Source organism: Sylvia atricapilla, chromosome 6, assembly GCF_009819655.1.
Source record: "Sylvia atricapilla isolate bSylAtr1 chromosome 6, bSylAtr1.pri, whole genome shotgun sequence".
Taxonomy (NCBI): domain Eukaryota; kingdom Metazoa; phylum Chordata; class Aves; order Passeriformes; family Sylviidae; genus Sylvia; species Sylvia atricapilla.
Window position 1 is genome coordinate 23,129,792 of NC_089145.1, and position 245,448 is coordinate 23,375,239.

Sequence of the window (245,448 nt, forward strand, 5' to 3'; positions counted from 1 at the left end):
GCTTTGGGAAGCTAAGAGCTTTAAAAAGCTTTTTAAAAATATATCTTATATCTAGGCAAAATGTAGTTTTGAGAAAGCAACGGAAGAAGAAAGTGTAGAGTAGAGAGTTTTGACATTTCACAGTGTCAAAGGAAGGAAATTAAACATGTATATAAGGGTTTTGGGGAGGATCTGTAGCATAAAAAGGCCTGTTTGGGGAACACTGTATTTGCCTTACAATCAATCACACCACAAGAGTGCTTGGTTCAGTTCAGGAAACAGAAGGGTTTGAAATACCTATTTGCTTGATATAGTTGCATAAAATAGTAAAACTGGGATAACAGTACCCAGTCTGTAATTATTAGAAAGCATCCGACAACTGGCACGAAGCCTACAAATAGTTAGCATCTGGTCAGGCCAAAGTGGGCTGGCTTCTGCCTGTGAGAGCAAATAGCCCTTTGGATCACATATATCCCAGCACATGCTGAAGGGCTTACAAACAGCAGTTATACACAATGGTTGGGATGAGATGTTCACTTCCAGCGTTCCTCGTGGAATCATAGAATGGTTTGGGTTGGAAGGGACCTTAAAGATCCCTTAGTTCTCACCTTTTCAGGTGTCTCACCAGCCTCACAGTAAAGAATTTCTCTCTAATATCTAATCTAAACCTACTCCCTTTCAGTTCGATACAATTATCTGTTATGCCATCCCTAGGCTCCCCAATAAGCAGTCTCTCCCTCCCTATCCTTGTAGACCCACTTTGAGTACTGCAAGGCTTCTGTATGGCTTTCCTGAAGTCTTCTCTTCTTCAGGATGAACAATCCCAACTCTCAGCTGGTCTTCATAGCAGAGATGCTTCAGCTCTCTGTTCATTTTTGGGACCCCCCCTTTGAACCCAGCCCAACAGGTCCATATCATTTTTATGCTGGGGACCATAGAGCTGGGCATAGTACACAGGTGTATCTCATGAGGTGGCATCTCATGAGAGCAGAGATGAGGGAAAGAATTCTCTCCCTTACCCTGCTGGCCACACTACTTATGGTGCAGCTCAGGACATGGTTGGCTTTCTGGACTGCAAGTGCTCATTGCTGGCTCATGTGGAGCTTCTCAACCACCAAGCTCCCTGGTTTTTCTCCTCAGGACTGTTCTCGATCCATTCTTTTCCCTTTGGACAAACCTGTGTTTGTAATTGGGATTGCCCCAACCCATGTGCAGGACCTTGCATGTGGCCATGGTGGACTTCATGAGGTTCACACAGACCCATCTCTCAAGCCTTCCAAGGTCCCTCTGGATATCATCCCTTCCCTCCAGAGTGTAAGTCACAGCCCACAGCCTGGTGCTGTCAGCAGCCTTGCTGAGGGTGTGCCCAGTGCCACTGTCCATGTCAGTGACAGAGGTGTTCAACAGTGCCAGTCCCAATACAACCCCTGGGGAACACATCAAACAGCTCTCAATCCAGACTATCTTAATCTTGGAAAATAAGAATCAAGGCAGTGGCCCCCAAGCCAAAATGGCATTGGATTCACAGTCTGAAGACTTATCTAACAAGTTTGATATGTGCTTGGACTTTAGCTGTCTGCAGGTGAACAGCCTAGTTGGAGTTCTGAGACTTTGCAATGTCTCAGTTCCACAGGTGCTCCCATCATATTGCCCTCAGTTACACGGCTGCTCTTGCAGTAGATCAAATGTGAGCAATAGTGAGGTTTTTATGGAGATGGATCCCATGTTTGAACAGACTACAAGGGATATATACATAGGTATATATTTGCTTGACTTTGAGGGATAAGCTCTACAGTTTGAAAGTACTATAGCCAGAGACATGTACAGTCTCATTAGAATAGAGAAACTGAAGAGCTGAGAGAAGTCACTTCTAACCAGTGCCTGCCTGTACAACTCAGTGTACCAGGCAGTGGTCAGTAGCTTCCTGAGCTGGCGAGTCATTCAAAAATTAATTGAAGTTTAATAGAACAGTAAAGATGACTGTCACTGATTACATGTCCCAGAAGAAATACCATCACTATGTACCACAGTCTTTTGAGGCCTGCCTTCAGTTCTACTCCACTGTATCATGTTCCTCAAATCTCTTTATCATGTTCCTCAACTCTTCCTCAAATGACTCTCTCCTCTTCCAAATTTGCCTATATTCTCTTGCTAAAGCTAATTCCACAAATAATACATAGCAGAAGTAATAAATATATCATAAGGGATTTAAATAAAAGGCCTCTTTCCACACCCTGAAATGTTAGAAGAGTAGTAATCATGACTTCAAATATTCATATTTTGTTGCCCTTTGCCTTGACAAAATATATTGCCTCTTTATAAGATATGAATGAGAACAGGTACCTTCATATGCCAAAGAGAGTGTTAATGAACTATACTTCTGCCTTCAGCAGCTGAAAAATAACCACAACAGTACTAGGATTCTGGTTGGAAAACAACACAGTCCAGAGTTTTTCAGTTTATCATGGGGATTTAGCAGACTCGGCCTAAGATGAGCACTGTTAGCTTCTCAAGTGTTTTACTAACGGATTTGCTCTGGTGCATTGCTGAAAATATGCCAGCTATTAGATATAACTAACTACATTTTCTTTAAGGGTCTGGGATCATATTAGCATTTCATTAGCTCACTAGAAAAGATCCTTGCTTAAGAAGTGGCTCCAGTGTGTGGTGTGAGGGAGCAGAGGAGAGCTGCTCTGCAAGGCAAGGGGAGCTGGAAGCCAAGGGTCACCGCAGGGCAGCAGGGCAATGCCCCCACCAACAAGGGTGAAGCCCCACCCTACCTGAGCAGGTCTGGTGACACTACACAGGGTCAGAAGACAATCCAGTGCTTGCCAGACAAGTCTTCAGGGATGTAGCAGATCAAAGGCAACCCAGACACTAAGATCAGGGGATCTGGCTCAGGAAGGAACGTGGCCAGACTACAAAACATCAACATAGCTCAGGCAGGACTGTGGAAGGGCTAGAGCCCAAGAGGATGCCTCCAGGGAGGCTTCTCAAAGCCCCCAGTCACACAGAGCTCCTTGCACAGCAGCCTCACTCCTGGTTACAGGGACAAGAATCAGTGCTGGCCATGGCACAGGCAGCCAAAGTCTTCACAGCAGGGAAAGACTGTGTCCAGGGTTCTGACAACTGAAGCTCAAGGAGGGCTGATAGAGAGGGTTTGCTTATCTACAAGGATTGCAAATACATTTAATAGAGATTGAAATTGTTTCATGTGCCTCATTCACATTAAACCAGATTTATCAGTCAGACTTGTAAATTGACAAATTTACAGTAGCAGTCTATCCCCAAGTGATTCACTTTGATGAGAACATTTTTATACCACAGAAAAAAAGCTGTGGTGCTAGCTCTTCCTTTTAGCCAGATGTTTACAAGTCATACCTGAGATAATTGATAATCCAGATAGTGATAGCTGGCAACAGTGGAGCTACAGGACTTCCAGATTCAGTTAAAGTAACAATACTTGCCTAGTTCCACATTTGCACAATTAACTGTCTGTTCTCTGATATCTTAAAGCCATATGCTTCATTTCCTCCAGCTACACAGGACAGGCAGCAGTTACGTACAGGGGTTGTAAGTGCCAAAACACGCTCCTATAGGAGAGGAGGCATGGCTGCAGCCCATCTCTCTTCTCACATGGAAATTCACTATTAAAACCCCTGACTTCTGCAAGCTCAAGCTGAGATGTTCAGCTGATTGGACAAAGAGCACACACTATCAAAGAGATATGATACTTGTCTCCTCTCAGGAAGCAGAGATGGGCTGGACCATGCTGAATTCAAAGAAGAAATTCTCATAATGCTTGCTTATCTTTGTCTGCTAGGTCCCTTTGGATTGTAAGATCTAGCGAGCAACTAATTCTGACAACAGAATGTTATGTTACTCATAGTTACAATTTAGCTCAGCACTTTTTAAAAAAGCTATTAAATATTTCATAAGGAATCTTGATTGATAGTCAAAGTAAAATATTTTCTTTTTATTAAACTTGGGAGGAGTAATTTAGAAAGGAGGGGTCATCCTTGCAACTGAATATTTGAACCTATGCTTGTTTTGATTAATTCTGATATGGGTTTTATTTCCTTTTTTATTTTAATGCCTAAAGCATGTTCCTTTTCTGTTGTTTGTAGTATGACTGATGTATTCAAATGCAAATAACATGGAAGTAAATATTTCACGTCACAGAAACAGAACCTAAAGTGTAATTTAAGAAACTCATGAAAGTTGTCTAGTAAATCTCAGAGCTCATAAAAAAACCCTGAAATATCAACACAATTTTGAAAGACTAATCACTTAATAATACAAGTTACATTATAAAGAAATAAACCTTACAACAGGAGAAATATTATGTGCGTTAATATTGTCCATAAAAGTAAAAAGGCTGCTCTTAAATTCTTTTAAATTAAACATGAGAATCTAACAAAGATAAGTCTGATCAACTTAGTTACTTCTACGAAAATTGCACTGAAATTTTTTTATTGGCTCCTGCCATCTACTGCATGGTGCAGGGAATGCAGCATAGAAATGTGAAAACCTTGCAAAGTGTGCTTGCTCACAGTTCCGTGCAACAGATATAGTCCCAAATTTCTAACACTTTGAAAGCTTAAATATCCTACATGACATGTTTTCCTCACCTCTTTATATTCAGAAAATCGTTTTCCAGCGTATCCTTCATTCAGTGCATCAGAGTCACTCTGGTACTCTGATGCGAAACCGTGGAAGGGCTCACAAAGGGTAAAAAACTGTCCACAGCCTGTAAGGCTGCACAAGTCCTGGGGAGAACAGCAGTCACCTTGGATTATGCTCATGGATCAAAGCTATGCAGACTGATTGCACCTGATCTGCACCTCACTGTGATTAGTGGTGAAGTCTGGACAAAGATGTCCTGAAGGCAGAACATAGAGAGCCTTTGGTGCAGTAAGATTGCTTACAGCCATGTCTCTTCTTTTTGACACTGAAGGCAGAGAGCACACAGGTGGAGTCTGCTTCTTTTGTATAGAAAGCTGATGAAGTTTAATTTCAGAAATATTGCTCAAACCAAGATTCATGTTGCATGCTATCGGTCTTAGAAATGCGTCAGCTACTAAGGGAAGCACCTGTAAGATCACTTAGCAGCGTTTAGTTCAGAAACCATTGCCCCAGTGAATTTTATTTTTAGTAAAGAAGGCAACAGCTGTGTACTATTTAGAACCACACTATTAAAAAAAAAAAAAAAAAAAAAAAAAAAAAAAAAAAAAAAAAAAAAAAGTTTGTCTTAGGCAACCAGGATTCATTTTAACAACTTTTTGTAATCTGGTTAATGAGGCATCCAGCCTAAATATGCTACCTCTCAGGAGATTTTCATATCCTTATGGGCAGCCTTTCTATAACTGTCCTTACGAGACCCTTGCTCATCTTCAACCACCTTTTATTGATGGTTATTGTGAAAGTCAGAGGGTGGTTTCAAGGCTGGTAGGCTGACAACCACCCAAACGGGCAGAAAGACACTAGAACCTCTCTTGCCGGTATGCAAGGTGCAGACAGCAGGACACTTGTGTCGAGGGAAATACACACTGTGATCCGGGTGTGTCCTGTGTCGAGGAGGGCTGGAGCAATGCTGGGGGTAGCACCGATAGCCCTGATGGCCCTGACCGGCTTCACCGGGGCCTGCAGCTCCGCCGGGGCCGGGCTCTGCACTTAAACTCCGCCCTGGCCCGGGCTGTGCCGTGGCCGTTCGCCTGTCCTGTGTGTATGGCCGCTGTGCCGCAGCTGTGCCTGCGGGCACTGTGGTGCCGTGCCCAGCCGGGCCGGGTTTCCAGCCCCGCTTCGGGCCCGCCTTGGCGGAGAGCTCTCCCGGCGCCCGGGGCCGCAGCTGGGCCTGAGGCTCGCAGCTGGGCCTGCCGCTCTCCCCGGCTGCCCAGCCCAGCCCTGCCCTGCCCTGCCCAGCCCTGCCCAGCCCTGCCCTGCCCAGCCCTGCCCAGCCCAGCCCAGCCCTGCCCTGCCCAGCCCTGCCCAGCCCAGCCCTGCCCAGCCCTGCCCAGCCCAGCCCAGCCCAGCCCAGCCCAGCCCTGCCCAGCCCAGCCCTGCCCAGCCCTGCCCAGCCCTGCCCGGCCCTGCCCTGCGCATCCCAGCCCATCCCAGCCCTGCCCAGCCCTGCCCAGCCCTGCCCTGCGCATCCCAGCCCATCCCAGCCCTGCCCAGCCCTGCCCAGCCCAGCCCTGCCCAGCCCTGCCCAGCCCAGCCCGGCCCTGCCCTGCCCAGCCCAGCCCGGCCCTGCCCTGCCCTGCCCTGCCCTGCCCTGCCCTGCCCAGCCCAGCCCTGCCCTGCCCAGCCCTGCCTGGCCATGCCCTGCCCTGCCCAGCCCAGCCCAGCCCTGCCCTGCCCAGCCCGGCCCAGCCCTGCCCTGCCCAGCCCTGCCCTGCCCGGCCCTGCCCTGCCCTGCCCGGCCCTGCCCTGCCCTGCCCTGCCCAGCCCTGCCCTGCCCGGCCCTGCCCTGCCCTGCCCTGCCCGGCCCTGCCCTGCCCAGCCCAGCCCAGCCCTGCCCTGCCCAGCCCGGCCCAGCCCTGCCCTGCCCAGCCCTGCCCTGCCCGGCCCGGCCCTGCCCTGCCCGGCCCTGCCCTGCCCTGCCCTGCCCAGCCCTGCCCTGCCCGGCCCTGCCCTGCCCTGCCCTGCCCGGCCCTGCCCTGCCCAGCCCAGCCCAGCCCTGCCCTGCCCAGCCCGGCCCAGCCCTGCCCTGCCCAGCCCTGCCCTGCCCGGCCCGGCCCTGCCCTGCCCGGCCCTGCCCTGCCCTGCCCTGCCCAGCCCTGCCCTGCCCGGCCCTGCCCTGCCCTGCCCTGCCCGGCCCTGCCCTGCCCTGCCCTGCCCAGCCCTGCCCAGCCCGGCCCGGCCCGGCCCTGCCCGGCCCGGCCCTGCCCAGCCCTGCCCGGCCCTGCCCAGCCCAGCCCTGCCCAGCCCAGCCCTGCCCGGCCCTGCCCATCCCAGCCCAGCCCAGCCCTGCCCAGCCCTGCCCAGCCCTGCCCTGCCCAGCCCTGCCCTCCCCAGCTGGCCGGGCCCTGGGCTGCCTGTGCCCCACAGCCTTGTCCCTGGGGCCCAGCAGCTCTGGCCACCCTCTGGGTCATGCACGGGGTGCACGAGTCCTCTGAAACCGCTGTGCCAAATCCCCACTGCCCCTTCCAGGCAGGTAATGAGGGAAATCAACACTTCCCTTTTGAAGTTCAAAGAAAGAAATAAAGCCTGAGGTGCCTCCTAATCCAAACCATTCTATGATTCTTCCTTCAATTTACAGCTTGATTTCTTCAACTCGGAGATCAGAAAATTCTCCCCTCGCCTTTTGTTAAATTACATTGCACTAAATATGATGGAAATATTCAGTGATGCCTATTGGCATCAGTTGTTCTGCTGCAAGTGCCTCCTCTAAAAATTTGCTCTAAGTCTGTGGGTGAATTTTAATATATTTTGACTGACTATATCCCCTAAAGAACCAATTCCGTGAAAAAGTGGCTACAGCTACAGATGTGGTTCTCCCTGGGTCGAGACTAGACTCTGTTGAAGGCTCCATTTTTTGCTCTGGCAAAATGAGATTCCTATGTGCATAGGACACAAAAAGACCAAGGTCCAGCAAGTCTTTGCTATTGCTCATGGCCTTGTCAGAAAATCCTAAAAACCAACTACAGTTCTCTCAAGAGTAAGAAAGATGAAAAAATTAGACTTTCTTATGTCCCAGTTTCCTCTCTACTTTGAATACTTATTGCCATGAAATGGCATTTCAGAATAAATTTTAGATAGTAGGTTAACAACAGACTTTTGCTAATTAAATGAGTTACTATGTGAGAAATTGAATTCTGAATAATTTCTAACATCCAAACTTGCAAGACCTTTTCCAGGTTAAAGTTTCTTATATTAAATTTTAGTAATTATAGGCTTCCTTTTCCATACTGTTCTTAAAATGTCAGTATTTCAAGCATTTAATCAGACTATAAATCCTGTAAATTCTGTATGTGCTTAAAACTAATAGCAATTCAAGAAGCATTGTTGAAACTTGTCTTAAGAACTGTTGACTAACTTTATTTAATTGGGAAGCGGTCACAACTAGGAAAACCTATTTAAAACCCACCAGCATGATAAAAATTGTAATATAGCTCAGAGGTCAGCTGCTGCTTCGTTTTGGTGGATGAAATTCAAACATGAGTAGTGTTTGTTAATCACTATTAAAATAGTAAATATTTGTTAATGCTGCAGTAGAGTATGTATATCTGTGCAGATCTGTCTGTATAAAAGTAGTGTTGTCCTCTAATGATGTAGCATTTTGAAACTGGTCAAGTCTCATATATTTGCAACCCAAGGAACTGGAGGACTGAAAAAGAAAAAGCACAAGTTGCAAGTCAGAGGTAGTTCATGGTAATTGTCCTGCAGTTCAAGAGGTAATCTGGTTGCTTTGGGATTTCTACATGGTTTTGGATGGCAGTAAAGGCCATCAATTAAGCACAGAACATGCTTTGCAATTCTAGTCTTTCCTCTGCAACAAAGAACTCTAAAATGTGAGAGGAGCGCCAAGAAAATCCCTTGGCTTGCTATCTTTTTAGTAAATTGGCTGTTTAACCAGTAGCAGAAATAATGGGCCCTAGTGACCTACAGAACTGTGTCCCTAGATTTTCCTCCTTTCTTCCTCTGTGTCAGTAGCTCCAGATCAATTGCTTCCCCAGTTTTTACTTGCTTGGCTGCACAAAGGGCAGCATGGTTTGCTGAGTTACTAGTTTGCAATTACATTTGTGCCCACTTTCTGCTCAGGACCTCCAGGCTCTCTCCCCGATCAGCTAACACCTCTTAAATGTGTCTCTTCTCACAACCACATGATCTTTGTTGCATAAGAAAACCAGATTAAAAAACCCAAAGAAGTCACTAAGTTGGAGGCTTCTATTTGAAATTCTCCACTTTGGGATTTGGCCCTGTTGTGTCAAATGCAGAAACATTACTGCTCCTCTATTTTATCCCTTTCCAGTAACGTGTAGGGAAAATTACCACACTGTTTTAGATTTGGGCTATGTTGGGGATAATTCCAATAAGGTAAGCCCTCATATCTGTCCTTCATAACACTCACAATGTGTGATTTGAGAAATGTTATTACGTTATCATTTACATAAATAGGATTTCCCCCTCAAAGTCACCACGGTTCTAAAAGACAAAGGAGCAGTGTTAATCTATCAGACCGATAATTCTCTTGAAAACATTCCTTTTCTTTTACAGCACACCATGTGTCACCTGGCCACATAGTTTGAGGATAAATATTTATTAATATGTGTGAGAGATTTCAAGAATTTTATGTGTCTGCACAGGGTAGGAAGAAGGCACAGACTATCAGAATGTCTTTCCCTTCTAATAGGATATGAAATATTAGCATCTGACATGTTTCTCCAATTTCCTTATATGAAGTAAAGATGACTCATTTCAGATTTCTGTGTTAAGGTGTTTCTTAGGCTTTATTCCTAGGAGAGAACCAGTGTGTAGGCACTGGAACAATAAACCAATGCATATCGACTGCTCAAGGTACTTGAACTTTCTTTGAGAAATTTGAGATAGCTCATCCCAAACCGACTTGTGTATGTTTAGGCAGAGATTTGTAAAAATAGAAGATGGGAAATATTTTTCCTCACCCAGTACTGGCTATTAATTTAGTGATTCAGAGCTGACCTACTTGTGTCTGTACCACGCTTTCCCCTCAAAAGAGCTCACTTGAATATGCGTTTTGCTTACAACTTTTGACTTATTTTTTTTAATCTTTTCAGTATTTTATTAATTTCCCAGAGCTCTGTCAGTCTCCAATCACACTCCTACTCTCTATTGTTTCTCTCAGTCTACAATTGTACACCTGCATGGTGATAACAATTCTCTCACCAAAAGAAGCACTGTATAGAGAATATTTCAAGGGACACTACACATTTATTTTGTACAACTGCTCTACCCTCCTGTTTGATTCTGACAGTCTTCCCTGATACTCATTTCTTGTACAGGTCAGTGTGTTTTGTTAAAAAGAAAATACATCTCTGTTATCAGAGAACTTACTGAGTTCATCTTTACCATCCAGAAGGAGGGAGCAGCAACAAAAGGAAATTACTGACCTGTTTTGTAGATGAAACACAGTAGTTTATAACTTAACCACAGGGTCTTCTAAGGACTGATATAGCAGCAAGAATTAAATTTGTATTGCCCAAGATAAGTTTATGTAGATGACTGAATCATATTTTAAGAGGTTAAGGGCTTTGACTCTAAAAGCTTTTTGTACCAGAAGTATTGCCTTAAGCTTTATTTTTAACTTAGTATTCTTTTTGTCTCAAAGCAAAAGAGGTTGCATGTCCCTTGTGCATCCTTCTTACTTTTCTGTGTTTGGTGATGGCAAGCATGAAAGTTTCTTTCTGCAGCTGATGACTCATAAAGTTGCTTCTTTGACTAGTCAGCCTTTGGCTTGAAATGCTCAAGAATCAAGACGAACAGGAACTTCCTGTTTACACACCAAAAGTTTTTTCCCCTTGTCTCTAACATGCTGGTATTTCAATTGTCACAAGATTTTTTCCCTAACTGGTTTTATTCCTCCAGGAGTACATAATTCGTCCTCCTAGATGTCCACAATTATACTATTTTTCCTCTTGAAAGAAGGAAGTTTTTACATTCTAATGAGCTATGTTAGATGGAGAAAACAATCATCTGTGTGCTTCCAAAATCTAAAATGTGATCTGTTCTGCCCATCATGCTTTCATGACTCATTGGCCAAAGAATGGCAGTTATAGGACACCACATGCTCATGATCCTTTACATCTGCCAGAAGGATTCCATTCTTTTGGACATGTTTCCACTTCTGCATGGAAAAGGCCAACAGCATTGTTCTGAAAGAATGACACTGTGTTTTTCATTGTGCATTACCAAGTAGTTATCAAAAGCAATGATGATCTTAATTCATAGTGCTTTCCCAACAATTTTAGTCAGCTCATCTTCTATTGTGGCATTGCACATCACTTATCCTAGTTTTCTGAAACCTACACCAGAGAGAAAAAGGAGACTAGCTATACATACCTGGAGGCAGAATACAAAGCTCTGTTTCTCAAAGCACACATGAAATGCAGCTCTGCAATATCTGAGAAAGAAACTCTTACCGAATAAATCCATTGGTTGAGTTGCCTTCTTTCTTTGTATTCCCTACCCTTGTCTCAGGTTGGGGATTGTTATCACAGTTGGAAATGGTTAGTTTCAGAAAGTAGAACAAAGAGGTAAAGTCCCTTTTCATGTTTTCCTCTCAAGCTCTTTTTTACACTCTTGTTTTGTGATATATGGTGCTGTATCACTGATCAGCTGGACTTTGCTGTTAGATGGAATGAGAAAAACAACCAAGAAAGCAGCAATAAGTAATACTTCATTTTCCAACAAAAAGTTACATTTCAATGAATTGGAAATCAAAAACCAGACACATAACATACTGCACAAATCCTACCATAAGTCCATTTACAACTTTGGTAAAAGATGCCTTTGAAAACTCTTCCCTAAAGAACTTATTCCTTACAAAGAGGAATAAAAGGGGAAGATGGCAAAAGAGAAATAAAAGGAGACAATGTGAGGTCTCAGAGTTACTCTTTATTAAACTTCATGTTAAAAACAAACTGAGAATTGGCAAAGCTTCCAGGAAAATTTAGCAGAGAAGCAGCTTGCAGTAATCTACCAACCAGCGTTACTATGGCAATTGCAGTACACTGTGAAATTTAGTAGATATAATTTTCCATGATTCACTGTATATTTTTAGCTATTTTTCTTTTTGTTGTCTCAGGCTGATTTCCTTTCTGAAGAAAAGGAAAGGCTGGATGGTTAGGTCACGCCCTCAGAAAAGATAGAAAGGTGTTAGTTGATGCTTAAGTGAAGCTCTTGTGTTCTAGCCTCAAATGATCAGCTGTCCTAAGTAAAACTTGGAGTCTCAACTCCTACCCCATTCTTCTTATCTTGAATCTTTAAGACTCCTGTTCCCTGCTTCTTGAAATACTGCCATCCCTTCTTCACCTTATTTTACTTCTCTAATGATTCTTCCTGCTAGTTCACAGTCTGAATCATATGAGTAATTTTTCTCCTTTCCTTTTTTTCAGCTATTATCCAAAACTATTCTCTTCTAGAATACTGCCTCTTTTCATTGTTTCATGTTTTCATCTCAGGGTCTCAAAAATCTCCCATGTCCTCACAATACAATTGCACATCACCTGCTGACTGATGCCCAGCCTATCACTGAGCATCAATCTGCAGGGCCCCAGACAATTCCCCTCAGTTTATATACTGAGTATGACATTCCATGGTGTGGGATTTTCCTTACTTGCAGGTCAGCTGCTCTCTCCCAGCTACTCGTGCAGCTCCTTACCAACAGAGCCTGGGAAACCAAAAAGTCCTTGCCTTAGGGTAAGCACTACTCAACAACAACTAAAGCATCGGTGTCTTATCAACATTATTCTCATACAAAATTCAAAACACAGCATTGCACCACCTACCAGGAAGAAAATTATCTCTACCCCAACTGAAACCATGACACAGCTTATATGTCAGCATCCAAGTACATTTAGGCAAATAGAAAACTACACAGAATCCCAGGCAATCACCAGAATGTGCTCATGCTGTTTTTACTTGACCCTCCTTACTCTTCACCTCTGACCAATTTTAGTTGAATACATTTTTGTATTGTCAAAAGGGCTGCATTGTCAAAAGGGCTCTGCAGAATCCCAGAAGACAGTATGTATTTCTCAAACACTGATGGGGGAGCCAATGAAGGATCACTGGCAAAATTGACAAGGATTGTTGGCAATAACCAGGGGTGGTTGGTAGCAACATGCTGTGATTGGAGAAGGTGGCCATGCAGAAGTAGGGCAGCAATTTCTGCGACAAAAGTCCTTGTTCTTGCTACTGGAGATAAGCACAGCACAGTACAACACAAGCACAGGAATGAGGCTGAGAAATTAGAATGGACTGTGCAGGGAGGGTCAAGACCACCAAAGATTTTTGAAGCCCTCTGACCCATTTCCAAAAAGGTCTGAAAGAATGGTCTGTGCATGATAATTAATTTGAAGAGAAAGCAAGAAACTTGTCTTCAGGGTGGGAAAAACTTATCCATAAAATGGTAACCTCACCAAGCCTGAGTGCACACTCCAGCATGCTGGACATCCCATCAGCTGGACTGATACTGGAACCAGGACTGGTGATCTTTCTTTCTTTCTCCCTTCTTTCTTTCCTTCTCTCTTCCCTTCTTTCCTTCTCTCTTCCCTTTCATCCTACCCTTATGCAAAACCCACTGCCATGTGCTTATGTAGCAGGTCAGGGACTAACATTAGGATTAGAGTTTGTGTCAGGTTAGACCCTCTAACTTTTGTTGCTCCTTTTCACTGTGAGCAACTACAAATCTTGGGTGCTCCCTGCCCTTAAGGGTGGAACAGCCTCTAAGCAGCTTCTAAGTTTTTCAAGACTGGGACTGCGTGCCTGCTATACTGCTGTATATAAACAGCTCTGTGAATTTTGCAAGGAAGGTATAAATAGAAAGAGCAGCAAAAATGCTGAAAAAGAGCAACTCTTTAAGCCAGTCAAGACTGGAGAGGCTTACAAGGATCTCTGTTGGACTTTAATAAAGGACCAGAACCTGGATACCCACCATTCTCAGCTCCTATATATTACAGTTTTAGCTGCTAGTAACAGCATACACAAATACAAATAAACATCAAAGACAAGAAAACATTACTAGAAATAAAAGTTAAAACCATATCAAAAATCATTTACTACAGCAGAGTATATTCGTATATCCAAACTTCCTGCTGCAAGATGCAGAAAAAGGCAGTGCATTTGTTTATGTATATTCATGAGCATTTAAAAGGACCACCGTACTTTTTCTCAAGACACAGCTGATCAGTAGCTGGGGCTGTGGTGCAGTGTTATATAATTCAACTTTATGACTTTGTAAGACGTCATTTTCCTTTCCAGTATTTATGGGTTTCTTTAATTTATTTTTTTTCCTGTTTAGAAAGCAGAGTATTTCAAAGAAATACTGGCTTTGTAGCAGTTTTTTTACACCTTGTAGGACATACTAGATGCAATCCCAGTATAAAATATAGCAATTCTGATTGTCTTCTGTCACAGAGGTTAGTAGACTAAAAATATCCTAATCTGTTCCGTGGCAACAACCCTGGGTTCCTGAAATGATGTATTTCTTTCTCTGAACATCCATGAGCCCTCGCAATATGGGCACGAGGAGAAGTCAAAGGAAAAGCTTCTCAGTTCTAAGCAGCTCTTGGGAAATGCTGCATCCTTCAGAATTTCCTGATTTTAGACAGGTAGTTAATGCAAAGACTGAGCAGTCCTGGGGCTCTTCTGTAGTATCAGCAGACCCTCGTGGTGCAGCAGGCCCAGCTCATGCAGTGTCTGCAGAGCTCTTGTGGGACAGGTGACACCCAGGCTGGGAGCTCCTGTCCAGCCCCCAGCACGGCTGCCCTGCTGCAGGCACTGGGCCTCTGCTTAGAGCCCAGCACCACCCTGGGAAAAAAATGGAGCCAGGAGTAAATTAACAGTAACTCATCTGTGTCATTATAGCTGTTCATGATTCTCAACGTCTGTTCAGTTTTGGAGAGATTTAGAACAATCACTGTAGAGTACTGCTGATGTTATTTTTGAACAGCCTTTTCCATGCATCCCATTCTGCCAAATTAATGTCTGGCATCTCTTACAGCCAAGACGTTCAAGACTTTGATTTCCCACCGTGCTATATGTTTTTCTGGCACAACCCTAATTCATATTTCCTCTTTAAGGTAATTTGGACTGCTGCCTGTGGACTGTAAGTTCTTTTTTGGGTTTCATTGTAAAGATGTTCAAATTGTTCTATAGCTAAAATAATTAAGCCCCTTTTTGTAAATGTTACATTTGTAATTAAATACCAATATTCTATACCGATATCCTGTTCCTACGGTTATCACACAGCCCTTTCTGCTATGAAGCTAGGACTTTTTAAGCAGAAATACCCAGGTTTTACCAGAGGAAAATGCTCCAGAAACAAAAGAAAATGTGAAATGTTCTAAAAAGGAAGGAGTCTGAACTGTTCTGCCTATTCTGCATGGCTTGTCAAATACAATAATGGTGTGTATCATACTTAGTATTGCAGTTTCCAAACTGTATTCCCTGCACTATCCAGCAGATGGTGTTAATGTATTGCAAACTGTTCTCTGTTCAATTTTAGTCAGAGGAAAGATGTCCATGGGCAAGATGTAGCCCTGTCACATGCCAAGAATTTTTAAAAAATTCCAATTGTCTGATTTAATTCTTCTCTTTTCTAAAATATGTGAGTCTCTCTGTCAGGTTGAGTTGGGTTTTTTTGGGTGTTTTTTTTAATTTTTGTTACTAAAGGCTGACCTTTTCAAGTAGCAACCTACCAATCTTTCATAACCCTCTGACATTCAAGTGTGTTTGATGTGCGTTTGATATATGTTTGACCATTTTCAGAAGTCCCTTGGCTATATTTGCCATCTTTTTACTCATTTTTTGTGACATACAGCATAAGGCTTTCTGCTGTGTCAAGCATTTAGTCCTGGTTTCAGACTGCAGTAAACAAGTGAAGTCAAATCCTTGCACTAAAGAGACAAAAACTAGAAGGGGAAATATACCATTTGTATACATGAATGAGAAAGGCAAAACTGAGCTTCCATGAATCTTCCAGGATACTCAGCTTTCTAACCTAAAACCATACTTTAATTATAGACTATGAAAGGAATCTTTATAATCACTTCTACTTTATGATGTATTCTGATTTTCTTACTCAGTGAGACGTGCTCCTAATTTCACAAGAAGCCTCCACAGATGCATTTGCAATTACTTGCAGAATGAAAATGCTACTAATCATACATATCAGAGCCCAAGATTTTTCAGAGTGACAGTGCCTGCATAGCATTTACAGATATTGTTTACATTTTGCTGCTAAAAGGAACATAGGGTATAAAGAACAGGTTTTCCAAGGTGGTTGCAGGAGAAAAAAAAAATGAATTTTCTCTGCATGCTCAGTCTTGACTTCATCCTCTGAAGTGATGGGATTATAGCCAGCCCTCTCCAGAAGCTATGTGCTAGTGACTAGCAGACCAGCACCTGTGGTCCTTCCAGCTATTGTATCCTGTTACTTGCCTGCTGAATTGCTACACTACTAGGAGATGGGGTAAGAGGACCACATCTCAACTTCTGAGGAGAAAATGAAAACTAGAAAAGAGGAAATTGAGCTGTCTTTTTTTGGCCTTTACTTCTTTTTCCGTCTCTTTCTTTTTTAACCCTGCTCCTTTGGGAAAAGTATGGGCCCCTGAGGAGAAGGGAAAAGAATCATCTTGCTTCCTGCAGTGCAGAGGGCTGATGTCAGTCCTTTTCTGACTGTGAGTCTGAGACTAATTAGGACCATTTGGCTTTTCTTATACTTTTTCCCCCCCAGGAGGGCTGAGTTATATGAGAAAGTTGAAGCTTCTAGTGTCACTCTGCAGCAGGCTCAAGGACAGGCAAAACCCATTACTGATAATTGTATTGCAGGAGTTTGGCAGCATAGAGGAGATCTAAGAATAGGCTGCCCAATAATCATCTGGGGCATGAAGCAGACAGGATATTCAAGCTGTAGACCTTAGGGCTTGTGTGTCTTAGGCTACCGACTGGGGGAAAAGTTGTTACAAGTAAATCAGCACAAAACCCTTCATCAGAAGCCTATTTAGTCTTGTAAATCATAGGGGCATAATTGTGTGGTTGGTTGTTGTGTAGTCATTAAAGCGAAGGAAAACATGAAATCAGTGGGCAGGCAAATAGAACAAAGACCACACAGGAGTCACACAAGCTTTTTCAGTTTCCCTGCCATCAGTCACCAATAAACACACTTTCAGCACCAAGTGTAAGGAAAAGAGGAGGAAGTGAGAGGGGAAAAGAGAAAGAGTAACATTTTGTTTCCCCTGAAGAAGAACCATTTGCTTGGCCAGAAATCTGGTTTTGTGATGTGCGAGTCCTGAACTTCATGCAAGCATAGCAAAGATATTATACTAATGCTAGAGGTAAATCACTGAAGTACAGAATAAGTGTTGAACACTTATCTCTAACCATCTAAGTACGGTCCTACCACAATGTCCTGTTAGGCAGAGAGCTGGAGGGCTTAATAGAAGTATTTGGGTTCTGTGGTTCAGTGATAGCCTCTGTGAAGCAGGAGATGTAAAAAACATTTTATTGAAATCTGAAAGAAAGGGGAATGAGAAAACACAGAGGGAGGCTGCCTTCAGCCATAGAACTGGGGAGACAAATATTAACTAACTGGATGTGTTTTCCTTTAATTTGAATTTTGATACACCTACACCCTGGAGAGGGGCAGATATTTTTGTGTAAATGACAGGGATTTTTACATAGAAGTTACAGCTGGATGATGAGAAAGAAGCTGCTGGTTGCTGTAGCTTAGCTTGATAGAATTCATCAAGGATGACTTTGCTTCCTGTGATGAGTAGGCACAGGAGACCTTTGATTGCTACTGTGGGGACTGTTTTTAATTCACTGAATACATTTAGGTTAAGAGGATGAGCTTTATGGGCCATCATATTAAAGTAATTTGGAACAATAATTTGAAGTATTACAGGGGAAGCTAGGTTTAGATTGTGTTGATCATCAGGAAGAAATGTTGTAGTCAGCATCCATAAAGTTGTGGTCAAAGTAATATGCATAGCTTTGCATGTGCACTGCATTGTATGCATTAAACTGGGTGGTTTTTAGTTTAGTAGAACAATTTTGCCTTAAAATGCTTTAGCTTTAGGGTATACAAAACCTATATGAATTTTTGGGCTGAATGCCTAGGTCTGGAAAAACCTTCAAGTATAAAATAGATGCAACCAAAAAAGGTAGATAGTGGGAAATGAATTTAATTTCCAAATTAGCTGGAGTGGAGATATCCAAGAGGTGTTATCTAGAATAGCCATAATGTGGAAGGATTTTCTTCCAAGGTATTAGTTATTTCTTTAGGAGAAACTGAATTTTTACTGTGAAAAATGTTTGCAAGGCTTACATTCAATATTAAGTACTTAGCATTCCAAAGGAATACCGGGTTCCTTGTCACTTTGAAGAGTGCACAATAAAAGAACAAAAACTTTAATTTCTATCACTTGCTTTTGTATGCAATCCCTGCATGCCTAAATTTCTTAGCAAATTGTACAGCTAGCAATCCAAGACTGCATGATTCACTCATGAGATTTCAGGGGGATTGGAGCATACTGGATAAGAAATTACACATTAGAATGTGAACACTTGGGATCTCAAGAAGAACTGTAAATTTTCTAAACAGCTTAATGTAAGGAAAGAGTATTTACAGAGTTAGAAACTACCAAATAGTAGAAATCTGATCAAATTTACTTTTCCTATAGAGAAGCAGGGAATGGGGGCAGAGCTGCAGAGAAAGTAGGGCATGATGAGAGTTTCTGTCCAGGTATGTATGGTATTTTGAAGAAGATGGGATACAGTTTTGTACATCAATATTTCTGCTTTAAGGAGTAACAAGAAAAGAAAATTACTCATATTATAATGAATTGAATGAATGTGCATTAGATTCAAACCATAATTTTAATTAGGGAACTGAATATCAGGACAATATTTTTATTCAAACAGCAAAGCTCATTGTTTGCAGACAAAGGACCTGGCACAGATGGAACGACAAAAGTACCTTCTTCTGTCTGTTGAGTTATATACGTAAAACTTCACACAGATAGCAGTTGGGTAGGAAAATTTTTGAAGAAAAAATACTTTTAGATGATAAAACCAACTTGGAGCCATCTTCCATAGCACCTGTCTCAAGAGTGACAAGGAAGGTGGTTTCCAAATGTAGAAGTTGTCTTCAAAATATATGCTGTTCTTTTTTTTAATGAGTTGAGGACACTGCTGCTCTCTGATCACTGATTCTTTTCAGAAACATACATGTAGTAAACAGCTTGGACTTTGTTATGAAGATCTGGGCTTCAATCAAAGTTGGCTTTAACAGGGAATGAAAATAGGAAGCTGCTATTTTCCAGCACTGTTTGAAATAAAAAATAGTGAAGAAATCATCACTCAAGAAATGAGAATTTATGGCTGTGTTCTGTTGAGTGGGCAGGGTAGTGTAGATGGGTGATTTACTGCAGACACTTCTGTTGTGTCATAATTCACTCAAAATAATGTGACTTATCACACATGCAGACTGGTAGCTTATTTCAACAGACACAGTTAAGTGCTAAATTGAGAACCGTGGAAGTGAAAAAGGCTATCTTGAAGAGCTGGGTTGTTTATATAGGATTATTGGCCTGTGCTTAGATTTAGAGAAAGGGGGATTTTACTGACATTTAAGACAGTTGAAGGAACTACCTAAGCACAGCCAGGTTTGTATAGGCCCTGTGAAGAGACTTAACATGGTGTTTGCAGCAGGCTGTGTATGTGCTTGAGGATGCTGGTTGACAAATATTTCTTCAACTGCCTTAGGCTGTCCTTGCCCATGTCTAATTTCTGACAGATGCCAGGGCAATAGTTTGTGGAAGTGTGCAATGAACAGGACCAGGAACCTCATCCAGGTAATGAATTGCATTTTCTTTTCTTCTTTGACTATTTTTCGGACATATCCATTTCTTAATGTGCATTACCACATGGCAGTCTATGTACTCAGAAACATTTAAGAACACAATTAAGGGGCAAGAAAACAATGCAGAAGGTTAGAGGTTACTGCTCAGACCAGTGCTGATTACATTTATTCAGTTTTATTCATAGAGGTTCAGAATTTCCAAGAATGTTATTGGTAAAAATAGCTTGGCAATGTGTTTGTTCTATAATTTCAACTAATAAGGAGAGTTCTTAAATCTAAAGGGTCCCTAAAGGTGAGCTGATAGTAGTAAAAATGTGTGAATTTACAGAATTTGAAAAATGTGAAAACTCAAATGCATATAGAAATGAGGAATATGTTGGAATTCTGAGAATATGCACATTTTCAAATAGAAACATTGAAGAACTTAGTTACTGAAAAGACTGATCAACCTTGTAAAGATTTTTCTCAGCTTCTTTGACACATGTTCTGATTAGTCTCTTAGAGTGAAGATGAGGGTTTAATATTCAGATTTTTAGGAACAAAGCTCAGAGATGAAAAGTAATTTTAGCTGTTGTGGATAAATGCCCACATAATTCAGAATTTAATTCAAGGGACATGCAGGAAAAACAGAGATATATAGATATAGATACACACAGTGGAAAGGAAGATGTCAAAATAGTTTTATTATGAGCCTAAAACAGAGAGCTATACTGTCTTCATTTGGATATGAAAAACAGTTTTATTAAAAAAATCAGTGAGTTTTAATAGGCAAATTTTATTATCACTAAAAAAACTTTGAACTTAGACGTCAGTGGATATCATTTTCGTTAAAATATTTATGCATTAAGGAAATAATTGCTTCTCTGCTTATGTAGCTGCCATCTACAAATTTTAGGGTTTTATTTGGCATTCCAAATGGATCCAATTACAATGGTACTGTTAAGGTTTCCTGCTTGCATATGATACCTGATCTTCATCTTTAGAAGCTGATACTGGGTCAATATTACTGAATATAGGCATTAAAGTCTTAGTTATGATATTTAATTTGTATCCTATTGATATGTGATGGAATGGAATAAACAGAATAAATTTTCCAGAATATTTATAAGGAAAAAGGACAAAGACTGTAAGAGAAAGGGGAAGCCTATAGCTGTAAAGATGGTTTTCTTCCTTGGTAGTTGGACAGGAACTAATTTCTTGTTAGGCAAACTGTTTTAAAGTGCTTGTTGTTTGTAAAGTGGTTTTGTTGGTTTGCTTGCTTGCTTGCTTGTTTCTCCTAACCGGGTGAGATAGATTTGACTGTGGTGTCAGGCAATCTCTTGTTGAGTTTATACTAGACCTATAGATGTGTCTGCAGGTGTCCCAGCGGAATTCAGAGTTGTACATCTCTCTGACATATGTCAACTTCTTCAAATACAAGGGAAAATACTTCATTTCTTCCAGGAGAATTTTGACATTCTTTTCATGTCTGGTCATTGTGCAATGCTTGTCAGAACTTCAAGTTTCAGGGAATTATACCACACCTTCCTTCCCACACAGGTTATGTGAACCCTCAACATTCTAGACAGAGAATCATTCTGACAGCCCTGTGTTGTCAGTTATATCAAAATTCTCTTTATCATCAAGAATTGTATTTTATTATTTTTCTTCTCAGGCTCTAGGAGACAAACAAGTGAAATATTTCTCTAAATTCTTTCACACCTTATTGTGTCCCATACACTGAGTTCAAAATACATTTTTCTACATTCTTCCATTGTCAATTTTTTTGTGTTCCTGGCTGCTTCTCTGGTGGAAAGATCAGCATTTGTGTCTGTCAAGTGCATTAAAATTGCAGCATTCTGTCCTGTTATCTCTGTGCTGTTGGCTTCACCTGTTCTTTTTTTTCATGGAGTCACCAGCAGCTATTGCTCACCTTCTTGCAAGAACTGCCATCAGCTATCCCCTGAAATTTTCTGTTACATACTGACAGACAAGTTCTTCAGTAGGTGTCTTGCTGGGAGTCTAATACCTATTCAACAAGTTGAGTGTTTACCAGATTATTTTTGCCTATCAGTCACAAAGATTTCAGCCTCTCTATGCTTTCCTGGTGCTATTTTCTCTGTGGCCCCTGCCAGCAATTCCCAATGTAGCCTTTCAAGAAATATTCTCTCTCTGTACAAGAAATATGCTCTCACTGTATGCAGAATTGCACTTCAATCACGTGAACGTAACTTACACTGCATTTCTGCTGGCAAGCACCACATGCACCCAGCATCTCTCTCAACTGGCAAGAAAAGGAAAACAGCATGTCCAGTAGTGATCACAGTTGTTGTTCCCTGCTCATTCAAGCACGTGGCACAGAATTGCTCCTCCAGAGATGTGATCATAGTTGCCCTCTGATCTACCTTTCTAGATGGAGATACTCCAAATTTCAACACAAAATTTCTCTACACTTGGTTTTCTGCCATTACAACACACTCCAGACACCTGGTATGATCAATGACCCTCAAGGCTCAAGCTTTAAATTCTTCTAAGGGAAATGGTACACATATCTCTCTTAAGTAAGCTATTCAGAATCATAGAAACCCAGACCATGAAAAGAAACAAACCAAAACAAAGCTCACCAAATCCCTTCATTTCCAAGAACAGTATTTGCAAGTGGGGTCTCAAAAAAATTTTTAAGGGGTCTCAAAAAAACCATTTAAGTTACTCACTCATGATAGTCATTAATGATGTCCTTTGCTGTTGAGAGACTTCACTGTAAGTCAAGTGATAACATCTGCTAAGAGCTGATCATTCCATTTCCAGGTTCGTTATAAATCAGTAAGCAGCAGCAGCCTAATGCAATTTTTTTGACATGTGCACCACAGAGGTTTATTTCTTTTAGTCTTACACTGTCCCACTGTAAGTTGGTTTACGTATTAGTGAGTCTATATATTCTTGAAGTATTCTGTATTCTTTTTAATCCTTTTTAGGCTTGTTTGAATCACTACTTACTTTGTCATTTTTTATCTTTACAGTGATACAATAAAAATCAAGGCTTAAAAATATGGCACATATTTTTTAACAAGGATACAAGCAACAGCAATAAAGCAGGTAATAAGGAATATGCATACATCAAGACCAGAAGGTATGGGCTCTGACACAGTCACAGCAAAGATGGCCCATTTTCTCTCAACAGGAAGGCAGCAATACAGAATGAGAAAATAAAGATGATGGGCAGCAGCCTTGCACAAGAATTAGGGAGGATGAAAAACGCAAAACTGAGTTCATAGTCATGCCATGATATCTTGACCCCCAGGGGTCATAAAATAGCTTGTCAAAATTGTGGTTTGTTGTGCCTGATCAAGACAAACCTAAGGAGCATCCCAAGGACTCAGGAGCTACTGTCCCCTGTCCTCTGTGTCACACACATACATGCACACAGAGTCCTGGGCAGACCACATACACACACATCTTGGTGCTTGTGACTGTAAGTGAATGTGTGAAAAAGGAGTGAATAACTGCAAATAACTGCAATTCAACAGCTTCATTTAGAATAAATATAAGCATTCTCTTTCACAGTCTTGAACTTTATAACACTGATTCTTATACTTCCAAAGCTGCCATTTATTAATGAGATATGCCATGAGAATTTTCAAAATACTAACACAAAAAAGCATTCCAATGCACCCATGGGGCTTCATGTCCTTGTGGGGAGGACTATCAACTGCAATGAAGGCAACAGTATGTGGTGGGACTAGAAGGTCTTTTTCCACTCCCCTTTTTCGGGAAATGTGTTCCTTTCCCCCCACAAAACCTCTACCTTCTGCCTCTTTCCTGGGAACCCACAGATAAGGCAGCTCTGCTCTGTTTTAGCACTTTTCCAAGGAGATATAGCAAATCCACTAGCTGCTACTGGGTGGAAGTACAGTTCTCTTCACAGCCCTCTGCCTTTCCTCAGCTGGGGCAGAGGAGGCATGTACTAGCACTGCCCCATGGAGAAAGAAAAACTGGCAGAGTCAGCAGCACTGGCAGAGCACAGCTCATCTGGACTGGCAGAGGACAATGCAAACTACACATCTATTTTTTATACTTATAATATATATAATATCATAATATCCCAGTACACAATCACTTTGATCCCGATGCAACATAGGTATTTAGAAGGACAGTTTATCATACTGTTGATAATTACTCATCACCACGATCATTGCTAGATGATTAAAAGGAATACATTTGTCTAGTTTATGTCCAAGATGAGCATTCTCATATCCTGGGAGTCAGTGGTCCATTCATCCCTCCAGAAGCAGTGAACTGAGTGTTGAGTAATCTGTCCTTTGAAATGTGTAAAGAAGCTGTTAAGAGAGCACAAAATATGTTTAGCCAGCAGTATCAGCTGGATGTGAGCCCATCCAGGATACACTCTGCTCAGCTGACAGACCCCCAGGAGGGTTAGTCTCTAACTCTCTCATGTCTCATTCTGCCTGTCACCGACGCCTTTGTTTCGCCCTGTAGGAGGGAAGGAGAAGATATAACATAGGAACAATGCAGCGTTTGGTGGGTACAGAGCTAGGGAGGATTGGCAGGATGGCAGGTATTTAATATGATATGCACACCACATTGACAAGCTATTGAGCAGTAGGAAGTTCTTGTTATGCCATAAATTGCATCCTCGCACCAAAGAGTAAATTACTTTATGGTCATCTCATCTGTCAGTCCTCTTCCTCTAAGAAGAAAGCTTTTTGGTTTCTTTTCTTTTTCCATTTTCTGTCTACTGTAAGAATCAGCCTTGTGACTGGTACATGTCTTATGTGAAAACTGATTCAAATGTGTCTTGCGGCTGTAACAGGAGAAAGTCCTGGTGTCTCCCACAAGAGGGTAACTGGATATGGAGATTGGATAGCAGAGCATGCCAACACAGGGCAACAATGGCTGGACAATCCACAAGGGGAAACATTGCTAGGTGCCCCATCTGTACTCTGAGTGAGTACACTAGCATTTAAATTCCTCCTATAGCAAGTGGGTGTTGAAAGGTAAAAGACCTTTACTGTTGGGGAGCCAGAACACTTTTTAAACATCCACATCTTTAAATCTTCTTTTTGGAAGTCAACAACAGGGTTAACAATAAACATCTTTACAAAACCCCAAATTTCCTCTTCAACTCAGATCAGGAATGTGAAAAGCCTACTATTTTGCTGTCAGCAAAAATCAATGTCAGCCTTCAAAGGAATAAGCAGTAGCCTTGTTGTTGTTAGGTGATGATCTAAGGCAAGGCAAGCTTTCTAGAAAGAGATACAAGCTTTTGATAAACCAAATAACACAGTTAGTCTGCAGACATGCTTTGGGACTCACAAATCTCCAGAGCAGAAGATCAGACATGAACATGATCTTGGGTAGCCAAAAGCCTGTCGCTTACCGCAGTCACATCCTTTGGTCTAGCTAAGGCTGTTTGCGCTCCCTCATCGGCCTGACCGGGGGCGGGAGCCCCGTCCCGGCTGCCTCAGCCCGGGACCGGAGGGCGCTGCCGCCGCACGGCGGTGCGGGCGCTCCCACCCCGCTGCCCCGTGCCCCGGGCGGGGAGCGGCACCGGCAGCTCTGCCGCCTCGCTCAGCCGCCGCTGTGCCGCATGAAGGGCATCATCCCGCGGCACCCGTCCCCAGCGCCCTCTCCTCCCGGGAAGGAGCGGGGAGCTCGGCCCGGCTGTCTCACAGCGCCGCATCTCTCGGTCACCCCTGCCCTTGTGGGCGCCCACACGCCCCCCCGGCCCGCAGCGCCCGCGGGCGCCGGCGCCTCCCGGAGGCGGCCCGGGCTGCGGCGGTGACGGGGGCTCCAAGCCCCTCGCCCCGCCGCCCCCTCCCCTTCCCCGCTCCCGCCCGCCCCCGGGCCCTCCTCCCGTCACTGATTCGGCGCCGGAGCCCCGGGTGCCCGAGGCCCCCTCCCAGCCCCGGCCCCCTCCGCCGCCGCGGCTCCCGAGCTGTCAGTGCGCAGGCAGCGCCGCGGCCCCGCTCCGCACCGCGCTCCGCACCTCAGACCCCGCCGCCGCGGAGCCGCCGCCGCGGGGCGCAGCAGGTACCGTGCCGGGGGAGCCGCCGCCGCTGGGGCCGGGCTGCACCCGCAGGGCCGGGCTTTGAGATGGGATCCCCCGCTCGGACAGGGGCGATGGGAGCGGGGCCGCGGGCGGGCCTGGCCCCGGCGGCTCCTGAGGGGCGGCCGCCGGTGCGGAGCGGAGGGACCGTCGGGGCTCTGGAGAAGGGGGGCTCGCTCGGGGCTCCCTGCGGTGTCCCGGCCCGTGGCCCTCGGGGCGGTGGGCAGGGCGTGGGCGGCCGCCCGGGCGGGCTGCGCTCCCTCCGTTCCCACCGAGCGGCTGGACAACAGCAGGAATGCCCGAGTTATCCTCCCTCACACCTATCATTCCCAATATTAAATGGCTGTAGAGTTTATGTGGGAAAGGGTATAAAATTTTGGCCCCACTTTGTCATGGAGACGAGGTAGGAAAACCTCCCAAGGACTCGCCATGGTGAAGAGCATCCTGGCAAATTCCCACAGGGACAGTTTCTCAGGGGGGAAATAACATTAATTTTGCACGAATCTCTGGTTTCTCAGTGGAACAAAGTCCCGAGGGTTTTTCCAAGAGTAGCGTATGCAACTGATTCTGTTATGTGCGATTTTCTGTTAGATAATATGATTTAATCCTCTGTGTACTTGGCCATCCCACTGTCATCTCCTCAACCCACTCTGTAAAAGCTCCCAGAGAAGTAGGTCGGTATCTCCAGATGATGTTTCTATTAGACACTGGTGAGTTTCTGCGCTGCCAGCTGACTAGAAGGCAGCATTGTGACCCTTCAGTTTATGCACATACTGAATGAGCCGAGCTTCAATTATTCATTCTGATGCTATTGCAACCTTCTGCAGTTTCTCTTCTCCAGGGACATGATGTGTAACAAGAGTTTGAAACACTTCGCCAGTGAGGCTGCAATCCTATCTTGGCATATGGCAGCTGTTTGCTTGCCTAGACATTTTTAAGGGTTAATTTGTAGCACTAGGAGGTATGTCAAGGAAGAATGCGGATTCCCAGTAGAGCAGCATTAACCTGTGCATTCCTTCTGTTTCTCTCTAAAAAGCTATAATTCAAAGTGCTGAATGGTTTATGGAGTAGACTCTATAGATGAGTTTTGTATTTTCTGTCTGGAAGAAGCAATGCCTTCAGAGGGCATTTGGTTACCATGAGGGAGAGCCCATAGCTCCAATATAGAATTGGTTTAAATCCGAAAATTGGTTGGTGTTATAGACATTTGCTGTTTTGTAGGTGAAGAAAGAGATGCAGAAATAAAATACATTGGAACCAGAGATTTGGCGCCAAAACTCAGAACCCTTTGTTGTTATTTATGTTTTAGTTGTGTTGTCGTTGTTTATATTTTACTTGTGTAATCATCTTTCTTTTGTGCTGTGCTCTCCATTCGTGAACTGTGAACCATTCGTATTTTTCAAGTACAGAAGACTGGGTGGGCCCACAATGGCAGCAGCTATACTTGTGAAAAAACAGGATAACTGTCTTGTGACCTGTAGTCATGTAGTGTATGATAGCTTTTATAGTCTCCATTTTAATAAAAGGTGTATTTTGGAAGAGCAGCAAGGCTGCCTGTTCATCACCAGCTCTTGGAAGACTTACTCTTGTATCAAGTAGTAACCTAGATGAACACAGGCAGACAAAGAAAAATAATATGTCAAAGGTGTAAACAGACAAGATAGTTTTAACCTTCTGTGCAGAGAACCCTGTAATGCAAAGAGCAAAACAAAAAGAGGCCAGTGCTAGCAGAAAGTGGACAGGCAGTAAGCCTCTGAGTGATCACCCCAGTGTCACTGTGCCAGAATTTCACCTATTCTTATGGTGAAGGCAGAAAGCAATGAAATGAACTGGTACTGGTGGTGATAGCAGATTTCCAAGGAGGTGATACCTCTGAAAATATAGTATTTTCAGCTGAGAAATGTCTCCCTCCAAGAGATACTCATCTCTGCATTGAATTTTAGGCAAAAGAATAGAGAGAAAAATAAGGTTTAAAATTGCTATAGTCATACAGGTGCTGAAGTCTAGGGCTTTGTTATCCGCATCTAAGGTCAGATGTTAGGATTTGGTGGGTTTTACTCCTGAACTCTTCATGCAGCCACCAAAGTATTTTTAAATTTTAAGTATTTTTAAATCACCAAAGAATGAAGTATGAATTGTACTCCAAGGTGCACAGTTAAGGAAAATTATGTTCCACTGAATTACAGTTTACTGACTAGTCTATAGGGGTGAGGTTCTTTGTACTATCTTGGAAGACACATTAAGGCTTAGCAATTTGATTGTTCATCTTACAGTATTTGAAATACCCTGGCTCTAATTTTCACCCAGTAGAAATTAAAAGCCTCTTACTTCTCATCTGGCACTCAGAAATTTACTGTAGATCCCATTGGCCAACCAAACCAAGCGGAAGTGAAGTCAGGACTTTTTTGGTTTTCCTGTCTTTTTGTTTCTTCTTTCAACTTTTCTGCACCTTTTGCTTTGACCCTCTCATGGATAAGGAAATCTGTGTGATGTTCAAATGAGATAAGCCAGTACTACACAACTGCTGTGCTGCTGGTGCTCTGTGAATACCAAGTCTATCCCTGGGTTCTTTCTTGTCCCTGTAAAGCTTCTCTCTAGTTCCATGCTTCCTCCAGACAGGTTAGAGAACAAAGGAGGAATTCCTGCTGCATCTAATCAAAGGTCTGAGGTTTCCAGCAGAGGTAACACTGCCAGAATCAGATGATCACAGAGCAAGCAGTAAGTGACTACTCCAGGGGCTAATAACTGATTACTAGGGCCCCATTGGGAAACAAGGAAAATTTGTAATTTCTCCTTCTTTACCCTCCAGCTGGTTAATTTGCACCATGCATGTTTTCTGCTGTGCCAGGGCCTCAGTCACAGTGCCAGGAAAACTGTCTATATTGGGTTAAAGAATCTGGGGGCCCTGTGGTAATGACTACTGGAATAACAGTCAGGGCTAGATGAGAGAGTTAAGTCTTTGTTGTCAGGGGGAATACCAGATCATCTTTATTCCAATGTACACAAAGACTTACTGTCTGTGGTGTGCCTGCTTGTGACTGTCATGGCTGGCATTTATGCTCCAAGGAAAAGATCCTGCAGTCATTGGTCAAGAGTAGAGGAGATGTTCAGTCCATTGAAATCAACCAGCTACCTTGGTGCTGCCCTTGAAGCCTATGCTGCTGATGTAACTACAGTGAATGTAATAAATTAGGACATTTCTATCATATCCCTACATTTATGAAGAGATTATTCCCAATTATTTTTTCAGTATTCCAGCAGGTTCTAACAAAATGGGCTTCTGTTCAGTTTACATATTAAAGGCTACCTGTAGAATAAGAATGAGAGATTTCATTTAGGTTATGGGTTTTTTAATGAAAAAATTGAGATTCTTGATTATGGTTGCACATTAATAGCAAATATTTGTTTTGGTGAGGCATGGGGCATAGCAGGTGAAGGAGGCTATAAACTGGGTAAACATGATTGTCTGAACAGGCAGATATTCTTTAAATATCAGAAGATTCAGAGCTCATATGCTTATATGCCCATATGCTTTTAGTATGTGCCAGTCCTTCCAAGAAGCCACAAGTTGCTTAACACTGACAGTAGCTGCATTGGGGTGTCCTGGATCTGCTTTTATTCAGTGTTTTCTTAGAGGACCTGAATGTTAATATAAGAAGTGGGTATATCCCATTTTCCAGGCACATAAAACTGTGACACTAGAAATATGCTGAGGGAAAATACTAGAATTCAGATTTTTTTCCAATTAATTGGAAGACCTTCTAGGAAAAGAGGTGAATGAAATTCAGTAGGGATAAATACAAGGTATTACTGTTATAAGGCAGAAATTACAAACCAGATAAGCACAAGCCAGAAGTAAATGACTAGGTTGCGACTCCACAGAAAAGAATCTGTAATGATAGATCATAAGCTGAGCATGAGTCAATGTCGTGCTGCTGCAAATAAAGGCAAACATCTTGCTCGGATATGTAAAAGACATGGAAGCCTGGAAGACACAAAGCAATCCTTTTGCTCTGAGGCCAAAGCCTCAGCTTGGGGGCTGTGCTAAGTTTTGGTTGTTGCACTTTGAGACGGTGCAATTCAATCAGAGGGAGTCCAGAGGAGGGTGGCAGGACTTGTCAAAGGTCAGAAAAATGTGACCTGCAAGATTATTTGAGGTAACTGTAATTTTTAGACCAGGAGTTTACAGGTGAATATAACAGTCTTCAGACAAAGAATAGAGAGGGGAGTGGTCTTTTCTTTGGGCTCATGGTGGATGGAGCAGAAAGCAAGGAGCAACACAAAGGATGACTATTTTAAATGACAAAAATAATTTTCTAGGACCAAGGATAATAAAAACAGTTGAATATTTGATATAGGGAGGTTCTGAAGATACTTTGAGAACAGGTTACACAATTTTCTGTGAGGAATCAAGTAAGGCTAGTGATCCTACAATGGGAAAGCACTTTGGACTGTTTAATGTCTTAAGTTCTCCTCTAGACCATTCTTCTATCATTTTATGAAGGTGATCATTTCATGTGAATGAAATAAAAGAAGTCTACTGGTCCTGTTCTGATGTTTGCCTGATATCCAGGGATAGAACAGCACCAAGACAACAGACCAGCTCTTCTTGAAAAGACCCTGAAAGAAGAGTAAGAGCTTACTAGAAGACAGTGAGAAAAGGTCTCTCTTTTTGAAAGAAAAGGGAAGGAATGGGACATTCTGATTTCCTGGGAGCAGATGCTTGATTGAGTCTATGAATTCTGAAAACAATACTATGGAATAAGAAAATTTAATTTGGATTAGCAATTAGTAAAATTATCTGAACTGAAAATACAAACTTTTCTAGTATTTTATTCCTCGAATGAAGAGTATAGTCCAAAAATGGTTTTTAGAGGTAAAATGAAATAATATAGTGGAATTCAGAATAGGAATAAAACAAATCATAGTCCTATGATTTTTATTTTTAGGCATTTATCCAGGGAGAGAAAATCTAGGTCCTGTAGTATTCATGGTTTAACATATATTGTTTAATATAAATGGAACAGACAGTCCCCTGTGCATGGTGAAAAATCCTGGATCTCTGTGAGGAGACGGGTAGAAAGAAGAAAGAGAGCAATGATCAACACTTTCGGATGCTGAAGTGGTGGGCTGCTCATAAGATCCTGAATAGAACACATTCTGAGTCCAACCAAATAATTTTTTAATCCTCTAAGGGAGAGGGATTTTTCTCTCTCCTCAGGCTTTAGACCTTTTCACTCAGACAAAAAGAAAAACTCTTAAAGAAGTTAAAGACACACTGGGAGGAGTGGAAGTGTTTTCATACCAAGCAGGCAATAGGGAATTTTTTTCTGTGAAAACAGGTACTCCCTAGGACTAAAACGCTGCAAAGCAACTGCTGGAAAGAATCTGTGTTGAATGAACAAGACAAGGAGAAAATGAAGAGTTCAGCTGCACTTTTTAGTGGCCTGTTTTCATGGGGCTGTTGCTCAGTGAACATATTAGCATAATAATCTCATGTAATTTAAACACTCTTACACTGGAATTATCCATAAATTGATGGTAATTCTCATTTTTTATTTACTCTGGGACACATGAGCACAAACTGTGGCACTATATAAGCAGTGATGGATTTTTCCCCTCCTCCCATCTTCCATTACTGCTGGAACACCTTGGCAAAAATAATTATATGCTTAGAAAGCCAGCCACTTAATGCCCCAGATATTTCAAAGTGAATTCACATCCCTTCCACCCAAGGACTGAGCAGTGCTTGACATCAGCTTGTACTGCTTTGCCTGAGTTTATTTCATCATTCCTCTTCCCATCCTTGCTGTCTTTACTTCTCTGATGAGTGTATGAAACAGTTTTTATTTGAGAGGCACAAAGGGTATCCAAAAGAAGACTTGCTCTGATCCAGTGCTAAAGGCAATTTAGCTTTGGAACAAAGTGATTCTGGAAGGAGATAAAGCAAATATAGCTAATGTAAAAAAATCCCAATTTTTACTATTAGGAGGAGACAACAAGGTGAGAGAGTTATTCTCCAGGAAATTTGTGAGGAAATCTGAGACAGGCTGTGCAGAAAAACAGTGAACATGCTGGAGGGGGTTCTGCAGATGGTGAATGTTTCTCCTGGTGGAAAATGTTGGTAATTATCTTGAAAAGGAGAGGTGTTAGACGGAAGTAGCTACAAGGAAGGTAGGGGACTGAAAGAATTTGAATAGAGGAAGCACTGTCTTGAAATACGAACTGAATACGAATGTTTGGGTTTAGGGTGCATGACTGGAATTTCTCGGTGTGGCTGTGAGGAAATTGTGTAGGCTGTTGCAAATGGCTCTTCTTTCAGTATGAGCTGCGTACTTAATGCAAAGTAATGCTATCCAAGCCTGCTTTAAATGGAGCATCTGCATAGCAGGGTTCAGAGCAGCCATATCCTTTATGTTCTTTATATTATGTCCGACTAGAATCTAGAAGTCAGGTAAAACCTGCCAATGCATTGCTGCAGTTGTTATTTCAGTATTTTAACAAATTTTTTTTCCTATAAGCAAAATCAGAGGCATCGGCTTCAAGCTGTCAAAGGCAATTTTGCCTGGGAGAAAACTGGCTGGTCACAGAGATAAGCCGGGAATCTGTGAGCACTTGACAGGCACTGAGCGCTTCCTCTCTGTGAATGAGGAGCTGATGAGTGAACAGCAGTGCCCAGCAGCGCTTTTTGATGGCAGTGCCAAAGCCTTTTACCAACAGCTCCCTGGTGCAGATGGAATTTTACAGAAATGGTCACGCAAGTATTTCTGCTGCCATTAGGAGGAGAGCGACATTTTTTTTAATACTGGAAGCAATATAAAGCAAGAAAACAGATCTTGGAAAAGCCTTGTAAAGGTATGTGTGTATTGAGAGCGTTGTTCAGGAATGCGTCTCTCTGTCCTTCCATCCAGGGCCTTAGATTCTGCCTTGTAGGCAGCGGCACCTCTGTGTCAGATTGTCACAGAAAAATCCAGGTTCAAAAACTTGTGAAGTGAAAACTTGATTTATGCAGGGTGTTGGGGAGGAACTTGACAGTTCTCTGTTGGAAGAGATGACAAGCTGATTAAATCAATGGACCAAAATATACTGAATGTTTTAAAAGTGGGAGCAGAAGCTGTGGTCTTCCTGAAGATATAAAATATCAATTCACAGCCTTGGGTTGCCTCATTTGCAACAGCTATAGTCTTCTGAAAAATAATTGCTAGTAAAACGGCTAAAAAATTGAAAGAACTCAGGTTCCAGATGTCTATAGATCTTCCTCAGAGAGGTCTGGTCACAAGGGATTTGGCAGGTAAGACCACTGAAAATGGGGAAGTACACATTGCTGATTGTGAAGTGTCAGTATTAATAAACATGAAAACTACTAACCCTGCTGGTTTACTTTGCTGCTTTTAATTGTGTATATGTAGATATAAAAGAAAGAGTGCTAGTCGGTCAACTATCGGATAAATCTGATTCATTAAAAACAATTGATATTGAAGGTCAGTATGTGTATTGAAGAATTTCAATGTTCATCAAGAACTTCAGTTCCATACCAGGGGAACTCTCTATCTCAAGGTATCTCAACTTTCTGGTAACAAAAATGAGGGTAGTCCCAGGCAGTAATTATTCTTTCAGTGATTGTTTCTTGATCTGTCTACCAATTCACTGGGTACAAAAGCAACAGGATTATCATGGATAATCAGAAGAAATTCTTTCCTGTGAGGGTGATGAAGCACTGGAACAGGTTTCCCAGTGAGGTTGTGAATGTCTGTCCTTGGAAGTGCTCAAGGCCAGGTTGATTGGACCCTGAGCAACCTGGTCTAATGGAAGGTGTCCCTCCCATGGCAGAGATTTGGAACTAGGTGATTTTTAAGGTCTCTTCCAACCCAAATCATTTCATGATTCTATGATCCAGTTGGACAGTTGGAGAACAGGACCAGAAAAAAAATTATTAGCATATGTGGAGTTTGACTGACACCCCTTTTTTCCCACACAGAGTTTTCATTCTGGAATAATGCTGACCTCTGCTGAGTGCATGATGCTTGTTCTCTGGCTCCAGGTCTGTGTCCTGACCCAGCAGGAGGAGGGGCAGAAATGAAAGTGCCAGAGCAGAGATGAAAGATACATGGATCTTAATGCCTTTAATCATCTTCTTCACTAAACTAGAGCTCAGTGAATTTCCAAATTGAGATGTTGTCGTATGCTGACAGTGTAGACCAGCACTGCAGTGCAGTTCAGTATTCTCTGAGTTTCTTTACAGTAATGAAACAGCAGGGCAAAAAAAGAAATGAGGGTTTTGGCTGAGTGTGATGGCAGATGTTAAAAGACAGCATGTTTTCCTGACTTACCTGTCAAGACACGCTAAAAAAACTCACAAGGAAAGCAGCATTCCTGTAAGAAAATGCCCCAGTACATGGAGAGGTTTTTTCAGATAGATTTGCAAAGTCTGCTGTCAGAAAACAGTAGTCAGTAGCATGTGATGTTTTCTCAGAGTATATTTAGTGTAGCCTTTGATGGATAAAATGACCAAAGCAATGTTTTCATTGGTAAAACATAGTGTTAGAAGTTGATTTATCAAGCAAAGTAAAACTAATCTTATCCTTTCTGGAAATTTTCTGTTAACTGCAGGTAGTCAAGATGGAGACCAGATTTACCCAACTTGTAAAAATTTTTGGATTGCTAAATCAGCTCATACCAGACAGTGAGTTCAGACATAACAATGATAGAAAAATGGTTTTTGTTGTCATGACATGTAATCCCAGCTGGTACTCAGCTATCTATTAGTTCCCATAGGAGACCACTGCTGGACTCCACAGGTTTATCCTAACTTGAGATTTGATGATTAACCAGAAAGAACCAGTATATTTCCTCTGTCTTTTACTCAGGTGGGTGATGTGGCAGGTCTTAGAGAAATGACTGGAGGGCAGCATTCCAGTAAGAGGGGGAGGGGTTTGAAAACAACTTCTGCAGGTGCAGAATTCCAGGAAAAAATGATGATTATTTGCCCACTGAAGTGAGAAAGAGAGAGCAGATGTGGCTATGCAACTATAAAAGACAACAGAAAAGAAAAATCTAAAACTTGTTCTTTGTTTGATTAGGACCTCACATTGCAGTTAAATTAAAATCATATATTGGGTGATACAAAGTGCAGGAGCACAAACTCACCGGAGGAAGATTGAGGATACAAAACCATTACAGAGAGGACAATGAACAAGCCTTGAGAGCACAGCACAAGGTTCCAGTATCTCTTGTAACGTCATCACAATTTCCAGGACAACAGTCTTCAACAGGAAGGTGTAATACAAAAGTTGCAACTCCTGTCATGTATAGACAGTCAAAATTGCTTCCCTATTTGCTACATCATTTTGGGGCTCAGGTACCACAGGTTCCTATTAGTTCCTGGACAAATAAACCTACTATTAACTGTTGTTTTCATTCTTACTGAGGAAATGAGAGAAGAACATGCAAGAATCACTGCAAGATTTTGCCCAACTGGTGGTGCCAGAGTGTGCTGCTGGATGACTGGGAATGTGAATGAAAGTGGAAGGCAGCAGGGAACAAGAGGGAGAGCCTGTGCAGCCTGTGTTTAACTGGAATATTTACTCTCATCTTGATGACCTTTAATGTCTCTAAGTATTTGTTACAACTAAGCATTAAAAGAAAATTGACAAATACAGCATCAACTCTGAGAATAGTCCAGGAACCTCATCTTCTTGTGAGCATGACGGGAGAATGAAAATATTAATTCAGCTGCACTGAAGCAAACTATTGCATAGGTCCACAGAGGTCCCTAAATTTAAGTATCTTAAGCCAGGTGAGAAGTTTAAAATAAAAACCCTGTAAATAAGTCTTGTTCATTTTTAAAGAATAATTTCACATTAGAATAGCCTGAATTGCACTGCTTGTACTCAGCATTCTTTCTCATAAGTGTCTATCACCCCAATAGGTCTGTTGCTGGTACAGTCTCTCTGCCAGTGTCCTTTTGCTTCATATGGTTTTACCTTCACGGGCACAAGAACCCCAGGACTTTTGTGGGTAAGTCCTCCTGCTACAGGAGGAAGAGGAGCCTTCCTCTCTCACTCTCTTAACTGAGATCCTTATGGTATTTGCTGCCAAAGTGTCAGATACTTTCTTTTGCCTATCAAAATACCTCCTGGTATTCCAGGCCAGACTCTTTGTTAATCCTTTATGCCAGTGTGATCTGCCTTCTGGTGCTGCAGCAATATGATTCCTGCTTGGAGATATGAAATACTACAATAAACCCTTATTCTACAGTCTCAGCATCTCTTATGCACACCAGGAAAAAGAAATGCACACATAAACCAGGTTAAAAAAGGAAATTATGTTTGGGGGTGAGAAAAGAGAAGGTTTAACTTTGTCATTACTGTAACTGTAATGGGATCCATGTGAAATTCCAACTGTTTAAATAGTCTCAGTTTTATATGTCTAAAGGTAACAATGTTAAATAAACACTGCACAGCAAGAGACTTTTAGTTTTCTCAGGATGTGGTTTCCAGTCTCCTCTGGCTTTTGCTTTCACAGAAGCTGTTTGTCACTGAACTCCTTCCCACCAAGGGCTGGTTTTTTTCACTGTTTATTGCTGGTGTGATTTCAGTGATTGCTGATCAACAGTTGATTTAACTGCATGTACAAAACAACTTCACAGTATTCAACACATTTTATGAACTACAGTTTAAACTCAAATGTTCTAGCACTGTTTTCTTCCACTTCTGGCCTGTGTTAGAGTATGTTTCTTTACTTTGAAGTTTTAGTCCTGTTTTCTTGAGCAGTGTGTACATGGTGGAGAGTTGGACTTGTGTAATGTGTTCATTTAGAAAAGGATGTAAAAAATTATTACATCTTAAAGCATCAGTTTTTTGGAATAAGTTCTTGCTCCCACCTATGGCTGAATATTATTCAGCCATATTCTCTACTAAAACACCATTTTGTCTAAATTAATATATTTTTAAATATAATGGTAGTCAAAAAGGCAAATGCCATTGCCACCCTGGCACATCAAATGTGTATGAGAAATTTTCTTACATGATGTTAAAGAAGAAAAATCATAATGTCAGAACTGTCATGTTTTTATTTTGGTCAGTGAATTTACATCATTTCACATAACATAATTTTAGCTTAAATAGAGTCATTAGGGCTTTGTTTGAAACAGCAGGTTTAATCATATTCTGAAATGCAAAGTAACGGTAGTTGCTTCTACCAAAAAAGTCTCTCCAAAAAGTCTTCCTTTTCCTGAGTATGGCTGGAGTTGAGGCACTTGTAAACAATTTTTGCCTTTCCACAGATCTTTGAGTACATAGAAGCTGGTTTATTATGTTAAAGGACTCTCCCTTGACTCAGGGAAACATTCAAAATTAAGCACTTTCTATATTAATGCCATAATATATGTCTGTCATTCAAGGTGTGACATACAGTTTCCAAAGGCATCCTGAATGCTTCAGACAATGTTTTACCTCCCAGGATTGTGCCAGAGTTAATAAAAATAACCATGTTCATCAAAAGCAGAGAAAGGCCAGAGCCATAAGTGAATCACTGATTTTGTTACTCATGTACTCTTACACAGATTTTGCTTTTGAGGATGTGCTACAATTAATTTCTCTTTGATGTTGGAAGAACTGATGCATTTGCATCATTATCTGATGCTCTTAATCTGTATTGGATGAGTGGAACAGACAGTATGTGGTATCTTGGGAGAAGAAATCTTGCTAACTATAGTCCAAGAAGGATGTTCATTACACAGACTTTCACTGATTCAAATAATTGAAACATTTGCAGCTGTCCTTAAATATTAGGGTGAGAGCTAGGGAGAACAAGGCTTTGCTCTTGCAGCTTACAGGATTTAAAAAACCTTTTAGTAACAGCTGATCCAACTGTACTGCTTCAGTTTTGTTTCATATCTCATTCTTCAGCAATATTCCTGGCAAAACTCCCACTGAAATTAAAGAACTCTTGCATAAGGTAGGACTAGGGAATCTGGATAATTAATATTTTGGAATGAAAAGAAAACCCTTGTGGGTATCAGAAGTAGGTCTGTCCTGCAAGTGTAGAAATGGGGTGACCTTTCTATTGTTGAATGTCCTTTTGTAAATCCATGTGTCTCAATAGAAGAATAAAACTAATCATCTTTTCACTGGTGGATTGATTCTGTTCCAGGACAGAAAAATCACCTCCAGCAAACTCAAAGCTATTAAAATTTCCTGGGTCATGCAAATGGTGAGTTCTGACTTTCTTTTCAAGAAAGTTTTGCAGCTCTTATTCTCCTATGTGAGTCAGTACCACCAGTTCAGTCCCTTTTTTTTTCAGGTCACTAATTTAATGCCAGTGTCTCTGAGAATTGTTTAGCTGCGTCATGTGTTTTGTGCCTCCTATTCCAAAATTAGTTTCTTGACTTCTCTGTGGGCTGCTGTCCCTGCTGGTACTGCCTGAAGTAAAAGCAGTAGCCTACCTAATTTATCCCTTGGATCTGCTTAGCTTCATTTCATGCTTCTGTGGTGTTGGGACAATAAGGAATGGCAGGGTACAGGAGAAAGGGCCCTGATTTGTGCGTAAATGTAATGAGAATAACACAGCTGCCACATGCTGAAGACCCACTTTTCATCTCTAGCCTGGGTCTTTCACTTCACTCTTCAGTTTTAAAACTTTGATCATAGCATTAATCCAAGGCTGATGCCACAGTGTCCATGGCCAGCTTCACATCTCCGGTGCTGTATCTTCCCTGCCAGAAGAAAACTAAACCAGTAAAAGAGACTTGGGCACCAGAAACAATTTTTTGGCCAGGAACAGGGCATTTTGGCAGCTTTATCTTTCAGAATTACTATGACAATACTCAAGTCCAAAAGCTGTCACGAGTGGCCTCTGTTTATGGCACCCCTGTAGCTGGATGTGTCTTCCTAATGATTGGCAAATTATTCTTAGACTGGTTTAGTGTGAGAGGCAGTTAGTAGATACTTTGTAAATTATTTTTAAAAGAACCTAAATAGTGCTGGAAGTGGTGAGTGGGAGCTGTCAAGGAAACAACTTGCTAATGGAAGTGTAGCATAATTAACTGCCTTATTTAAATTACTTGCTTTTGGAAAGAGCTAATAAATAAGAGACAGCAGCAGCAGAGGGTCTTTGCAACTGAGTGATCCAATGTTTAATAAGTGACCTTATTGTAGAGAAATTAGCTTTCAAACAGAAACAAGGATAATGGACATTTGAAGGATCATAAGGTCAGATTCACTGCACACTTTATTAAGCTTTGTCTGTTTGGTCTTTCTGTGCTTTTTGGCCAGCAGTGATGTGCTTTCAGTATCCCCCCTGACTCCTGGATATGCTGAACAACGTCTGTAGTACAGGCAACATTTCAGAGAAACAGGCTTGTTGCTAAAAATGCAAATGCCAAATCCTTTCCTGTCATTTGTTATCTCAAGAGCATGCAGCCATGTCACAGTCATCCTGGTTCTCCATGCAGCCACACCATGGTGATCACTAGAATAACAATGAATGAGTATGAATTAGGAACATCTAATAGCCCCTTTAAGTTTGCCTTTAGGGCTTGGTTTTCTAAGCTGGAAGCTGGAATGGGCCTGCCAAGCTGTATGTAGCACTCTGCAAAGATATTACTGCTGAACTAAAGGCTGAGCTCACGAGTGTGACAGTTTGGTATTTAGTTCTTGGTGGATATTAGGGTCTATTAGTATTGTTTAAATGGCAGCAGTAGCTAAATGCTGTACTGACAAGAGAAGAGAGACAGCCATTGCCCTGAGGAACACATAAACTACAAAGTCAGGAAAAACAAAGACAGCATGGAAGCAGATGCATGACACTTAGCTATGGATTAACAATTTCATTGAAAATGCTTCAATTTGCTAGGTGGAAAGTAATCTGTCTGTTAGACTTACTGTTAGCTGGTTAATTCCATGTAAGTGCCATGGCTAGGTTTACTAGGAAGTGAATTTTAACAGCAAGAAGACAGTAGCTATGAGATTCAGTTACAGAATCAGGAATCATGACATAGGAAGTCTCTAGGCCAAGTTCCTGCTGAAAGCAAAGCCAACACAGTGCAGACCAGGTTGCACACAGCTTAATCTAGTCTTGTTGGTAAACTTCAAAGGATGGAGATCTGGCAGTCTCTTTGGGCAAACTCTTACATTCTTAGTTGCCTCATCATGGACTTATTTTGCTTAGATCCGGTCTGACTCTTCCACTTTGGATTTTATGATCATTGTCTGTTGTTCTTCCACCATGCTCATCAGTGCAGTACCTCGCACTGTCAGGAACCACTATAGGCACTGGAAGGCTGCTACTAGATCCCCCCCAAAGTTTTCTCTTTTCCATGCTGAACAAGCCCAGGTCAATCAGCTTTTCCTCATCAGGCAGGTACATCAGACCTCAGCCTCAAGCATCAGACCTTGACCTCTCCTGGAGTCACTCAAGTGCCATCAAGTGCCAGCTGAAGAGGAATAATTACAGTCTGCGGTTCCTAGCTGTGTTCTGTTCTGCACACCAGAGTGCTGTAAGCCTTCAGTACCTGCAGGGCACAGCACTATCTCAGGTACAAATTACTGTTCTCCTGGACCCCTAGATCCTTTTCAGATCCTTTTCAGACAGACTCTCAACCAGTCAGACAGCATTCTGTACCAACACACAGGTTAGTCCATTCAGGTACAGTGTTTTGCATTTATCGTCACTGAATTTCTTTTCAGTCCATTCCACCAGTCTGTCTGGGTCCCTCTGAACAGCAGCTGTGCCTCCAAGTATGTTGATCAACTATCTGTTTTGGTGTCATCTGCAGTCTTGATCAGTGGACATTCTGGTTTTCAGGACATTGATAAATAATACTGAAGAGGACATCTGAAATTAAACATTAAACACTAGTTCTCAAGCCTGGTAATCCAGTCAGTTTTTCACTTTTCTAGTAGTCCACTTATCGAACATCACAGTTTGGATAGAGGAATGTTCTGGGAGACTGAAGCAAAAGCCTTGCTAAAATGCATGTGACATCCACTGATCTCTTCCCACAAGACAATCAGTTTGATTAGTCTATGCTCAATTAAAAAATGTGTGCTAAATTACATGTCCTTTGACTAAAAATACGTCCTAAGAAGAACACCCCATGATTTTCCCAGGGACCAAAGTGAGGGGCTAACTGGTCAACCACCCTGTAATTTCTCAGGTAATATCACTTATCCTTTTTAAAGATGGATGCCACATTTGCTTTTTTCCAGTTACCAGAGACCTCCTCTGATCTCAATCACCTTTCAAAGATGATAGAGAGTGGCAGCAAAATGACATCAGTCAGCTCTCTCAGCAACCTTCAGTGTTGCCCATGTTGGCCTGGAGGAGCAGGCTAGATCAAGAAAAACATTCTGAATTCAGGGGCATGGAGGAAAATACTGAGATGTTGCAGGCAGAATGAGAACTTCAGACAAGGTTTATTAGAGAAGCTCTCCCTTCAAAAACAAAAGCCACAAGGTACAGGAAGGACTCCCTTACTTTTTAAATTCCTTCTGAGAGAGGAGCCGAGGTACAGCTGGATACAATCCTAGCCCCAGACCTAGTCAATGGTTTATCTCTATAGAGTTACACGGGTGTAATTGAGGTTTTATACAAATTCATCCTGCAGAATTAAGGATGGCAAACCAGATATATTTATATAAATAGCATTTATTTATTTAAATTTATTTATAATAATAATGATTAGGGGGGAAAGCTTAATCAGAAATATTTACTACACAGTATGGATCGCTGTTACTACTGATTTAGTGCACTGTTTTTGAAGCAATTATATTAAAGCAATTATATTCAAGATAGCAGAATAATTGCTAAGGAGAGATTGATGTTACTTACCCACACCAACAACTGGGAAAATCTCTTTTGTTCAGCCTCAAGGAATAACCTTGAGGAGTGTCCTCACTGAAGGGAAGGATCTTCACACACCTTAGGGAGGTATGCTAGAAGTCTTTGCTATGCAAAAGTGACACTGGCCTTTTATAGTATAAAGTGGTTGACTTTAATATGCATTCAAAATAGGCATTTTTAAAATGATGTGTGCTCAGCCTTACTTAGCAAAACATGCTTTCTGCTGAAAAATGTGTTGACAGCTTTTTAGTTTCTTCTCTTCAACACTTCTGACCCTCGCTTCCAAATCAGGACCTGCACATCCTTGCTGCTTCCAGCCTCAGTCAGAGACCCTCAGTCTTGCATGTCCTTGTGGGTGGGGGTGAGAGTTTGGTCAAGCTGGTCTCAGCATTCTTCAGCACTAAGAAGACCAGTGTTATCCTTGCTCAGTGTTATCACTGATCAGCAGCCTGTCCTTGCTCCACTGAACAGCAAACTCTCCTTGCTCAGCCCTTCACCAACAAATTTATAAGCCTGCTTAAGCTGAGAGCGCTGCTACAGATGTCTGTGAGAGAAGTGATCTAAGGTAAAATTGGGACATGGATGGATATTTCTTTTGAGCTTTGCCAGTGTGGCATTTTCATGTAATTCAGAATCTAATTTATTCTTGAGTTCTTATATATTAAATCCTCAGATTTCAGTTTTTTTTCTCAAGTGTGAAAGAGCAGAGATCAAGCTGAATTGCTCCTGGTGAGTGATTCTAGGTATTATGTCTCACCAAAGTAGGATCCCATTGCCACCTCACAGTCTATGTGCATTCTGTTTGCCTTACTAGGCCATCTCAGATGATTCAAATATTTACCCCTTTATCTTTTTTAATGCAGGATTTGTCTTCAGCCCTCCCCCCCACAATGAGTTGCATGTTTTGCTTCTGTTCTGCCGGTCTGTGAATTCATTGTTTGCAGGCTGGCAAGGCACCAGTTTTGGGGTGACAGATGGAGCAGACTGTAAACCAGGCAGTTGCCTCCTAGCCTGAATGATATTTTAATAAGCACAGAGAGGTGACAGAAAGAGAAGCTTCTCACTGGAATGACTGGCAGTTTTGTTTCTAGCCTGAAAGCACTAATAGATAATTTTTGGCCTCAGTCCAAAAAAAAGAAATTCACAGAAAATAGAAGCAGAAAATCCTATTAGCTCCCAACTTTTTTATGGGTCAAAGAAGTTTTTATGTCTGGTCTGTTATCCATTTAGGGAGTTGTTTCCCCATTTTTGGTATTTTAGTTCTCTCTCAGGAATTGTACACTTTAGGAGACTTTCCTTTTTCTTACCATTTTGTTTTCCTTCTATTTTTTTTATTATTTCAGTAATTTTCTCAATTGTATTCCTTCCCTATACATTCCTTCTTCTTTATATTTCTACATACTTTTCGCAGATTCATGTTGGAATAATGGGATCTAACAACTTACTTGGCTTCCATCTTCCATATCCTGTGAAACAGCTACTGCACTGCGAGGCAATGGCATCTGCATGGGAATCTCTAGAGCATATGTCCTCTTCTCCCTGCCCCTCAGCTGTGTCTCAGTTGTATAATACAGGGTTTGTGTAAGGCTTTGTTTCATCCTTGGTCTTATGAATAAAAAAAGGCACAACAAAAGGGAGCTCTGGCAAAGCCCCAGCAGGCTCTGAGATCCCTCTGCAGTGTGAGCAACATGGTGTTTTGCAGACAAGCTGTAGGATAGTTGGGCTTTCAAAGGAGAAGATTCTTTTTCTTCCCGTGAGTACAGGTTAAAAAAGGTCCAGCTCTCACTACAAAAATATAGAAATGGTGCTGGGATCTGAACTGTGGTGTGGTGCTATACACGGCCCAGAGAACACACTGGAAATTTCTCAGTATTTGGACATAGCTCATCGTGTTTATTTAGCAATATTCAGGTCTGGATTTCAGCTGGTGTGTGAGCTGTAAATTCCTGCTAAAATATGCTTCTTTTTTCTTCCAGATACAATGATGACACTGAACATTCAGATTATCTTTGGCCTCCTTTGCTGGATGATTTTTCTTCCTACAGATGGCTTCCCAGCAGACACCAGTGCTGAATTTCGCTCTGCTTTCTCTGTGGCCAGAACCAGCAGCATGGAAGGGAGCTCTGAGATGGTGATTACCTTTGACAAAGTGTATGTGAATATTGGCAATGATTTTGACCCCAAGACTGGATTGTTCCGCTGCCGGATCCCAGGAGCCTACTACTTCTCCTTCACTGTTGGGAAATACCCAAAGAAAAACCTGTCTGTCATGCTGATGAGAAACAAGAATGAGGTGCAGGTAATTGTGTATGACGAACATCACCGCAAGGAACGGAAGGTGGCCAGCCAGAGTGCCATGCTGCAGCTTGACTACGGGGACACAGTTTGGCTGCGTTTACATGGAGATCCCAAGTACGCTCTTTACAGCAATGTGGGCCCCTATACAACTTTCAATGGCTACCTGATCTATCCAGACACCTCTGCCTTCTTCCAGAATGCTCTTAGCTCTCAAGAGCTCGGGCCACACCCTCACACAATTCAGCAACTTCCCAGAGAGCAAAACGAAGCTTCCCAGCGGCACGTGTTGTCTGACCAACCAAGCAGGGTACAAGACCCTCGCTCTGCATTTTCTGTTGCCCGCTCACAAAGTCTCCTGGGGACAGATGAGAAGCAAACCCAGCACGAGCCAATCACATTTGATACAGAGTTTGTGAATATTGGAAAAGATTTCAATTCCTCCACTGGCATCTTCACATGCCGCATACCTGGTGCATACTATTTCTCCTTCACCATTGGCAAAATGCCCTTTAAGACCATGTCAGTGAAACTGATGAAGAACCACAATGAGGTGCAGGCCATGATCTATGATGACAACCACTCCAAGAGGCGTGAAATGCAGAGCCAGAGCATCATGCTGCCTCTGCAATACGGGGACACCGTTTGGCTCTACAGCCACCAGCATGATGGCTATGGTGCCTACAGCAACCACGGCAAGTACATCACCTTCACAGGCTTCCTCATCTATTCAGAGGCTCAGCCAAAGTGGCTTCCAGGTGCCAGCCCACCTCAAGGGTCAAACGATTAAATGCAGATGTGAAAGGAGGGTAAGAAGAGCCAAGATGCCATGAACTGGGGTATAGCTTCTCTGAACGTCATCCTCTACTTTGAGCATGCTGTCATGTGTCCAGTGCTTTCCTCATGCTGCACGCTTGTGCCCCGTCTGCGGGGCTACTGCTGTGTGTGCCATTCATCCCTAGAGAGCCCTTTCAGGCTGTAGCTGTGTGTCCTGTGTTGGTGTTTGAGTTAACATAAAGCATGAGGTAGTTTTGGGGCAGGGGGTGGGGCAGTGTAGTGGAATGCTGAGGATCAGAGAACTACTGCAGTCATTTTACTGCAGATCTCCAGCATCCAGAGGAGCAAAGGGTGTGGTGACTTTTCCTTGTTTATTCGGGGAGGGAATAAATGTAATGAAAATGAATGTAATAAAAATACAAAAGATGTGAATGTTCTCAGTTTGGAATTTATGCTACTTTCTGAGACTTGTGTGCTTGTCGGTGGCTGTGGTACCAGCTCAGGTGAGAGAGAAGCATGGTAAGTGAGCTGAGGATGTGTTACTGAGCCAATCTGTCTGTGTACACTCTTTTTAATCACTTGTGTGTGAAGGGTTGGTACCTCTTATGATTTTATTGCAAGTTTCACAGTGGTTTGTGCTTTTCTTTATCTGATGTGGATGAAGTCAAGAAGCTGTAGTTGAGAATCTTAGCTTCCATTTAATGTAAAGAATACATTTAGAAACAAACAAAAGAGCTGGCTTCTTGTAGTGAAAGATAAGGGCCCAAATCTGTGAATAGACCGTGCTCTGAAGCCCAGAAGCAAGGGAAGTAAGAAGAATAAGATATGCATTTTTAAATCTCTAAAGATTTGGATCAGGAGCAGGCACATGATGCTAAGTGTGTGAGTAGTACCACGCCACGCAGTGGCGCTGCTGACGGCAGGGGCGTTACCTTCTCCAGAGGTGACCCCTTGAGCGCAAGGGTGCTGCCAGCCCGCCGTGTGCTGCGCTGACAGCCTCCTGCAGGAGAGGTCAGGGGCACCGCGAGGTGATGTTTTCAGCGCCCGTGTTCCAGGGTTTCGTACGTGCCGAGTTCCACCGAGAGTTAGTCCTGTAGAGAGGACACTGGCTGTAGAGGACACTGCTGTGTTCCGACTGACAGACGGAGGGGCGCCCGGCGGGGTCCGCTAGGGAGGTAGTTTTCATGCACTAGAGCCATCTCAGTTCAGCTTTCTGATGACACTCTGCCCAAACTGGACTTAAATGCAGCCACACACTGCTTCTATCACTCCATACATGTCCTAAACATTAAAGACCAAGGGCATATTTGGCAAAAGGGTGAAGGGTAAAGATTGGAAGTACATAAAAAAACAGCATAAGAATAATAGAACATTAGGTGAGACAAGAAGTTTTACTTCAAATAAAATTTTAATTTTAATTCTTATATCCTTTGGGGTGAAAAACAAAGAAACAGAAAGAACCCCAAAGCACAAATCAAAATGAAACAAACACACAAAACGAAAATTCAGCATCAAACAATCTATCTCCTTCTGTCATAACCCTAAGCTGACCTCTAAAACCATTGTCTGTGGCATCCTGCTTCCAGGCTTCTTGTTCTTGCCTTACCATTTCTCCTCTCCATCTGTTGGGCTACAATGGCTTGGAATAAGATTAACTAGGTCAGAAGCTAGCAGTGCCCACTTTGAAGGTCACACATGCCTCTTTTGTTGAACATGGAAAAATCAGATTGATAGAAAGGGAATTATGGATCCCATCATTTAAGCACATGCAATGAATGTTTAAAATTGATGTACCTATAGTGGCAGCAGGAAATCTGGTAGAAACAACACGAATCAAAATCAAAACCCTCCTGAGGAGATAATTACATTTATTTAGTTTCACATCGCAGTGTTTTAGACAGACAAATGTTAATTATGTCTTTCTATAAAATAATTACAATTCTGATTTTGAGGATAGAGATTATGTATTTATTATGTTTGGCTTGTAATATGCCACAACTGTACAAAAGAAAAACTTTATAGAAGAGAGGCAAAATCTGCTGAAGAAATAACTAGGTCAGGATCCTTCAGAATTTAAATGAGATTTCAGGAAGGGTATTCCAAAATAATAACTGAAACAAAGCTGTGTATATGTGTAAATACAATATGCAAATACTAGAAAGCTTCATGGAATACATACATTTTCAGATTGCTTTTTAAAGAAAAATGAGTACATGAGATGGGAAATTGCTGTTGACACATAAAACAGGATGCCACAAGAGGAGAAAAATGAAATTAAATATGTGACCTATATCATGAAACACAACAAAACCTGCTTAGCTGGTAGTTGGGAGGAGAAAAGATCTTGCATTTGTCTCCACAGGGGGAATATAAGGAGAGTGAACTGAATCATCTGAAATGAAGTCAGCTATGACACCAGCATAATATCCTGGAAAAATATTTCAAGCCATCTCTCCTAAGCATCGGTGATCAAGATAGATAAGACATCTAAATAGCACTGCCCTCTTCAGCACAGCCCACATAGCAAAAAATCAGGAAAGGGAGAAAAGCACTTTACAGTTTTATCCTTTTTTCATTTAAAAATAAAAGCTTGTGCATAAATCCTGAGAGGGTTGCCAGCACAGTGCAGAAAGCAGGACAAAAAGGTGTGGCATATTTATACAAATTCCTGCATATTGTGGAAAGCATTGAAAATTACTAAGAACGCTGCTGAAGCCAGGTGCATCTTTTCCTACGGTGGGTTACCTCATTAGGTGTCTCTCTTGGTCCTGGCCAGGTTAGAGCCATAGAAATGTTTCAGGGACGCTAAATGTGAAGGCTTCTCCTTCCAAGGCCAGGAAACCTGGAGGAGAGTGGTATTTGCAGGGCAGAGCCCCTTGCACAGATCACGAAAGATTTCATCAACCACCTGAGAGAAAAAGCGAATCCAAGGGGGTTTATCCAGACCCTGCACGGAGCGAACCTGATAGGCACTGTAAACACCGGTGAAAAGGAGACGGTCAAACTCTGCCGGGGGCAAGGGAGTGTCGGTCAGTGAATAATATGTCAGATGCTGCTCGATCTCTGCCGGTGTTTTGGGAACTTCATCCTCTAAAATCTGCAGGAACCGCCGTGCCGGGCGTAGGGAGGCCAGCTCTTCATCCCGCAGCCGGATTGTCCCGTTGGCCTGAATATCCAGCCTTCCCCAGAGCATCTGGAAGAGAGGAGCAGCGCTGTCACGGAAAGCCCGGCACAATTCCATCACTCGCGGACAAAGCCCTCCGCGCTGCTGCCAAAGCTCGGGCGGGCCCAGAGGCGGCCGCTCCCTCACGGCCGGCCTAGCCCCGCTCCGCGTCCTTCTCTGCCAGCCCCACAGCCCGTTTCTAACCAGCCCCACACCTCGTTTCCCCGTGGGACCTGTGCAGCTCTTGCCTCCCGCCCTCCCGTCCCCCTCGGTCCCGCCGGCGGCACCTCCCCGGTGCCCTCGGGCAGTCCCCGAAGCCGGCGGGGACGGTGCCGCCGCGGCCACCCCGTGGGGCTCCTGGGCGTGGGGCAGGGCCCGCTTGGGGCAGCACGGAGCGCCAACGCCGTAAGGCACGGCTGTTCTCCGGCGGCTCCTGGAATCCGTCAGGGATGAGGGCAAACAGAACGGGTGAGTTTTTACGTGCAGGCGGGTGGGAGCATGGGCATTGACAGTGCCTCGGCCCAGGGCCCCCAGTGCTCAGGAGACCTCTAACATGATGCCAGCGTCCTCGGGGCCACGACGGGCTGTGCTGGTGCCGCTGTGACGGTGTCCATCTGGAAGACATCAGACAGAGCTTGGTAGCACAAGACCTGCCTGTCTACTGTTTTTGCCGTTTGATTGTCAATAACGTCTTCAACATTCCTGAGCTACCACTCAGCTTGCCAAATATGACAGATGCTGACCACGGGGTTTTGATAAGCAAAACAAGGTTTTTAAGAGAAGCAGCAGCGGTTGAGGCGAGGTTTTGGATATCATGGCCCTTAGTCCTGCCAGCAGAGCTAAAGCGTACAGCAGCAAAGGCAGTGCTTTGACAGGCAGCAAGGAAGCCTCTCACACTGAAAATGGACAGGGTTTGAACAGATGGGGTTTCCTTGGCTGGCAGTTTTTGCAGGAGAAAGTAATGCTGTCCAATGAAAGGAGGGTGCTGGCAGGCTCCTCAAGCTGCTGCTAGAAACATGAAGTGATGCTTATCCTGGTTTTCTACTTCTTCCCTAAGCTGCTGCTGCTGGAAGAGTGTGAGGATAAAAGACACCTTGTCAGATCCATTATGGCTCATTTGATGTCCAGCTAATTACTTGCTAGGACACGTGACATCATGTAATCTGGGAAAAATGGATATGAGTCCAGAGGAATGGCATTTTTTGTATATGAAAATCACATTAATTCTAAGAATTGTTTGATTTTTATTTCCTGATACCTACAGTGCTTTAGCTGACTGCATTTATTTTATTTCTTTGTGTGTGTGTGTGTGAAAAAGGAGACACAAGCAATCTTGGTCCAGGACTTTGAGAGAGAGGCTGCATCCCCTCCCTCCTCTGTGTTATCAGTGTCATGAGGTAGCCAAGACCCTCCTCTACTTCTTATAGACTCATCCTTCAGATTAAGAAACATGAAATGGAAAAACGTCATATAAAATAGTAAGCTTTCTGATACATTTATGGGGGTTTTTTTGTTTGTTTGTTTGGTTTTTTTTTCATTTTTAAATGGATGAGGGCATTTTTCTATATATATATATTAAAAAAAAAAAATGAGGATTTACATTGAATACTCCAGAGTTAAAGTCACCAGGTGCATATAAAGAAACACTTCCAAATCTGCATTTTTATAGACCTTTACAGGGAAATGTACAAGCTGCCTGGAGAAGTGCACTGCCAGCCTGCAGGCTGCAAAGGTTTGTTTCTCTGCACAGCTGCAGGCTCTGTGATCCAAGCCAGCTGTGGCTCTGGAATGTGAGCAGGGATGTAGCTTCTCTTTCCTACTCCTCCATAGATGTACCAGCAAGGCGTTTAGCTCAGGTGAAAGCATTATATCATCCAAAAATTACTTTGCTGGTCTTGTCTCTAGTAACTGATCCTCTAGGTTAACAGAGCCCTCTCCTGAGAGATGTCTGACTGGCTGCAAAGTCAGTGCATTTGTTGAATAGGTGCCAAACTGCCATTATTAGTAACTCATAAATATACACAGTGGTGGATTTTTGAGTAGAGAAAAATTTAACAAAGCATAATAAATAATGTATTGAAATAATAACATAAATACCCTCTGGGGAAGGGAAAATCCTTACTTATTTTATCACTCAGCAGGATTGGGTGGGGTTTTGTTTCCCAAAAACATATAGAAAATCCACAAACAGTATTGCAGGAGACTATTTTTTCAGTGGAGACCCAAGAAAATCCTCCCCATGCCACCAAACACGGCAGCAGGTCTTCAACCTGCAAGTAGGTACCAGTGCCCCCACCAGCAAACCTCCCCGGCTGGACTCCAGCTCTCTCCCGTGCCAGTGCAGCTGCCTCAGGCCTCGGGCCACATTTGAAGGAGAGGCAAAGCATCTCACAAATGGCATCGCACAAAGGTTTGCCAAGCCAAGGAGCCGTGCCGCTGACAGATGTGCTCCCTACCTGTCAGCCTCTGGGATGCAGCAAACACACAGAGGAGCAGCCAGGAGCTGAGCTGTGCCTGGGCCATGGCAGCGCTGCAGGAGCAGCTGCTACCCGCTCTGCGACAGTGCCGCGGCACAAGCCACAGCAGTTCTCTGGGGCGTCTTCCCCTGCTGCTTCGGATCCCAGCAGCCTCTCTTGGAATGGATCCATCTTTCTGTGTTTCTGGTCACAGCCCTGGGAAGGGCTTGCAGTTCAACTTGCTGACCCCGGAGGATATTTTCCATCATATTTTGGAAACTTGGAAAACTTTGTTGTGATGTTTTTGGCAGAATTGTTTAAACTTCCTTTTCAAAGGCTGACTTTCTGCTGCAATGATTCTAGGAAGCTGCTAGTTGCAAGAAATTTCACTACATATGTTTGGCTCTTAAGAAGGGAGTACCCCCTAGTCCCTTCTATCTCTGCACAATGCCTCTGTCACTTACTACGACACTTCTGCTTGCTTCCTTAACTTCATTCAGTTTTCCTTGTTCCTGGGTTTGAAAATCTGAAAACAATCCTGGAATGTCACAAACAGATAAAACTGGCAGACTTCAGATCCATGGAAGGGCAGTAGCAGCCAAAACATACAAGCAGGCAGAAGAAATGTCACTGGTTCAGTTCTGTATCAAGCCCCCTGGAGGGAGAACTCAGTACAGTGACCTAACAAACACCAAGTATCAAAGTGGCTCAGGCTTTAGCACTTCATCTTCCTCCCCTGGGAGTGGTCTTCTGGGTTACAGTGAGCACAGTCTGCCTTAAATGTTCTAAATTACATTGGCAAAACTTCATTTGATTCATTCTACAGCACGTATCTGCTCTCTACATATCTTTACACATGCATTAGTGTGAAGTCCCCAGCCAAACTGTTCTATATTTCTACTCTGTATGGCACAGTTTGTGATGCCAGGGTTATACAAATATGCAGTAATACGTATAAATAAGGACTAAAGCCATCTCCCTCAGGTTAAAGGAGCAAAGAAGTCTGCCTAGAAAAGAGAGAAGAACTGAAATGCATCCCTTGCTCAGCAAGTTACAGGGCATCAGTCAGGACATACTGTCACCAGATAGTGTACTAAGGGCTGGGATGATGTCCCGGTTGGTAAGTTGGCTGTGAGCAAAGGCCCAAATCTTTTGAAACTTTCAGGATTTGTAGCTGTACCTGGGATTACCTGGACTCACACCAGCCAAGAGAAGCAGCACATAATGGAAGAGTCACAGAGAGGCCCACAATATCCAGAATCACTCTTCCCTTCAGTTTGGATTCAAAACAAGACCTGTGTTTCTGTCTGTTCTGTCATAGCCTTAGGTATCTTCAAGTCACGCTGTGCTGCTTTTGGTTTTCATTATTGTCAGCTGTTTACTCTTCAATTGCATCCCTTTCTTCTTTTATTAAACTGAATCACAAGCTACCCAAGATGCAGACACTAATGGCCCATCTGTGCCTTGAGATTGATGTGCCTTCTGCTTTGTGCCACAGTCCCTTTTAGGCCAGAGTGTACACATGATTTTGTCTAGAAGCTGCTATGGAAAACCCCGTGTTTTATGGGCCATGAAACAGACTCCCTTTAACTTGCAGCACATGACATGAAGAGGATTGCCCAGTAGGATTTTGGCCAATGTCTGTAGAAGCTATACAAGATTTTTTCAACAGGAGAATTTCGTAGGAACAGCTTGCAGCTGAAGTGCCTAGAGGAGGACAGGCACGTTGATAGGAAGGAGAAGAGAGGAGGCTTGGGGGCTGTGCTCAGATGACTGACACAGTGGCAGATGAGGGACAAACATCTGTGTGGATGCTGCCTTGAGCTAGGGGAATGTTGTAGAATTACCTCACTATCCCACAAAGAAAGGCAATTTCAGAGTGATAAACATATTCCTTAGCTGTCTGTACAGCAGCAACTCTTGTACAGAAACAAGGCTGAGTTTCTGACAGCAGCACAGAGTCCCTGCATGTACGACTGCAGTGTTGGGCAGTGCACCTGCTCATTCTGAAGGATTTTGTCCTTGCCAGGTACTCACAGCTGAGCACAGCCCTACCACTCTGCACTCCCCTGGCCATACCGTCTGTTGTTGGAGCAGTTTCAAAACGTCACAAGCCAGGTTTATGCAGGGACACCTTGATGAGTTTCTTCTTTTTCACCATGACCTCCTGAAGCAGGAACATGGGAAATGAGACAAGAGAAGAGGGGTCAAACACTGCAGGAACTGGTTGGATGCTGATTGAGACACAAGGTGTGGCACCAGAAGAGCCTCTTCAGGAGGGAAGTTTCTTTGAAGTAGGACTTCAGGGAGATAGCACAAAAGGGAAATTCTGCTTACAGAATTGAAGAAATCACTGCCTTCGATCACCTCATCCAGAACTTGGGGAGATTACTCCCCAGCCTGGAAGGAAGGAAGAAGACTGAAGAAAGAGGGGAAGGAAGAAGGACATATGTGGTTCCCAGAAAAGGTGGTGTTTAAGTTACTGGAGCAACTTACTGAAAAAAGTAAGAAAACCTTGAGGGAAGCAGGAGTGAAGCACTGACTGTAACTAGACAGGACCACAGTAATACTGGTATTTTCCAGTTATGGTGCTGCCAGTCCTTACGAGGATGCTTTCCTTGTCTTTTTGTTTCAGTTTGTGAGCAGCATCTACTGCTTGAAGGAGTAATGAGCTGTGTAAAAGTGACAGGGAGAGCCCATCCCACTGCACCTACTGCTCATGAGGTGGGTGAACACCCTGACACCGTCAATAGCCACATCCTCAGGGAGGACAGTCTGCTTGCCTGGCTGTAGGGAAAAATGCCAGAGTTTTGGAAAACACCAGCAAAACCTACTCAGCTGGAGAGGCTCAACATGATGACTGTGAGTCATCACTTAAAGTCAATCTGTCCCTTCAGTACCAGAAAATCTCTCTTCTGTATAGTGTGTCTATAAGTCAGTTACATCTGACTTACATCTCATCTCACATCCTTCTGCAGTTGGGGAATCTAACCCAGGCAAACAAATCCTGCAGAAGCTGGCAGAATGCAACAGGCAGGGACAGAGGATTTGGAAGACTACAAAGCAAGTGTCCACCAGCCACAAGGAACCCAGAGAGAGCAGGCTCCATGAGCAAAATGGGCTGTGGAACTCAGGAGCAGTGGAGGAAGCAAAGTGCACAAGTATTCTGTGGGGCTGTGCAACCTCTTGTGCCCTGAGATAATGAGCCTAGGCGAGTAAATTGCAGCCCTCCTGATCTCCCAAGCTTCACTAATGAGAAGAGATTCAGGTCCACTTGCAACTATTCCACATATTAAAGACCTGCTGGAGCCAATGCCTGTTCCCACAAGGCTGGCTACTTTTTGAGTACCCACATTCTTGAGCAAACCTTCTATATTGTCTAACTTGACAGGCATCATATCTGACATTTCTTGATGTTGACCATATTCTCCCTCTGAACAAACATTAATTTTAAAAGGCAAATTTCCTAGTGTTCCTGCTACCACCAGTCTGACTTAGAAATACGTATTTTTTATAATATATAGACCATAAGTCTTGATGTGGTGTCTGTCTCAAGCAACCTGGGATGGAAGAGAACATGGAAAGGAAATGTGATTTATAAAGAATTTTCATGGTAGAAATGGTGCCATGAACTTTTCTGTCTTGCTCAACAGGTATCAGCATGCTTTAAGAGCCACTGCAAGGAAAACAACCAGCTGTGGAACATCTTGTTGGAAGAGATAAAAGCTCATTTCCTATTTAATCTGGTCAATTGAAGACAGATCCAAAATAGAGCTAAGAATTGTATAAAACCCCAAACTTCTGCTGATCTGTGTTCACTTCTCCTTCCCATGTAGAGCTGTGACTTCGAAGATGAGTGGCAAATGCTATTTATTTTAACCAGAGAACACTGTTGAGTCACATCCCAAACACGGCTGGCCACAGCAGCCAAAACAAAATTTAAAAAAATAAATTTAAAAAAAGTTAACTAGCCCATGCTTACAAGGAAACCCAATTCTTAGAACACAGTCCAGTCTTTGTGAAAAGAGATTACATTCTAGTCACAGCAAGTAGGGTTTTCTTAATTGAATTTACTATTGTTGTATCCCTTTCTCCATCCCATACCCTAACCTCCCCCAAAGCCCTATTTTAATTAGGGCTTTTACAATTTAAAAGCTTAAGTATCTGTTCAGGGAAGCTCTAGAAACTGCTTGTGAATTATTCTGTTACACAATTCTGTTACACATCTCTTACACAACAGTTTTCTTAATCGAGTCAGTCAGCTTTCTGATGCAGAACATTATGCATTTTCTGGACCAAGGACAAGTGACATTATTAATTGATGACTGCTGTAATGTAATCCCATTCAAACAGGTGGTGGGTGGACTGGAACTACAGCATTCTTCCAGCTTTTTTGGAAAAAAGGAGAGATTTTCCACAAGAGCAAATTAAGTGGTAATGCTATTGTATCATAAGAGCTCAAAATAATTGGAATACTGACAAAAAGAAACAGACACTTGTCTATGAGACAAAGCAGGGGTGTATTTTTTGCTGCAGGGAAAAAAAAGCACACTCTGAAGATGCTGGAAAAATAAAGACTGCTTGATTGTGAAGAAAAAGGCAGATTGAGGGAATGTCACATCAGAAATTATGTCTTAACTCCTGTTGGGAGAAAAGGCACTGATCTAATTCCCATGGAAACAATAGAGATTTCCATAATTATTTGGTCTGGACTCACATTTGTTATCTTGACAGGAACTGTATTAGAATCATTTACACTGGCTTTGCCTTTTTGCCATATTATTACCATCTTCCCAACACTCTGGAGCTAAGAAACTGCTGTTCCATTGCTCAAACTCCACAGCTGCTTGAGTGCAAGCTCCTAGGGAGTGCTCAGGTTCTGAGTTTTACCTGCAGGGCCAGCTGGCAGTAGTAGTGTTCAGGAAACACTTAGCCACAGGCAATGCCTGCACTCTGTTCAATTTGCAAACCAAAAACACAAATCCCCCGTTTTACAACTCAAAGCACCAGATAAACATCTACCAGTCAGATCATAAGGATTGCAAATGAGCATTCTCGGGCTTGTGCTTTTCATCTAGTTTGAAAACATCATCCACGAGATCACAACAGGCAAGTTATCTCCTATCAATTTTTATTATTATAAATACTATATTAGAACAGAAAGGATGGTGCTTCACATCCGCTTCCTTCTGCTGCTTATTTGGCATCTTCTTTCTTGGCTCCTGCTTCTATTTTCAGGGGCTCTGGAGCTTGCCGATAGGCAGGAAACGCCTCCCACGGGCTATTCAGATCGAATTTGCGGAATTCCTGAGCCAGCTCCACGGGCTCTGCCACCACCCGTTTGACTTCATCATCATACCGCACCTGGAACAGCACAAAGACCACGGGCCAGTCATTTTCACCCTGCTCCTGCAGCATCTGCTGTGCACAATGACCCAGACCACCCGCTGTGCAGACAACTCTACTTCTTAGCCATGGAAAAACCACAGGCCTCTGCCACAGCTTCAGTTCTCATTACTGAACAAGAGCTCTCCAGATGCTACTGAGATCTTTGGAGTGTCCGAGAAAACTCTCCCCTTTGCTTGGCTATCTTGTCCCTCAGGCGTCATGACTAAGCACCCAGAATTAGGAGCACCCAGCCTAACATGAAGCTCAAGAACATATTTAATATGTCATTTGACAAAGGAATTTCTTCTGAGTCACTGAAATAAGATGGCCCATCCTGGGCCTGCATGGCTGAGGACTACATTCATGAATCTTTACAATATGGCATTTGTGTGGTTTTAGTTGTTCTAATTTTTAGTGTAACACTCAGAACAAGGGGAGAAAAAGAAGACAACCAGGATGGAATGCAGTGAGTACTAGATACTTCTGATTGGCCTTGCTTTATTCTCACTGTGCCAGTCCAGATCTCTGAACCCCAGCTCATGAGATGCTGCCTTTTCCTTGCTTACAGGATTTTGTTATTTCTACATTTCTTAGAACAGCTTCTTTTTTGCAGAACTTCACTGTTTCCTTCTGAAACTCAACTCAGTCTTAACACTGCACCAAACACACCTGCTTCTGCAGGGCAGTCATTTGAAACTACACAGACACCAAACACTCTCATTTCACCTGTGGCTGGCATACAGAGGTAAACAATGAACAGCAAGAGTCAGTTTTATCAGAGTTTTATAATCTGGGCCCACAAACACTCAACGAAGTGAAGTTCCAACTGAATCAAAAACAGTTCAGTCCTTTATCCTTCTAGACATCTCAGTTTTACAGTGGAAACTTTAATCTTCCAGAAAACATGCTGGAAGCAGAAGCACTTTCTCTGCCTGACAAGTATCTTTGGTATACAGCACATAACATTTGCTCCATTTCTCCAGACTTAGGTTGCCTTATTATGGATGATATTTTGTGTGATAATTCAAATTTCTATGCAGATTTATACAATTCCTCTGGAATACAGACAAGTGATTGTAAAGCAGTCGCATTTTTGTACTGGAACTCAGAAAAGAGCATTGGGGAGACTTGGTAACTTTAGTCATCACCTTATCTCTTACCTCCACATAACCAGAGAGTGGGAAGTCCTTCCTGAATGGATGGCCCTCAAACCCATAATCTGTGAGGATTCGCCTTAGATCAGGGTGGTTGGCAAAGAAAACACCATACATGTCCCAAACCTAAATGAAAGAGAGCCAAGTTAGTTGAACTGTATTTGAAAAAAAACCAAAAACCTGCATGTGTTATGTCCATAAAATTTCAGTTACATGCCTGGCTTTGTACAGTGCCAGCAAAACTGATGCAGGAATTCATTCAAAAGCAAATCAAACACCATTTTATCTCGTACTCTGAAAAGGCAGCCAGGAAAACACTTCTTTCTTTCTTCCTGCAGGCATTGGGGAATCACTTTAATTGGGAAAATACAGCCTCTCTCCACAGTCTGTTCCCAAGCACACCAGCACACTCACCTCTCTCTCATACCAGTTTGCTGCCTTGTGCACAGGCACTGCTGAGTCGACTGGTGTCAGCTCATCGGTGTACGTCTTCACACGGATCCGGCTGTTGAACCGCAGCGACAAGAGGTTGTACACAATCTGAAGCAGAGGAACAGGCAGCATTTATGGATCCCTTTGCAGTACACCACTGCCTAAGCAAAGCCACACAAGGACTATTTCTAATACTTTTTATGAGCAGGATCATGTTCAGCACTGGCCAGAGAGCTGGCCACTAAAAGACACACCTATGACTAAGGTTCCAATAGATTATCACTTTGGTCCTTAGAAGTGTCACAAAAGTTAGGAGACACTTAGACATCATGACTGATGATGAAAAAGTAAAGAGAGATACTAAATCTTAAAAGAGAGTCTACTGGAGGGATTGAAACACTTGACAATGGTCTGTCTCAAAGAAAATGGCTATCAATCACTCTCGCAATAACTATCAGTGGGAGAAAGCTAGGAAAAAATACACTTAATTTTCAGTGAGTTGGATACCAGGGAACATTTCTAACTTCTATAGTGATGGAGTCTAGTACAAAGGCTGTTTATGAGAATTACTGTAATCTCTGGATAGGAAAAACATAGTACAAGCAGACTGAAAAAAAGATCCTAAAATTTGTAAGGAATTTTAAAGCCTCATTTGATACTGCTTTGGTGACTGGAAAACATGAATAAATTAGAGTCTATATTTCTATTATTTCTATGAATCTACCGCCTTGATTTTTGAAAGAATAATATTGAATTAAAAAAATATTCCACTTCTTCAGCAACTGGAGGGAGGCCTTTAATTTAAAGAATTGTTATATACAACTCTTGAAATATTTTTCTCGCTCCCAAAAACCAAAGAAAGGGGTTAGAGCTGCAACAGCACCCACAGCCATCAGCACTTGTGAAGCCCTCCAAGGACCCTCTGAGCAGTTCCTACCTCAAAGCGGTACTGCCGAGACGGGACATCAACAGCAGTCAGGTCAGCCAAGGACTTGAACTGGGCATTGGTGTGATCACGAAGGAAGGTCAGGACAGGAATGATTCCATCTGGATGGATCAGAAGTTCCAGCTCATTGAAACAGGTCACCTGATGAAAGCAGAACAGTGGGAAGGGCATGAGTACAAACACCAACAGGACCGAACATGATGCTGCTTTCAGCAGAACACTCAAACAAAGAGACACAGCAGACACAAAAAGGCAAGGGGCTTTTAATGGGACCTAACAACAGCAGTACTTTTCATGTAATTCTGACCATTTTTCTCCTCCAGAATGACTTCTCTGAACACGTAACAAAGTGGTGTGTTCACTGGATCATGTCCTGTCACAAGAACAATTTCTTGAACAGCACCTACCTGTACTTGCTGGATATACTTGGGCAGAATCTCAGCCACGTACTCCCCAAAAGCACAGAGCTGCTTGTGTTCTACTTCATTTTTTGGTCTGACAGTTGCTAAGGAGAAAAATAAAGTTTCCAAGATTATGACAACGAATGCAGAAAGCTACAGAAAGAAGATAGTAACTCCCTTTAACCAGTCTAGCTGTCTGGCAGAGACTACACTATAGCAACATACTTATGTTACACAGAAGCTGTAACTAGACACTTGGATAATGAAGGAAATTTGTGTCAGTGCTAAAATTTTGTTGACTCTAAAGAGCAGCAAGAATTGTCCAGTAAGATGATGGAGAAGTAAATAGGCAGATGAAAAAGAGGGCAACAGAGATGACAGAGCAATCTGAACTTAGGAACCACTCATGTTATTCAACCTGGGTCTAGAAAGGATCTTGTTTTCTGGGTTTGCTGGATGTGTCAACATCTACACAGGCCCCTCATCATCAAAAGACTCTAGGAACTCACGCTGTTGGGATGGGTTTTTTCACCGTTAATACTAAAAGCCTTTATGAGTCAGGGCGATGAGGGGCTATGAAGCTGTTGCCCCGGCACAGCCTTGCACAGAAAAAGCAGGTTTGGCATCTGAGAAAGGATGCAGACAGGAACCCAGAACCGTAAGCACCGTTACCAACACAGCCACTTTTCTGCGCAATTGGGGTTTTCGGGTGACCGGACCAAGCCTTTCCCGACACGCTCGCTAAAGCGGTTCCACCGCCCAGGAGCGTCCGCGGGGCGGTTCGGTGCCCTCCCGCCGGCTGGCAGCGGCACAACCGAACGCCGCGGTCCCCCTCGGCCCCCCGCCCCCAAACCGGCCCCGCACTTACGGCGAGTGTCCGCGGCGGAGCTCCCCGCCAGCCGGGCCCGTGCCGCCGCCGGTGCCGCGCCAGCTGCGGAGAGAAACGGACACGTCTCACCGACCACCGCCAACCGCCCGGCCCGGCCCGGCCCGCGGTCCCGGCACAGCCCCGGTGCAGCCCCCGACCCCCGCGGCCTCACCTCGCAGCGCGGCCCGCGCCAGGCCCCGCGCCGCCGCCGCCCACATCCCGCCGGGACACGGACGGGCAAGGGCACGGGGCGGAAGCGGAAATCGCCGCCGCGCTTCCCCCGGGGGCGGAAGCGCGCGAAGAGCTTCCCGGGGACGGCTCCGGGTCGGTGGGCGGAATCGGCGAGTGCCCGGCGGCGCCTGGCGCAGGGTGAGGGCCGGGAGCAGCCGCTGGGGCAGCCCGGGGCGGCGGCATGAAGGGAGGCGCCGCAGGTGGGTGCCGCGCGGCGCGGCCGGGGGGAGCGGCGCGGCCGGCGGCCCGGGGACGGAGCAGCAGCGCCGGGAGGTGTGGGCGCCGAGGGCGGCGGACACCGGCAACCCCCGGGCTGAGCCAGCGCTGAGCCTTGCACGGCGTCAGCGCGGCCCTGGTGGGAATCCGCGTTCTTCCAGGATCAGCCTCCCTTCTTTCGTTCTCCCCGCCTCGGACCGTGGGGTCGCTGTGAGTTGTGCTTAGGGGTTCTCCGATCCCGGGCGCCGCCGTGGCATCCGCGACGCTGTCAGGAGCAAGGAAAGAAGGAAGCTGGAGCACAAGTCCTACGAGGAGCGGCTGAGGGAGCTGGGTTTGTTTAGCTTGGAGAAAAGAAGGCTCAAAGATTACCTTATCATTCTCCAAGTGCCTGAAAGGAAGGTGTAGCCAGGTGGGGCTTGGCCTCTTCTCCCAGGCAACCAGCGACAGAGCGAGAGAACACAGGCTTAAGCTGCAGCAGGTGGGGCTTAGGCTGGACATTAGGAAGAATTTCTTCGCAGGAAGAGTAATTAGAGACTGGAATTGACTGCTCAGGGAGGTGGTGGTGGTGCTGTCCCTGGAAGTGTTTCAGGAAAGACTGGATGTGGCACTCAGTGCCATGGTCTAATTGACATGGTGGTGGTTCGTCTATTGGTTGGCCTCGATGGTCTCAGAGGATTTTCCAACTTAAGTGATTCTGCGTTTCCATGCAGGAGGTGTACCAGGTGTTGGTTAAGTCACTGTCACTGATAGTCTGGCCTATGGAATGCACGGAGCATACGATTTGGCTTTATGGAACAATTAACCGTCCTGCAAGCCTCTTTAGCAGAGACACCATGGGTGCAAAGGGGAGCTTTGTCTGGGTGTCTGCAAGGAAGATGTGAGATTTGCATAGTCTTTAGCTGCTTCTTGGCATTTCTTTTGTGTCTTGGCATCAGTCCTCTGGGAGCTATGCAGGGCTGTGTGGGCAGCTGGTTCTGCCGTGTAAAGGGGGCAGAGTAGTTCAGCTGTCCATATCCTGGTGCTCTATGGGGTCTCTTCTGCATTCTGGGCTGAAGCTCCTAAACACCTCGACTGTAAGGATAAAGAGCTTTAACTGAAGTGGAAGCCAATTTGCAGGATAGGCTCATACTTCGTAAAGCTGGAAAAATAGTACTGACATGTTCTGTGCTGACTGCAGTTCCTCAGTCTCTTACAGACCAATGGATAGGTATTTTTCAGACAGACCAGAACTGCTGTAAAGTCGAGATAAGAGTATAATTAAGGCAGGCTATCACCAGAGATGAGATGGACTTGTCCAGCCAGTTAGGGATGTAGATGCTACTTCCCATGGACAGAATTTGAGCAAAGAATGTAGGAGCCCTCCTGATCAAGCAGAGTAATTGTAAGAAAATGCGTGTATGACAAGATAAATCATGGAAGAGTAACTATGAATCTGTTGGAGAAAAAAAATCACATCTTTGTGAAACATTGTACTTGAAATAATGTTCATTGTTAGTGGAAGAAATTTCTGATATCAGACATCATGGCTGGTAGTTCAGTTATAAAAATGAGTCTAAAGTGAGTGCAGCTAGGCAACTGTTCCTAATGCTGTCAAGAGCCATGGTAAAAAAGAGTTCCTTGGTGTAGTAGCCCTTCTGTGTTTCAGAAGCTTTTCTGACCTACAAACTACCTGGAGCTCTGCAAACATTCATGGTACCTACTAAGAGGTGTTTTATTTTAAATTTTGTTCCCCTTTCCACTTGGGAGGCAGTGACTAACAACATCTAACACGTTTTGCATGCTGAAGTTGACTGGCACATTAACAAACAGCATAACCATCAGTTATCTCATTTGGTTAGGTTGAAGGACCAGTGGTTATGTTGGGCAGACATCTCATGCATCTTTTTGGTAAAAACAAGTTCACCTTGATACAGATTCATCACTGGGTTTGGACAGTAATTAACATCTGATGATATGAACTGCTGCCTATGCTCTTTTTTAGTATGATACTTGAATCATTTTCACATCTAATTCAGCTATGATGCTGCCACGGTTTTTTTTGGCTTTACAAGTTTCCTAGGGCAGTTGCTGGACTTTCCACTTGAATAACTTGCTGCATTTCTTTGTGTCAGTGAAATGAATGGTGAAAAGATATGCATGTCTCCCAGCCCTGCTGGGATGTGATGTTCACTGTACTGGAAGTTTGGTATATATTATAATTTTAATTATGCCAACTTCTCATTTGCTGTGTGAGATTCTGAAGCTCAAGCACAAGTTTCTGGCTGTGCTATTTATGTTCAGTCTAAAATATGCTGGACTCTTACCAATATGTTTGATTTTCCCCTGTACCCTGAAGTATTGCATAATCTTGTTAGTGGTGAGAGAAAGCCATGTAATTATTGTGATTTTACAGATTGCTGGAGGTCTGATTTGTGCAGCACAATGGAGTCCTCAGAAGAGACTGGAGGCTCCTCTGCAGAAGAGAACTACTTTGTGAACTACACCTTCACCGACCGCTCCCACTCAGGCCGTGTGGCCCAGGGTATTATGAAATTATGCTTGGAGGATGAGCTCTTTGCTGATGTTACAATATCAGTGGAAGGGAAAGAATTCCAGCTGCACCGTTTGGTTCTCTCAGCTCAGAGCTGCTTTTTTCGCTCCATGTTCACTTCCAACCTAAAGGAGGCCCACAACCGGGTGATTGAGCTGCAGGATGTTAGCGAGAGTGTCTTTCAGCTCCTTGTGGACTATATTTACCATGGAACTGTAAAGTTGAGGGCAGAGGAGTTGCAGGAAACCTATGAAGTGGCAGACATGTACCAGCTGACTGCCCTTTTTGAAGAGTGCTCCCGTTTTCTGGCCCGTACGGTGCAGGTTAGAAACTGTCTACAGGTCATGTGGTTGGCAGATCAACACAGTGACATGGAGCTCTACACAGCTGCCAAACACTGTGCAAAGTCACATTTGTCTCAGCTGCAGGAGACAGAGGAGTTCCTGCACCTGCCTCTCCGCTTGCTGACAGACATCCTTACAGGTAAGGGGTTCTTGAAACTACCTAGGATGTGGCTGTAGAAAGAGACTTTCAGAGTCTGGTCAAATAGAGAACAAAATAGATGGAAAGATACAAGCTTTCATAATCACTGTCTATTCAGAGACTCAGCTAAGCAAGGCAGAGCAATATATTCTGGATACCTTTATCAGAAAAAGCCCCAGACTATGAATTGTTACTGGACATGAAACATCTGAGCTATAGAAAAGGGACATACAGGATGCCAGAAATTCACAGCCGTTCCTGAGTCAACAGGTTAGAAGTGTTACACCTTTTTTAAGCATAACATCCAACAATTTGTTGTACTTTTGTTTGCATTAAAAGTAAAAGAAGGCTTACCAGAAGGCCTACACATCTGATGAAAGTCTTTTTTGTCCCTTTAGCTCATAATAATTTAACATAGTAATGCAATAACTCAACACCTGTAAGAAGGCTTGAGCACATATTTTTAGACTATTGTAGTGTTATTTACAATTGCATATAATTGTTAGGATTACTTAGGCACTCAACTGACTGAAATAGAGGCATTGTAACATCTTGAGTAATACAGTAATCGCTCTTCTTGTAAAGGTAATAGCCTTCCACAGTAATGGATGCCATGACTCAAAGTTGGGAATGACATGTCAACACATATACAGCTTAGTCCAGTGTCCACCAGTCCTTAAAGATCCGTTGCCCTAGTCGGCACAGTCAGTACTCTTTACCTCCCCAGGATGCTGCAGTCACAAGTCCATTCTTCTGCAGTTATGTATCATTGTTAGAGGAAGCAAGAATGTAGAAACAGCTCATATATCCAAATGTGCCTCTTTCTTGCTTTTAATTACTCTTTGTAGCTGAGTAAGTAACTAGACTTTGTGTGTCATGTGTTTTATATGCAGTTGCAAAAATAAACCTATCATGACTGGCTTCTTTGGAACACTGGCAAATCTATCCAAAAGACCTAAACTAGCCTTTAGAGTTGATGCTATGCATCAAGAGTCTTTACGGATTTTGCATTAAATTATCTCTATTGCATCTAAAGAAATTTACGGTCAAGAACCTATTGAGTATGCGTACTGATAGCTCAAAAACTGTGCTAAACTTCAAGTGATTTTGATAACTGTCCAGCTGAAGTTTTTAAAATAAGTTCATCTAAAAAAACCCACTAAAATCATGAAATAAAACTGTAGAGGTCATTCACCTTCAATTTCCTAGGGATTCCACATAAAAACCAGTTTTAAGACCATGGACTTTAGCACTTGTGGTCCTAAATTAAAACAATTGCTCAGTATAACTTTTTCCCTTGCATCATCTATTTTCATATGTAGAATCACATTACTCAGCATTTATGCCACAACTTAGCTCATAAAATGGATTAAAATCTGAAATACTTCCCTACTGCTGGTAGGAAAAATCCTTTTATTTTGCCTTTCCTGCATCTTTGTTTAGTTAATGGAGAATTAAATAGAGGAAACTTTCAGTAGCAAGGATTAAAATTAATTTCTTGAAATAGTAATTTATTAAGTTTACCTTCTGTTGCACTCTAGGACCAATTTCAAAATCATTTTTTTCCATTTAAGCACTACATGTGATGGTTAGCTTATGGGAATCCTTTTAAACAGAGTTGAAGTACCTGCTTTTGTGCTACACTCTTTCTGCTCCCTTCCACTATAGAGAAGAGCATTGGAATTTGTCTGGTGCCTTCGGCATCATTGAATTCAGAGCTTGTCATGAGAATAGACTGCAGAATCAGAGAGTCTTCGTAGGGAAGCTTCTCAATGAACACAGGCATAATTGCTGGCTTTCAAACTGGAAGGAAATACCTAAAATCTTTTAGGTAATGTACTGATGATGATGATGATGATGGAAGACTTCGTGGCTTAACCAAAACTTCCAGTCATGTCTGGAAAGAGATTTAAATCTGATGCAGTCTGTGGAGTGTTTCCTACTGTCATACAGCTAAGAAAAGCTCTAATAGCTCATTGGGGATTTCCAAATGTTAAGAGGATAGCAGCAACACCAGATGTTCAGTCATGAGGGTCAGCTGCCTTGACAGTGCTCAGACACATTTTGTAGATGACTTTTGCTAGACTGGTTTCTAGGACCAGCCAGAAAGAAAGGCAGGTGCTGAGATTCTCAATAACAATGTTTTTGCCTAAATGATTAAATAAGAAAGTATTTGTCATCATCACACAGCATAAGTTCTCTTTCCTGTCCTCTTTCTCTTGGACATAGATTCCTGAATAGATTGCTGAATCATACAAAGTGCTTAAGATCTGACAGCTCGGTCTTATTATAGTTACCCAAATTAATTTCCTGTAGTTGTCTGGCTGGCAGTGCTGATCATGCCGGGCAAAATCTATAAACGTCTGTGTCTGTTTCTCCTCTCTGGAAAGTAGGGTTTGTGATGGGAGTCGGGGGAGGCAACTGCAGGAAAAGGGTGTTCCTGAGTACATACACCTTTGTCTAGATATCATAACTGCCTTTCTGTCCCCGAACTGCAGATGGCGTTCCATGTTCTCAGAATCCAACAGTTGCCATAGAAACATGGATCAACTTCAACAAGGAGGAGCGAGCGGGATTTTCAGAGACTCTGCGATCGAGTCTGAAGGTATAAAAAGACCTTATGTTCAGGGGCTGATGTAACACTTGTTGGTTTCACACTTCTCAGGGCAGGGTATCCTGCTCACAAGTGTGACTTGAAAGTCACAGAACACAAATGTCATTGAAATTCATGGTGCTTGTGAGAGAATACTTTCAGTGTCATAAATAGCAACCCCACTGACAGCTTTTTTTTCATTTAACCTGAGGCTGCTTTCACTGATGATTGGAGTGCCACAAATAACTTATTTCATCTCAGTTACCAAATAAACTGTTCAGAAGTCCATATTTGGCATTCTCCTCGTAGAAACTGTACTCCATCAATGATGTAACTGGCCTTTACCTAAACCATGAACAACACTTGTGTTCCAGTGACGTCTGTGGCTGTTTTACTGTGTCAGATATGAATGGTATCTTGAAAAGGCCTTGAGGCTCTGAATCCTAAATGTTCTAGGGTAGCAGGACTTGGGAAGGAGGTTATACACCTAAGGCCCACAGGTGGGTCCTAAACTGAAAACTTCAGTCTTGAGCATCATTGATGTTTGTGTGAACAGATCTAATTCTGCTGACACACTTCTACTTCCGCTCAGGTGATTGGAGAAAATGTCCACATCTACCTGATTGGAAAGGAGTCATCACGTACACATTCCCTCGCTGTCTCTCTGCACTGTGCTGACGATGACTCCATCAGTGTGAGTGGCCAGAACAGCCTGTGTCACCAGATCACCGCGGCCTGCAAGCACGGCAGCGACCTGTATGTCGTCGGTGGCTCCATTCCACGGCGCATGTGGAAATGCAACAATGCAACTATAGATTGGGAATGGTGTGCTCCTCTACCCCGTGACCGGCTCCAGCACACCCTCGTCTCCGTGCCAAGCAAGGATGCAATATATTCACTGGGGGGGAAAACTCTACAGGACACTCTCTCTAATGCTGTCATATATTACAGAGTACGAGACAACGTCTGGACAGAGACCAGCCAGTTGGAAGTGGCAGTCTCTGGAGCTGCAGGGGTGAACCTTAATGGTGTCATTTACCTGCTGGGTGGGGAGGAGAACGATTTAGACTTCTTCACCAAGCCCTCTCGACTCATCCAGTGCTATGATACCAACACAGAGAAATGCCACGTGAAGCCATACGTACTTCCTTTCGCAGGGCGCATGCACGCTGCTGTGCACAAGGATGTGGTGTTCATTGTGGCCGAGGGGGATTCACTGCTCTGCTACAATCCCCTGCTGGATAGCTTCACCCGGCTATGCCTCCCAGATGCCTGGAGCTCAGTACCATCCCTCTGGAAAATTGCCAGCTGCAATGGCAGCATCTATGTCTTTCGCGACCGCTATAAAAAGGGCGATGCAAATACTTTTAAACTTAACCCGGCCACCTCTGTTGTAACAGTCACAAGTGGCATCAAAGTGCTGCTCACTAACCTGCAGTTTGTCCTGGCCTGAACAGGCCTGATGATAGAAAACAGCAACACTGTCTTGCTGTGCAGCTCAAAGACACCTATGACCCTCAGCACCAGTCCCAATTACTACAACATGCAGTAAAGACCCCATCCTCTGTACCTCTGCAGAGGCTTTCTGACTGTGGGCCTATTCTTTTACATAGCACTGTCGAAACTGTATTGAACTGTTGTATCTTAAATTTCAGATGGACTAAATACTATTACTTTGATTGCTTGATGACAAGCTGCTTGTGTTTTGAGGCCCAAACGGCAGCAAATGGCTATTTTAGCCTGGAACCAATCCACCACTAAAAACTCCTGTGGCATATGGAGAGCATTCTCCTTGGCCCAGACTGCTAATTTTAACTGCCTAGGAGACTGCGTGTTGCTGCTGTGTCAGTCACAGAGTTAGATGTGCACTGTGTCCCCAGGGATGCCCCCATTTAAACATTTCTGTGTCCTGTTGCAGAAGGAGGGCCTGGCAGACAGATTCCAGAACTGACCCCAGGACCCTTAGGTTACATTCAGCACTTCTAGAGGAGTGGTAACCAAGTACTTGCTTACTGCTCTGTCATCACCTAGTATACAGAGGGAGATCATTTTTAGAGCATTGGCTTCCTTTACTGTACAGGAAATCCCCCCCTGTAATTATAACATAGTGTTGGTGGAAAGACAGAAATAAGACCACTTCCTCCTACCCCTCTCTGTTGGCACTGTAACCCTTTGGGTAAGAATCTGAATAAAGTCTCTACTGAGACAAAGTATTTTGTTTTTTTCTCTTTGCTTCAGATACAAATGTTTTTGAACTTCCTATGGATTGCAGTTCTGCTCAGCACTGATGTGTGGAAAAGAACTATGGGGCTCCAAGAGATCCAGGATATTAGCCATAAGGAAAGCAAGCTTTAATGAAACAACCCTATTTCCCCTTTACTGTAAAACTGCTCTTTATTGATGGTCAAGAATGAAAACACTTAAGCTTTTGTTAGATCATAAAAACTTTTAATAGCAGCTCGGATGAGAATTTTGATAGTTCCTACTAAGTCACGCAGTCCTCTCAGCAATCATGTTCCTATGAAATTTCTCCAGGACCTGGACTTGCTTGTGTCGAATGAGGATGTGGGGACGAATCTTGGCAATGGCCTCTATTGCTTCCTGAGGGCTCCAGTGATGCAGCTGAAAAGGCAGAAACTCAGCAAGTGAAAATCCATTCCATCTTTGCACCAGTTAATGGAATCCTCCTGGAAGCCATGCCTAATATGCTATATTAGAGATGTTAGAAAGTTTGCTGCTGCTTTGCCCCTTAGGTTTACTTGATCTTCTCAGAGAGGCCTGCAAGTCACACATTGGTGAAATGAGTCCCTCTGTTAAAGAGAAATGGTTGCTGCCTGGGCCCTCTACTTTCCATCTCACTCACTCTTCCTTCATATCGTGAATAGTTTCCTGACCTAGCCCCACTAGACCAGAGCAGAAGTGCAGCTTGCTTTTTAATTTTTTTTTAAAGAATCTCTACTGGTACGCCCATTGCATTTCAGCACTTAGTGAGAAAATTTTCTCTTCAACACTAATGGAAAATTTTCCAGGGAGCACTTAATAACACCAAGGGAAGAATCCACAGGTGGGATTTTCTTGAGAGTGCTGGCTTCCCCAGTTGGGTTGGTAGAGGAACTCAGCAAACAAGTCAGTTCTCTTGATCCTGAGTTATATTTATGGAAAAGTGTAGGAAGGCTCACCACTCCAGTGAACCAAGAAGAAAATACAAACAACAAAAATAGATGTTTATCTGCTCAGTGAACCTACGCACATGAGTGACTCATTATTCCCACCTCAATCACAGAAAGAATTAAGAAAAGCAGAATAATTCAAAATTTGCATTTGCATGCAAAACGACGAGGTAAATTTGAGGCAGAATCCTGACCTGTATTAAGTACGCTGCCACCATGGTGGCACTGCGGGAGCGTCCTGCCTTGCAGTGCACATAGACACTGTTACCACGGGCTCGGTGTCTCAGGATGAACTCCACGCCTTTGTGCAGGTTTTCCAAGGTGGGCACTCCAGTTAGATCTACAGTGCCCAGACGCAGTTGTTCCACTCCCATTGCCTCCCATTCCTGTAACAGACAGTAGATTTGGTCAGTGAACTTCTGGGTTGGTTTCTTTACTGAAAGAAACCTGTTGAGAAATTCAGAGAGGCAGTAAACAGACTTTGAATGTCAATCCTTCAAATCAGATGTATGAAAACTCAGTGCTGGCCATCAGAAGGTAATAGTTAAAGGGGACTGAAAAAATGTGTTCAGCTAAAGGAGAGAGGTTGGGATCTCTTCCCAACCCAAACGCATTCCTGTACAGTGATGTACGTTCTATGCTCCCTGTCTTTCCCTGCCACTGCAGCTGCAGTTCACTCGCATGTTCACATTTTCCTGGTTTGTCGCATAGTTTTTAAAGTCGGCTTAGGTACGAGTAATCCCGTCTTTACTGCCACAGGACTCGGCGGTCGCTGCCGGGATGACGGCAGGAGGCGGCTAAAGCCTCACCTGTGCCGGGACGGAGAGCGACGAGAGACCCGTCCGGGGTGGGGGAGACACCAGCAATCCCGGGGCTCACCTGGGGGGAAAAGCAGAGGAACCGGGTCTCGTAGTCCTCGGTGAGGGTGACCACGCCGCGCACGTTCTCCTCCGCCACCAGCTGCGGGCACAGGCGCCGTCAGGGACCTCCATTCCTCCCGGCCCGGCCCGGCCCGCCCCGCTGCGCCCGCCTTACCCTGCGGATGCGCCCCCGGAGCGGCAGCGCCCCGAGCAACACGACGTCGTCGATGCGGTGGAACCAGGGCCGGCGGGACCCGGGCAGCCGCGCCCGCGCCACCGTGTACAGCAGCGACGGGTAGAAGAGCAGCCGCGCCGCGCCGGCGCCCAGCGCCTCCACCACCCCCATGCGCGCCGGGGCCGCGCCGCGCCGGGGCGCGCCGGGCCGACGGGCGGGAGAGCGCCGCGGACGCGCGCGCAGAGCGTCCCCAGAAGGAAGGCCGGCGGCGGGGTCGGGCCGCGGGCGGGAGGGGCCCGGCGGGGCCGGAGCGGGGCGGGGCCAGGCGGGGCGCGGCGAGCTCGGCGGCGCGGGGAGGGCGGGCGCACCGCCCCGGCCCCCCCACGCCGCGCCCGCCGTGGTCTCTCCCGGAAGCGCCGCCATCTTGCGGAGCCGGCCCGAGGCGGCGCAGGGAGCGGAGCGGAGCGGGGCGCGGGCGGATCTCGGGGCAGGTGAGGGCGGCGCCGCCGGGAGGAGCTCGGGCCGCGCACGGCAGGGCAGGGACGGCAGGGCAGGAACGGCGTGGCGCGGGGCCGAGCCGGCGGGAAGCGCGATCCGTCTCGCGCAGGTAACGGCTCCTTGCCCCTTCTCCCCCGTTCCCCCGCGCTCCCGCCGCGAGGCCGCTCGTGCCGCCCCGCTCCCGCCCGCGGGGGAGCCGCCGCCCCGTGCCCGCCATCCCGGGGCGGTGCCGCCCCGCCGGGAGCCCCTCCGGGGCCCGGAGCCCGAGGCTGCTGGGTGTCGTATCTGATCCGAGCGCTGACAGCGCTGCGGGCGGTGGCGCTGCGGGTGCGGGCTCGGCCCGCGGCGGCGGCGCCGCCATTCGGGGCGGGGGGGCTGCGGCGAGGCCGGGCGGACCCCGGGGCGGGGGAGCGGCTGCCCCGGGCTCGGCCGCCGTCAGCCTGCGCTTAGAGGAGCCTGGGGTGCGGTTGCTGTCGTCGTCGGTACGGTGGGGAGTAAAATGTGTCGGCTGGAGCGGTAAAATGCGTGCTGGTGCACCAGGGGGTGGAGGCGAGTCAGGCGTATGAAAAGTACGAGCAGGGAAATTGGAGTTCAGCACAGCGTGAGGATTTGCAGTCCTCACGTATGAGAAGGCCTGAAAGACACTACTGGAATGAAGGAGGAAGAGGAATATAAAAACCAGGAGAGACGGAGCGTAAAATGGGTGATAAAGACATGAAGAAGCACTAAAGGTTGATAACAGCGTGCTTTTTTAATAGGACTGTTACGAGAAGGAAGTTGAGAGGCAACCTTAGAATATACTCCTTTGAATTCCTGAGGAATTCTGGCCCAGACATTTTCACCTTTAAGGCACAGGCATTCTCTTCTGCCAGAAGTTGTCGGGGAACATTTTTCTAGCGTTGCAGCTTTCTTGTATGTCCTGCTTGCGTGTGGTCATCGGGTGTGTTTCACCAGTTCGCTGGATTTAGAAAAGTATTTGGTGGGGGTTTATATCACGAAGCACGCTTGATTTCTGGCTTACAACAGCTTGTGTTTTCTGACTATCTTGAATTTGTTTTTTTATTTTTTGTGTATGTCTGTCCTTTCAGTCTTACTCTTTGTACCAGTGATCACAAAATCAGCTGAACTCTCTCCTAGTGTCTTTTGTTGTCTCCTCTATTGTTTTTCTCTAGGTTAGTTAATCAGATAGATTTTACTGCACTGGCTTGGCATTGCACAGCCATAATAAACCCATCACATTTTTATTCTTTTTTCCATTCCCTCCGGCTATGTTCTTGGGATCTCTGTATAAAATGAGATACTGTATCTTCCTAGAATTGTGTCTGGACCTAAGTCTTGAGGAAGCAGCATTGTTGGAAATACTGCTGCTGTGGTAGATGTTTAAAACTAATCTGTATGTCTTTAGACTGAGCTGGAAAATGTTAGGGTGGGTACAGCTTGCATCTGGCAGCTTAATATGTTCAGTTGCATTCCTGCTGATGACGAGCCCCCAGGATAGGAGCACAGATCTTGTATCTGCTCAGGGTGGACATGGGTGCAAATGCATATACTACAAAAATTCCTTAATGGGATTTTTTAAATGAGGTGATGTAAAGAATTTTTTTTCCTTTAGGTGCTTACTGTTTGTACTCTTTCAGCCTCTGCTCACAATCAAAATTATTGCTGATACTTATTTTGGGAAGGTGTATGCTGTTCTGAGGAGTATTTTCACCCTTTCTGAATGCTCATTCTTGCATGGCTGTGGTTTTTTGGGTTTTCCTTCTCCTGTCTAAGTTTCTGACGTTACACTGGGGAAAAATCAGTGCTTGATCCTGACTGCTGGGTTACATGTTTCCCCTTTTGTATCTATTTTTTTTTAATAGGTAACAAAATAGTTGATGCAGGCCTAGCACGTTCTGTTTACATGCAAAAGAAAGCAGGAACACAACATCTGTAGAAGAGCAGATGATCGAAAAGTGACTGTTCTAAAGTCATGAACACTAAAACATGAAGATTTATGTGTTAGGTAGTTTCGTTTTGAATGTGAATGACCTACAAAGTGAGGAGAACGTACTCATCTTTCACATTGGGTTAAAGAAATCCATGGTAATACTACTGTGTACTTACTGTATCCGTGTTTCTGCTAGGCCTCCAAAACTTGATGCACTTGTAGGATTATCTCTACATGGTGGGGGGAAGGTTCTTTTAGTTCTTCTGCTACAAGCAGGGATTCTGGAGACATACTCCCTGGCACTACTTCTCTAAAGGGGAAAGCAGGAAATGTGGCAGGACCATCAATATATAGTAATTGTCTATCTCATGAATAATAAATCCATTCCTTGCCAAGTAACCTGTGCATCAGTTGAAGAGTCATTGGTTGAAACAAAATATGATGGTTTGAAATAAGGGAAGTATTTATAATGTTGTGTAAATTTTCTTCTAAAATCACTAACAGTGTCCTGAATTGGTTGAATTTCATAAAAGGTAGATGCTTATGTGATTCTTAAATATTTAGATTCACTTTAAGTTGAGTAAGATTCTACCTGAAATCCAGTATCTAATTGAACTTACTGGGAAACTGTTGTGAGCAGGTTGTTCCTTAACTATTTCTTGCATGTTTTTCTGACATGTGGCTACTGATTATCAGTTACTGAGTCATCTGCCACAAATCTCTTCAGATGCCCACTCTGATTTTTCCTTTAGTGCCTGTTTTGGAGTATGTGGGAAGTGAGACAAATTCTCATAGATTTTGAGATTTCCTGGTTATTAGTCTTTAGCACTGAGATCCGAGAACCCACTGTTCTTGCTGTTGAACTAGAGACTGTTCTTAAGTGAATATGTCCAGTTTTCCAGGTCACAGTGTGAGTTTGGTTACTGAGACAGCTGCAATTGTCAAGTGGACTCAGATTTATATTTCTGCTTTCTTATTTTTCAGTCTTGCCATGAATGTCTGAGATGTTTTATGTCAGTCTGGGCATGGTTAGTATTGCTTGTCCTTCAAGACTATGTGCAGAGTTATTCACTGCCTTAGTAACTGCCTTCAGGCAAGAAGGTATGGTTTTTATCCAATCATCAGGAGAAAAAGTAGTATAGAAGAAAAGAAGACTAAAATATTTCAGTATTTATTAGAATGGGAGTTGTAAATTGAGAGAAGTTATGTAGGGCCTCTAATGGGTATTTCTCAAAGTATCATAGCACACGAGCCTAAGTGGTGATCCTGTTACAAGATTTCTTGAGGCAAGAGGGATTATCTTGATTGGAAGAGTAACCAGTAGTTTTACTGCCCTTCTTCCAGTCATCAATGATACTTGTTATATGAATAAATGCCAGATACCACGTTTTCTGCTATTGCTCTACAACCTATTTTACAGAGATGCCAAGACACTTCATGTTTGGGACATAAGAATGAAAAGAGAGAGCTTTAGCATTCACACTTAGCGAGGAGATTTCCCAGACATCAATTGAACATTGTCTTATTTGCACCTGATGTGAGACTCAAGCAAGTAGAGCTAAAATATACGTTGGGTCAAAGCTGCTGTGCTACTTAGTCTGCAAGTGTTTTGCTGTAGGGAAGAACAGCTCACGAGCCTGAGTGGTGATGGACAGAACAGGCTTATTTGTGTGACAGCAATAGAGTGCAGCACAGCCACCATCCCAAGGAAAGGAAGTCATCTTTGACATCTTGAGTAGCTTCAAACTTCCAGCTGTCTCAGCTCTGTGCTGAAGAAAATGCATCATTGCCAGGGGAATTCAGAATGAGCAACTAGATGGCTGAACAGAAATCTTCAGTAGTTTCCAACTCTCAGTGAAGAATTTCAGTTTAGGTGATGCAGTTGGTGTCACAGGTATACGTAAGTGAAAGCCTTGTGCCAGCAAAGGAATCTTTGTCCACAAGCTGTCTTGTCTGTCCCAAGTATGCATGGTACCCTTGTATCTTCAGTATATTTAGTATAGCATGGTCTTTTTGTTTTGTATGGGCTTAAAACCATATCGCTCTGGGATTTTTACATTGGTTTGACTAAATTGCTTGTAATATAACGTGGAATAACTGGCTTGCGTATTGCTGAAATCCATGCAAATGAGCAGGCAGTTTGGGTTCTTTGTCCTTTTCAGCAGCACACCTCAAGGAGATCTTGAATGAGCATGTGGATGAGAAGATGGGTGTTTGTTGAGTATGCTGGTGTGGTATCTGGCAGGCTTTCTTTTGCAGAGCATTTGTTTTGATGCTTGCATGTTCTGTATTCTCTCAAAACCGAACACTCTCCCAATTCGTGTAAGAGCCCAGGTGACTGTCTTACGTTGTTTTTACTTTAAATTAATTTGAGTTTTTCAGGACCTTGGCTTGTTTTTTACACCACTATCAAAACTGTTCTTTCAGATACCTTTCACTGTCTGTCTGCAGGCTGTTTTGTATACTGCACCTTTCACAGAATTTATGTAGTTGTTATCCACTAGATTTCAGTATTTCACATGTCAAAGTAAAACTGTTGTCCTTCGGACATCTTACCACTTAAAATTCAGGCTTTCACTGTACCTTTGCATAGTCTTTGCTATTTTTGTCCCAAACTATGCAGTTCAAAAGATATTCCAATGTAGGCATGCAATCCACAAATTTTTTAGGCTCTGTTGGAAAGGGAATATTCATGTCTGCTTTTTCCAAAGCAGAGGAGTTTGTAATTCAAATCAGGCACTTAGCAGACAATGTCCAACTCTACATACCAAAACGATAGCATCTTTCTTTATATATGTAGAGATTTGCAGGATGGACACCAGTTATGTTAGTATCTCTGCAAAATCTTACAAGATAGAGTTTTGATAAATGTTTCTTCAGAAGGAAACGACGTATTGATCTTTCAGGAAGAGAGGATGTATTTTGAACATCACATCTAGCTTTTGCATTTTTTTGTAGGCACAATAGAGTGTCAAAGTAATTCTCTAATTTATAGTTTTGTATTGGAAAGCAGAGCACCATCTAAAAATATTTTTTGCCTACTTACCTGTATTTCTTCGTTATTTGTCTTCAAAAATTTTCTATTCTCCCCTTAACATTCTGAATTAAAAAATATTTGGATGACAGGTCAACTTAATGATGAGTTGTATTTCTTTGTGGTTTTTTCTTGGTTGTTTTTTCTTGCACATGATTGTTCAATGGCTGTGCTATGTGTAGCACAAGTGAGCACGAGTTGAAACAGTAAAAATTCCTTGCATTGACCTAAGTGACATTAGAAGTGATACCTTTGAACATATCAATATGCAAAATCTGTTTGGGGAAGAAATTTACTTCTCTAAAGCAGTTTTGACTGCTCAGAAACCCATGATTATATGCATTGGAGACTTAGGAAAAGTTAAGTGAGAATATTCTGATATTTATGGAGTAAAGCCACACTCTGGATTATGCATTCAGTGCCAGAATTTGATCACTGTCAGAGATGGGCTGTAGGTGGTACTGTCTGTATTACACAGTGTGGAAGCTGCTGTGACACTAATTGTCTGATGCAGAATTTGCTTTGGAATTTCTTTGGGTTCAAAATTATTTTTTCATTTAATTCAAGACTAAGTTTAATGGGCATTTCTTGGACAGCAAAATAGGACACATATTCTTGATCCTTTTTAGTAAGGAGTATAATTTAGGCTGTGCTTAGATGTAGAGCTAATTCTGCATATGCTCTTGTCTGCCTGAATTTGCAGGGAGCCTAAACCATTATCTCAGTAATGAGAAATTTGAAAAAATACCTGGATTGTTGAATACCAGCACTTTTGTATCTACTTGCACATGACATTAACCAAGCTACCTGACTAGTGTGCTTCTCTGAGTTCTGAATTGCCTGCTGCATTCCTGATACAGCTGGAAGCTGCAGCTTCCACTTACCTGTATGAAAGAACTTTCCTGGTAGGTCCTGTAAGGTAGTTTGGTATCACCACATAAGTATGGGATACACCAAGGAGAAGCTATAGGCAGCAGCATGTGGTAATAAATCACTCATAGAAAATGATGCTTTTTTAACATAAATTAAGCTGCATTTGAGTTTGCAAACTGTCTTACTTTTGTACTAAAAAAGAAATAGACAGCCACTTCCTTAAAGTTTTTTTTTTTTTCTATGAAGACCTGGGGATTTAGGTCTCCAATTACACTTACTCTGCTATTTCCACACCAGAATGTGAAAGAGGTGGGGTGGGTGGAGAGAGAAGAGGGTGCTGCATAGAAGTGCATTTCTTCTCTTTTTAAGAAGAATGCATAGGAAAAGGTTTAGTGTTTAAACCCTCGCCAAAAGGACTACAGAGAAAATAGACAAGAAACGGCATGTCACCATAGTAATTAGTATCAAGCAATGAGAAAGGTCATGCTTCCTGGTCCAGGACAATACTTGAAAAGGGAGAAGGGTTTAAAAAGATTTCTGTAATTCAATTTGGGCTGGAGGGGGGAGAAGGTCAAACCAAGAACTTTATATGTGGATGTGTGTGTCCAAAAGCAACAAGGAAGACTACTAGCTCGGTAGTTATTGAAATGCTGGTGGATGTGGGGATTCCCTGGGAGGAAGATTTTTGTCTTGTTTCTGGGTTGCTGCCCGGATTTTGTTGGTGAACAGTGTTAGATGTTTGTGCGTTATTAGGTGGGCACGAGCAAAGCAGAGCTGGAACTCATTTCAAAACAGTAACTCCTTTAGGTTTGGACGCTTTAATTCTTTTCTTTCCTTGCACGGTGTGACAGTGAATGAGGGTGTGTGTGTGTAAAGGAACTTGTCTTAGCAATGGGCTTTTACAGAGACCATGTATGGGTAAAGCAGTTAGGCTGGTTCAGCTCCTGCTCCTCCCTCTTGGGGAACTGAGCAGAATCTCTTCTGCTGAAAGGGTTGTTCCACTTTCTGCTTTCTATATTTGTCCAGCAGAGCACACTGGCTCACCAGGCAGTGTGGCTGGCCTGGTGGGCATTTGCTGAGCAGAATTGAGAACTAGGGCTTATAGTCTCTGTTACATTTGTCTGTCTGTCTCTGGGGGCGACTGGTGTTCCAAAGTGAAAGGTGATCTGTTTGTGAATGTTGGTTTTTTTTTGTAAAATTCAGTTTATCCGAATTTGGGAGTCTAGGGACTGGAAATGGAGGAGTTGCCTTGCAGGGACAGTTTGCAGTGGGTGGCAGTGGCATCAGAAAGACACAGATTTAATCTCCAAAAGAGCTGCTCCCTTCTGGGATGAGGATTTAATCTCCCTTCCTGCTTTGGGGAGTGATTAGCCAAGGCCTGTATCCTTCCATAAAAGGTCTGTTGTCACTGTCTGCCTTGAAGATTAATGAAAGCTAGATCCTGTCCTGGAAGATCTGAGTGCTGTCTTTGCTTGTTATGGGCAATGGGGATTAATGAGGCGCTAGACCCCTGGCCTGCCTAGTTTGGAATCAGGAGTTAGTGTTCAGGGATGGGGCTTGTAGGAAATACCTTGTTAGGAATGGCTGCAAACTTGCAGCCAAGACTGCCCTGACTGTGTTCTTGTGTAAACTTTGTATTAAGGCCCTGCACGCACTGGGATGACTATTCACAATTGCTTTTTTTTAAATAGTAGGTCAGATGAACAAATAGTGCAGAAAGTCTGTTAGCTGCTACACTGTAGTAAACTGTTGATACAATCTTATTTGAGTAGCAGAAAGGTGCTCAAAATAGTGGCAGCAATTGAATACACCTTTAACTGTGGCAAAATTTTTTTGAGATGAAGAGGCCAATTGTTTATAGGGTACTTCTTCTGAATTTTAGGAAATACTGTCTCCTAAAAAATTCTGCTGTCTTTTGAACATCTATGCAAATAGGCATCAGCCTTTTGTTTCTGGAATTTGAGAGAGGAAAACATTGTTTCAGTTGTGAAATTGATTTTAGGAAGAGTCTGCCTTTTTACTTGAGGACCATGTTCCATAAACTCAGTTTGAATTATTTTTCTTTCCTACCACTGCAGTGTCTTCAGTGTATTTCCTCCTGAGAAAGCTGTGTGCCTCTTGAATTTGGAAGGACGTTTTAGAGGCCAGTTGATGCATCTCAGCTGTCTGGCAATGTCTGGATTGTACTGATGTCTGCAGGCAGGGACCTGTGATTGAGGTGTGACAGAGTTCATCTTCTTGAACTGACTGAACTCAAGCAACTTAGTTGTGTGGCTGTTTTCTGATCTTTCTGTTTAACAGAGACACACTGCAGTAGGTTTTTTTCCATCTTCATGTGGAAAACCTATGGAATTTGTTGTAAATATGCAGCTTGTGGAATGTTACGCTTGTCACCTGAAGTATCTTGGTATTTTGCCTAATTCTGGCATCCTCTGCTAGAATTAGGTCATCTGCCTGCCAGTCTTCCCACTTTTCCAATTGCTGACTCCCTAGCTGATAACCTTTCTTTTATATGAGTTACCAGTTAAAAGCAAATCTTGGTATTGTTTGAGCCCAGTGATTGGAGTTTTATGATTCCTTGGCTTTCAAGTGTTTTCTTGTAGCATATTCACCTTTTCCTCCAAGTGGTCTTGGAGCAGGAATATGATTAGGCAATTTCAAAGGCCTCTTGAAAGTACACTATTGCATGTTTAAAAATACTGTGTGTCTGTTCTGTAAAAGATACCATGGTAAATGGACAGAAGTCTGAATAAATAATAAATATATGTGCACCAAGGGCATTTGAGTAGTAGAATGGCACTGAGGAATTCCAATCATACTATTTAGTTAGAATCTTCCTAAAGGCAATTTATGAGAAAGTGACATTGTTCAGAGCTAAGCCAAGCTGTCAAGACAGGAAATCTTGTTTGCTGTATATACTTTTATGTTTAAGAGAGAATACCAAATAATCCATTCTATCTTGACTGTGTTACTCTGTCTGCAGAAAAGGTTTAATCAGGGTGGAAGACAAATTAACTTTTGTCTGATGCCTTTTGAAATCCCACAGGAAGGCACATTTTTTATTTTCTTTTTGCCCTACTATTTTTTCCTTTTTTTTTTTTTTTTTTTACAAAAATAAGCCCTTTAAAATATTATAATTATGCAGTTGAATAATAGTGTTAGGTTAAAGGTGGACATATGGGAAGATTCCAGGAATTTTGAATTAAGGCCAATGTGCATTTCAAATTGATGAATCTTCAAACTGCTATCGTAAAGTAATTACAGGTGTTAATCTCCTGGAAGAATAAATGAAAGTTGGAAAATGTTCACTTGTGATGTTAAGAAGTTAAATCCTATTGTTTAATCAAGAATGTGGAGTGACATGTCTCTAATATTGGAGGCAGTCCACTGACAAAGAAGTGCAACAGTGAAGATGACTGTATGGAAGGACATGTATATAGTTCTTCCAAGCATAGTTATGTCTTAACAGAAACAGTGGAACCCTTGTTTATCGCTTGAGACCTTTAAAAAGGATCAATCAGTAGAAATTTAATTCTGTGAAATTCAGTACCTAAATCTGATGATCTAGTTCCATGGGTAATTTAAATGAGCATCTGCCAGTATTGCTCCAAAAGAGGCTAGTGCCATTTTTCATGCATTTTTCCTTTTCTTTGTGCCACCAAGAACATCTGTGTGGTTGTGCAGTGAACTGAAGCTGGGAGCATGTCTGGGTTAAAACTATTATTTTCCTGTTGGTGGTGGTGGACAAGATCACACCTTGACCATTTCCTTTCTCAGGCTCATTACACGGAGATGGGGATGGACAGCTGGTGACAAAAGAGTTGTGCACTATACTTTTGGCAAGAGCACCAACTTAAACTGGATCTATAGCAGGAGTATCTCAATCTATTCCTTTGTATTTCTTCCCCATTTCTATTGAATGTTTATGGAGAGCTCATATCCAATCTTCTCAGTTGTATAACCTGAAAATATTGAATGAGAATTGTTTGCCTGCATTGCCTGCTGGGGTACATATAATTTGCTTCTAGACAGGGAAGTCCTAAATGTTGTCTTAACATACTTCTTAATGAATGCAGGATTTGGTACATGCTGTGTTTGATGCTGCTCTATAGAAAGGCTGCTGTTCTTTTGGGAAGAAATTGGTGAGCTTTTCTGATATTAGGACAGAGAGAAAATTATGTGCCACATAGACTGTAAAGTTTTGTTGGGAGTATAAGGTGCCTCCAAAATCTAGGCATGAGGTACAGAGAATCCAGAAAGATATTTATTTTATGTCTGTTCTGCATGCTCATGCAGCCAGAGCTGTATTATAGTGCTTGTTTTTGCCATAAAGTTCATAGAGTCTCTTCCTGCTAGCATTGGAAAACTAGCAGGTGTCATACTGTGCCTTCCAGTAAAAGTGAATGGAAATGGATTGATGGATCAGTGTTTAAGTGAAGAACATCTGCAAGTACATGCTTAAGACTTCAAGCAAGTACTGACCCTCTGGCTCTTGACACTCTTGATCCTTCTCCACACATCCAGCATTACAATTGTGATTAGTAGACACACCAAAATGATTCTTCATGGCATGTGTTCATGTATTTGTGTGTTTTCAGTAGATCATAAATGAAGGCAGATTTTTTTTCAATACAGTTGTTCTGTATCATTTACAGTTGTATGTTTCAGATACCATATAAAGATACTGAAGAGGAGAGTAAATGTTGCAAAAAAAGAAATCAAACTATATACAAATAATGGCTTATAAGAAACCTTCAGAGATCTGGACGAGAAGCTTAGTAAGAACTGCTTTGCAATGAAATGGTTACATTTTATTAAATTTGTGTTTTAGAGCAGAAGTGGGACATTCCTAAGTTGATGTTCCCACAACAATGCCAGCATTTGCCTCTGATGGAGAAAAAGAAATAATATTAAATATTTTTTAAAGCTTCAGCTTTATACACTCAATATTAAATCTCTTCAAATGGTCATGAAAATTATTTGCTGTTGAAAGTGATTTGGATCAATATTCATTGTTTATGATAGAGCAGTAACTCCACTTCTTTGCAGATGTAAATGAGTGTCATTTGAATCCATTTACTTCTGCAGAGGATTTGCCGTGTGCCTGTTAAAAATGAAGATAAAAATAATTGAGCATATTTTTACTCTTTGGTTTGCAGGCGTGGCAATGGCAGATTCTGCACGGTAGAGTTCATGGCAAGTATTTGTTTAATATAAGCCAAGCAAGACTCATACAAGCTTCAGGTAAACCAGTCTTTCTTAGCTGTGCTTTTTTGAAATAAAATAAAAATGGTTATACTTCAACGTTTTGCAGATACAGAATTTCAGACCTACTCAGAATTTTGTATAACATTCAATTCTGATCTTTCAAAATTGGAACACCTCAAAATTATTTTCCTCCTGAAGCTAGCAGTGGATGCTAGAAACAACCATGTACACTGTGTCCTCCTTTGGCATTTTCGGTGTGACAATACGGAATAGTGATTGCTTTTGAAGATCTTTGTGAGGGACCTGCAATGCATCCTTATTCTCTATCTGCTTTTGAATCTATTCCCTTTTTGTACAATCAGAAAAAAGTGTGTAAGTGTCTTGAATTTTTAACACAGCCATGCCAGCTGTGTCTAAACATTGTGCAGGGGTGGTTTCCCCACTTAGATTTTTTTATCTTGCCTTTAAAGACAGGTGAGTTGAAACTGTTAGTGTTTGAATCTTGTGGCTGAGATGGATGAGATTCTTGAAGTTCAGCTAAAGTTCGGTTGCTTCTAGGAGTACGCTTAGTGGTTAAACTGAGAATATTGTTTGTGTTCACTAAAACTCAATCTTTTACCCAAAAGAGGACCAAACTCTGCTGTTTGTGGCAGGTCTTGCTGTGGCCTGTAGGGTCTCCATAAGAGTAAACATGAATGCAGGCTTTCTAACCTTCATTCAAAAAGCAAATGAAATCTTGCTTTAGTTTGTGCCTTCTCTTTTGTAATTCCTGGTATATTTTGTGAATCCCATAATACTATAATTTGGAGAGAGATACTAGGCTAAAATCTTTTGTTGGTGAGATTCTTTGGGTTTTATTAACAGATGGATGTTTTGTGGAAATTTTTTTTGTGAAGCCTAGATGCAACTGTAACAATGTGATGATACGCCTGACTCTGATTAAATACATTCTGTCGCTAGTTTTCAAAATACCTTTTCACAAAAAAAAAGATTATTATTTCTTTGTACATATTTGTCCATATTGTACAAATGGAAACTCTTAGGACCAAAAATCTACTATTCAGCCACATAGTTAATAATAGAAGTTGTCTCCTAAGCTCCAGTCCCATGTTTACAGCAGTAGATCATAGGATTGGTTTGCATTGTTCAAGTGTGTCTTTGATGCTTTCATTTTGGATTGTGAGACTTCATTATCAATCTTGGAGGTGTTTGGGCTGTAAATGCTGACTGGACATGAAACAGACATTGCAAATATGATCAACATCCCAAATCGTACGTATTTTATGGTCGCCTGGTTAGAGTAACTTGAAGCATAGCATTTGAAATGTTTTCCTGTCTTTTTGTCTTTATCTGAAGTGGTCCCGAAATATGCACTTCTTCTATTCTTCATTCTGTTCTTCCTGTTACATCTAAAGTTGAAAAAAATTAGATTCTTATAGTAGAACATACTGTCATGAGTAATTCAGCTTGCTAACTGTGTCGTTTGTCTGCTACTCTTTGTACCCTTTAGTATTTGTGCTGGCAGCCCTGAGAAAAACAGTATTTGACGGCTCTGTCTGCCAAAATAAACTGAGCAGGCGCAGTGACTGAGCTGTGGCCTCAAACTGAACAAGTAGCTTCTGGTGCTGAGAGGTTTGGGTGGCATAAAGATTGCAGTAGAAGGGCACTTCTCAGATAAAAAAGTACATCTCGTTCTCTGGTAAGGTTTTTATACCATAGGAGCTTCCCTTGCTGTCTCTGTTGTGTTGTTGCCTCATTAGTAGTGGTTGCTACCAAGTGACGCTTTCTGTGGGTTGTGGCCTGGGCTGTGCAGTGATTGAAACTTCCTCTGGTTTGTGTAGGACTCTCGGTTCAGTTCGTGACCTGTGTCATGCACTTGCTCTGTCGCTCTTTGATGCATTGTTATCTCCCTCCTGTACTACTTCCAAAGGACTAGTTCTGTCTATATTTTCAAATTTTCATTATTGGTCAAATGGGTTCCTGAAAGTATGTAAATCTGCAGTGAGTCCAGACTGAATGCTGATTTATGTGAGAGACTGTTGACGCCAGGATGTATCTGAGGTTGAGCTGTGTGGTCTGTTTGATCTGTTGGCCTCTTTAATTGCCAGTGGTAACCTTGACATCCCATAAATATAGTTCCTGGAAAGTGTAATGAGAAATCAGAACTGGTCTAGACAAAGTGCTGACTGTGACACTAATTTCATTGATCAGAATCCATTAAATGATCTGATATTCTCTTGGATGGTCCAGGCTGCTGGTGAGACAGAAGTTTTACCACTTAGTAGAAAAGCAGTATTACTAGATTTATTGGACTCGTGTCCTTTGTCTAGTACTTAGTGGATAGAGCCACTTGTTTTCATTACCAGTTGCAGTTCTATTTATATTATATTGCATATCAAAAGCTGCAACTGTTCATCAGTGAGAGTATATTTTGTCACCTTTAGATCTGGCAGGGCCATTAAATCTAAGCATTAAACCTTTGTTTTACTACATGGAGTACTCAGGTAGTGTCCCAGTAGTTCCTCCCAGCTTTGTGCAGTAGTTGAACGTGACAACTGTACAACTGTACTCAGCTGCAGCACCTTAGTCAGGGGATAACTTCAGGAAAAATTTTTAAGAGCTGTGATGAGAGATCTGAATTTACCCCATTAATTGTTTTGCTGACCGCACTAAGAACACTCATGCAACTATGACAATAGTTGGCTATCAGCATCAAATGCTGGCTGGGGAAAACTTACTTTGCACAAGAGCTTACTGCCCTATCAGTTAATTACAGAAGTGACTATGCTGCACACGTGGCTAGCACCACTCAGCTGTATGTATGTATAAACCTTAGTCTGAGGGATCCAAGATCCAGTGTTTCCTGAGAAGAAGCACAGTTGTCAGATTCTTTGGCCTTTGGTCCAGGTTTATCTGATGTATAAACTCGAATAAATTATTCAGTGTATTTATGTTCTGCATGCAATTAAATATACCATACTAAAACAATTTGTGATTTAGGAGCACTCTCCCAGGCTTTCTACAGGTGATTGTCAGATTTGCTGCTGGTTTCTAGAAGTTTTTATTGTCTTGGATTTTGCCTTTGGTTCAGTGAAGTGTGTATTTTTTCCAATGGTATCCAAGAGTTTTGGGTTCCTCTGGCTATGTTAGCTGCACTTTTGGTTTCTTTTAAGTTTTTAAATTAATTCACTAGGGTTACAGTTATATGTGCGAAGTGAAGATTTTTTTTTAACATCAAAAAGTTGTTTATATAGATATTCTTAAACATTCACAAAATCAAGTAGTTTTGTATTTCTGATTTTGATAAACTGATTATCAAAGGAGTATAACTTAACATAAGCAAAAAAATTATGTTGCATGTTGTTTTGAAGACATTAAAAGTTAGGCATGAAGAAGGTCTGTTAGCAGGAATTATGAGACCATTTTTCTGGCCATAAATTAATATTTCGTAATTAAACTTCAGAGAAGCAGAGGAATCTGGCTGAGGTGAAAGAAGTGTCTTAAGGTTACATTTTCCTCAATCACTGGTTGAAGCTTCATAATCCAAAATGTTGTTGTGAAACAGAACAGAAATAAATATGTAAAGTGTTCCATGAACAACAGCCAGTTTTGAGTAATATTCTAGGAAAGAAAAATTCATAATTTTGAAAATGCACATTTCATATAACTCTGTTATGTTTGTCAGGGTTCATGGATTGGGTTTTGTTTTCAATAAATATTATAAAAAATTAATTTTGTTCTTGTGTTTAGGATTCTTTGTTCCTTTAGAGGCTTTAGGGATTTTTTAAATAAATTGCACAAATAGAAAGAATTTAGAAGAATTGAAAATTCTCAAGAGATCTCCCATTGTAAAAGAGGGCATGAGTAGATGTGATAAGTAACCAAGTATATTACATGGCAAGTTAGAAGAGCATGTGGCTCACTTATTCTTACTTACTAAAAAAAATACAGAAAAAGGGTTAAGTAGGGGCCTGCAAAGCAGTCAAAGTGTGGGAGCTCAATAGCCTTGTATAATTCTCCTTCCTGGTGGATGCATTTTTTAGTTTGGTAACTACAGATAAGTAAATAGGTTAGGATTTTCTGTAAAATACTTTTAGACTGACATGAGTGTAGTTCTGCAAAATAAACCAGGGGAACGCAGATAAGAAAATATTTGAGGGGGTAAAAAGGGTCAAGAAACCTCACAAATAAAAGTTCCCAAGTTTGCCTCTAAACATGGACTGGGTTGTGTTGGGAGTCTGTTACTGAGTTTGCAAGAAGAGAACTCTGAATCATGAAGTAGTATATCCAATTTATGAGGTGGTAGTACAGAAAATCTGTATGGGTCCTGGCTGATTATTTGCTTAAGATGTAGAAATAATATTTTTTTCCTTGTGTTGTTCAAGTCTGTGTTCCCTATTTCAGCACTTTTTGATACTCAGTGTGTTTTTCCTTATCTTTTAGATTGAAGACTGGAACAGCTGGAGGGAGGTGCATAGCTGCAGGTATGAACCAACTAAAGCTTGTATCCCTCAGTTGTGTAGCAGAGCTTCCCTTTTAAAGGTTTAGAGAGATGTTGTTTTTACATTCAGTGATGAAAGCAGTCATTTTCCACTGCAGTGAGCAGTGCTCCCTGAACCTTAAACTCTACAGTTTCCTGCCTTTGTACTGCCAAAGGGGGTTGGGAGTGTTAACAGTTCAGGACTGTGAGTACTGAGTCAATAGACATCTTTAACTCCATCTATAGCTTAATAATTTTAGAAACAAAACTGCAAAGTAGAAATGCATGTCTTCACAGTGATTTCTTGACCAGAACAAATCTGCAGTATTCTGTAGTACATGAAACCCTAAAGGTAAGTATTAGTGGAAAATTCCTTCTGGGCTGAGACAAATTTTATTATGTGCAGCAGAACAGGAACATAGTCTAGTATGAAAATGCATGGAGTCAAATGTGAGGATCTTCTGGTGCAATTTTCTTAGTGCTAGAAGTCCAGTAAGGGTGCAGTTTCATGTGACAGCAGAGACAATTGCCCCTTCTCAGTTTCCAGCGGAGAGTTTAGTGCTGTATCCTTTAGTTACGTGTGGTTCTCATGGTAGCTTGCATTATAGACAGAGTCAGTTTGTCAATCCAGTAAAAAGCTCTTCTGTGATCTAGTTGTTTCTCTGGTTTAGGAAGTTGGAATGATTTACTGTGTGGTTAGAGGAGTACAAAAGAGCATATCAGACTGTTAGTACTATGCACCTCAAGAGTTTCGATTCACTTCTGAGACAATTGACCTGTAACTGCTGTATAAAGTAACACTATCAGTATCACCACAACCAAACTTGGTGATTTTTGTTCTTCCAGTGAATTACCTCTGCTATGGCAGAAACATTTAAGGGATGCTTTGGTCTGTAGACAACTGGGGAGAATTGAGTTTTTATATTATCTTGAGGAAAGATTTGTTTTCTGCTATGGACAGACATTTGCTACAGTTTTTATAAATACATTGGGAAGGATTTAGTTATGTCTATATCACAAAGGAAAACAAATTTGTCTTTAAAGTGCAGGATATCCTGTCTCTCCATATGTTACTCATCAGGGTAGAAAGATCTAAAGTTGCCTTAAGAAATCCAGGAACACCTTCATTTTCAAGTGATTTTTTAGTGATTGACCTCTGTGTTTAGAAGAACCAGTTTAAGGGCATTTGTCTCCAGGCATTGTGTGGGTTGCAAAACACTCAACCTCTTTTCTAATGACTGGTGCTCTGTACTTTGTGCTTCCTGCTCCTTTGCTGTCCATTAGGACCATACAGAAGATTGAAAAGAGGGAATACTGATCATTATGTGGCTTTTTTTCTGAAGAATTTGCATCTTTTGAGACAGACTATACTGATTAGGCCTAGTTTTTCAAACTCATGGTATTCTTCAGTTGCAAAACCCAGGTCCAGAATCAATATATTCGGATTATTTAAATAACAAAAAAAAAATTAGATTATTTAAATAGTAAGATAATCGGCAAGTTTCTGGCTGATGAAAATAAGTCACTTTGATTCAGTGCAAGATCTGTGGTTTCTCATCTTAAGAGCAAAATAAAGTGGAATTCATTTGAGTAAATGTGAGTAGGAAGGGTGTCCAAATAGAAGAGGATGGAGTCTTTTCTTAAACATCTAATAATGGTATATAAAATTGTTTGTATATGTCCCAGTATGAAACGCCTCATCATTTTTAACTCTGCAGAGCTATATCAGAATAAAACTGATGGCATTCTGCTTCTGGTCTGGTACGAATGGTAAAAATGAGGAGTCAGCTTTTCTTTGAGATAAGGAGTCAGTCCTAGTTCTGTGTATTGACTCTTGTCATATACACATTTACCATGGTGAAACATGTCTGTATTCAAATAAAATTTCTGCAGATATGAGCCCCTTCCAGAATGGAAATCTTTGGCACTTCCATGGAGATAAAAATGGGCATTAAAAGTTTGTAGATTGTCAAATTATAGTCATGGAATCTTTAAGGTTGGAGAAGACTCTTAAGATCACAGAGTTCAACCATTAACTTAACATTGCTGAATCTGTCACTAAACCTGTCCCTAAGCACCACACATTTTTCAAGTACCTCCAGGGATGGACATTTTAACTCTTCTCTGGGCAGCCTGTTCCAATGCTTGACAACCCTTTAATGAAGAAATTCTTCCTAGTATCCCATCTAAACTTCTTCTGGTGTGACTTGAGGCCCTTTTATCTGGTCTTGTTATTTGGGAGAAAAGACTGACTCCCACCTCAGTAAAACTTCCCTTAGCTAGCCGTAAAGGGAGTATGGTCTCACTTCAGCCTCCTTTTCTCCAGGCTAAACAACCCCAGCTTATTCAAGTTCTCTCCATAAGATTTGTGCTCCAGACCCTTCACCGGCTTCATTGCCCTTCTCTGGACATGCTCCAGCCCTTGTGCCCATAAAACTGGACACAGCCCTTGAGGTACAACCTCACCAGTGCCAAGTACCGAGGGACAATTGCTGCCCTGGTGCTGCTGGCCACACTATTGCTGATACAGGCCAGGATGCCATTGGCCTTCTGGGCACTGCTGGCTCATGTTTAGCTGCTGTCAGCCAACCTTCCTAGGTCCTACTCTGCTCTGCAGCTTCCCAGCCCCACTTCCATCAGCCTGTAGTGCTGCCTGGGGTTGCTGTGACCCAAGTGCAGGACCTGGCACTGAGCCTTGCTGAGACGCACACCGTTGGCCTCAGTCCATCGGTCCAGCCTACCCTGATCCCTCTGCAGAGCCTTCCTATCCTCTGGCAGATCAACACTCCCACACAACTTGGTGTTGCCTGCACACTTGCTGAGGATGCACTTGATCCATTCATTCAGACCATTGATAAAGAGATTAAACAGGACCAGCCCAGACTGAGACCTCCGGATCACCACTGGTGATCAGCCGTGAGCTGGATGTAACTCCAGTCACCACCACTCTCTGGGCCCAGCAGTCCAGCCAGAGTCACTTTGTCCAGGAGGATGCTGTGGGAAACAATGCCAAAAACTTTATTGAAGTTCAGGTAGACAGCATCTAAAGCTTTTCCTTCATCCACTCAGCAGGTCACCTTGATGTAGGAGATCAGGTTGGTAAAGCAGGACCTGCCTTTCAGAAACCCTTGCTGTCTATGCCTTATCCCCTGCTTGTTCTATGTGTGTTGTGTGATGGTACGCAGGATTACTGTTCCATGACCTTCCCCATCCCAGAGGTCAGGCTCACAGGCCTATGGTGATGCCTTAAGTTTTAGCTTTCATATTTTCCAGATTCTGTACTGCATTAGTATATAACTCTGAACTTCATATGAAGCATTAGCAAGTTCTATTCACAGTTTAGTTAGACAAAACAATCCTTTTCCAGCCTGAGAACCCAAAACACCATTGCTGCTCCAGGCCCAAAAAAGGTATAAACAACGGTGAATTGAGGAGAGCAGTCTGAGAGGATGGGACTTCATAACCTGAAGCTGTAATTGGGCAATGAACCCCAAAAGGCAAATCTAGCAAAACTTATGAAAGTGTGAAAACTTGTGACCCATCTTCCATCTTGGGTAGAGCCATGATCAGGCTCTTGTACTGCCCAAGGTGTATCCTTTGAAGGCCTTTTAATGAATACCTACTTTATCCCTTTAACACTGTCTAGCCTCTATTCCAGATAGCCTCTCTAGGCATCAGTGGTTCCCCAGATTCTCCTTTCAACCCTTCATGTAGATGGAGTGTAACATTTGCTAACTTCCAGTCAACTGGGACCTCTCTGGTTAAACAGGATTGGTGGTAAATGGTGGAAAGTGACTTGGCTAGCTTTTTCAGGTTTCTCAGTACCCATGGGTGGATGCCTTTAGGTCCCATGGATTTAAGCAAGTCTCTAACCCTTTCTTTGTAGATTATGCTCCCCATCTCAGTCTTCCATCTCAGTGGTCTGGGTACCTTGAGAAAAACTAGACTTGTTATCAAAGGCTAAGGCAAAAAAGGCTGTAAGTATCTCTGCGTTTTCCTCATCCTTTTTCACTGTTTCCTTCTGCATCCAGATGGAAATTTTCCTTAGCCGTCCTTTTGTCACTAATGCATTTTGAAAAACATTTCTTATTGTCTTTTATTGCAATAGCCAAATTAACTTCTAGTTGGGCTTTGGCCCTTCTAATTTGCTTTCTGCATAATATCAGGACATCTTTGTAGTCCTTCCAAGTTGCTTGCTCCTGTTCCAAAGGTGATACACTCTTTCCTTCCCCAACTGAGTTCCAACCAAAGCTCTCTGTTCAGCCAGCCTGGTCTCCTTCATCGCTGGCTCATCTTCCAACACATAGGCCTGCTCCTGAGCCTTTAGGATTTCCTCCTTAAAGCATGTCCAGCCCTCCTGGACTCCTTTGCCCCTCAAAACAAACAAACAAACACCCCAAAACAAAACAAAAAAAACCAAACAAAAAAAGCACCTGCCTGCCAAGGGATTCCATCAACCAGTCTCTTCCTCAGGCCAAAGTCTACCCTCCACATATCCAGGATGGCACTTCTGCTGGCATTACCTCCTTACTTCTCCAACAACCAGAAGCTATCGTTTTGTGATTGTGATGCCCAAGACAGCTTCCAGCATCACCCACCAGTCCTTCCCTGTTTGTAAACAGCAGGTCCAGTAGGATGCTTTCCCTACTGTCTCCCTCATTATCTGTGTCAGGAAGTTACCATCCACACACTCTTAAGAATTTCCTGGACTGTTTCCTCTCTGCTGTTCTGTATTTCCAGCAAACATCTGGTAAGTTGAAGTCCTCCACAAGAACAAAGGCTGGCGATAGCAAGATTTCTCCCAGCTGTGTGCATTGGTGTAGATGCACTTCAGTTGGGCTATCAATCCTGCTGCCTTTTCAGGTAGAGAAGCTGTAATTCCTGCATGAAATTTAAAAGGCATTTTGGTTCTTCTTCTGTAAAAAGTTAATTCTTCCTCAGTACTTCTAAAGCCATTTATAGTTTGGGAAAGTAGGTATAAATTTATTTGATGAGAGAATCATTTGTTTGTTTGAAGGAACTGGATCAGAGTAGTATTCTTCATTTTTTCTGGGCTTAGCTTTTCCTGAAGTTGAAACCTACTACAGTATCTAATGATTATTAAAGAGTAAGTGTTTAAATCGACATGGCTGTATTTTCTTAGCTTATTAGAAAAACTGAGATACATGTGTCATACTGATTATCTTTTGACTCTAGAGTATATTTTTTTCAGAAATATGCTTTCTGGCACTTATATTGTGGTCCTGAGTAGCTTAAAAGCTAGTGAAGTTTTGCAGATGGCTGCTTATCCAAAATAGGCAGTAGGACTCCCAGCTTTGATAAAGAGACAAAATAACAATGTAATCAGTCTCATTTCTTTTGTACCAGGAGTGATCCTGGAACTTCTCTCATTGCTTCTGGTTTTACCTCACACTGTATGTGGTAGGTTGAATTGTTTATCTTTTCAGGGACACCACATCCAACTTGCATTCCACTCTCCTCATGGACATCCTGGAGCTATACCTGTGTAGCCTCATGCCCTCAAGGGGGAATGATGCCTTATTGTGTTCTAAGTTAGTGTTCAACATAAAAATTATTATTGCAGCGATTACTATTTAAAGTGTGTAAAGTGCTTTCCTGTAGACCCCCTGTCTGGACTACATTTGAACTTTCTTCAGGTAACATGCAACAAAAAGCTTATTCCTATGGATAAAATGAAATGAGAGAGAAATAGTGACTTTTTGTAGTACAATATTAACTGATTCTTGTTTGTATCTGGTACTATTCATAAAAACAGATTGAGATGAAACTCCTCAAAATGGCTTGTGCAACTGTTCTGATGTCTGCAAAGGACAATGAAACTTGAAACTTGTTGCTTTTAGTCCAAAAGATCTCTTGAAACTTAGAAGAAGAAAATAAAAGACTATCAGAAAAAACATTTAGACGTGTCTAACTGCTATTCTAACACATTTCAGTAAGGAGAATAAGAATTTGTAGTTTGTTCCTTTGAGTTAAGATAACATATTACATTTCTTAAGTTTAAAAAAAGTGACTCTGGCCAGTTCTTACTGTAAGTTTTTAGTTTACGTGTGCACAAGATGTGCTGCTTGCCATAAACTTAAAGGTGTTTTTGATTCAGAGGTTCTCCTCCTGCAGGTTAATATAAATAATATAAAAATATGAAAACCTTTATACATGGTATTATCCTGGAATTGTATAGCTGGTTCTGGTGTTCCCCTTGGGTCCAGTATGCAACCACGCAGCCTTCTCTGTGTAAATGTAGTTGCTTGGCCTGTTCTAATGCTTTATGGCATGTTTGGGTAGAGGACAAACAGACTGTTGAGAGCTTTCCAAGAATGACTGGATTTCCAGGTCCTTACTAGAGTAATAAATTCTGGCTCTGTTTCAGTCAGAAGACTGTCCTAAAATGTGTAGATGAGTGCTTAAAAATCTGGCAAATATTGTAGAGATTGCAAAATGTTTTTTTCCAGTGTGTCCTTTTGACTAAGTACAGAACTGCAGAATTCACGTCATACAGGAAAGGACAGGAAAATACAGATATTTGAAACCAGATTTATAGGTACTGTGTTTCTATTGACACGGTAAAAAAGTTGAAACATATTTAAAGTTTTCTGTTCCACAGAGTTGCTTGCAGGATGGTTTCTTGCACAAAAAAGATGGCCAGAAGTTTACCGTCGCTATTTTCCTCTTTAAAAAAATAAAACAAAACAAACTCAGAGGCAACATTTAGGGGAAGGAAAGAGGGCAAAGACACTCTTAAGTGGCATCCGTACTTTGCCTTCAGCACAAGATTGCTTGCAAGCATTATATTCTTACTCTCTTGCAGTAAAGATTTGATCACTGTAGTGCAAATGTGATTTGTCTTCTGTATTTCTGTATCTCAGGGTCTGAATTCAGTCAATAAACAAAAAGAAAGGGTGCAAGGGGAAAATTCAAACCTTGCTGCTGCCTTAAACATTCCATCCTGTCCCCTGTCCTTCCACAGGGTAGAAATGTGTGTCCTCTCTTCTTATACTCATTTCCTGCTTTGTCTCCTGTGTCATACAGCTGCATTAATTTCCTCTTGCTATTGTTGTGACCAAGGCACTTTTCCTACTTTCTCAAGAAGTTTTTTCTGTCTGCAGTGCCAAAGTGTCTACAGGTCTTTCCAATCTCTCTCAGGTACTTAAAGTTTTCATAGTTTTTTGTCTCTTGCAAAGTGAAAGCATTTTTATGCTCTAGCACTGTGATTATAAAAATTCAAAATGCTTCTCAGAATCAAACTACTGGAATGTTTCCATATGTTAAAAAAAAGCAATTTTAAAGTGAAATTTTCTTTTACATACCTTACTGTAGAGTTTAAGCAGTATCTGACATTTCATATCAATTTACAAAAAAAAAAAAAAAAATCCAAAAAAAAAAAAAACCAAACAAACCCAGAGCCTAGAGGTAAGGAGGAAGAGCTTTAATTCTTTTGTTTCTGTTACTGTTGTCTTTAGTGTACTAGAACAGGGGGAAGAAACCTGTACATGTCTGCTTTAAAAGCAATTGCCCTGGGATACATCAATGCTTTTTCCTAATATAAATCATTATTTGTAAAATGTCTTGCAAAGAGGGTTAAGCATGTGATGTTTACTCCTTGTCTGTGATTTGACAAAATTAATTTTTCTAGGAAACCTGGATTAAGGCTTGTTGTTATCTCTTCCACAACTACTGGTGCTTTAAGGGGTTTTCCTGCATTAATTGCTTCAAATTCATTATTTGGTCTTTGAGCAGTTTGTTTGCTTATATGCTTCGTGTCTGGTACCTTTAATACAGTGTCTTCTCAATCAGATTTTGTTGTCTTCTTTGCATTACAGTAAGTTTTCCTGTGTCCTGTGCCTTAGTTTTAAATTCCCAACTACAATTTTGTCTCCCTCTGCATTCCAGTAGTCTGAAAAACACAGAAATCTGCAAAATGAACAAAATGTATCAGGGAAAGGCAGAAATGTAACATAAATTTCAGATCAGTTTTTCGAAGGTAACAATGAGAACTTTAATTACAAAATTAATGCTAGCAAAAGAAAACATATTACAATATAAGGAAACGAAAACAATCCAGGTACTTCTTATATTTCTATGAAGATTAATGTATGCATGTAATATATCATTAGGGAATGGGTATATGAAGGAGATAATTAAACACCAAAAAGAACATGAATTTTCTAGGAAACAGTCTCTTAATTTGAGGATTTTACTTACATATAGGGATATTTTTTCTTAATTTCACTGGGTTAATGTAGTAGTCTACTGTCCTAGTGCTGCACAAGTACTCTCCTTGAAAATAGGGTGAGTACATACTGTGTGTCTTTGGAAAAATCCACATACACTAACTGAAGTTGTCTGTCACTCTGTACATTGCACCACAGCAGACTAAGATATTTGAAAGTCTTTTGAGGTTTTTTATGTAAAAGAAATAATTAAATAACTACAGATTCTGGAAAGAATAGTTGCGATATACCTTGAGCTAATGCTATGAAGGCTATCAGCTTTCATATTCTCCACTGACAACAGAGTAATGAGAAATTTTATGGTCAGAGATGGGTGTTTCAGGTCCCTGTCAGGAGGTAGTCTCATGGCCAGGCTATTTCATTTTTCTCTCTTTGGTAATGGCTGTGGAAGCCTTTGTAGCATCATCACTGAAGCAGCAGACACAGCTGCAGCGGGTCAAGCACTGGGTTAGCAACCTCATGCTGCTGTGTTAGCTGAAAGCTGTGCACTAAGAAAGTAAAACTCAGGGCAGTATCATGCAGCTGTTCTTGCCTAGAGAAGCAGATCATTGTCTGCAGAGCTGTGGGTTGCTCACGTCGCAGAATTCCAATACCCACAGCCCCATCGGGACATTGACAGCACAATCCTGGGTTCCCTGTCAGGCAAGCAGATGAAGAGGCAATGTATCAGAACATGAGAGGAAAATTGAACAAGTTTGTAGGCTACTGCCTTAAACTTTGTGGACTTCATTCTTTTATTATAAGGGGATCCTAAGATTGGTAATTCAGCTTCCAAGTTCTCGTTAGATGTGCTGTCAGTAGCAGTTACTGGCAGAGCAGGACCTAGTTGCAGTTTGGGGTGGAGTTTTTTTTGACTTCTTGGATTTGAGCAGATGTTGTAACCTGTTTCCTGGTAGATAAGCTCTTTCTTGGTAGATATTGCAGAGCTGCTGTGTGCCATTTGGTTGTCCTCAGGAGTGAGCCAGATATTGAGTACATCACAGATTGAATTTGTTCATCAGTTGTGTAGTGGCATAGTGAAAGCAATTGCAAGGCATTATAAAAAAAAGGGAAAGTGTGTATACTGGGTTCTGTCTGTGCTGTCGCATTTGCTCAAGTCCAGAGGTGTGGGATTTGGGTGTTTTTGTTGTGTTGTTTGTGGTGTTGGGGGAGCTATTGGAGAGGATTTAGTGTTACTTACTAAAGCAATTGAATATAGTGCAGATATTTTTAATGAGTGTTTACATTGTATGTGTATAGTTCAGTTCTTGGGTAGCTTTAACAGGACACCTTTTTTTTTTTTTTTTTTTTTTAACACTCTGTGGTTTGTTTTGTCCTAACACAAATGCATAGGCAAATTCCTGCTCTTTGGCATGTTCTAGGCCTATTGTTGCCATTCACAGAGGCTAATAACCTCTAGTGTTACCACAGAACTGACTCGGTGGTCTCTCAGCCTCTCTGTTTTAAGCTCAGAACCTCACCTGTTGTGGTTTGTCTGGTAGCCTCTGGTGGTCTCTTCCAAGTATTCATCTAGTCTCTTTTTCTGCTCACATAAGTTTGCTGCATCTGCACTATCTTGCCAAGGAGTTCCAAAAAGGTACTAACCTGTGTGTGAAATACATCTTTCTTTCTCAGAGGGGGAATGCTGTTGTATCAGTCATTAGGATTTTGCTTTCTTAGCTGTCATTTGAAAAGTTGGAAATACAACCTGCTTGAGGCAGTCATGTGTATTCATTTCACTGCTTGTTGTTTGAAGTAAGAGGGACACACCTAGACTGTTCAGACCAATAAATGTATAGCAGTCAAAGCAGAACTGTTTGGCATCACCAGTTCCCAAAGGGAGCCTGCAAGAAAGATGGGAGACTGTTTACTAGGGCATGTAGTGATAGAATGAGTGGGAATGGCTTCAAACTGAGAGAAGGTTTAGACTGGATGTTGGGAAAAAATTCTTTAGTATCAGAGTGGTGAGGTACTGGAACAGGTTGCCAAGAGAATTTGTGGATGCTCCATCCTTGGAGTTCAAGGCCAGGTTGGATCAGGTGGTGAGCAACCTGGTGTAGTGAGAGGTGTTCCAGTCCATGGTGAGGGGTGCTGGAAATAACTGAGCTTTAAGCTTCATTCCAACCCAAGCACATCTATGATTCTGTAATTATACTATTCCTTCGTGAAAACACTTGAATTCACTGTTCATATTCGTATTAATTCGTCAGACCAATAAATGTGTCAAGGCATTAAGTTCCTAATAATTTAGCATTAAGTGAAGGGGAAGTGGAAACAGAACATTCAGCTCTTGCTCTTTTCCCATCAATATGCAAGTAGCTGTGAACTGGTCTGGCTATAGTCTGTGGTCTACACATAAATGAACTGAAGTCACTCAAAGTCACTGAAGGATCTTGAGATATACAGGATTAAGTCTAAGGAGGTACAACATATCCATAGGAAGAGTTTTGGTGGGGGGCTTTTTTGTGTGTGTGTGGGGTTGTTTGTTTTTGTTTGTTTGGGGTTTTTTGGATTTTTTTGTTTTTAATTCTGCTTTTGGTATGTATTGACATATTTGTGTTAAGGATCACTTCTCTAGTGTGTGGGTTTATTGTATAGCAAACAGTATTCTCAGTTCGTAGTCCTTCAGGAAAGCATCACTTGCCTCCTGGTTTGTCAGTCTGGAAATTGAATAGCTAAGGGCAGTTGCTTGGATTTTTGCATTGAGTTGGTATGAAGCTGGGAACAAAGCCTTCTCTTCTACTGCAGCTGTCAACACCTTGATTTCTCTCTGTGATACCATTTGCAAGCAATAGGTCTTTCCTGACCAGCTTAGTTCAGAACCTCTTTGTTCAACAGGCTTACAGAGGTATAGCACTTCATATCCTGCTTTGCCACATCATAGTTGTGATACCAGTGACTACAGAGAAGCAGTAACTTTTGTGTCTTAATTCAAACATTGTCTTCTTTATCTATTTTCATATGAAGAATTTGTGCTGCATTTGTTGATTTAGAAAGGTAAAAAGTTGTGACTTAAGGACATTGAGAACTGCCAGACTGGACATACTATTCTGGTTTTTAATTTCTTTCTGATAGTGCCTAGTAACTATGTGCATTAGACAAATGGGTCTAAAATCTTTATTGATTAGGCTATGTTTAAAGATGAGGTTACTTAGTTGTTCCTTTCTAATGTTAACTAGAAGCTGTAATTCTTATATGCAGTATTTTGAGGCAGATAACCCATGGGTTATCTGTTTAAAAAAATAGTTAGGATTTTTATATATGTGCAGTAAATAAAAGTGGGAAAGAAATATCCCTGCATACATCCAATTGTGTTCAAGCCTTGTCAAGCTTTGACAGGATTACAAAAGTCACCACCACTAAATATTCATCTATGAATTTATTAAGAATTGTTCCCTCTTAACAGTTTCAATTTGCCTTTACTAGTCTCCTGTTTTACTCCCGTGAACACAGGAAACTCCACCTGCTTTGTGAATTGTGGGGAAGGAGATTCTGTGTGAAGTGAATGTTGCAAAGCAGGAAGAACAGATAAGCATATGTATTTGAGGAGGTCCATGAATAATTTGAGAGAAAAATGTACCTGTATGGGTTTCTTGTCTATCTTTTTATAAGCTTCTCTGTTTAGAGTTAATTAGAATTACAAGTATGTTCACTTCAATGCAAAGTTTCAGCTCCTTTTTCAGGAAAAAATAATTCCTTAACTTTTCAAAATGAATTTTATATAATTTACTGCTACAATTTGTCTTTACTGTCAAAAAAAAAGGTAGCTTAGCTGCTGTTTCATTTTTCTCTTTCTAAGAGTACTTAGGCAGAGAAAGCCTTGTCCTGTAAGCCAGAAGGCTGGGTGACTTGCTGTTTCATCTGCTGGCAGAGAGCTGGGAGTCCTGGGGATTCTTCAGTCAGACGAAAATTCATAATTCATTCCTTTTTAGCTTTCACAGAATTAATTGAAGTAGAAGCTACAGGACTTCATTTGCAAGCCAGAGAAGTAGATCAAGAATGTATTGATATACCTCAAAAGTTTTTCCCCAGAAATATTTTGAGGAAGGGGAAGGGGAAGAAAGCTTATAGTAGGATCTACTTTTAGAAATAAATTTACTTACCTAATTTGTAAAAATTCATCTGTGTCTAGATCTCATTTGTCTGCTTTTAGATAAATGTGTAAGAGAGAGGGCTGTGAAACTTTGGTATTTCCTAGGTAAAGGCAGTTGTCTTCCCCTCCTATCCCTTTTCTCCACCTGGGAACTTCTACAAAAGTTCAAATAAATAAAATGTTCTTCAGTTCTTCAATCTGAATTGTAGGCAGCCCAAAAACTTGATGTATTTGGATGATAAATTCAATATTCTCAATGTGTCCGATTTGTGTACCCACAGTGCATAACAGAGAAATTGGCAGAGGAAGAAACTGCAGCTTTGGCAACTAGGTAAGGGGCTTTTTGTACCCAATGAGGCATGGGGGGACAGTTTGGATTTCAACACAGGCGGAAAACACTCTGACCACATGCTTACGTGATCAACAATGAAACAACAAAATATTGACAAGCAGCTACTGTATTTTGATGCATGTAATCTAGGGGGTATCAGTTTAAAAACAAAACTGCAATTCAGCAGCACTGTAAGAATCTGGATACGCACAGATAATACCAGGGGATGTTTATTCTAGGACCTGTCTCCTTCGGAGCTTCACAGTGTCTGATTTCCCCATAGCCTACATCCTTTCCCATAGCTTGCTCTCACCATGCCGGTAGTGCTCCAGCTTCAAATTTGTGTATGCTGTCTGAGTACAGAATGTATAAAATAAAAGATGGTATTATCTTCAGCTTTCAGAGTTAATTGCTCATTAGAACTAGGCTTTCTTAGGAAAGAAAATATTATACAGGATTTTTTGGTTTTGTGGTGAGTTTCCGGGATGTTTTTTGCCCTATCATCTGACATAATTCTGTAAACTTAGAAGCAAAAAACTTTGAGCATTTGTACTCTGCAGTCTCTGAGGAGCAGATATAATGACACGTTGTGCAGCATTATCTAGGGCTTCAGAAGTGTAAAAATTGACATCTAATGTGCAGTATGTAGAAGTTTTTCAATGTTCATATTGTCAGATGAGCACCACATTTAAATGTGTAGCTACAGTCCATGGGGCTTGGAATTTCAGACATTGTTTCTGTTATCCTTTGAATAGAAACAGTCAAAGAATGGATCTGGAAGCCAGCAGGAATTTGACATCTGAGCAAAAAATAAGGGTGTTTAACTCTCTTATTTTTCTTTCTTTGTGAGAAATGGTTAGGATGACTTTTGTTTTTTTCTAATTTTCAAGACACACTTTTTCCTCATTTAGTTCTTAATTATGTGCAGTAGTGAAATACCATCTTTTTCCACGCTTTCTGATATATTCACAAATGAAGTCTGTGAGTCTTCTAATTTCACTAGCTTGAAGCCATCAGCTAAATAACACTAAACCAAACCCATTTGTATACTGTTTTGCCACTAAAGTTGCCATCATTACTTCAGGAGTATGGCACCCAGAGGCACTGAGTCTTGGCTAACATATCTTCAGGTATTTATTCACCATTCTAGTACTGATTGTTCCTTTCCAAAAAAATTTGCTTATAACATTGCAGTTTTGTCTTAATGGAACAAGAAGATAGGACTTTGATTTTGAGAAGCAGAGAGATGGGGGAAAGGGTGGGCATACCATCAGATTGTAATGGTGTAGTGATTTTCTTCAGTAAACTAATCAATCTCAGTTACATTTTTAAAACCCATTCTCTAGACTATATGTTGCCAGCATTGTCTTTCATCGAACCTACAGTGAGCATGGCAGCTGGGGCATTTTACTGGCTGCTCAAAAAAGCTAAAGATGAGTGAAAGAACAGAAGGAATGAGTTCTGGTCTTCCTGGATAGGACCAGAATTTACTGTATTGGTGTCTATAGATTCATGTCATGTAGGAATCATACCCTGTAATCTGTTGTTCTAATCATATAAATCTGAAAGGTTTTTTTCTGCAGTCTTACTTTAGACAAATGCATGAAATGGGCTGTAGGATCAATTTAACATTTGAATATGATGAATATGACCAGCATGGCATTTTTCAACTGGGAAGCCTGTAATATGTCTCAAGGTGGATAGAACAATTAAATTTACTGAAAGCTGAAAAATTGACTTGTGCTCCCTAATGCCTATTTGCATGTTCTTAAGAATGGTGCTTAGCAGATAGCTTACACCTTTTTCTTTAAAGAGAAAGTTGCCTTGCATTTATCACGTAGTAGGACCATGCACGAGACCATGCACGAGGTAGTTACTGTTGAGTATCTGATGTGTGAGAAATTCATGTCCTCTCTTATTTTGCAGTGTATGCATATCTCTTTGTATTACAATGCCTAGCTCCTTTTAATTAACCTCACTGCTGGCAAAAGACATGTTCTCTTTTTAAAAATTTTTTTCAGAGGTTGGAAATGTTATTTACGAAAAAAAGACTGACATACTGTAACTGTACAAGCCTAAATAAAGCTGTGTATACTGGCCAGTCAGAATTAGTGCAAGTACATATTGCAGTCATTGACAGAGGAGAAGGATGTGATCACAGCGGCTCCAGAATGCAGTCCTTGATGCTCTGAGAGGTTATTTTGTGGTTCTTTTGACCATAGATAAGGGTTTCTGATCTCATATTAGACTCCAATTAACCATTCCTCCTGGAGTGCTCCAACACACCCAGCTGCCTCTGCAGCACTCACTCCCCACATTCAAATATTTCTGCATTTCCAGTTTTATCCAGATCATCTCCTCATTAATTTGGGTACTGGATATTTAACAAGAAGCCTGTACTACATATATAAATGCATCTCACAGTTCCTTGATCAACATGCTCTATCTGTTTTAATGACGAAGCAGCTGAGGTGTTCTGATCAGTGTTCTCAAAGATAATGAAATGGTTTTCAGTAAATTACTGGGTTTTTTCCCTTTCTTGGTCATTTACAGACTCTGTATGTCTGAATTTTTAGACAAAGTATTGTTTCCCGAACAATGTATGTTTTGCTTCTATAAAAGGAATCATTTTTGATGTTGTGCTTGTTAAGGAATTTTTAAATAATCAGATCTTCCTAGCTTTCGTTTTTTTGGCAGGTTTTGAGAAAAATTGTAGTTTGCCTTTTTTGCCATAAAAGTTGAGAGTGTCAGTAGTAGAGCACAAGGTGAAGAGAGTGAAATCAGCTATTAAAAATGTTTGTGGTGAAGGAACCTCTTGACTTCACACCTTAGTATTGCTGATTTGTAAAGTGCTTGTCTGAACTTCAAGGCCTTGGTCTACCATTTTGGGAGACAAGGAGTTAGTTGGGGGTGGAAAGACTGGAGTTTGTATTCTTTCTGCTCTGTTACCCATTGCTATCTTCATGGATCTGACACTCTGTTTATCTGACAGTGCACTCAGTACTGCTTCGCCAGGGAAAATTGCACAAAACAAGCCTAGTGCATCAGCATTTTCATTGTGTATTAAGCTGAGCCTCCCTTCACATGGTCACATCCCCTTTTTAATCTGGGATTCCATGTCCCTTTCCCAGTCCAGCTTGTTTCTGTGGTGTCTATTGCTGGTCTCCCTGAGCTTCTGTTTCTGTGGTTTGAGTGTTTTTTGTGTGGCTGAGTGTTAAGACCTGCAGGACTTTTGGAAGTGGCGTTGTTTGGGGGTTAGGCAGTACATTGGTTTAGTGTTAGTAGTTTGTCATAGACTGAGGTGATGGCTGCGTTCAAGTTGGATTTTCTCCCAGAGATGATGGTGGACCACTGCTCCTTGAATGCAAGCCCTGTGTAAGTATTTTCTCGTCATGTCTAAGTTATAGCTGAAATGATAGTTGGAATTGCTGTCTCAGGCCCCTGCTGTCTGTTGGGACAGAGAGGGACAGGAAAGAGAGATAGGAGAGCCTGCAGTTTGTTTTCTTGAAGAAATCCTAGTGGTCATGGAAGATTGGTGTTGGTTTCTAGATGGGGGAGAAAATGGTCTGATAATTGTGGTGATAAGACTAAGGAGGAATAATGTTGTTTGATGATACTGTTTGTATCATATGGTACAGATGCTGATATTATAAAATGGATTCTTGAAATCACTGTGGGAAGAACTGCTTCTGTTCTTCTCTATTAATGACTCCAGACTGAGCCTTTTAATTAGGAATAAAATACTCCTTGAATACTGTTGAGGTCATATTAAGAGTTGCCCAGTTAACAGGAGCCGTGTTGTGCTATTGAAGCTACCCATGGAAGGCAGGGCTGAAAATTATTGTTGGAGAGGGCAAGCAATTTCCAATTGTTCTTAACTGAAATGAAAAGAGCTAGTTTACATCTTTGTAAAAGATGTTGTTTCCCTTTGGAGAAACCTCTCCTTTATTTGGAGAGGTGCTGACCCTTTCTGAGTGGAAAGGTGGAGAGCAGTGAAAGGATTTATGATGATTCCCTTCCCTTCTGGGAGGAAACTTTGTTGGTTTTGAGGTCTGTTCTTACAGCTGTAAAATGATGAGTTTTCCCTAACATCAGTCTTTCTTTAGGCTCTCAAGAGCAGTGTATTGACAGGAAAAAGTACTAAACAGTACCGGGCTTGGATTTTATTTTTTTAATTTTTCTTTTTTAAATTCATTAATTTTTTTTAAATTCAGGGGGGAATACAATTTCGGATGAACAGTGAGAGGAATACTGTTTACTATCATGTGCGGTTAATAAGCCATTTAAACTACCTTCAAAAGAACAAAGCAGAGATGAAGAGAACTGGCTACTCTGGAAGAAGACCACCTGTATTCTTGAACAAAGAGTTTGGGGGTGGGGGGAATCATTGTATAGTTGCTGTTCCACCCCTCCATGTCCTTTCTAGATTATGCAGGGATCGGTCAGCTATTTTAACCAACTAATCACTATAGCTACAATAGGATGTCGTTACAGTCAGACTTCTGCAGGGAAAGATGCTCTGGTGTACCAGGCTGGGAGTACTGATAATAGACATCACTCTGCACCTAACAAATAATGGGGAGTCAATACAGTGAGCAGTGTAGGGCTTGTCAGCTGGCTGGGTGGAACATAACACAACTTCTGTTAATAGGGTGTAAACTGCTCTTATGGCTGAACCGAATGCCTTGAAAAACCTATTGAGGATTCCTGTACTCAAAACTTCAATGTTATAGTCTAAGGAGTGACTTTTTCTTTTTGTGTTAGAATCATGACATTATTGAACCTGATTCAGTCTGTGACTAACTGGATTGTCCAATCCCAGCCTTTTCATGTACGATCTAAGCCTGGTTTTTTGCTAATTATTGCTGAAAGCTCCCTAGTTTCACAAAGAATTATTGCCTTGTAAATCTTTAAAAAAACTTACCATTGGATCCCTTGATTCTGTTTCTCTGTTTTAAGAGGGCTCTTCACCTTGGGAAAGAGTTACAGTTAGTCTCATTAAAACACTGTTAAAACATTCTTTCATTTTCAGTGATTACTGATAACTTTGGTAGTTTGTAGGTAGACTGAGCTTAGGTTCCTTACAGTTCTGGTTTCTTCGTCTGTAAAAATTTACATGGTTGCACTAGTGATATTTTTTGGTTATCTCAGCAGATTTATATCTTGAGTCCCAGATGTTGACTACATTATGGGAACAGAGTTTTAAACAGTTGTGTAGTGTGTGTTTGGTTTCCAAGTATGCAGCTTGCCAATGAATATGAATGTACTGTGGTATGCATAATGGGAATGTGCAAGAGTTTTTCTTTATATGTATATTTTCATCATACACATTTATATATTGTGTAGAAAAATACTTTTTCTTTAATTTTGCTGTAACCATGCATTTGTCTAGAATCTGTAGGAATATATAAACCACAAATTCCTTCTTGTTTTTTGTAGCTCAAAGAAAATGAATGGCACACTGGATCACCCAGACCAACCTGATCTAGATGCCATCAAAATGTTTGTGGGTCAAGTCCCACGGAGCTGGTGTGAGAAGGATTTAAGAGAACTTTTTGAACAGTATGGTGCTGTCTATGAAATCAATGTCTTGCGGGACAGGAGCCAAAACCCTCCTCAAAGTAAAGGTGAAAACTTCTGAACTTCTCTTGTGATACTTGGGGTTTCAACCACTTTCACATAGCTGCAGTCTTAGCTGTGTGCTTATTCAAATAACCCTGTAGGAGCTCTGTGTGACCAGGTGTGCATGCAAGCCCAGACTTTATAAAGCCTTTAAGTATGTTTGCCTAATTATACTTGAACTGTGATCTAGCCATTAGCTGAGCTCCAAAAAATCGTAATTTCTTTTAGAGCTCAGCAGTGATGGAGATGTTTGAGGAGTATGGATTATAATTGCAAAGCAGAACATCCAATAATACTCTGTTGCTCCAGAGCATCACTGTGATGCTGTGATACGATCAAAATATTGCTGGATGGGACAGAGTTTCAGATAAATATGAAATTGGGGTTTTAGTTGTTTGTGTTCATCAAATACTTGTAAACATTAAATCCTTACTAGATTTTGTGCCTGGATTTGCAGTTCAGTTATATGCAGTATTGCCTGTGAAGTTAGGTAGGGTTTTGGTACTAGAAAATAATTGAGTTTGAAAACGAAGTAGCCAACAGGTATATCTAAGTGTTTGTTTTAATGGTGTAGAGATGTTGGGTCAGTTCTGAACATATTCTGTTTTATTACACTTGGAAATCTTTTTTAAACTGTGGCAAACAGTAGCACCCACCTGTTTCAGTGCTTAACCTCTTCTACTTATCATACATTTTGCATTGGAGTGTTCTTTGCTGGCTAATATTTTGTTTCAATTGCAGGGTGCTGTTTTGTTACATTTTATACCCGTAAAGCTGCACTAGAAGCACAGAATGCTCTTCACAACATGAAGATCCTCCCAGGGGTAAGAGCAGAACCCTGCTTTCTTCACAGCTCTGTCTTGTTTCTCTGAGCTCCAGCACCACTGAAGCACAAACACATTATGTTGCCCTAAAATAATGTTGTAAAAAAACTATTGAAAAGATCAGTGTTATGAGATGTATATAATAACCGATCTTATGGGAATTTTGGAGTATTGAAAGGAATGATACAGCAGTGAAGTGGGTGGGCATGGCTTTTATAATACTCTGAGGAGGAATGATGGCATATAATTAGGAAAGCCTTTATTCTTGGAATTTTTGTAGTGTTACATACACACCTCTAGAGGCAACTTAGGCTATAATTTCTTTCACAATTTTTATGGGGTGTATTTCATATAGAATGAAGTGAATGTATCTGGGATTAAATAATGTTTTTACATTTTAGATGCACCATCCTATCCAGATGAAACCAGCTGACAGTGAAAAGAGTAATGGTAAGCCTTACTAAAGTCCCAGTTTGGTGTCATCGTTTGTGCTAGTCAGGAAGCTTGAGCATTTCCCTTTTGCTAACAGGTTTTAATGAAATCTTGAATTGGAGACCTGTTTTTTTAAAAGAAAAAACGTGAAAACAGAAAGGTGTGTTTTCAATAATAGGTAGTGTCAGTGATATCTCTCAAATTCCATGACTCAGAGTATCTGCCTGGTGCTGCTTGTGGTAGAACCATGTTGTCAGTCAGGGAAACATCCAGTGAGTTCTTCTTTGTACTAAGGTGGTTTAAATCTTTGTTGGGGACATGGACAGTGGGATTGAGTGAATCCTCAGCAAGCTTATGGGTGATGTCAAGCTGAATCCTGTGGTTGATACCCTAGAGGGAAAGGAAGGCATCCAGAGGAGCCTTAATGGGCTGGAGAGGTGAGCCTGTGCTGGCCTCATGAAGTTCAGCGTGGCCATGGTCTTTCAAACATGGATACAGGCTGAGTGATGAGTGGATTGAGAGTAGCCCTGAGAAGGACTTAGTGGCTGAAAAAATTGATATAAACAGGCAGTGTGCACTTGCAGCCCAGAAAGCCAGTCATATCCTGGGCTGCATCTAAAGGAGGGAATAACAGGTTCCGGGGGGTGATCCTCCCTCTCTGCTGTCATGAGACACCAATCTGTTGTGCTGCATCCAGTTTTAGGGCCCCAGCATAAGACGTGGACCTGCTCAAGCATATTCAGGAAAGGGAAGGGTGGACCCCTCCCCTATGGGGACAGGCTGAGAGAGTTGGGATGTTCCACCTGGAGAAGGCTCCAGGGTGACCTTCTAGCAGCCTTCCAGTACCTGAAGGGAGCCTACAAGAGGATGTGGAGGGATTGTTTATCTAGGAGTATAGTGATAGCACAAGGGTTAACAGTATCAAACTGAAAGAGATTTAGATTACATTTTATGAAGAAATTCTTTAGTGTGAGGATGGCGAGATACTGGAGAACATTACCCAGAGGAACTGCCCCATCCTTGGAAGTGTTCAAGACCTGTCTGGATAGGGCTTTAACAGCCTGGTCTAGTCAAAGGAACTAGGGGATCTTTAAGTCCTTTCCAAACCAAACTATTCTATAATTTTATGAAATCTGTAAATGCTTTTTCAGGTGTCAGTCCAGTGTGAAGCAAGGCCTGTTGCAGGTAGTGTGGGAGTCAGAAATACTTCTTGTATCATACAAGAGAGGTTGAGAATTAACAGCAGTTCAGTAGAGAAGAAAAACTCAATATTTCTGCACTTTTGCCATTTCAATTGGAATAAGAATTTAGCATTTAGCACTGAGTAAATGATCATTTATCCATGTATTTCCTTGTGAATTTATGTGCATACATACATGCATGTTCAAATATGTGTGTATCTGTATTGCTGCAACCTAAGCAAAGAAAGCATTTAGCATCCTGTAGTTTCAGGCTTTCTAGGCTCTGCCAAATTTTATTTTCTTCATTTGCAGTAGTTTGTGTTGCATCATGGAGAAGATAGTCCTGGTTTGAGAAAGCTTACCTCTTAATATAATTGAAAACAGAAGATGGAATGTATGGATAACATATAGTAGGAGTTATTCCATCTGGAGATTCCTCTGTGGGAATACAGGACATGTTCCTGTGTAAATATATCTGGAAAGGAGTCATTCTTTTGAAGTATTTTTGGAAGGAGAACAGAATAGGTTCTCTAAACTAAAACTGACCTTGCATTACATACAAACACACATAGAAATATCCTGGGAAAATAATGGAAAGTGAAAAAAGTATTCAGTGGAATTTTAGGATGGTGATTCTGAGGCTATTATTAACTCTGAGTGTTAATAAAAAGTGAAGGTGACAACAATAAATAAGAAAGCATTAGTTATGAAAGTATTTGAACTTGCCACCTAGACAAGCAATTCTTGAACTGAAATGGACTGCTAAAAGGATTTGAAAGCAGCTTTCTGCTCTAAGTGCAAAAAATTAATTGAGTACAACATTAGGATTTAATGGCCAGTTAAAATCATGTCTGCTGGAATAGTTTGGAGTCTTAGAAGACTCAACATATAAGTTGATTTCCCCTCACTATAGTACTGAATAGAAGAAGACTTTATTGAAGCTTCAAAATGTGGTAGAGCCTTCATCATACTATAATTTATATTGTGATGAATGTTGTATATCTAAACTGTTTTATATATTCAGGTGGCGTTCTGAATAATTAATTTCATTCTTTAAAAGAAAGTGTTTCAGAGGTGATTAGCATCCTTAAATAAGTAAGTTGAGAGTATAAAATTCTGCTCTGAATTCAAAATTACCGCACTCACTCAAGTGACCTTTAGCTGACATTAGTAACAACTGACTGAAAAGTTAAGAGAAATGTATTTCTGAACCATTTATTTTAAAACAGTGTGCACACTGAAAGGTATTCTTCGACTCTAAAAAATCCAATAGCATTAGAACTGAGGGCCAAAAAATGGTACTGCACAGTTTGTGGTTTGATTTGAGGTGTCATTTTTGTACTTTTGGTGCAGATCAGAATGGATGTATCACTAACAGAAGTAAAAGTGTTCTGTTTTGGCAAGTGCTGTTGCTTCTACTGTTGAGAGAGGAGCATGAGGAAATGAACATATCTAAAATTTGGTGATTGGCATGAGGCTAAAAAGCTTTCTGCAGTACACTTGCTTGTTTTTTGCAGTTAGGTATATGTTGGTAGTCTAAAGACAGAATAAGCAGAGGAAAGATAATGAAAATAGTCCAATGAACCACATTCAAGCCTTCTCTCACCTAGAACTGAAGAGATACAGGAAAGCGCTGAATCTGACATACTTCTTTCCTTTTTCTTTACATTCCTGTTGTTCAAAGACTTCACAAGCTCAAAACAGGCAGCAAATCATAAACATAAAATCCTAAAACAGACATCTGTCAGGTTCATTGAAGTACCTCATATGTATCCTCTTAAACTGAAGACAGTACATTACTGGGAATCTGGTTGTGGTAAGCCCATATCCAAAATACAAGGGACAAAACTGCAGTTAATGGAGAAGACCTAAGATCTAGTAAGCACATATTTGCTGGTAATACTCTTTATCTTTCGATTCCTTAGCAGTAGAAGATAGGAAGTTGTTTATTGGAATGATCTCCAAGAAGTGCAATGAAAATGATATTCGAGTGATGTTCTCCCCATTTGGGCAGATTGAAGAATGCAGGATATTACGGGGTCCGGATGGCCTGAGCCGAGGTAAGCAAAGCAAGAAGCTTTCTTGGCAGTTTGAGGATGCTGGATGCTGCCTTTTGCAACTCAACCTGGAATTTGAGCTCTTTCTGTGATCCCCACCTACACCCCCTCCCTGCATTTTCATTCCTGTATTCATCCCAATAATTGTGGAGGTAGTGAACAACTTGATTGCTTTTTGTTCTTTCCCCAGGTTGTGCATTTGTGACTTTTACAACAAGAGCCATGGCACAAACAGCAATCAAAGCAATGCACCAAGCACAAACCATGGAGGTAAAATAAGTTAGTGGGTGTCAGGAGCAGATGTGATTTGTCAGGCAGTCACGAGGGAGTTTCAGGGACTAGAGAGCAGAGAGAAGGACAAGTGCAGTTGTATGTTTCTTCACAAAAACTGCTCCTGAACCTTTGTGTTTGTTTTGCTCTGTTTTTAGAGTTTGAGATAGAAACTTCATCTGCAAAGAAAATACCAAAGTACAAAATAGAATTAAAAGCAAACAAGATTTTGAGCCTTTATGAAATGTGCTGTTTATATATATATATAAAAATCTCTGTATGTATGCCTAGAGGAGTAGGGGAATGCTTCCAGTGTCTAGGTCTTAATTCAGTATTTTTTGTGACTGCTGGGGATAGCAAGTATGTAATTGTTTGAATTGCTGTTTGCAGGGTTGCTCTTCTCCCATTGTTGTAAAATTTGCAGACACGCAGAAGGACAAAGAGCAGAAACGAATTGCTCAGCAACTTCAGCAACAAATGCAACAGATCAGTGCTGCCTCAATATGGGGAAACCTGGCTGGTCTCAACACTCTTGGACCCCAGTACTTAGCAGTGAGTTTCTGATTTGGGTTTTCTTCATCTCTTCAGGGATTGGAGTGTCTGACTGTCTTGCAGTGTTTAATACATGTTTTTAGAAGGCTCCTGGTAGATAGGAGTTGGCTTCTTAATCCCAAATCTGTGGATGAGAAGGCTGAAATTGTATTATGTGCTCTTATCTAGAGGGGATATTTTTATGGGAGGATTTCAACCCCAGTCACAGTAGCCCTAATTACTGAAACCTTGGGTTTTTCTCCTGCGTTCTGTAGAATGTGTTTTTTCTTTATGTAGTACTGCCTCAACATTTACCATGTAAACGCCCTTTTCATGTCTATCTGATGACATAGTTCTTGTATTCCTTTATCATTTTCCTTTATTTCTGTTATCCTCTTCCAGTGAAATCAGGAACATTACTTGATACTGTCCAAATAGAAAAGTTGATCAGATTGGAAGCAGAGTAAATAAACCCAAACAGCAACCCACCAAATAAAAGCAAACTTTACAGAAAATAGAGAGAAGCTACTCTCTTTAGCAAAAATGATGTTACAGAGGGTAGACTGCAGTTTCATCGCAGTTGATTTTGCTAGGTCCCTAAAGGATGAACTTTTCAAAAACTGATATGCTGTGACTTATGACTTATGGGGTTGCCAGAGTAGTTCTGACAACCCTGTTTATGCAATATGAAGCTTGAGGAACAGAAAAGGAAAATTTTATCTCCTTCTTGGTATAGTGTATAGTTGAAATGGGGCAATTCTCTTACTACTTTTTTAGTTTTGGTAGATTGGAATTTTTTTATAACAGCTAGTTAATGGAAAAAGGAATTAAAAGTCTCTAAAAACCTTCTGAATTGAAGCTTGAAATGTCTCCTGTGTCTACTGTACATAAGGAAAGTAGAGGAGGTTCTCTCTCCTGGTGGCTCTTTGATTTTGGTATGGCATTGCCATTTGTCCCATGCTGGCAGTGTTAGCTATAAAGTCTGTTTTGAGGTAGCATATCCTTAGGGGTGGCAGTCCTGCCTTAGGTGCTCTGAATAGGAATTCTCTCTCACTACTGATTCTGCTAGTTTTATCTTGGTGTACTGGCTATAATTTTCTCTCAGCATTGCTGATGTAGAGTGTGGAAAGCAGTGTGCTGTTGCTTTGGCTGCAATGTGCTGCATGAGCTACGTGGAGCTTCACTGTGGTGGTGCTCTGGCTGTGTTGTTCAGGGAATTCTCTTGAGGCTTTGCTGTGATGTGGTGCATGGGCTGCAGGAATTCATTTGTGACGGCGCTCTGGCTGTGGTGTGATGCAGTTTCTCCCAGAAGCAGAGCCAGCCCTCACTCTCACTCTTGTTTTGTTTTTTGGTGTAATGTCTAGCTTTATTTGCAGCTCCTTCAGCAGACAGCAGCTGCTTCGTCTGGGAACCTGAACACACTGAGCAGCCTCCACCCAATGGGAGGTGAGTTTTCTTCCACCAGAGGACAAATTCAGTGCCAATCAAAAGAGAAAAAGAATAGACAAAGTAGCCAAAAGGCATTTTAATCTCATTTGAATAAATAGTCCTGAGTTTGCCTACTCCTTTGAAATGACAGGAATTCTCTGCTACAAGTGTGGATGTTCCTTCTTAATCTTAGTTAACTATTGTCCCCAAGGTAAGTGATGGTGTCTCCCCAGCCTCTGGCATTTGAAATTATCTTCCCTTATGGGTAGCAAAAAGAACGCTATCTGTATTTGTTTTCATCCAAACAGGCGCATGTGTGAAGAACTTTGTTTTGAAATAGGCACTCACTAATGCAGATGTTTTCAGTGATTCTGGATTCCTAGTTTTCCCATTTTCAATGCATTTAAGAACAAAGCATTTAAGTTAGAAATGCACTGTTGTTAGGAATGTGAGCTAGTGCTTCATTCAGATTCTTTTATTCATTCATTTGAATTATAGTTAATTATGCCATTACTGTGAGAGAAAATCAGCTTCATAAATATGAGCCAAATTCCTTGCTGTGAACTGCTAGTCAGAATATTCAGTGAGTATAGCAGTCCTGGATCTGTATGTTGGTTGTCCCTTTTGCCATCATACAGTCAGGAATAATAAAACACATGTTAGCAACTCCATTCACCACATTCTCTAATTCTTCTGCTGGCAGAAAAATCTGTAGTTTTAATTCCAATACTGAAGACTTTTAACTTTTCAAATTGGGTGCTGGAGTTCTACAGTAGTTGCCAATATCACCTGTCCTTTCTGTGCAGAAGTTCATCCAAAAGTGTCTTTGTAGATCTGACTTGTGTTGGCTGGTGCACCCATCAGTAACAATTACAAGCATTTACAAAGTGTAATTTCATTTGTAAGAATTTTGATTTATACTGGAAGTTGATTCTAAATTCAGCTTCCTATGTTGACTTCTTTCATGTTAGATCTCTTCAGAGCTCTTAGATCTAAGACTCTTGCAAAAAAAAAGCTTCCTGTAAAAAACCTTTTCACTAATATCCTCTGTGGAGGTGATCTGTAATGGATTTTGTTGTGCACACAATCCTGCATTTTCCCTCCTCTTGTGTCTGCTGAAAAACAAGATGTAATAAAGAAGAAAGTACAGCAGTAAGGACTGGGGCAGAGGGAAGGGGGTAACTAGTTGAGATTGAGAAGTTTCCAGGGTAATTCTGTCTTAGGTATTAAAAAAAAAAAATCAACAAAACAAGAAACTAACCAACTAACCAACAAAACCTTAAAAATTTAGAAACCAGACATATCAATAGTATGTCACATAGTTATTCTAAATCTGTGATTCTCTACTCAAAAAGTTGTAGTTTTAAGGTCTTGATGACATCTCAGCTGATCTCCTTTCTTGAAATTCATAGAAAGAAAAATTAAGTAGGTAATTAGATCCCAAACTATATCAGACTTTGCAGACAAAATTTAATCTTGTCGCTGTTTGAAAGCAGATGGGAAAACAGTGTGATGACAAGAGGACAGGTGCAATGTGCACATGACAAACTGCTTCAGTAAGGAACAAGCTGCCCTGTTCTTCATTAGCTCCAACACTTGCAGTTTTAACCCTCTGTAGCACAATAAAAGCAAAATAGAAAACTTTTTTATTTTAACTTCATGCTTTTATGTTACAGTGGAATCTTGAGAATCTAAATAAAGGTAGAATCCCCTTGTTTTGGGAATTAAATTTGCCAAAGGAAGCAGATCCTGCCACAAACAGAAAACAATTGAAAAAGAGTTTAAAAAAACCAAACAAACTGTGCTAAAGCCATCAGAAGTACTTTAGAAAATAATTAATTTATACTGCATTGTCACATTCTTATGTTGTCTGTTTACATGCTTAAATTACAAAACTGAGGTTTAAATTATTTGAGATACGTGCTTTGCTCCCAAGGTCTCGCTAAGTATCCAGATGAAATGCCATCTTTACTGAGGATGTTGTGATGCTGTTAAATGAAGTATGATTAATTTAGTTTTGTTTTTAATTATGTGGGGAATAAATTTTAGGGATTGTCTAAAGTCAGATGAAGAGAGGAGGAATTATTAAAATAATCGAAGGTAGGAGCCAAAAAAGGGAAAGTAAGGGAAAAGTGAAGGGAAGCAGAATTGGAAGAATGGAGCTAGTCTACCAAAGGATACTTAAAATATAGAATTCAGGAAGAGATCCATTTTAATGGATTCTCTGGCAGAAAAAGAGGGCAAAATACAGTCAATAGTGACCAAGTGGTTTCATTCAAAAACGGTGATTCAAAATGAAGGTGAATCAGATGAATAAATTGACCAGTAAAATTCATCAACACAGGGGTCCCTTCCTCCCCCTGCAGTATTCCTTGCTGCCTATGCACAACATGCCTGGCGTTTCCTGATTTTCTTGCCAGTGTGTTTGGCCAGCCTAAACATACATTGGCTGATCCTGTGGTCACGAGTTGCCACTTAACAATTGTCTCACAATTGACTGTTGCTTCTTGGCTGCCAGGGGGACCAAACAAAACATGCTGATGCTCAGCTGATGGTGGGTTGAAGCCACGACTTTGTAGCCTCTGTGGTGTAAGGCCTTCATGAAAGAATTTTGCAGTTACTGTTGTCCCCATACAAAGAGTGTGGAGGGACATGAGAGTGGGAGAAGTTACTGGCCTGGTGTCTAGGCAGGTTCTCTAGCTTGCACATGAGTTCTCAGACCCTGACTTAAGTCCTACACTTTTGTTGACTGGAGAGAATGCTGCTTCTCTACTTTGGAGTCTCCATCTGGCGTAATGACTACCTGGCCTTTTCCTGAATCACATCTCTCAGGGCAAAGAGGAAGATTTTCAATTATAGCAACGAATTGCGATGTAGGAAAGATTGGTAACTAATATTAAGCCTGTTGCTTTTAAGCTCCTTTCCTTTGTCCCCTGTGATGAGCTTGCTGGATGTGTTACGCTTGGATGGTGGTGGCTCTGACAGGAGGACCTTGGCATTGTTCCCTGTGTTGCAGGACTGAATGCGATGCAGTTACAGAACCTGGCCGCGTTGGCAGCTGCAGCCAGTGCAGCTCAGAACACACCCAGTGGCACTGCTGCACTCACCTCCTCCAGCAGCCCCCTGAGTGTGCTCACCAGCTCAGGTAAGAGACTGCCCATGCTGTAGCCTGACATCCATTGCCCTGGAAGTCCTTTCAGGATAGATGTCACCTGTTTTGTCTATCCTTTATTGTCACTTTCATGTTGATCTTTAATGGAGAAACAGTTTACTAGTAGATTCACTGGCCTCTGTTTAGGGTAGATATCTTTGCCACTAGCAAAGGCTTTTTTACCTGCTGTGTTTCTTCCAACAAATGGTCAGACTAATATAGAGTAAAAAGAATTTTTGAGGTCATTATGAAGCAGATAGGTAGGTGACCTCCTTCCAGTCATGTTATTACAGTCTCATCACATATTTGGTTTATCTGTGATTTTAGGCAGGCACTGTGGTAAATACACCCTGTTCCTCTCAATATGGAAACAGAAAATGCCTTTAGCATGAGGTAATGCATTCTGTGCGCTAGAACAGTACAGTTTATATTCTATTAATGAAGACAAGGATATTACAACTTCCTCATAAAAGTAGAATGAACTGACCCTAGCACTTTTACTGGAAAGTAGTTGTTTAGAATTCAGTGTATGTATTGCACATAGTATTATGTAAAATTAGTATCTTCCTTTTGCGTGGCTTTTTTGTGTCTTGTTTGTTTTGGGTTGGGTATTTTTAACTTCAGGTTATGTACATTAACCAGAGATACTGGAATGTCCAAGCAGTGTTCTTTTGCTTTCTTATTGTTAAATATGATCATTAAATGCAAAAGCAAAAAACTAAAAATAAATTCAATTGTGCTTGTGGCAGACATACTAAGTTTTTATCACAAATGAGGATCAGTATTCTACTTAGTAATTTCTATCTGATTTTGAGTTGTTACTAAAGCCTGCCATGAGAAGGGAGACCCTGTATTTTCAGGGTGTCAGTTTTCCAGCATCTGTCCTACAGAGTTGACATCCTCACTTGTGATTGTGAGAGACCAAAGAGGGTTGGAGGGAGGGGGTTTTAAATTTCCACAGGTAGGTTTTAAATCGCGTAGGAGGACCAAGGAGCCAGGCTAGGAGATTATAAAGAGATTACAAAGAAAAGCTGTTTAGAAAACCTTCTGTCACATGATTGGGGGTTAAACCATGGGTGCTTTGTAGTTTTCTACTTAAACAAATTCCCAAGAAATAATTAGTCCAAAGAGTGTTCTGTTGCAGGACATTTTTTACATTAAAACTTTGTGGTCTGCAGTCCTTAAACGATTGAAATTTTAAAATTTATCTTGACTCACAGCTATGTATCCTATTCTATAATTTAAAAAAAACAACAACAAAAGAAAACAAACTAAAAACTACAAAGAGATCAGACTACAGAAGAGCTGCATTTATATCCCGCTAATGTTTATTCATCATAAAGGAAGCATGAAGGTGAATATATCTGACAGCTTCTCCTATATTTCTTCATGCCTTGTCAGGATACAATTTGTTGTGACTGGCATTTAGAACTAAGATTTACTTATTGACTGTCTTGTCTGATGACTGCAGCAAGCTTGTTCTCCTTTGTTGAGGTGGAGAAGGGCTGGCAGGTTGTGAAGTTCAAATGTCAGATGTGCTAGAAAAAGCAGATACAGCCCCTTCTCAAAAGTGTGCAGTGAAAGGACAAGGGCAATGGACACAAGTTGCGGTGGAGAAAATTCTGATTAGATAGAAAAATAGAATTATTCGCAAGAGTGATCAAGCTTAGGAAAAAGGTGCAGAGGGGCTGTGAAATCGCCATCATTTCAGAGGCTGAGAATGCAATTGGAAAGGACCTTTTCAAATTCAGAGGTTAGATCAGCTCTGGGCAGACTTTTAGACAGGATGATCCACAGAGGTCTCATTCAAATGAAGTTGTGCTGCTATTGAGTGATTCTTTGGAATTGGCTTCCCCTCTGTGAATTTTGGCTGTTCCACAGAACTATGCAGGTTCCTTTTTCCTTGATGAGAGACATATTTCAGGGCACTGTTCCATTTTTTATCATGCTTGTGGAGGGGCTAGGGGGTGGCAAGTAGCCCATTTCCCAGCACTTTCAGTGCTGAATTCAGATAACCTTCTGATGATCAGTAATATCAATAAATGGTGGTATGTCAACAATTCAGTTATCATGATGGATCATTTGTATTAATATCCTACACAGATTTATCAGTTAACTCTTTACAGGCTTGTAACATGCAGCAAGCACTATTGTGTTGTTCTTCAAGCCTGATTTCAAGTATAATTTCAAAGAATAAAGATTAGCTTTGTTCAAAAGAAATAAAAAGCTTGGGGGGGCATATTGTCTATAAGTAGTTACTGACATCAAATTCTGAAACAGTTCTAGTGCTTTTTGTTAGAGGTATAAATATGCTTCACCTTTTAAAACTGCACTCAAACTGGGGTGAGGAGAAGCCTCAGTGTGTACAGATACATTCAGTCCCATGATGCTTCCTGAAATTATACAGTTTTTTAACTCTTTAGTCTTCAAGCAAACTTGAAATTCTGTTGTGACTAATACTCATGTATGCATTCAGTCTGTCTGTATTCACATAGAAGGCTGTTGGTCTCCACACAGAAAACATCTATCCCTCCTGAGCTACATCCAGACCTTGAAGAAACTCAGTATATAGCAGTTCAGTACCATGTGTTAGTAAGAGCCTGTCTTGTCTGAGGGACATATGGCAACATCTACTGGGATAACCTCTTAAACCTAACTGCAGATGAGATGACTAACTCCTTGACTTCTCTCCATCTGTCATCCAAATGTTCACCTGATGCTTATTTGGACATCTCTCCTCAAATTGCATAATTGGTGAAAAATCCAGACAGTCCTTCTGCATAGTTCCCTTTTGATTTTCTTTCATCTGCACTGATATCATTTATGTCTGGGAAACTTGGAAGTCTACACAGTGCAGTCCATGGACTGTGGATGGGTTACATGTCGAAATGGTGGAACTCAGAGGTGTTATGTATTGTTGTGCTGCCTTCCTACCCATTTCAGATTGCCAAGCACAGTTGTGTATTTTGATGTAGAATGGGTGAAGTAAAACCTTCAACCTTGCTGAAAATCAGCTCTTGGAACTGAGAAGTCTGCTGCTGTTATGTAGTCATTGTTGCAGAGACCATGGCTGTAAATAAACTCAGACTGCTAACTTGTGAAAGGGACATCCAAGAAAATACTATAGAAGTGTCTCAGGACAGGAGTGTCTTGTCTGCCATCTTTTTGACTTGAGCACCAATAGGAATTATCTGCTTCAGAGCAAATAGAATGGTTGCAAACGCTGAGGTTTGTTTCCATATCTCTTCCTTCTAAAGGCAACCTCAAATGTCCAGCAAAGCTTAGATGATTTCCCAGGCCTTGATGTGTCCCCACCAAAATTGTTTTCAGAGATAGCAGAGTATTTCTGGTTTTACTGGAACTAGTTCAGGTACAGCTCAGTCAGACTCATTGCCTGAATTTAACTTTTCTTCAGGTCATTGCTTGGATGCTATGTGACTGGATTAGGACAGACTTACTGTTCTTTTTCCTACCTCCAGAAGTTGTTCCTTGATGTCCTTGTCCAAGTTTCATTCTCTTTCTAATAATATGTCTTTCAGGATCTTTCTGCAAAGCTATTCTTAATTACATATTCAAATTTTCTGAAAACCTTCTTAAGTATTTTCAGCTATTTCTGTTCGAGTTAGCCTCTTGACTAAATATAACCCAGTAGATAGATCTAAGAAAATGTAACCTTAGTAGCAAGAAAAAACCCCAACAACTCACCAAAAACTGCACAGAAACAATGTTAAGAATTAGGAATGGAGTAAAGAACATGTATAAAACAATATTAATTTTCCATCCCCATTGCTTTTGGGTTTTTTTCTGATCTAAAATATAACACAAGAAAAACAGAGGAACAGAAATTATGACTAGAACAGTGGAACTTCTTCTATATTAGGAATAGTCTGAAAAATAGAAGACTGCCATGGGAGAAGGATATGATTACTGCCTACAAATACATTAGTGTTGTGATGAAGATGAATAGGGTATAAGCAGTCATTAGATATTTCAAGAATAGAATTGCAGGATACCAGGTCAAGTTGTCACCTGCTAATTTAAAAATAAAAACCAGATTTTTCTTAGCATAGTGCATAATTAAATTGCAGAAGTTGTGCCTTAGAACATAGTACAGTCCAACAATTTGGTTTTCACATTGCACTGTAAAGTAATGAATGAAAATTGTTGACTTTATTGCAAAGACATTGCCTTTGGCTGAAAAAATCTTAGATTCACAGATGGCTCTGTTGGCATATAGGCTATACACAGGAAACATTCCTTTGTAATTGCCCTGTATTTCTGCTCTACTGTTACTTATCTGCCTTTTTTCATCATCAGAAATGAGATGCTGTCTTCAATTCCTATGTACATAAGGATAAAGAAAATACAGACAAGTCTTTGGGGTTTTTTTGGCATTTTCAGTACTAAAGCATTTCTTGTTTTGCCTAAAGAAATTTATGATAAAGGCAGCTAAACTAAAACAACTGTGTGATCAGCATTTTATAGTGATTCAACTTAATTTATGTAAAATCACAAGCTTTAAAGTAGAGAAGGTACCCATTTTCTCTCTCATTTTGCTCTCTAGTCTTGTTTTTGCTTAGCTGCTGCTCTTCTATTGGGTGTAGGTTTGTAAGGGTTTTTAAACGGTGTTCTCATCTGTCAAATATAGTGTCTTTTTGAATTACGAGGATCAGCAATGACATGTTGCAGAAACAAGTGATATTCTAAAATCAAGGTAACTGTATGAATTCTGAACTCTGGCTTTTCTTCAGCCAGGTGTGTTAATTTTTCTACCAGCCTGAGGCTTATACTGTAACTTGTTCTCTGTGTTTTCCCAACATTCAGTATGCTATTGATAGTAAGACAGAAAGTGTCTCCTTTTCATCAGAGTAAGCATCTTAAAATAGTTTGGGACATTGTCTTTCGGTTTTTGATTTATTAGGAGAGTTTGTCTTTACGTGTACTTTACATGTCATTCCATGTGTTATTACAAAAAGTGATATAAAGTGGAGCTCTCTGGTTCTCATGCAGCTTTGGTTAGGTACAACTACTTTTGTTAGGGGATTGTTAGGCTGTACTGCATTTAAATACTTCCAATATTCAACCCCAGCAGAGACTTCGTGCCACAAACATGAAGTGGTAAATATGTAGTGCGCATGTGGAACTGCTTGAAAAATGCTAACAATTCTTTTAAAAGTTTTAATGGATGGATGTAGCATAATTGAGAACCACAAAAACATGAGGAAAACTGAAAATGCCTCAAATTCGCTGCTTCTTTTACTGCCTTGGTCAAACCAATAAATTCCTCTTGTAAGCAGACTACAAGATGCCTTTACAGCAACAGTCTTCAGTATCTTTTAATTTTTAGCAGCCATAAATATTTTCTGTCTTATGCAGTAAATATAAACTTCTTGGTTCAATAGCAATACACATAGCTTTTCTTCTGCAGTAGTGCACAAACCTATTAGAAAAACCACTGCTATATAATCATAAAGTACTATGCATTTCTTATTTTATCATGTCCATAAATCTTTGTAGATGACCTCAATGTGAACTTCTTTTTCTTTTGATATGCCAGCTTGGAAAACTTTTTTTTTTCCTCATGATTTTGATGTTGACTTCTGTAGAACTAGCTCTACCTGGTGTAGAATCTTACTGTCCTAGGTACTATACTGGTAGACTTCTCTTACTGAGTCAATGTGTAGTTGAAGATGTTGCTGGCATAGAGGACAGACTATTTATTTTTGGATGTACATTTCAAGACTTTTCTCAGTCCTAGCCCCAGCTGCAGCAGCAGGATTTTTATTAGAAAATTATTTAATGCATCAAAATAATCTGGGCATGTGGCGTTCCTGTTCTGGCAGTATGGGAAAACCTTATGTTCAGCCTTCTTTAATGTCCCTAGTATCTATGTTGCAGGTCTTTTTCACCTTGAGTGATGTTTCAAGGACATGTGTTTATACATAGCAAGTGACTCTTACTTTAGGCAGCAGGAAACAGAGCATCACTGCTGGTTACCTTATGCTGAGATTCATGGTTTAGCCAACATTTGTATAATGTCTCAATCTTACATGTCTTACCCTTACTGACATTATTATTGCTACAAAGAGTATATGTTATGACGAAGTAGAAATTTTTAAAAAATGTAGGAAGCACTTAGAATGTATGAGCAGTATGATCAATCAAGTTGTGTGGGTTTAGATTTGTTTGGGGTTTTTTCACATGAAGTATCCTGTGTTGCCTTACTAGTTTTTTCTACTGGAATAACTTAATGAAGAAGTTGAATTATCAGGACTAAAAAGTACTAGTTGAAGTTTAATTGTTTTATTTTAATAGCAGGTTCCTCACCTAGTTCCAGTAGCAGCTCCTCTGTTAATCCCATGGCTTCTCTTGGAGCATTGCAGACGCTGGCAGGTGCTACAGCAGGCCTCAACGTTAGCTCTTTAGCAGGTAAGTTATGTGTAGTGGTGGCTTGGGGGAATAGCTGATTGTCATCCCTCAGCCTGTAATAGGTCTCTGGGGTGATATTTTCTGCTCCCTGCTTTTTGTAGTCATGCAGAGCATTTGAAAGGTTATTGGTCTGGCTCAGTGGAAGCATTCAGTCATCTTTTATTTCCTCTTTCTTATACAGGAATGGCAGCCTTAAATGGAGGACTTGGCAGTGGTGGTCTCTCAAATGGGACAGGCAGCACAATGGAAGCCCTCACACAGGCTTATTCTGGAATCCAGCAATATGCTGCTGCTGCACTGCCCACACTCTACAACCAGAGTCTCTTAACACAGCAGAGTATTGGTGCAGCAGGAAGTCAAAAAGAAGGTAGGCAGAAAGTGGTAGAAACAATTTGAAAGGGGTCTTCAAAAGGACAAGCTTAGCCCTTGCACCTACCTTGCCTGAAGATTTTTATTTGGTGTCATTTTTTAGAATCCAGGAGTTACTGAAGATAAAAAAGGTCTGTGGGCTTTCTGCTAAGGGCTGCCCAAAGTAGTTTTTATACAGGATGTTTTTCATGGGGTTTGTGTAGTCTTAAGTGCTTCCTTGATCATATTCCTCCTGCATGTTCTCAGAGGGCAGGAGAATATGAGCCTACAGCATGATACATCCTACTGTCAGAGAATCAGATGTGTTTACTTTAGTGTTGTTTTCTGGGTCCTTCCCCTCTTCCAACAGCTACTTATGCCAGTCTTTTTGCTCTTCAGGTTCCGGTTAAATTTAATATGTAGTGTAAAGTAATGTGGAATGTAGGAGTAAGTTTTCAGCAGAATGTTGCATGTTTAGAAGAGAATCTGTCAGATTACAAGCAATGTGATTATTTGTATTTTCTTTGGAAATTTACTTAGTTGCTTTGCAACCGCAAGTTTGGCATAGCCATTTTTTTTCAGTCAACATCTAGCACTCAGACTAACTGTTCACCTGTCATTACAGCAAATATCTGTGAACCAGTTTTGGCACAATGTGTAAGGTACAAACAAAAGTGATCAGAAAGACCTAGAATTATTTGAGTGATCAATCCCAGCAAAGGGTCATGCTCATTTATTCAGAAATCAAGTGCTCTGCAGTACTGTGAATAGCTGTTTCATTTTTTTTATCTAGAAAATTCATCTTGACTGGCTCTTCCACCTTTTTTTGTGCAGTGTGTATGTGGTATTCATACTCTTTCTGAATTTATTTTCCTACTTGTTTGAAGGTCCAGAGGGAGCCAATCTATTTATCTACCATCTTCCCCAGGAGTTTGGGGATCAGGATCTGCTGCAGATGTTCATGCCATTCGGAAATGTCGTCTCTGCCAAGGTTTTCATTGACAAACAGACCAATCTAAGCAAGTGTTTTGGTATGTTGGATCTACAGCTTCCTTACGAGGGGGAAAGCACAGGGACAGACATTGATCTCTTCTCTCTGGTGACCAATGACAGGACCCGAGATAAAGGCCTGAAGCTGAGTTAGGGTAATTTAGGTTGGATATTAGGAAAAGGTATTTCACCCAGAGGGTGCTTGGGCATTGGAGGAGGCTCCCCAGGGAAGTGATCACAGCACCAGCCTGACAGAGTTCAAGAAGTGTTTGCAAAGTGCTCTCAGATAAACAGTGTGATTCTCAGGGTGTCCTGTGCAGGGACTTCAGTGGTCTTTGTGGATCCATTCCAGCTCGGGATATTTTCTCATTCTATAAATCATTATCTGTAAAAAGGTGGCTTTTGTAGTAATCTCTTTTTTCAGTATATTGTCTAGTCTAGACATTAAGTTAGTAGAGAATCTCTTTATACTCCTAAAAAATAAATAAACCAAACAGCAGTAAACTGTATTTTTCTGATTTTCAGTGTGACTTTTTGCTTTTTCACAATTTCTATTGTGCCCTATTTTCTACATACTATTGTGCCCTATTATGGTGTTCTGGCCCTGGATAATTCTCCCTGGGATTAGTTCAGTTGGTTAGGGCACAGTGCTTAATAATGCTGAGGTTATGGGTTCAGTCCCCTTATTGGGCCATTCACTTAGGAGTTAGATTCCTTGATCCTTGTGGATCCCTTATAACTCAGAATGTTCTGTGATAATTATTTGTGTTTGCAGACTGTAATCCTGAGACAGTTCTTTCTCTTGCTTCTTCCTGTCTTTTCAGTAATTTCAATAATAATTTTTTACATCTTACTTAGTACATTATGATTATGAATTATTTCTATTAATGTCTTTATAAATAGCTATTGTGGGTATACATATTGCATTTTTGTAGTGCCCTAAGCTCTTGTGGCTGTTTTGATAGATGGAGATTTCTCATGATGGAATAGGAGAGGTGAGCCTTTCTCTATGGTTTTGATAGCTTTGTGTGTACATAAAATCCTGATTTTTTTTTCCATATTTCAGTCAAAAGATGTGGACAATCCGGTACTTTGTGAGAACACAAATATGCTAATCATTCAGCTGTAACACCTACATGTTATGGACACATAGCCATTGACTAGAGTGGGAGTTATTCTCACTCAGACATTGAGTGGAGTTGTTTAAAATAGGCTCCTGGAGAAGTTTATTTTCAGGATAACCTTTTCCAGCAATGATATGCAACCTCCCATCTGAGAGCAACCCAAACACAATAGTGGTACCAGTGCTACCCTTCCTTGGCAGCTATTTCACTACAAACAAATCTGCTCCTATAATGTCATGAGAGTGATTTCAGTCTTGTATCTTTCGTGAGCTTTTGCATCTGGATGAGCATTTTTCAAGTTTGGTTTTCTCCTAGGCATGAGTTCTTATAAATAGCAGTACTTATTTTGTTGGTAGACTAGAAAGTGCTAATTTCCTGAGCTGTGTATCTTCTGGCCAAATGTCATCATTGCCCAGAATACATCATACATCAGAAAGCGATGCTTTGTTTGAGAGCCTTTAAAAGTGATTATGAGGAGTCTAAAACAGTTGTGAGCTTCTGAAAATGGCACTTTATGCAAGCCTCTGTGACCTTGTGAGTTGCCTGCATTTCCAGCTGTGAGCAGCCATCGGGGGCAGCTGTGGCATGGGGTAATTGTGTGTTTTCCTCTCCTCAGGTTTTGTAAGTTACGACAATCCTGTCTCTGCGCAGGCTGCCATTCAGTCAATGAACGGCTTCCAGATCGGCATGAAGCGGCTGAAAGTACAGCTCAAGCGCTCCAAGAACGACAGCAAGCCATACTGAGCACCCCTCCCCTCCGGGACTGGAGTGAGAAGGATCTTCTGGTAAGTTGGAGAGGAGCGCACTTAGTGATTCGAAGCCCTAAGGCTGTGTTTTTACAGTCCTGGAAGCTGATCCATGCCTTCTATCTGGCACATCTTCCCTTGAAGACTCTGCTGCAGCCTCTGCTGAGAATCCCGCTTCGGATGGAGGACGAGTTTGTGCTTTTGTTTCCAGTGTTTTACTTTGGAGTTTAGGTGCCATATCGCTGAGGTTTTATTTGTTTAGTTTTGTTTATTTTTTTCTCTCTTATTTGAAGTTTGCTGTGTTTGTAACCAGTGTGTGTTGAGAAGGACCAATGCCAGCTCCTTGGGGGTGGGGAGAGAAAGTTAAAGGGAGCAGCAGAAACTGACACCACACTGCCTTGGGGTAGAGAGGAGAAGGGAAAGCAGAAATAACACAGAACAGCTGATGAAAACAAAGATGGGCAAGGAGAACAGAGAACTGGGTGAGAAAGAACCGACTCCATGTAGCCTTTGTTATGCCCCATCCGCTCTTTGAAATTTCCTTAACTGTGTGCCACAGTAGGGATTTATTAAATCATCTCTAAATCAGGCTAAAAGGGTGAACACATTAACAAGCCAAAGGAAAACTGCAGTGATTCTTTTTTTTCTTTGCCGTATATGAACTAGTGTTTATATAGCAGTGTGAATGTACACAGCACTTTATAAAACTATTAGATAATGTCTCTGCCCAGAAAATTTCACTCTCTGTCTACAGTGGAATATTAATGAAGTGCAGTGAATTTCTCCATGTATAAGAAAACTTAACCTATGTACTTCATCTAGGTTTTGTGAAAAGGTAGAGGCAGCTTAGTCTGGATGAATACATCTGTGTCCAGAAACAAGAAAATTTAGATCCGTGGTAACCTGCAGAAGTTTTTGACAATTTTTCTTAACAGTTGGTCACATTCCCCGTTTCTGTGGAATAATGTCCTTTTTTTGCAGAGATTGCTATGAGTTCCTTTTCATAAGCATAATGTGAGTGCTGATTGTTTATTGAAATGATAACTTCCGGGTTTGTTGGTTCTTTTTTTAATGAACAAAACTCGTGCAGTGACTTGGTCTAGTAATTAGGTGTATCTCTCTACTGCAGTTTTCCTTTAAGGGGTTGTGTACCAGCTCAAAACAAGCTAAACCAGGAGCTACGGAACCAGAGTATTGAGCCATTCAGTCTTTCTGCCTTTTGGTACAAGCTGTTACCTTCTAAATTGAAGGAAAATTGAACACACCCCTTAACTGAACACACACTTTTTCTGCACTCCAGTGAAATTGCTAGTGCATTGCTAACAGCCTTTGATATTCACTGGTTTTAGGGGGCTCAAAGGACTTTTGGCACTCTGGCCTGAGCTGTTTCAAGATATCCATGTAGAGTTCCATTTTATAACCACCAAAATCCACCTCTGTCACAAGTTTACAATTTCTGTGTCTTAAACAGAAGTTCGATTTACCTCATAATATCTCCTTTTCCTTGTTTTCTTTGTATTCCTGGGTTGTAAGGCTGCTTCCCAGGGCACCAGCTAACACTGCAGTCTGGGAGCCAGCTGCTAAATGATGTGTGTGGGTCAGACATGGGGTCAGGACTTCGTGTTCTGCTCCAGCAGGAGGAGCACTAAACCCATCAAACCAGAGATCTCTGGTCCGAATCCCCACTTGTGTGCGGCAATCTGTTGGGAATGTTGGGTATTTCCAGGGACTGGGCCCCCTGGGATCTCAAACCTCAGAATTGCAATGCCTGATAGGTAACATCCAAGGGGAGCGCTTTCCAGTTCTTAGATTAAAAATCAAACAGTTGATGTCAATCTGTCCAAATTGATGGCAGACAGGTAAATCTGTCAGTATCATTTAAATAATTTTGTGGTGGCAAAGTTTCAAAGGCCAGATTGCCAAATTTCCCAGTTATGCTGGCATGTGGTACCCTTCTATGTTAATTATTTGAATCTCTCTAGAAACGTAATCATACACTGAAGTGAACCATGTACACTTGAATTCTGCACCATAGGAAAGATGTGTCCTGGTTTTCTGAGAAAAGAGTGTTGGAGTGTGAAGGCCTCCAGGGTGATGATGGGATTTTTATATATATATATATATAAATTATATACTTTTCAAAAAAAGGAAAAAAGAAAAAAAAAACATAAAAAAACGTAGTTGGGAGCAACTGCTCCAAGTGCAACCTGCTGTAACCAAGAATGTTGTTTCTATTTTTATAGAAGTTTTATACCGCTCCAGGGTGGAGAATATTTATTATCTAAATTATTTCACTGGAAAAAAAAAGGCCAGGGTTTTGTAGAATCCTGAATGTGATTGTTTTACACACATAATGATGTGCATGATTGAAACTACTGATTTTCAGTGGCCTGTTTGCAGCCCAACAACTGCTAAATGAGGAAGATGAATGCTGTGAACCAGTGGAGGAGAGCACTGTGCTCTGGGGTCTCTACAGTCACTCTTACCTTCTTTGCACCCTACCCCACTGTACTATCCAAGACCTTTGTCCTGTTTTTCTTTTAACCTGATGCTCTGGCCTCTTTACTAGTCATTTCAGTTGCCCAAAATTAGATATTTTAGCTTCTTCATCCTATAGTGGGTCCTCAATACTGTAACGTACAGATCAAGCTTGGCATTGTTGCAAATAGGTGCAACTCCTATATAACTTTAGGAGATTCACCAGTTTACACTGGGCTTAGTTTGATCAGTGACTCCTCCCAGACATAATCACCTTAAGACACCTAACTTGGGCTAGTTCTTGTGCCTTACTGGCGTAACTATAAGTATTGCCAAAAAGAAAAAGAAAGTAAATCTATGCAGGTTAAATTTTAAAAGATGTGATCCTCAGATGGTTTGAATCAATGCAGTTCAGCTCTCTGAACACAGTAGAGCTGCATCAGTTTTCACCAGCTGAAGATGTTGCCCTGTTTGTGTTATTTGTTTCAGATTTCCCTTTCTTGGTGTATCAATGTGTATGTTGCCAAAGTTAATAAATGTATCAAGTTTGTGAGTTGGGCAGATTTTTTTTCTGATAAAAAACCGGTCAGATGAAGTCGACATTTCTGTGTCTGTTTGGTGGCTGCCGCTGATTGTGGGGATTTAGGCTGCTCTTGCCTTTTCAGTCTTAAGCCAGTTTTCTTCCTCATTTATTGGCAGGAAAGTATGGGATTCTGGGGACTTGGGGCTTTTAAATTTTTAGTTCATATCATGCTCTCATTCAAGTGCAAACCAAATCAGTGTCAAATGCTCTGTTTCCTGGATAGTAAGATAAGAGTTGGAGGAGTTCAAATAAACTGCAGAAGGTTAGCGGTTAGCGGAGGCAGCCACATGGACAAAGTGTGCTATATGCTTAAAACCAAAGATCTTGATTTTCTACAAGAAAAGCTAAAAAATAATTCTGATAAATTGAATTCCTTAATATGTGTGCCACCAGGAAATACCTAAAATACCTCTAGTTTACAAGGTGGAAATTGTCTACTTCACAGATTTATTCTTTTTCTCAGGAGATGTTTCATTTTATTGCTCTAATAAGGTGAAAGAATTGTGATTTAAGTCTGATACTGCTTAGTGTCAGTACCATAGTAAATGAAATAATAATTTCTTTAGTCCCCTAGATACTCAACGGTCCAAAATAAGATAGCTCTTTGTAGTTTAACTTCTTTTTAATGCAAAGGTGGCATTATTTAAAAATTCCATCTCAGAAAAATCTCACTGGAAAATGCATCAGGAAAAAGCTTTTCACCTGAATACTGAAAGTCACATATTATGATAATTCTCATGCAAGCTGAATCTAACTGAACTGGTAATGGCTGCAGATTAGGGAAGAACAACAGGCAGAAGGAAGTTGTTCCTATTTTATTTGGAAATACCTAAAACAACTTGGATAAAGCAAATTGCAAATGAAGGATGCGACTATGAACAGGTAAAATGCTTTGAAAACTTCTTGTTGCAGACATTTAACCTAAAGATGATTGATATCCCTAGCATACCTGCCGCAAAATATAAAACACAGAAGGCAGAATTATCACTGTTGTGAGAATAAAAGAAGGACAAACTGGAATAACTTTCTCAAAGTCAGTAAGACCTTGTCCGATATCTCTTGGTTCTGTTTTTATAGGCCAGTCTTTCCATAGGGCTTTGATAAAACTCAGTCTTTGCCCTCATCATAGCTGAGTGAAATATTTGAAAAATCCATATCAAGAAAATCCCCAGACAAATCACACAGAGGATTTCAGTGGTGCATGCTAAGATGTCACTTGATTTCATGCTTCTTGTTGTTTCTCATGCCTCAGTTCATGATGAATTTGCTTTTCTGGTTTAAGAGTGAGTTCTTACACCTATCTGCAAATAATCTAGAGTATTTCTTGAAATATAGAAAAAAGTGCAAGAGTTCATTGTACTCTGCTGGAGTTGGTTTAAACTCTATACTCAAGTCCTTTCCCTTTATTGGAAAGCAAATTAATCTCAGCACTTCTAATAAAAGGAGTGTTGCTGATTTAGTAGACAATGTGTTTCTTGTTGCTTTGGAACGAGAATGCAACACTTGCTATTCTGAAATTATGTTAGATAATATGCAAATGTCACCTTGTTCTAGTCTGTAACCAGAAGCTTTGAGATGTGCTGAAGATTAAGGCCACAAACAGAAGCTAAAGGGGAGTTGTGGGTGTGGGGAGGCAGAATAAGAAAACAAACCTCTTCCTCTCTCTTCTGCCTCCCACTCTCATCCCAAAATGTTCCTTGCCTCTTGCAGCTCACAAGCTGAGGGGAGGGAACAGAAGTATTCATGTCACTTAATATAAGAATTATTTTTTAATAAACTCTTCAAGAAGATTTCAGGAAACACATTTTTTTCTGCTCATCAAACTGGCAACAGTGACTGTAGAGCTTCTCAGAGCCCAGAAACTCCTCCTCAGGAAGCCAGGGAGCTGAGGGCTGTTACATAAAAGGTTGGGAATGGAAAATCCCTGTGCAGGTCTAATGGTATGACAAGTGCTCAGCTAGGACAAGTCTTAACTTGCAGTCAAGTCTTAATGAATTCTCTGATGTGTGGGCTTTTTGTCTTGTATAATTTTTTTTTTCCCCTTTTCCAAATCACCCAACCCCAGTTACATGGGGTTCTAGGGAATGAGAAGAGACTGTAGCTAAAGGAAAGAACATGGATTTGCTGGGCTACTACTGCCTAAGAACTTCCCATGTTAGAGTGCAAGAAAAGTCTCAAATGTCAAACCACCTGTGAAGCCCTTGTGGTCCTCTGTCTTGTCTCATGGTCTCAGTCTCTGTGGGCAAATGTTTGCCCTGGAGTCATATTTTTTGGAATCAGTCTCCTGGGGAGGGAGTTTACTGTGTTCTAAACAGAGGTAGTAGACACGCTGGGCACGGGGCAAGGTGAATGTATGCTAACCAGTGTGTCACTAGGCTGTGGAAAGCTCCACAGACTGGGTGCTGAGAGGGAAATCCAGGCCTCTGCTTCCATTTGGTTTCTGGCAGTTTGATGTTTACTTGGTGTCCTTCATGTACCTTGACTTTTACTTGTCCATCGTTGGCATGTGCTGCCCTTCCCTGTCAACTCCCTTCCCCAGGAGATCTCATTGTACAGTGCCCATTCTTGTTCTCTCTCTCCGTGTTTGGATGTACTGCTCTGTGTAACTCAGTGGGTCTCCCTCTTTCTGGTTTGTTTTTTTTTCTAGATTCCTGCCGTTTGTTCATCGTTGTGCCTAAAGCATGTCGATGTGGCGTTCAAGTACATCGTCCAAATCCTTGTCTCTTCAGCTTCTCTGATGCTTGAACTCTCACCTTTGACCTTGTGTTGACCTTTGATGCTGATGTGTATTTTTATTATGTTTGTTTCTTTTGTTTTTTTTTTTTTTTTTTTTTTATTTTTTTTTTTTTTTTTGTGATTCCAATTTGGTTTTGCTAGAAAGACTGCTGAAGGGGAATATTTAAACTTGCATTTGAATATAAAAGAATTTCTATTTTTCTAGACCTTCGTAAGATAACCACTTGATTTTGTGAATCTGATTCTTTGTAATTTGTCTTCAGAGCAGCCTTGCTAGCATACCTTGTGGAGTATTTGTATTTCTGTGAACATACAGCCAATCACTTTCTAGGCTTAGTTTTTTCTGTGTGCTTAGTTTTAAAAACACAGTTCGACGAAAAAGTCAATTATATGGTGTGACTCAATCTTTCAGAAGACTTCCTAGTCACATTTTGCTGATCTGGTTTCTGTGCTTGAGGAGACAGCATGTGTTTTTATGAGTTCAAACTTGTGACTTGAAGTGGCATCAACAGAAAACACTTGAACTACATTTTCCTCCGATTGTAGCTACATTTTTGCCCTGGCATTTACTGATTTTTTTTTTTTTTTTTAATTATTATTTTTATTTTCCCCCTGCTTCCGTGTGATTATCAGTCTGCAGTGAAAATTTGATCAAAGTTGATGTTGTATTTTGTTAAGCTCTGGCATGCTTGGTTTTTTTGTAACTACAATCTCCTCAGCAAAATGTGATGGTTTTGTTTTAATCTTTCAAACTAAGATAGTGCCCAGAAATGTTGTGCATGTTTCCTGCTGTTTTCTTCACACTCTCGTATATATCACCTTCACCTCTCTGTTTTCTATAGTTTGTGCAAAAACTGAGCAATTTAATGGGTTTCAAAGGTATCCTTTAAATCGGTGGTTTCAGTATGGCAATTATCTGATCAGAAGCCACCTGAGGACATCTGCCTGTGCACTTAGACTGTCTGCCTGACAGAGCACCTAGACCTTGCTCCATCTCCAGTGCTGTCAGAAGCTCTGAGGGTGCTTGGTTACACTGTTCCCCTAGTGGAAGTGTTGGTTGAAGGGGATAGCTGGGAGCAGGAAGGTGGGGGAACTCACAGTATTTCTGTTTCCAAAGCTATCTGAAGCTAGGGCTCATTTCAAACACTGAGCATTTTGTACAACTCAGGGCACATTTCTGTGAAGTCCAGCCCCAATCTAACACCATCAGTCAGAGTTTGGTGGCAGGAATCTGCAAGGATTTAGGTTAGCTCATGAAATAAAGTGTTTTAAATATACCAGAGAAAGCATTTGTAACACTGGTCCTACAATTGCTCGCTCTTTTCCCAAATGACAAGCACAATACAACAGCCTCTGAAGCTGTTACCTGAACAGGGTACCATCCCCAGCTCTCTTTTCAAGGGCCTTAGCTGGGGAATCTCTGCGGAGATTTTTTAGTTTTTGTTTAGTTTTTAATTGGGTAATGAGAGCTGAGCAGTTTTTCTGGCTTGCAGGATGAACTAGAACAGGTTACTGCTCTCTGGGTAGCAGGCTTCCCCTGCCATACATACCATCTGCACAGGTAGAAACTGGGAAGTAGCTTCTAGATGAAGGCACCTGAAGAGTGTGTGCTGTGATGAAGTTTCAGTCAGAAGCAGCAGCAAGGTAGTGTAGGTATCTTAACAGTTGAAATAATGTGAAATGGAATTCCAGGAGAAGGGTTTTTGCTGAGAAAATAAGTAGAGTTTGATTGGATAGAAATCTTAATTTTGTCCAGTGTTTGGGATAATGTAAAGATTGTTTTCTATCCTACTCCTGAATTGGTTGAGGATACTGTATTCTCACTAGGTATTGGCCAGACTTGTGTAGACAGTCCTTAATCTGCTTACAAAAGAGAACAATTTGAATATGGTACATGTACCTGGGAGTGAATCGTGAGGCTGAATGAAAAGGGTTAGGGACTCGTTTATTTGGGAAGTAGGGTTGGGGGCTGGCTGCTGTTAGTCCCACAGTCTGAATGCACAGGGCTGTGTGCTGGGGGGCACTGATACCCTGCAGTGTATGGAGGAACTGCCAGTACGCTTCTGTACGCGTGCATTTGGTTCCATAAGGAACCTTGGGGGAAACCTGTGGAAAAGTATCTGAAGAAAACCAAAATGCCAAATGTTGGATGTTTCTTTCCTTTCTTCTTTCCTTTTCTTCCTTTGGTTGTTTTAATTGTTCTGTGGTGGTTTTAATGGATTTGAGACAGTGGAGCAGCAGCTGCCTTTCTGATTTTTGGCTGCTTTTTGTGAATAATTTAAAAAGAAAATTTACATTTTGGAGACAAACCTGTGGGCTTTTTTATTGGTACAAACATTGTATTTAACACTAGGGGTTTTGTACAGTTTTTTGCCTTTTCTACTAGAAAACAATGTAAAGTGATTCACAATGTGACGAGAAAACAAATTGCCACTATGACCAAATGTAGAGTCTGTTCTGCAGTTAACGGGATTTAATCAACTCGAAGTCGTGGTTCAGTCGTAGAAATGCTTTTCTTTACCTTGTTTGAGCTGTTCCTTTTTTTTTTTCTTGTTTTGATTTGCAAAACAAAATGTCTTTTTGTGTGAAATTGTGTTGTACTCTGTAGAGAATTACAGATTTTACTTTAATGGTTTAAAAAGCAGAGGAGCGCGTGTTGCTTTTCTGATCTGATCACAGAGTTTGTGTAGTGGATTTAAAAATGAAAAGATTTGTTACAAGTTTGGAACAAGCGAGTATGTGTTAAAGGAATTTTCTTCCTTTTGTGTGTGTGTTTTTTTTTCTTTTTGTCCCAAAGGGCAACTTAAAGCTGTTTTAATTGCACAGACACACCGACAACAAGTCATTTTGTATATGCCAAGTGTGGTACCTCCCTTTGTTTATTTGCTATTAAACTGTTTGAGAAGAGTCCTTGTGTATTGTATTTGTGTCTTAAACTTGAGGTTCTTTTTGGGGGTACAAGGGTGAGAAGATGACGAGAGAGATGAGAGAACTATTTTACAGTTTCTTAGCTGTGAGACAGAAAAATATTCATGGCCCAATACCACTTGTTCTGGACGTACAGTATTGCCCTGGATTTTTACTTCTATGTAAATGAGCTACTCTGAATAGAAATGGAAAAGGTTTTCTGGTTGATATAACTCCATTTTGGGTCATTTGACAGTCAAGTCCCCTTTAGATACAGAAAAGCTGAGGATCTTGGATGCTGCACAACACTTGGGAGTGAGGAGTAAGCATATCCAGCCTCACAGAACTGGTGCCACGCAGCCACTTGCCTGTCCATGCACTTGTGCTTCAGGGTTTTTCAGGGGCCCGATGCCTTGGGCAGAGCAGCAGCCCTCAGCTCGGCAGGAGCAGCACGAGTGCGTGGTGCTGTGTGGGATTAGAGAGGCACCAGCTGCTGCCTCTCTCACAAGCCCCACACTTGCCACCACCTCCTTTCCCTTCCAGGAACACAGCCAAGCTTGCTGGATCTATCCTGGTTCTGCAGCATCAAGGTACCTGCAGCCTCCAGCGCTCCTGGTCCTGGAAACACTACACAGGGAAACTGCAAATGGATTTGGATTACTTACTAGTGATAAGCAAGGGGTACCTGCATTGCACTTAGGACTAAGATATCTTTCATGATATCTCATTTCAAATTAATAAAAAGTATTTGACATAGCCAAAGTGTAATTCTTTAGAAACCTGTCACAAGTTTGACATGAATATTACCTCTCTCAGAAGGAAAGTACCACAATGGCCATGATTTTCCTGCATTTCTGAAAGCTCTTAAAATACCCTGATGTTATTCCTTCCTTCTGCTATCTTGCATCTTGGAGACTTGCAAGCATCTTTAGGACAGCTATGTTTCTCCTTGGTGTCCTTTTCCTGTGTTATCTGGGATACTCTGTTTCACCCCATCACTTCCTACGTGATTGTAAATCTGAGAGCACTTGCAAAGCATCAGGATTCAGCATTGCATTCCTTGCCCTGAGCGCACCAATTGCAGCACGAGGCGCAGAGCCACCTGTCACAGACCGCGTTGGGATCCCTGCAGCTGTTGAGAAGAGAGGCTGGAGGGATTTCAGCTTAGATACAACTTGACACCAAGGATGGAGAGAAACAATTGAATCAGAAAAAGGGTTTGTTTAGGCAAAATAGAAGATTCCGGCATGTGCAGAAAGTTCACTCACCTTGTCTTACACAATCAAAGTTTTGTCAGCTACATCTTACAGAACTGACACGAGATCTCTCTTGGATCAGTGGCTTTTTTATTTTTTGAGGCTTTTTCTTCAATTTAAAAGGCCACCACCAATCAATACACAATCAAACTACACCTAAGAGCCAGTGTATTAATCTCTGAAAATAATCAGCATTTTCACATGAGTTCTTACATTTATCAGCATTTGTAGGAAGTACACAAAGTAGTAGATGAAATCCTGATGCTGAATGTTTTAGGAGAAACCTTTCTCCTCTCACATCCACTTCCACCTTTCACTGTTTGTTTTGACTCCAGTCTTCCTGACTTTACCTGCCACATTCTGCTCTCTTCACACGGCCGGGAGTCACCAGGGACATTATGAAGAACACTGGGGAGGAGGAAAAGCAGGTCAGTGTGGTCACTTCTTCAAAGTGAGTGCATGATGAGCCACACTGCATGTATGACAGGTAAGATTCCCTAACTTGATGTTGCCAAGCACCATTCAGACTAATTTATTTGCTTTAACTTCCTGAGGAGAAACTGTGGATTAACTGTAGAGGCTGTACCTGAATCTTGTATGAATTAAAGCTGTCTTGAGCTACAGAAAGATGCCATTGCTTTTTTTTGAAGTAGCACAGGTAGTCAGTGTTGATCTTTTTTCCCTCCTTAATTAGGCAGCTGCAGTTGGGCTCAGAGTGGTATGTTCCATATCAGAGCATGTTCCTGGTTTTTTGAAAATTACCAAGTTTGAACTTGATGGATTTAGTTCTTATTTTACTAGGGTGTTTTTATCTCAACAGGTGAGAGTTGTGAATTGATTCCTAAGAAACTAAACACTGTTTCATTGTGCTCAAGAGCAATGAGGTAAAGTGAGGTTAACCAAATGCAGGGCAGATCATCTGTTAGATGGGTTTTTAAAAGAACCCTCTTTTCATTTTGGCTATGCTGTGTGGGGAAGGAAGCATCGCTTTGTTGATGTGGTCCAAAAGAATCTCAGGGTGAGTTTGAGTTACAGGCAGCTCACCTGTAGAAGGTTAATTTTGCAAAGTAGTCTGATCTACCAAGAATGATACAATTTTTGTTGTCCCCATTCCTGAGTCCTGGCTTGATTCCATTATATAGCGGGTTTCTTTCCTGCCTGCTTTCAAAGTAGCTGCCTTCCTGGCCTCTTAACTTTTCCAGGCCTAGAAATCTGAATGGCCTCACCATATCAATGCTTTCCATGAGGACTGATCTTCTGCATCTTCTTTCCATCCTACCACCTACACCCAGAGAGACATATAAGAATTACTGCAAGGAGGAGAGATTTTTTAAAAATTCCAAATCGGACTTTTATACAAGTCCTAAAATCTATTAAGTACCTAGCTAATAATTTTAACAGTGCTGCTGAAGTGATTTTCACACATTAACCAGCCATGCCTCGCCATTAGTTTTCTTCAGCTTCTGTAGATTTTTCCGTAGTTTCTACTTCCAAAGTGTCAGACTTCATATAGTCTATGCTGAAATATCATCTAGCACATTACATCTCTGAAAAACAAAGCTAACTTAGATAATGCAAATATGATAGTGTACATGACTCCCAAAAGAGAATCAGTCTTATTGTAGCAAAACCCTTCTACAATTTAAAATGTTTTTCTTTTTGAAATACTTTCCTGAGAATTTTGGATAAAGGACAGGTGTAATCTCTTAAGATTATGATTGCTATGATGTAAATCCTCTAGGTAGACTGTCATTCCTTATTTTGTGTTCTGCTTTCCTTAAGGATATTACCTCAGGAAGGCTCCCTTGGTTTTTTGTTGACAGATCAAGGTAGTCTGCTTGGTACCCTTTGAGGTGATTCTGTAGGTATTTACCTTTGCTTGGGGAAGAACTGCCACCAATTCACCAAGAAGCAGGGAGGCAGTGCGAGACATGACTGTTTTTGCAGGCAGATCTGTTAAAACTTCAAATTGCTTCTCTTTGCCCGGTAAAAGAATCATAACACTGCTTCTTGGAACTTCTGCATCTGAAAAACATTAGCTATCCCTTTAGCATTCCCCACCTGCCCCACCTCCCCCCAGGTTTGGTGTATCTTATTGAGAAGGACTGAATAAATCTCTGGATCACCAAGGCTGCAGCACATTGGTGAGAGTATTAAATGTGACTCCTAGAGGAGCCAGTCTGATTTTTTCAACAGTGTCAGAAACATAAACGTATATTTTAATGGGGCTAACACTTCTCTCCTGCAAACAAAACGTGCAGATATCTGTTGTTCTGTGTCTTTATTGTTATTCATCATAAAAAATTGTCCAAGTTCTGGATGCAGAACTTAGGCAGTGCCATTGACAACTTTTGTTGGAAACTTTTGGAGGACTGCCACACTCATCTGATGGCAGGGAGCAATGTTCAGTCAAGAACAAAGTTTTTCAGGATGGTTAGCTCCTTGTCCCTCAGATTAGGAAGTCAGTGGTGTATTTACAGCAAATCTGTGTCAGAGCTGACCAGTGTCCATAAAAACAGTCCATGATGCCAGCTGAGGTCCTCAAAAGGGAGGCTGAATTTTATGCCTAGCTAAGTGTCAAGAACATTATTGCAAGTGTAACACTGCACATGTGTACATGCTGAAGTTGCCTTGTTCACACCTGACTTCTAAGGCATACATTTTTCCTAAAGCTACAATTCCACCCAAGTCTGGTTCCTCCCAGGCTAGCCCACCACCAGCAGTACTTGTCTAAGGGGATGGCCAGAGAGGAAAGAGACAGCCGAGGCATCCTGAGGCTGTGACTGCAGCCAATTGTCTCTCCTTGGGGTATTTATAAGCTTCATACTGGCGGGCAGGGGTGGGCAGTTGGCACCGTGACCTTGGGAGCGGGGGAGCCTGACTAGAATTCCTGGGAGCCACGTGAGCTGGACTGGCAGGAGCAGCTGCAGCCAATGGGGAGGAGACCAGCACTGGCTGTTCAGATTGAGTTTCACGCCTGTGGCTTGAGATTTTTCTCTTTCTCTCCCTGTCGTGCTTTTCCTCTTTGTTTATGGGATTGGACAGACGAACGCATTGATGGAGCCCTAGCAAGCAAGATGTTTTACCTAGTGGATTTCGAATTCTGCCTTCAGTGCTGAGCAACCACTTCTTGCCATTGCCTACCATAGCTCCAGCCCCCTGACATGGCTGGGCTTTTACGGCTGTGGGCCCTCTGAGCACACAACACGCCCTCTTCTAGTGGGGCATTTTATGTTGTGTTCTCTTGTAAGCACGTCCTTTTTGCTATCCTTAGAGGTTAGTGTATGAGGCTTTTTAATCCATGGGAGATGGGTCAGGACCAGACAAAGCAACAGATAGAGAAAGGACTCCATCTTTACCAGTCTAATCAGACCGAAAAGGCCCTGCGAGTCTGGATGAGGGTTTTGGAGAAGTCTGCGGATCCTGCTGGCAGGTTTCGGGTGTTGGGTTGCCTCATCACTGCTCATGCAGAGATGGGCAGATACAAAGACATGCTGAAGGTAAGGTGCACTGGAGACGAATGCATGCCATTGTGTCACACCCACGATGGAACGTGGCTGGAGATCAGAACCTGAAGGCGAGGTGGGGGGGGGGGGTCGGTATTTTGTGTGTACCAGAAAATAGCAGCAATTGAGTGTATGTTCTGGGCTGCTGTAATCACTGTGCTCACCAAGAGCTCCAGGCCACAAGATACACAGAATATGATTTTTCACTGGGTCTGGTTCCTCAAGATTCTTGGGTTATTTAAGTTGTCTAGTTATTCATGGAGACCTTTCTTGATTATTTCCCACGTGCAGGCACATCATGTTATCAGGCTTCAGGAAAAGGTGAGAGAACAGGGCCTGTCCACTACAAGCTGTTTACAGTGTCTATGTCAGCATAAAAGGGGAAATCCAGGTGGATTCTCTAGAATAAGTATCAATCTTGTGGAGACATGTTCAGCTTCTGGCTGATATCTAATATAAATGATATTTTGGGGGTTTTTAATTATAATTATTTGTTTGCCAGGGGACTGAATAAGAGGGGAAAAGAAGATGCTGTTTTGGTGAGGTAATTAAGACATTCCAGGTGTCTCACAGTTGAGGTCAGAGAGCAGCTTCCAGTTGTCAGGACAGTAGAGAAGAAAGAAAGGACATGAGGCTTGATGGAAGAGTGGCAAAAAGCAGCTAAAGTTACATTTCAAACGCATGAGGATAAACAGTTTAATTAAATGAACAAAAATAACCTGGTGTGTGGATCTGAGAAATAAGTGGATGTGTACAGAGAGCAGCAGGCAGCATTTGGGAGAGCAACTCAAGAACCTGTAAGACAAGGCAAGAGAGTGTTGTAATAGTCTTAAGAAACTATCCCAGCCTGAAATAGGGTCTTACCAGAGGGCTTTGATATCTGGTCTTGATGTTTTGGGTTGCCTCTTACTAGACTAGACTAGAATGATTGCCTCTTGCTAGGCTATCATTCAGCATTTAGAGCAAAACATGAAAGGGATGTCTACATCTTAGTGAAAAGTATTTGGTAGCTCTGTTTGGAATTGGAAGGAGGAGAGGGGAATATTTTACTGGTAAACCCATGGACATGTCAAAGCCCTATATTGAAACCAAATACTTAGGATGAAGAAGAAAGGAGAGGTATTAATACACTTGGAAAATATTTGAAGACAATTCTGTTAAGTGGTGTGAAATTAAGTGCTGGCATAAACAACAGACTGATTGGGGAAGAAAAGTAAAAAGGGGTAAGATGTAGCTATCTGAAGGAAATACTGAAGACTTTATGGGGGGAAAAAGGCAAAGGAGTGAGCTTAGTATACTCAAACATAATTCCTTAGAAGAGAACAGAAAGTGGCATCAGAGTAGGTGAATTTTAGTTTTTCACAGTGTTAGGAAGGAAAGATGGCTTTAGTCAAAGTAAAGATTTTACACAGCAACTGGTCAAAGGATAGAGAAAGGAGAACTTTAGCAATAAGCCATTGAGAGAGGAACTATCAGGAGAAAAAGGGTCAGAATTTAAGGCATGAAATAAAAAGTGATTTAAGAGTCGTGATGCTCAGCCTCTTTTGGAGAGGGAAAAATTACTCTGCACCTAGAGAAGAGGCTGTGGCAGTCAGGGAACACTGAAGAACAAAGTTAAGGGAATGTGGGGAAGCATGAGCTAGTACACATCACTGAGTCCACATAGCAGCTTTCCTAAACTGTAATGGAAACTGAGAAGATATTTACAAACCAAACATACACAATTTATCACTGGTGATGTTTGGGGATTTTGTTTTTTTGTTTCCAAAGACTGTAAAATGTTCTAGTAGCCTAAATTATTATGTGTAGCCACTATACAATAAGGAAGTAATTGATTCCCTTGGAATTTGCCATCCATAATCCTAACTGATAATGTCTAACGAAAATTGCTAACTGTTTACCTTTGCTACTGATACTAATTCAAGCCAGCAGTGTGCTTGCTTCATCACAAAACATGAGTTACTGCTTAAAAGAGTTTGCAGCCTGAAAGAGACTTCATTTAAGAGAACAGTATGCAACAAATCCTGGAGGTTATATAACTAAAACTGTCAGGATCAAGACTGCAATTTATTAGTAAAAAATTCCTTGAAGAAATAGCATACTTTCTTCTATTAATAGAGTGCTTTAAACTTAGGAATTCCAGAGAAAGTGGGATACATTACACTGAGTGAAAGAAAACAAAACTGCATTGTGTCAGATGTTTCTTGCTTTACCAGTTTCTCTTTAGGGCCATTTAACAGCTGTTTTCCCCTTATTGCCAGCCTAGTTCACCTTCCCTGCCCAGAGACTGTGTGAAGAGAGGGAGAAGTTTCTTCACAGGCCTTTTAAACCACTAGATAACTGCTTGGTGCATAGATGCTTCTCCATGTGCTGACAGCCTTGTCTGCCCTGCTTAGAGATGAGCCTCTTCTCCAGTACAGGGGGCTACTCTCTGGGTGCTTGACCTGTATTTAATTAAACTACACACTTTTGTAAACACTATCTTCTCTGCTTAAAGTTTGCAGTGGTACAGATCGACACAGCACGGGAGCTGGAAGACCCAGATTTCCTTACAGAGAGCTACCTAAACCTGGCTCGCAGCAATGAGAAACTCTGTGAATTCCAGAAAACAATCTCTTACTGTAAGACATGCCTGAACATGCAGGGTACCACTGTGAGCCTGCAGTTGAATGGCCAGGTGAGCCTCAGCATGGGCAATGCCTTCTTGGGCCTCAGCATTTTCCAGAAGGCTTTGGAGTGCTTTGAGAAAGCTTTACGCTACGCACACAACAACGATGACAAGATGCTGGAATGTCGAGTCTGCTGCAGCCTCGGGAACTTCTACACCCAGATAAAGGTACAGTAACCTAAGGGACAGAAGGGTGATTGTCCCACAGATTCAGGGAAGCATTGGAAATCACGTGAATTTCAGCCTTTGTCTTTCCTGTAGGAAGTGAAATACTGAGAGAGCATTTTAAGCTAAGATCCCTTTGTAAAATCCAAATGGAGTACTCTCCTCCACTGTAAGGATGGGAGGATCAATGTCATGTTTATACAGCACAGCAGAAGCAGCTGTGAATATGTGTGTTGAAAAGATCAAACTCAGCTTCAAAGAAGTTCACATCAGAGACACAGGGCTGGCAGCCAAAACTCTTGGAGTCTCTAATTCTACCACTATTGTAGAGAAATAGCTGCCAGCAAGTAGCTGTAGGCAAAACCAGGAAGGGACTGAGCACGGGGGGTAATTTGCCAGTTCCAACTTCTGGTTCAAACAGCAAAAAATAGGTTTTTCTCACAAAGTCTTGATTTCTTCACTCATAGAAGACTCATCACATGAAGTGTGGTAACCAAAAATAAAGAAAATAACGTTATGCTGAATACTTTTCAGGTGTGAAGTAAGAAAGGACAAAGGAAATTTGAGAAGTTATGGTTTCTTTTGTGCATTGTAGAGAATTAAAAAAAGAGTACTTTTTCACTTCTGCAGTCTCCTATAACTTATTCAAGAATGTTTTTTAATATTTACATAAGTTTTACATAATTGTTGTAAAATAGGATTTATTTTTAACACGCTTTTAATGAAAAACATATTTTAAAATTAAAATGTATTATTATTTATTGTGAATTTGAAGAGGCCATGAGTCTTAGTTCCTCTTTCCTGAATGATGGATAATGAGCTTCTTGGAGATGCCAACGCACCCTATGGAGAAAATGAAGGCTCCATGTAGATGTTACAAGTAGAGATGATGTAAGAGCAGAGGAAGTTTTCAGCTTTTGCTTGTAGAGGAAGGCAAATAGTTCCTGCAGAATAAAGTTAATGGCATTAACTTCAAATTAATGCATTGTTGCAGTGTTAGTAAATAAAAAATAGTTGGGCTTTTTTCTTCTCTTATTTTTGTTTTATTTTTTTGCTGTGACTGCTGTCTGTGTGCTTGTGTGCCTTACAGGACTACGAGAAAGCCTTGTTTTTCCCGTGTAAAGCTGCTGAGCTGGTGAATGATTACGGGAAGGGCTGGAGCCTGAAGTACCGTGCCATGAGCCAGTACCACATGGCCGTGGCCTATCGGAAGCTGGGGCGCCTGGCAGACGCCATGGACTGCTGTGAGGTACGGGGACAGCAGCCACAGAGCTGGGGGTGCTCCGCCAGGGGATCCTGCCACAGCACTGGGGCAAGAGGGATATCCTGGCATTCACACGGGACTGCAGATCTTCCTGCCGCCTCCCAATCTTAGAGCTGTGGTTTCTGTAGCCCAGGGGGCTTCAAAATTTCAGTCTATGAATGGCCCTTGATCAGGAACGTGTGAAAAAGATTTTCCTTGCCTTAAAAGATGGTGCCATTTCTTTGGAGCTGATCTTTCAGTGGACGGAGTACAGAGTCCCAGCCTTGCTGTTTTGAACCAGGAACAAGCTCTTTTACTGACCTCCTTTCTTTCAGGAGTCCATGAAGATTGCCCTGCAGCATGGTGACCGGCCGCTGCAAGCGCTGTGTCTGCTCTGCTTTGCAGACATCCATCGCAGTCGCAGAGACGTGCAGGTACAGCTCTTTCCTGCCAGGAAGGACTGAGGCAATAGCAAGGGGGCATGAAAAGCAGTTCATAGCAAAACATGTTTTTTCCTCCCTGCTTCTGCAGACAGCCTTCCCTCGGTATGATTCTTCCATGAGCATCATGACAGAGATTGGAAACCGCCTGGGCCTGATCCAGGTGCTGCTAGGAGTGACTAAGTGCTGGATGATTCAAAAGGAGCTGGACAAGGTCAGTTACAAACTTGTTTCTACAGACGTTTGTAGGACAAGATTAGAGCACAGTCTTGTACTGCACCTTGGTGAGGGTACAGTTCAGAAGCGACCTTGGTTCTACCAACAGGGCCTGTTGCTTGTACAGTTATATTTCTCTGAATGGTCTCTCTCAGCCGGGAATTTGTTACTAATGGTAGGAACATGCATTCTGAGTCAGACTGCTAAATTACAGAATTGCCTCATTAGTCAATCCTGATGACTTTTACTTTATGCTGAGAAACCAGCACTGGAGGAAGGAAGCCTTATGCTCTGAAATAGATTCCCCTGCCTACTTTTTAGTTATATGACTAAGCCCATTGATGTGCTAGTGATGTTTAGACAGCTCTACAGCTCCACCATGTGCTCTGCCAGCAAATGTGGTATATAATTCCTGGAGAAACTTTGACGGTCTATAAACTCTGATGTGAAACAGAGGAATGAGAGCAGGAATTTATTTGGGGATAGACAACCAGTCAATGGTTGTCTATCCCCAAATAACAAGGGGGTGAAGTTACTTATTTTGAAAATACTTAGGCAGTGTGTATGTGTGTTAAAATCCAGACTGCACTAGATGCAGCACATTGCACGGCAGGAACATTACTCAGCCACAGAACGAAATGCTTTAAGGTTAGCCCTGAACTAGCTCTGAACCTGGAGAGTACCTGCACAGTGCCACATCAAGGTGCTTGTTGGGTCTAAATCTGATGAAGATTCACTCTTATCACTCATATTGAGACACCGAGAATTTGAGCTCAAATGAAGCATCTCAGACATCAGTACCTCCAGTATATGTCAGAATAGACAAATTCAGGGTGCTGTCAGCATCTGAGCACCTCTGTTAGGGAATCAGTTGGGTGAGACGCCTCGCAATCTCAGTAAGTAAACACAATGTCTGTTAGCAAAGGAAGAAGAAACTGTGAACTTGGAAAGTTTGCTCAGTGTCAAAAGAATGGGACAGGACACAGCAGGTAGGCCTCTGCAGGAGAGAATATTCAGTGCACTCATCAAACCCTTACATTCACTGATTCTATCTTGAGCCACTGTCAGCCTATGATATCAAGCAGCTCTCACTCGGGAGAACATGATGAGGACTTTGCACAGAATTCCAATCTCACCAAATCCCACAGAAAAAGGAAGTGGAGGAATCTTGTATTCTGTCTCAGGCATTAGAGGGAAGTCTGCCCTGCTGGGTCAGGGACCTTATGTCTGTTGACCAAACGTGACCTCCTTAGATGTCACATCCCTGAATATTCACCCAAGCCTGTTCTTCAACCTGACAGCCCCAGTTTCCATTTCTCATGCTACTCATCCCCATATAAATTACTTAATAAAGTAATTTGCTAACTTGCCACTTGCAGATTCCCTGTTTTTGTCCAAGCTTCTTCCATCTTCCCAGTCTCTTTGGCTAGTTAGTCCATTTCATTTATGTGTAATGTAATCAGTGCTATTCAGATCCTCCCAGGCTGCTCACATTGTGCTTGCCCTCATTCTTGCGCAGTCTCATATTCCTGTCCAAGACAAACTGTCCCCTAGACACATTTCACCCTACCCCACACATTTCACTTTGATTCTTAGTCACAGTCAATAATTTCAGGAGTTCCCAGTACACACTTCTATGAGCCTGCGCCACAGTCAGTCTGCCTAGGCACAGTTCTCAGTTATGTTCTCCCTGCTGGCCTTCAGTTCCCACTTCCCTCTTCTACCATTTCCTTACCCTAGTCTGTTGCTGCCACCACAAGTCTTATGCCATCTCCTCTGCATTCACAGTGCATTTTTGCATCTCATCGGCCCCTCTCCTCCTACAGTAGCAGTAACACCAAATTATAGGGTAGAAATTTTATAACATGCACCACAATGGAGACCTCTTCTTCCCCTTGGAAAAATAGGAAGCAGATCTCAATAGTTCTGGAAAAGAGATTATTTATCAGAACAGGAAGGAACACTGTGACATCTAGGGGAAAGTAGGGACACATTTGGTATGACAGCTGCTATGCTAAATATTTCCTTCAGATTTAAAAAAAAATGGATAGCAGAACACTCCTACATCCCACCATGTATGTGTAAGTAAGGCAAGGTGGATCTATGAACAGCAGGGAAAAAATGGATGAGTGTGGTGTGAGATGAGATTGGTGCTGGTGATCCCTTTCCTCATCTCTGGTACAAGTGAAATTGGAGTTGCCCAACAATTATTGAGCCTGAAAGGTAGGGTGGGGACAAGGCTTGCTTTGCTTGTGCTCCATCCCAGCCCCAAATGAGCATGTGGGGCTGAGTTTAAATGAGTCTGTATTCTCTCTGCTTGGGGATCAGCCTCTGCCAACACTGACACCGAGTGTCTGCAACAGAAATGTAGCTCTTGCATTACTTGTGGTCTTTCAGAAACAAACTTTTTCTCGTGGACTTTTGGGGAGGGGGGAGAAATCTGCCCTCCCAAAAAATCTTTCTTGATTCTCCAGAGTTACAGGGATGCTTGCTTATCCAATTTTTACTCTGCTCTTCTTTACCTATTTTTAAAATTAATTCTCCTAAGACATTCATATGTTTTTATATATTTGACAAGAACTAACAACCAGTGCTCTCAATTCACAGGCTCTGGAAAGCATTGAAAAGGCACAGGAGCTGGCAGAGGGACTAGGGAACAAGGTAGGATCCTAGAGCTTCTCTCCAGCACTTTTCATAGTCTTGTGTCAGGCAATATCAGATGTCAAACACTGAAGTATCCAGGCTTGTGTTGTTCATTAGCATTCCTATTAACCAGCGAGTGCTTGGGATTTGGTTTTCATGAAGTGTTTGGTTGTGGGCAGTTGCACAGATAATCATCAGCGTGCAAGTGTGAAAAGTGAGTGAGGAGTCACAATGGGATAAGCAAAGGGGAATGGGGAAACAGTGAAACTAGGGTGTAAAACAGGCAGAGAACTAGAGGTGTCTTCCTGAAAAACATTTTTGCCATGAGCAGCTGCTGAACTGTGAGCTGGCTGGAGGCAAAGGAAAGTCAAATACACTGTCACAGGTAGCTCAGGGAAACCATAAGTGGAAGAGCTGCTGAGGGTCTCAGACCTGGTGTTACCTTTTGTGACACAAAGAAGGGTTAATGGCAGGAAGTTTTGAGACCTGCTGATGTTTCTCCAGCTGGCTGACGGGGCTCTGACACTCCCACTCGTGTTTCTGTGTTCACCCTGTTGTTCCCTTGTCGTATGTTTCTGTCCTTCTCATGCAGCTCAGCCTGCTGAAGCTCCACTGCCTGTGTGAAAGGATCTATCGCACAAAGGAGCAGCAGCGAGAATTGCGTGACCATGTCGTGAAGTTCCATGAATGTGTGGAGGAGATGGAGCTGTACTGTGGCATGTGTGGAGAGTCCATTGGGGAGAAAAACAACCAGCTCCAGGCACTACCTTGCTCCCACTTCTTCCATTTGAAGTAATTAGCTGGAATTATTGTCATTACATTAGTCGTAGGAAAGAGCAGCTTATGCCCAGAGTAGTCTTGTGCATGCTGTTCCCCAGGTCTTTGTCTTGATCCTGCCTTGCAGGATCGCATTGCAGTGCTAAGAGGTGCTCACTGCCTTGGAGGGTGTGCTTGGATAGCCATCCTATCCATCACATCCCACTTGTCCTCTAAATGACTACTCACTGATGCCCTCGCTTTTGTAGGTGATCAGCCCAGTTCACAAATTCTTATTTGATTGCTTCTGGGGAATCAGGAGCAGTTTGGATTTTTCCCCAGTCCCCTCACTTTCTCCTTTGGCTAGTGCCACACAGAGGTGATGAAGTCATCCAGCCTGTTATCATGCTACTGCCATGAAAGAAGTTAGCTGTATCATCATTTTATTGTAGAAGAAATATGAGTGTTACAAAACACAATGACCTGAAAACTAAGAATTTAATAACAAAGTCTCACACTGACACACTGCTCCCAGTAGGATCAAACTACTGGGCAGTGAGAGATGCCCGATGAGCTCTGTGGACTTGTCTCCAGCAATACCGGAAAAAACTTTTTGGGGAATCTTAGAGGAATTTTAGAGGAATCTGCCTAAGTGCCTCCCTGGAAGGGATGGGAAAGAGATCCAGTCTCTGCCCGTGGCGGGAGGGCCCAGGGGGAACAGCTCTGTGGTGTGCAGCGGCCGTGGAGCCGCCCTGGGGACGCCTCCGGCCGCGGCAGACCCCCCGACCCGACCTCCTCCCGTTGCAGGTGCCTCCAGACCAACGGGACCCGCGGCTGCCCCAACTGCCGCCGCTTGTCGGTGAAGCCCGGCTACGTCTGACCGCCGCGGGGCCCGGCCGGGGCCTGACCGAGCCGCCCCGGGCCCCCTCGGGCTGCGCCTGCCGGGGGCGTCCTCGGCCCGGCCCCGCTCCCTTCCCCCTCGCCGCTGTGTACGGGCACTGACTGTAATAAAGCGTTTCTCCGGGAGACCGCCCCGTCCGCCTCCAGCGCCGGCTCCGGGCGCCGCCCCCGTCCCGCCCCGCGGTGGCGGCGCCGCCATCACTCGGCAGTTTTGGCCGCTCCCCGCCCCGCCGGCAGATTCGGCACGGCCGCGGGCCGCGGGGCCGCGATCGGGGCGGCGGCGGCAGCGCCGGGGGAGCGGAGGGTGCGCGGAACCCCCGGGCTGCACGTTCCGCCCGGGGCGCTGCCCCCGCCCCGCGCCGCCGGGAGCCCGCAGTGCGGAATCTGCCGCGCCGAACCCGCCGCGCCCTGCGCGCCCGCGGGCCGGCGGGAAGATGGCGTCGGTGTGGGATGAGTCGGAGGTGAGGGGCCGGGGGCGGCGGGGCCGGGGCGAGCCGCGGGCCGGGCCGAGGGTGACGCTGCCGTTGTGCCCCCGCAGGACGGCGTCGGCGAGGAGGTGCTGAAGATGTCCACGGAGGAGATCGTGCAGCGCACCCGCCTCCTCGACAGCGAGATCAAGGTAGCGGCGGGGGCCGCGCCGCGCCGGGCTGGGGAGCGGAGCCGGGCCGGGCCGCCTCCCGGGAGCTCTGTGCTGCTGTTGTTCGGGGCGGGAGGGTTACCACAACCACGGGGACAGCAAAAAACTAAACACGGTTAATTGAATCGAGAAAGGCGGATTGAGGAATACTGAACCGCGAAGGTAGGGAAGAATCACTGGAAGAGCATGGACCCGAGGAAGCTGAGGGGGCGGGTGTTCTGCGCAGCCATGGATGCTTTAGCTAAAGTTACACAGGCCTTCCCTGCCTCGCAGGCACCGGGGAGGGGGAAGTCTGCTCTGTGGCCTGAGTCAGGTAGGATCATTGGGTAATTCCGGTTGGAAGGGGCTTGAGCAGATCTCCAGGCCAGACTCCTCAAAGCAGGGTCAGCCATAACCCAGGCTACTCAGGGCTTTATCCGGTTGGATCTTGAAGGCCTTTAAAGACAGATATCGGACCACTTCGCAGGGTGTTCAGTGCTGCTGCTTGACAGACCTGGTGAGGATAAAGATTTGCTTTGCATACAGTCTGAGCCGCACCTTTCAGTCTTTTGTTATTCCATCTGTTCGTTGTGTACTGCCGTGAAGTGTCTGGCTCAGTCTCTTTGATACCTCCTTCCCAAGCAGTTTTGTTCTCCAGTTGAACAAACGCACCTCCCTCAGCTGTTTCTCACAGGGCCCATGCTCCAGCTCCCAGCCATCTTGGTGGCCCTGTGCTGAACTCAGTCCAGGTTATCGATGTCTTTGCTCTATGGGGGAACGCCAAAACTGGACTGAGTGCTCTAGGTAGCATCTAAAATATTGAATAAAGGGTGCTGAACACTTCTCTCCATCTACTGCCTACAGTCCTGACAGTGCAGCTCTGGATGCAGTTTGCGACCCTTGCTGTCAGGGCACATTTCTGGCTCCTGTTTAGTTTATTGTCTTATAGAGACCCCCAGGTCCATTCCTCAGCCAGACACTGACCGGTATGTGTCACTGCAAGGTGCACTTCCCTCCCTGGAGCGGGGCTTTGTATGTGTCCTCATATTTTATAAGGTTTTTGTGTGGCGGCTCTGCCTTGAGCACAGAGACTGTGCCCCCCGGTTTGGTGTCATCTGCAGACATGATGAGAAAACATTCCATCCTCCTGCTTGTTCATTCATGAAGATGTTAAGTAGGTAGACCTGTCTCAAGATAGACACGTTTTGTGTAAAAGAGCACTTATGAATTTAGAATGTTTGCTGCCCAGTGTTAGCAGTATTGAGATAAAATATTTCATAAATTCTACTGAATAACTTCATCCTATACTGCTTCAGGCTCCATAAGTAACTCTGACTTACTAATGTACTTTATTATTCTTTAAAGGTAAATATGTGTCCTATTTTTAACTTGCAGACTACAGGAAGAAGTAGCTTTCTTCATTTTATAGTAAGAGCATTATAATTGCAAAATGTTTGTCAGAACGCTCCCTTCAGGCAGTTTTCCTTGAATCATTTCTAGGCTGTTTTATTAAATCGAATTTATTAAGTCTTTTGCATTTTTATTTAACAGATTCTGTATTGGCTCCTGTAACAGTTCTGTCCTGTGAATGTGTTACAGCACAGTATTATGCTTAGGCATAACGACTTTAAAAAATATAGTTACTTAGTGAAGAGTGGATTTCCACATTGAACAGAATCACATACACCAGTTCAGATGTGTCCAGTTCTCCTGAGATCTCTTGGTGCTCCAGTCACTTCAGTAGGGATCACAAAGTGTGTATTTGCACACTGTGTGACTAACCAGGAAAGGGAGGAAAAGGCCTGTCAGTGTCAGCCAGACAATGCTGCAGACACCTGTGTTGGGTATGTTACTGCTGGGTGTAAATGTACTCACTGTCGGATGGGGAGTACAGAACTTTTTTTCTTAGAGGTTTTTTTCCCTTACAGTTAGCAGGATCATAGAATCTTAGAATAGTTTGGGTTGGAAGGGACCTTTAAAGGCCAACTCCTGCAGTGAGCAGGGACATCTTTAACTAGACCAGGTTGCTCAGAACCCTGTCCAACCTGGTCTTGAATGTTTACAGGGGTAGGGCATCCACCATGGTTCTGGGCAACCTGTTGCAGTGTTTTACTATCCTTACCGTAAAAAAATTCTAATATCTAGTGCCTTCTTGCAATTTAAAACCCTTACCCCCTAGGCCTGTTGCAACAGGTCTTACTAAAAAGTTTGTCCCCATCTTTCTTACAAGACACCTTTAGATACAGAATGGCCACTGTGAGGTCTTCTTGGAGCCCTCTCTTCCCCAGGCTGAATCATAGAATGGTTTGGGTTGCAAAGGACCTTAAAGATCATCTAGTTTCAACCACCTTGCAAACCATAACTAAAATAGATGTGTATATGTAGTTAACTTGTGTATCTGTATATATTAAAAGATCACAACCAAACCAAACCACAGTTGCCATATCTGGGCCATATTGTTACGTAGGTCACATTGCAGCCCTGTAAGCTGTTGCCCTGATTAGGCTGAAGCTACTGAGTGACACTGGGAAGAAATTTGGGATTATTGATGAGTTTAAACCAGAATGTGGCCTGTGTAGCCTTGATTCCTAACAAATTTTGGTAATTTGCTGGCTTTGCTTTTTTAATCTATTTCTCTTTATATATTTTATATTTTATATATTTATATATAAAATATATTTCTCTTTATTCCTCAGACTTAGATTTCTGTCATTATTTGCTTTTGGAATAATCTATTAATTTTATCTTGACTTAGTCTTGTGCACTATTCCTTTTTCTTTCTTCTGTGTACCCACTGCAGATCATGAAGAGTGAGGTACTGAGAGTGACCCATGAGCTCCAGGCCATGAAAGACAAGATCAAAGAGAACAGTGAGAAGATCAAAGTGAACAAAACCCTGCCATACCTTGTCTCCAATGTTATTGAGGTGAGAGTGGTGGGCTCCTACGTAGTGACATGAAAAGTGTGTCTAATTTATGGTGGCAGGGAAAAAGGCAGGGAACTCATGAGGGATTCAAGACCTGGAGTATTCTCAGACTTTCAGGTTTTTCTGTTGGTTTTACTTGTGACCTGGAAGTGCACATCTCTTGCCCACTTGTTCTCTAGGTTGTTCCCTAGGCTTTGGATACTGTTCACCTGTACCTAACAAACATCAGAAGGTGACAGAGCGCTTTTGAGTGTAAACGTGAGCATCTGATATTGGATACATGCTCTCTGAAACTTGTGAAACAGTGAATGAAAGGCTGTGGCTCTGTTCCTCCATCACATTTATTTTGTAATTCAGTAATTTTGATGATAGGAAAAAGAATGCTGATAGTATGCTATTAAGAATGAGATTGGTTTGAAGTACTGTTTTAAAACTTAATGAGCTTAAGCCTTAATGTGAGGAGCCCTTCTGTATGGGAAAAGAAATCACTTTGTTCTGCATTTTTTAATGTCTTTCTATGCACTATTGCATGCTGCTTCATAAGGAAAGGAAGAAATCAATTTTTACAGGAGGGCTTTAATGCTTTTAGGATTCTACTGCTGATGGATGATGGAAAATTTTATTTCTTCCAATGCATGTGTATTAGAACCATTAACCCTGGGGTCATCCTGCTGGCCTGGTTACATTGTCATGAACTCTTTCACCCTGGTTTTCAGCTGCTGGATGTTGACCCAAATGACCAGGAGGAGGATGGAGCAAACATTGACCTGGATTCCCAGAGAAAGGGCAAGTGTGCTGTGATCAAGACCTCTACACGTCAGGTAAGACACATGTGCCCAGCCAGGTGTGAGGAATGATGCAAAGGGTCTTCTGATACATCTGGTTTTGCTCAATTTGATTTCTTTTTTACAGACATATTTCCTGCCTGTTATTGGGTTGGTGGATGCTGAGAAGTTGAAGCCTGGAGATCTGGTGGTGAGTGATCCTATTGTTATAGTTGGATATGATGGTGGCCAAAAAATTGCATATGTCTTGTCTTTAAGAAAGGAGACAAATCTGTACAGATTTCCCAAAGACCATTTCTCTACTAAAATTTTAATAGAAAGGTATTATAGGTTCAGTTAGATTTGCAGTAAAGAAAAGCAGTTTGGGGTGTGTGTCCTTTATACATACAATTAGGTGCTGAAAGTTTAGAGACCACTTAGTAAGTTTTTTAAACCCTGTCTTTTTTATTGTAAATAAACTGGACCACTCATTTAAAAAGGTTGACTGTGGCATTGTCCACTCTGCCAAGCTGGGGTGATTTGATGAGTGCCAGTGTCAAAGCTGGTTATTCCTGCATTCTTGAGGTCTAGTAAATCAGATTTGATTACATGTTTATTAAGTGCTCTCTGAGGGGCCTGTTAAAAGCAAAGGACTTGTGTTTACAGGGGGTGAACAAGGACTCTTACTTGATCCTGGAGACTCTGCCTACGGAGTATGATTCACGAGTGAAAGCCATGGAGGTGGATGAGAGGCCCACAGAGCAGTACAGTGACATCGGAGGGCTGGATAAACAAATCCAAGAGGTGATACTTCATGTGTAGTTTCTGGTGTGACTGTGGACAACAATCTTTGAACTTCAACTCAAAAGCAGACAGCCTTTTGAGGATCTGTGGAGAAGAATGGGTTTGTGTATTAATATTTTTCTTCTGTTGTAGCTTGTGGAGGCCATTGTCCTGCCAATGAATCACAAGGAGAAATTTGAAAATTTGGGTATACAGCCACCCAAAGGAGTCCTTATGTATGGGCCTCCAGGAACAGGGAAGACACTTTTAGCTCGAGCATGTGCTGCCCAGACCAAGGTAAAAGGAACCCTATGAAAGTGTGCTGCTGTAGAATAGTATCTGATAAAGAGTAAGAACACCTCCAGGGGAAAAGATCATACACACAAATTGGTGTTACAAAGGGTGGGACTTTCCTGTCTGTTTGCTCACTTGCTTGTTTTAATGAAGGACTTCTTACAGTACTCAGAAGTGACCCTGTTGTAAAATGAGGCCTAGGATTAATTCTCTTTCACTTCCCAGGCCACATTCCTGAAGCTGGCAGGTCCGCAGCTTGTGCAGATGTTCATTGGCGATGGAGCAAAGCTGGTACGTGATGCTTTTGCTCTTGCAAAGGAAAAAGCTCCTTCCATCATCTTTATTGACGAACTGGATGCCATTGGCACTAAAAGGTGAGCTGTATTCCATGTAAGCAGAGCCTTTTAAAGCATGGCTTACTCAGAAGGAGAGTGTGAACACAGTCACAGATGGATAACAGTTGCCACAGTCTTGGGGCTCAGGAGCAAAGTTTGTCAGACTTGGGATCTGTCTGATAGCCTCCTGCTGTTTAAAACTGTTTTCTGATCACTGCAGCAGGCACCTTGAGATGTTCACCCTCATTTACTGCTTGGGTCTGGACAACATAAGCCCCATTCAGCTGTAAGGACTAAATAAGTCATAGGTGCTGCTGACAGGTATTCATCATGGTAGGACTGTAGTTTCAAGAAAGAATTTGGAACACCTCAGCCAAGGAGCATGCCTTCTTTCTGTTTTGTTGTGGTTTAAAACATAGGTACAGGGTAGTCAGGTTCATACTGACAGTTTTACCCTTGTTTCCCCTCAGGTTTGACAGTGAGAAGGCCGGTGACCGGGAGGTGCAGAGGACCATGCTGGAGCTGCTTAATCAACTTGATGGTTTCCAGCCCAACACACAAGTCAAGGTTGGGAGCTAGCAGGGAGTGCTGCTGAGGTCCAGGGCGCTCTAGCAGGGGATGGAAAACAATGTCCAGGGAAGAAGCTTAGTGAATCTTTGCAGAGAAGAGGCCTGTCTTCCTGGTGTCTCACACTGATGATCCTGCTTCTGCTTAGGTGATTGCTGCAACCAACCGGGTTGATATCTTGGACCCAGCTTTGCTCCGCTCTGGACGATTAGATCGGAAGATCGAGTTCCCAATGCCTAATGAAGAGGCCAGAGCCAGAATTATGCAGATCCATTCACGCAAAATGAATGTCAGGTATGGCCTTCTGGGGCTCTTTTTGTCATTTATGATGGTACCTCAGGGCTGCGAAGCGTTTGGCAGTCACTAGTGGGGAATTCACTGTGGGGCTGAGGAAACTCCCAACGTTGCTTTTCAGTTTGGTACATGCTCTAAGACTCTTTTTCCCATTTGCTCATATCAGCCCTGATGTGAATTATGAGGAACTGGCTCGCTGCACAGATGATTTCAATGGAGCCCAGTGCAAGGCAGTGTGTGTCGAAGCGGTAAGTATTCCTCCATAGGAATAGCTCTGATGGGAGGGAATGTAAAAGCTAGCAGGGAGTAATTATTTGGAACTGGTGTGGTGCTCACATTCCCTCTCTAAATACTGTCTCATTGGGCAGGGGATGATTGCTCTCCGCCGTGGAGCTACAGAGCTCACCCACGAGGACTACATGGAAGGAATCCTGGAGGTTCAAGCAAAGAAAAAAGCCAATCTGCAGTACTATGCCTGATCCCTGCCCAGTCAAGGTTGTGGCCTTGGCAGAGGACAGGAGTAGACTGGACTGTATCACTTATTTTCTGCCTGGAAAAAATAAAGCATTTTTTCCCTTTAAAAAATCCGTGATGTGTTGGGGCTATTGCCCTTGCTTGATGGTTCTACATCTGTGTAAGGGAGGCTAAAAGCCTGCTGTCCACAGTGCTCATCATGCTGCCTTTGGCCCCTCTTGTAGCTAAAACTGGATTAAACCCTACTCTGATACTGTGATAAGTTAGCTGAGATTCCATTTTCTTCATGTGGGAAAAGCCAGTTCTTTATTCACATAACTTATTTTCTACAGTTCTCACACACCTTTTGCAACACCTATTGGCTGGTAGTTTTCTTACTACTTCATTTTTTGTCAAAAGGTGGTTTGTGTGTACGTGCTAAGATTCAGGTTGTTTACATTTTACCTTTATAGGTTCTCATGGAACAGACCTTATTGTCTACACAGATGCACTTATTTTTCAACCTAAGAACAGGTTGTTAACGAACCTTTCATATTGTTTTCACATGGGAACTTGCATATTGCTTAACTACACTTGGAAGAGATGACAGGCTAGCTGCTAATTTAATAGAGCAGGTCTGATTTTATGAGGCCTTTCTTTTATAATTCTCCTACCTGTCACAATACTCTGATACTTCCTCATGAGGACCAAGAGGCTACACTGCAGTAAGTGTACCGTGACACTGAGAACCTACAGCTCAGACAGCGTCCCCAGTTCTTGCCTGCGCAGCCAGTGAACAACCTACAGCCTTGTTAGAGTTTGAAACTTTTGAACACTCATTTTGCAAGGCTGAACACAATTCACACACGGATGATGTCTTAACTTTGTCACTTGAACTTAACTCTTGAAGCATTAACACTGTTGCTGGAATGTGTATGTGAGCTCTCTGGGGAATAAGTCGGGTCATTACTCAAAGAATTCGAGGCTTCATCCACTGAGCAAGTCTTTCAGTACTTTTAATGCCAGTTGAGAATTACAACTTCCATTTAAAAATTACACTTTTCATAAATACACTGACTTTATCATTAAGTATCTTACATGCCACTGTATTGTATTTTAAATACAATGTAAACATCTCCAAATGCTGGCCACCTCATCTTTACCTGTGCAGTTTTTGGACGCTTGGGAGAGGGGCGGGGATGTGAGAAGGAAGAAAAGAATAGATGGATGAAAGAAAAATGCACTCCAGAGTACTTTGGCTGATGTTCCTGAGTTAGCCCTAGTACTTGTGCTGGTACCAAGGTCCTTAGTGCTCATTTTGGAAAGGGATCTTGTTCCAGCAGAACACACGTGTCCTCGACACACTGCGCTCAGGGCATTTTGACATTGGAGGGGGGTGAGTGGAGAACTGAGCAGAAGCCACATGTTCCTGAGGAAAATACACTGTGGTTCCTTTGGACACTAATATTAGAGGGGGCTGTACATCTGCTATTTTAGCAGTACTGTTATTTGAGCTCAGGGAGAATTACTCATCTCCTTTCACAGAACAGGAGTTGCACCCACAAGTTAGCTCAGAAGTGAAAGTTGATCCTGGCAGCTCAAACTGACGTATTTTGAAAAATGTACCTCTGGTGGAAAAAGTTAAAAGCTGCATGATGCATACATCTCCCCATTAAAACAAGGGTATGTTAGTTAGCCAAATGAGTAACCTTCACTGTGTAAGAAGCTGAGAAAAACTTTCCTCTGCTTTCCCAGAGTCCATAAGAGTTTTCTTGGAGTCTTGCTGCTCAGTTACAGCTAGCTCCTTTTGGAAACAGTTTGAGTAGTGGGTAAACAGCTGAATCCACAGCATGGAATAGCACAGGTTTTTGTTTTAAATAAATTAATACTAAGAATGGGCTAATTCTTTGGCCTAAACCTCGGCTTAGATCAAGGTTCTTTTGGGAAAGGATGGCCTGAGCCAACACTAGACATGCCTGTTGCAAAAGTGTTCAAGCCAACTTCACTTAGCTCCTTGCCCTAAATTGGGTCTGAATTACACAGACCTGCAGCAATAGAGTTGGTGCGTAAACATCCCTTACAACTGGACAATAACAGGACCATGGAGGTACAGTTCAAAAAACAGCACAAAAAAAGACACAACCTTGGACTTAATCCCTTGTAAACAGAAGAAAAACAAATTGAAAGAACTGTCCCCCTTAAACCATCAATGATCAAGTTGCCAATATTTCAAACCTGGAGTTACTTGCAATGTCCGTGTCTGCGACTGGAGGCTGTAGCAGCGTCCCGTGGGCTGGCATTTCAACAGCTCGGGCACTGCTCTCCACACGCTGACATGCCACCTCTTCCTGGTGTTAACCCACAGCTCTGCCCAGGCTGCGCTTTCCAGAGTCTCTCCTCGCTCCCTCGGGGGTCACACGGCCCCATTTTCTTGTCTGGGTTTTTGTACGGATGCCCGGGAGGTGTTGAGCGATGGGGCCAATGTGCAGAGGAACCCAGCCAGCAGGGTGAGGCCCAAGCCCCCCCAGGCACAGAACATGGACCAGCCATAGCCATGACTGATGTCCTCTGGCAGCCCATAGACGTAGCGGGGATAGCGGGATAACTCAAAATTGATCCCAGCTACGCATGTGCAGAGTGAGATGATGCAGCAAGTACCTGCAGGAGAAAAGCAAGAGGGTTCTACACTGCCCTGAGACAGGTTAATTATAATCTGGTTTCTTCCCCTCAGTATTTTCAAAGTCATGAATTTTCAAAATCAAGAATTACCCTTGAGGTTTTTCCTGCAGTTTTACCAGCCACTCTCCTTATAAAGCAGAGAAAAAAAAATGAAGGGAATATATGTAGGACTACAGGATACCTTGCTTCACAAATAACCTTAGCACTTTTCATTGCAATTTTGAACTCAGTCATAGTTTATCATGTTTTGATTCTCCCGAGAGTATTTCCAGTGTCTAATGTCATCAGGTTCCAGACAGTACTTGGGCAGTTTCTCTCACAAAAGGAAATTAGCTCACTGAATCCCAGGGCTGCAAAGTGCAGCACTTTTTGGTTTCCACTAAGAACACCTACACTTCTGCCAGCTGTACCCTAGGCCCACAAAGCGTGCCCAGGTTTTTGTCATCTGCTACACATTCACTGAACACATATATAGAGGAGAAAAAAGCCTAAGACACAAGGCACTCCAGCATGTCTTATATACACTAGTACACTAGACTCCAGGTCCATACTGCCCATTCTCAAGTTGAAAAATCAAAGTTCAGAAAAACCTTTGATCATACAGAAAGTCTACTCCCACCCAGGACAAACAGATGTAACACCCCTGCCAAGCACTGAGCTCACGTCCTTGTCACTGGGCCAGTGTCCTCCCAGGCTTGTCTGGTTTGAACTTCGTCATTACATGAAGATCTAAGCATTTCTGAGTACCAGAAAGGTGCTCTACATTAACTTATGTTATGATTCCTAGGGAAAACTGGGCTGAGCTGTCTGACAGGAGCCACAGGCTGCACACTTGGAGCCAGCCAGAGGGCTCTGCTCATTGTGCACATGGTCCCCATGGCTACACACCAGCTCTCTAGAGCAGAAGGCTCATACACACACATTGGGGTCTACTGAGAAACATGCAATACCCATGCAAGCACAGGTGCTGCCCAGTGCTGGAAGTGGTAACTGCACTGTGGTGACAGTTTGCTGCACTAACTGCTTCATGTGCTTGTTGTGGGCTGACATTACCTTTACTTTTACAAAGCAGCAATACTGAATGTGGTGACTTGAGGAGCAAAAGCGAATGGCTCTCACCTCCCATTAGGAAGAGCAGCCCAGCCACGTACTGCATGAGCTCCTGCTGTTTGCAGCAGCCCAGCACACCAATGATCCACCCAAACAGGATGATGGAGACTGCCATGCCAATGAAGCCAGCTGTCATCCTCCGCAGATCTGACGGAAAAGGAGAAAAGCAAGGCAGAAGACATGAAGATGGCAGTACCTAGTAAATGTGGATTTACTGGTTCTAAAGTTTATACTTCAACCAGGGACTTTTCCTCCTGTAGCTTCTTTGAAGTAGATCATTTGCCCACACTGTAACTCCACACTGTAACTAAGGGAATCCATCTAAAATGGCTCCATTGTGCTGGGCACTGTGCAGCTGGAGAGCATTTCTGTCCTGATCCAGAGAAGTACCAGCCAAATACTCCCCAGCATGGGACAGGAGGGATGCATCACAAACTCATGTTAGTACTGCAGTGGCAGTTTTTTCTGTTTTATTTTTTTGGCGTGGCATTTTTCTTTGGGATAGAGTTTGTTGGGGGAGAAAATTTTCTGCTGAAAATAGAAACAAAAGAAGCAAGAAGGGACACTGGAGAGTACTAAACGATCAGTGCATGGGAGGCACATAGAGTGAACTGAAAAGAGAAATAGTGGGAGGACAGAATCAGACAGCAGATCGATACAGTATTATGGGAACAACTCCAGTAACAAGCTCTAAAAAAAAAGCTTGTGTACCAGTGACATGAACAGCACTTTGTTATCCATAGTAAAATTGCTGCTCTTGTCTCCTAGTTCACTTTGAAACTAGGATTTCCTTGGTGCTGGCTCTCACATGACAGAGGCTATGCTGAATTATGTGAATTCAACACATAAGAAGAGGGAAGCAGGAGCAGAAAAAATTATTAAATCATTCTCAGTCACAGGTTACAGGTCTGTGTGGGAAGGACTTGGGCATGAGGCAGCCTGTGGGCCAGGTACTGATGCAAAGACAAACTGGGATGTTCCCTAAAAGGACTGGTCACCAGGGGGTTGCATTAGGTCATTGGTGTGCACACAGAAAATTGCAATAGGATCTATACAGTGCTGCAGCACCTTTGCTGTAAGCCAGCTAGGAATTGTCTGTGCCCAGATCCAGAATACAATTACACCTTGCAATTCACTGAACACATCTGTATTCCTGAATTCCTAGCTTTAAGCCCCTCCAAATCATACAGCGGGCTGGCTGCACTTCCTCACTAATCATTCTGTATCTCTGCTTAGAGCCATGCTTAGATGAGGTGATTCCGAGCCCTCAGCTGGCACTGCATTAAGGCATTTAGTCATTCAAACATTCCCTATCCCGCTCTGGGCTACTTACGGAGCGCGTGCCACTCATCCTGCCGGATGGTGTTGGTGATGTTGATGGGTAAGTTGCGAGGCAGAGAGCTGGAGGTGTAGTGGTACTTCACAGCAGTGCAGCGCTGAATAACTCCTGTAAAGAGACATCAGTGTGAAACAGCATGAAACCCCTCTGCCTTGCACTTGCTGCTGAGTTCGCTGGCCCAGCAGAGCTCACACAGGGGAAGCTTTAGCTCAGTAACAGAGCAAAGGTAACCAAAAAAGGGCTGTTTACTTCAAAGGCTTTGGGATTAGGAGGTGAGAGAACCTACAAAGAAACACCAGCAAAGCAGGAGGCAGGTGCTCTCTCCAAGAAGCAACAGCTGAAGTTAAACAGTAATGGCAATCAGGAAAAACATCTGTAAAAGCTTTCTAGAGAAACTGCTATGATCTTTCTGGAATGTCTAAGGAGACAAGAATGTGGCCAAGTACCAATAGGACCACTTCATCTCTAAGAAGACAGAATTGAAACACTTTGAAAGTTTTGAATGAATGCTGGAAAGTGAACTGCATAGGAGAATCTTTTGAATTCACTCCAATAGCCATTGGCTCTGTGCTTTACTTTCAATGAACAGTAGTACCCAGGTAGGCTTGTTTCCATTACAGCTTAAAGAAAAGTGTACCCCAGATGTAAATGTGAACTTACAAGCATGCTCTTCTTGAAAGGGATTTTTAATTTAGAAAATGGGGGAGAATAAACATGGATGGTGGAGTACAAGAGAGCAATCAAAAAGGTAAAAGAGCTAAATAGTACAAAAAGTTCCTCTTAAACAATGGCCACAGGGTCATTACAGCTATTTGAAATGTTGGAACAGAAGAACCACTCAAAAACAATCAGCTGGCCAGTGAGCTAATTAAGCTGGTGAACAATCACTAGCAGGAAGCTGCAGATTCAGTGATCAGCTTTGCAAAAGACACTAGAAAACCCAGGAGAAAAAGTGAGCTTTGTGTGGCCCCCACAGCAATGAGAAGCATGATTTTGTTCTCTAACAATGTTCACTGGGACTGTACTGACCTGGTTTCTGCAAGGACTTGCAAAGAGGAAGCCTCCATTTCACAAGATCAGAAGCTGCCTATGAGAGGCCCAGACAATTCCAGCCATCAGGCCAGGGAGGGAGAGGTGACCTGAATTTCCTCCCATTTGAAGCGGGCTCCCATTCTCAGCTGTGCTTCCCACCACTCCTTCCCTTGCTGTGGCTCCTAGCTGCTTCCCCAGCACCACAGAGCCCTTCCAGCTGCACACACAATACACAGAGGGGTTGCCCTTCACCTGCAGCCACTTGTCCTCTCCTGCTGAGCAGTGCTCCCTCCTCACTTACCTCAGGACAAGTCTGTGGAGCCACCTGAGCCAATGATCATCAGCAAGACAACCCAGTGTCAGAGAGTGCCAGCTCATTTGCAAAGGCTGCAGACATCTGAGTTAAGAACTTAGGCCATATACAACACATCGCAGTATGTAATCAAATTTCACCCATAACTGCTGATGGAACTCAATTTCAATATGGACACTATTTGCATGTGTTCTTGAGAAATATGCATATAGAACAAACTGGTGACATCAGATTGGAGATCATAATGCACTGCATTCATTAAAAGTATGATCTGTGCACTTACATTTCCTGACCATACAAGTAGTACACATGAAGCAGCATTTTAAACAAGAGCAAGGATTACTATTTTTATAGCTCATTAGAGAAAAAGCAAAGACTAGAGATGTATATCCCTTATGATCAAAGCTATGGACTTCTCAGCTCAGGAAAACATTTGCCTCTTATTACCCCAAGAGTTTAACATGTAAAGTAAAACGGAAACCTCTCCATCTTCTCATACAAAACTGGTTATTGAGAAATTTTTGGATATCAATTCATTCTACCTCTGGTTTAAAAACTGTACTCCTAATCCTTTCTTCCCCAGAATTCAAAGTGCTAATTTTCTATAGGTAGCACATACAATAACATTAAAACTGCAAGTTTGGGGAAAAATAAAAATGCTCAGGAGCGCACAGATTTCAGGGCTTTTGCTCAGTGCTGACCTCTAATCCATAGGCTTGGTAACAGCCTTTGATTACACCAGCACAAGCCGTTTCTCCAACAAAATTCCATTTTCCTGAGAGCACAGGTCAGACCCACTCTGATGTGAGCCACTATAGACAAAAGAAGGGAGGCCTCTCTGTAGATCTGCTAGAAAAGCTGAAATAGCCAGGCAAGAGAGTCAGAGAATCAGGGAAGCAGTGTGATCTCTAAGCAGAATACCTAAGCCACTCTCTCCCAGGAAATTTTAACATGCACCCAGGCAACCTTCAGTACCTTGATTATGCATTTGCCATCACTAGTCTGTGTTGCTCATTTCTTGAGTGAATCTCTAGGTCTCACTTGCAAAGATGCCGTGCACTCAAATATGACCAGGTGCTCCATAGGACTGCATTTAAAGTCACATAACACCTTGTCCTCTAAGTACTCAAGAAAAAAGTAAAACTCAAAATCAGGTTTGCAGTCCCAAAGTTATTGTTAAGTAAAAGGTGTTTCAAAGGTATTCCAATAAGTCCTCGCACCTGAGCCTTACATACCTGAAATCGCAGTCTATAAAATAAGGACAGCATCCTGTCCTCATTTCAGAAACCTGCTAGAAAAGTGATTTCCCTTTTGTTTACAACACATTCCAACAAGCACCATCAGAAAGCCTGCCAAAATTAAAACCTTTTGCCTTCAGGCAAGGGCTTGAATAGAACAGAGTCATGTGGTGAACAACAAGTGAGTGTTGTCTGCTTTGGCACATGACTACATTGGGAACACAGGACAGGAGGAGGCAAGTGCACAGGTCATTAGCTTACCATAAAGCACACAACCAAGAAAAAGGTTAGATGGATCCCTGATCCCAGCATTTCAAAGGCTTTAACAGAACACTGTGAGAGTCACACTGCATGTACAATTTTCTTGATTAAAAAATAAACATGAACTGCAATGAACTGCATCCAGCAGTGTCACACTGACACTTTCACAGGCCCAGCTACATTCCTGTGCCTTCTCACAGCCAACATTGCTTCTAACACCTTGTCCTCAAAATGTTTTTTTACCCCTCAGGATTGCAGCTGCAGACAGGTTCCCCTTGGAAGTGTACCTGTGTCTCCGAACGAGTCCTTTCTCCTGATCGAACACTAAGGATGGGAAAGGTCAGAGGATGCTTGCTTGACTAGCCAGATATTCAGGCAGAGCACAGGCCCCTTGTTCCTAAGCTGCCAGAAACATGGAAACACCAATCCTGCTGTGATACATTCAGTCTGTAATCCTGGCCTTAGCACACCCTGACTTTCAGTTTAGTTTTTGTCTTAAGCCTCAAGACATATGGGTTTTCTTTACACCATGTGCCAGAGGTTTATGAAGAAATGGAGAGGTTCATTTTCAGTTCTGCTACATGGCCCAGTCTCAGAGCTGTTTGACTCTCACACAGCTGGGAGAGACCCCCTCCTGCCCATGAGCAGCCACGGCCAGTTAACAACTAAATACCAGGTGAGGCCTGGCACTCCCCTCCCTCATGCCCAGGACCAAGGGGCCATTGATGCTTCCTGGCATTTTCCTACCATTTCTGCCCAGGATTGTGAGAAGCACCACAGCCATGTGCTCACTCTGTCCACATCGTCACCCAAGGGTCACCCAAATAAATCAACCTTCCTTTAAAATACCACAAGAACTCTTAGAGATCACACTGACAGATCATACTTACCAAGGATCATGACCAAAGAGATCAAGTTTATTAAACATGCCCTATAACAGATCCTCTACAGACCTCACTGGCAATCCTGTAACTCTTCCAAGTTATCACCAGTCAGAAAGAATGGGACATACAGACACCAGGGCTGAGCAGTTTTCTCTCAAGGGCCCCACTATGGCCCCAAACTGTTGTGTTCCTCTGCTCAGGCATCCAGTGGTTCTCCTCACTTTCTCAGCTACACTGTGGTACCAAGAAGTCTTTTCAGTATAGATGAGGTGTACCAGTCCTACCCCAGAGACTTTTCAGAGCAAGCCTGAAAAGCAATAAAATCCCTGGTTTATTAACATTTATGAACCTTTTGGGTTTTAATTCCTTCAGTTTAGGAATGTTAATGTTCCCTGCTGTTCAATGAGCCCACCAAGTTATCCAAAGCAGCCTGTTAGAATGGATCTTTCCCAGTTCATCATTTTCTACTTGTCACCATTTTGTAAGCAACACTTTTTTACTCTACTAATAGGTAGAGCAGACCCCTAAACAAGACATAATAAATCCCTGCAGGACCTTACTACTTAAGAACAGTCCACGCAGATGGGTTTTGTTGTAGCATCAGTTATTGAATGTGGAAGGCTCTACAAGATGACATGTAGTGCTCATGTTCTTACACTCACAGAACCTCTCATATATGCACAGAGATCCTCTCAGTTTCCCCACCAAATGGTTCAGTTCTTTGGCTTCTATCTCCTACTGATTGCTAATCTCCATTTTCCTCATGTGGTTTTTACATTATTTCTTCTTTTGCCTTTTAATTGTATTTTTAAATGAAACTCTGTATTTTTTCACAGTTCCAAAATAGCGATTTTGCATTTTAAGAAAAATCTCACATATCATTCCCATCTTACATTTAAACATTTCCCACCTCTCAGTTTTGCACTACATTTTCTGATTTGTTTCTTCCTTTTAAATACATGAAGTGAATATATTTTGCCTTTTTAAATATCCTAAATATATAAATGGATGCTTGTAAATGCATCATTAGCTACAATGCTCCAGTATGCAAGTTTCCATGAAACTGCTTTGTATTAATAGCAGTAGATAAATACAGGACTAGAAATCCATGGAATTATCTATATGGGTAAGTGTATTTATGGATTTAAGTAATTTATTCAGAATTCAGGAGGGATGCAGGAAGGAAAGAAATCGTACTCCAGAGAGACTAGAAAAAATGGAGACTATAAACCCAAACCAAAATTACCATAGATCTGTGAGAAAAATAAAATTTACTCCTCTGTTACTAAAAGACCATAAAAATATCTAGATTAAGGAATACTAGGAATAAAGAAAGGCATCACACATCACCAAAGAGCCAGCTGAAAACTTAAGGCAAATTGAGGAGGAAGTAGGATTTTCAGCAGTGCACAGCAGTGATCTTCAGGTCACACCAGGGGAAAAAAATACCTGAATTTCCTTTTCAGAAGCCCCAGATCTGGTATCATGCTTGAGAGAACAGCTCAGATGCAGCCACACCTGACCATCAGTCGGAAAAGGCTGCTTAATCACAGCTGTCAGAGAAAAGACAGACACAGTGGTAATGAGGAAAGGCTGCTAGTAAAGCAGGTCAGGAGAAGGGATAAGAGAGTCGTATCTATTTAAAGACCTGATTCAACAAGAACTATTATTAATAATTTCCCTCCATAAGATGACACATAAATCTTTACAGTAGCAATGGCAGACCTAATAAGGGGAGCAAGGCTTTTTGTAGGAAAGGCAAGGTCTTTTACTAGAACAGCTGGGGGAAAAAAGGAAATAAAGTAGACAAAGCATTTTGGATTTAGAGTCCTTCCAGTTTTACACATCGAACCCTGAGGAAGACCATTCACTACCTATAATGTCCTGCATGTAGAATGCAGACTCTAGCCTCTTTGTGCGACTTCCTGTAGTGTTGGGAAAATACCTCAGAAACAGAAGTATTGAGGACCAAACTAGTATTTTTTTCCCATCCCTTCCCCCCATCTTGGCTAATCTCAGCAAGAGCTGAAAGCATTTGGCTTGATGTGAAGCAAAAAAAAAAAAAAAAAAAAAAAAAGATAAATATTTTATATGACGGCCGCAATTAATAGAAAGAAATTAATGAGTTCCCTTTTAGTGAAAGGAGCTCAACATAGAAATAAAAATGAAATTGCATAAAATGCATCCTAGGAGAATAAATAGAGAAAGAAGCTAAGCACACAGCATTAGAGTTTTGAGAAGTAAGAATCACTGCTGTGCATTGGAAAGAAGGGACAAAGACGAGCTGAGATTCACAGTGCCAGTCTATCCAGCCTCTGCTGTGCAGGACTGGCGTCACAGTTGGAAGCCAAGCTGAAGAACTGCTCTCGCTTTCTTAAGATAGCATTTCCATTTTGTGCCTCAATGGAAGCACTTTTCCCAACTCCTACTCTCTCTGTGCTAATATGTACCTGCTGGAACACTAAGTCCTGTTATTTATCATTAACCATACATAACCCATTGACTTCATGGGTCAGCCCACTATTTGTTATTTGTACCATCAAATGGAGGACTTTTATTTATACCTCATGGCCTGCTTGGCTTTCTACCATGTGCCACAAGAGCAGAAGATCCATAGCTTTCTCCTCTGTCACCCTGGGGGCCCTGACTGACATCTGCCACCATGAAAGCCGGGCAATCTACTGCAGCAATGAGAACTCCCTCATGCTAGAATGGGAACAACAGGTCCCTTTCACCTTGCTGCAAAAATCACAGCGCTATAAACAACACCGCACGTTTCTCAGCACTCAATTAGAAGAAAGTGTCGGGGTTAGGAGGACGCCCACCGAGAGTCAGGCCCTGCACTGGGCCCCCGAAGGGGCTCTCTGAGGACGCGGTCCCACCCAGCGCTGCAGCATTTTTAGCAGAGAGGGAGGCGCACAAGACCCCGGGATGGGGTCAGGGCCGCGCTCGCCGCTTCCCGCACGCCAGGGACACCGGGAGCCACGGGTCCGTCGGGCTCCATCCTCGCCCGCCCGCCGGCCCGGTCTCGTCCCGGCAGCGGCGGCCGCCGCCCCTCCCGCAGCCCCGGCGGGGCCGCGCCGGCACCGCGCTCAGCACCACGGACAGCGGCGGGGCCGCCGCCGCCCCTCGCCCCCGCACCTTTCCGGATGAGCTCCTCGCTGTCCGGCTCGTAGCCCGCGCGGTGGCAGCGCCTCCAGAGCCCCGAGACGGTGGAGTTGAAGCGGCGGCCGCAGTGCGAGTCCAGCGCGGCGGAAGCGGCGGCGGCCGGGGCGGGGGCCGGGGGGCGCCCGGGCAGCAGCGCCCGCGGGGGTCGGGCGCGGAGCGGCAGGTGCGAGCTGGGCGCCGACATGGAGCCGGGCGGGTCGCTGCGCTTGTGGCCGAAGCCGCGGCAGCGCTCGCGGTGCCGCCGCGCGTCCGTCTCGTACCAGGAGTCGGTGCCGATGGCCACGGCCAGGAGGGCGAGGGCGGCGGCGGCCAGGAGCAGCCCGGTGCCGCTCAGCGCCTGAGCCGCGGCCGCCATCTTACCGCGCCGGGGGCGGCAGGGGCGGGCGCTTCCCTGCAGCCCGGCTGGGGCCGCCGCCCGCGGCACCGCCCCCGGAAGGGACACGGCGCCCCCCGCGCCGCGCCGGGCCCGCACCGCCCGATCCCCCGGGCACGGCCGCGCGGGGCTCCCGGAACGGCGCCCGGCTCCTGCTCCGCGGACCGAGAGCCCCTCCCTTGGCCGAGCCCGTGGCCAAGGCGGTGCGGGGGTGGCCCGGGCAGCTCCCGGGGGATGGATGACCGGAGGAAGGGGTGAGCGGACGCTCCGAGCCTTTCCGCGGCCTCCTCGGGCCTGGCAATCGCCCGTCCCGCTGGCTTGCCCTGGGCAGAAGGGCAGGGACCAGCCCTGCTCAGGCCGCGGGAGCCAGCAGTTTTTCAAATGTACGTGAAATACAAACACCACCCGCAACATCATTTGTTGGCATTTGGATTATGACTTCTCCTCCACCCTTCATTATCAGTTAATGGAAAATAAGGCCTGAAAAAGCTGAAAAATGTCCATCTATTTTATGCAATGAGAAGCAGATTAAATCCAAGCTATTAGTTAAATGCAGCATTTATAGGGGCACAAAATCCCTTCTGATCCCGCTTGTTGTATAGGACTTGTTCCTCCAGCTGCAGCACTATCAGTCAGTCTTCAAAGACTGGGGACTAGGGCATGGTCTCATCAATTCTGGCCACCAGATAAAACGATCTAGTGATATGCCTAAGCTACTAATTTAATGTCCAATTTTGAAATCCTTAGTTTTGGGGTTTTTTTAATTAAAAGTAGTTTTAATTAGTTCCCAGGAGCAAATGCTCAACTGTAGAGAATTCCAATCCTTTTCCCCCCATGTGACGCCTCGCGTCACTTCTTGGTCTCTCGGCCACACTGAGCACAACCTAAACACTCTCCCCAGCACTTCTCACAGCAACAGTGCTCAGAACTGCTTATCTCCCCTGAGCACTCTGCCTGGTGGAAACATGCAGCAGTCACAGCTAAAGCTTGTTCTAACCACATTTCTGCATGATCCTCTTCCGCAGCTTGTGCTGGACAGATGGGATTACCATCCATGCAGCTGCACACTAGTGCCTTCAAGGCAGGCAAATTGAAAGGGCTGCTGTCAAAAGAATTTTCTTACACATACCAGCTAAATTAAGTCTTCCACAGCAAGAATGAAAAATAATTTTCAAATACAATCACTGCTCTAGCTAACATGGAAAAATCCTTCAACTGTAATAGCTATTTCCCGGAAAAATCCAAATATTCACATGTCCCAAGTCTGCAATCCTATTATGTCACCCTACTCCCCACGTGAGTTCCTCAGGCTACAGTTTCAGAAGACTGGGGCTTCAACACCACCATCATCTTAGAAAGTTCACATGAATGAAATTCTAATTGTTCCTTTCTGTGCTACTGCAATTGTGTTAAGAGCCATTCTTCCCAGAAACAGCTGATTAATTAATGATAATTTTGATTACTTTTGAGAACAAAAAAGGGCTAAGACAGAGAGGCTCATAGCACAGCCCTAAGGGCAGGAGTACCAGCCCAAGAGTGCATCATGGTAAATCCAAGGACACAGATTCCAAAATGTAAATTACTGTCAAAATCCACAGACTGTGACATCATGCCCTTGATCACCTACCTGCCTTCACCTTCTTCCAGCTCTTGGGTTATGGTTTTCCTTCTTTATACAGAAGACTTTGGGTAAGAAGATACATAAATGCACCATTTATAGCTGAAAATCTTCCAAATGAAGGGTGGGATAAGACATTTTCTGAAACCATGTTTTTGAAGGGTAGAGAATTTCCTTTTAGTCCTTTCTGGGCAACTGGAACACACAACCTTTTATGATTGCATCTTTGTCCTACATGGCAGGTATCCAGTGTAGTGTTAACTGAAACCAGACAGGCTTTGAGGTTTTTGGATTTAAAAAAATAACTGATTACAGTCAAGTATGATTATAACACTCTCTGAACAGTAAAGTTACCATGCGAGCTTTCCCTTGAAAGAGGAGAAACTTATTTGGTGACACTTTTCAAGGAACCCGGAGCAGCAGACAAGAATTATGACTCTGTCACACTGCTCCTGGACAACAGTTCCATGGTAGCAGAAAGAAGAAACTGGAATAAAACTTTTTCTTTCAACTGTGAAAGTCTGGGGAAAGTCTGACAGCAACCCAGAGTCCAAACTGCTCTAGACTAACCCAGAGGTATGTCTCTGTAATTCAAATGAAATTTGAATTGAATTTTTAAATCAAAGGAAAGTAGGAACTTCAAAAAAAGCCCAAACCAACAAAACAAAATAACCCAACAACATAAACTGACATGGAAAACCATTTATTTCATCTCTATTGTCTCCATGCAGAGCAGACCAATACAGATGAAGGGGGAAAATGCATAAGAGCAGCTGAAAAAATAGAGCTAGAAAATACAATTCTCTCTGCATTTCCAAAAGTGACAAATGTGGTGGAGTGATGCTCCATTTCCTCCCAAGGCTCTCAATCTTCAGCCCCAGGGCTGACGCAGTAGAAATCTATCGAACCCCTCCCTCCCACAAGCCCCATGCTACCTCCTACCAGGGTATCTTCCCAAGAACCACAGACTATCCATGCCTGTAATAGCAGCCAAGAAAAACAGCTCAGAAATTCTTTCTTCAGTGTCATCCACTTCACATTCCTGAACGCTGAGTATAAAATCCTGACGGTGGTTTTCAGTCTTGGCAAGGCTCACTGCTGATGCAACAACGCCAACTCATGGGCACTCACCTGGCAATGCCTCAACTTAAATGCCAGCCTTATTTTGGGAAAGACATCTTGAGAAACAGCAGGCACAACTTTCTGTGCAAGCCTGCTTCCTCCAGAGCCCTGTTACAGGGTCTGCTTAGCTGCAGTCTCTGGGCAGAAGGAACCCCCAAAGCTAAAACCAGAGGGTTGGCATACTCTCCCAGTCTCTGCAGGCTAACTGGATTAATCATCCTTCCAGGAAAGCAGGAAGTGGATGCTACCTTCAGACCTCAGGACAGTGGAATGACTGAGAGGGTAGTTGGCACAGGAAGGCAACTTTGTAAAGAGGAATAAACAATTGCACTAAGCCTCCCTCCTTGTTGCAGTGGAACTAGTTACTAATGTAAGTCCAAGGAAAGGAAAGCTGAAAAAATTTCACACAGCAGTTCCTGGGCAGACAGAACTGCAAGCATGAGCTCTCCAGCATTCCCTGAAAAGTAGGACAGGAGCTGTCATAAAAAAGAATTGTGTCAACAGTTCAGGAATCTCTTAGGGAAGTAATGCCTCTGCTGTGGGCAGCATACCTGCCTTGCTGCTCTGACCCAAATCGCCCTCTCAAGGCAGGAGCCCTCTTGATAAGGCCCTGGGCAGACTGAAGAGCTGTACTGCTTCACAAAGCTGTTAAAAGACTGAGTTAAGTTGGTGTAAATCACACTGTGGCACCTGTTTTGTGTTCAGAGACTCCACTAGTTCAATTAGACCTGTTTTTAAACAAATTTAGGCAAAGCAAAGTTCCAGAGAAGGGATGATCTAGTAATTGTGCACATCTCTGTGGCAATAAAACATCCCTGTGGAATTAATGGCCTGGTCAGCCCTATGAGCTGAGATGGAGGAAAGCACTAGAAATTTTATTTCATTTTATTGGTCTCAAATCCTAAAGCATCACATAACAGAAAACTCCTCTTAAAGCATACTTATTGTCACCCTTTCATATCTCTTTCTCACCTTACTTAAAAATATTTTCCCCAGCAGTTTCAGCCTTCCACTCTAAAAGCTGTCAGTATTATTTCTTATTCATCCTCAACAGATGAACTCCAGTGTGAGGTAAGAACCCCAGAAATAGGCTACCATTTACAGTATGCTCTTAAATAGTCTGCACTGAACAGAGGAAAAGCTAACAAGGGGTTAGTTATCAGCTGCTGACCAGACTGTAGTGTTCAAGCACCTCTGCCACGACAGTCTAGGGCTGCTGTAGCATGCTGGCCAGGTCTGACATGCTACACCTCAAGAAAGCTCTGAAACACGGTGTGGGGTAGATGGTGCATGAATCAGGTCTCATGAGCAGGCTCAGAGGCGTGTTCAACTAATGGTTATGAAGGGAGAGGGAGCTCAGTCACAACAGCTACATGGCTTTCCCTCCAGATGTGAGCAAGCTGGTAGTTTGCAATTGAAGAAACATTTACTGATCATTTATCAGATAAACAGTTGGGCTGTGCTGGCTCCTGGAGTGGTTAGAGCTGAGGCAAGTAATCTCCAAGCCAAGTAATTTAGTTGTAGTGACCTACCCTAAAGTGCCTCAAGCTTTTGGCTCAATTTCAATGTAAACAAAAGAGACCAAAAGAGCTGGACTGCTGAGGCGAATACTACCTTTAGGAACAAGCTGTCAATGAACAGCTGGAGATCAAGTTGCAAAGGGTCCCTTCCCCTCTATCTCATAGCACCATCAACTTCTCATGGGTAAGGGGTTCTGGCTAAAACTGTTTATTGTTGCTTTGTCATGCCTGTTGTGCCTCCAGCCCTTAAAGTGGCAGGAAAAATCCTTTATCTTCATCAGCTACAGGAATCACCTCGGTTGTTTTCACGCAAGAGCTTGGGAGGTGCAGTTCCATCAGAATGAACCGAATGAAACATCATTCACTCATAGTGAAGCAGTTGTTCAGTTCATTTCTGCCCAGTGTATCTTTTGCTCCAAAAAAACCAACCAAACAAAAAAAGAACAGAAGCCCTCATGTGTGGATTTTAGCAGAACAGGGACAGGAGAGCCAGGGAATGAAGTCTTGCACAGCCAGACCTCTCTCTCACCTGCTTCTCATACTAGCAGCCAGATCTGCGCACACACACACGTAGGAAGTATCATTAGTGTTCCTTATTGCTTTGTAAAGCTCAGAGTCACTGTGGTGGCCCTGGGAGGCATCACGAGGTCTGCGCAGAGGTCACTCAGTTGTGAGCGCGAGTAGCACCATGACTGTAATGCCCGTACACAGGAGCAGCATTTGCTGCAGGGAATTCCTGGGAAAGAAACAGCAAAATTAGGAGGAGTCACACACCGATCCCCAGAGACAGCCAAGCAGAGCTCTCCAATGATTTGTTCTTTGCCCTTCCAAATCTACCTTGTGGAGAACACAACAGCTGTATGAAGTCACTAACACAGATGAGAAGACCTTCCCAGCACCCCAAGCAAAGAAGCTGTCTATAAACTGGCATGGACTTGTTCCACTTAGCTGCAAGGCCCAGCTCCAGGCTTCCAAATCAATTCAAGCTGATTCAGTCATGCAGCTATTCAGATACATATTCATGTCCTTCCACTCACGAGGAAACTAGCACTTATGCAGCATGTGCACAGACACTTTAGGGACCTCATCCAGCTAACAACTACAGTTACAGAAAGAAAAAAACCAACCAAACAATAAATTTGGCCATTCTTTTAGCACTATCTCAGGTTTATGTTGGATTGAAGTGACTGTGTGCCTCCCACTTCTGCACATTCTGCCAACAACCTGTGCCAACACAAGAGGTTACTAACCCAAATTAACTTTTCTCCACACAAAGTTCCTATCTCCTCAGACAGAGCTGTGGAGCTGTTTTTTTCAGCACTGTTTCAGTCAAAATTAATTAGGTGAACCAAGGCATCTTATTTAAACTACTAAAGTTACTTGTCTTACTACAACTAAAATAGGAGGGAACATTCAGGGGCAGCTCTGTCAGCATATCTGAGAGGATCTTTACTGTGGAACAGCTGGATTTGGACCTGCTACAGCCTTAATTAGACTGCAAGAAACTAAAATAATACATGAGGGAACCCCAAATATATTGGAATATATATATACAGCAGTGCAGAAGAGAGATGTCTGAGGTGGAATACAATGACAGACTATGAAATGCTGAGTGATAAAGAGAAGAAAACTGTTATTTTTCTACTCACACAGCAACACAGTGATACCTAATTAAAAAATCAATAAGCAAGAGTATAATAACCAAGTAATAAGAATCATCACTTAACACAGTACAGTCAAACTGCAAACTGCTGCCAAAAGGAGGTTGCAGAGGCCCGAATTAATGGATAGGGTCAGAAAGGGATGACAGAAGCATGGAAGGATAGACTCACATGTGGTTATCAGACATACACACCTCTGTGGGACCCTGGTTCAGACAAGGCCCTACACCAGTCATCTGCTGGAAGCTGAAAACACAGACTGGGCACTGATGTCCTTACTGGATCTGTTTCCCAGGAACTTGCTCAAGCTAGCTCTGCTGCATATCGGGCCAGCACAATCTGCAGGACTCACCCAGGTGAAAGTTCTTGTGTTACAGAGGGTCTTTGTAGCCCCACAAATGCAAGAGATAGCACAGCAGCCTATTTTGATTCCAGCCTTGTCCATAGCATTTGGAAAGCTGGCACTCACACACTTCTAGAAGAGGCACAGGGAAGGGTTATACCCTTGCCCCCTGGCAGCACGAATTGCTGCAGAGAAACAGGAGGGAGCACTTACCAAGGATTCTTTTCCTCCAGGAGATCAGGCACAACATTTACCAAGGCAATGTACAGAAATCCTCCAGAAGTGAAAGGGAGGATCCAAGCTACTGTTTCTCCTGCACAAATATGGAAAGCTTTGGTTATTACTGAGACAGAGCCATGGGAGACAACACAAAAGGGAAAGAAGATACACAAGGATGACAAGCACTGCCTCCCCCTCCATTCCTACAGAGAACCCTTATAGGGAACCTTACCTGCTCCTTTTGGTGACTGAGCACATATTGCAAAGCAGGCTCCTAGAATCCCCCCCAGAGCTGTGGAAAGCTGCATCTTGGCTGCACTCCAGCGGTCAAAGCCAGCCCGAAGTAGGATTGCAAAGTCTCCAACCTAAGAAAACCAAGAACCAACAGTTAATAAACTTGAATACTAAATTCTCAGTCACAAAGGCCATTCACAACAGGGCCAGTGTTTCAAGACTGTTCCTGGTTTTTAATGTTGTCAGTCTCCCCAGAAGGAGCAGCTTTCAAAAAGAAAAGGAAATGTTAACCAGACCCAGACCTCCTCTTAGCAGATGAAGCACATTGTAATTCCCCTCATGATGGCAGGATACAAAGCCCTCTCACCTCGTGTGGGATTTCATGCAGGAGAATGGCCACTGTGGTTAGGAACCCAACCTGCAACAGAGAGAAAGCAATTAGGAAACAGTATAGAATCGCAGTACTCTTGGATGAATCCTATCAGGTCCCATACACTTATAGGGATCCAGTTGGAGCAGCAGATCCACATGAGTGGAGAGTTGACTGTGAGTTTATGATTCTCACAGTCATGGTGCTCTAGCTCAGGGCAATATGAGGACCCCACAGTCATCATCAGTGTTGAACACCAAAGCAGAAATGCAATAAACATCTCTGCCTTGTCTATGTCCCAGTTTCTGAGGTGGCCATCCTCATCATGTTATTTCTAGACTGCTTTTTGAGCAGATGAGCTAATCCATCCCCTAATGCTAGTACAAATGACTAACATGTCCCAAATTCAAAGAAGCTCTGCATCAGAGGATCAGGATAGAGTTGGGTTTTACTGTAGCCTGCATTTCCTCAGAAAATTCCAGCAAATAGGAGGGAACTCCTTGCATTTTTTTGGCTGTTTTGCATGTTGTATCAGATTTGAAACAAGGCCTGTCCATTTCAATACACAGCTGGGGACAGAAACCTTACCTTTCTGCTAACCAAGAAGCTGGCTGCTACTGCCAGGCCATGTGTGAAGTTATCAATGGTGTTGGCCAGCAGATTGAGGTATCCACTAATCTGCAAAGAGAAGGAAGAGCTCCTGATAAAGGAAGAGACGTAAGAAGGTAAAAGACAGCACACAGCTTAGACATGGGTTATGCAGTCACAATTAGATGGGAACAGACAGAGCACAATGCTTCTGCTGAAAATCTTTAGCTATGTCAGTGGTTGAGTACAAATAAAATGCAATTTTTAGTTTTAGAGTAAACTAAGTTTTAGGGTAGGCAAGTTATTGTCTGAGATTAGAATAATTACTTTATGCAAATGATGAAGAGCTCTAGAAACAGAAAAAGAAAGGAAAAAGAAGAAAACCAAAAGGCAAGAATATGTTTAATTCTAAGTTGAACCGATTTTAGGTAAGACTGACTAATTTACACAGGTGACTGGCTTCAAATATGACTTGATCATGTTTTCAAGTCATGTACTTTAATATCCAACTGTTAAATATCTCCTCTTCAAAAGCTGGCAAGAACAATGCAACAGAACAAATGCTGCTGGAATTGCTTTCTATAACTAAATAAATCTTCAAACATTACACCAAAAAAGTTCGTGCTTGTGGGTTTGCTTTCCCTTAACAAAGAATCAAAAGAGAAGATAGTGATGACAGTCACCAAAAAACCACCTACTAGAAGGCTGGATAGCATGTATCAGCATTTGCATATAAACACATTTCTCAAAATTACAAGCATAAAGCAGCTGCCTTCCTCAGAAGTCCATCTCCATGTTAAAATTCCCTATCATTCTAACTAGGGTCATCTCCTGACACAATCTGAGTATTTGACCTGAAGTAATTTTATGAGGGTACCAGCCCAGCTCTTTAGCTCACAGGTTTTTGGGGGTTTTTCCATCATATTTAACAAAAACTAGTGCATGTTGGTCCTGAGATACTGCAGTTCATTATATGGCACTTCAGTTTAAATTATTATCAAACCAGGTTAGCCCATATATCAGGCTGTCTCTGGACTGCAAGAACTCCAGATACAGGGCAGTATCCAATGAGTGGAGAAACTGTCTGGAAACTGTGAAGTGTTAACCTCTTACGTCACCATAGCATCAGATGCCTAAGTTCAGCTGGACAACCACAAGTGCTGATGCACTTCTTTAGCTCTTTTTGGTCTTGCAGTCTTCCCTGTTTCTTTCAACTCTGCTTGGGGGATCTTTCTGTCATTTGAATGTCACAGCTCAGGAGCCTTCTGTCAAATCTCTCTCCAAAGCACTACCTTTCAGCAGGGCACTTTTATAGCACTATCCTGGGGCACCTTTGTAACCTCTAATTTTTTTTAAGTGCATTGATGATTAAATATGAAAATTAATGATTCAGTAGAGCCTAGCCTACTTTTAAGTAATGACCTAAGTAATGTCTCCACAATAATGCAAAAGAAGATCCCCGCATGTTTTTATAAGAAAGGAAACACAAACAGAGGCATGCAGGCAGACCCAAGAATGCAGCAGTTTTATTTCTCATTCTTCATAGTCACATTCCTAGACAGTCAAATATGACTAAAATTCTCCTTTTCATGTTTTTTTTTTTACATGATGATGTTTTACCCACAGGATAATAATAATTATTCACAGAAGTTTTACGCAAAAATGCTTTCCCATACCACCGTATAGGGAAAAAATAGACTTCATGATTAAAACATTATGACTTTTTGTTGTCAGTGGCTTGGGCAAAAGCTGTCACTGAAAGAAGCAAAGCTTTGGAGTGCTCAGAAATAAATTGGGTTGATTTGACAGTTATAAGTCTCTGACATTTACATTCTGCGAATCCCTAATAGGATGTTCTCGTTGCTCATAAAGAGCACAGCCAGATGAAGTGTTTATGTTCATGCCTCAGAATTAATGCCACTGTGTAATAAAACATACTTCCACAAATCAACCAGGAACCCGTGTGCCACAGGGAGAAAGAAAGAATAAGCAAGGCAAAAGAACTGTACACAATGTTTTCACTTGTTGTGGGAATAAAGGCTGCAGTGAGGGATAGAACTGATCTATGTTTACAGACAAAGGAAACCTCCCACCTGCCGTTTTCAAGCTAGGACAAATTCTAGCAGCAGCTGAAAAGCAGAAGTTCTAATATATATGTGGACAACAGTCAACTCACTACAACTTACTAATCATTAAGTCCTGAAGGGTTACTTTATTCATTTAAATAGTACCTTTCCCTTTGTGTTTACTGAAAAAACAGGGATTTCTGAGTGAACAGAAGAACCAAAAAAATCTGCTGCGCTCTGGATTTCATCCTTTCCTTTGCCAGTACCTACTCTCTTCACTCCCAGCAACACCATTTCCCTGCACGTGCCCTGCCCAGCTGCAGCCAGGCACATCTGCACAGGGCACCCGAGTTCCAGCCCCACCTTTCAGCAGGGCATCCCTTTGCCTTCCTCTTCTACTGTCACGCTGGTTTTTATGGAACTTGCAGAAATCTGATCACCCTCAAGACTCCTATCCTCTCAAACTCAAGGAAAATTAATTTCAGGTTCAAAAGTTACTGAAAATGAAGGGCAGAACAGATGGACAGACAGATGGAATGACTGCTTATGTTGTTGCCTAAGGAAACAAGCTAACAACGCAGGAGTATCTTGGTAGGTTTGATAATTTCCACCCTACCAGGAACACTATTAAAATATTCAGATGATAAGATCAGAAGGTAGGAAGTTAAAACTACACTCATTAAGTCTTCGGTTTCTAATTTGTGCATTTCGACAACTGTCGGTAACACTGAACAGATGTGTTAGGATTTTAAAGCTAGAAGGGCTCTCCATGGTTGTCTAAACCTTCCCCATAACACAGCTGAAAGAACTTAATTTGTGCACAAAGTTTGTAGTTTCTTAAGCTATCATGTACTCTGTATAGAGCAGTTTAAACCACAGCTTAGAGCTCACAAGTGACAAAAAGTCTGCTATCTCTAAGGCAAACTGGTCTATTGGCAAGTTACCCCCAGTTAGAGAATTGTCTCTAAGTTCTAGTCTGCTACTGTTTGCTACAGCTGTAACTATTCAATTTTAGTAATTCCTCTAACATGGGTATTTGTATACTCTAAGTCACCCTTGATCTGTCATGGCTACAGAGCGAAACTAAAGAAAGCCACTTATTATCAGTACTGCAAACTTAAAATATTATTTCATCTCCTTCTGGGCTCCTTTACAAATTATCAGTAGTATTTTGGGTATTTGGAATAGCACTACTGGAAAGAGTCAGCTGTTTCACTACTGCCATACAGAAAGAGGAACTCTCACCTGTCCTCTTAGATATTATTTCCTACTCACCCCTTGTCCTGGCTGTAGCATCATAAGGGAAGAATGTGTTCAGACAATTTCCTACTGTACTGTATGTTTTTCCCCTCATATGTTTTTCCAAGGCACTGACTAACTAGAAACTATGCCTATCTTGTAAATATGATCTGTGGTCTTTCTTAATCTATTCCTTATAGTGGCATGTATCAAAACCTGTTAAAAATTCAGCACTTTTGATGAAGTTACTCAGTTTAGCTGCTATCACTGACTTCATGCAGTCACAATGTGCCATTTATGTAATACAGTACCTGCAAATGTGAAGATATACTGTTTTTATAAATAATGACTTAGAAAAATCATAACCCACCAGTGAACAGATTTGAGGGGGGCTGCATTAAACCAGTCCCTTTTGATAACATAGAATAACAGATTTTTAATACAGCTAATATTAGCACAGTTGATTAGAATGGGGGAGAAAGTTATGTTTTGTATACATTTGTCATGAACAAATTAAACAATTTATTAAACAATTTTATGCCTGAATAAGAGGCAGGAAAAACGTTTGGTTGATAAGAATTTATCTTACATAAAATCATATCAATTAGCATTAATTACATTATGTTTAATATTAGGACCATGCCCTGAGCAATTGTATCACCTCTCAGTGTTTTATTTCTACTTGAAATCACTGGTCTATAGTTCCTTATATAAACCCTTCCAAAATTAGGGCACAATGTTTCATAACCCAGTAATATTGGTGTCTTCACTACAACCACCGCTAGAAACATCCACGTGGAACCTGGCAGTTTGTGCAGCGTTATGCACATATTACATGAATGTGACATATGTCAAATACATTCAGTGACCTCAGCATAACTTTCACGTTCTGTAGGAAGAGCTATAAAGTTACAGCAAAACAGATTTAAAATAGAAAGACTGAAGAGCCTGACCACATATCCAGCTTTGGGCTAGCTCATGCAAGCACACTTTCTGTCCATAGTTACTTTCATACAATCTTGCACATTTTTCCGGGCTTTCAAACTCAAATTGCAGGTCCTCCTTCACCAGAGTGGTTGTTTACTCTCTCACTTGTCATGCTCACCCAGAAAAGGGTTTTCCACAGTACAAAGATAGAAACATTGAACAGAAAGCAAAGCCAATGTAAAGGTTATCCACTTCCCAGTGGTGCAGGACTCTTCCTCCTCCACCTCCAGTCCTATGAGCCTGCTGATCTCCCTTATCCCAGCACTACAGGCTGCCTTGTCTGCATGCCAAGCTGATTCAAGAAGTTAAGTTAGGAGAGAAATAGACCAGGGGGTGGGAGGTGGGTGTGTGGGTGTAGACAAGCAAATTCTTTGCCTGTTTAGCTCTCTGAATAGGCTCACTGTGAGGTCAGATGAGATCCAGTGCAAAGGAAGCGATGGGAAATACAGGTTTGGAGACAGCAGTGGACAAGAAGTTCTTTTTGGCAGCAGGTAAACTGATAATCTGAGAAAATGAACTTTTAAATTCGACACTGGGTAGCTCCAACACATTTCCCAAAGGTGTCAAAACATTTCCAAAAGGTGCCTTAAAAGGAAAAGTGCAGCTCAGAATCAGTACAACTGCAGGAGCAGAGAACAGAGATATCATGGTGCAAAAAATGAAGCAAATAAAGACATACTGACTATAAAATACAGAGTAACGAAACACGAAATTCTGTATTTTGGTATCAGAATTCAGCCAAAACACACATCATCAGACTTATGCCTTTACAAATATTGACTTTGCCTCTTCCACATAAGCTGCAGTGTAGATTTTCTCAAGTCTGCTATTTCCTCCCTGTGGTGACCAGGACACACTTTGACAGAGCAAAACTAAGCACAACTCACATGCTGAGTTCCCCCTCAAGCCCAGTCTTTCCACAGACAATTCCTGACTAAAAAGTGAGTTTGTGGGTCTCTTACCTTGATTCTGTTGTTTTTTGGAGCAGACTGGAGAGAGGAGCCATTACACTGAGCTCGTGATCTTTGGGACTGAGAGGACCCCTTTTGCAGGGGGCAGCCACTTCCATTGGGAATCTTTCCAGATGGTGCTTTGGAATCACAGTCCTAAATTAGGGGAAACAAACTTGTCACTGATTTTTTTGCAGTGATGAATAAGCATGAATCAGGATCAGAAATCCAACCTTCACCCTTAATCCTTTTGTCCTTACAATGTGAGCGAGCAGCTTTGACACCCCAGTTTAATAAGAAATGCCAGAAATGAGACAGATTCAGAGAGCATTGTGACATCTGCCCTGAAAGACAACAAGAGCTAAGACCTCCCAAACCTCAAGAGAAATAGAAAGAGGGGGAATTGGAGTCATAGCCCTTTGGCATGAGTCAGGTTCCACTAGAAAGAAAGGGACTGAGCCTGCTCATTCTGTTAGCAGCCGCTGCCCAGAGAAATACAACTCCATCTGGGTAGATGGGGTAAAAGAGTCTTGCTCTCCCCAGTGTATCAGAATAACTAAGTCTACAGAATTATTCTATAGCTGAGATCATCTTTCAAATAACAAGATATTTATGTAGGATTTCAGCCTCTCTCTAAATGAGAAGACAAAGTTCCTTTCAGGCATTGAAGTCTCATATTGAGTCAAAGTTAACATCTAATTGCTCTTTTTTAGTGCTTGACCAGCAGTTTCACCTCTCAAAAGTCATGGCACAGCAAGGACTGAACAGTCTGAAGAAGCTGCAGTTGTGCAGATGTCTGAAGACTAGATGCTCTCCTCTGTCTTGGAATCACCTTCTGCTACCTCATCTACAAAGGGGAGACCCTTTACAGATGGGTGACTCCTTTGAATTTAGGATTACCTGGCCAATCACAAACCCCTTCTTACACACAAAGTCACCCAAATAAACATCTGGTCCAGGACATAACCAAGGAGAAACATCTTCTGCCCTTTGTCCTGACTGAGGACCCAGAAGGAGAATGAGTCATGATGGGTCAGTGGAATATGCATCAGCAAGCTGTCACCCCTCAAAGCTTACTTGAGCGACAGTTGCATTTGCAGAGTGCTCCAGCTCCCAGTCCCCACAAAAGAGGAGCTCTGTTTTACACTTAGCACATAAAGAACAAAACCAAACCAGAAGTGAGAAATCTCAGTTAAAACCACAAAACAAAAGCCTGAAGATGAAACCTACTCCTACAGACCAGTGGCAAAAAAGTGGCAAAAACCCCACAAAGGGCAATGACAAGGTACTCACAGCTACAGAATAATTTCCTGACGCTGTCAGATAAGGCAGATAAGATATTTAGTACAGAGCTTCAAATGTAAGAGCACTCCCTCCCCTCAGGCTGCTGACTTACCATACCAGGATACTCCTCCTCTTTCTCTAAGAAGATCTCCTCTAGCACCAGGAAGGTCAGGAAACCAATGATCACCCAGAGACCAAGAAGCTTCTGCTGCTGAAAGCTCTGCCCTTCTCCTGAAGGACAAAAGAGAAATCTTCATGTCTCTATTAAGTACACAGCTTTTCATACAGTTCCAAGACAAAAAAAAAAAAAAAAAAAAAAAAAAAAAAAAAAAAAAAAAAGAAAAAAGAAAAAGACAGTGGAAAAACTCCCAGCGAGTTAGGAGGAAGAAACACATCTCAAAACAGACTACTTTAACTTGCTCATTCTTATCTAACAGATATCATCATCTCGAGACACTCAGAGTGAGAGCTACCATCCCTTTTTCTGCATCAGCTCAACCCAGAAAATTCCCTGACAACACTGGGAATTTCCCTGAGCTCCAGAGGCAAGTGAAAATTACATCAACAAAAATCCAGCAGCCGTACCTACTGAGCAGCAAGCCCTAACATGAAATCTGCCATTAGTGGAGTTACAAACTCATCTTACCCTTTCTGCCACACCTCAGCAAGTTATTAAGCCCAAAGCTATAAACTTTCTTTTCAATTACAGCCAAGCTTGTGAGATAATAATCTATTCAGCCTCACTGCAGAAATGGAAATTGCATTGCAGTGGAAGAACAGAATGCCTCTAACAGGACTTGTACGGGTCAAGGAAACCTTTATGCTTCAGGACAGTCTGGCAGAAGTAAATAAGCTTGAGCAGAAGACAGAGTAATTTGGAAACCACTGTAGAAAGGGTGAAAAAAAGTACAGCAGGTTCTGCTGACAGTGCTAGAACTCTGAGGAAGAAGAGGACTAAAGGCATGGCAGATTTGAAACCCCAGGACATAGGTGCAAGAAAGTCTGGGAAACCCAGGGCATCATCTTCCCTCTCTCACATTTTCAGCAGGAAAATGACTTCTTGGTTTCTCAACAGGTGGGATGCAGCAGCAGTTGCCTTTATGATATCAGTTTGCTGAAGCAGAGAGACTACAGACATTACAAGTTTCAGCAACCCTGGCTATTTGAGGGATGAAGGAACTACACTGATACCACACAGTCTATACCAACTCAGTGTTTAGTTTGCTGGCAAACACAAGCTTCTGTCACCTCCATTTCTTTTTCCTTCCCCTGCCCCACCCTCCAATCTTAATTGTGGCTCTATAGATGATGTTCCATGATTTCTCATGGAGCAAAAGCTGCAACACATGAGCTCCCATAAATCAAAGCTTCCAAGAGAGGGGCCCAGTTAATGCCAAGAGAGAGGTTCTAGGAGTAACACTATTATAGAGACAGATCTGTAAAAAAGATCTGTAAAAAAACCTGATCCCCAGCTAAGATGGTGAACGTGTTCATGTACCAGACTACATACATGTTCATAACCTCTCATCAGTTTAAGAAGCATTCCCTTTCCTTACAGAAGTCACAAAGGAAAACCAACAGAGATTTAGAGGAGTCCAAGACATGATAGGAAAAGTTGTAGACAAGAAAACCATTCCAAGTTGCTAAACATAAAAAAACCATGGCCAAATGAGGAAGCCTCTAATTTCAAGGTCTTTGGAGCACTGCTGAGTACAAAGATGAAGTATTACATGTGTGGATTTTTATTCTGACATCCTTCCCTAGGCATTTGCTTTCATATATTACTTGAAAAAGAGTACCAGCCTGGACCAGTTTTTGGGCTGACCCAGACTGGCTGGTCTTGGGCTTTCAAGGTGGAACAGACTCAAAACAAGCACAGCACAACCTGCTTCCAGGCACATAAGGCTCTCTACCTGTTGTTGCACTGCATGTGTAGGCCCAGGCTTCAGGAAGCAGGTGGAGAAACACATTTCCCAGTAGTCCACCAATTGCAAAACTCAACAATTGCTTCAAACGCTGTGACCCAGCTAAAAAAAAGAAGAAACAAGAAGCAAAAATCCTGATCACTACTCAGTCAGGAATCAAAACATCTCCAGCTGATATTTTGCACAAAGAAACCCAAATTGGAAGCATCTGCAAAGCAAGCTTTCGAAGGAGGGCGCACAAACCAAATGGAACACAAGAAAGAGCCCTTGCACCACTTGGCTGGGACAGTAGTGTGTGGGAGGGTCCTAACTAAGCAGGCTGACAAACAGTACTCTTTGTATAAGCCCCATCCAGGGCTTACATTTGTCAAAGGCGTCCCCTTCAAATTCACAGGTATGGGTTAAAGCACCAAAACCAGACTTCCTATTTTAGAGAACAGCATTTCTGTGACAAGATCCTGTTCACCGCAGAGCTGCTGTCACACCCCAGGACACTGGGCGTCAGAAAGGCCAGTGTAGCTGGCAGGTTTACCTTCTGAGCACAGCGCAGCTCCCGTCTCAAGGGGGATCACCAGCAAGGGGAAGACCCCACTCAGCCCCACCATGAAGGAACCGATGAGGGAACAGATCCAAGCGTCCAGCCGCTCACTGCTGAACAGGTGTCCCCAAGACTCTGCCTCTGTGTCACACAGAGAACCAGAGCCAGCAGCAACATGATTCCTTGGGAGCTGCTGAGCTTCACAGGCCGCAATCAGGAACAAGGAGAGCGTCCCATCAAGCAGGAGTTTTGGTTTTGTCATTGCTAAGTGGTCTCAGCCAGGCTGGCCAATCTCTGAGAAGAGAAGGGGAAAACATTCCTGAAAACATGTTCAACCCTCTGTTCCACCATCCCAGAGGAGAAGCCTTGGCCACAAGGCTCTCCCTCCAGTGTCTTAGCACAGGTATGAATACCCATGTGGAACACCTGAAACTCTTCTTGATTTCAACACAGCACTGAAGGACAGAGGCGCTGTTTATCAATGAGTGTGTGAAACTGAGACATCTTGGGAAAGCATCAGGCTTTCACTATTTCCCTTCAGATGGGCTGGACAAGAACTCCAAGTATCCTTGTTCTTGTCCTTCAGTGTCTCAAATCTTCAGTAAAACAGATTAACCAGAGATGCTACCAGGTAAGTCTTCGCTTTGCCATGGACCAGCACCCCTGTAACAAATCAGGATGCAAGACAGGCAACATAACAGAGGTCTGTAAACCCATGAGTGGTGAAAAGATGGGGAAGAGGGTAGATTATTCACTGTCTCATCAGACACAAGTGCTGACATCCACCCACATGGAGCCAGTGAGAGTCAGCTTCAAAGCAAACAGGACCCTTCATCAGCAGGTAACTTGTGTGGTAGCACTTCTCCAAAAATGATGAAAAATTTTACATACATTCATCCAAAGAGAGGATAAGTACTAGAAAGACAAATCTATTAATTGTTAATGGTTAAACAGCTCACATTAGACTAAGGAAATTCCCTGATACGAGAGAACCTGGAGAATGGAAGCGTACTTGAAAAATACCATGTCTACTTGTCCTGTTTTTGTCCTTTTATAGAAGAACACTGGATTAGACAGTCTCATAGTCAAAATCAGCACAGCTGTTAGTAAGAGCTCTGCAGTCACAAGAAAACTGGAGAACAGGGCATGTTAAAAGAGAAAAAGATAATAATTACACTCCTTGACAAAGAGGGAAGGAAAGCAAATGATGTAAAGGCTGAAGTACAAGCGTTCCTTCAATCTCCAGAAGAAAAAGTGAAATGTGACAAGCAAAAATAATTTGGAAATGGGAGAAAAGGGTGGGTTAGAAAAAGACAGACCTAACAGATGTTCACAAAACAGCTCGTGAGAAGTAATAACAGCATTCACTTGAAAGCATGTAAGAAACCAGCCTAATCTCTGAAGCATCAGTGACCATCTTTGAAAATTTACAGGAGTATGGGAAGGGCATAAGAAGGTTGGAGAAGCATCATGCCTCACCTACCTTTATAAAGGGAAAAAAAAAGTTGGGAGAAGCTACACACCAGTAACTTCAATCCTCTGAAGGACTCTTGATCAAATTAAATGATCAGTTTGTAGTTACCTATAAGATAAGAAATTGATAAAGATATCAAAGCATTAAGTAACAGCAAGATATAAAGGGACCTAAGGCTGTGGATGAAAAGGGTGGTGTTGCCCCTTGTCCCCACCTCCTTCATGAAGCATCACCTCTCCATGCTCACACCAGACTCCACCAGTGAGTGGCATCAGAAAAAACGAGCAGGAAAAACTACTTTTTTAAACTCACGACCCTTTGCCAATTATAGTTCCTGAACAAAAACACTGCAAGAGGAAGGCCAAGCTGAAATCAAAAGCAATCAAAAAGAAATTAAGGGACAGGATCCCATGGCTTCGCTGAAGGAAAACACCAATCTCCAAGCACAGTGAACATGGACATCAGGAGCAGAGACGAAGGAATCAGTGAAGACACTGGCTTGGTTAGTTGAGCAAGGACCACTAATGCTATCACTTTTCTCTTACAACAACAACAAAAAATCCCTCATCACAGCAAGTTCAAACCAGTGCAGGATTTTAGGGCACCATGCTACAGTGTTTTCATCTGCCTGCAGGAACCCCACACCTATCTGTAACCTGCTATCAAACCAATCTCAGTAAAGATCAGTACAAAACAGTACACTGAGGGCAGGGGAGGCAGGTATGGAATCAAATGGAAATGACAGAACAGTAATTCCAACACGCCACACAGAAAAAGTACACACTGATTGAGAAATTAATTCCAAGCCAGCAGGGCCTATGTTGCTACAAAAAGGGTAAATGTCATCCTGGGACATAGTAGTAGTGCCACAGTAGGTCTCACATAGGTGAGACTTTAGCCAACAGACCCCATCCAGCCCCAAATACTCATAAAACAAATGTAAAAATCTGAGACACTGCAGTGGAAAGAAACAAAAACTAGAGTGTAGAGAGCATGACCTGGAAAAATAACCAAAGGACCTGGGTGTGTTTAGTCTTAAAAAGATAACACCAAAGGAACAGAACAGCCTGCATACATTAAAAGTCACAAGAAAGGGGGGAAGCGCCCAACTCTTCTTCCACATCAGTTCAAACGGTAAACAAGATTTAGTCTGAATGTGAAGAAACAAATATACATAGTGCAAAAGTGGGGATATATGAAACAGGTTATCTAGGATGCAGAATCTCCACCACTATTTTTCGGGGTTTTGGTTTTTTTTTGTTTTGGTTTTTTTTTTGTTTTTTGGTTTTTTTTTTTTTTTTTTTTTTTTTTTTGTTTTTTTTTTTGTTTGTTTTTTTTTTTTTGTTGTTGTTGCTGTTGTTGTTGTTTGTTTTGTTTGGCTGTTTTTTTGTTGTTGTTGTTGTTGTTTTAATTTTGAGAAAAAGAAATAGCTGATGCAGATACCATTTAACTGCAAAGATTAGATCCCTTCTTTGAAGTCCTTCAAGCCTACACCCCTTCCAACCCTGGAGTGGGCCTGATGGATGTCCTCATCCTTTATGATGGGATTGGACCTATAAAATGACTGAGAACTTTGTGAGGAACACACCAAAAATAAATCAGAATTTATATAACTATACATGCCTATGAAGAAGCAACAAACACACACAGCTCAGCAATGATGGGAAACAGCACACATCTCTTCTGTAACATTGTCACAGCTTTTGAGAATCAATCTGGAAAATTAAACACTGCAATTGATTCAACAGGTCGATTTCTTGCATTTCATTCTCCGCACTGACAACCCATAAAAGCCCCAAGGGACACCTGAGAGGGTCTTAGGAACTGAGACACAATAGCACACAGGACAAAGGGCACGTCCAGGACTCTGAAAAAGGTTTGCACACTTGGCTCTTCCAGCCACAATAGGGATTGGGTTCCTCAAAAAGGGGATGATGGTGGAAAACAAATGGGTAAAAAGGTGTAGTAAACTGATTCCCCTAACACACATTACTGTTGGTCAACTCTCTGTGGCCCATAGGTCTTTATTCTGCTGTTACTCACATGAGGAAAAGGCAGCACATTTCTTTACTCCTGTGCAGCCAGACCATCATTACATCATGCCTCAGGAACAACCCTATATCTCATGCAATAAATTCCTCATGTTTATAAAAACACCTATGAGAAACTCAGTGTATTGAGTATATTGTCCAGGACACACCTGAACTGCTCTTTGTGTCCAGCTAATTGTTTAGAGCATATTGCCAGCATTTCCTTATTCCTAACACATCATAACCACTTGCTCAAAAAGAAGAAGAAGAAAAAAAAAAAAAGAGCACTTTTTATTCTCTACAGCTGCTTTGCTTCTCCATCTCATTAGTACATTACCAAAGTCTCTAAATTCAAACATTCAAACTGGTTGTTCCTATATTTAAGAGGATGAAAATAAGCAATGAAGATGTAGTCCTAGAAAAAAACTGCTCAAAAGGAAGATAATACCCAGTTGCAAAGGGTGGAGTAGCAAAGTAATTTTACTACCATAAAATTTAGACAACAGCATCTGTTTTAGGAACCCAGTCAGAGAATGTCTTGAAAAATTTCTGGAGAGAGCACTGCAGGTTCTCAGAGACATCTGTGGTCACGAGGCAGAGGCATACCCAGGTTTAGAAATGTGTTTTCTCAAGAAAGGTCTACCACATACTTCAGAGCATGAAACTCTGGGAGCAAAATAGCCAACAGTTTGTTTACTGATCAGGTTTGACAATTCTCTGTCTGGGATCACAGATCCCAGCTGTGCTTGATTCACAAGCTGGTGACCATGACCACTGGCAGCACTCTCCAGAGCACCATGTGTCTGAGCATTTAGGACTCAGGTCTGTTCAGCTCCTCCTGCAACAGCCTCAGGACTGGAATAACCATTATATTTTCCCAGCCCAGAAAGAACAAATAAATGAGAATTTGCCAGTTACACACTCCTTAGCCAGGGCTGAGGAAGCTGCACACCAAGCCAGGAGATCCATGAGGCTCCCAGGGCCTCCTCTACCTCACAATGCTCACTGAGCACCTCTGTAGCAGGCAAAGACTGAGAAAACATGGACAAAATTCAAATGCCAAGGCAAAAACCTACTGGAAAAGAGAGAATGAAATATTGACATGATGACCATGCTTCTATCAATTACTCTCTTCCTAGACATTCTGTCTTCTCAGACCACAGAATTTCTTTGCTCAGTGCAATTGCTCACTGCCACATAATAACATCTTAGATGTTGTTGAAAGAAAAAAAAAAAAAAAAAAAAAGAGGCTTTTTTAACAAGTGTTTTTCCCTGGAAGCCAGTTGCCTGGTCTTACAGCTGAAAAAGAGTACTGCATGGAATGGAAAAAAAGTTATTTTCCAGGGAGGAAGCATATTTTTCAGCCAAAAAAACTCTCATGAGCCACCTCCCTACATCAGCCCTGTGGAGAGTTTTGAATTCCCCCTGGAAACCCTGACCTCGGCAAAGCACAGAAGGTCTCCAGTACTCCCTGCGCACGCCCTTCTCTCTGAATCACTGCCCATCTCCAAGGAATGCAGCGCTCTGGTGGGACCTTTCCCTTTTGCCCCATCCCTCTCATCACTTTGCACAGACTCACATTTCTGCAAATGACAGCGTGCATAGCCAAAAGGTGGGGATGCACAGGGTTACCAACAATGGGGTCACAGATCAGAACAGATTACAGACCCGGGGAAAACCTACGAGCTGGCAAGGAAGGCGTTTGAAACCGACTGAACGCTAACGGAGTTTGGGAGACCCCTTCCCCATCCTGCATTCTTCCATCCCTAGGATGAGAGGGAAGTTTGAAGACCAGGCAATGGCGTTCATTCTCGCTGGGCTAGGTTGGATTTCTGTCCTCCAAGCCCACTCTCGGTGGCAGCCCGAGGCGCAGGCCGGCCACACCGCCGCGCTCCAGCCGCCCTCGCCCGGCCCGGGCTCCGGCCCCGCTCTCCCCGCAGGCGATTGACGCGGCGGCCCGCTCGTGTCATTGTCCCTCACACCGCGGCGGATGCGACCCACAGCGCGGCTCTGCCATTAGAGGGACGCTGAGCGATGCAAAGCGAGACATATTTGCCGCGGGGCGAGTTAGTATCGAACGCTGCTCAGGCACCTTTCAGGAGCAGCCCATGAGGTGCCGCCCGGGGTCCCTGTGCCGCTGTGGCCGCGCAGACCCGGCCCCCCGCTCCGCGCCTCCCGGGGGCAGCCCCTGCGCCGAGACCTTCCCGCGGCATCGTCTGCCGGAGGAGGGACTTCCAAAACTTTCTCGGCTGCGTCCCGCGGGGACCGCGCTCGCAGCCCCGGGCACGCCCGCAGCGGCAGCCGCCCGGCACCGCTCCCCCGGCGAGCTGCGCCAAAGGCGGGCTGCGAGGGGGACGCGGCCCCGGAGCCCAGGGGCAGCCGCGGCCCCGGGGCGGGCGGCGCGCAGCCCACGGTCCCGCCGGGCCGGGGCACGGCCGCCGGCAGCAGCGGCCCCGCCAGGCGCTCCTCGCCACGTCTTTCGCAAAGTTATCCCTGGCTCGGCCGGGCCGGACGCCCCCGGAGCCGGACTCGGCTCCGCTGCGTGTGGCGCTGCCCGCCCCCGCTCGCCCCGTCCCGCCGCCGCCCGTGGTTGAGCTGCGCCGCGCTGCCGCACCCGGCCCCGCCGCCCCCCTCGCACCGCAGCAGCGGAGCGTTCGCGGCCCGGCGACCGCCGCCCCCGGCCGTGCCCCCGGGCCGCCGGCCGCAGTTACCGTGCGCCGCGGCCGCCGTGCCCGGGGCCGCCGCTGCCATCCAGCCGCGGCTCGGCGCGGGCCTGCCCCGCCCGGCGGCCCCTGGGCTCCGCCTCCCCCGGCCGGCCACGTCGGTCCCGGCCTTCCTCGGCTCCAGCGCCGCCGCCCCGCCGGGCACCCGCCGCCGCCGCCGCTGCGCTTCCGGCCCCGCCGCTGTGTCCAGCCGGGCCGGCGGGGCCGAGGGGGCGGCCCCGGGCACGGCCACACGGCGAAACGAAGTCCTGGCAAAGGGCCCCTCGTGCGCCGTTTGTACACATCCCCGACGCGGGCTGTGCGAGACCCGGACTTCTGGAACATGCTTGCTGAGATTTATTTATTTATTTATTTGTCTCCCTAAATGGATTATAAATTCTTTGGGCTACACATGGGTAGAGACAAGCGCAGTGTGAGCCCGGGGTTTGAGCAGAATTTCTGAAAGTTGTTAGAGCAGAAGAAAGTGTGGCTGAGGACTGAGCCTCGAAATGCTTTTGAACTCGCTTCTTCCTCACACGTTCATTGCAACCTTCATAATGACTTGAGGAACACCAGAGCTCCTTAAGCACTGGTGTCCTGTTAATGGTGAGGGTTACCCGCGGTTCTTGCAGAGATTTGCAGAAACTGCGTGTGCTTAGGAAACTAGGTCAGAAGAGAATAAAGATTTACCTTTATACAAGCCAAGCTAGGTCGGACCTATATTGTTTCCAATACAGGCACTTTCCAAAATGTACTGATGTACTTTCAAGTTCCATCTCTTACCATTTTCCCTGAGACACAGAACTTGATTCTCGTTCCAGTTTTCGGAAGGAATCCTATTTCCCAAGAAGGCAGTGCTGATGTTGGTTCTTCTCGGTACGGTTTCACCCGAGTCTCATTACATCATGCCAATGTCATGCCCTGGAGCAGGAGTTAGGAATTAAGTCAGCCGCAGTCGCCTGCAATGCTTTAGCTGCTCTTTCTGCATTCACGTAACACAAGTACAGCCCTACAGGCAGTAGCCTGTAGTAGCCTGCACTACAAAAGTTAAAGATAAGTTGTATCTTTCTTACTTACAAGCAGAACGTTTATATAGGAAGCTGAATTCTGAAAGCAAACTTTTATGAGAAAGTATTTTGCATTTTGCTCTCAAATTGTACAATTTATGGGGTTTGTGTTCCACAGCTGCCTTCCTACTGCTTGAATAACTATCCTCAGCCTTCCTGAGCCTTGCTCCAGTGACACAGTTCCCTGTGCTGATGGATCATAGCTGTGATTATCACAGTTACAACAGGCAACCCCTCAGGTAAACCAAACCACACTGAGAATTTCAGCTATTGCAATCAGTAGGGGTATCATACTCTCAGTGAAATGAGTGGGAGTTTGCTTTTGACTCCAGTGATGCAGGAATTCACTCCAAGACTCTCAGTTTTTATGACATCCTGCTGTAAGTCAACACAGGAAGAATTCTGGATTAAATGTTCGCTCTGTACCTCATGTCATCAGGTGTCAGTTGCTGAGCATCAAATGGAGCTTTTACACAGTTGGTGGCTGTGCAGTGAAATTTTCAGTGATAATCTAGAGATCCATACAAAAAAATCAGGGATCTGGGACCTTCTCCTGCCTCCACCAAGCTACAGAATCACGTTAATATGATTTATCTGAAAACGACTTTTAGGTTTCTGTGTTCTTTACTGAATTATTTCCCCTGCTGAAGGTAAAAAAACAAGATCACTCTTAAAGGTAGATTAGCAAAACAGTCACTATATATTCAGTTCTCTTCTCTTTGACTTGTAACTGATGCTCTTGCCTCCCTAATGTCCTTACCTGAGTGTCTCCAATGCTTACCCTTATTTACAACCTTTGTGGTCTTCTTGTATTGTTCTTGCAGGAGTGGGACAATGATGGAACTAAGGGAGCTTTCCAGAAGAGAGTTAAAAACAACAAAAAAAAAAGTAAACCCATTATAGTTCAGTGGCACCCATGAAGGCAGAGACATGAGCTAATCTTCATGCACAGCCCCCAAAGGCTGGTCTGATGTGCATCCATAAGAGGCGAGAGATAGCAGTGGAGCATGGTACATACATTGGTTACTGAAAAATTAAGTCACTCAAAAGTGACTTAAGTAATTAATTAAGTCAATTAATGACAAATGATACATACATACATACATACATATTATTATTATTATTGTTATTATTATTATTATTATTGCTATTACTATTATTACTGCTATTACTGTTATTATTATTATTATCTCTTTAAGTCCTACTTTAAATGATGTCGGAGTATATTATTAGCTAGGCCACCCATATGAAAAACCCGTTTACAGTATTTCTGCTGGGAAACCATAAAATAATAAATACAAAAGGAAACTGGCAGGATGGGTTGCCGTCGCTGTCCCGGCCGGCCCCGGGCTGCAGTGGCGCGGGGCCCCCGCGCGGCGGCGCTGCCCGCCCGCCGAACGGCGCCGCCGGCCCCGCGGGCCGGGCCCGCAGCGCCCTCAGGGGGCCCGGGGAATCCCGCCCGCGGGGAAGCGGCTGTGGCCTGCTGGGTGCCGGCCCGGTGGCGGACACGAGCGGCGACACCTGTGCGGGGCACCTGAAGGCCGCCGGGAGCTCATGGCACCTGCCCGGCGCCGCAGTTGGCAGCTGGGCGGGGGAGCGGCCCCTGCGGTGCCCGGCCCGGCGTGGGGAGCGAGGCGGGGCCGCAGGTGGCCTGTCCCCGCGAACGCGCCGTGTTGTGCTGGCAGGATACGAACAACCCGAGCTCAGGGGTGCTGTCACTTCCCCCGGTCATTCCGGCGCCATGGGAGGCTTTCCTTTAGCCAGGCACAGCCTCCAGTGTCTCAGAAAGCCTGGCAAGCTTCTGTTCTGGCTGAAGGACGGGGGTTCTGCAGGGGAGCCTGGCTCCCTGGCCACCGCGGGGGAGTGATCTTCCCCAGAAAGACGTTTTGACAGCTGAATTTACACCACAGAAGTTGCTAATAAAGGGGTCAGAGTGAATTAGTAAATTCATGCTTCCTCGAACCTAATAGTGCTCTCTGTAATCTATCCCCAGGACCTTCTAAAACATACCTTTTTCTTGTGGTACAGCTCACTTTTGTAAAAGGGTGGGGCATGAGCGGTGGCCTGAAACTGCTCCTGCTGCAGAGAAAGGGTACCAAAGCCCCAGCAAAATCCCTGGAGAGATCACATCAAAACATTTCTGGAAGGCCTGCATGTGGAGGAGTCGATGTGAAGCACTAACAGAGCTGAGAAACGGGCAGACCATGAATGTGGACAGGACAGAAAGATTTTTAAATTTCCCAATAAAGGTGGTTAGCCACTGGAAGAGGTGTTCAAGGTTTCTGTGGTATCTCTTGGAGATTTTCAGCAGTTCAGCTGGCCCCGACCTTGAGCAACTTGATCTACTTGTGAAGCTCTGAGCAGGAGACTGGACAAAACAACCTCCCAGAGGTCCTTGTCAACCTAATGCTTCCTATGATCCTCTGATTCAGAAAAAAACAGTGTCAAGGGGTGCCTGAATCAGAGGGAGCCCTCAAAGTATGTGAAAGGAGCTGTAAGGCCCCAGCAGAGGCGTTTTTGCCCACTCTTTGGTGGGGCCAAAGGCAGTAGCACTGTTGCCTGGAAGTCCTCCTCTGACTCATCCCAGGAGACATTTCTGCAAGGCACAGCAGAAAAGGAGAAGTGACTGCCTGAAGGAGCCCTGAAAGAGGGGGGGGGGGATGGGGAGGGGAGCTGGCCCCATGGAAGCTCAGAACAGGGAATTTTAGTCTTACTCATCATATTATTTTTGTATTTGGGTTTTCAGATGTAAAGCTCAGTATTTCTGTCAGCATATTAACTCTGTGTGTGCCTCAAGTTTGACCACTAGCCCCAGTGTCTCCTTTTATGCCTGACTTCATGCAGACACACAACTTTCAGCTGAGGACCTCAGTCTGACTAACACTTTACTAGTGTTTGTAAGGAGCAACTGAACTGCCTGGTCAGTGCTGTTTAATCTGGGCAGAATTCAGTGTCATTGTGGAGGAAGGAGAAAAACAATGGGCCTGGTCAGGGAAAGAGAAAGCCAGAGAGCAGGTTGGGGCAGATGAGAAAAATGTGGCAGATGAACAATAGAGGATTTACAAAAGTTGGAATGGAGATTCATGCTGATTTATGTCATCTTAACCAAGTGTAAGCAAGAAATGGAAGGGAAATCTATGCAATCACAAAAAACAAACCGTGCTGGAAGATCCAGCAAAATCTAAACCTCTAGCGGAAGACCAACATGTATTTATTTGTTCATCACTGGAGTTTCAGACTTAAATAGCAAGGTCACAGTGCTACCCTACCAAGCTGGGTATGTATTTTGTGTTTGATACACAGTTGTCTTTGTCTTAGATCTAAATGTAGTTAATGCTGGGTTCTGATTATGAAAGAAGGTTTCCTTATGAGTTTCAAGTGCTCAGTAATGAAAAACCTGATTTTTATAAACTAGCACAGCTTCATGTCTCTAGGGTAGAGACTCAGCTCTGGTTCCTGCCCTTGAGCTGGCAGAGGACAGGCTGCAGTTCTGTATGCATGTTTCAGTATCAGTGCTGCAGGCATACAGATACTTCATAACCAACATTCACACTTCCATTCTCTGCACCAAGGGAGATCTATATCCCTCCCTCATGGAGGCCATATTCTGAATGCTGGTGCCAAGATTCACACTCTCCGCTACTGTGAGTAGTGAGGCCTGTGCTGTCACTCACTTCGATTACTGCAGGCTTCACACTGTACAGAGCTACCAACCCTGTAAGTGGAGGAGCCATCATTTGGCAGAGCTGTAAGAGTAGTAGTTGTAAGGCATGGTGTGAAGAGAAGGTTAAATATCAGGCCTCTGTAATGAAGGGGTTGATGGAGTGCAAAAGGATCTCAGAAGCTACTACTATGGTTCAGAGCAGTGCCTACCTCAAGCCAGCAGAGACAGAACTAAGTTTTCCAGCTTCTTAAATTGAAGAGGATCCATTATTAGCATTGACCACTGAAATTTTAAGTGCAGTTATTGCAGCCTAGTCCAGTTTTCTTCTAATGAGGAAGTCACAACAGTGTAGAGGTCAGGGGTTTACAATCCAGACTCTTGATGAATCTATGCCATCTCCATTTGGGTAAAACACAGAACTACTCAGTAGGTTGGTACAAAGAACTCTGTAAAAAGACCAAGGAGGACATCTCCTGCTGTGTTTCAGTCTGGCATCCTGCATTATGAAATAAGTTCTCAAAGACGGAAGAAAACTGTGAGATCAGGGTTTTTCCATTTCTGTTTGTCTAAGGTGACAGAAGTTGTATAAAGCTAGCACTAAAAAAAGTGCAATTGATAGCTAAGTTCATCCAAAGTACTCAAAGTAGGTGGGGAAAGCCCTTTTTTTTTTTTCTTTTCTAGTTGACAAAGAAGCCCAAGACTGGAGTAATAGTGGGAGTGTCACAGGCAAGACCGAAACTTAGTGGCAGATATTATGGAGGAGGATTCAGAAGAAGAATAGCAAAGGGAATTGTCACTGAATCACAACTAACATCCACAAGACATGTTACCAGTGATCTGAGGAAGCTTGATGTTTTGGTTAAACAGAACAATTCACATGAAACATCAAGATGAGCAATCCCATATGCAGTGATGGTTTCCTGGTGCTATGATTAAGGATAGAAATGTGCAAGCATGAGTAAATTTAGCAGAGAATCAACAGGTCCAGTAGAAGAAGGAAACAAGCAGCTTGGGGCAAGAAAGATTGCATAGAGTCAACTCAAAGTAAGTCTTAGGAGGAGAAAATTGGGATGCAGGCATAGCATCTCAAAGATGAGGTCTGTGAAACTGATCTTTGTTGGACAGAGGTGGTATCAGATACAACAATGATAATGATAGCTGAGAAAAGTTGTGAGACTCAGTACTGCCAAATCCCTTTTCACCCCACAACTTCATACTAGGTGTTTTGTATTTCATCTCAGAAGCCAAACCTCTTGGCATAGCAAGAGGTTCCATGGAATCTTAGTCTCTCTGTGTTTCAGAAGTTTTTAATTAGGCAGCTTGAAAAATTTTGAAACACAAAACTGACAAAATTGAAAAAAACTGAACACAAAAATAAACAACCTAAAATTAATATTGCAAGGATCTAAAAATGTTTTAAGCAGCCACGGCATTTTTAGGTTCATTCCATGTTTCTGAGTGTCACAAGTTTTGCCCTGTCAGAAATGGGCAATGCTCTGAATACTGTGTTTTTCCCAGGTCAAGCATTTACTTACACCATGGAAATACATTGCTGGTTGGCAGAGCCAGTGGCCCCACAAAGATCACAGATCCTGAGTTTGAAAGCTTATCTACCACCCTTATTTCTTGCTATTACCTCTTCTCAGCAGTCTGGGGCTTTGCTCCCCTGATGTTGGGCTTGTCCTACACAGCTGCCCACCCCTGATAACACAGCTGAGGAGCCCAGAGGAAGTTGTACAAGATGCTTTTGTCGACACTCCTTCCCACACAGACCATCTCCCGTCTTCTTTGTTACTGTAAATTGACATCAGAGCTGCTGAATCATGATAGGAGAGTCACAAAAATGTTACTTATGTTGTAGAAACAGGGCCCCCTCCCTCTCATTGTTTCCTGCCTATGTCAAAATGGAGTCACTGATTTTTGTCCTAGCTCCTCCTGCACTGGCACTTGAGATGAAGCACTCTGAATTCTCCTCCTTTGGGGTGGGATAAAATCCATGTACAGACACAACCAAGATTTGATTCTGGCCTGTGAAAAGATAGCCTTGCTGAGCAGACACTGTCTGCACAGCTCACCATTTGGGAAAAACCATCTGGGACCAGTTTCTAAGAGATTTGCCTATAACGTCAGAGCCCCAAAGGGAGTTTTCCAAATGAACCTCTGCACCTTTGAAAAGCTGACCTCTCGCACAGAGGACTTATTTGGACTACAAAAATATTTTGTTAGGGTGCTTAGTTGTAACAGGCTTTATTCACAAGCCTGTAGATGAAACTGAACTATGGTTCACCTGTTTGGCACGGTAATGGGAGTTCCCAACAAACCACCATGACAAGGAGAGAAAACAGTGCTGTGTCTGGAAAGAGGTGCATGGAACAGGATGATTTGGTAGCTTTAAACATAGACAGACAAAAGAAGGACATAAAAAAAAAAAAAAAAGACAAGAAAGAGGCAGGAGGAGAACTGATCTTCTCTCTGATGACCAGAGACAATAAGTTACCAAAACATTAAAAATTTGCAGGGAACAAGAGTAAGTTATGTCAAAGGGGAAGTCTGAGAGGCCTGGCAAAACACAAGGAAAGGAAGAGATCATTAACAAGCTGTCCAAAAACTTCATAAGGATCAAATTCTTCTGTGTGTAAACTCATAAGCATTTAAAAGTTTTTGAATTCTTTTCAAAGCCATATTTTCATAGCCCAGTGAGATTTAACTTTCCTACTTTATACTAATACATAGGCCCCACATAGAGTTGCCAGAGTATTCAGGGGAAACTTCCAGATCTTTGCTGTATAAAAAATTTACCAGGATAAAATACCTATACTCTTGCAGAAATTCAATTTAAAACTACAACATCAGTTAGAAAAATCTAGGAAAATTAGCAAATTAACAAATGAAAAGAGAGTTGTAATTTCTTTTTCCAGAATCCTATTCCTCTACTGTTCTCTTCCAAATTCTTACTTACCAACCAACTAACTAACAGACAAAATTGTTCTCTAAAACAAAATATGGAAAAGCAATAAAAATTTCAGTTCTTCATTTACTGAGTCTTCCCCACTATGACTCACTCTAAGATTATCAAAATGCATAATGAATTCAAAATAACAAACTAGCCTGGAATTATGACATAACATAACCAACACAAATAATTTACTTTTAAGGCATTACAGAATTGTTATTGTTGCTATCATTGTAGAAGTAGGTGAGAAAACATTTGGCTGAAATTATTCCCGTACAAGAAAAAATATTGTAACCTAGTTGGAAATCAAATGAAACATATGAATGACAAAACCTATAGAAGAAATTATTGTAGAGAAAAGAAGATAAATTTTAAAAAAAATGTGCTACTGACTTACATTAACTTTGTGACTTAGGTCATGTGAAAAATTTTTTTTTTAACAACAAATGAAATCATCTTTCTTGCTCAATTCAGCAGCCATTGTTTGGCTCATAACACACTAAAACAGGACAAAATTAAAAATACTTGCATAGTCATTACTGTGTGTCTAGTTAAAAACAGAGCATAAAACTCTGCATAAACTTCCCTATCATGTGCTTCGTGTATTTCATAGTTTCAAACATATCCATCCCAATTCTATTAAAAAAAATGCTGTTGTACCACTGTTGTACAAATGTTTATAGAACACATGGAACTGAAATATCACTGGCTGTTGAACCACAATCCCTTTGCAATCATTAGCCTGTGCTCGGTAAAGTTGACACCACATTTGCCCCTGCATTTCCATTTAATGTAGGGCAGATTCAATACCAAGAGGGTGATTTATGCTCCATAACTAGTAAAGGGTGAGTGGCAGCAAGGACAGAGGGAGGAAGGACTGGACTTGCATGGATTTTAAGATCTGTAGCACAGTTTCAGATGACTTTTCATTGCGGCAATAACACTTAGTGCTGGTATTGCAGCTTTTTTTTTTTAAATTAATGGATCTCAAAACACTTAATTCTTCTTTAGACACAGTGTTTTACATCAAATAAGGCACTAAATATGTGCCTGCCATGATCAAGAGGGAAAATAAGGGTATAGAGGGTGCAAGTGGCCAGCTGACGAGTCAAGGAGTCAGAAAATTAACTCAATATCCTAGATTACAAGCCAGACCCTAAACAGCGGAGCATGTTCTCCTGTGTCAGCATTTGTTATTCCATTTTCTTTCATGAAATCTACCTTTCCATTAATGTGATTCAGAGGTTACAGTTGGCTAAAGTGACATTTCTGCAAGTATTTTAAGACTGAAAGAGACCACCAAAGGTAGCAGGAGAGGTGGTCAGGGAAGGAGCACAGTGTTGGCTCCATCACCTGGCTTTAATACAAAGACAGGGAAAGACCTTTAAATTTTAAAGGTACAAGGAAAATTTTAGGAGTTTGAAGAGTGATTATTATTGAAAGCAGCAGATTAGTCACCTTTCATGTTGGGGAAGAGTTATTTACAGCTCTTTCTTTTCCACATGGTTTGCTGTGGGACTTTGACAGAAAACACATGGTTTCTATGTCTGACAATATGGAGAAGATGACAGAACGGGCTTAAGAGCCACACAAGTCTTCAGACCTCTGATTTTGCCAGTGGAATTAGTTGTTTTCCAGCTGCAGCTCTTCAAAAAACTTGCACTTTGTATCCTTAGTAGTTTATAATAGGGTAAAATAAAGGGTTTGAAATTTGCATTGAATATTCTTCCCCTCTGGATTGCCATGAAATTTATCCAGTTACGTGTGCAACATTTACTTTGGATTTTTTCCTCAGAATTAATTTCAAATCAGTCATAAGCAGGAAATCAGGATGGCATAAGTACAGACTTGTCAAAAAGTCTCTAAAATTTGATCTTGTATTTGTCAACTGTTTAATATTCTCCATTCCTAAGGGACTGAGAGAATTTAGCAGAGGGTCTACAAAGCAAAACTGTAGAATTTGAGGCTTGATGGGAGATGTGCATTTTGGCAAAGAGACGTACGGTCTTGCCTTCTATTTATTTCCTTTAACAATTAAAACATGCATCCATCACTCAATGAAATGCCTGCAAAACAGCTGTTCCTAGACATCATATGCCTATCCTAGGATGGGTTTTGTCATACAATTGAAACTGCTGTAGGACAACATAGGAACACTGAGCAAAATGGTAGCTTGACAAGTCATTCAAATACAAAGGATAGGCCTGTTTCTGTTGCAGGATGGATGCAAGTTCAGATTAGAAAACGTGAGGCAGAGACTGATATCTGTGAAGTCCTTTTGCCTGAGAGACTATTTAAGAAGCACAAAATCTTAAAGCCACCCACACCTGTCACGAAGGAGCTGCTTTTTCAAAGTGTGCTAAAAGGGGGCTGGCCCTGCTAACAGACAAGGAGATGGTCTCAATGCACTAATGGTTCTTTCCATCCAAATTTCCTGTGTGTGTCACAGCTGCTGATCTGTGCAGCTGTCTCTGGTGGTTTAGGGTTTTTTTGCCTACCCCATCTCATCTTTATAGACAGTTTATTATTCTATGCTGTATATCAGGGAAGTGAAGAGTAAGAAATAGTGTTCTGATTCTTGCAACATATTGATCATGAAACCCTCAACAGCCAAGTATCTGTCCCATTTGTTAGCAATTGAATAGTAAATACCAACACATTCTTACTCAGACAAAACTTTACCCATGGGCATTAGATTTTCCTTTGTTTTCTCTTTGTTCTCCAGGCTTATAAAGTCAAGGATTTATCCCTTGCCAAAGGCTTTAGAAAGTCTCACTCTGCTGAGCTCCAATATGCAGCTCTCATCCTCCACAGAGATGAGTTACAGTGAATGCCTAAGAGCGTAAAATCAGTTTCCCTACTTATTTGTGGGGTTTAACAAATTTCAATTTAATGTGATATGGCTGTGTAGTAATGGAACTTTAGGGGGGCTGCTGCCAGCAACACATATATATCTGAGTGCAATACATATTGTCCCCTGGGACAGGGGGGACACCGGTTTTAGTCATGAGTGCCTTCCGGCAGACTGGAGCAGGTGCTATCACACTCTGATTCTTTCAGCTTTCTCTCACCTCATTCAGCAGTTGTTAGTCAAATTTACTTTTCATCACCCAGAGGTAAAGACAATACCTTGGGACAAAAGAGAAACGACTGATGAAATGCCCCTCCTGAACACTCCAAAGCTCACACACCTTGGCAGGGAGTAGATTGGCACTGGTTTGTGAGAGTATTGCTTCATGATTTTTAGTCCTTGTGCTGCCCACCTATCTTATGTTCATGCCATCCTCCTTTTCCTGTTCCATTCTTTGGGCAGATAGATCCCAGTTGCTGAGTGTTGCCTCAGTATAAAATAACACGTGGTGCTTGTGGTGTGGGAAGGAAGCTGGCTGTGAGAGATAAAGGTCTGAGGTTAAGAGCAGACCGACTGTTATGCTCCTGGGGCTTTGCTGCTCTTTGTATAACCTTAGTGTGGCTGAGTGATACAAATCAGCACTACCTTTTCTGATAAAATCCATCTACCAGAGGCAAGCAGCAGCCATACCTCCACATCTTCTTGTAGTTTATTACAGTCCTGGTGTTCCAAAGGGTCTGGATGGGTCAAAGGTTAGTTTTCCATTATATTACTGCAAGACAGTGACCAAGCTCAGAGGCTTAGAAATAAACTGAAGGAAAAAAATGTAACAGAGAACTTGCAAGAAACAAAAGCCTTTAGGGAAATTCCAAGATTGCCAAAGTAAAGAATAGTCACTGAGAATATTTGTGCAAAACCACCATCTTCTTCCTTCCCACAAGGATTAGTACAACTCACTTTGAAAGAGAAAGAAAGAATCAAGAGAGCAAGAAACACTTCACTCAGCTGTCCCACTCTGCAAAGCCCTACTGCTCTACTTCACCCAAAGCAGCAGGCAGAAATGCAAAATCATGCCATTTGTGATCTACAGAAACAAAGCTCAGTGTTTGCATGGGTGGGGGAGAGACAGTCAAGCCTGTCACCAACTGGAAAAAATGCAGAGTAGAAATGCTCTGGTTGCTCTTTAAAACTTTTTTTTTTTAATTATTTTTTCTCTTTGTGCAAGCTTTAATTATTTTTGTTCACAGGAAATACAAATCCTGAGTGAAGCTTCATTGCACACAACAATAGAAATTGAGCCATAGTTTTGAACACCAGAGAATGAAAATGGTTCCGGAAGGTGCTGCACCAAAATAAATCTTTAACTCTTCAGTGGAAAACAATAATTAAAATTAAGTCAGGAAGTATGAAAAAAACAGAAAATATCTGATCTCAAAGTGTTTCTTAGCCTAAGAAAAACCTTCTATCTGATTTTCTGAAATTCTATGCAGTAAAAAAAAAATCTTACAGTCCCGAGGGCTACAGAATAAGCGAGTGTGGGTTTACCAGGCAGATCTACGGCAGCTGCAGTCTCTTGTTTGCAATGTCCAGAGCAGAACCGACATTGTCCTTAGACAACCTTGTCCAACAATTCTGTCATCTGATTCAGACTCAAGCTGACTGCTCAAAGGACAAAAGTACTGTGGGCGTCTGCATAACTGAAACCCGAGGCAAGCAAAATGGTAAATAAGTCTAGAACTGCTAAAGTTTTTCATAAAGAAGGGAAAACAAAATCTGCTTTTTCTGTGAGGTCGGTTCTGTCCTGAACATCGCTCTGTCACATAATCCTGACATAAGGAAGTTGCTCCATCTAAGAAAATTTGGTGGACCCAGAATGGAATTGGCAAGTAGAAACCCTGTAATTCAAAACATCAAGTTTGCATATTATAGATACTGATTTTGGTAAAGCTAATAAAATACTACTGATACTAGAAAATCCTTTGTAGATCATACTCAGCTCTGAAGATTATATTATTTATTGGTAACATATCTAATAGTCTAAATGTTCCAACAAGTGCAGGTGAAATCAATAGAGCTCAAGAACTATGAAAATCGAGTCTGAAGTGCATGAGAGGAGAACAAACTGTCTGCCTTTCACACTGTAGAAACTGTAAGTAGTGAAATCAAACAAAATTTTGCTTCAGTTGATGTAATAAAAACATGCTTTGATCTAAGGTTGAACTGATAAACTAATGGACAAAAATCTATATTATGCTGCAAGTGATGAAACTATGTTTTGAGTTTTCAGCCTTCCTTTTGTTTTTCTTTTTCTCCATTGTTCCAATTTTTTTTTGGTCTTTCAGTTTTGTCAATGAATACAAACAAACAACAGAATGACCAGACAAATCTGGAATATATTTCACAAAGGAGATCTAAAGAATTCTAGCTTAGCAAAATTAGGTTACAAGGAGTTAAAAAAAGATGCTGACTGGTGAAAATACAGTAAAGACACCAAATAATCAGAGTAAAAACCTTGCCAGTGAATTTAAGAGAACAAATAAAGGGACAGGATGAAGTGTCCAGGGTGATTTTTAACTAAAAACCCAGATGGGTTTGAAGTAAGAAATGTGTGTTAGCACACAGCTACTGGAGAAACGGTGCTTCCTCTTTCTCTCAGTAAAGGTCCATAAATCAAAGCATTTATGGGCTTCACTTAAGGCCTCCTGTACTCTTGGTAACAACAGCTGAAAGGAAAACCAGGGGAGCCAGCTCAGAGACTGCCCAGGCAGAGCCACAGGCAGGAGGGATAGCAGCAGCTTGCAACTTTGAAAAAGTTCTCTCTGCAAAAACAGTATGAAATAATTGACTGAAATCCCATCAAATGTAACTAATGTTACATACATACGTGCATACATGCATACATACATACATACATACGTATGTGTGTGTTACATAACATACATTTGATGCATGTTACAACTAATGCCTCCTATAGGACAGATTTTGTTCTCCAGATCACTTATCATGTCCATATTTTAAAGGCGGCTTTCCATTTTCCAATCTGCAGTTTAATACAATATCTATAACACACATCTTTGTTCACAGAGGGTGTCTTTCCTAGCTTTAAGGGCAATGTTGGCTTGCAAAGGGCAATGTCAAATCCTATCAAATCAATGTTTTCTCCAATGAGGGACATGGAAAAAGTCTGACAACAGGAATCTGACAGTTTGCAAAGCACTTAAAACTCACTAGTCCTGAACACTTTCTGGGTTTATTTGCATAAAATGCACCCCTTTCCTTCTATTTCTTGCCTCACACATTTGATTATTTTCATACTGCATATTAGACCACTAATAAGGCCCAAATTTCAGAGAGCATGATCTAGTCTAATAAGCACAGAGTTTAGGACTGAAACCCCCTGGTTTCCCACATCATCTTCATTGGCTCTATGTTTTAGTGCAATGACAATTAACGATAATGTGTGATTTTTCCACCCAGACTTAAATTTCTATCTGCAGAAGTTAATAACACTCAGTTTGGAGAGCTCATAAGGGAAAAAATCAATCTCAATAAATACTAATCAAAAAACAGATTTCAACAAATCATCAGAACTTTGGAAAGAAGCTGAAAGCCAGTTGTCAGTTTTAGTGAAAATTGAAAAAAATAAATGAGGAAGAACTGGTGGAATAGTTTTTTTTTCTAAATGTTTGGTTTCCATGTGGAGATCAGTATGTATTTTCATAGTAAAAGACACAATAAGGATCTCTTCCTTGCTTAGAATAGGTTAATTTTCATCTTTATATGGCTAGGAGTTCCAGAATTACAGTCTTAAGAATATACAAGATATTCCCAAAGGGACAGAACTCAATATTGACTTAAAAATCTAGTAAGCTAGTGTGGTTGTTTTTTTTGTTTTTGTTTTTGTTTTTGTTTTTGTTTTTTTTTTTTAGTGTGAATGCACAGTGGTAAGACATATCTTGAAATTTAAGTATTTGATTTGTTGTCCCCCACACCAAAAAAAAAATCTCCATGCAAAGCTCTCCATGCAAAATCCACGACAAGTGTGTGAACCAGGACATTTTAGTAGAAACAAACAGGATCAATCTTATATTTTGCTTAGCTTGCTACCAAGGGAAACAGCAACTATCATAATTTTCAGGAGAAAAGCCATGACAAGCATGGCAGAATTCTGTCCGGAAAACTTCAAGATTTTAGTAACATCTTTAGAAGCATGGAAGCAGCCAACAGACAGAATAACCAGCAGGAAGAGAAAGATTTAGATCAAAAATGAGAAGAATATGGATATGCTGATTTTGGAACTAGTCATGTTACTATTCTCTGAGCACATTTGTAATTAAAATTTATTTCATGGGAAGAAAATAACCATGATTGTCATCTTTAGAAAAATTCCAAAGTCTGTGTTGTTAAGAGAGGAAATGCAATGAGGGGAGTTACAAGACAAACTGATGTGGCCTGCTGAATGACTGCAAACCAGAAGCAATCTGCATAGACTGAGTTGCTCCAGAAGGAAGTATAATGAAGTTTTTCTCTCAGATTTGGCATTTTCAAAATTAACCTGTGCTGGAAGTGTTATAAATTCCATTCCAAAACAATCTGGAGAACAGAAATCTGGATAGAAGTCTCTCCATCATAAAGCAGAAGGTAACATACTGAATTTAATTTCAGTGGAGCTACATTTCCATTTTTTTCTAGATTAAGTTGAATTGAACTGTGACAGAGAAAGAAGAGACTTAGGAGCTAGTGACAAAGAGAGAAAACATTCATCCATTCTGGATAAGATATTTGTCTAAAATCCACATCCAGGCAAGATCACTTGAAGATTCTACGTAGAACTTTGTTGCTTTATTAAAATCAAGCCAACTTCCTGGGGATATTTGCTTAATGTTCTGAAGATATTTTCTTCAAATCTACATTTAGTCTCTGTATAGGACTTTCAGCACTCTTGCAGTACAGCTCTTTATCTGACTGCTTTTCTCAGTTTGGTTGAAGTTAAAGGAATAATTGACTTTTACTGGCTGAATTTAAAAAAACTAAACAAAAAACAAACAAAACCCACACAGAAAACAACAACAACAACAATGAAAAGCCAAAACCAAAACAAAAACAAGGAAGAGAAGCCATGTCGTTAATTTTCATTCTAAATATTGATAAAACAATTCAGAGAATTTAACAAGAATTTATAAATAGTTTGGTTTCCATGACCAACCAGATTCTCAAATCTGCATTTACTGGACAACTGAAACATCTAATGGAAATATAATGCCTGGATCTAGTCTCAATAGCTAACATCAAATTCTGCTCCTGACCATTTCCTACCTTTGTATTCTTGGACTTCTTTTAAGGCAACTTGTCTAAATAAGAAATCCTGCTTTTTTAATGTCTAATCCTCTACAAAATTTTTACTTGCCCCTCATACAGCATATAAACTTGCATTTTTCCCCTTTGGCTTTGCAGAATAAATTTTCAAGATTATTTTAGTACTCAAAAATTACAAAAAGCTTCTCAAATTTAAAACATTTTTGCATGTTGTATATCTCTCATCTCTTTTATTTGTTATGGAATATCCTGTTCTTCTCTTTCAGCCTTTCCTAATTCTACTCCATGCCCCATAGCATCTCCAAGGAATGTTTTCCTGCTTGAGAGCAGTCTGTCTTCCACCTCCTTTTATAAGCAGAAAGCGCCTCTATTCTCTGAAAACTTGCGGTACACTCTGTTCTTTGCAACCATGAGTGTGAGAAATAATCTTACTTTTTTAGTATGAAAAACATACAAATCACAAGGTATACTGATAAATCTCTCCTCTAAAAACACCCATTTCTTCCATGTTGCCAAGGAAATGAGTACACAGTTAATCACGATCAACAAAACACAGTCCTCTCCTCCTTCTCTATTTCTATCTTTCTGTCTGTCAGCCCTCTAGATGAGAAGCCTCTTACTGCATTTTTATACAAATTTGGGGGATGAAACAAAATAATTAAGAAAAAGCCTTTGCATTCTGTGTAAGAGCATCCTACAACAGGGGATCTAAACTGAGAGACATGTTGGCGACTGAGTTAGGCTGTGGGGCTGAGAAACTGCAGCCAGGAGTTGCACAGGCACTCGAAGGTCAGCAGATTTCTCATCTCTTTCTCAGTGTATCCTGCAGTGTTCTGTTAACATTTTGCAATAGATTGAGCAGCTAAGTTTTTGGGGTGGGTGTAAGAGTGCACTGTTTCCTGTGGTCTTCTGCTTCCTGTTTTCTCAAGGCCGATGGAGACGAGCTGGCGGGGCTGCTGATTTTGAAACAGGGGCAGATGCATGATTGTCTTGTGAGAGCACAGAATGAATCATCATCCCGTTCTTATAGAAAAATCCCGAATCTTTCCAGAGTTGGAACTCTAACTCTGTGGCTTTGGGCTACCTGCTCTTTTATTGAGAGGAGGGTGGGAAATTCCCAGAACACCAAAGAGTCAAAAATCAAGAGCCAAACCACAATAGATCATGAGATTAGTTTAAAAATCATATAACTTGGAATATATTCTCTCTGTTCATTGAATTTCTATGTTCTAACTACATCCTATTCTCTGTGATAAAAGTAAGAAATATTTTCTTTTTTAATATGAAACTCTTGAAGTGTCATGAAACTTTTAATAAAACCACAAGTCAGTAGCCATAGATGGACAGAAAGATTACTGAAACACAGAACTACTTTTACACAGCTTTTGATAAACATTCAAACAAAATGAATATTCAAACCATTGAAGGGTTCAAGGGTACAGTAATTTGGTTTTTTTAGTAAAAGAAGAGAAATCTTTAGTAAAAAACAAGAAAGGAAGGGAAAATAAATTGACAAAAGAGAAATCTTCTGTAAGATAAAATATGCAGAATGAATCTATCCTGGTGCAACTTTACCTCGTTATCATTATCAAAACCTTAGTATCAACATGTGAGACCCCCCCAAATTGTTTACAGATAACTATAATATAACTACGATTACAGAAAATGCTTCCCTGAGTAAGACGTTCTCAAAATTTGAAATGAATATTTGAAGAACCTTCTTGCAAGAGCAAACACCACTCCCCACCAAAAAAAACCCCAAAAGGCAGTGAAATCAACACTGTACTTAGAGCTTCAGACGCATATCACCCCCTAGATTGTCTAGAAATTTTGAGGCTAACACCTGTCAGCTAATATATGCTAATAAATATGCTTGAGAAATCTTGTATAGACAAGGCAGTGTGCATTTTACCGTGCACTAAGCTCACATATTTAAATATTAGGCTTTCCTCTATGCTTTGTTATACGTCATAGCACTAGATGATTCTGGCACATTGCTTTTTTCTTAATCTGTTTCAGTTCATTTCCAAGCTCCCCAGTGTTCTCCAGACTGTTTGATGATTAAAGGCTTAATACATTGCTCTAGTCATCAGTTCCATGCCCAAAAGTGGCCTGGGTCTACATTTTGGAAGCAAGACCTATGCAAAATGGAAAGAAGACTGTGAGAAAATAAAAGATCTCTCTCAAGGCTGAAGGGAATGATGGTAAAACGAAGGACTGTGGGGGACCCTCATGGGGAGATAAGTGTGGTCACTCTTGATATTTGGAGCCACCCCAGAAAGGAACAGAGACTGCTATTTAAACCAAATAACTCTGTTGTTTCCCCTTGATTTCACTGTGAGGCTCATGCCTCAAAGTATGTTCAACCCAACTGACTGTCAAGGGTTTACTTTGGGCTAGATGAACTTAACATACACAAGAATACTTTTACATTCCATTACTTGTATGTGAACACCACTGCTTTTGACTATCTAATTGAACCTCATGCTACCTTGTCTAAAGTGCTTGTAAATATTTGCATATAATTTTCCACTTCCTGGACCCTCATACTCTCCTAGTCTTGCCTGTTCCCTTACAACTTAGATGGTGCTTAACATAAATATTTTATATAGGTGAATATCCCATTGCTTTCTGAATTCTTGCCATGGGCCTGCCCTGAGTTTTCACAGAGAAGTGAATATGAAAGAGCTTGAGTTCCTCTCCTCACACTGCATTTGTTTCACTTTCTCCTCTTTTCACTCACTGATTTAATCTGAATCTCTTTCTGAGCTCAAGTGTAGGGTTTCTGAGTTGCCAGTTGATAGGATGAAGACCTTGGTGCTGCTGGAGTATGAAAACAATCTTCCTGATCTGTGTCAGTGGCTTCACCTTCAAGCATCCCTTCCTTTACATTTTTTTCTGAAAATCTCATCAAGACTGCTTAGTGGTATCTACACAGGATTTTGCATATAAAACTGTAGAATAAGAAAGATCACTTCCCAGTTTCCTTACCATATGACTGAGCAAAATATTTCTGAGAATCAGTCTATGGTGCACTACAAGATAATTTATATTTTTTTCCTTCCTGTATAAAAGCAGAATGACTGCAGTCATCAATCGCACAGAGCTCTGACAGTCTGGCATGCAGCTCAGTCTGCAGCAATATGGGGCTAGCGTGGTTATTGTGGGGCAGTTATTTATAACCTCAGCTGAGGGGTTCACAAACTGGAGAAGCAACATAGATAGGTGCAGACTGGTCTTGGAACATGAGAGAAAACGTAATCCTAAAAGACATGGATGGTGGGAAAAACTGAATGTGGATGGTGGTAAAAAAAGGAGAAACTCTAGAGTTATGTCATCTGTGGACTTGGATGGTTAGTGTCACATGATAAATGATACTAACTCTCCAAAAATGTCCTACATTGTTTTCTGGAACGGCACTAATACAGAGGATCAAATCCCAACACATTGCAATTGCTGATGTACTACAGTAGTTCCAAAACCTCTGCGTGAGGAAGCAGAGCTTTACAGACCTGTGTGTTCCACCTGCCCTGCCCTTTAAAAGCCCACGCTGTGAGTGACAGGGCCCATGCTGGCCAGAAAGGCAGGCTGCAATCTGCAAATTGGTTGCCCAGGGCTGCTACCAGTCCGTGGCTAACCAGCAATCAACTGTCAGACTGATGGGTGGGGGTAGGGGCATTGCAGTCATATTATGAAAGTTGTTTATCCACTGATTATCAGCAGCAAGAACATACATGAAATAACAGTAGGCTTTTACAGAAAGAGCCTCTAAATTGCATTATGGTAACAGGCAGTGCACTTGTCCATGGTTTATGCTCCAGCAGAAACCCCTGAATAGGGTAGTTAAAAACAATCCTACTCTTCTTTCAAGGCTCAATAAACACAGAGTGATCAGCACCAGTTGAAACAGCAGAAGGAAAGTTTGGAATGTGGGAGTTCTAGGGAAATAATGCATATGCAATGCTGGACATTCCAGAACCTACCTCTTTCCCGTACAGGTAATCATCAGCAGAGTACAGGCACTGCTACTCTGCAGTCCTGTCCTTTCACAGAACACTTTAGGTGTTCAGTAGGTACAAGCAGCAAATGTAAGCTTGAACTTACAGCTAGGTAAGGCTGAGGAAATGAGGAAAATATTGCAGTGACAGCATTTTCCAGAATATAAAAAATTCGTGTCACTACATAAAAGAACTCACATTTGTGAGAAGTTGCAAGGCTAGGCTGGATGACAATTCAAAAATAAGTTGTTAGGAATGCAGGGCCCAATGCTCATTTTCCAAGTAATCTCTCTTGTCTGCTCAGGACCAAGGGCATGTGTGTGTACCAAATCTACAAGGTTTTTTGGGTTTTTTTAAATTTGTATAAAATGGTATTGAATATGGAAGAAGATCTTCTGTTCTCATGTAAGAGACCCATAAAAAATACTACTACTTCAAAAAGAAAAGTTCTTCATCTTGTTTTCACTCCTGCTTTTTGGGTTCCTTTCCTCATCAAGCTGGGAAAACATGTAATATTCTCTCACCACTGTAATATGAAAGTATTAAAAAAAATTTAAAACCTTCTTGGCCTGGGTGAAACTTCTTTGATTCCCTTCTATATATGAACCTAAACAAATGTTGAAGACTGATACAACCAAAGCCAATTCAAAATATGAAAGGAGTAGCAAAGCTTTGCAGCAAAAAGACGGTACAAGGTATGTTTTCTGATTGTTTTCTGAATATTGTTTTATGTAATTTGAAGAAACTGGACCTATAGGGAAAATTACTAAAAAAATGCTTAGCATTTCCAGTCCAGTCAAATAAAATAAACATGGTCCCCTGCAACATGTGCACAAAACCTAAAGATAATTAATCTAGTGATTTATCACTATCCAGAGAAGTTCTGTTGTAAGAAACAGTATTCCTCACCTGTGCAAGGCTGGTGAGCATAGAATATATTTGTAGTAAACTTGCATGTGTGAAAGGCCTTAATTTTTTTGTCAGATAATTGGTACTGAACTGTGTGTCCTTTATCCTTATACAGCTGGAAAAAAAAAAAATTAGTATCTTGTCTTTGTAACCATATGTTCCAACATCTCATTGGTAAAAGGTGCATAACAAATGTGAAAGAAGAAAGAGCTCAGGAAGCCATGCACACAAAAGCAGAAACCACAGAAGTACATAATCACTTTAAAACTTATTTCAGATGTTTTGTTCATGCTGTTGCCAAGTGGATTCCCTAATGACAAATCAGCAATTTCTGACTGCTAGGATGATGAGCACTCCACTAGATTCTAGAAGAGGTCTCCTGCGAAATCTAGCATTTAATGTGTCAGTCAGAGCTCAAAGTAATGTAATGTAAATGTAATACCTCTAAGGCTGAGAAAACCGTTTTAGCCTCAGTGGAGTGTGCTAAAATGCTAAAAGAAGAGGAAGGTCCTGCTGGCTGACAGGATTTGTGCAAAAATGTTCGAGGATTAAGACAATTCTCTGGGGGTGTTTTCTTTTTTGGTATGCTACAAACTGTCACACAGCATGTCTTCCCTGAATAACATATTACGGTGCAGAAATCTTCAAACTGATGCCTGAGGGAGGAATGTGACATAAGGTGGCATGGCCAGGCCTATGGCTGAGCTGAAGTTTCTTTTTATTGCCTTAGTGCCCAGGTGTACCTCTTTGTCTGGAGGATCTTGAAGGTGCTGTTGCACTCTAGGGTCTGACTGTGAGCCCTCTAAACTATGTGGTCTTATTCTGAGAATAGAAGGCCTTTATTGCCTAAAGTGAGTGTTTAGTATTCTAACACACAAGAATTAGTTAAGGGAAAAATCCCCAAGAGACTGTAAACTCCCTGACATTTAAATTATCCGTTATTTTAGTTACTCTTTTATGAGGACATTTTGTCACAAGGTGACACTATAAGGAGGGTCTGCTAAGAGTAATTATGTTTGGACAACTTGCCTTTTCTGGAGTGACAGCAACAATAAACAATTTTTGATGAAAAAGTGGTAAATAAACAGACTATCACAGATCTGACAAATTTAACTCATTAGATTTCCAGTTTGGAGGTGGTTCTCTGTAGGAAAATAAACACAAATCAGATTTAATAAGAATGTAATGCCTTTTAAACTTGGAACTACAGGCTAAGATATCTAGTTTCAAAATATAAGTCTTGATTGTTTAAAGAACAAAGAATAAAGATTTTGAAAATTAATTTGGGATGGATTAAGGCTTTACTTTGAAAAAAACACATTGAAAAAATGTTTTACATTTAATTTCATTGAAACAGCATAGTAATGACTTCCTGATTTGGGTTATTTTTCATATTTCAGCCAGGCACCTTTCATCAGTGACATTCCAAACACCAAGTCTGATATAGTCCTTTGTGGTCAAGGTGAAAAATTTGCTCTTACTTCTTTGAAAGCCTGTCTAAGACATTGATGATGACTGACCTTGAGAGTGCTGAAGATCTGTAAAATATCCTTATCTCAGGAATAATTGTTTTATGAGTCAGTACAACAGCATTCAGTTTTGATCTTTCTAAGGACAGATTGGATCGGGAGAATAAACAGAAAAATATTTTTAAAACTTTCTTTCCATGATAGGAGAAAGGCAGCTGGGAGTGATCCCAGGCCTGCATGCATTGTAGAAGAATGAAGTGTATTTGTTGGATGGAAGGGGAGCTACACAATGTCTCTCTCCAAGCCTACACAAATTGGCCATGAAGAAGAGCCTAGTCTCTTCTGACCTCCTACAAAATGGGAATGGAAAAACAGGACTGTTCTCTGAAGGAGATTCTGAGGAGGATAATAATTTTTTACTAGGCCATTCTTACATCATCAACAGGTAGCTTGTGAAACGAAGTAATTTTCGTGTTGACTCTTTTGAAGATTTGATGTTAATATTTCAGCAAGAATTAGAGAAAAAGCTCTGCAGATCCCAATACCCACTTGTAGTTGTTTGCTAAATATAAAGGGCTCTGGCACCAGAGATATAAACACCTTTGTACATACTGATACCTCAGGCCCTGCAAGAAAATGTTCTTACCCATTTGGAGCCAAAAAAGCAATGATGAAGGAAAAGAAATCATTATTATATATTTTATGCGCTTAACCCTTTGCAAGTACACTCAGCATTTTAGCTGCTGGGAAATCATAGGAGTCATATGTCCTGTTTCTGCCTTTTCCCTCCCACTGACAGACTGATTGCAGATTGATTGTCCTCAGTGTATCCTCAGGGGTCATGCTCTATTCTTCCAGGGCATGCCAATGGCAGCCCTCTCCCTAGGACTAGCATAGCCACTAAAAACAGTCTCTGACATATTTGTATGGCTTTCATTTTGATTCTTTGTGCTCAAATTCAGAGCAGCAAACATGCAGAGAGACTCTGCCAGGTTCTTCTTTCAAGAAGAATGCAGTGTAACACAAAATGCAGTTCACCTGCAAAGCCCCTGAGATCTTTCCCTCTGCAAAGTTTTCTTTTGACTAGCTCTACAAAAAGTCAATCCCACCTCAACTAAAATACATGGAATCAAAGATATGAACCCAGAATGACACAAAATAGAGGAGTCTCTAAATCAGCCTTTCTTACAATTCTCATCTTTCTGAGTTTACCTTTTACTTTCCCACTTTGATGCAGCATCTCTTCCATCACCTAGCTTAGCACTTGTAGCAACCAAAGTGGAAGTAGTAAGCCTGTGCCCCACTCCCCAGCTGAGCTCTTCGAGACCACCTTCCCACAGTCCTCACACCCAGTGCAAGACAATTTGGTCAATAGTGCCTTAGATGATTTTCTGATACTGATGGTTTGAGGATGAGAAGCAGTTTTTAACGTTTCATAGGACAAGAAGAATAATCAAGTTAAGCCACAGAATAAAGTTGATGTAAACCTCAGGAAACCATCTCAGGAGAACAGCTCAGCATATCGTGCGAAGGGGGAGTGAAATGGCAAAAGCCATTCTAGTAAACTTCTATTTACTGGTATGTTGTTGAGCAATAGCCTCAGTAACATGGTGTGTATTCCTACTCACATATTTAGATTCTCACACATATGCACAAAAACACAGAGGAGTCCCCTTGAATCTGGGTGTGATTTGCAGGTGGCGTTCAGAAATGGATAAATATTGTAAGGATCAGTTTCTAAGATTTCACAGCACCCTCAACAGCAACTTAAAGCCAAATCTATTTAAAAACAGTAAAGGCAGAGAAGTGAAGTTGCCTTTGGTTGTGATGTTTTTCTCTTTCCCGTTGTAGCTTCCTCTTTCTCTTCACCAGCTCAGCACTGCTGGCAGCTTTTTATAAACCACGATTCCTACTGCTGTCAGCTTGTTTGGAAACTACATGGTGAGCTCAGTCCTGCAGCTACTGCTGTGGCTTTGTGTTTCATTGCAGGCCAGATTTGTTCTATATTCTGTACCACCACCAAAGTTTTGATTCCAAATCATTCAAAATGCTCTGTATATTGAAAAAAACTTTTTCAAAGAAGTTCAGAGCAGAATTTTCCACTAAATGTATTTTCCACAGTTATGTAGTATAAGCTAAAAGTGGAAACACAATCTCCTAAATAGTAAAAAACTTCTGCATACAGTGGCAGCCTCTGGAAGGTTAAACTGTGGCAGGGTGGGCAGTAGTGCTGGGTGATTCTAGGTTGACAGGAATCTGTACTGAACATGCAAAGTGATGTCATGACCAGAACAATAGCTGTGGAACAAAAAAACAATACTAAGATTTTCCTTTTTGAGGAATTTTTAAAATTCTTCAGACAGCAGACACCTCAGTCTCCATCAGAGACAGGGTGGATAGGTGAGTAGAGCACTCTTCAGAAAGATTATGATTACAGGAATTATTATGCATGAAACAGTGAAAAAGCTTTATTTAGTCATGACATCAAGGAGAGATTCTTAGCAAAGCAGGCAGAAGCAAGGGGAAGGAGCAGGAGCAGGACTGAGGAAACACAATGAGTTGGGGTAGTGAGATAAACAGCACCAGCACTCCTGAAGTCTTTTTACTCTGTCTGTTACTCAGTGACAAACTTTGCCATTGATTTACTGAAGAAGCTGTTGGGACAGACATTTTCAAGTTTTTCTCATCACAGTAGAGATCCTACAGCCTGTTATGGACTGAGACATGATGGCAAGATCTTGACTGGAGACAAATGGTACTGAGAAGAAAAGGTATACAAAGAAAATAAAATAAAGAGGTACCTCTAGGTCTCAGAGTTTAAAAATATTTTTACTTGTAGATCTCTAAAATTCATCTGTGTAGGTGCAAACATGCACACATTCTACATAGCCAGCTTAAGCCCACTTATAAGAGGGTTATTTTTTTTATTTTTCTCAGATTCCTCAGAAATACTTCATTGACTTGCAAAGGTCTACAGACCATGAGCTGATAAATCCCGAAATGCTGACTGGAAAATATGGTCTAAACATAATACTTTTACTGGTTAAACTAAGTTTATTCTGTATTGCTGAATTATATGTATATATTGCTGTTGTTACCAACAACTTTGGTAACATGCTGCAACTGTAAACTATGTTAAATTTCGTCACTGTTTAAAATACACAATCTAGTACTTCAATTAAATTTTAAAGGCTTTGTATATAGGTGAGGTCTGTGACTGAAGAGACAAGAAACTTGAGTAACTGCAGGGGCATGAGAGTAGGAATAAGGTCACTGCAGAAGAACTGACGCTTTATTCATCAGCAGAGCATATTTTATCAGGAGCTTTACCTGTATTTGCCATGCTGTACATAACTGCATGTAGAACTGTAAGTATCTCAGCCTCTTGTGTTATCAGTCATAGAGGGTCACAGTGGTTACCAGCAAGACCCTCACTCAACAAAAAAAAGCCATTGAGAAAGTCTGTCCCCTTCTCAGCTGGCAGAAGTACTGCAATCTGAGTTATAAATACTCAGCCATGGCTCTGTTTTGGTGTCTACTCCTGTGTCTCCTACCATCTCCTACTCAGAAAAGAACCATTTCCCTTTTCTTAATGACCACTGAAATAATTTAGGGAATTTCCAGCACATGGTGTGCAGATTCTGATTCACTTTAACCCCTGAAAATGTTTAACTCCTTCTGGTAATTATTTTGAATTGATCCAGTCCTACAAATGAAGATACCCCAAGATCCTCTTTCCGTTTTTCCCCATATACATATACAGCCATATACAAGCCCTTTGCATTCAAAGCATTCTGCTCCTTTGCACCCCACTGCCACTGCACTGAAATACTTGTCATAAAACCTTAGGTTCTTCACATGGTTAATTTGTTCAGATTTTTGACTGTTTCTTCTCCAAAAACAGGAAGATAATTTAATTTTTCTCATTTTCCAAGATACACACCTCTTAGTTTATTCATCTGTAACATTTTTTAAAATACTACCACTAATATATATGGTCCCACTAATATATAAAATAAATATATTATCTTGAATATATAACACAATATTAATTATAATATTTATATGTTGTATAGATAATATTTATTTTTATTATATTTTATAACATAACAAAACAAAGCCTCTCAGTTTTCTTCCTACCTCCCTCTATTAGCAAAGCTACTGTAAAGCTTGCTGTCTTTGAGGGTTGTCTTTTACATTAGCCCAATCTACACAACCACGTTTTATCAAGAATATGCAGCTTCCTCTTACAGAGCACCTGTAAGAAAAAAAATTTTTACCTTTCCTTTCATTCTTTAAAGTCTTGCCCACCAATGATCTGAACATCAACAGTCTCCTTCCCTATGGTGTTCCTGGCTTCAGACTCTCTTTTTCCTTTCTCTGCTTTCTCCCTTTTAAAGGGGAGATCAAATCACTGTTCAAAAGCTTTCTGTTGTATTTGTCCACTATTTTCTTTTAAACTATCACATCAAAACCAAATTTTGGTGTCCTTTTAAGACCCTTCACACAACTATTCCCCCTTAATATTTGTTTTGTTAGTGTGCAATATGTAATGTAATTGTTTAATGTTTGATGTAATACTTCTGGCACAACAACAACAACAAAAATAGAGTTCAGAACAGTACTTACTGTACTGTAGGTACAGCAAATTGCTTGCATTAAAAAGAAAAGATTGCAACATTAGAGGACCAACAGCCACAGTCATACAAGCAAGAGGAGCAAGGAAATAAAGTATCAACCCACATATTGTTCATAGAACAACTTTGCAAAAGGAACAATACCAAAAAAATAGAGCAAAACAACTGCAACCAAACAAAAATTTATCAGCACCTTCAATGGGCCTGTGGTCTTTACCTGGCTGATGTAGCATTTGTCAAAGCAGTAAGGCAAACTTTGCTCCTAAAGAAAGGTAGAGCTTAAGATGGAGCTATCTTTAGGCCGTTAATTTTTTCTACCAGACTAGGGAATGATTTCAGCTTTTTGCCAGACCCTTCAGATTTCAAGATGTCTGAAAAAAATCACTGGCAAAATGTAAAAATGAAGACTGAATAATCTAACTGCATGTGACTTATTTAGTAAAGATGATCTGATGTTACAAAAGAATGAATTGTAATTAATTAAAACACAATTTTTCTAACTGGTAAAATGTTTCTACAGATAACATACTCCTGTGTCATACACACTTGCCCAGTCACACACAAAAAGCTGTGACCTAGGGCTTGCATACACACTTCAACTCTTATGCAGCCAGTGTCCATGGAGAGGACATAAGAAGAGCACTGTCTCCCAGTACTTTAGTTCCTCTGTCTGCACAACATTCCAAGCACAAAGTCTGTGTCAAAGTGGCAGCAGAGAGCCAGAAGCAAAGCTACAAACCCGCCAGCTACCTAAGCACGTTTATTTGTGAATAGTTGTTCTCTTTTGAATTCTGGGACATTGCTAAGAGGTATAATCCTAATAAGATGCAAGTTTAGAAAGTACTGTTTACATTAGGAGAGCAAGACCAGATACAGCTGAGCTCTCAGGAAAGAACTGCTGCCTGAATATCCAAATCAAGGGTAAGAATCCTCTCCAATGGTGAATGTAGATCAACAATATAGTTCAGATCATAAGACCACTTCTAAAATCAATATCCTCATCCCTGCCACTTACTACACTTTGCACCACACAGCTGTATTAGAATGCATAAACTGGATTCTTTTCAGCTTAAACTGAAGATGTATCTTAGGTCTCCAGCTGCAAATGGGAATTCCATAGCATCAGACTAGAAACAGTCTGAAGTGACACCTTGTAAAAAGAAATATGGAGTATACTGAGCCTCCATCACCAGCAAGTACTTTTGTCTACAAATATATTCTTCTCCAGCTGAATCACAGATTCACCTTAACCTTATAACTTAATTTTTGCCATTAAAGTATCTGATGTGGCGGGTGGAGCGAGGCAGTGTGGAGGTGAGAGGGAAGGTAACCTCCATTGGACTGTAGGTTCTTTATGAAAGGATGTTAGACAATACTACCTTCACCTTACTGGTGCTGCTGACTGCAGGTAGGATGTTCACTGGATGTAGACTTCAAAAGTAGATGGTGTTGAAGCACTCTTCCACATTATTTGCTGGAAATTATAGAAAAGTTTTGAAGAAATTGGATGACAATAAGGAAGCAGAAATCTGTAAATTGAAAATCTGTTGCCCATAGGATGCAGAAGATCATCAAAAAACACATAAAATCTTATAGTTATTTGAAAATGCCTTTAAAACCCAAACAAGTTTTCCCAAATACATTAAATAATAGATTGCAACTGACATGTTAAAAGGTCTTAAAGCCATATAAATTGTCAAAGTGAGATTTCCTTCTTTGTTGAATTCTGGTTTATGGAGAGTTTAAAAGTTATTAATCAAGTTAAAAAAAATAAATGCTTTTAATTTCTGTAAATGATTGCATATCATAATAGTTCTTAAAATATCCATTGAGTTTTCTCTTCCTCCAAAAAATAGTGGGTTTCCCCATTCTGATATGGATGCAGTCTATGCTTGACAATTTTTGCCAATATATTGAAATTAGTTAAAACCAATGTTTTAATGGCATTTTTAGGATATTTCCCACTAGCAGAAGTCTTTGTACAGACACTGTTACATAAAACTCAGGAACCCATGAAAGCTGAACTGTCAAAAGCATTTTTTTGCAAGTAGGAACTGCATCAGCTCTGGAAGGGGATACTCACATAGTGAAGAAAAGTCTTTATTCAAATATAGTCATGCCAATAAACCTGTGGGTATCACAAGGGAACATCAGTAAGTGATACTGCCACAGTAGAAATGGGAGCATATATTTCAGTCAGACTGTTAAAGTTCCTAAGGTGCAGGTCCACATTACAAAAAGAGCTAACAAATTCTTTTTAGCCAAAATCTGCAGCAGCCATTTTCTGCCTCCTAGTCTCTCATATCAACATATGCAACGAAGATATTTCAGCTTATATCTTCAACTTGGTAGGAGTGCATGCAACAAGCAGTTATATGGAGAGGACTGTCCTCCAGACCCCACAGCTTTCACAGTCAGAGACCCATGTCATGTTAATGAATAGTAAATGTTAAAGGATGATATACAAGACCTACAAGCCGTATTAGGTCCAGATAAAAGCAAGTTCCATGCTAAAACGTAATACTGTGAAGAATATGGAACACACAGGGGAATCCCTTCCTTAAAGATATTGTATTTCTGTTACAAGACAACTCAGTAGCAGAATCTGTGTAAACACCTGCTTCTGATTAAAGAACTACAGAATGAGTGATGTTGTCTGTGGTTTTAGGAGGAGGGGAAATTACCTACTAAGCACCAAACAAGGTTTGAGGTGACGAGACCTCTCTGTGATGTGGCTGCTAGATGAAACCCTTTTGCTTTGGTAGTTTGTGGTTAGAAATAGCTTAAAGGAAAAATGGCTAGAGGTAGGGGAAGAAATGGTTCAAAAAACTGCACACAGTGAGGTGATGCATAGAGGGGAAAATTCATATGAATGTTAAATGTTATCAGGAATAATATTTCAAAAACTGAATCTTTCAACTCATCAGTTTTTTCTCTAGTTCTCAAAATTCCATCATGGAGAAGGATCCTCACCCTATTTCAAAAGCCTTTTTGAAGGTCAGAATGCATTCTGTGAGTAGCAGTTCACATCACATACCTCTGGAAATCAGTTTGCTACTACACAACTACGAAGTTTTGTAACTTCATCTATTTTCTTTATGTAAGTCATCTGATAAGGCAACTGCAAGGATCTGGGGCAAATGTATCTCCTCTAGTAGGCCTTGCTTTTGGGGTGAGAAGATTCTGTGTTTACAAATATAGGATAAAATACCAGTTATATGCAATTGTGAGAAACTAGTCTGTTTTAGAAAGGTCATTAATAGTGATGTTTCTGTACAAATATGATAAGCAAGTGTTTTATTTCACTGAGCATTTCCATTTATGGAGATATCCTCTTTCCTGGGAAGATTGTTCAATTGCTGGACTTTCTGCTTGTCCTGAAACCTTATGGCATATAATTTAGTTTTGATTCAGCATATAGAAAATCAATTAGTCAATTTATTACTTTATATTGATTGCCTTGGTGCACTTATGATTACTGTATGTTTGGACCTGGTCGATAATGCTGGCAATCTAACATTACCCAAGTGGAGTAAGATTGGTGCAAAATATCTGTCCTTATTAGGTAATTTCCTGTGCTAAAAGACAGTACAGAAATATCCTCCAGCCTATGGGATATAGTTTCATTCCACTTTAATAGAGGCCTCTCTGTATAAAACACATTTTTAACACTTGCAGAAGCTGCTTAAGCTATCTTTCAGTGTGCAGTGAATCAGATAGCATATCTTCCTTGCTTTGAACAGCCTTGTTAATAGACACACAATTTCCACAATTGCTTTTATCACCTATTATTCAATTACCCACTGTAAGATTTGTGTGTTCACTCCCTTCTACTCTGTTTGCACTGGATTTTATCATCAGGGTGGTACTTTGCTTCTCTCCTTTTCCTCCAGGTGGTTTGATCACTTTCAGGCTGGTATCCAGGGGGAGACTTGAGAGCCATCTCAGAGACAGAAGTGGACTGTTAAACAGCTTACTTATTCCCAGGCTGAAGTCAAGAGTTCATGGTACTAAGAATTAAATGCTTATGTATCAACTAATGCTGATGAAATTCAGTCTGAGGCTTCAAGAGTTAATATCCCATCATGTTCTTGATGTTATCCCATTGCTAATATGGTTTGCTCGTTAAGTTCCTGAGGGTGGGGAATGAGAGGAACTTGTGAGTGGCCTCTGGTTTTACCAGTGTACAAGGGAGGAAGTCCAGAGTGGCTGAAATTCCCCCTTGCACACAGATCCAGGTGAGTGGTGAACAGGCTGCTTTCAAAAGCAGAACCTGTGGCACATGGGCATAGACTGAAGGGGAACAAACCAGACAAAGAAACTTCGCTTTTCCAAGACACTAGTAACTAACTGCAAAGCAAGAAGGCATTTAGCAGAATGAGAGCTCTCTCCCCTTGTAGGCAGGTCCCATCTCCTACATCCTGCCCTATGCCTCACTCACCTCTGCCATGGCCAGAACCTGCAAATGAGGGGAATTTGTTCAGCACAGCCAAATGCAAGCAGAATAGTGGGATACAGAGAGGGAAAAAAATCAAGTGAGCAGAGCTAACACAAAATCTCTACACAAGGTATTTCTACACCTAGGTCTTTGAGCAGGAGTTTAAATTTTGTTCTCTATTCATTGTTAAAGGCACTCAGGACCTGAGGGAAGTCACCATGAGGGACACATCATACTTTCTCCTTTTCCCCACTCACTTTCTCCTTGCAGGAATTATAAAAGAAAAGAGTTCACAAGAAATAACTGAGAGGACAAAGTATCTTTCACTGAATTTACTCTCATGCAAAGCTGATGACAAAAGTCTCATGGGCATAACTTCAGGGTTTTGTATAAACCTAAGGCTGTGTATTTGTAACTGCATACTCTTTTTTTTTCCCAACCTGCTAAGTATTGCCACATAATTTCAACGCAGTACTATTATTAACACAAGTCTATGCCACTGCTCTGGACTGACAAAAGTTATCAGGAGTGTGTCTTTATGAAATATCATTAAACCTGAGAGCAGCACCATTGTTATGGTTCATGTAGAGTGGGAAGCACTCAGCCTTCCCCAGAGTGCTGCACCCACATGCTCATTTGTAGATAGGAGGCCCAGGCTCTGGGCTGCTGATTATACAGCAAAGCACCTGTCCATGGCTGGGGCAGACTTCCTGCTGCAGCGCCACAGCTCCCTGAAATGAGATTTATGCAAACTGAAGTGATGTCACAGCATGCTGATAGACCCAAGGGCTATCTGCCTTCTACAGACATTTGATAAAATCAGGAACTTCGCATACAACTCGGGAAGAAGTTCACCTCAGAACTTATTAGGGCAAACTATGAAAACTTGTTAGGGTCCTCCTATCCTGAGATCCACCACTGCTAAGGGACTTCACAGAGTCCGAGGATCTCACTTTTCTCCTTTTTTTTTTTTTTTCTTTTTTTTAAATTTTTCTTTTTTCGCCCCCTTTTTTTTTCTAATATGATTTTTTACAAGTCAGTTATTCTGGATGTTTGAAAGCTGAATTAAGAAAAATTCACTCAGAAGTTGGCTGAATGTTGCAAGCTTGCAAAATGGAAGGATTTCCCCTTATTCCCCCTGTGAGTATATGGATTTATTTGTAATATGGATCATTGGGTTCAGTAGCAAAAGGCACAGTAAACCAGGTTTTGTTATTTGAGAATAATCTGTTTTGGTCTGTATTTGTAATGCGAGGAAGTTGGCTTAGGTCAATATATAAAACTAGTGACAACACTGCAATGAAAGGGAAATTAACATTTCCTCTCCAAACTTGTATCTGATATTGATCTCCATTTGTTTTCACAGATTAAATGTATGGTATTTTTGTACAGGACGTTTATAGCGAGTCAGTAAATCTCTTTTCTCCAGTGCCACCTACGTGATATAAAAGCCGTGTTTCTTCAGATTGTGATTCTTAATCATATAAAGTCTTTAACACGTTTATGTATTTAACTGTCTACTAATGTGTGAGAGAAGAATTGTTGAATGTTGATTTACATATTTCAGATTTTTGGACTCTGTGCGTTCTTTGCAATGGTGACATTTTAGTTTTGAACTTTATCTTTTTTCAAACTGAATTATCTTGAATTCACTGACTATGAAAAAGCAATTGGCGAATGGCGAAAAAACCTACGGTTCTTATTTGGGTCTTTCAATGTTTTCTCTAAGATTAAATTTTTCTGTGTGCTTATGGGCCAGGTCTATCCTTTCCTTAACTCTGAAGCATTGTTGCACAGCTGTAATTTATAGTATGGTGAGTTCAAAAATTATTATTTATGAAGAAAATAATGACACTCACCCATTGTTCAGAAACCATCCGTAATGGGAAATCTCTACGCAGAATGGTACAAGGGGCCTTAATTAAATTTCATTAAGTTTGTAGAAGCTGAAGAGGTGTCAGATAAGGTGGTTCACTTGGCTTTTTATGTATTAGATGGCTTACAGTAATGACTATACATGTGTATATGAACACAAAGAATCCAAGGGATCCAATGCAGATCTAAGGGTTTAACAAAAACTTGTATCAAGTTTTGGTCTGGTCTTGTCCCATTTAATGAAGACTAAAGACATTTCTTATCTTCCATCCAGAAAGATAGCCCTTTGAATTCCTGCCATGTTTGGAATTCATGATGACTCAAAGTATTTATCTTATTTTTGGGGGAGACTTTTTGTTTTCTCATTTTATCATCAATGTTGCTGAAATCACCTATCTACTCAAAGGGTGAGAAGGCCCTAAAAATAATTTTTCTTAAATACACAGAATTTCCCTATGAGTTTGCTGTAAGTGCCAGAGAATAGAAATCTGAATAGAAACCAAGAAAATAAAAGAGAAATAGAGATTTCTCAGTATGTTACTTTTTGGGCTTAAGAAAAATAAAATTATAAAGGAATACAAACCTTGTCCTTAGCTCTCCCAGAAAACTGCATCTGCATTCAAAAACCCCAATTGTTAATTTTCTGTCCATTCATTAACTCAAAGCCAAGTTTTCGGTCTTTTTCTTTTTCCAGTGTTGAATTCCAGGGCATATGTTGAATAGATTGAGTGAAAATCTAACACAATTTGGCCCATATTCTAATTTTTGTTGCAGTTAATATTGTGTCTGAGCTGTGTTCCGATGAGTGATAAAACTGGCAGTGAAAACACAATTACCTCTTATTGAAGCACTTGACAGGGCAATTTAATTTTTATTTTTGTGATTAAACTGTAAAAAAGCCTAATAATTTTGTGGTTTGTACTTTCAAAATTTTCTTAAGTACACTTTAAGCACTGCCAGCTAGAGTCCTGCCTGTCTGTGTCTCCTGGGACTTTTTCAGTGGGGAGACACGAACCTGTTTCTAGGCAGGGGTTGCAGCAACACTTCCCTCCTCCACCCCTCCCTGCTTAATTGAGGGTGGGTCAGTAACTGCTTTCTCTTGCCTGTGCTGAGAAATTCTTATCCTTCAGTTGGAAAACACTTTAAATGGTTTAGAAATACTGAATCTTCCTGTGAAGATTAGGAATTTTGTGGGGGAAAATTCTGCAGGCTGAGTTTGTGTCTTCCAACGCATGACAAAATTCAAGTGTGTTATGGGTCAAAAATTATTAAGTCAGACACCTTTGCCTGAAGAGGGTTCCAGTCATAGATGAATCCTTAAGCAGCCACCTGTAGAAATCACAGCTTTGAATGAAGCATTTTTGCATGAGAGCAAAAATGTCCCACAGAAGTACTCTGTTCCACGTAACTGCATTGTCAATACGGTCCAGTGAGGCTGGCCCAATGAGTAATCATGCTAATATTTTTTACTCATCTTTTCTAAAATAGTTATACTGTAATTTTTTTTCCAAGGAAATATAGTTAATTTTGGCCTTAATGCTTGTCTCAGCAGCACATCACTGGAAATTATCTGAAGTATTTTTGAATCACATGCCAGTGAGTAGTTATACCAAGATAACAAGAAGATCAGCATTTAGTGATTTTACAGTTTCCTGGAATCATCCAACAAAGTCTTGGGGAGTAACAAGATTTTCAGACCGCTGTTCAGTTGAGTCCAATGTGTCTCTCTTAATCAATGCCAACTGAGCTTTCTCTGACTGCTTTTGTGGCTTTTCCCTTGAGTTTCAGGGCAAAGATGGAAGACTGAGGCCACTCTTCGCTATCAAAGTCTGTGACAGAAAGTATCGTTTGTTGACCTATTATTTGAGGCTAGAATACTGTCTTAGATAGTGTGCTGCACCTCATGGCATGCATGAAAGGAGATACCAACTTTAGACCACAACTATGGGATCCTAACAAAGCTTTCAGTCACTCTTTTATGTGGAAACAACCGATAGAACAAGTGGCTATTGACATCAGTTAAATATTAAACATAGGCCATTCTTTGCTTTTTGTCAGGAGCAACAAAACAGTTCAGTGTCATGGAAGTGCTGTCAGTAAGATGATGAAATGGGTGTGGGTGGGGAGGTTCCAGAGAAAGACAGGGCAAGTGGGTAAAGACTGACACAAGAGGCAACAGTAGTACATGGTGAAACCTCTTCTCTCTAATTAGAGGAAACATTTCTAAAGAAACTTTTCTAAAGAAAACTCCAAAATTACAAACCCCTCCCCAAAAACCAGAAAACAATTAAAAACAGGTTATTGAAAATAGCCTCTCAAATAAACAGAGGGAAATATCCCACCTTCCCATAGGATAATTAGAGAGAATACATGCTGTTCTATGTCAACCACCATCTCAATAAGTTTATGATAAGCAGACTTTTAAATATTTAACATACATCTTTCCACATTAGTTACTGTGCCCTTGATGATCAGACACCAAGATAGAAAGCGGTGCCATTACAAGTCGTTTGTGGGGGAGGATTGTCCAGTTGCATGAGTTCACAAGGATATGCACATACATGTTTTATCAAAAGGATCACTGGACAGGAAACAAATCCAAGGACAAAAATTCCAAGAATCCATAATAAAGAGATTTTTTAGCCCCAGACTTTCAAACCAGAGTTTATAGTACCCCAATGCCCTATGTAAAAACGTTTTTAGATGTTGAGTATCTGCAGTCGGTCAGGTCTGTAAATGTGAAGGGAATCATTGTTTTAGGAGTCTATTTAACACACCTCCCTTTAGTTCTGGTCATTGAATATGTATCTGAACTGTAAAAGTAGCTTTTGAATGGAAAAATATTTTATTCTCAGCTGTCAGACTGTGAGACACTATAGCCTGTTCATGTATGTTGGTCTGGAGTGGGGGAGTTTGGAGACTGAGAAAAGACAACAGAGGAAAAGCACAATCAGGGAAAGCCAAATGTTCTTTTCCATGCCTAAAATATATATTGTTTATCTACTTTTTGGGCTGATGCTTGGCCTTCCTGCCAAGCTATACGTCTGTAAAGTTATGAGTGATAGATGCTGTGTTGTATCAGTGGAAATTTTAGCACATTAAGCCTAGATTGACAGGATACTGATTTCTTTCAAAATTAGTTTACTTCTGTAATAGTAATCAGCATTAAAAACTTCAATGCATTTAGGTATTAACTTCTTAATAATTTCTATCAGTTTCTTGTATTTTAGTTGAGAAGAAACAGAGATTTTTCTTTCTAACATTGTACATTTATATGACTTTAATCTCTGTTTTTCTCAATTAGTATGATATGCATTTTCCATTTAGGTGTTGACATTTCCCCTTTCTCAGAACATTAATGCTTTCCTTTTAATTGTAGTAATTTATAATATTAATTATAAAATTAGTTTTTAATTTAGAATATAAATTATAATATAAAATTTTTGAATATGAAGGAGTGGGATGGACTAATTTGCAAAGATAATGAAAAGGAGAAATTCCATTCAGAACTTTATCCTAAAGAAAGCAAAATACAGTCTAATTACATTTTCTTGTCAGAGATCAGAGTACTCCAAAGGTCGAAGGAATGAAGATGGAAAATACATATAACCACAAAGGGAACACGGAGAAAAAATATATATAAAAAGCAGAAACATTAAGAAAATGCATGCTACACTGTCTCCTTTGACCACCCCTCTGAAATCTGGAAAATAGGTTATACTTCCTGTATCTCTTTGTGAATAAAGGGCAATTCTATTGTAATCACATAGATTTGGAAAGGGAGACTGTACCTCCAGTGCAGCTCTGGAGACCAGAGAAGAGTCCTGTCAATGTTATTCCTGCTGTGGATGCATTTAAATTATGACTTGTCCCTTTTCCTTAGTCTTTCTCTTAGATAGGCTTTTTCATCTCCTTTATTATAATAACCTGTGGGTTATCATCTCCTCAAGATTTCCTCAAAGCAATTATCCACCACCACCAGTTATATTTGGAGCTTTCTAGCCAAGTGATGGATTTTCTCCTGAGGCTTTAAATATTCCATGGATCTGACTCCATGTGTGCTTCTGTTGAAAGCCATGAAGTTTTAGACAATCTTACCAGTGTATTTTAATGATACATTAATACAACACATGGCTGCTACTAAGGATTTACTAAGTTCCAAAGTAATTTCTGAAAGTGTTTTGTTGGAGGTTTTTTTGGTATGTGTTCTAACATCTTGATCCTCAGAAAGGGACAGTCTTTAAATCCCCAAATTCCAACAGAACGAACCAAAGGAGTTAACCAGAAGAATTAAAGAAACCAGAAAAAAAAGTCCTTTCCTTTTGCTAGCTGCTTATCTACCCCTCCATCTGGAGTTTAGTGGCAGCTTCTACCTTAGGTTCCACGTTCTCAAGCAGTCTAGAGGTGTAAGAAAAAGAGAAGCTCTCCTGCTTATGCTGTCACCACAGCATAAACTTAAAAAATGCAGATGTTCCAAAAATGTGACAGGTTCAGACAGGGAGAGAAAGGATTTGGGTCATACAGCAGGCATATGAAATATAAACACAAGAAATACTCCCATCATGTAAGTTATTATGTTATTTTAAATATTTGTCCTTCAAAATTGGTTACGATGGAGTCATTAACAGAATTTAAATGTTTCTATTAACATCTAGAAATACTAGAAATAATTCCTTTTCCAAAAAAAGGCAAGAAGGTGGTTGAGTTCTCCTTTGCTGTGGATAGCGCAAGAATTTGTTTGGATTGGAAGTAAATACTGTAACAAACTTAACTGGACTAAGGTTTAACAGAACCCCATGGCAGACACTGTCTTTCTCTAACTCTTAATTCTGGAAATAAACAAGAAGGAACATTAAATGAAGCAACAAAATTGTGCACAACTAATAATAAACAACCTTTGTTGCTACAACATGAGATCTTAATCAGTATTCACATGGCAATACTAGGCCTGAGGAGGAAGACAAGTGGGCAAGTTACCCTATGTCACCTGCTTTAAGAAGATAGAGAGCACTTCAATTCTACATCTAAGCATCCAACAGGTCACAACTCAATATTTGCCCAACATTTGGACTTTTAAAGTTTTCACTCTGTGTATCTAAAAGCCCTGTGCAGTTGACTTGAACCAGCGAACATTTAGAGGTCACCTTGGACAGTAACTGAGAAAGAAAATGTGTTTATGCCCTCTGTCAGTGTCCCTACCCTCCAACAGCCTGCCACCATTTAGTCAGACCTTGTAGAAACAATCAGAGTAATATGTTTAGGCAAGACAAGTTTCTGCTGTCTCTTTTGTGTACATGAATCATCATCATCATCATCATTAATAAAAGAAAATATCTGTTACTATCAAAGAAAATATTTCACCTTTACTTGTGCCTAATATCTACAAAAGCCCTAAAGCAGTATCCTCAGAAGGCTGAAGTGCAGGATACAAGGGATTTCTATATTACAACTGGACAAGTTTTGCTACACAGACTGGGTCTCTTCTACTGGGATTACGCTCTTTTTTCGCCCCCAGAACAGTGTTTGGTGTCACTCATTTTATTTCTGCTGATTCAGTAATAACTTGAAGTCTCCCCTTTCTTTCCCTAAGCAATATAAAATGGGTTGGCATAAGCCCTTCACTCACTGTGTGAATAATTTGGAAAGGATTTGTGTAAACTTACTGTTCTAAAAATTCCTCTTCTTTTTACAGCCCTCTGAAGATATGGTACCCTATGAGTCAGACCTCTACCGACAGCCCCATGACTATTACCAGTATCTCAACAGTGATGGAGAGAGTCATGGTGGTAAGTCAAAAAATACCTCCTTGGAGCATAAAGTCTCATGGGTTACCACAGGAAACAGATTTAGGGCATACAAGAAAATAACAAATTTATTGCTGTGATCTATAATATATAGGAGCACATTTTTGAATCAGGAACAAAAAATGTTATTAATAATATAAAATTATTATATTATTTATTCCAATCTAGGAACTGCTTGGAAAGAGCATTTTAAAAAGCACTCTATGATGCAAGTAGTTTGCAGGAAAGTCAGATCTCATGATCTCTATCCTTCATTATCCTTACTGTATTTTAGTTTCCTCTGCAGATCAAAACCGTTCAGTGTGCTTCTGAACTTTTTGAGAATATGGATTTGCAACACTGTATTCCTCTTCTTGGGTTTCCATGTCCAATTCCCATTTCACTTAGGTCCTAGATAACCTATTTGTGCTTTTATTTTAGTTAGGTTTCTTTGGTATTTAGCCTTTTTCAACTCCATATATTTTTCTCTTTCTTTTAATCTCTACTGCATGCTGCCACACCTAACTTTAACTTTCACTCTTCCTCCAGTACACCCAAGTACTTCCTCTCTCTAAATCTACGTAAAACTTCCTTGTAGCTGTTTGTACATAAACATAACTCAATGTAAAAATGCTGTATGATCATTTATTACTTCAATTTATGTATGTGATTTCAAAGCTTTTGTATCTATATTTTAATGTTGTCTGGGCACTGGACTCTAAATCAATGCAGAGGCGAGAGTCTTGCTTGGTGAATTTTGTGTCCTGTGTAATACAATGGTCCAGCAACACCACCCTGGAAATACCAGAGTCAATATTGACTCAGGAAGGAAAAGCACCGTTCCACTGTATTACTGGTGGCAGGTCCTGGAGTTTCCCTGAAAGACTCCCACTGATCAGCAACTAGACCCATTGCTGTTATAATTTAAGGCACGAACTGATCATAGCACAGCACTGTTTTGTCTGTGGCAACAGAAGCTATCTTAAAGAGCACTGAGTTACTGAGTAAGATCGCTCTGATCATTTAGCTGAAAGAGATTCCCACCTAAATTGGTTCTCTACATTTCATTCAGGAAACACCTGTGGTATTATTAACACCTGAAGACAAAGAATTAATTCAGTTTTTATAAGTTATCTTATGGCATCTGTCAAGCCTCATTAATCAAGCCCAGCAAATTCCACATGGAAATTCAGGGTTTTTACTTTATACCCCATACCTGTTTGCACACTCATAAAACAGGATAACATTGATTATCTCAAAAGGCAATAGTGACAATTAAACAATAAATATCAAAGATGCCATGTAGGCAAAAGCATTGGGAAAAAACTTTTCTGTCATTAAGTCTAGGCTACCTCAAGCCAAAACATCCCTTTATCTTTCATAATTTTATCACCCCATCTGGTTTACTGCCTATTTTTCTATTGAAGGTCTGTTCCTAAGCTACATTTCTCGTATCACTAACATGATTTTACTCATCATAATGAACACAACAAAAACTGAATAGTGACCTATATGGGTTATAGCCTAAGCAGTACCTAAACCTGCACTTTAAACAGAAATTTGTCTGTTCCTAAAGTTGTGCTGCACTTGTCCTAAAGACCCCAAACCCATATTTTTAACTTCTACAGTAAGTGCTTATGGAAGATGCAACCTAAACCCAGCCTGCACATTTCAATCAAATTTTTATTTATGAAAGCACCTGTACCGTAGTTGTTTGTGTATTACTATCTGTGCCCTGTGGTATCCTACATTACTCAGTCCAAAAGAGCAATAAAAAATCAAAAAATAGAGATCGAGACTAAAATCCACAAATTATTGTAGTTTCCTTCTTTCCAATAAACATTGAAAAACCCAACTTTGGCTTTCATTTTGTATAAATAACAGAAGTGTAGAGTCTTGAGAAGAGCCATGCAAAAGAGCAGGAAAAGGATACCACAAAGTACATTCAGAAAGATGTACTAAGTGTTTAGAACGAACTGGATAAAGGCACAAAGATTGAAAAACTGAGGGGAAAGGAATAAAAAGGTGCTGCAGTGACAGCAGTGACAGACAAGAACCTGATTAGATAGGAGGACAAAAGAAGAAATAAAAACAGAATTGTGGGAGAGAAATTGAGCTTGGAATACAGTGAGATCACTGACAATACATAAAAATAATTTTGCAGGTCTACTCAGTACCACTGTGTACCTCAATGCGACCAGTTAATGCAAATAGATGCCACTAGACAGAATAATGCTTCTGATTTTGCTGACAAGGGAATGTTAAAGAAATAAGAAAATTTCCTGAGGTGTCCTCTCTCTCACTGCTAGAAAATTAATTTTGTGAAAGGGAAATGGCAATGTTTTAATCTGTAGATTTGTGTTACATGCATTACTATCCTTTTTCCTCAAATATAGTACTGAAGGAAAACCATACATATTTACACAAATACGTAGTAAAATCCACAAAAAAATTTTGTGGATCTATGCCATTAGTGAGTAATATGTAGGAAATAATTTCCAATAAGTGAACACTGAAATTAACATGCAAAACCACAACATGATATGTTTATCACCACAAGCATTGTGTATGATTATTTTCTCTTCTGCAGTGTAACTATGTTTTAAATACCGTAATAAATACAGAGACAGTCATGCAGGACAGAAGCAGCTTTGAGTGATCATGTATTAATCCATCACCCTATCCTGAGTTTGTAAATATGTAAGCATATTTTGTAACACTAATGCAATCTTAGTAATTACAAAATTCCACTGCAGCTCTGTCTCTATGTTATTACCAAACATTATAGGTTTAGTAAAAATCACTTTTAGAATGAAGCTGAGTTCTGACCCCTGTTCACTTTGTTGCTAGCCTCGTGGAACTTACTAGATTTCATGATCTGGGATTTTATTTTTGTTCCACATCCTGGAGTAACGTGACCATTTAGGAGTCTCAGCTTTGATTTTATTAGTCCACATAGAAGTGGAGGAAAGTCCAAACATGTGAACCTTAGTCTTAAATGCTGTATGAAAAATAAAAGAATTCCAAGCTTCATTAAAAAATCCCCTCCCTTCAAAAATATTCTCATGACTTGATGGGGATTGACCCACATGCCTTTGAACATTTGGCATAATTAAAGTCATGAAGTTTGTGAAGTGAGAGCTAATGAGATTCTAACATTGTTTTAGATAAGACTGATGCTCTGCCCAGGACCACAACACTCTTCTCCAGAATGATTTTGTAGTGTCTGATCAAGACATTGAGTTTCCAAGGTCCTTCAATATTTTTCTTGTTTTCTCTATGGGTTTTTCCCTTGACTTGGTTTTCTAGATGTGCAAAACAGTGGGAACTTGTAAGCTCTGCAATGTAGGGTTGTGAAAGAAACTCTCCTAGTTGACCATGTGTTGGAAAAACAGCTCAGCCCAGAGCAGAAGCACCCAGAGGCCCTGGCCAGAAGCTCCCAAGGGCCAGGCAGAGAGTCGTGCTGACAGAGCGCTCACGTTTCCGGTTCAACAGCTGGCTCATGAGTTTCTGCTCTGCACAATGCAGATTTAGCCCATTGCTCCACATTTATTATAAATACCTTCCTTGAGCCTGTTTCATATTCTGACTGCCAGTTCTATTATTCTTCTATTATTCATCTATTAAAACAGGAGCAAAGCAATTTACGGTGATGAGAAGGTGTATGAAAAAGTTCAGTCAGGTTTTCTCACTCATGGAATGAAAATCTACCTCTATGGTGAATATTAACACAATGCCTTCTCACCATGGAGGTGATACTTTTAGATATTGCTTCCCAACAGGCTGATATCCTCTCTGTCATGGGAGAGAGTTCAGAATTCATTATTGTCCTTCCTCTAACCTTTCACTACATACAAGACCAAAACAAACATGATCTCCATGTCTCTGTAAGAGAGAATTTTTTTTCACATCCTCTTTCACTTCACATGAAATTTCTCATAATGACTCCATTGTGTAGGTATAGCTTGGCTTTTAATGACATTTTCTTTTGCCCAAAGAACAGGCACTTTCCATTTCTAGAATTTGTATCTCCTTTTTTCTTCCCTCCACCTTCATGTTTTAGAGAAAAGAACAAAAATTACTATGTGTAACTGACATAACACTAATAAAGAGCAGAGAAGTAAAGAGTTTCTGGCATCTTAAATATCTGAAGACACAGATAGGTAAATTTTTCTCTTTTTATTTTCATGTGCAAGAACTTAGGACAGTTAACTGCAGAAGGGCCTGCGGGGACAGATTTGTAATTTCTCTTCTTATGTTACTAAACCAATATTGTTTTTCCTAAGCATTACTGAGAAATTATAGATTTTTAGATAGAATAAAGACTTTGCTCCCTATCATACTTGAATATTTGGGCATAAGTGTGAGCTGAAGTAATTTCTGACATAGATTTTTTTGTAGTGTAATACTACATCATGTAGTAGCAGTAGTAGTAGTAAAGTACTATGTCATTACTTTAAATCCTATATGCTGGGCTAATAGTATTATTCTATTACTTTCTTTTTACAGCAGCATCTAATTCCATCAAAAAGGAATTTAGTAATTAATATGATAATTACTAATTAATTATTAGCATGAATATTCATAAATAGTGTTCCATAGGTTAATTAATCTGTCAAGGGAAAAGTTAAAAGAGTTCTGGAGCAACAGTAACCTTGTCATAGGCTCCAAAAAACTAAGAGGTATCTCAAAGTATAAAAACATTACTGCTGATAAAAAATATTTTAAAACAATAAAAAGTAGACTACCTAGAGCGTGCACAGACACTCATGGCTATGCATGTTGGAAATGTTCTTTGTTCTCTCTTGGCCACCATATTTGCTGCCAGTAGGACAGCTGAAGACCTGCCATCGACAGCCTCAGAGCCTTTTTCCTGGGCTTCATCATCCTCCCAAGTGTGCATTGATCTCATTTGCTGTTATAGATGCAAATAGTGACAAGGGATTTTGGGAATATACACTGCCCTCTGATAGAGCACTTTCCACGCAGCAAGCAGACCACTCTAAGGAACAAGAGTTTGGATTATTCCTGTGATGTATTCTCAACAATTTAGTATGCAGGGCTGCCCATGGTATATGGGACCTCAATGGTTGGCTCTGCTTAGAGAAATCTGCAGTAATTTAACCCAGAGGAAACATGAATTTATGTGGCTCAGTCTTCCAGCTAAATGGAAAGGTTTCACACTGAAAATGCTCAAAGCTTCCTACCAGGACACAGCCTTAGGTAAATTATGGATTTCAACTCACACACTCTACTGTTTCCTAGGTTTAAGTAGAAGTGGATGTAAAAACATCTCGGTCCTTTGCACCCATAAACTCCAGTTTTTTACCCTAGAAACTGAAATTTTTCTCTTGAACTGCAACATGAAGAAGTGCTACTGTGCATTGTAATTATCTTAGGGCCATAAAATCCACACGTAGCCCACAGAAAGTGCCATACAACAAAGCAAAGAAATGACAAAGTAATGCAGTCATTTCAAGTAAAGCTTCCTGGATGCTTTTATAAGCACATTTTCACCCCTTTCACATGCAGTGATGAGGTTTATTCATGAATCAGAAAAGCAGGTAGGACAAAAAATAAGTGCTGGTGTCATAAATGGTCTGATAGAGCTTCCAAATAAATTTCTACAAGTCTGAGCATGAAGAAAGCTGAAAGAACTTACAGCTTTCTCAGGAACAACTATGCTTGGTATAAACATATCACTCAGTTCACTCTAAAGGAAGCCATATTTAAAGTCACTCCTTGTATTTCAAATCCTCAATGTGATTACACTTAACTGTTTGAAACATAAATGGGGAAGGATGAGATAGGAGATAATAAAAAGAATGAACTTGATATTTAAGAAAAGTATTCATAGCACATTAGTATCCAGATAATGTCATGCACAGTAACATATATTGCAGAACCAAATAATTGTTCCTCTATAAATTTAACTGCATTTAGGGGAACATATTCAGATCTGTCCATTATGTTATTGGAAGGATGTCAACAGCTGGGAGGGAGCTTGGAGAAGTGTACAAGTGTGAATAGAGTGGTGAATATACTGATTTACACTAAAAGACTCAGAGCTGAACCTAGTTTAAGTGATAATTAGAAGTAGATTGTAAAAGTACATGACAGCAACCTGAAAACATGTGAAGGGAAGGACAGAAATTCTTTTTAATAATGTAATGAGGGAAGAGAACATGGACTAATAAAATATAAAATAGAACTGTTACACAGAATATCATAAAGAAATTTCAGCCATGCATAAAATGGTGCATAAAAAGATGAACCCTGGAAGATTAGTTCCAAGCTCAGTTAGAGCATAGTGTTGACACTGATTTTAAAAACAGGTTGCACATAAATATGTGCAGAATTATGTATGCAGTTGTTGTATATGAGAAATAGAATTAGCAATACTTCACATTTCTTGTGGAAAATTTTAAATTTTGAGCAGCAAATATGGCATTCTAAAATCTTGAAGGCTTGTATTTAACTAAAAAAGCCAGAAATTTAAAACTGAGAATTATATGGAATTTAATTTCAAAGATAAATGAATCAGGAAACATGATAGTAGTTATTTAAGTATTTCTTTATATTTTTGAAAAAAATCCAAACTATCACAGAAATTTCAATTGTACTAAAGAGAGAAAAAGGTAGAGAAAGAGTTGGATTAGAATTTAGCCTTCCTGTATACAGTGTACACCAGATTTCCACCTGTGTTTAGCCTTTTATTCTCTAGTATTGGTACTTAAAAAATGTGTGATATAGCAACACAACAGGAAATATCTAGAAAAGAGCCTTTTCTGCAGCATTCCTGAAATTTTGCTAGCACAGTAAAATAAAGACTAAAATTAGTTGCAGAATAATCTTTACATTTTTTCCGCCTCCTCATTTCCATGCCATGAGGAAGAGTGTAATAAGAATATGACAGTATGTAAATCAGTAGAATTTGTTGTCTCAAGAATGTCAATGTTTTGAAACTTGCTATAGTCTCTTCTTGAGAAAGGTGCCAGCATTAACATCTTCTGCATCCTGTGTTAAATTATCATTGAAATCTATCTCACTATCTGAGAGTATTGTCCTACTTAAAGTGGCCTAAGTATTACTTCCCAGTCACAGGAATTTATGAGATTAGGAAAAGAAACTTTGCAGGAATATACAGATTGTCAGCAGAGACAGCTCAACAGGGGTGGTTTGGAGAGGGCAGAAAGGGCAGTGACAGGAGTAAGAATCAACAAAAGCCAGGTAAATGCCATGGGTTTTAATCTTGCAATGACAGACAATCTATTTTTACTTCCTTTAGATCATTATTGGGAATATCATCCACACCACATGCACAGTGAGTTTGAGACCTTTGGAGACAACCATTTCACAGAACTGCAGAGTGTGCAGCCTCCCCAGCTGCAGCAGCTCTACAGGCACATGGAGATAGAGCAAATGCATGTCTTGGATTCTGCAATTCCAACCACACACATCGGGCTCAACCATCAGGTATGGTCACCAACCTCTGCTCAGAACTTCCAATAATAATGGAAAGAAGATGACAGTGGTGAAGAAAATAATACATTAGGGAATACATCCTATTAAGTGAAAGAGGCTGATTAAGCGAGTTACTCAGGTTCTCAGGATGTGTAAAGCTCTTCATTCTCAGGACAAATGTATTTTAAACATTCTTTTTATCTGGATAATGAGAAATCATGCTCCCCGGTCCCCATACTGTCTAAAAAGAGATCTGCATTTTGTGGAGGTGTTTGTAATTTCAAATTTTTGTTTCATTTGGAATGAAAATCAACTGGTTTGCAATTCTGCAGATGAACTGGACCTCAGAAACTTTGTTCCTCATAGGAATGCTACCCATGACTGTTAAGAAGTAATCCTGAGCTTTGAAGTGGTAGTAAAGTTTTAAATATTTCCAAGGAGCCCCGACAATTTTATATTACTTTTTTGAGAAATGCTAACAAAGACATGTCACTGGTAATTCTACCACAGGATGAGGAGATCCTACTTGTGCTTCTATCTGGGAGTAAATAAGTCACAAGCAAAGCACACTGTCTTTGCTCAGATCTTACATTAAGCCAGGCATTTCCCTGTAAAAAAAATACTCCACTATGCAGTAATCACCAAAGTACCAGTGAATTCTCACTGAAGCTGAAATTATAAGGTGTTCCATCATACTGCAAAGATACTGAGCACAGTAGGTGTGGAGATCACTCTTGATCCTACAAGAATATGCCCAAAGTCATTACTGGGAGCAGTAAGAAAGCTGGGAGATCTTATGCTAAAGAGTTTCTCAATGTACATGAAATGTCCTCAATAGAAGACAGAGTAGAACTCAGTTGGAGAAAAGAGCATTTGCTCATTACAGTGCAGCATGTAACAGCACCCTTCTTGAAACCTTGTGAGAAAAACTGCGTGCATGGGCTTATTATTTTGGGTTTCTCTGCTCAAAGCAAACTGAAATTGTATGTCAATACTGTATTAATCAAAAAGAAAGAATAGAGAAAATAGAATGACTAAGTTAACACTGACAACAGGAAACTGCAAGCCATAAAAAAATCAGGAATAGAATATAAGATGTAGATACAAACAAAAAATTAGGAACAGAAAGTTACGAATATAAAAATGCATCATGGAACTGCAGTCTCTGGGAAGCTTCAAGTTGTTTCAGTTGCTCATTGCAACTGCTAATACATAATGACCAACCATTACCTCTGACCAGGGGCTAAGGATGAAAATGAGCCCCTTTAGGGACATATTTGGAAGCACAACCCAAAAACAAGAGAGAGCACTTCTGCATATCCCCGTTCATTCTACTCAGTTATCATCTTTCATTTTAGGATGAAAGGCAGGGAGCTACTTTTGTTACAACTTTTGATAAAGAGCACCATGATCTCTCTGCCCTACACTCTACCAAGCTGCAGAACTCACCATTACCCTCCTTTTCCTTACCAGCAGGGGATCTTTGGTTTTTTACTTTACTTTGCTTTTATTCCTAGAATAGCTCATGCAAATAGTACTTGGCATGCTCTGAAGTTCAGCTTCTAGTATGTCTCAGTCACAGTCCCAAGCAAAGAAACAGAAGCAGGAACAAGTTTTAATCCTCCTCCAAGTTTGCTAGTTTTTAACTAGCATGCTTGTCCTGCAATATCAGAGTTACTGTTTGCAGTAGAGGAAGAACATGCAAAGGTATTTCTTTAATTTTCTGTTGATATCCCATTACTTTGTGAAATCAAATCTGAAGTTTAACCTGTTCATGAACAAGATCTATTTGAAAAGTTTTGTTAGCCTGCCAACAGGGGCCTCAGAAATAATAAAAGAAGAAGAAAAAATCATTCTAAAGGGAGAGTGAAAGAGAAAGTTGTAAAGATGCAAGAAGAACTTTAGAAAAAGGAAAATCACACGTGGGTGCCACAAACCCTAAGAACAGATCAGAATATGGAAAGTAGCTAATAGTTCCTTAAGTTTTCTCTCTCCAGAACTCTATTAGTAACCTGGTTCTTTATAGTACACAGGCAGGTCCTCTGTGATTCTGTCCCAAAACTGTGTGACACTGTATTGCCCTTGCTGAGTTTCAGGTGCAGAGGAAGTGTAAGCAAAGATACAGCAGTCAGGGGAAGTGGGGACAGGGTGGGGAAAGCTTACTCAACTCCCCAGGCTGGCCTCAGCAACTACCTTTGCTTGAAAGACACCATGTCCTCTCCCACTGTCCCACTCCAGCCCCAAAGCAGTTCCTTGCTCCCATACGACCTCCCAAAACACTCCAGGTTTCCACAGCCGTTCTCTCCACAGGGGCACCAATCTCCATTCCCCTCCCCTGTAGGACACTGTCCCACCTTCTCATTCCCCTTACCCCATGGCACAGTCTCTCCCTTCCTTCCTACCCACCCCTGAGGCTACAACTTTCTTAACTGTAAAAAGCTGAAGGTGACTGTGGTGAGGGGTGAAGTTTCGCTCCTGGGGATCTGGCAGGAAGCTTACACGCACTCTTGCCCAATCCTGCCCTTCCTGCCAGATTGGCTGCAGCCAATCTGCCAACTCATTAACTGCCAGCTGCCAAACCAGCCCTTGGCACACGCCTTATTGGGACATTTTAAGGTGGTGCAAAACTCATCTGAAAAGCACCGCTCAGCCAACGCAGGGTGAGTGGTGTAACTCATGAACACCCACTGCCCACTTCAGCATCTGAGGTCCTCTGGGGAGGGCATCCTTTCCTGGTGAAGGAGAAGAGCAGTACAGAAGGAGCTCACTTTCAAGGACTGTCATCTGTCCCGTTTCATTAAAACTACATAAGATATGCTGCTATGTTTGGGGGATACTGGTTGAGTTTTTTTAATGTAGGGACTGGGTTCTTATTCCCTGCCCCTCAGACTGACCTGCTTCACATTATTAAACAAGAAGATGCAATAATTTGTGGTCATATTTCCTAGCAAACCAGACCACAACTGAGAATTTACAGAGCTGAGGTATATTCCACACTGCTTCTGACAACGCCTCTATATAAGGGCAAGAGAATATAACACAAAAACTGGCTTGCTAGCTTTGCAGATGAGAAATTCCCCCCTAATGGGGAATTTTCACATAACCATTTGGGAAAAAAGAATATGGGCTGATATGATATATCCTTTATCTTAGTGTTAACGCTACTCCTCTCCTCATGGGGGAAGTTTAAGAGAGAAAGCTGATGGTACAACCCCATCTCCAAATTTAGATGCAGTCCCATAGGGTTTCGGTGCCATCAGGAGGTACTATGCCTGAGAAAGGAAGAGTACAACAGGGCCAAAGCCAGCCATGATAGGGCAGAACTGTTCATCTCTTTCAAATTTACTTCCAGATGGTCTGTGTTAGGAAAAAAGTTGTTCTGAAAAGCAGTTTCACTCTGGGGATAGACAACCAGGATCAGAAACTCATTAGGAAGAAAGCAAACTTTGGGGAGATATGGGGAAGAGTGGCAGTGTTACTTGCATAGGCTATAAGATATGAGAAAGTTCTGACATTCACAACGTTATTCATTCTTCCCTCTTGTAAAGGTGCATAATTTTACATGTGTAAGTGTTGACTGTTATCTGAAAATGTTTCTTAATAGGATGGCATTTATTATAAATGTCAACAACTAAGTCACTCAGTATTGCACTAAACATTTTCCCTTACCTCTTACTTTCTCCCCCCTTTTCTCTGTGTCTCTCTTCCTTACATTTTCTTTTTTAATCTTGATTCCATTGATCTGTATCACTTCCTTCTCCCTCTACTACTCTATTCTCCAAAAGGTGTCCTATTTGCCCCGGATGTACTTCTCTCCACCTCAGCCCAGCTCTGATGAGGAGGACATAGAGAGGCAGAGCCCTCCCTTGGAGGTATCAGATGGGGAAAATGATGGTGTGGACCCTGGGCCTGGAATTATGCATGGAGAAACAGGTCAGTGAAAACAGAAGGATTTCATCAAACTATGAACTGAGCAGGTGTTATGTTACCATGATGATAATGAATAAAACTGTAGAACTGCTCTGCTAGTATTTTATGCCACTGCCAAAGCTTTTCTTTCCCTGTCTCCTTGCACTCTCCCCTCCTCTGAATCTTTCACAACCGTAATTATCTCAAACCTCATTTCTTAATGTACTCCCCTGCTTCCTTTGGCTTTGTCTATTCAGGCTTCCTGAATGGAAATGGCCTTTGCCATTTCTACTCCAATTTTTATTAACAGCCAGGAAAGCCAAGAGAAGAAGATCAAGGAAGAACCAATTAAGAACAAATTTAGTTCTCTTTGCTCAGCACCTGAGAGTCACATTCCGTATAATGTGCCAAAATTAGGTTCAGGTTAGTTTTGAATTAGCAATGTTTCTCAATTAGCTTCAAATTAGCAAATTAATTTCAGAAGTTTAGCCTTTGGAATTACTTATTCTTGCTTTTTTTTCTTGGTACTTCAACCCACATTTTGTCCTCACAGTGTTACATTGTCTAGTGTTACAAATGCTGAAAACTGAAGAAGTTATGTGTCTCCCAAGCTAGCTGAAATATTTAGACACTTTCTGCTGTTTCACCAGGAACTACACACAAATACTAATGCTACACCGGCTTTCTTCTTTGACTCTCACACAGGCAGCAAGAAAAAAATACGTCTGTATCAGTTCCTTCTGGACCTTCTTCGCAGTGGGGACATGAAGGACAGCATTTGGTGGGTGGACAAGGAGAAAGGTACTTTCCAGTTCTCCTCCAAACACAAAGAAGCATTGGCTCATCGCTGGGGCATCCAGAAAGGCAATCGCAAGAAAATGACCTACCAGAAGATGGCACGGGCTTTGAGAAACTATGGCAAGACAGGGGAGGTCAAGAAAGTTAAGAAGAAGCTGACCTACCAGTTTAGTGGAGAGGTGATGGGAAGGGCGGCCACTGATAGGAAGCATTATCCTCACTGAGGCCATGGGACCCTAAGCAAGAAAAATATTGAGAGCTCCTGGCTGGATACCAGCAGAGGAGATGGACGCATCTTTCTCTTTGCTTCCTGTGCCCCCTTCTCTGCCTTTAAACAGCCTCTATCATCAGATGTTTCTGGTACGAATTCCCTTCTTCAGCATCTGAGAATCCTAATCATGACAAAATTCTTTGCTTCCATCCTCCAAGTTGGACAGAGTTGGGAAATTTAAATGATGTATAAATATATTGCTGTCAGGAACATGGTTTGGGGGGGGGGGGGGGGGTTGGTTTGTTTGGGTTTTGTTTTGGTTTTGGTTTTTTTGGTGGTTTTGTGTGGGGGTTTTTTTGGGTTTGTTTTGGTTTGGGTTTTTTGGGGGTGGGTGTTGTTTTTTGTTTGTTTGGGGGGGTTGGGTTTTTTTTTTTTGTTTTTTTTTTTTTTTTTTTTCTTTTTTTTTTCTTTTTTTTTTTGTTGATTGTATTGTAACTAAAGAATACAGCTGATGAAGTTTTTGCCTCCAGAGGTGGTGCTGTGTCACTCATAGTGACACTGTGTTAGCTTCCAGCTTTTAAACTAGCATTAATACAGGCTCTGCCTCAGCTCTCAGAGCTAGAGAGAAGTTTGCAGATCTTGGAATGATACCCGTTCTTTTAAATAGTAATAAGATGTACATATTTAATAAAAATAGATATAATGAAGTTTTGATGTTTGCATAATAAATGATTACTTCACAAACAAATGTCACACATTCAGTTGCGCAGATACAGCTCCTGTGTGGTGTCTGGACACAAGGTGCACTGTGTTGTAGGGCCTTATCCATCTGTAGCTACTTTTTAATTTACCTGGAAACATCATCAATGGTGTCAAACTAGGTAACAAATGTAAGAGGTGAAATACATTACTGTGAAAGAGACTACAATACTGAAGGAAATTTAAAAGTACATATATGTATATGTTTCTCACAAGTTTTTCCTGTGCAAAAACCCTGCCAGCTGAACATTTTCTGGTCCTGTATACCAAGAATTGCATTTACACCTCCATCCCGTTCAGAATGTAACAATTAACCATGTTCTTCTGTGGTTTTACTTACTTTCCTGCTCCTGTTCTTTCGTCTTGCATTCCCCCATAGTGATGCCTTGATTCTAGCTTATGAATCTTTCTTGGAAATAAGTTGTGTTTAATCATGTCTTTGCAGAATTCCAGTACAAAAGTGTTTCAAGATTTTAACTGTGGATTTTAATCCCTACTGTAAAACAATTAATAGGAACTAATAACATCTGCACTGTGTAGATAACACTCAAAATGCAAAATAAATGATAATTCAATACCTGAGACACCATGGTAAATTTACCCAGTACATCTAAACACAGAAATTAAATCCAAGTTCAAGCAACAGTAAGGAAATTAGCATTTTAAGTTTTAACATTATTTAACATATCTCAACTGTTTCAATCACTCAAAAATCAGGAAATAGCATCATGACTTTCCCAAAATAGATGTGGTGAAATGAGGCAGATCGAGAATGAAGAGAAGGGGTTTTTTTAACAATATTGAAATGTGGCACAACCTGCCAAATATCACTAAATAACTTGAAATTTTCCAGAGCTTGCTTCTCACTGAAACCAGAAATAGTTGAAAGTGATGAGCTTCTTACAGACCTGAGTTCTCAAAATTAAATCAAAACACAGTCAGTGTTATCTACACTAACAATCTCACTTTAGAAGTTAAAAGTCTGGTGACATCACGGCCTACTGTGTCTCTTTGGAGCCAAACTAGAAAGAAGCTCCCAGTTAAAAAACATCACAAAGTACTACCTCCCAATTCTTGTTCCCGGTTCATGAACGTAATAAATACATCAGTTGGTGCCAAAAATTAACAGTTATCTTTCATGCTTCTAAAAATCTTGTAATCCAATTTCTAGTTACTGTGCTTTGAAGATCATGTCAAATATTTTTCATTCACTTAGGGTTAGGATAAGTCAAATTAAGAAGATATTTTGTTTCTAAAATTGTACTGGAAGGATTTACTTCCTATAGGAAATAATGTAATACTCACTAAATTAGACTCAGATAACTCCATCTGCATGCATATTGAAGTTTCAGGATGGAAGCTGAAGATGTTGAAGACAGTGTTTGGTGTTGTTCTTGTCTTCTGAGAGCTGACACAATTAAGGTTCCTTCTTGCTGAGCTAGAAAGTCAGGACTTCTCTGCTTGGTACTGATGATGACTCGCCACTGCTACCTTGGAACTAAAAAGAGATTAAAGACATTTGCACTCATCAGACTTGCAGACTTGATATTCAAGAAAATTAGAGTAATAATAAATCTCTCCATAAAAATATCTTTATCACGAACACAGCTTCAAAAGCAGAACTGATCCTTCTCTGACACTAATTTGGAGGAGAGGGATCATTTCCTCTTGCAGGAAAACTATGATAACTGAAAAGAGCCAACTGGTAAGTTAATTGTGGAGATGCTTAGGATATCACAAGAGCCTGAAATGGTGAAAAAGCTTACCAAAAAGCTTTCTGAGATCTATGAGACCTATTTTTCCATTTCCCTAGCAAGTCTTGCATAAAATCCATTTAGATACTGGAGAAATAATACAAAATTAAAATAAGCATTCAAACAGAAAGAACAAGAACATTTAAATGAGCTATTTGAACACTGTGCATTACTATAAAATGTTAATTTATAGCAACTTATTATATTTGAATTAAAGAATTTACATTTTACAATGTTTTTGACCATGAGAAACATGGAAATAGAAGAATCTGAGAAAAATATTTGGGGGGACAGTATTATTAAGAATTCTAAAAATTTTAATACTGATATCGAATATGCTTTAACAAGAAGGTCTAAAATATTATCTCCAAAGCTGAAAACTTTTTCTCTTCCTCTTGTTAATGCTTTGAAATACTGTTTCTAAAAATATTCGCTCCCCATCTGTTTCTGGTTAGGTTTTTCATCTGTGGCAAAAAGAGTGAATAATCATGTGTTGCAGCTGTGAAGGAGACCAAATGATGATGCTTCTCTGCCAGAGCGCTGTTTGTCTGCCACACAATCCAGCTGCTCAGGACACGGGGCTGTCTAAGCAAGCTGAATTATCACCATTCAGCTGCACTTGCAAGCAGAAGCTCTTCGGCTGTTTTAGACAAAAATACCAAAATGAATATGACTATATCACAGGTTCTGCAAAATTACAGAGGAGCAAGCATTCCATTTTGTCTGAAGGTGGCCAAGTACTGGACAGGCAGACGTGCTCGAAAAAGGTCAGGGGGGTCATTATTTGGAGAGATGACCTGTGATTAGCATAAATTCATTGGAACATTTTGCAGCCCACCGCTGTCGGAGATCATCAGTCCTCTTTCAAAGCAAGTGTTCATAGTACAGCTGGATATTCAACTTATATTTGGCCATTTGCAGCCTGCTATAAAAATCAGCTTTATCAGGTACTGAATAGTTCCTAATCAATTCTTGTGGAAAAATTGTTCAGAAAACTACCCAAGAGCAAAATTCGAAATACTGAACTGCTCCTACAATATATTAGACTCCCTCTAGCTGTACATCAGAGGCATCAAAGTTAGAAAAATTTCACTGGCTATATTGATAATCTGCTTATAATAATTTACAGTGGCAGCATGTATTTTTAAATTCCATTCAGTCGAAGAGAGTTTTAGACATTTCTAGATGTAAGCTGCTACTTACCTACATTAGACAGAACTGCATTTAAAAGTGCTATTATTTGTTTTTGCCTGAAAGCCCACATTTATTGAATCCTCTAAACTTCTTGAAAAATACATACATACACATCCTAATATATCTGCTGGATGCTTTTTGTCTCCTTCTTCATTAAATTTTATCTCTATACCCTCATTTCAAGGTTCATACACTGACAGAGTCTTATAATGCATGTTTATCTTCATTTGTGATGACAGCAGGGCTTAGGCTCTATACATTGCCAGGTTTCTTTTCTTCAGTAAGCCTTTTGCCTTAGTTTATTTTTCTATTTGTATCACTTAATCTCTTTGCCTTTCTTCCATTTTTTCTTAATTTTTTTCCTCCCTCATTCAAATCTCCACACAACAAAATTCACTTCATAATCATTAAGCTTAATTCAAACTACAGTGCCAGCTTCATAACTAGTACATATATCTCACAACAGTTCAATTCAGTCTATTTATACTATTGCCAGAATTTTCCTTGTACTCTAGCTGCACATTGTAAATTCATAGCAAAGACTTTACTACTGATGACAACACAATAAGCATTTTTAATTTGAGAATGCCCAGAACAGCACATTTCACAATGGAAATCCCTCTCTTGTGTATTGAAAATGTATGGATTAGGGATAGAAAAGGCTATAATATGACACAGTCTGTGGTACCAATTCCAAGAATTTGCATTTATTTCTAATTTATTTTGTGTGTTACCTTGCTACTTTACCACCTTTCCTTGTTCTAAGAAATACTCAAATCAGATTTACATAGTTTTGTCTACCCATATACCTAAAACACTAAAAATGCAGTGCTTGTAATAAAAACACTACTGTAATGAACCCACTAATATATTACAGTCAAGTAGACGAAGAGCTTGCTCTTTAAAGCAACTGTGACAGGAGCTAAAACTTCACCAAGTTCCACCTTTCTTCTCTAATAAATTTGCACGTTTCAATTCAGTTGGCTCCGCTGAGCCTGTGCTATTAGAGAAGTCTGTATATCAACCAAATAATCAGAGTCCTATTCCAAGAGCTGGAGAATGTGAACTTCTTCCAAAGAACATGAAAACAGCAGTAGGCTGAGATATTCTTTCTCATTTCCTCCCTCATAACTCATTTGTGTCTGCCTCATCCCAATAACTCACATCAGCACACAGGATCACAGAGCAACCCGGGTTGGAAGGGACGTTTGGAGGTCACTCCATCCAACCCCCTACTCAAAGCAGGCCTAGTAGATCAGCTTTTTCAGGGCAACTTTCATTCTATTCTGCGTTTCTTTCCATTCTCTCCACTCATCCAGCCACATCCTCCTTCTTCATGCCTTTAGTTCCCCACAGCGTTACGTTTTGCTATTGGGGAGCCAAAGCAGTACGTGAGAATGAGCAGAGCAGTCTATGGACAGGAGGGGAATGAGGATGTGGTGGAGCAGATAAGGGTTAGCAGGAGGTGGTGGAGGAGAGAGAAGGGTGGGAGGAGGTATTGGGGAGACCAAGGTTATGCAAAGGATTGGGGAAGCGGCTTTGTGGTAGGAAGGAATGCAGTTTCTGTGCCTCAAGGGCTCCCTCTGAGCTTCTGTTTTAATTCCCCACCAGCAGAGCAGCAGCACTCTAGGTATGAGAAGCCCTTTGACCACTGGTGCCTTTGTGCAGAATGCTTTGATTCCTCTGCCTTATGCAAAGTGAAGAATGTTTGGGTGCTGAGCTGGGCATTTGCTTATACAAATCAGTTTGGGTTCTTTTATATTTACCTAAGTTTCTGACTTCTGGGGTGTCTGCTTTCAGAAACATAATTTTAGATTTCTTCTCTCGATAGTCCCTCTTCCATTTTTTCCTGCTCACCCACACGGTGCTTTCCTTTCTCTGCCAGCCCTCTGAGCTATCAATTCCCAGCTCTTTGTTCAGTTTTTCTCCATGCCCAGTTTCAGCCAGTAGATGCCCCCACATTTAGTAGATTCCAACTGCTTTATTCTCAATGTCCTTTTCAACTTTTGCCCAGCTAGTTTATTGCTTCCTCTCAGGCCAACTTTTCTCACAAATGCCTCCAGTCAGCTTCTCTTTATGTGAATGGTTCTCAGTTCCAATGTATTTGTTCAGCCATTTACAGTTTTCCCATCCCACATCCTCTCACAGTTTCAGTCTTTTCACCAGTTCTCTTCCCTCCACTGCATTTCTACCCCAGCTCCCCATCTAATATTCTTGTCCTT

General features: G+C 41.7%; 11 protein-coding genes across 28 annotated transcripts; 6 read left to right on the plus strand and 5 right to left on the minus strand.

Moving 5' to 3' along the window:
* Nucleotides 1-25,498: 25,498 nt before the first annotated feature.
* On the plus strand, nucleotides 25,499-44,933 carry C1QTNF4 (C1q and TNF related 4). 2 transcript variants are annotated; one of them, XM_066321077.1, is made up of 2 exons: nucleotides 25,499-25,576; nucleotides 43,412-44,933. In XM_066321077.1, the coding sequence occupies exon 2, from the start codon at nucleotides 43,417-43,419 to the stop codon at nucleotides 44,518-44,520; it is 1,104 nt and encodes a 367-aa protein (XP_066177174.1). In that variant the 5' UTR covers nucleotides 25,499-25,576; nucleotides 43,412-43,416; the 3' UTR covers nucleotides 44,521-44,933. The 2 variants fall into 2 exon arrangements, with proteins under 2 accessions (XP_066177174.1, XP_066177173.1); XM_066321076.1 differs by lacking the exon at nucleotides 25,499-25,576 and adding an exon at nucleotides 40,024-40,128.
* A 1,422-nt stretch (nucleotides 44,934-46,355) lies between these two features.
* Nucleotides 46,356-50,318, minus strand: FAM180B (family with sequence similarity 180 member B). The gene is given in 4 exon segments (XM_066321072.1): nucleotides 46,356-47,700; nucleotides 48,217-48,284; nucleotides 50,127-50,202; nucleotides 50,205-50,318. Coding segments are annotated over 4 exon segments (702 nt in total). The 3' UTR covers nucleotides 46,356-47,256.
* A 4,922-nt stretch (nucleotides 50,319-55,240) lies between these two features.
* Nucleotides 55,241-59,582, minus strand: NDUFS3 (NADH:ubiquinone oxidoreductase core subunit S3). Its single transcript, XM_066321078.1, has 7 exons — nucleotides 59,488-59,582; nucleotides 59,316-59,378; nucleotides 58,454-58,551; nucleotides 58,038-58,187; nucleotides 57,083-57,208; nucleotides 56,675-56,794; nucleotides 55,241-55,490 (listed from the first exon to the last, which is right to left on the minus strand). Exons 1-7 carry the CDS (start codon nucleotides 59,531-59,533, stop codon nucleotides 55,323-55,325), a joined length of 771 nt encoding a protein of 256 aa, XP_066177175.1. The 5' UTR covers nucleotides 59,534-59,582; the 3' UTR covers nucleotides 55,241-55,322.
* A 12-nt stretch (nucleotides 59,583-59,594) lies between these two features.
* On the plus strand, nucleotides 59,595-67,581 carry KBTBD4 (kelch repeat and BTB domain containing 4). 2 transcript variants are annotated; one of them, XM_066321074.1, is made up of 4 exons: nucleotides 59,595-59,746; nucleotides 62,155-62,775; nucleotides 65,274-65,380; nucleotides 65,961-67,581. In XM_066321074.1, the coding sequence occupies exons 1-4, from the start codon at nucleotides 59,728-59,730 to the stop codon at nucleotides 66,819-66,821; spliced, it is 1,608 nt and encodes a 535-aa protein (XP_066177171.1). In that variant the 5' UTR covers nucleotides 59,595-59,727; the 3' UTR covers nucleotides 66,822-67,581. The 2 variants fall into 2 exon arrangements, with proteins under 2 accessions (XP_066177171.1, XP_066177172.1); XM_066321075.1 differs by having other exon boundaries at nucleotides 59,595-59,684.
* Nucleotides 67,582-67,794: 213 nt separating this feature from the next.
* Nucleotides 67,795-69,869, minus strand: PTPMT1 (protein tyrosine phosphatase mitochondrial 1). Its single transcript, XM_066322263.1, has 4 exons — nucleotides 69,574-69,869; nucleotides 69,418-69,498; nucleotides 68,733-68,924; nucleotides 67,795-67,990 (listed from the first exon to the last, which is right to left on the minus strand). Exons 1-4 carry the CDS (start codon nucleotides 69,742-69,744, stop codon nucleotides 67,859-67,861), a joined length of 576 nt encoding a protein of 191 aa, XP_066178360.1. The 5' UTR covers nucleotides 69,745-69,869; the 3' UTR covers nucleotides 67,795-67,858.
* Nucleotides 69,870-69,934: 65 nt separating this feature from the next.
* CELF1 (CUGBP Elav-like family member 1) lies at nucleotides 69,935-139,449 on the plus strand. 15 transcript variants are annotated; one of them, XM_066321091.1, is made up of 16 exons: nucleotides 69,999-70,064; nucleotides 81,068-81,152; nucleotides 85,560-85,600; nucleotides 103,688-103,875; nucleotides 104,612-104,694; nucleotides 105,096-105,144; nucleotides 108,233-108,367; nucleotides 108,555-108,634; nucleotides 109,025-109,186; nucleotides 110,530-110,611; nucleotides 113,610-113,738; nucleotides 120,060-120,173; nucleotides 120,355-120,540; nucleotides 121,409-121,552; nucleotides 123,252-123,420; nucleotides 129,090-132,085. In XM_066321091.1, exons 4-15 carry the CDS (start codon nucleotides 103,698-103,700, stop codon nucleotides 123,377-123,379), a joined length of 1,470 nt encoding a protein of 489 aa, XP_066177188.1. In that variant the 5' UTR covers nucleotides 69,999-70,064; nucleotides 81,068-81,152; nucleotides 85,560-85,600; nucleotides 103,688-103,697; the 3' UTR covers nucleotides 123,380-123,420; nucleotides 129,090-132,085. The 15 variants fall into 15 exon arrangements, with proteins under 15 accessions (XP_066177190.1, XP_066177191.1, XP_066177188.1 ...); XM_066321093.1 differs by lacking the exon at nucleotides 81,068-81,152 and having other exon boundaries at nucleotides 69,935-70,064; XM_066321090.1 differs by lacking the exons at nucleotides 69,999-70,064; nucleotides 81,068-81,152 and adding an exon at nucleotides 70,112-70,180.
* RAPSN (receptor associated protein of the synapse) lies at nucleotides 136,386-145,874 on the plus strand. Its single transcript, XM_066321096.1, has 8 exons — nucleotides 136,386-136,841; nucleotides 139,345-139,683; nucleotides 140,771-140,929; nucleotides 141,259-141,357; nucleotides 141,455-141,577; nucleotides 144,187-144,240; nucleotides 144,815-145,014; nucleotides 145,786-145,874. Exons 1-8 carry the CDS (start codon nucleotides 136,626-136,628, stop codon nucleotides 145,856-145,858), a joined length of 1,263 nt encoding a protein of 420 aa, XP_066177193.1. The 5' UTR covers nucleotides 136,386-136,625; the 3' UTR covers nucleotides 145,859-145,874.
* Nucleotides 145,875-146,136: 262 nt separating this feature from the next.
* Nucleotides 146,137-153,042, plus strand: PSMC3 (proteasome 26S subunit, ATPase 3). Its single transcript, XM_066321095.1, has 12 exons — nucleotides 146,137-146,339; nucleotides 146,417-146,497; nucleotides 149,295-149,420; nucleotides 150,137-150,241; nucleotides 150,333-150,395; nucleotides 150,851-150,988; nucleotides 151,121-151,264; nucleotides 151,487-151,635; nucleotides 152,067-152,163; nucleotides 152,312-152,457; nucleotides 152,624-152,705; nucleotides 152,826-153,042. Exons 1-12 carry the CDS (start codon nucleotides 146,313-146,315, stop codon nucleotides 152,934-152,936), a joined length of 1,269 nt encoding a protein of 422 aa, XP_066177192.1. The 5' UTR covers nucleotides 146,137-146,312; the 3' UTR covers nucleotides 152,937-153,042.
* Nucleotides 153,043-153,888: 846 nt separating this feature from the next.
* LOC136362508 (transmembrane protein 178B-like) lies at nucleotides 153,889-165,289 on the minus strand. The gene is made up of 4 exons (XM_066321098.1): nucleotides 164,908-165,289; nucleotides 158,033-158,146; nucleotides 156,709-156,846; nucleotides 153,889-155,568 (listed from the first exon to the last, which is right to left on the minus strand). Exons 1-4 carry the CDS (start codon nucleotides 165,287-165,289, stop codon nucleotides 155,324-155,326), a joined length of 879 nt encoding a protein of 292 aa, XP_066177195.1. The 3' UTR covers nucleotides 153,889-155,323.
* A 2,323-nt stretch (nucleotides 165,290-167,612) lies between these two features.
* Nucleotides 167,613-188,261, minus strand: SLC39A13 (solute carrier family 39 member 13). 2 transcript variants are annotated; one of them, XM_066321126.1, is made up of 11 exons: nucleotides 188,187-188,261; nucleotides 183,455-183,553; nucleotides 181,966-182,265; nucleotides 181,422-181,535; nucleotides 179,621-179,739; nucleotides 178,237-178,380; nucleotides 172,983-173,072; nucleotides 172,392-172,442; nucleotides 172,023-172,155; nucleotides 171,785-171,884; nucleotides 167,613-170,303 (listed from the first exon to the last, which is right to left on the minus strand). In XM_066321126.1, the coding sequence occupies exons 3-11, from the start codon at nucleotides 182,231-182,233 to the stop codon at nucleotides 170,228-170,230; spliced, it is 1,095 nt and encodes a 364-aa protein (XP_066177223.1). In that variant the 5' UTR covers nucleotides 182,234-182,265; nucleotides 183,455-183,553; nucleotides 188,187-188,261; the 3' UTR covers nucleotides 167,613-170,227. The 2 variants fall into 2 exon arrangements, with proteins under 2 accessions (XP_066177223.1, XP_066177224.1); XM_066321127.1 differs by lacking the exon at nucleotides 188,187-188,261 and having other exon boundaries at nucleotides 183,455-183,999.
* Nucleotides 188,262-220,276: 32,015 nt separating this feature from the next.
* Nucleotides 220,277-239,774, plus strand: SPI1 (Spi-1 proto-oncogene). Its single transcript, XM_066321099.1, has 5 exons — nucleotides 220,277-220,619; nucleotides 227,047-227,140; nucleotides 234,426-234,613; nucleotides 238,387-238,534; nucleotides 239,216-239,774. Exons 1-5 carry the CDS (start codon nucleotides 220,575-220,577, stop codon nucleotides 239,530-239,532), a joined length of 792 nt encoding a protein of 263 aa, XP_066177196.1. The 5' UTR covers nucleotides 220,277-220,574; the 3' UTR covers nucleotides 239,533-239,774.
* Nucleotides 239,775-245,448: the final 5,674 nt, after the last annotated feature.

Coding starts and splice junctions, on each gene's coding strand:
- C1QTNF4 (XM_066321077.1), top strand. CDS start 43,417: ATGATGACACTGAACATTCAGATTATCTTTGGCCTCCTTTGCTGGATG.
- NDUFS3 (XM_066321078.1), bottom strand. CDS start 59,533: ATGTGGGCGGCGGCGGCGCGGGGCCTGGCGCGGGCCGCGCTGCGAG. Junction 57,209..58,037: donor CTCGGCAGTACCGCTTTGAG/GTAGGAACTGCT, acceptor CCTCTGCTTCAG/ATTGTGTACAACCTCTTGTC. Junction 56,795..57,082: donor CAAACTGGTATGAGAGAGAG/GTGAGTGTGCTG, acceptor TCTTTCATTTAG/GTTTGGGACATGTATGGTGT.
- KBTBD4 (XM_066321074.1), top strand. Junction 62,776..65,273: donor GCTGACAGACATCCTTACAG/GTAAGGGGTTCT, acceptor CCCGAACTGCAG/ATGGCGTTCCATGTTCTCAG. Junction 65,381..65,960: donor CTCTGCGATCGAGTCTGAAG/GTATAAAAAGAC, acceptor ACTTCCGCTCAG/GTGATTGGAGAAAATGTCCA.
- PTPMT1 (XM_066322263.1), bottom strand. CDS start 69,744: ATGGGGGTGGTGGAGGCGCTGGGCGCCGGCGCGGCGCGGCTGCTCTTC. Junction 69,499..69,573: donor TCCGGGGGCGCATCCGCAGG/GTAAGGCGGGCG, acceptor CTGTGCCCGCAG/CTGGTGGCGGAGGAGAACGT. Junction 68,925..69,417: donor TCCTCTGCTTTTCCCCCCAG/GTGAGCCCCGGG, acceptor TGTCTGTTACAG/GAATGGGAGGCAATGGGAGT.
- CELF1 (XM_066321081.1), top strand. CDS start 101,553: ATGGCTGCGTTCAAGTTGGATTTTCTCCCAGAGATGATGGTGGACCAC. Junction 113,739..120,059: donor GAGTGTGCTCACCAGCTCAG/GTAAGAGACTGC, acceptor TTATTTTAATAG/CAGGTTCCTCACCTAGTTCC. Junction 121,553..123,251: donor CAATCTAAGCAAGTGTTTTG/GTATGTTGGATC, acceptor TCCTCTCCTCAG/GTTTTGTAAGTTACGACAAT.
- RAPSN (XM_066321096.1), top strand. CDS start 136,626: ATGAGGCTTTTTAATCCATGGGAGATGGGTCAGGACCAGACAAAGCAA. Junction 141,578..144,186: donor TTCAAAAGGAGCTGGACAAG/GTCAGTTACAAA, acceptor CTCAATTCACAG/GCTCTGGAAAGCATTGAAAA. Junction 144,241..144,814: donor CAGAGGGACTAGGGAACAAG/GTAGGATCCTAG, acceptor CTTCTCATGCAG/CTCAGCCTGCTGAAGCTCCA.
- PSMC3 (XM_066321095.1), top strand. CDS start 146,313: ATGGCGTCGGTGTGGGATGAGTCGGAG. Junction 150,242..150,332: donor TCAAGACCTCTACACGTCAG/GTAAGACACATG, acceptor TCTTTTTTACAG/ACATATTTCCTGCCTGTTAT. Junction 152,164..152,311: donor AGCCCAACACACAAGTCAAG/GTTGGGAGCTAG, acceptor GCTTCTGCTTAG/GTGATTGCTGCAACCAACCG.
- LOC136362508 (XM_066321098.1), bottom strand. CDS start 165,289: ATGGCGGCCGCGGCTCAGGCGCTGAGCGGCACCGGGCTGCTCCTGGCC. Junction 158,147..164,907: donor CGAGGAGCTCATCCGGAAAG/GTGCGGGGGCGA, acceptor GTCTCTTTACAG/GAGTTATTCAGCGCTGCACT. Junction 155,569..156,708: donor GCTGCTCTTCCTAATGGGAG/GTGAGAGCCATT, acceptor TTTCTCCTGCAG/GTACTTGCTGCATCATCTCA.
- SLC39A13 (XM_066321126.1), bottom strand. CDS start 182,233: ATGACAAAACCAAAACTCCTGCTTGATGGGACGCTCTCCTTGTTCCTG. Junction 172,443..172,982: donor GCTTCTTGGTTAGCAGAAAG/GTAAGGTTTCTG, acceptor TCTCTGTTGCAG/GTTGGGTTCCTAACCACAGT. Junction 172,156..172,391: donor TGCATGAAATCCCACACGAG/GTGAGAGGGCTT, acceptor TGGTTTTCTTAG/GTTGGAGACTTTGCAATCCT.
- SPI1 (XM_066321099.1), top strand. CDS start 220,575: ATGTTGCAAGCTTGCAAAATGGAAGGATTTCCCCTTATTCCCCCT. Junction 220,620..227,046: donor GATTTCCCCTTATTCCCCCT/GTGAGTATATGG, acceptor TTCTTTTTACAG/CCCTCTGAAGATATGGTACC. Junction 234,614..238,386: donor ACATCGGGCTCAACCATCAG/GTATGGTCACCA, acceptor ATTCTCCAAAAG/GTGTCCTATTTGCCCCGGAT.